The 288,358-nt window shown below is 38.5% G+C and overlaps 6 protein-coding genes, 1 long non-coding RNA gene and 1 other non-coding gene across 11 annotated transcripts; 4 read left to right on the forward strand and 4 right to left on the reverse strand.

The window, feature by feature from the left end:
• Positions 1-10,023: 10,023 nt before the first annotated feature.
• On the reverse strand, positions 10,024-14,053 carry gpr183a (G protein-coupled receptor 183a). The gene is made up of 2 exons (XM_063005687.1): positions 14,027-14,053; positions 10,024-11,160 (listed from the first exon to the last, which is right to left on the reverse strand). The coding sequence occupies exon 2, from the start codon at positions 11,122-11,124 to the stop codon at positions 10,024-10,026; it is 1,101 nt and encodes a 366-aa protein (XP_062861757.1). The 5' UTR covers positions 11,125-11,160; positions 14,027-14,053.
• Positions 14,054-35,331: 21,278 nt separating this feature from the next.
• si:ch211-184m13.4 (uncharacterized protein LOC798560 homolog) lies at positions 35,332-36,354 on the reverse strand. The gene has a single exon (XM_063006551.1). The coding sequence runs from the start codon at positions 36,352-36,354 to the stop codon at positions 35,332-35,334; it is 1,023 nt and encodes a 340-aa protein (XP_062862621.1).
• Positions 36,355-59,426: 23,072 nt separating this feature from the next.
• On the forward strand, positions 59,427-59,508 carry trnal-uag (transfer RNA leucine (anticodon UAG)). The gene has a single exon. It is a non-coding gene; the product is annotated as a tRNA-Leu (tRNA).
• A 9,347-nt stretch (positions 59,509-68,855) lies between these two features.
• On the forward strand, positions 68,856-74,524 carry LOC134324139 (thialysine N-epsilon-acetyltransferase-like). The gene is made up of 6 exons (XM_063005817.1): positions 68,856-69,016; positions 72,685-72,739; positions 72,872-72,955; positions 73,845-73,946; positions 74,043-74,083; positions 74,223-74,524. Exons 1-6 carry the CDS (start codon positions 68,954-68,956, stop codon positions 74,385-74,387), a joined length of 510 nt encoding a protein of 169 aa, XP_062861887.1. The 5' UTR covers positions 68,856-68,953; the 3' UTR covers positions 74,388-74,524.
• On the reverse strand, positions 70,468-77,295 carry LOC134324140 (uncharacterized). 2 transcript variants are annotated; one of them, XR_010014149.1, is made up of 5 exons: positions 77,158-77,295; positions 76,114-76,273; positions 71,244-71,306; positions 70,889-70,959; positions 70,468-70,773 (listed from the first exon to the last, which is right to left on the reverse strand). It is a non-coding gene; the product is annotated as an uncharacterized LOC134324140 (long non-coding RNA). The 2 variants fall into 2 exon arrangements; XR_010014150.1 differs by having other exon boundaries at positions 70,889-70,962.
• Positions 76,255-172,122, forward strand: clybl (citrate lyase beta like). Of its 3 annotated transcripts, none has more exons than XR_010014147.1 (9): positions 76,255-76,333; positions 132,649-132,853; positions 149,158-149,346; positions 158,164-158,265; positions 160,212-160,305; positions 160,451-160,618; positions 167,192-167,316; positions 169,669-170,867; positions 170,973-172,122. XR_010014147.1 is itself a non-coding variant. In XM_063005816.1 (8 exons), the coding sequence occupies exons 1-8, from the start codon at positions 76,290-76,292 to the stop codon at positions 169,762-169,764; spliced, it is 1,023 nt and encodes a 340-aa protein (XP_062861886.1). In that variant the 5' UTR covers positions 76,255-76,289; the 3' UTR covers positions 169,765-172,122. The 3 variants fall into 3 exon arrangements, 1 of the variants encoding a protein (XP_062861886.1); XR_010014148.1 differs by having other exon boundaries at positions 169,669-169,955; positions 170,097-172,122; XM_063005816.1 differs by having other exon boundaries at positions 169,669-172,122.
• A 15,363-nt stretch (positions 172,123-187,485) lies between these two features.
• On the reverse strand, positions 187,486-190,824 carry zic5 (zic family member 5 (odd-paired homolog, Drosophila)). The gene is made up of 2 exons (XM_063005907.1): positions 189,694-190,824; positions 187,486-187,931 (listed from the first exon to the last, which is right to left on the reverse strand). Exons 1-2 carry the CDS (start codon positions 190,730-190,732, stop codon positions 187,486-187,488), a joined length of 1,485 nt encoding a protein of 494 aa, XP_062861977.1. The 5' UTR covers positions 190,733-190,824.
• A 3,846-nt stretch (positions 190,825-194,670) lies between these two features.
• Positions 194,671-197,867, forward strand: zic2a (zic family member 2 (odd-paired homolog, Drosophila), a). Its single transcript, XM_063005777.1, has 3 exons — positions 194,671-195,646; positions 196,612-196,775; positions 196,931-197,867. Exons 1-3 carry the CDS (start codon positions 194,671-194,673, stop codon positions 197,123-197,125), a joined length of 1,335 nt encoding a protein of 444 aa, XP_062861847.1. The 3' UTR covers positions 197,126-197,867.
• The last annotated feature ends 90,491 nt before the right edge of the window (positions 197,868-288,358 follow it).

Consider the following 288,358-nt stretch of genomic DNA (forward strand, 5'->3'; position numbering starts at 1 on the left):
GCAACCCAAACACTGCTGAGTTCTGCACTCCCATTCAGTTGAAAATTATGCTTGCCTACAAAGCCAAGAATGGACCAGCTCCAATCTACGTTACAGAATTCATATCCCCGGTCTGTACTACGCAAGCTTTGAGCCACAAGTCTCGCTTGTCTTTATCCATCATCAGAACTCAAGAAAGATAGGCATCAAGGCTATTTACTGCTAGCTCCAAGGTGGTGGAATTAACTGCATCTCACATCTTTAAAAGACAAAAGAAAGCACTTCTACCTATACTTTTGTTCTTACAGGGTTTTAGCAGGATTGGGTTCTTAGACTGGAGGGAAGGAATTGTTTACTGAGGAAGTTCTTCTGTAAGGATAAGAGCCTTGGCTGAATGCTGAAAATTTAAATGTAATATATAATAATTTGATCTAGAGCACTGCTGCTTTGAGATAGAGGATAGAGGGGATATTTAAATGAAACCATGAACATTTAGAAATGAAAGTACCTGTACTTTCCCCCACTTTGTGGTTAGGCAATTCAGCCAGCAGACATAACTGTCTAATTCCCCTTTTACTAACTACTGCATCAATGTCTATTTCCCCAAATGTCTCAGTTGAAGATTGTTTCGCAAATAAAACTGCAAATGTAACAATGTAACTTTGTCCATTTTATCAGCTCCACTGGCCATATAGAAGCACTTTGTAGTTCTACAATTAGTGACTGTAGTCCATCTGTTTCTAGCCCCCTTTCATGCTGTTCTTCAATGGTCAGGACTCTTACAGGACCACTACAGAGCAGGTATTACTTGGGTGGTGGACTATTCTCAGTCCAGCAGTGACACTGACATGGTGGTGGTGTGTTAGTGTGTGTTGCGCTGGTTTGAGTGGATAAAACACATCAATGCTGATGGAGTTTTTAAACACCTCATTGTCTCTGCTGGACTGAGAATAATCCACCAACCAAAAATATACAGCCAACAGTGCCCCGTGGGCAGCATCCTGTGACCACTGATGAAGGTCTAGAAGATGACCAACTCAAACGGCAGCAATAGATGAGCGATCGTCTCTGACTTTACAGCTACAAGGTGGACCAACTAGGTAGGAGTGTGTGATAGAATGGACAGTGAGTGGACACGGTATTTAAAAACTCCAGCAGCGCTGCTGTGTCTGATCCACTCATACTAGCACAACACACACTAACACACCACCACCATGTCAGTGTCACTACAGTGCTGAGAATGATCCACCACCTAAATAATACCTGCTCTGTAGTGGTCCTGGGGGGTCCTGACCATTGAAGAACAGCATGAAAGGGGGCTAACAAAGCATGCAGAGAAACAGATGGACTACAGTCAGTAATTGTAGAACTACAAAGTGCTTCTATATGGTCAGTGTAGCTGATAAAATGTACAGTGAGTGTAGAAACAAGGAGTTGGTGTTAATGTTATGTCTGCGTACAAGTTTTTCAAAATTCTTATAATTTTCTCTGCAACCCATTTTTTTGCCTCCCAACCCAATTAAAGGTTGTGACCCTGGGTTCGAAAAACCCTGATGTAGTAGGTACATGGTATTGGATGTTGGTATTGGAGCCTTGTTTGTGAGTACGAGCTCAGTATTGATGCATCCTTGGCTACAACATAGTGTAATTCTACATCTGAAGAAGTACGATGTGTTAGTAATAAACTTTGGGATGTTTAGAAATTCATTTATTTATTATAAATTCAGTCTCTGATGCTGACAAGTACACTGGATTACGAAATTTTGTTTCTGATGAGCTGAACATGATAAAAAGCCTAAAGCTAAAGTTTCTGATAGTAAACTGAACGCTATAAAACTGTGTACCAATTTTTCTTCTTCTTGTTCTTGCGTTTCTTACTTACACAAACCACTTCCTTTTCTTTTCACTGCTGTGTGTTATTTTTGCAACAAGGGGATTTCGACCATCACGCTACAGCAGGAACTTCAAAAACATTTACCCTGTCGGCAAACGTGGGCACAGTAGGTGAAAAAATTCAAGGCTTTCAGTGAAATACATGTTTTTATCAGCTATTACTTATAACTGTACATTCAGTAGGTGCTTGGGTTCAGACCTTTCTGTGAAGTGTATGTTCTCTCTGTGTCCGTGTGGGTTTCCTAAGTCCTAAGACATGCAGTCAGCCAAGTGGAGCTACTACTGTATGTGTGTATGTGTGTCTGCCATGTGGACTGACGACCGGTCTGGGGTGTTTTCTTGCCTTTTTCCCAATTAATCAGACCCAACACAACCCTGACCAGAATAAACCAGTGGTAAAATACAAAATGAATCAATGTACATTCAGTAATGTGTGTTTTTGTTCGGTTGGGGCCTGTTGAAGACAATTTTTAAATGTTTTGGGAATGGGGGTTGTAGATGTGTCATAAACTTGAATGTTAGACTATTAGGGAATAATTGCCAAGTCTGAAGGGTGAAAAATTGTGATCACTGTGCAAACCTGTCCACTGTGTCACAGCCTCATGCAATTTTAAGTGGCCAATCCTTTTAAGAAGGAACAGTAAAAGTTACTGGAAATTAGGTCTGAACCAGGTCACTAGGATTAAGGTGTTGTGCAACACTTTCACTACCTGTTGTGTGATGGTGCTGCCATACTTTTTAAATGGCTTTTTTATTTAACACAAACTTGAGCAAACAGTTGAAAGGGTTAAAATAACTCAGTGATGGTTATTCGAATACTGGTTCATAACTTTGTGTAAACTGATAAAACAGATTTTTAATATCTTTAAATGAAATCACAGTCACCCCTCCCAAGACATAACCAATCATGTCAGTGTACATGCTCACCCGGCTGAGATTAGAACTCGGATCTCAGCCGTGATGAACTATAGTGTAATAATTTACTGCCTAAACCACCGTATAAGTTCCAATATCAACAATTAAACATGTTTTTATTTTAAATGCTCCCATGTTTTGTACACATAATGATAAATAATTAATTAATTTAATTTATTAGGATTTTAACGTCATGTTTTACACACTTTGGTTACATTCATGACAGAACGGGTAGTTACTTGTTACACAAGATTCATCAGTTCAAGTTCAATATCAAACACAGTCATGGACAATTTTGTATCTCCAGAGTTCACCTCATTTGCATGTCTTTGCACTGTTGGAGGAAACCGGAGCTCTTGAAAGAAACCCACACAGACACAGGGAGAACATGCAAACTCCACAGGGTTACCCACCAAGCCACAGTGCCGCCGTATATAACGCATGTTAACGAAACTCTAGAAAGCATATTTCTGATGCCAGTCCTTTTATTGAAGTTGCTGTATGAGGATGGACACGGTGCAAACAGAATTGAAAGTGTTCTCACCTTCATGTTTTACCCATTGGTTTTTTTAGAACTGAAAGGCACAAAACATGAACTTTCAGTTCCTGTTACATGAATTTGCATTGCTTCAGTGGGCTCTTCATTATTAAATATTTTTTGGTGTGTTCTATGAAGTAATGACAGATTTAGTAACCAGTGATACGACTAAAGCAGGCCTGTATTTAATAAAAGTGTTAATAGACTGCGTCATGGTCGGGTGAGAGTACGCTGGCGTCCCTTTGTTGACTGCCGCTTCTCCCCATGTCTGAACTGTGTTTGTTGTGTTGTCTTTGTCTATAGTGTTTATGTTTTAATTTTAAGTTTTTGTTTTGGGTTTGGCGTGTTTGTTGCTGCCACGCGGCTGTTCTACTCTGCTGAACCTGGCTGTTAGCACCGCTGCTATCGTGCTCTGCTGAACCTGGCTGTTAGCACTGCGGCTATTCTACTCTGCTGATCCTGGCTGTTAGCACTGCGGCTATTCTACTCTGCTGATCCTGGCTGTTAGCACCGCGGCTACTCTACTCTGCTGAACCGGGCTGTTAGCTCCGTGGCTATCGTGCTCTGCTGAACCTGGCTGTTAGCACCGCTGCTATCGTGCTCTGTTGATCCTGGCTGTTAGCACCGCGGCTATTCTACTATGCTGATCCTGGCTGTTAGCACCGCGGCTATTCTACTATGCTGATCCCTGGCTGTTAGCACCGCGGCTATTCTACTCTACTCGGCTGTATCGGGCTGTTAGCACCGCTGCTATCGTGCTCTGCTGATCCTGGCTGTTAGCACCGCGACTATTCTACTCTCCTGAACCGGGCTGTTAGCTCCGTGGCTATCATGTTCTGCACAAATATTGTTGTTGTCATTTATCTGTTCTTTGTATTATTAATTGTTAAGCGACCTTGGGTTTTGTGAAAGGCGCTATATAAGTGTAACTTATTATTATTATTATTATTATTAATAAAATCTGATAGACATTTTCAGTTTGACCATCTGGTCGTTTGTATAATAGATGCATTTTTGGCCTGTTGCATCCATAAACCCATGTCAGTATTTTCAGATGGCGCTATAGGTCATTCACTCATTCATTCATTGTCTGTTCAATCACCATTTTCCAATTCAGGGTCGCTGTGGATCCAATTCACTGGGCGAAATGCGGGAAACCCCCTGGACAGGTCGCCAGTCTATCGCAGGGCAAACAGACACATTTACCCACACATTCACACCCAGGGCAATTTAGTATGTCCAGTTAACCTGACTGCATGTCTTTGGATTGTGGAAGGAAACCAAAGCTACAGGAGGAAACCCACACAGAGAAACTCAACACAAAGGATCACGACCGCTCCACAACGGATTTGAACCCAGGACCATTTTGTTATGAGACAAACAAGCCACTTTGACAGCCTTTGCTATATTTCAGTTCTTTAAAAATTCAAACATGTTGTAATTAATGCTAAAATAACAACACATATATCCTAGGTATACAAGCATACCCTATCCTGGTCAGGGTTGTGGCAGGTCCGTTGCTGTGTAGGCTAAAAGCTAAAGAACTTTAATGTAAAGTTGTAAAAATGTTAAGTTACTGCCATCTTGTGGTATCTTTTTAGAATTGCACTTTAAATAAATATACAGATATTGACACACCAACCTCCTCTGGCACATCAACTACCTGCATGCATGGCTGGATTACTGACCGGGCCAGTGGGGCCAGCGCCCAGGGGCCCTTGAGGTCAGAGGGCCCCGGGGGGGCCCTGGCCCAAAACATTTTGCGATGCCTATCAACATTTATGATACAATATATTTTTATTTCCGAGGGCCCTCCATTTTAAGGATCCTCTGACTATTAGGGACTTTGACCCCAGGGCCTCTTGGGGGCCCTAGCCATGCTTTTGGGGGCCCTAGCCATGCTTTTGGGCCCTAGCCATGCTTTTGGGCCCCTTTGCCCAGGGGCCCAGACTATCCTTAAGCCGTCCTTGCCTGCATGTTCTCCTTCATCGCATCTATAAACCTCCTCTTTATCCCTTCCTTCCTCCTCCTGCCTAACAGCTTCATCCTCAGCACGCTTTTCTAGACATAAAACTCTCGTCTGTCCTATGCACATGCCCAAACCATCCTAATCCCTCCCTCCTAACTTTGTCTGTACTGTCCCTCTAATAAACTTCATTTCTAATCTTGTGCACTTCAAGTAATTATTATTAATGTTTAACCTTTTTAATTCTTTTATTAATTGATTAATTTCAGATGATTTGAGTCATTATATGAAAGCGAACAGCAAAGTGCAAAAAAATATGGTTTTAAAAATACAGTGAATTGAGAAAGTATTCAGACCCCTTAACTTTGTGTTTTTAAATGGACTTGGTTGGGTAAAAATGACCATTATATCTACTCAATCAAAAATTAATCACACATAATGATGAAGTGAAACATGATTGAAAATGCATATAAAACAAAACCTGAAAACCTGAGTGATCAGACCCATTGTTTTGCAATTCAAATATTGGTCAGGAGCATCCTGTTTGCTTTAATTATCCTTGAGATGTGTCTAGAACTCAACTAGAGTTCACCTGTTGCAATCTGAATGGATTGTACATAATCTAAAGAGGCACAAATCCAAGCCATAAAGTCCAACGAACTATCTCTGTGATCAGATTGTGGCAAGGCATATATCAAATAGGGCTGGCTCTATACCACTTTTTTGATGTACAATACCGATACTGCAAATTGAGTATCTGCCGATACCGATACCAATCCGATACGTCATTTCTCCTCTCAAAAAACTAAGCAGTAATGATACGTCTCAATGCACCATGTTTTAACTAGCTATCTAAATAACAATGCTCAGAATGTGTAACATATATTCTAAAGGAATAAATACAGAACCTACAACATCACACTTATGCAAAACTGCTGTTTTTATTTTAACTTTTACACAGCATTTTTGGCTTGTTGATGTCAGTCAAACGCGATGGACCAATTAGAATGAATGCAGAGTTGAGTTTTTTTCGTTAAAGTTCTGTCACGTTTTTAGATTATTAAAAACCAAAGCGCGCTTATTAAAAACCTTGCTGGATTTTGAAGAGGAAAACGGGAAATGGTGTAGTTTGTTTTATTTCATAACACTAATGGATTAATCGTTGAGGATGTGAGAGATCTCCAAGCCGGGACAAGATGAGTGGCAATAAACGACGCTTGTCATGTAATGTGAATTACATATACTGTATATTGTCTGGCCCTTTAAGAGTGTGTAGGAAAGAGATTAGAAAATGATAGGCTCCGGCTGTGCTATGTTCTGTGTCTGCACTGAGCGTCTCTGACATTAAAGTAGCGTTCTCGTGAAAACCCACTCGAATGTTTGGAGATTGAATTATTTTACAACACTCTGTTGGAACGTATCTTTGTGTGTTATTTGCTTTACACACAAACAATGGCCTTTTTTACATTAAGTGTTATTTACATTAAGCAAGAGTATCGGATCGGATCACACGTTTTTTTTCCTTCTGATATCCGATCCAGTGATTTGGGCCAATATCGAGTATCGGACCGGTGCCAGCCCTAATATCAAACCAAGGATATAAACAATATATAAGGCTTTGAGTCTTCCTAGGACCACAGTACTTCAATTTTGAATGAAAAAACTTGGCACAGCATTAACTTCCCAAAGTTGGCCATCCAGTCAAATTGGGCATATAGGCGACTATTTCTACAGCTCTTAAACTATATCAAATATCTGTCAAGAGGCTTGAAGATGGCAGTGCATAGATGCTCACCATCCAACCTGATGGAGCTTGAAGAGTGGGATAAACTGTCCAAATATAGGTGTAAGCTTGTAGAGCTGTATCTTATAGTACTTGCAGTTGTAACTGCTGCCAATGGTGCTTCTGCAAAGTATAGAATAAAGGGTCTGAATACTCTTGTGAATAAGAAATTGTATTTTTTATTTTGAAAAATGCTTATTTAAAAACCCTCTACAGTTTTAACATCATTATGCCTGATTAAGAGTAGATTGATGGGTAAAAAATATGTTTATTCAAAATCAAATCCACAGCAATAAAGTGTGCAAAAAGTCAAGAGGTCTAAATATTTTTGGAGTTCACTTTATATACACAGCAGGTTTTATAGTACAGTGGTACCTTGATACTCGACGTCAATTGGTTCTGGGAGTGGGAGTTTCAAGGTATTTTTTTTCCATAAGGATTTATGGGAAACCTGTGGATGTGTTCCATGGTCCTGTGAAACTGCATATAATTTAGGCTTATTTTAAATAATGGGGTTGGTTTTGACACTTATACACTGAAAATAACACAAATATAATATAAAAAACACTGAAATACAATTAAAAACAGTTAAAAATTAACAAAAAACACAAAAAACCTGCACTTTACCTTTACTTCTTTATTGTTTCCTTATGCTTCTTAATCGTGGAGATGCTTAATCTTGGAATACCGTATTCTGCAGCTAGTTCAGTAAGGGCGCAATCACATGAGAAGTGACAAAACTGATTTTGCGCTGACTGTGCCGTTATTTTCTATGAAGTGTGATGGTGAACAAAGCTTAACGTGACTTATTGTACTAAAACAACGAGAAAAATTATGAGCAGTAATAATTAGTTTAATATAAATAGTTTTGTGTTCCTGTGTTGTTCATTTAATACATTAAGTCACATTAACCTTTTTTTCATTGATAAGCGTTTTAGACTCTCGAAAATTACAATTTCTCAGCACCGTGAGCGATAACACAAGTTTAAAAGTGAAACAGAAGGAAAATACAGCTAAACACAGATACATGTGGACGATTTTAGAGTGGATTTCACGGTTATTCCACACAAATGCACATACGGTCAGTATGAAGGGCAGCTGTAGCCTAGTGGTTAAGGTACTGGTCCAGTAATCAGAAGGTTGCCAATTCAAGTCTCACCACTTCTAGGTTGCCACTGTTGGGCCCCTGAGCAAAGCCCTTAACCCTCAATTGCTTAGATTGTATACTGTCACAACTGTACGTCGCTTTGATAAAAGCGTCTGCTAAATGCTGAAAATGTAAATGCAGATTCGTCTCATGTTCACACTTTGATGATGTTGTACCACACCGCTCAAGCCAAGCGCTGAACAAAATGGCACTAGCACACACGTCGAGTTTAAGGGAAACGTGGAGTCTGAGCGTACAAGGGCGTCGAGTTTCAAAGATAATGAGTACGAGATGTCAGGTTACAAGGTACCACTGATTCAATAACCATGTAGCATGGCCTGCTAAGTCCTTGGTATTGATTATGATTTTCTAGATGTGGTAAGCTACCAATTAAGATGTAGATGGAACAGTAGTTTCTAGCTAAGGTTGTTGAGGAAACCCTGTCAACTGTCAACTAAATAATAAACCCACCAAATATAGGTCTGCTATGAACTAAAACATGGATTCAGTTTGTTTCATTTTTTGCTGATTGACATTCAATAGCTGAGTAGAGTTATGCAGAGGACATTAATTCCATGTTTTTTCATGCTAAGCTTTTAACCCTGGTTTGTTAACTTCCATATTTCACTTCATTACTTAACCGAATGGTGATGTCTGACAAAAGCATGACAAAATGTGCCACTTTCAGTCTGGAGACCAGTAAAGGGAACGAAAGACATTGTGGCTTCCTCTGAGAGCCAGTGTAAACCATTTAATGTCATACAGAGAAACAAAACAAGACTAAACAAAACACAATTCAGTAGTAAATGACTAAGCAAGCTGACATCATACACCGATCAGCCATAACAATAAAACCACCTCCTTCGTTCTACACTCACTGTTCATTTTATCAGCTCCGTTTACCATATAGAAGCACTTTGAAGTTCTACAATTACTGACTGTAGTCCATCTGTTTCTCTGCATGCTTCGTTAGCCCCCTTTCATGCTGTTCTTCAAGGGTCAGGATTCTCCCAGGACCACTACAGAGTAGGTATTATTTGGGTGGTGGGTCATTCTTAGCACTGCAGTGACACTGTCATGGTGGTGGAGTGTTAGTGTGTGTTGTGCTGGTATGAGTGGATCAGACACAGCAGTGCTGATGGAGTTTTTAAACACCTCACTGTCACTGCTGGACTGAGAATAGTCCACCAACCTAAAATATCCAGCCAACAGCGCCCCGTGGGCTGCATCCTGTGACCACTGATGAAAGGTCTAGAAGATGACCAACTCAAACAGCAGCAATAGATGAGCGATCGTCTCTGACTTTACATCTACAAGGTGGACCAACTAGGTAGGAGTGTCTAATAGAGTGGACAATAAGTGAACACGGTATTTAAAAACTCCAGCAGCGCTGCTGTGTCTGATCCACTCATACCAGCACAACACACACTAACACACCACCACCATGTCATTGTCACTGCAGTGCTGAGAATCATCCACCACCTAAATAATACCTGCTCTGTGGTGGTCCTGTGGGGTTCCTGACCATTGAAGAACAGGGTGAAAGCAGGCAAAAAAAGTAGGTAAAGTATGTGGAGCTGATAAAATAGACAGCAAGTGTAGAAACAAGGAGGTGGTTTTAATGTTATGGCTGTTTGGTGTATATAGTTTTTGAAAAATAATACATTACATTAAGACTTTGATATATGACACACGTCATATACAAATCATATGCTAGCATGTTCTTTGTGGTTTCATGACGATCTCTGGTTGCCCCAGATACATTTTAATCCGCTGAGTAAAGTTCATTCGCTGTGCTTTTTTCAGTCAGTCAATATGGTGCTGCCCCTGTCTCTCGGAGAGACTCTGTTCATGTGGATTCTATCGTTGGCGATGACGTCTCGAGACAATTCCTCCGGCGAGGTCTTAACCATACTGGATAAGGACATGCTCGCCTGCCTCTTGAGCAGTTTCAGTACCTTCTTTTTATAACCCTTGCAGGCAAAGAAGTAAATAAATGGGTCCAGGCAGGAGTTAAGGTTCATAAAACTGACAGTGACATGCAGGGAAATTTGAAAAGCATGCAGCTCACCACAATCTGGGTGGTACACCAGTTTTCTAATCATGTATTGCAAGAGATCTATGTGATACGGGCTGTAGCACACTACAAACACCATAATCACACAACAGATCACACCGATAGCCTTCTGACTCATGCCAGACTTTTCTGTAAGCTGGTTTGTTCTGGCAAGCTCTCGAAGTTTGCTACAGAGAGCCGAGTAGCAAACCAAGATAGTCACCAGAGGGATGCCGTAGCCGAGGAACACAGCACCGATTAGCATGACAGGCAAGCTTTTCATCATCTCAAAGTTTGGGTACTCCATGCACGTGATGTAGCCATCATGTTCCTCATGGCTCATGGGCATTGAAAGGAGTGGCAAAGTTTGGGCCAGAACCAAGACCCATACAGCAACGCAGATGTACCGGACACGATTAATTTTACGGAAACGGCTGAAACGCAGAGGCAGCACAACTGCAATGAAGCGGTCTACGCTCAGGCAGGTCATAAAGTTGACCCCAGCGTACATGTTAATGTAGAACAGCAGAGCCGTGGCCTTGCACAAGCCTTCACCTATCGGCCAGTGAAATCCCAGGGCGTAGTAGATCACTCTCAAAGGAAGGGCAAGCGAGAACAGGATGTCAGACGCCACCAGGTTGGCTGAGTACACCGTGGTGGAGTTGATCTTTTTCATATTAGACCGGATGACATGCAGAGCCAGAGCATTTCCTGACAAACCCACAATGAAAATCACAGTGTAAACGAGAGGAAGGAGCACACGTGCCCATCCACGATGGTCATACAAGTTGGTGCAGTTGCCAGCGCTGGGCTCAGCGATGCTGATGCTGCTTGGAGTTGTCGCCATGGCCACAAGGTCAGTATGTGGAACAAAAAATCTGATCTGAGAAAGTAAAAAAATCAAAATCAACTAATGTACTTTCAGTCTCAAAGATTACACATTGTTTTTAAAGGAAGTGGTATATGTATGGCTGGGTTTTTTCTTTGCATTATACCAGCATGTGGTAAAAGGAAGTCTACAGCACAATAGCAGTCACACAATGAGCGGTGGTCCCAGCCTAATAGAGTTAAACGAAATGTGTTTCCTGCCCACGTGACTATAGAAATCTGTGCGTCGCTCGCAATGGTTTACAACTTCTGGTAGTTATTTTAAAGACGAACACTGTATATGATTAAGGGAACTAAAAGGGAACTATGTTATTATGTCACGCCTGCAATGCCACCTCAAATCTTTTTAGAGATTTTATTTTGTCCACCTACTGCCACACTTATGGAGCAGCAAGGTTACATTTTTGAGCTGTAACTGCCTCTCAATCTCTTTAAGCACTCGTACCTAACAAAACACAAACACGAGGGTTCTTCAAAAAGTTTTCACACTTTTTTAAACTCTATTTATTAAGAATTTCAAAAACAAATCACATCACTTTTCTACATAGCCACTGATGCATCGCTGCTTTCACATCATCATCACATGAAAATCTTCTCCCCTTAAAGCTTCTTTGAGCGTCCAAAAAGATGGAAATCAGATGGCGTTAAATCCGGACTATAAGCTCTCTCTCAGTCTCTCGGACATGACCAATTACTACTCCTCCCACCCTCACTGTTTCCAACCAAAATATAAAAGTGAGGAAACTTTTTGAAAATTCCTCGTATGTTCATTCTGTTTATTCTGTGTCTCTACTTTATACTTCACGTTGGGCCAAACCTTCATTGGCATTTCATTCAGACATGTAGTACACATTCGAATCTGAACATCCAGATGCTCCATGCCTTTAAAACCTCTTCTTTTGAATGTCCATCAATCAACTTCTTTCTCTATGCATAAATCCAACCTTAAAACAGACCTTATTTCCCTAGTCTATAACCCTCCTCAAGCATACTCAATCTCTGGCCTTTTACTCGGCTCTTTCCATGTCTTATTCAATGCATGAAAAACAGGCAGTTATCCAGGTATCATCATATCTACAAGGAATCTTCAAAAAGTTTCCGCACTTTTATATTGTGGTTGGAGACAGTGAAGGCCGGAGGGGTAGTAATTGGTCTGAGAGACTGAGAGAGAGCTTATAGTCCGGATTTAGCGCCATCTGATTTTCACCTATTTGGACAGATCAAAGAAGCTTTAAGGGAAAGAAGATTTTAATGTGATGATGTGAAAGCTGCAGTGCACCAATAGCGACACGCTTAAACAAAAACATTTTTTGCAGATGCCATTAAAATGTTGATGAAAAGTGATTTTGTTTTTGAAATTCTTGATAGAGTTTAAAAAGTGAAGAAACTTTTTGAAGAACCCTCGTATTTTGTTTTCTGATGCCTCGTATTGTATGTGTGTAATTGTAAGCATCTCAAAATTCTTGAAAAGCACGATATAAATGTATTATTAATTTTTATTACAGTGAAAAGTAAGTAATTTGGGATTTGACATGTGTTTGAAAAGATTTCTTAATCTGACTGCTCTATTTATGATAAATTTTATGATTGGCACTCAGCAAGGAAGATATATTTTCACAGTTGTGCCAATTCAAAAGATTTGAACAAAAAACCTGATCAACAAGAATAGGATTTTCTTTTTAATGCAGAGAACACAGCTATGGATGATGTATTTTATGATGTCAGATCAAGGTAAACCAAAGGCAGCTTTATGAAATATTTTCTTTTTGTAATGAGCAACTTCAAGTTGAATATCGCCCAATAATTGGCATTTGTGCACATTTAGGGGGAGTTCAGCACTAGCTATATGTACTGAAGTTGCATAATTTAAAATGTATAAATAGGTTACGTTAGATTATTGCTTAAATCTGCCTCTCCAAAACTCAACTCAACTCAACTCAACTTTATTTTTAGAGCACTTTAAAAACAACAACAGCTGTGACAAAATGCTGTAAACTGCCTCTTAATCTCTTTAAGCACTCGGACCTAACGACACAAATACAAGGATTCTTCAAAAAGTTTCCGCACTTTATAAAACTCTATTTATTATGAATTTTAGAAACAAGTGACATCACTTTTTTACATATTCACTTTCTGATGCATTATTTCCAGCATTGTACCAATTTTGTAATGCCATGGTTGAGTGTGTAGCCATTGATGCACCGCTGCTTTCACATCATCATCACATGAAAATCTTCTTCTCCTTAAATCTTCGAGCATCCAAAAAGATGGAAATCAGATGGCGTTAAATCCGGACTATAAGCTCTCTCTCAGTCTCTCGGACATGACCAATTACTACTCCTCCCACCCTCAAATATCTTGCATATTCATTCTGTTTATTGTGTCTTTACTTTACTTTTGGCCAAACCTCCATTGGCATTCCAATCGAACATGTAGGTCCCATTAGAATCGGAATACTGTTAAACTCTATTTATTAAGAATTTCAAAAACAAATGACATCACTTTTCTACTCAGTCACCTTCTGATGTATGTAATGCCATCAGCAAAAAATTTTTTTGGTTCAGCGTGTAGCCACTGATGAACCGCTGCTTTCACATCATCATCACATGAAAATCTTCTTTATAATTTTAAATGTATAATTAGGTTACATTAGATTATTGCTCTGATGATGTAAAGGGGTTCTAGTTGACTTTTAGTATTTTGTTTGTCTTCATGCAAACATCACATTCTGCACAAGGACATTTATAATGAACGTCTTTGAATAAATCTGATTTAAATGTGTTACATTTTATTTAAAAATAGTACCTACATAAATACAGCTTAAGAAAAAACAGTTTTAAAAATGTATCAAAGCTTCTTACCAACGTTTTTTCTCTCCAAACGGTCAGTGGCTGTTATTTCTGTCGGCATGGCAGTGGCGGATGTTGCCTCTGCCGGTCCTGAAATGTGCACCACATTTGTTCCACAAAGCAAATGATCAGTAAAAAAAGAGATCTTTCTTTTCAGTGTGCTGCTGTCACCATGGTGACTGACATAATTTCCTGTATTTAGGTCCGCCTCTTTAAGCTCCAGTCTACTTTTTCACCATGTGCTGTTTAGGTCAAACTTCTAATGTCTTCATTTCTGGTAGCATTTCACAACCTTAAAAAAAGGTTGAAAGTTGTTTTGAAAAGTTAAGAAGAATCGTCCCTGTTCTCATTTTTGCTTGTGGTGAGGAAGTTCGATTTCAGAACAAAACTTGAATTTTCTAATAAAAAAACTCAGACTGGTTAGATTTTTTCTTAGTGTCAGTGCTTTATTTGAAGAAATCCAGACTTTCATACAGTTTATAAGCATTAATTCAATCTTTATACAACAACAATATGGTATTTGTATTTAGGATTTGTGTCAGAAGTTTTGTGCAGTATGTAAAATCAAATCAGAAATGGCCTTTATTTTCAGAACCATTATTCCTGTATAATATCAGCTGATTTATTGTTGTTCTTGCAGTTAAACTAAAGTGAAGAGTTAGAAGGTTCTTTTTAAAGCACTACTGTCCAGTCACACAGGTCTTGAGATTAACCGTATTGTTACCAAGAACGCCCTTAGTAAATACGCTATATCAAACGTCTAGAGTCAAGTCAGATGTGTTTGAATTTCGCCTCAAAGCAACTTGAACAGATTCCAAGACCAAAAATCCCTCATGAGCAAGCCAAGGGCAATAACGGCAAGAAAAAACTACCTAAATATTGCAAGGTAGACACCCTGAGAGGAACCAGCATCAACGTGGACCCCAATCCTCATTTGGTAGCCTAGAGCACCAGCCCCCCCCCCCCCCCCCCCCCCCCGGACAGCCGCTCGCGCCCCCTCAGCCAAGCCCCACAGGTTGAAGACCCCTGGCCTAGAGTACTAGATTAGATTACTAGATTAGTAATAACAAGTGATAAGTATAAAGATTTTAGTCTGTAGTAGTTTCAAGTGCCTTAGTGTAAAAAATTTATTTACAACCATATAATCGTAAAAGAAAAAAAAGTAAGATTTAACAGGCCTCTTGTTAATCATTAGTCACTGATTCATATATCCTTTAAGTCATACTTATTGGTGCTATGAAAGTATAATATGTACAGTATATGTATATATATATATATATATATATATATATATATATATATATATATATATATATATATATATATATATATACAGTGTATCACAAAAGTGAGTACACCCCTCACATTTCTGCAGATATTTAAGTATATCTTTTCATGGGACAACACTGACAAAATGACACTTTGACACAATGAAAAGTAGTCTGTGTGCAGCTTATATAACAGTGTAAATTTATTCTTCCCTCAAAATAACTCAATATACAGCCATTATATATATATATACTATATACAGTATATTCTTCAACTGCTTCCATAATTTTCCACTTTTGCCAATTCAAAATTTGGCCAATTCCTGAGCACCATAAATTGAATTATGACTTCAAGGCAATTTATTATAGCCAGTGTATCTATATCTGCATATATAGCATTTAGCAGACACTTGTATTTAAAGCAATTTACAATTATGACCAAATACAATTTGAGCAATTGAGGATTAAGATCCTTGCTCAGGGGCCCAGCAGTGGCAACTTGGCAGCGGTGGAGCTTGAACTGGCAACTTTCTTATTACTGGTGTAGTACTTTAACCACTGAGCTACCGCTGCCCTTTTTTGCCCTATCAGCATGTTTTTTTTTTGTTTTTTTTTTAAATGGGAGGTAACCAAAAGTCTAAGAGAAATCCCACATGAACATAGGGAGAACGTGCCATACTTCACACAGACAGCAAAACGATCAAACCCAAAACACGAAAGCAAACGTACAGCGCCAACAAATGTCAGACATTGTGGATGCATCAAAAAGATGAGTAAGTGACTTAAGACTCAAGGGTCCTCGTGTGATTACGACTCATGAGAGAATAAGGAACTGGATATGGTGTAAATGATGTGGTAATACTCAGCACTTCTTGTTTTATGCTGCTTGGTATTGGAGTATTAAGGGCATGTGGAGTAAAAAAGTATGTTGACACCTTTTTAAATGATTTTTTCCATTTTTTTCCATTTGTTCAATGCCTGTGGCTTATAAGTGCATAAAAACATGTAAAATCTGCAATTCTTATAAATAAACATTGGGAAGGCGGAGAGGGACCTCATAACTGATGTAATTACGATCTCTGCTGGCTGATTGACGGCGCCTGCACAGAGTCGAGGACTAATGTGGACAGGGTGTGGCTCTCTGTACACAAAGCTGATTCGCATATGAACTCGCCTTGTGCAGGTGAAAAGATGCAGTCGGCTACTGCACACGTGTCGGAGGGGGGATCCGCATCAGTAGAGAGGAAGCGTAATGCAATTGGGTAATTGGATATGACTAAATCTGAATTTGCAGATGTTAAATAAAATAATGCTACAGTTAGCTACCATAATGCCTACTTTAGAATTTAGTGAAGAAGGATGATGGTCAGTTTTTTTTTCTTTTAATAACTACTGTATATAAAGGGGTCGTCAGAATGGATCTGGTCTGCATACCATACTTGGCACAGTGTTTACGCTTTAGACCGGCATTGAGAGCACACCAACAAGTGCACCTCCCAATGACTAGGCTGTTTCGGGGGCATTTATTTATTTATGAACATACAGTATTTTATTATTAGATTCTGAAATGTAAAGAGAAATTCTGATTAAGTTTTTTCAAACCCCAATCCAGCCCCATTACTGCAATATGGCAGACAGCAAATTGCACTCTCACAGTAAATTACTAACATTACATTTGGTATGGAAACGGTGTTAGCAAGTGTTTGCTTTCAAATCTTCAACATAATAACACATTACAGTTTGTAAAAGTACATACAGTACAACCACACCAACTAATAATTCTACCTCACGTACGAGCAAGTGCTGAGGGGAAAACTTAAGTATGAATATTAATCACCACTTAGCTGAACCTTGAGTGAAATGGAAAGAGCTCTCTGTGAAATGAAACTAATCATTTTAGCTGTCCTGATTAACAAGTTAAGCCAATGTTGATTTATCCATTTTACCACAGTACCACATTACAACAGTTTGTGTCATCTTGTGAGGTGACTGTTGTCCTGTTTTAAAGAAAATGAGTACAGGTTAATATTAGACATGTAACCTTTTTGCACCCACTTTCCACCTTGGGGATTTTTTTTGGTTAGTGATGTAGAACCAGTGATCCACCAAAACAAGTATATTGTTTATGTTCCCTAATTTCCACAATCAACATTTCAATTGAACAGTCGACTGTGACGGCTGTTTTTACCCACCAAAGCCAACAATTTCATGACATAGGTGTATCTGTTTTGATGTGTGATTCAAAGAATTGAATTCAATTGAAAGTGGTTTTCTTTGGGGTGTTTGTCAAGGATGGTCAATTCTTGTGAAAAGGCAAAAACATAAATGGTTATCAAACCTGTTTTGAAATGAAAAAGAGGGATAACCTTTTAGATAAAGGGATTAATGATCTGTTGCTGATTTATGATTAGTTTGTTTGTTTATTTATTAGGATTTTAACGTCATGTTTTACACACTGGTTACATTCATGACAGGAACAGTAGTTACTCATTACACAAGGTTCATCAGTTCACACAAGGTTATATCGAACACAGTCATGGACAGTTTAGTGTCTCCAATTCATCTCACTTGCATGTCTTTGGACTGTTGGAGGAAACCAGAGCACCCGGAGTAAACCCACACAGACACGGGGAGAACATGCAAACTCCACACAGAAAGGACCTTCTTGCTGTGAGGTGAAAGTGCTACCCGCTTAGCCACTGTGCCGCCCATTTATGATTAGTCTGTTTGTTTGGATAATCTTTAAAGGAAACTTTGCTCAGCTCTAGCCACGATTTTAGACATGGGCCGCATTATCAGAGACTAGTCTGCTACAAATGACACAAGACAAGAAGCACTGATACATCTGAGCAGCCAACCATCACAAAGCAATGACAGTGTAGTGACATGGCATTTCTGCTTCTAAAAAATAGCCCAAAAAGTTATAAGGCAAGAAATAAGGCAAGAAAATACAATGCCATCAGCAATGCTGATGGAGTTTTTAAACACTTCACTGTTACTGCTGGCCTAAGAATAGTCCACCAACCAAAAATATCCAGCCAACAGCGCACTGTGGGCAGTGTCCTGTGACCATTGATGAAGGTCTAGAAGATGACCGACTCAAACAGCAGCAATAGATGATCGATCATTTCTGACTTTACATCTACAAGGTGGACCAACTAGGTAGGAGTGTCTGATAGAGTGGTCAGTGAGTGGACATGGCATTTTAAAACTCCAGCAGCATTGTTGTGTCTGATCCACTCATACCAGCACAACACACACTAACACACCACCACCATGTCAGTGTCACTGCAGTGCTGAGAATGAGCCATCACCTAAATAATACCTGCTGTGTAGTGGTACTGACCATTAAAGAACAGAGTGAAAGCAGGCTAAAAAGGTATGTAGAGAAATAGAGTGCTTCTATATGGTAAGTGGAGCTGATAAAATGGACAGTGAGTGTAGAAACAAGGAGGCAGTTTTAATGTTATGGCTGATCAGTGTACACAGTTGGCCACATTCATTCATAGTTAGCTTTCTTTGCTATTTATGTCTGTGGGTGCAATTAAATACACAAATACAGCAAGGTGCTGAGTGACCTTTTATGAGATGACACCCTCAGACATTTCTCACCTACTATTAAACTAAAAGTCACAATGGAACAGAAACTTTCCACTGAACAAACTTAATCATAGACCTTCACTTCTTCAGTTTTGTACTTGTTTACACTTATAATGAACAATTTTTTACCACTAAAGGGAATCACCAGTTCACCAGTGTGTACATTTGAAGGACATCATCCTAACCACAGTTTCTATTACATCTTAGCATTAACCTTGTGGCTTTTTGGGTACATAATTTGCGTGAATTAGACGTTTTCCACTCAAAACCATGTATGTTTTTTAGTCAAATGCCAGGAACAGACGTAGGCAGCAAAATCAGCCATTTATAGATCAGTGTGTGGTGAAGATGAAACGATAGACTGGCAAGACTTAAATCAGAGACATTCTAACGTGTGAATTCCTACTATAAGGTTTCAGTCATGTGATTTCTGTTTAATAAACATCGCCAATGTCAGGGTTCTTTTCTGTAACAGTTTGAAAGGATATGACAATGTTTACCAGATCTAGCCAGCCTTTAGAAATAAGTTGAGGTTTTATTTGTTGGATCCATTTTTTTTTTTTTTTTTTTTTTTTTTTGCCATATAAAAGCACTGTACAGCTCTGTAAATACCACACACTGTCAATTTCACACTTCTAAATAATATAATGTAATTGTGTCTAATACTATTTTTTCTTTATTATAAAATATTATTAAACTTGCTTATACTTGAATTATAAAACTTGCTTATACTTTAATTCACTGTCCTCTCTGCTTAACAACAATGTCTTTTTTGTGTGATTTTCTATAGCACCATTGAAGAATTTCAGGAAGAAATGTTTACATACCATGTATGTATAATTACTTAATAGTTTCTATGGCTAATCCAGCCAAAAAATAAACTATGATCACTGACACCACCACCACAAATGATCATTTCTTCTAAAAACTACCATCTATTTCTGCTTGAGTTTTTCTTTTCTGTCTATACTAGTCAAAAATATTACAATCATTTAAAATAAAAGGATTGTTTAGATGTTACTCTACCATGTATAAACTATTCAGCCAAAAGCATGTGGACGCTTGACAATTCTTGGGCATTATATTTCAAAACTATGTGCATTAATATGGAGTTGCCTTAATATGGAGTTGCTGCACGGTGGCTAAGTGGGTAGCACCATCGCCTCACAGCAAGAAGGTCCTGGGTTCGATCCCCAGGTGGGGCCGTTCGGGTCCTTTCTATGTTGAGTTTGCATGTTCTCCCCATATCTGAGTGGGTTTACTCCGGGTGCTCCGGTTTCCTCCCACAGTCCAAAGACATGCAAGTGAGGTGAATTGGAGATACTGAATTGTCCATGACTGTGTTTGATATAATCTTGTGAACTGATGAATCTTGTGTAATGAGTAACCGTTTTTGTCATGAATGTAACAAAGTGTGTAAAACATGATGTTAAAATACTAATAAACAAACAAGCCTCCCCCCGTTTGCGGATATAACAGCCTCCACACTACTGTACAGGACACTGGAGTTCCTCCACACCAAACTTTTTTGGCACAAGAACAGACAAGGGCCTCTTCCCCATCTGTTGCCACAAAGGTCAAGTCATATAGCGCTGTTTACATTAGACATTGTCTCAAAGCAACTTTACAGGAGCCAGGACTGACAGACCAAAAAACCCTGTTGAGCAAGCTCAGGGTGACAGTGACAATGAAAAACTGCTTTAAAATTACAGGAAAAAACCTTAAGAGGAACCAGACTCAGCAGGGACCTCCATTCTCATTGGGTGTCCTGGAGAGTAAGGATGAGTGTCTACTTTTAGAAATGGATTAAAAATAAATAACCTACTCTGTGACAAAAACAGACCCATTGAAAATGAGCGGGATTCCACCTCAGTTGTTTACTATTTAAGGTTAGTTTTAACATAGCAGTGTTACCAAGTGTCAGAAAATAAGTGGGTACCAGCCAGTAGCATGTAGTTTATACTGGTTTGGGATTTGCAAGTATTAAGACAATGCAGTTAAAGTACTGGACTCTTTGGCCTAAATGCTCAGTAAACCTTTGGCCTAAACCTTTTAGTAAAGGTGATTGATATTGTGTGTAAATGTAAAATGAACATGATATTTACCTGACACTTAAATGAATTACAAAAACATAACGGTGGCAGTTACACAGTTTCAAGGGTAAAGGGAAGTTTGGAGGTGACAAATGTGCACAAATGTAAGTTCTAAATGCCGTAATATGGCTGGGTATAGAGGACTGCATGTACTACCCATTCTTTAAAAGGGAACATGAATTAAGAAGGACATTTCCTCATTTATTAGCATCCGTTACAGCTGCTATGCCATTGCGAGAAGGCTCAGACTAGCCCATGAATATTGGAATGAAGCTATTTTACCTAATGAGCACAAGATAATGCTAAATTTCTGCTTTCCGTCAAATAGATTAGAATAGAATGCCTTTATTTGTCATTTATACATACACTGATCAGCCATAACATTAAAACCTCCTTGTTTCTACACTCACTGTCCATTTTTATGAGCTCCACTTACCATATAGAACCGCTGTATCTCTACATACTTTTTTAACCTGCTTTCACCCTGCTCTTTAATGGTCAGAACCCCCTATAGGACCACCACAGAGCAGGTATTATTTAGGTGGTGGATCATTCTCAGCACTGCAGTGACAATGACATGGTGGTGGTGTGTTAGTGTGTGTTGTGCTGGTATGAGTTGATCAGACACAGCAGCGCTGCGGGAGTTTTTAAATACCGTGTCCACTCACTGTCCACTCTATTAGACACTTTTTTCCGCATATCCCAGCTTATACGCAGCCCAGCTCAGCCATTGAGGGTTAAGGACCTTGCTTAAAGCTTTAGCCACTAGACTACCACTGTCCACAATTCACCTAGTGGTTACAGGTATGTGTTTGTAAGAATCAGTTACTGAACTGATCTGAAGCACAGATGCCATGTGTTAGACCCAACATTCTCAAAAAGAAAAAAAATAGATTTTAAAGTTGGCAAGTAACAAAATTTTTTAGCTTAATGTGATGTTGGATGTGTTAGCAGGTATGTCAGTTCTAAAAATTGTTTTATACAATGTTAGAGACAAAGTGCGGTTGAGGCCTTAATACTAGGAAGGTAAGGAAAAGATACCAGGTCAATAATTTTCTCAGAACGAAAGAAGATGAAAGATAAGCATTTTTCTGTGGCTGTTGCATGAGCTCACATAGATTTTTATCTAAAAATAATAATAATAATATCTGTAAAGCAGTCATCTATAGTACTGTATTAAACATTTTGCATGTAAACTTATTTACAGTCGCATTTACAGGTCTGACATTTGCTAACTCTGTAAAATGCTATTGCCTTTGCAACCGCAGATGGCAACACCTTAGCAGGAAGCCACTGTTTGTGGCTGTTTCTGCTGACTTTTTATACACCGAGTGTTGCATTAGACTTTTGAAAAGCTTGAAAAACAGGGGAAAAGACAGGAAGGAAAGTCAAAAACTGAAAGAGTGCTAGAGCAACTGAAAAATCAGTTACTAGATGATTTAGTACACCCAGCATGTCACACTTCCAAAACCATTCTACCACAACTTTTTTCCTTTCCTTTTTTCCCATTTCTTTTCTGAACTTTCCTTTACACCAATTAGAAATACAGATACAGACAGATTTACCAGCCTGCTTTTAAAGCGTTAACACAGTGAGTGCTGATTAGCGCTAGGACAGTGGGGATTGTAAGTCCAAAAAAAAAAACTACACTGGTGTCAATATTACAGGCCAGACTTCACAAGTAATCGCCTGTAACAGTAGTTAATAGTAGTTAGTAGTTTGTTTGGGTTTTTTTTCTATTTTATTTATGCATTTTCTCCCAATTTAGTGTAGTCAGTTTGTCTTCCGCTGCTGGGGGATCCCTGATTGAGTCGAGGTGTGTATGTTGCTGCTCACACCTCCACTGACCCGCGCGCAGCCCTTTGCAGAACCCTTTTTCACCCATGCACTCTGCACAGGCGCCTCTCTATCTGCCAATCAGGGTCCTTACACAGCGTTTAAAGACCCCACCCACATATTCTGGTCATCCCGCCCCTAGCAGAACTGTGTCTGCTGCAGGCACTGCCAATTATGCCCGCTAGATGGTGCCCAGCCGACCGGTGGCAACGCCGAGTTTTGAACCGAGCAGTTCAGAATCTCGGCGCTGGTATGTTAGCAGAATATCCCATGGCGCCACCTGGGTGCCACTAGTAGTTATTATTTATTATACTAAATCCACATTTATCATTTACATTTTAAATTTTTGCCATTTAGCAGACATTTTCATCCAAAGTGACTTAACAGTAATGTGACAGTATACTGTCTGAGCAATTGAGGGTTAAGGGTGGCAACCTGGCAGTGCCGTCTGTATGGGTTAAACAAGAAACAGTTTATTGGTCAAACAGAATCACCACTGGAGTGAGAGAATGCAAAGTTGCAAACACCAAAAAAAAAAAAAAAAAAAAAAAAAAAAAAAAAACCACAGCAACCTCAAACAACAAATCGTACTGTTGTTGCTACTGTTATTGTTTGGTGTTACCATGGCATATTTGCATTCATTGAGAATGCCGTCACAGGCTTACCCTCAGCCAACTTCGCTTACTTTTTAATGAGAACCATTGTGCCAATAGAGGCATTATGTAGCACATAAGGTACTGTACAGATAGTTCTGGATTTTAAAGCATACATACAGTACTATGCCATGGAAAATGGGTGAAAGAAGTTAATAAAATTTAAGCTAATTTCCTTGACTGTAACTGAAGTACTTTTAAAGACAGTGCTATTACCTTATGGTGCAATATGGTGCATTTAATTTGTTTCTGTGGTGCCATTACTAGAGAGGGCATAGTATAGACATTTTATTATAAAGAGGCAATAATCAGCTTGATAGAATGAATTTTCCATGTCTTGTTCTGACTAATTGTATTAGGAATTGTATTTATGTTTGTTTGTTTAATAGGATTTTAACGTCATGTTTTACACTTTGGTTACATTCATGACATTAACAGTAGTTACTCATTACACAAGGTTCATCAGTTCACAAGGTTTTTCGAACACAGTCATGGACAATTTAGTATCTCCAATTCACCTCACTTGCATGTCTTTGGACTGTGGGAGGAAACTGGAGCACCTGGAGGAAACCCACGCAGACACAGGGAGAACATGCAAACTCCACACAGAAAGGACAAGGACCGCCTCACCTGGGGATTGAACCCAGGACCTTCATGCTGTGAGGCAACAGTGCTAACAGTGTGTTTATGAGGTATCAAACTCCTGCCAGGCATCAGGTAAGAAAAACAGTCAGAGAATTGATTACTATTCACCAACACGTTCTCACTAAGATAAGTATAACTATCCAAAGCAAAGCATTTCTTCTTTTTAAATTTAGTGAATTGTAAATTTAAATCAATTTAGAATGTGATGTCTGAAACACTCCCAAAAAAGCTAGGACAGAGGTGTGTTTGCCAGTATTTATAACTGTTCTAATCACTGTTCGTCACTGTTTGTGTAATACATGCTGAACCTCTTACTGAAATCAACTAAATGTTTTACTGCTTCACTCTAGTGGCAACGTTGAGTAAACAAACAAAAAAAATCTAATATGTTAAACAGACTCTATTGAACAGAAGGCTTGCCAAGTCTTTACCACCAGGTGGGGTCATAGTTCACAATGATAGTGGTACTCGTTTTAAATAAGAAAACAACTTTCACATTTTCTTTACAATAAATACAGCAATCAACAATCATCTACACTAAGCTTTAATGTTAAACTGGATGTGCTGGTAAATGATGTGTAGTTTAATAATGTGACAAATCAGTGGGGTGTTTGGGCTCTTTCATGCTCTTCTTCAATGGTCAGGATCCCCACAGAACCACTACAGAGCAGGTATTAATTGGGTGATGAATGATTCTCAGCACTGCAGTGACACTGACATGGTGGTGGTGTGTTAGTGTGTGTTGTGCTGGTATGAGTGGATAAGACACAGCAATGCTGCTGGAGTTTTTAAAACACCTCACTGTCACTGCTGGACTGAGAATAGTCCAACAACCACAAATATATCCAGCCAACAGTGCCCCATGGGCAGCGTCCTGTGACCACTGATGAAGGTCTAGAAGATGACCAACTCAAACAGCAGCAATAGATGAGCGATCGTCTCTGACTTTACATCTACAAGGTGGACCAACTAGGTAGGAGTGTTTAATAGAGTGACCAGTGAGTGTACACGGTATTTAAAATCTCCAGCAGCGCTTCTGTGTCTGATCCACTCATACCAGCACAACACACACTAACACACCACCACAATGTCAGTGTCACTGGAGTGCTGAAAATCATCCACCACCCAAATAATACCGGTATTACTATATATACAGTGTATCACAAAAGTGAGTACACCCCTCACATTTCTGCAAATATTTCATTATATCTTTTCATGGGACAACACTATAGACATGAAACTTGGATATAACTTAGAGTAGTCAGTGTACAGCTTGTATAGCAGTGTAGATTTACTGTCTTCTGAAAATAACTCAACACACAGCCATTAATGTCTAAATAGCTGGCAACATAAGTGAGTACACCCCACAGTGAACATGTCCAAATTGTGCCCAAATGTGTCGTTGTCCCTCCCTGGTGTCATGTGTCAAGGTCCCAGGTGTAAATGGGGAGCAGGGCTGTTAAATTTGGTGTTTTGGGTACAATTCTCTCATACTGGCCACTGGATATTCAACATGGCACCTCATGGCAAAGAACTCTCTGAGGATGTAAGAAAAAGAATTGTTGCTCTCCACAAAGATGGCCTGGGCTATAAGAAGATTGCTAACACCCTGAAACTGAGCTACAGCATGGTGGCCAAGGTCATACAGCGGTTTTCCAGGACAGGTTCCACTCGGAACAGGCTTCGCCAGGGTCGACCAAAGAAGTTGAGTCCACGTGTTCGGCGTCATATCCAGAGGTTGGCTTTAAAAAATAGACACATGAGTGCTGCCAGCATTGCTGCAGAGGTTGAAGACGTCGGAGGTCAGCCTGTCAGTGCTCAGACCATACGCCGCACACTGCATCAACTCGGTCTGCATGGTCGTCATCCTAGAAGGAAGCTGACGCACAAGAAAGCCCGCAAACAGTTTGCTGAAGACAAGCAGTCCAAGAACATGGATTACTGGAATGCCCTGTGGTCTGACGAGACCAAGATAAACTTGTTTGGCTCAGATGGTGTCCAGCATGTGTGGCGTCGCCCTGGTGAGAAGTACCAAGACAACTGTATCTTGCCTACAGTCAAGCATGGTGGTGGTAGCATCATGGTCTTGGGCTGCATGAGTGTTGCTGGCACTGGGGAGCTGCAGTTCATTGAGGGAAACATGAATTCCAACATGTACTGTGACATTCTGAAACAGAGCATGATCCCCTCCCTTCGAAAACTGGGCCTCATGGCAGTTTTCCAAAAGGATAACGACCCCAAACACAACCTCCAAGATGACAACTGCCTTGCTAAGGAAGCTGAAGGTAAAGGTGATGGACTAAACGCATTTGAGCACCTGTGGCGCATCCTCAAGTGGAAGGTGGAGGAGTTCAAGGTGTCTAACATCCACCAGCTCCGTGATGTCATCATGGAGGAGTGGAAGAGGATTCCAGTAGCAACCTGTGCAGCTCTGGTGAATTCCATGCCCAGGAGGGTTAAGGCAGTGCTGGATAATAATGGTGGTCACACAAAATATTGACACTTTGGGCACAATTTGGACATGTTCACTGTGGGGTGTACTCACTTATGTTGCCAGCCATTTAGACATTAATGGCTGTGTGTTGAGTTATTTTCAGAAGACAGTAAATCTACACTGCTATACAAGCTGTACACTGACTACTCTAAGTTATATCCAAGTTTTAGTTCTATAGTGTTGTCCCATGAAAAGATATAATAAAATATTTGCAGAAATGTGAGGGGTGTACTCACTTTTGTGATACACTGTATATATATATATATACTGTGCTTCAAACACCCCTTAATTTTTATCCTTTTGCTTGCAATAGATTATCATGTTTCTCTTACACACACACACACACACACACACACAAAACCCTGTTCATTTAACCCAATGTAATTTTGTTTTACCTACTCATCACAACAAGGCAGTAAAGTCAATGTCAACAGAACACAAGGGTTAAATAAGGAAGTGACACACACATCAGGGCCATTTGGCAAGGGATGAGTGTTGTAAAAAATAGGATGAGGAACTAGCTGCAGGTGTGTGTATTTATGTTTTTACTCATTCTGATGATAGAAGTTTCTCTCTGTCTTATGACTTCAGTTTTCTATTTTTACATAAGTGCTTTGTGTTACATTAAATTATTCTTAATTATAATCAGATAGCTGATTACAAATGGATATTTATGTCTGTCCCTGGCCTCACAAATGTGTTTTGGCTGGATGGACACAAATTCCCACAGACAGGGGCGATTTAATGCACAGGCCTACCGAATAATTGAGGGCCCCGGATTGGCTGTTTTATTTTTTATTTATTTTGTTAGTTATTTTGGTTAATATGAATAGGGAAGCTTACAAACCAATGATTTTGTCAATCATTTACACGTTATTCATATTTCTGACTGTTGATTGGCCAGATAAACTCTAACGAGCTGCTGTAATTCTGATTGGTGGTTTCAGTTAAGCAACGTGAACGTTAGAGCTAGTATGTGAGTGACATTCAGCTCAGCCAATCAGAATGCAGCACCAGGTTTATACATGTGCGTTCGGACGTTCTGCAGTTAGTTTTGTAAACGAGACTCGCCTTATGTTCCCAGCATTGAAGTTCGGGTGCTGGAGCTCGTCAGTCTAAAGTGCTCAACACTTATTGAAGTCCTGACTAAACAGTTAAAGTGACTCTACCCTGTCGTGTGCCTTTATTCCCACACCTCCACCACCGCACAGCAAAAGACCCATGCATCCCCACCGGACAGCGGCTAGGTGAGCCGACTCTCTGCAGTAACAAGTGGCTAATGCTAGCGGTAAAGTGCCGCGATAACAAAAGTAAAAACACGACAATATTTTCATTAAGTAAAATATAGAAATAACTAAAAGACAATGAAATATTAGAATACATGTAATCACAATACACAGTGAGTGCATAGCAAGGGATTTTGGGAATCTGTGTAACCTGCATAACGTTACTGGACCTATATACAGTATATATATAGAGAGAGAGACCCAAAATTATTTTTTGCACTGGGGCCCATGAGCTCCTAGTTACGCCACTGAACTATGTTGTCTTGCGTTGTGTACTGATTTTATGAAAACTATACGTGGGGGCCCACAACCAGCCGTAGCCCCTGGGCCCACAGGCAGGTTAAATCACCTCTGCCCACAGACACACTTTATAAAAAGCCTTTTCGAAAGGGTGAAGGCTCTTATATCAACTACATATCAATGCGCACGCTCTTGGAATGCAAGTTTTAAAAAGGATTTTACATACTTTCGTCCGTAACGTGTATGTGATCTAAAATTCTAAAATAGGGGCAGCATGGTGGGTAGCACTGTTGCCTCAAAGCAAGGGTTTGATTCCCAGATGGAGTGGTCCAGGTCCTTTCTGTGTGGAGTTTGCATGTTCTCTCCGTGTCTGAGTGGGTTTCCATTAGGTGCTCCGGTTTCCTCTCGCAGTCAGGTTAATTGGAGATACTAAAGTTGTCCTAGGTGTGAGTGTGTCTTTCTGTGTGTGTGTGTGTGTGTGTGTGTGTGTGTGTGTTTGCCCTGTGATGGACTGGTGACCGAGGTGTTTTCTGCCTTTCTCCCAGTGAATAGGACCCACCATGAACAGGATGAAGCGGTGGTAAAACAGACAATAAATAAATGAATATTCTAAAATAGAATGTCATAACATTGTTTTAAAAGTAAATAATGCACTTGGATACAAAACTATGCTGTAGAAACTTAATTTGTGTACAGTTATGATGCTTACAAATGTAATAACATGCTTAAATGCTGTATACAGACAGGAGAAGCAAAATCAGTTAGCATTTCACTATTTCACTGCAATGACTGTTTTGTTTTGATTTCTGTTTCTTTGTTAGTAACAGATTTCACACCTGGCTGTGTGGTTATTGAAATCACTGTTGCCCTGGCATAATTGTGAAACATAGAAAGCTGTTGTAAAAAAATATGTACCACAGAGTACAACCTACTGATAAAATGCATTTCACTTTACAAACCTGTACTGAAATAGTTGCAATAATAAGTAAAATGCAAATAAAATATAAAACAAGCAAGGATGTGTCAAAGTTCCATACTTTGCAAAAAAATAAATAAATAAATAAATAAAATAATTAATAGTGTAATTTTTCAATACATGATGGCAGGAATTGTAGTATTTTTGCCATCTACAGCCTATAATATTATTGAAACATTTAGAGAATCTAGAGAAATCCATGTAACTCACGGCTTATGAGCGAAATTAAGGTAGAAATAATAAGAATGGGGGCCGCTCAGGTGGCGCAGTGGTAAAAACACACAAGGGTCTCTCTCTCATAACTAATTCAATTATGACCACTGCTGGCTGATTACTGGCGCCTGCACAGAGATGAGAAAAGAGTGCTGTCAGGGTGTGTCTCTCCATACACAGTGCTGAGCTGCACTGCACTCGTCAAAGTGTAGGTGATAAGATGCATACAGCATGCTGCCCACGTGTCGGAGAGGGTGTGGGTTAGCTTCGTTCTCCTCAATCAGAGCAGGGATTGGCATTGGAGAGGAAGCATGGCACAATCAGGCAATTGGACATGCTAAAAGGGAGAAAAAGGGGAGAAAATGCATGAATAAAATATATACATATATAAAAAGAAATAATAAGAATGGTGTACAGGTGGTGTTATGCAGTGTAAGGTGCTCATTTTTTCTCCTTGAGCCCAACAAGCTGCCTATTGGTAACCAATTGATTAATTAGTTAATTTATAGTTGTTTACTGTGGAACTTCTTGTCACATTCTTATTAATTATTGGTAACATTTTACTTAAATCTTCCATCAGTACACTGACATGTCATAAACTGCACAAATGTGTGCTGATAAATCTAGCTTTTCACTATCTACAGCCTTTAACATTCTTAAAACATTTAGAGAATCTAGAGAAATCTCTGTAATTGAAGATTTATGGGCAGTGGAAGCTCAGTGGTTAAGGTACTGGTTGCCACTGTTGGGCCCTTAAGCAAGACCTTTAACCCTCAATTGCTTAAACTGTATTCAGGCAAGTCTTTTTGGAGAAAAGTGTCTGCTAAATTCTGCAAATGTAAATTTTCTTTTCATGTTTTACCTCTCATTTATTCTGGTCAGGGTTAGATTGGGTCTGGTTTGTCTGGAATCACTGGGTACAATGCAGTAACACACCTTAGACAAGACGCCAGTCCATTGTGGGATCCATTCCCCTCATAGGCCACCCCCCTCAGATATAGTTAATTATGTATGTGTGTAGACATCAAACTGGACAATAGCACCGCAGGGGATTAGAACCCAGGATCTCAGTGATAGTGGGCTAGCATAATTTACCCAAGCGCCAATACTACCAATACTACCAATACTAGTAAATATTATTGTTGAACACTGTCGTCTCACAGCAAGAGGGTTATGAGTTTGATTCCCAGGTGGAGAGGTGTGGGTCCTTTCTGTGAAGAGTTTGGGTTTCCTCCAGGAGCTCCGGTTTTCTCCTGCAGTCCAAAGACATGCAGTCAGATTAATTACAGATGCAAAAATTGCCCTTGGATATGTGTGTGTTAAGGTGTGAATGTGTTTGTTTTGTTAGTGTATGCCTTGCACCCACTTATAACTGGGATAGGCTCCAGCACCCCCGTGACCCTGATTAGGATAAGCGGCTTAGAACGTTTTTTTCTGTATTCAATTACAAGTTTGCAAAAAGCTTTAAGGCCACAATGTGAAATAATACTACCTACGCAAAAGCAATATTGCAACCTGTCCCTAAAAGTTGCCCACACAATCCTTTTTTTAGATGTTGGCAAACATTTGCTTGATCTAAATATAGTATTGCGGCTGCATGAAATAAAGAAGCACCTGTAACTGGTAAAATGAAGCGAGGCACATAGTGTTTGTGGTTATGATCATCCTGTAGTAGAGCTTAGCTAAAGGTAAATATGACAGGAAGGAGAAGATAGCAGAACACCTACGTGCACCAGTGTTCAAACGGGCAGGTAGATGTCTGCTCCCTGCTCTCCTATAACACCTCACTGCATGCTTTGAAGGATTTGTCATTTTCTTGGTAATTTCTATCGCTGCTTTCTTATGTTGTGCAAATCAAAACATAGAATTACAACATAACCTTAAGACCTTCTGAGAAATAATGTAAGGCGGCAAAAAGGCTGTAAGTTGTGGTTTAGTTGTGCTGATTTTTATTTTTTCTTGTGTTGCCCCAAAGCTAAAAAGTACAAGATGAATTTTTAAGATTATAACAACAGCAGTTCTTTTAAGAAGGCTTCCCACAAGACTTTGAAGTATGTCTGTGGAAATTTGTGCTCATTCAGTCAAAAGAAAGCCTCAGTTGATGTTCTAGTTTATTCCAAAGCTGTTCAGTGGAGCTGATGTCAGGACTCATGTTGGTCAAGAAAGCCTCAGTTGATGTTTCGGTTCATTCTAGAGCTGTTCAGCTTTTCTTCATGCAGTTGTAACCTAGCAGTTACAGCATTGGACAGGTTGCCACTGTTGGGCCCTTGAGCATGGCCCTTAACCCTCAATTGCTTAGACTGTATACTGTAAGTTGTTTTGGATAAAATTATCTGCTAAGTGCTGAAAATGTAAATGATCCAACTAGCAAGTCACTGGAGTTTCTTAAAATTAAGCTTTTCTTCATGTCTTTATAGAGCTTGCTCATGCTGGAACAGTAAATATAATGTACTGTATAATTTATTACACCTGTTAGCAATTATTGTGGCTGAAACACATTAATTCATGACTTGGGAATATCCTAATACTCGGGACTGTCACTTAACACAGTCTGTCGATACATCCAGAAATGCAACCTGAATCTTTATTACATAAAGAGAATGTTGTGCATTCATTGTATGCAGAAATGCCTCAGAGTTCTCTGGGCCTGAGCTTATCTCAGATGGTCCAATAGACAGTGAAAACGTCAGATGAGTGGTCAGATGAGTCCACGGTTCGGCTTGTTTTCACGAAAAATGGACATCAAGTTCTTGTTGCCAAAGATGAAAAGGACAATCCAGACTGTTATCAGTGAAAGATGCAAAAGCCAACATGTGTCATGGTATGGGGGTGCATCAGTGCCCAGGGCAATGGTTACTTGTATATGTGTGAAGGTACCACTGACGTGGAGGTGTATAATGTTATTTTTGAGAGACACATGCTGCCATCAAGGCAAAGGGAAGTCAATGATTATTTCAGCAAGACGATGCCAGGCCTCATTTTGCATGTGCTACAACAGTGTGGATTTGTAGACACAAAATGTGTGTGCTTGACTGGCCTGCCTGCAGTCCAGAACTGTCTCCTATTGAAAATGTATGTTGCAGCACGAAGAAGAGAATCAGGCAGTGGCAACCATGGACTGTTGCACAGCTGAAGTTTGGTATCAAGCAAGGATGGACCAAAATTCCACTTGCAACAATAATTACTCTCATTAATAGGAAAAGTGATGGAACGGGGGGTAAACATGCCTCTGTCCCAACTTAAGTATGTTTCAGGCATGTGTGTGTTAGTATTTACAAACTACAGTGAAAGTGACTAGTGATAATATTGGAAATCTTTTCTTTCTACTTTTATCAGTTAAAAAAAAGGTTCAAGACAATTAACAAATCACAGATTTTATTGTGTTATACAAAACGTCCCAACTTTTCAAAAGCATCCAGTAAACTGTACAAAATACATTAAAACAGGATTTAAAAACACACTCAAGCATGTGCAATATTGACATATGTATCTACATGTAACAACTATTACATATGGTTCTGTTCCGCTCAATAGCCACTTCATTCACTTTTCCATCAAGACAGCAGGTTCATCCCACCATGCATGATAAGTATAGGAGGAAATTATACTTATCATGTAGCATGACAGTGAGGTGTACTTTTTGTGTGGTTTTCAAAAATGTCAAGAAATGTTTTTTTTCTGAGCGAGAAAATGTGATAAACTTTAAAACAGTTCTGATGTGTAATATATAATTAATACAGAATTTACTACAACTGTAATAGAACTGTTAAATGCTATGTAAAGGGCGGCACGGTGGCTAAGTAGGTAGCACTGTCGCCTCACAGCAAGAAGGTGCTTTTTTTGAACCCCAGGTGGGACGGTCCGGATCCTTTCTATGTGGAATTTGCATGTTCTCCCCTTGTCCGAATAAGTTTCCTCCAGGAACCCAGGTTTCCTCCCACAGTCAAAAGACATGCAAGTGAGGTGAATTGGAGACACTAAATTGTCCATGACTGTGTTCGATATAACCTTGTGAACTGATGAACCTTGTGTAGTGAGTGACTAACTTTCCTGTCAAGAGTATAACCAAGGTGTAAAATACTAATAAACAAATAAACAAACAAATGATATGCACGTGGCATAAAACCAAAATAGACATTTTTAAGTGCAGATGATTCAAAAGCAATACAAAACACATTATATTTATACACATACAGCTCGGTTATGAGCAGTTAATAACAGTCTCTTGGTAATAGTTTGTAACCAAAAACATCATAAGACAACTGTACTCAGAAAATACTATAGCATACATAAGAGTAAGTGCTTAAACATTAATACTGTGGCCTAAAATAGATGGCATTTTTTCCACATGGACATAAAAATGCTAATAGTCAATACTTAACAGTGAATTGAATATAAAATATTAAAATGATATATTATTTAAATACAACATTTCCATCAGTATGTGGACAGTGGATTAAATGCTTGTTTTTAATAATGCAAGCCTCTGCAAAGTGTAAAGGAAATTGGTGGTTTGCACCTACTGTTTGTCTTGATACCAGCTAAATTGTGAAAGTAGTTCTGAAAAACAGTTTACTGCCAGAGTAAACTATAAATCCAGAAGGTAAAAGTAACTTTGATAAACTGTAAATTGCTATTTGAAATATGTGATGGTAAGCTTGGCAAAGCAAATAGCATTGTTTGCTATTTAATATTTAATAAACCAAATGTAAGACTGTAATTGTAAAACACTCATTCACTCATTTTTATAAAAGAAAATAGCCTAAAAATCTTGTTACCTTGATATGTACTGATTGATATATTATTTGATTGTATTATAGATACCAGAGCAGTGGTGGATCAGTGGTTAAACTTCTGTATTAGTCATCAGAAGGTCAAACCACTGCCATGTTTTTCACCATTGGGCCCTCATGCAATACCCTTAACCTCCAATCACTTGGTCATGAATGTATGTTGCTCTCATTATCAAGGCCTGTAAAATGCCATTAGTTCGACAATCTTTTTTTATTATAGCAAATACTGGTTGGGCCTTGCTCAAGGGCCAAACAGTGGCAACCTGGAAGTGGTCGGGTTTGAACCAGCAACCTTATGCTTACTAGTCCAATACCTTAACCATTAGACTACAAGTGCCCCTTTTCTATTTCTATTTTCTATAGTAGTTCTATATACACTGATCAGGCATAACATTATGACCACTTTCCTAATATTGTGTTGGCCCCCCTTTTGCTGCCAAAACAGCCCTGCAACTGTGATGCACTGTGTATTCTGACACATTCTATCAGAACCAACATTAACCTCTTCAGCAATTTGAGCTACAGTAGGTCGTCTGTTGGATCGGACAGCACAGGCCAGCCTTCGCTCCCCACCTTGGCCGCCCATGACCCTGTTGCAGGTTTACCACTGTTCCTTCCTAGGACCACTTTTGATAGATGCTGACCACAAGAGCTGCAGTTTTGAAGATGCTCTGACCCAGTCGTTTAGCCATCACAAATTGACCCTTGTCTAACTCGCTCAAATCTTTATGCTTGGCCATTTTTCCTGCTTCTAACACATCAACTGAGAATAAAATTTTCACTTGCTACCTAATATATCCCACCCACTAACAGGTGCTGTGAGGAAGAGATAATCAGTGTTATTCACTTCACCTGTCAGTGGTCATAATGTTATGCCTCGTCAGTGTATGTTTTATGTTTATATGTTTCTATAGTAGTTCTATGTATATTATATAAAATATAACATATGTTTCTATAGTAGTTGTATATATGTTATGTAAAATGTAAAAATTATTCCTTATAACATTAGAATTTTATAGTTTTTGTTTTATTAACTATTGATGGATGATTAGATGACCAATAATTAAATGTTTTACAAAAGCAGTGAGGAATAACTGAATTTTATCAAGATAAATGTTTGCATTTTTACCAGCTATAAGAGTAATGTTAGATACCTTCTAAAGAAACATCAGATTTCAACAATGCAATTCTGCTTTAGCCCCTGTTTCACAAAAACGTTCTCAAGTGTTGCTGGTGCTGTTCTCAGTCATGCCCTTAGAGGAAAGTAATGCAGGCATGTAACCCTTGAAGATGCTCATCACCCTCTGCTTGTACGTCTTAACGGCAAAGAAGTATATGACCGGATCCAAGCAGCAGTTAAAGTTCATCATGGATACTGTGACCTGAAGAGACATCTTGAAAGCCTTCTCTTCCTCACACGATGGCTTGTAGTAAAGCCTGCGCACCATGGACTGCATGATGTTGATGTGATAAGGGCTAAAGCACAGCAAGAAGCTTATAAGAATCAGCAGGATCATGTTCTTTGCCCTGGTACTTTTACCAGACCTGCTGGTCATTGGGTTCTCCTTGGCCATTTTGGAAAGTTTTAAGCTGATATGACTGTAGCAGCCCAGAATAAGTCCCAGGGGCACACAGAACCCAATAACACAACCAAACAAAAGCACATAAGGTGTCGTTGATGATTCGTTCAGGTTGGAATATTCCATGCATGTTTGTTGGCCTTGCCATTTCTTTATTGTGCTCTTGAAGAGAAGAGGGGATATCTCCAGAAATATAATCGCCCAGACCAGGATACAGATGCCTCGCACAACCTTTATGCTTCTGAGCTTCAAGCACCTGTGTGGGTGCACCATGGCAAGGTAGCGGTCAACACTAATGCAGGTCATGAACGCGATGCTGGCATAAGTGTTCGAATAGAAGATGACTGTGGTCAGTCTGCAAAGAAGATCTCCGAAAGGCCAGTCAAAGCCACGGATGTAGTAGGCGATCCTACCAGGAAGAGCCAGAGTGAAGAGGGTGTCTGAGATTGCCAGATTGATCAGGTACAGTGTGGTGGAGTTGAACTTTTTCTTTTTCTGGAAGGTGATGTACAGGACCAGGCTGTTGCCTGAGACACTGACTATAAGAACAACAGCATAAAAAATGGGAAAGAGGATCTGGGCTGCTTCTTTGTATGTGAACACATTGCAGGTTTGGTTGGAAAGGCTTGTATTTGATGTCACAATAGAAGCTTGAGTGGCCATTGTCTGAGAAAAAAAAAAAATAATTAATAATAATAAGAAGAAGAAGCCACAATTTAATCCAAAAGCTTTAACATAAAAAAAATCTTAGTATAGTGAATAATAAAGGGGATAACTACATAAAAAGCTATTTGTAATTGTGTTAATAAATATATTATAATTATAATAAGATATAATAAGATATATATATATATATATATATATATATATACACACACAAGTTGAAAGCAAAGTAGAAAAAACAAGTTGTCAAAATACTTACAGGTAATTCAGCAGGGTAGATGGTGCCCACAGTTTTAGCAGATGTTCATCTCTGTGCCCATGGGTGGCAAAATGAGTCTGAGAAGAGTTGTTAGATGATTCTGTTAAGTGGCACCTATAGAAACCCAGCCCATACCCTGCTCATTAAAGATGCACAGTGAAAGAAGCTTTGCGTGACTTCACAGTGCCAACTCTCTATGGTTCTAGTCTGAATTGTCACTAAAATCGTGTAGAATTTTGTCATAGGGGCTTACCCATGTTAAATGCCAGAGGTTTATTTTATCCTACTAACACGTCTTACAGTTAAATCTGATTGTCCAGACTACCCTGTCAAGGAGTTTTACTATCTGATTAGTTTTCTTTTTTTTACAAGGAGACCATACACACCTAGCAGTGCCATCTAACCTATTTAAACAGAGGATGTTGAGGTGAAGACATGCTTGCACAGTATCCACAGAACAAAACAGGGGGAAAGGCTTGCCACAAAAGATCAATATCTTTCTACACTTTACCAAATATGTTATTATGTAGAAGAAAAATAGAAGAAAACATGTTGTTAAAAAAGAAATCTTTAAATTGTTATCACACTTCATAATTGGAAACTATCTAAACAAAGAGGCATTTTTGACACTAGGTAAAAAAGCAGCTGCCTGGGTGTGTGGTTTGTGAGGGTTGTTTCATATACACTCGGGGCCAAATGACTGTTATTCAAAGAATCTGTAGAAACACAAAGATTGCAAAATTGTACATGACAGTTAGATAAACTGTTGGAAAACTTAGTCTTAGTGTTTGACACCAGGCCTTTGTAATTTTCCACACAACAAAACAACTCCATTTAGCAATAAAGAGACAGCAAATTCAGCAAAATCAAAACAATGTATTACTTTCTACCAGTAAACTAGTGGAATTAGTAAACTAGTGGACTCAGATACAGGTGCTGTCAATTCCTACCCACCGACTGTGTCTTTTCTGTGACATAAGCCACTATTCTGAGAGGTTAAGGCTGGATATGTGCTTCCTAAGAGACATCTACAGACATCAACATGGCTTATACCATTGCACCAACTGCTGAGATGTAGTTTAAACTTTTGGTGGTACATTTCAATTATGTCCAGTCTGAGTTACCTCAGTAAGCTGTAAGTGCTGTTATTGTAAAGTAAAAGTGTCAGTAAGCAACAAGATTTGAATTTAGACAAGTATACAAAATAAATTACATGAGGGATCTTCAAAAAGTTTCCGCTTTTTTATATTTTTGTTGGAAACGGTGAGGGAGGGAGGAAGGAGTAGTAATTGGTCGTGTCAGAGAGACTGAGAGAGAGCTTATAGTCCGGATTTAGCGCCATCTGATTTCCACCTTTTTGGACGCTCAAAAAAGCTTTAAGGGAAAGAAGATTTTCATGTGATGATGACGCTTTTCATTTTTTAATAAATTTTTCAGCATTTAACAGATGCTTTTATCCAGAGCGACATATAGTATACAGTCTAAGCAATTAAAGGGTTAAGGGTCTTGCAATTGATGGTTAAGGGCCTTGCAACAGTTCAGGAAAGGTCAATTTAAAAAATCACTCACTCACTTTCTAAACCACTTATCCTAACCAGGGTCACGGTGGGGTGCTGAAGCCTATCCCAGCTCTCAATTAGCAAAAGGCACACAGAAACAACCTGGACAGGACACATATCTAGGGGCAATTAGTTTAGTATCTCCAGTTAATCTGACTGCATGTCTTTGGACTGTGGGAAGAAACTGGAGCTCCTGGAGTAAACCCAGCCATGGGGAGAACATGCAAACTTCACACAGAAAGAACCCAGCTTGGAATCGAACCCAGGACCTTCTTGCTATGCCATTGTAGTGCCACCCAGTGAGCGACTGTGCCGCCCCCCGTTTAGAAAATGATTAATATATTTGGTTAATATTTGGTGTTTTGGAATAAATTGAACCACCAACTACAGGTCAGTGCCCAACCTTAGAAATACTCTGTCAGATGAAGGAGTAAATCCCAGCAGTCAGGTTCCAAACTCTAATGGCAAGCCTCACATGACCAGTAAAGGTCGCTATAGCAGCAAAAAGAGAACCAGCTTCATATTAAGATGCATGATTTTGGATACAAGGTTTAGATATGTACCATTTGCTTTACAAATAAAAATAAAACAACACAGCAATAAAGTCATTTCCATGGTGGCTGGAGAAAAAAAAATAGGACAGAAACAGAAGGGGAGGGCAGCCATGTGCCATCTGCCGGGGATAAACATTAGTTAGAGTAGCCATGGTAAGAGTATGCCACACTTATTGCGGTCTGCTGCATAGCTTCCCAGTGGTCTGGTCAGCCGTAATTAAAGTGGATAGCTTTAGACCAGCAAAAGGTCACTAACTGGCACAAGTAGCATGCGGTTATGACACAGCATACTTAGGTCACGCTATGTGGGCCTTGTTCAGACAGCATCACCTGCGAGATCAGAGCGAGATTTTTAATGCTCCATTAATCTGCAGTAAAGAGTTAAAGACCTCCTTACTTTCAGAGCACTGAAAAACAAAATGACCATGATGTTGTTCATGCACAGTAGGAAATGTCTGCCTCTTTATAGCTTACTTAGTATGGTTTAGTCCACTTAAAAATTGGGGTTCAAATCATTAATATTTACTGTGTATTATTATTTATTTTAATTCTCATTTGCTTCTTATATTCTGATAGGGTCGTATGGCTGAAATACATATTGGATGGGATCTCAGACAGTCACACACTCCTGGGGGCATTGTAACCCAACCATGTTTTTGAAATGTGCCAGGAAAACAAGGTTGAGGTACCTGACAAAAAACACAAGAAAACTCACCACATACGAGGACCAGTAGCAAAGTAACCCTGGATCTAAGCAATCATGTTATTGTGGTTGCTGAGCAGTTCCATGTCTCAGCATCCAGAACAGGGCCGGCGCTAGGGTGGGGTGCATTGCCCCCCCAGATCCCCCCCAGTGCAACGCAAGCAAAGGCATTTTTTTTAATTACCTCTGAACCTGTAACAGGGTGAGCGATTTTAAGTAGTGTTCACTTTTAGTCTTAGTAACGCCGTGTGTGCGCAAGTTATATCAGCATTACAATGTGTTTAATACACCGCTGTTTGAGTAGTGCAGTGGGCAGAGCGCATCTCGCATATTTTTCCACCCTAGGTTCGAATCTGGCTTAGGGCGAAACTAGAGTAAAACATGCAGGGCCGGTGCCATGGGGGCGCTGGGGTGGACATTGCCCCCCCCCACACCCCCCAGATTTTCTCACTGCCCCCCCAATCAACGCAGTCCAGAACCGAGGCTGATCCAGAATTAGATTTTAGCAAAAGGGAAGTGTCAGGGTCATCCAGGCCCTCAGAATTAGCCTAACATATTCTAAAATCAATATAATATGTAGAAAAACATATTATAATAAGTGATCAGTTCTATTTTATTTGATCTACAATCTGACAATCAACATTTAAACAAATAAAATCTAAGCAAATAAATCCTTCATACCTGCCTATTCAATTTGTGTTTGTGAATAAATGTAAAGGGTTAGATTAAAGAGGGCCCACTGGCTTCTTCTGAAGTCTAAAGAAAGAACAGTGGGCTATACATTTACCCACCTCTGTATTCAATTCAATTTATTCAATTCAATAAAAGACCAATTTTAAATGACAGTAAAACTGACCAATCGCATCTTCCATCTAAATGAGGTGGGCTTTTTTATTGCTAACTTGGACACTGGTATAATATAGAATTTATTTAATAGCAGTATTGTGGATGAACTTATCCACAGTAAACACATTCAGGATGAAATAGGACTTTGATTGCCAGGCCTTCTGGTTCAATATTAGTGCCTGACCTAAAAAAAAAAGCAACAGGTACTACCTAGGACTGCTTGCTGTGCTTCCTAATAGCAAAACGTGGAACATGTGCAACATGGTTTTATGCCTGTGATTTACATTACTTACCCTCTTATCTTGCCTCCTGTGAAAAAGACGGAGAATTACAGGGTGCCACAACTGAAAAGTGGCTGGTGTGCCATGGCATGCCTGAGAGTGTGTATGCAGTGTTGATGGCTCTTTGACAGAAAAGGTTTTTGGATATTGAAAGTGACGACCCAGCATGAAACATGCATGAAAGTCACTTCTCAGAGATCTGACCTTTTTCGGTTCTGTCTGGAGGGGAGGGGGGATCAGGACAGAACTGATTTGGATGGGTGGAATAATACATGATAGGACAGTGATGCAATTTTTTTTTAAACCATTCTTTTAATATTATATGAGCTTATGCTGCATTAAAGTGGTTGTATGACTTAGAAATAAATGTTTTTAAGAAACTGAATGATGTAAGCTGGTGTATGTACAATGAAGTCATTAATTTATTTATTTTTGTGTTATGTTTTACCATCATTTTATTTGTCAGGGTTGTGGTGGGTCCACTTTCCCCAGAATCACCTAGAAGAATGCAGTAATACACCTCGGACAGGATGTCAAACATTTGTTCAATGCTGATAAAAGTAGGCGCTTACAGGATGTCAGTGTCCTTATCTATGAGCACTAGTGGTCATTGAATGTTTTAGAAGGGCAGTAAAGGGCATGACTTGGGCAAAATGGTTTTGCTCGATAATAGCTAGTCTTTTAAAATTAGCAATGGCTAAAGTGACATCAGGAGGCACGGTGGCTCGGTGGGTAGCACTGTCGCCTCACAGCAAGAAGGTCCAGGGTTCGATCCCCAGGCGAGGTGGTCCAGGTCCTTTCTGTGCGGAGTTTGCATGTTCTCCCCGTGTCTGTGTGGGTTTCCTCCGGGAGCTCCGGTTTCCTCCCACAGTCCAAAAACAAGCAGTCAGGTTAATTGGAGACACTGAATTGCCCTATAGGTGAATGGGTATGTGTATTTGTGTGTATGTGTGTCCATCTTGCAATGGACTGGCACCCCGTCCAGGGTGTTACTGTGTGCCTTGCGCCCATTGAAAAGCTGAGATAGGCTCCAGCACCCCCCGCAACTCTAATTGGATAAGCGGTTAAGAAAGTGAGTAAGTAAAGTGACATCAATGTTCTTCAATGGTCAGGACCCCCACTGGACCACCACAGAGCAGGTATTATTTGGGTGGTGGATCATTCTCAGCACTACGGTGACACTGACATGGTGGTGGTGTGTTAGTGTGCGTTGTGCTGGTATGAGTGGATCAGGCACAGCAATGCTGCTGGAGTTTTTAAATACTGTGTCCACTCTATAAGACACTCCTACCTAGTTGGTCCACCTTGTAGATGTAAAGTCAGAGACGATCACTCATCTATTGCTGCTGTTTGAGTTGGTCATCTTCTAGACCTTCATTACTGTTGGCTGGATATTTTTGGTTGGTGGACTATTCTCAGTCCAGCTGTGACAGTGAGGTGTTTAAAAACTCTATCAGCGCTGCTGTGTCTTATCCACTCATACCAGCACAACACACACTAACACACCACCACCATGTCAGTGTCATTGCAGTGCTAAGAATTATCCACCACCCAAATAATACCTGCTCTGTGGTGGTCCTGTGGGGGTCCTGATCATTGAAGAACAGCATGAAAAGAGGCTAAAAAACTTCAAAGTGCTTCTACATGATAAGTGGAGCTGATAAAATGGACAGTGAGTGTAGAAACGAGGTGGTTTTAATGTTATGGTCGATCAGTGTATTTAGCAAAATTTCATATCTATAAATGTTGGTTTAGCCACTATGGAGATGATGGTTTGAATTTAAATAAGGATATTGCAAAACATGATGCTAAGATATGCCACTCACTACTTCCTGTGACAAATGTACGCTAACGTTAGGAATGATATTTAACGGAATCTTAATGAAAATAAACCAAATAAACGTGATATTTTTACAATTATTGTTATTATTTAAATTATTATTATTATTATTATTATTATTATTATTATTAGTAGTAGTAGTAGTAGTAGTAGTAGTAGTAGTAGTTGTAGTAGTAGTAGTAGTAATTTTTATTAAATGAGCTGTGTGTATTGTATATGACCACTAGGGGGAACCGAATACTGTATTTAGAGAAATACACACGAAAAATATCGAAAATTCTGGATTATGCTTATTACCATGGTGAATGAGTGAAAAGAGCAGAATAACTCGAAGAAAAATTCATAATGAACCCAAAAACAAAAAGATAAAAAGATGTTTTTATGTGAGAGTGGCGATACTACTAGTCAGTTGTGTCTGTGGCTCCTATATGTATTCCATTCGCTTGGAACTCCAGTGCATCCAGTTCAGTTAAAATCATTCTTCATATCTTACATCCTCGAACTCTGAGGATCCTTGACTGGATGAGCATCCAGAATAAATGATAATGATACTGTGAAATATTATTTTTGGGAGGGCTGCCCGGGTGTGAAATAGAGAATAGTGAAATGGACTTTGGTTAGCTTTTAAGCTGCCCTGCCCGGCGCATATGGCCGGGCCTCCCGCTGGCTCATTGTTGGTGGCTATGGCTGGTCTTTGTCGTTGGCCTCATGTGGCTTGTGTCCGTTCCCATCATCACCACTTACGCGTTCCTCTCTGGACGGCTTTCTCCAAACATTCAGTCATCACACTCGTGTGAACTCACCCAAGGCACATAAAACTGCTGGTCAGATTTAGCATGGCGTTTAATTACAGCTTCCAGTTTCAGTTGTCATTTCAAATTTTATTTAACCCCCACCCTTATTTTTATTCATTTATGTTTCTACGACAGGCTGAATTGCCATTTTTCTTACATATCTATTTTATGACGGGCATTGGCCAAAGCCCTGCAATGGATTTTGCTGTCTGGCTTTTTTTTTTTTACTTTTTTAATACTAATGATTATTATTATTATTGATTTACTTATTTACATGTGGTCTAGGTTTCTTTTTGCTATAATTGTTACATTTATGACATTTAGCACTAGGTTATTTACAACTGTGACCAAACACTTGCAATTTGGCAGTGATTGGGCTTGAACTGGCAACCTCCTGATTCATTTTCCAGTGCCTTAATCACTGAGACACCCCTGCCTAAAAAATCATAATGAACACCGTGTCGTAATAAAAAATAAATAATTATTATTTTTAATATTATTATTATTATTATTATTATTATTATTATTGTGGTTTCCCTTTAGAGGGGAAAATACACACGGCATATTTCCTATTTTGTAGCATATACTTATTTAGTTGAACTGCACTGATACTTTATTTATTTATTTATATTTATTTATTTGTATGTATATTTTTGGTAACGCTGATAGTCCTTCCAATTGGATGATTTTAATGAGCAGGCTTCCCTGATTGACTGGGTAAATGTGGATATGGGTGTGTTAAGGGCACAGAGAATATGTAAGTGTGGCTGCTATGTTTGTGTATCTGTACGTGAGAATTTATAGACTGTGCCTTATGGTATAACTGATAATGCTGTGGATCATGCTATAGATTAAGAGTGTGTGCCAGGTCGGCTGTGTGAAGAGTTAAACCAGGTCTGGATTCTCAGTTGCACCCGGCAGGGGAGGAGTACCCGGCTCCAGCCAGCTGGCTTCACACAGACGATCTGAGCCCCGAGTGTCTGCCTCGTACTGTGTGGATGTCTGTGTATGTGTGTGTGAAAGAGGCTGAGAGGAAACAGGAAGCTTTCATGAATATATGCATTGTGCCTATTTCTATCCATGTGTGTTATTAATATACTCCTAGAGACTGAAGTATTTATACATTTTGTTTCATGTGAAATGGCTTGTAGCTGACTTGTTTTGAACAGGATTACTTGTTTCTTATACACTAAATGGCCAAAAGTATGTGGACACTTGACCATAATCTAGAGCACAGCCCAGTTTAAAGCCATGACATTATTATTAAGTTGCCCTCATGTCCCTATGCGGATATCGCCTTCACTCCTCACTTTTTTGGAGATTTTGGAATGTATTTGTGAGAATTTGTGTCCATTTACTTACAAGAGTATTTGTAAGATCGGGCGCTGATGTTGGGCAAAAGGACTGAGTCTTAATCGACTTTCCAATTCATCCCAGTGGTTTCCCAATTAAATAATGTCTGTAACAACACATTTGTCATATATTTTGGATTACCTAGTAAGAGATTTTTAAACGAACTAATCACTTTATAATGATAAAGTATAAAATCACAGTAATTTAAATAGGAAGGAGCAAAAATATAAAACCCCACTTTATGATTATTCAAGATTCCAATTACTTAAAAAGCACGAGTGGGTATTCAGGTGATGTCTACAAATCATACTGTTTAATTACAGTGTATATTAAGAAGAGTGTATATTAAGAAAAGTGTATATTAAGAAATATAAATTAAATATAAAAAAACTGTACGTACATGTAAAGATCTTACTGTGGACATTTTCAGGTGAATATTGATGTCGAAGTTGGGACAACATTTTAATACCATCCTTACAATAGCCAAATCAATTCTCTGCAAAAAAAAGTTTAAGGTGAAGTAACGTTTAGACAGCAAACTTGTCAAACAATGTCTATATGGACCTAAGACATGCACTTATGTAGAAACAGAAAAGTTCCCCAAAATGTTGCCACAATGTTGGAAACAATTGATTTTTTTTATAGTTAAAACCTGCAAGCAATGGATGTGGGTGTAAACATACTATATATTTGGCCATATAGTGTTTATCAGAGCTTAATTTGTTTTTACTTTATTTTAATCAATTGGTTTGTACTGGTCAGGGTTGTAGCAGGTCCAATTTCACCAAGAAACTATAGGCACAAAGTAGAAATACCCTGGACAAGGTGCCCATTGCAAGACTTCAGACCCCCCCCCAGCCAGATATTACCAATCGCCATGCAAAGGGTTGGCACCCATCCAGGGTGTGTCACTGCATCCATAATTACACATATTACACATATTCTCCATTCATAAATGCTCTGTAATTTTGTCTGTAGTGTCAAACAAAACAAATGATGGAAATACTTAGTTTAGTAATAATTAGTTTAGTAACTTAGTAATAATTAGTTTTATTAATGATTTTATAATCATATGAAAATACTGAGAATCTGAGGCTTCCAACAATATGTTGATCAGATTTATAAACCAAGTAGATGCCAATAAATTTCACACTGAAAGTAACTCCGTGCTGTCCCGCTACATTACCACATGAACATCTGTCCCTACACTTTGGCTGATGTCTGCAGACGTTTTCATGTTACTCAGCCAAAGTGGCTGCTGGTTTTTCAGCTCGTCTAGGCCAGAGCCTGTATTTCGGATGTCATTTTGGCTAGTTTCATATTGTTTCATTCACGGAGCGTGGACTAATTATTTGAGCAGGGCTGCTCGGCTGCTAACAGAGTGACAGTTGCCATTATTGGAGTGATCAGGCTGTTGGTAGGCCTCTGCTTAACCCGTTTGATGTATATTAACTATAATTGGTGCCACAGCCACAATGATGTTTAGTAAACCTTTCTGCCATTTTCCAGGAGGATGGCCAGAAGGAATCTAGGGTGGAGGCTGGTGCTCGGAGACATTTCTTGACCCTACACACCCAGTGCAAATGTAAGACAAGCCTTGGTTAAAATGAATTTCAAAAAATGATTTCCTCTGTATTATATTATCTAACAAACTTTTGTTTTTGATGTTTTATTGCTGGGGCTACACTATTTAAACACACTGCATTATGTAGTGTATTTAAATATGGCTACAAAGCATTTTGTGACCCATTACAAACATATTAACTCATTTTAATATGTTGATAATTGTCCTGCTTCAAAACCCATTTACTTTTTTCAGATTCGTGGACAGATGACCGTACCTTTTTTTCTCGAGATTTATTATATTTCAGGTCCAAAGCACCCTCAGCCACCCCACAATGTATAACACTGTTTTTGCTTATTGCAAACCCTTGTTTTCAAAGAACATTATACCATTTTTTCTAAATGTCAGGTGAGCACAGCTGTTTCTCTAGGTTAGCAGTGGTTTTCCTCTTTGCCTTCTTCCTCTGAATCTTAGTTTTGCTTTTTTTTGTCTTTTGCAGTGTGGGGTCATGAACACTGTTAGCTTGGGGGTTTTTTTTGTGAGTTTTTGTGACTTTCTGGATCAGTTGTCACTATACCCTTGGAGAAAGTTTAGCAGACCTGCCACTTCTGAATGGATTCTTTATTTGAAAATAATGTGTTTCACTCTGGGTTGATGGAGTCCTAGGCAGACTGAATAAAAAAGGAGCTGTACTGGGGTGAGACAAGCATTGCCACAGAAGCATCTGGTGTAGCCCCGTGCCTGCACGATTTCAAAGATGAATTTAATAATCAGGATGCTTAACCAAGGTAGAACAATACTGTGGCTTAAGAGCCACAACCAAATAGGGAGAATATATATGGAAAAAATAGTTCCAAAATAATGGAAACTAATAAACGGACAGATTGTATGGATAAGGGACAGAACTCAAACGTAAACCGGTTGTCACAACTGGGTTAGCTATTCAGCCCACCATGTGACAACCTAGTTTTTAGAAAAAGAATAGAGAAAGAGAAGCAGGTTAGCCACTAATCCAGCTGCGGTAGCCTGTATCCCGGGTGGAACACTTGTTGGGCTTGCTCATAAGAGAGCCGCCCAGGGCGGTTTGGTCATGACGGCCAAAAAGTCACCGCAACACCAACTGTGTTCCCTGGAATTAAAACAGTGTGCCAACATTAGCATTAGAGGAAAGCCAGGCTTGACCAAGCAACATAATGGTTTCAGAGGAGAGACAAAAGCAGGTTGGCAATGGAGAAGTTAGCAACAGTCTGGAGTAAACCAGGATTAAACATGATCCATCCACCTGGAGCAAATTAATGTTCAGTGAGGCCCAGCCTGTTAGTTCATGAAACCCACACAAGTTATCTGATCCTCCATGCATGGTTAATGGCATGGCAAGTGGGCATAATACTGTAATCTTCACCCCCTGCTGAGCTACTGTATATAGCACATGTGCCCATTACGAATGATTGAATGTAAAATCTGGTCAAATCGCATTTTTTTTTCTTATTCTGATTTATGAGTTGAACATTAAGAGTATTAATTGATTCATTGATCTGCTGTCACATGACTAACTGACTGGATAATTATATGAATTTGCAGGTTCCTAATAAAGTGGCCAGTAAGTGTATGTCTCTATAGTGTAGTAAGAGAAGGATCAGGGACTCTGGATGGTTACACACAGCTGCCGTGTTGTACCAGTGTATTGCTGTTGAATATCAGCAGTGACAGTGAGCCGCTCATTAAGCCCAATCAGTGTCAGACTAAGGGAGGGTTGAGCGGGGGGACACTTGAGGTTTAAAGTAGTGACATGGAAGGCTGATCCCTGTGCTGGCCGGAGATGGGAAGGGGGGAACACTTCTGCTTGTAGTAGATCATAATGCTGTGCTGATTTATTTAATACACTGACCCCCGTCCAGCTCAGGATCTTTTGCTTATACCAGGGGTGTCTAAACCTTTTTTTTTATAGAAGTAGGTCATATTAACAAAAACAGCTGGATAGTCTTGTGCTAAAATAATATTAAGTATTTTAAAAAGTATAAAAGGTAAACAAGTATTTAATCAGTAAAGTTTTTATTTAATGTATGATCAGTGTGTGCTTGGTTTGACGAGTTTAATGTGATATAACAGGCCTGCACAAAGCTTTTATTATTAAGCAATTCAAGCAATCTTTAACCATCATAATGGTAAACCAAGGATCTGACAATCGTTATGGGGGCCCCTGGTGGCTGCAGGGCCCTAGACAGCTGTTTTCCCCCCTTTGTTGTGCCAGTTCTGCTTATAAGTCACTTATAATGGAAATCTAAGGGCAGAATTTGGGGCCACTATCATCCTCATTATTGTTGTTATTATTATTATTATTATTATTATTGCTTATGTCACTTATAATGGAAATTTAAGGGCAGAATTTGGGGCCACTATTATTATTATTATTATTATTATTATTATTGTTGTTATTTTTATTATTGTTGTTATTATTATTATTATTATTATTATTGCTTATAAGTCACATAATGGAAATGTAAGGGCAGAATTTGGGGCCATTATTATTATTATTATTATTATTATTATTGCTTATAAGTCACTTATAATGGAAATTTAAGGGCAGAATTTGGGGCCACTATTATTATTATTATTTTTATTTATTTATTTATTTATTTTTACCGGTAAATGTGTTAACATGCTTATTACAGATTAGAGATAATATTGGATACATACCCTGTAGTATTCTTTTAAATTAATAATCTAAATATTTAATTACTATGTTCAGAATTCATGTATTAATCATATAAATTTAGCAGCCTATCAGGTTCACAATAGTCCAACAAAAAACTCTCCTACATTAACAGCATCTGTTTAACTGCTACACTTTTCTCAGGGGCAAAATAGTAAGTGCTGGTGTATAATTTTAACGCCCTGTCACAGTTCGGCTACTTCTGAACAGGCTTCAGTGGTGAAAAATGAGAAACAAATGTTCTACTGACAGTTGTTCTCATGCCCGAGGAGGCAGGATATTTATATCAAAAAAGGTGCTAACATAAACAGGCTTCATAGACTGGCCCACACGTTGGGTGTGATGAGGGGCAAGAGCAAATTTGGCTCCTTGAGCACTTTAATGTGTGAATTATGCGACTTTTATCGGCTGGATGGATGGATGGGTGGGCGGATGCAATGGGTAGGACTTTAGAGATGGTGTGAATTGGTAAACCTTATCAGCCTGTTGAATTATTATTTTTTGAATGATTGTTTTGATTGTATTTATTTTATAATTATGATTGCTTTTACTTTTTATTGTTTGTAGTTCCAGTGCTGTTTTGATTTTTTTTAACCTTTTAAAAAAATGCTATGTATGTATGTATGTATGTACTGTATGTACTGTATGTATGTATGTATGCATGTATGTATGTATGTATGTGTCTATCCATCCATCCATCATCCATCCATCCATCCATCTACTTGTGAAGGATGGGAATGCCAGAGGGGATTCCTCATAACTTATTATTCATTATTAATTTTTGAATGATTGTTTTAATTGTAATTATTTTTATAAGGAATTACTTAACTTCTTATTGTTTGTAGTTCAAATGCTCTAGATATAAAAAATAACCTGTTTAGAATTTGTTTCTATTAACCTTTCCAAAAGATGCTATGTATGTTTGTTTGTTTGTTTCTCTCTCTCTCTCTCTCTCTCTCTCTCTCTCTCTCTCTCTCTCTCTCTCTCTCTCTCTCTCTCTCTCTCTCTCTATCTATCTATCTATCTATCTATCTATCTACCTGTGAAGGGTGGGGATTACTCATAAGTGCTGCAGTTATGCCCTCTGCTGGCTGACTGATGGTGTCTGCACAGAGGCGGGGGATAATAAAGATCAGTGTGATCACTCTCCGTGCATACAGATTTCCATATGAGCTCACCTCATGAAAGTGTAAAGGAAGTGGCTTGGCTTCCTCCCTTGGGCATTATCCAGTCATGTCCATCTAGCTGTCCGAGATTCAAACCCTGGATACCAAGCTCTCAGCAGTAGTGGGTAAGCATACTTTACCCCTTAATTGTGAGCTAATAATAAGTTCCCCAAATTTTAAATTATGCAGCCTGGTTATTCTGCTATGGCTATTTTATACAGTAAGTCCAGTTGCAAATTAACTTTCTTTGCTCAGTTCATGCTGTGTGGTGGGAAGATCAATAATCAGCAGCATGTTACAACACAGCTTCTTGGTCCCAGTAATGTATAACAGTTTGATTCTGCTGTCACTTGTCTTACTGTCACTGTTCACTTGTTTTTAAAGTTCACGGGTCACTGGAGTGGCATTTGGTTCTTGTCCCCAGTAGAAGTCGTGTCCTTACTAACTAGCCAGTTGTGACCACTGTGTGAAGCCATGCTTCTGGCAAGCTGATTTCATAATATTGACCATGTAAGTGACAAGGATGATGGGGCAAATGCTTATGCAAAACTGCATATGAATAATACATAAACTCATATCCAGCCCGGAGACCACACAAACATGGTACATATTGAAATAAGTTAGCATATTGTCCTTGTCTTTTTGATGAGGTGGAAAGCTGGGAAGTGGAAGAAAGGGAGAAAGAGCAATTTCATTTATATTAAACTGAGTGCATAAGCAGCAGTCACGGTACTGATGCTGCAGGCTATGTTGTAGACATGGGATGTAATTGTATATATTGTAAGGGCATATGTGTTCAGCATTGTGTTTTAATACATTGTAAACATGGTTAAACAACACCTTTCTACAATTATCCCCTTTCTATCTTTTCATTGCAAGTATTTGAATATGTGCACACATGAATTTATGCACTAATTCCACACCTACAGACCAAAAACCCAGTTTCTACTGGTGATTTTGTTTTTGAAATTAAATCCAAACATGCTCATTAATTCAGTTTAATAACCTGAGAAAGTATGAGTCAGGGTCAGCCAACCAACACAAAAAAAAGGACAAGAGGAAAATGCCCCCCACCACTCAAAACCAATTTCTATGATTCAGTTAACATGTAGATCAGACAGGGTTACTACACAAACACCCTGCCACTGCTGAGTGGTACCTCAGTACTGTTTAGTTTTCGTCTGACATGTAAAGAGATTACACTTTTTGACATAATCGCCCCCGTCCGTTTTAAACCCCAGCAACAGAAAGGTACAGATTTATTTTTAGCACTTCCAGTTTATAAACTACATTTTAGGAAAAAGTTTAGACATTTTGAACCTTTATCTAACCGATCAAAAGAAATGTACTAAGATTTTAAATGTGAAGCTTGAAACACACTCAAAAAAGGTTGGGACAGGCATGTTTATCACTGTTACAGCACATTTTTTGTTCATTACACTTTTGAGTCGATTGGGAACTTATTCATTCATTCATTGTCTGTTTTATCACAGCTTTATTCTATTCAGGGTCACGGTGGGTACAACTCACTGAGTGAAAGGTAGGAAACACCCAAGACAGGTCACCAGTCCATCACAGGTTAAACACACACATACATGCAAATCTCACACAGAAAAGACTGAGACTGCTCCACCTGGGAATTGAACCCAGGACTTTCCTTTTTTGCATTATTTCCCAATTCTCCTCCCAATCCAGTTGTTTCCAATTACCCGATTGCATTATGCATCTCTACCGATACTGATACTGATCTACACTCCTGATTGAGAAGAGCAAGACTGACACATGCCCTCTCCAACATGTGCGCAGTAGCCGACTGCATCTTTTCCCCTGAACGAGGCAAGTTCATATGCGGATCAGCTTTGTGAAGCGACTGTGCCACCCTCGATTGGGAATTAAGGACACTAATTGTTGCATAAAGTAAAATAAAGTTTTATTTTGCTTCACTTGAGGAAACCTTGTACAAACCTTGTAGTGGTGTAAACACATTATTACCTAATGATTGTTTCAGCAACATTGTAGAGTGTAAGGCAACATCAGTGTAAACAGAAGCTCTTTTTGTTTAATGGAAAGCTATATCTGGAATAACACAACAGGAGTATAGGCAACTTGTATTAAAAAACCTTAAAACCCTACAAGCAGCCTTTAAAAATATAGTACATTAAAGTATGCATAATAATAAACAGTTAATTCCCCCAAGGGGATCAATACAGTCTTATCTTAATAAATATTATGTAAACTAAATCAAATATAACATAATGTAATAGCCAATGCTACAGATTTACAGGAATTATGCTTGTACTGGTTATAAAGGACTCCTGAAGCCTTGTGTACTATACTATAGAATCATTAGTATATTATTAGTAGTAGTATACTGTATTAATATTATTAGTTGTTGTTACTGTCAGATGTGATCTTAACTCCTCTGCCACTTTGTACTAGAGCACAAAGGCCTCTGGGCTAAATGATAAATTCTTACATGTCACGATAAAGAGCTACAAAATAAAAGGGTTCACCATTTACAAATCTGAAAACTCACTTAGTTGCTGCTTACTCATCTGTTAAAAGCAGGAAGGTTTGTACATGAGGGCATCTGACAGTACCATGCTGCTCCGTCAGTGCAGCACATGCTGCAGGCTCTGGCAATCCCTATTGGCTTCCAGGTCATTGAGTAGCAGTGGGGGGAGCAAGTACCAAAGCCTCACGGCAAGCTTCTGACTCACAGCTGGATCTGTAAGGAGGTATCATGGGATATAAGTTGGCAAAACATTACTGGGCTAAAGAGTGTGAAAAATTGAAATGATATCATTTGTAAATGGGGCTGAACATTGGACTTGAAGAGCCCGAGTTCCACAGACTGCCATGAAACTGGGATTCCTGATTTAGACAAATGACACTTATCTATCTGTGGAATGATTTACAGAGGTTGTGGCCCTAATTAATGGCTCTTGAAACTCCTCTAATGTCATTTAATGGAATTTATTTTTTTCCTTGGATATGGTACATTTAAACAAATGGTGCCTCTCTTGCTAAATCCACGACTATCAGTTGTCTGATGTATAATTAAACCAGGGGTCATTTTTATTTATTTATTTATTTATTTATTTTGCACATTGTATGTATGTTCTTTTAATTTTAAATTAAAATTGTCTTATTTTTCTTACTTTTTCTTTTTCTTATTATTCTACACTCTAATGTGGCCGAGTAGTTACAAAAGCATTTTACTGCCAGTTGTACTGTTTATGACTTTGTATTTGACAAACTTTGAATTGATTATATTGTTTTATGATGAAAATATTAAATTCAAAATATTTTAAGTCCTACAGTTATTTCAGTTATTATTTATTTAGGTCTTATGATTAAAACATACATAGTACACTGTTTTACAATATTCATGGTACACCTTGGCACAATCATACAGAAACAGAAAAGCCCACCTCCCCTTTCAAACTGCTGCTAAATTTTAAGCAAATAGTTGATGTAGTATATTATATTTTATACACCCATAGTTTTTGCTGAAAATAACTGAACCCTATCATTGAAGGAGGTTTCCACATACTCTGGCTATATAGTGAGTTACTTTGAGTTACTTGTGATACTGCAGCGCTTCTGTCAACTAAAACCAGTTTGGCCACCTTCCTCTCTTGTACGGGTGGCACAGTGGCTCAGTGGGTAGCACTGTCACCTCACAGCAAGAAGGTCCTGGGTTCGATCACCAGATGGAGCGGTCTGGGTCCTTTCTGTGTGGAGTTTGCATGTTCTCCCTGTGTCTGCATGTGTTTCCTCCAGGAGCTCCGGTTTCCTCCCACAGTCCAAATACATGCAAGTGAGGTGAATTGGAGATACTGTGACTGTTCGACATTAAAGTTTTAAACTGACTACCGTTTCTGTCATGAATGTAACCGAAGTGTAAAACATGACAGTAAAATCCTAATAAATCAATCAAATTAATCTCCTCTCTTTTACACGTGTAGTTTCTTTCAGCAGAACTACTGCTCTCTGGATGCTTTTTGTTCTATTGTTGTATACAAAATTTTGTATATAAAAACTGTTCTGTATATATACTCATTCTCCGCACCCAAAGAAATGTTTTTATATGTATATAACGTAATGTAAACATATTTGGAACTCCCTGTCTCTATGTCTTTGTCTTGGCCTGAGTTAGATTCATTCCTTTGTTTTAGGAGACATCAGAACATCAGAGCCGTGCAAATCTAATCAATTATACAGTTTTACAGATAAAATATTCAATACAAATCAAAACACATTTACAAAAAGTCACAGCATAATGAGAATTTTAAATTGGAAAGATAAACCATTTGTTTATTAGAAATGCCAGTGAGGTGGTGACTTGCCATCCATAAATTTTGTCATCCCTAAATCTCCAGGCCTCAATCCTGGCACTATTTCAAGATTTTTAATGAACCCAGACATCAAAGACATCAAACCCTGGTGATGCATTGTCCATTTGTATCAGGGAGGAGCATGGCAGACAAAGGAAGCTGGAACAAACGAGACCTGCATTCTCACATCAAGTTTATACATTAGGCTCTTAAAAAGAATCATTAGATGCTTACCATGTTTCAGACTACCATTAAATACATGCGGCAAGTATAACAATTTCCTCAAACTGGGTGAAATTGCTTGGATTTTGAACCACTGTGTGCGATATTGATTGACTTGCATCAGATGTCATGCAGCCTGTTTAGCACAGCCAAACTCTGCTTCTTTCTGGAGCTCACTGGTTCCTAAGGGAAACCAGAATAAAAGTCGAGTATCTTGCTGTGCTCCAAAGAAAGTGTGCCAAATGTTATCAAAATAGGATTAGCAGCCAACAGTAGTGTTTAATGAAAGAGGTTAGGTAGTTTCCAAGTAACCTGTGTTTGGAATTTTTAACTATATTGCTGTATGTATGTACTGTATGTATGTATGTATGTATATATGTAAGTATGTATGTATGTATGAAATACCTAGGAATCTACACTCATTATACTGTGTCATAAAGCAACACTTCTTGAATTCTGTTACATTCTATTCTATTAGTTGGACATCATATTTCAAAACTATACGTATAAACACAAACCTTTGTGGCTTTAGAAGCTTTTTTTCACACTTCTGGGATAACTTTCTACTTGATTTTGCAGTGTGTTTGTAGGAATTGTGCAAAATAAGTTTCTATTTCATTACAAATGTGCTTTATTGGGTTAAGGTCAGACCTCTGTGCAGGCCTGACTCTGGTTCCTTCTCACCAAACCTATTAAACCATGTCTATATTGACCTTGCCATGTGCACAGGGGCATATCATGCTAAAACAGCAAAGGAGAATGACCAAATTATTGCCTCAATGTTAAAAGCATTTATTCTATTTTTGACAGTTGATTTTATAGACCTGTTGGTAATGGGTGTGATGATGGGTGCTTTGGCTGTATAATGTATGGTTTTATAGATTGTATGTAAATGGAAATATGCATTTAGTGTTAGTATATTCAATTAGTGTATTTAATTCATAAAAATACTGACACTTAAAACACATACTTAACACAACTATAGCTCACTTGTTAAAAATGCCTACATTTCATGTGGTCTATTTGCATACTAATGGGCTATTTTTTTTTTTCAAACTTAGAGCTGCTAACCCCCCCCCCCCCCCCCAACCTCATGCAATGCTTGGCGCACACGCAATCCATAACCAGGGAACGGCTTTTTGAATCCTGACATTTGGGGAGAAACCCCTGCTGACTTAATCATGCCAAATATTGTGTGTCATTTATGAGCCACACATGGACCTGGCTGATGGTAGTAGTAGTAATCCGCCTCTGCTGTGCGTGGACTCCTGGAGAGCTCAGACTCAGCACTTCATTTTCTTATTTTTTTTGTCACGCTTGCTCATAAAAATAACAACAAGGATCATCATGCAATAGATATTTATGAAAATACATGTGATGAGTGTAGCCTTTGAAAATAGATGAGAATTAAGAAAATGGTTAGGTTTGAATTTTTACACTCACCTAATATTTTTTGAATAATATCAGTTGGATACTAAGGATGGGTGACAATATAATAAGTATTAAGAGTTTGTCTTGACTATATATTACAAAAAGTGTGGTATACCTCATTTAGCTTTATAACCTTTTTCTGACAACATATATTCTCAGCTTTCAGGATGTTTTTGTTCTAGTAGCACAGTGTTCCTGTAGAAACTTTAAGGTGACTGCTTAACCTTGATAGTAAAGTTTACAATTCTACAGGAGCCAGTAACAGTTAAGGAGCATACCCATAAACATTGGGTGCAAGGTAAAAACACACCCTAAATGCAGAAATCCAATTAATCTTATGCATCACATATACCCCATACACACGTATTACCAATAGGGGTAACCTCAACCTACTAAAATGTTTTGGAGACGGCAGGAAGAATGAAAATAGCTTTAACTTGGGTTCATTGTGGTAACTGAAAGCTGCCAACAGTCATTTATGCTGGCTAGAACTGTGGCTAAAGTTAATAATTAGTAGGGGTGTCCACATACTTCTGCCTGTATATTGTACATTGATAATATTTTAATCCACGTACATGTGCTATATTGGGATACTTTTTCATTCTTTTGACAGCAGGGCAAGGTAGGTGTAGCTTAGTGGTAAAGGCACCAGACTTCTAATTAGAAAGTTGCTGGTTTAAGCCCCACCACTGCCAACTTATTACTATTGGCCCCCTGGCCTGAAGACCCTTTACCCTTTTATTCGGTCAGCTAAATGCTGTAAGCCTAAGTGGCTGACCAAAGCCGCTTTTTTTTAAACACTCTAGCAGGAGCTGTACACCTTTAAATAACAAACCATGGACCACTTGGCGATGCCCACCTCTTACTGGCCACTCAGAACTAGTGGTGGCAAATTCGGTTCATTTTATGGACTCTGGTTAATCTGAGTCACTCAATAATGTGATCCGGTTCACTTGAGTCCCTCCCCCACCCATCCAATAAATAAAATAAATTACAAAGTTACAAGTTACAAATTACAAGTTACAAAATCAAAACATATTAAATGTAGAACAACAACCAAATAGAAACAAAGAATGAAAAATGTGCTAAAGGTATGTAAGTTGAATATATAAGAATTAAATACAAATATATAAATAGCAAAAATAATGCAATGTGCCAATTAGAATATAGACCAAGAATGAAATATTTTAAATAGCTATATAAACAAAAACAACCAAGCTGAAAAAAGGCAAATTACACAAAAAAGTATAAAACTATATACATAAATATACAAAAAACATGGACAAATGCATACAAAAATGTGCAAAAACACATTATTTATGTATAAATGAGGCAAGTGCTTCCACCTACATGTTGGAATTTAAAAATACCAACTCACGCACTTTGGATGTGCTGAGGCTGCTCCTCCTGTTATTTATGATTTGCCCAGTTTTAGAAAAAACACGCTCAGAAGGCACAGAGGTGGCCACAATGCAGAGTCTGTTCCTCATCACTGTGGACAAGTTTTTATAGACTGGTGCTCTATTCCTCCACCAGTCTCTAGGGTCAGCCATATGGGGTACAAGCGGCTCTGCCAAAAACCGTGTAAGGGTTTTAAATCCCAGGTCGTAGGCTTGTGACCCTCTCCTCAAAATCAGTCCACACCTGAGGTACTGGCTCATTGTGACTTCTGGTATGTCCTCCTCTGTAGCCAGTGCTGAAGTTGCTGCCTGTGTCATTGCCAGCACTACTCTTGATATGGCCTCCTCTTAATTGCATTCATTCACAAATGCGGGCTTTTTGAACCGTGGGTCCAAAGGGTGGCTTCTACTAGTATGTGGACCTCTTCAATCTGTCCAAACCGCTTTTCCAATTTTCTTGACAGACAACTGACCAGCTCTCTTGTTTCATTGTTGCCTAGGGTTCTCTTTCTGTTGGCAACAATTCTTTGGAGCCCTTGTGTCATTAAAATGGCTTTTTAGCTCGTCACATATCTGTGGGAGAATAAATAATAAATAGTGGTCAAACTGTGTGCTTTGTTAATGAAACTCAATTGTCGCTTTTATCAAAAGCTACTATACAGTCAGAGGACTTATAGCAGGCATATCAAAAGTCCGGCCCGTGGGATTTTATACGGCTTCTGTCTTAAATTGCATTACTTGTGACCCGCCAGCACAGTCAAACAGAAAAAAAAAAATGTCGTTGCAGTCTGATTAAAAACACTTTTAGCGGTTTTCACTGTTCTACATGTGTTGATTGTGGGTATAAATAAGCTTCCGGGTTGTGGGGCTAGTGAATTGTTACAAACATTCACTTTCAACCCATAGAGCCACATTCATTTCCACTACTTAGCAAGCATTTTTAGTGATTTCATGACAAATCTTCAGTTATTTAATCCGCAACAGAACATTATTAAATAAGGAATATTTCACTTTTCAGTTAAAGCACCACAAACATGACATGAGGTAATATTTTTAATGGTTATCCTGATGACCTGTATGAATCTCATGAATAACTGATGACACTTGTACCTTAATTACTAAAATAATTAATATATTGCTTCTGCATTAAGGCATACATTAGCAGTGGTGGACAGTAACTAAGTAAATGTAACTAGTTACTACCTGTATACTTAAGTAGTTTTGTTTGTGTATCTGTATTTCCATTTTGGGTGAGTTTTTACTTTAACTCCACCACATTTGGTAGTCAAATGTCTTACTTTTTTCTCCACTACATTATGAACAATCTGTGGTTCCTTTTGGTTTATGTGTGAATAAAAACATAACATTGTCAAAATGAAAGAAGCGTGAAGCGATCACACCAATCAGTGTTTTGTTCTTATGATAATTCTAATAAACATTAGTGTCAGATTAATTAATGACACTAGAGTCTTTTCACCTAAAATGAGCTGATTAAGAGTCTTGTTACAGAAATGATAATAAAACATTAGAGCCATAATAAATCATGCTACTTATACTTTCATACTTAAGTACATTTGAAGGTAAATACTTTAGTACTTTTACTCAAGTGGAGGTAAAGAGTATTTTTACTTTTACTACTACTTTTACTGGAGTAATATTTTACCTTGGATATCTCTACTTTAACTCAACTACATGGTTTGTGTACCTTGTCCACCACTTACAATAGACAAAATGAACTTGTGCATATTCATAATGAATTCATTAATGTATTACATGTAAGAATCAATTATTAATCACTCATGAAATAAGACATGAATGAAGCTATTTCATGTACCTGCACTATAATGTTTTTGGTACGGTAGTGTGTTTATGAATCTGTTCATTCAGTGCAGGCAAACCTTATGAATACAGCCACATGGCTTAGTGTTTAGCCAAAATGATTATTATTATGAATCCTCAGGAAAGTGAAGGGAGAAAAAAAAAAAAAAAAAAAACTCTTCAATCTCTGTACTGTATACTGTCTCTACTACTTAATGATCAGGGTCAGGGTAGCGTGGCCGAGCGGTCTAAGGCGCTGGATTTAGGCTCCAGTCTCTTCGAAGGTGTGGGTTCGAATCCCACCGCTGCCATCTCATGATGTTTAGGGACAGTACAGTGTTAGAGCTTTGGGCTATCAACCGGAAGATTGGCGGTTCAAATCCAGGCTCTGCTATGCAGCCACTGTTGGGTCCTTGAGCAAGGCCCTTAACCCTGTCTGCTCCAGGGGCTCTGTACGATGGCTGACCCTGCGCTCTGACCCCAGCTTCCAAACAAGTTGGGATATGCAAAGAAAGAACTTCATTGTACTGTACAACTGTATATGTATATATGACAAATAAAGTATATCTTCTTCAGTATGGCATTATGTAATGTATGCTAATATAATGTACTGTGTGTTAACAAGAACGACCTATTAAGTAATTATAAACATCAATTTTCCACTTCATATACCAAATTGACATTAAAGCAGATGTAAAGGCAGTTGAAAATACCCAGAAATTGTACAAATGTTTAATATTTAGCGTTTAATATTTCATTCACTGCTGCCTGTCACATATGAGAACATGACAGCGCCGGGTTTCTATTGAAGTATTGAAGGGGCACATGTAGGGGCACATGAACCACGTGACCGCGTGGCGGCAAGATCAAGGCGTGTCGCAACTCTCTCTCTCGCTACGGCTCTGAAATAACCAATGAAAAGATGAATGAAATTACGCAAGCTCTGTAACGAGTATCTCCATTGGCTGCTAGACCTGTCCATCAAACCGCATATCTCCGCCTCCTTCCCCTCCGCTACTGTTTGAGAAAGAAGCGAAACTCGTTTGTTGTAGTGATGGGAATTATGGCTACTTGAAGGGAGTCGGATCTTTTGACTCCGTTCCTTTTAAAGAGCCGTTTAAAAAAATGGCTACTACTGGGAGGCGCTACTGGGTAAACTATAAGACAGCCCTGATATAAATATCAAATGTTGCTACCTTGCCTTAAATGTAGGCATAATTCAAACAGTTAAATGAGAAAAAAAAGATTTATTTCAAAAGGAAAAAACACTACAGGGAAGAGACATACTGTGGTTGCATTGCACTAAGTTTCAGAAAAATCCTTTCCTGTGCAGAGATGTGCCTGTGTTTGTTTCTGCTTTAAAACATAAGCGCCATGAAAGAATCAGATTTAACATAATTAAACAAGTTTATAGTTTATTTCTCAATTATTTGTCATTATACTACTGGCTCTCTCTTAGTGTTGCCAACCGTCTCGTAAAATACGGAATCGTTCCTTATTTGGAAACTAAACATCGCGTTCTGTATTGAACTGATAATGGACACTTTGTTCTGTATTTTTATCAATGGGAGAGAAATGCTGCATATTAGACTGAGACAGGGTGATCTGTATGAAACAGAAGGAAACTGCTGCTACCGTGGTAATTAGAAAGTGTTTGGTTATTATTTTAAGTAGTGTTCACTTTTAGTCTTAGTACCGCCATGGGTGCGCAGGCATATCAGCATAACAACCTGTTTATTATTCTGCTGTTTGAGTAGCGCAGTGGGCAGAGCGCATCGCGCATATTTTTCCGCCCTAGGTTCGAATCCGGCTTAGGGCGAAACTAAAGTAACACGAGCAGGGCCGGCGCTATAGGGGCGCTGGGGTGCAGATTTTCTCACTGCCCCCCTAAGCAACGCAGTCCAGAACCAGGGCTGCATGTCAGTGTGAAGATGGAATATGTAAAAATATTGTTTGCACTATTGAAAAAAAAATGTTACATGATGTTCTTTATGCATGTTGTTTTACCTAAAATGTGGTTCTGACTTATTATTATAAAGAATGAAAATAATATATGTTAAACAGCCTAAATAAAACATTTTGATAACGTTCTTATGACGGTGTAAGACCTGTTATATTTGTTATAGGTGCAATTTCGACAATAAACAGCTCTTATTACGAGTTATGATTAATTCCCTCTACTGATGCGAAGCGGAACGGGTGGATTACAGCCGACAAGAACTGCGCAGAAATAAAAGACTCGGTTCATTTCGTTCATTTCAAAGATCCGTTCAATAGAATCGGATCGTTCGCGAACGACTCATCACTATTTACTGTGTGATGATCATTTCTACAGTTTATTCAGGTTATTCAATCACATGGTTGTAAACATGATTTATATTTGTGATGTTTGTAGTGTTTTAAAAACACATCTGTATCTGATATTTATATGGACTAATTGTTTACACGGACTGTATTAGTTAACACAATTTAACTTTTTCATAGCTACAGTCAATAACTTGATTACAAAGTAAAGATATTGTCTGGTAACTTGACTGTTTTTACAGGTTTTTAAATGGTAATTTAGAACAGTATTTCCCGGTCTTGTTTCTGCACATTACAGTATTAAAAGGTTTTCTTAATAGATCTTTGAAATAATCGTATGTGTTTTGATGCTTTATTGATGCACAACATTAGATCAAAATATTTTCTTCTTCCTCGGCCTTTGTCCCGTTCGGTTGCGGGGTCGGCTCTCGGCGGATCATGATCCGCATTGATTTGGCACAATTGTTACGCCGGATGCCCTTCCTGACACGACCCTCCCAATTTTTATCCGGGCTTGGGACCGGCACTACAATGCACTGGTTTGTGCATCTAGCGGCTAGGTATCTCAACTCAAAAACTTAAGTTAAAAAGCTGCCTTAAAGTTTCATGTAGAATCAAATTATAATTACTATTTACTTCAACTCATTACTTTAAGTCTAGTTTTGCTTTGGATTCCTGTTTTCAGGTTGATATGACTATGTAATGCTTGTTGTTTTAACTTAGAAATGCAAGTTTAAAATACAGATGACAAAACATTATGAGTTTTGTTCACTTATCCTAATCATTGTCTTCAACCTACATATTTAAGTTAAAATCAGTCTTGACATTAGTTTTTAAGTTAAGATAATGTAAAATTATTTAGAGTTTGAAATTGTTAATTATAAAACGGATAGTTCTGGTCCTAAAATCTGATTGGCTGAGTCGCGTTCGAAGCCGTTGTAAAATCCCCGATAAACGCACACCTAGGACCACCTCACATCATTCCATATTAATACGCCACTGAAAAGAAAAAGTTAATGTTATTTTCGCCCTCATGTTGCCTAGCAACACTGTTAATCGAACTACCTGGCGTCGCGGAAGAATGCTTTATTGTAAGTTTATACACAATAAATACATTTATGAATTAAACATTGTTGTATTTATTGTATTTTATGTTGACCGCCGTTTTATAAAAGCAATAAGCCACTCGAGACCGTGCGTTACTGCTATGATTTTAGCACGGGGATGACGTTTTTGGCACGACGCGAAGCGTCGTAACGCACGGCCTCTCATGGCTTATTGCTTTAATAAAGTTATAACTGAGGTAACAACTCACTTTTTTTTTTTTTTGGATGAACAGTTGAATTCAACACCACATTTCAGTGTGATTACATGTTAACAAAGAAAGTACAAAAATAAATTATTTAAAGTGACATGTTAAAACAAACCAAAACATTAGGAAATGTATACACCGATCAGCCATAACATTAAAACCACCTCCTTGTTTCTACACTGTCCATTTTATCAGCTCCACTTACCATAATAGAAGCACTTTGTAGTTCTACAATTAAGTAAGTAAGTAAGTAAAATTTATTTATATAGCACTTTTCACAGATAAGAATCACAAAGTGCTTTACAAAAACATTGCATGACAAAATATACACTCATATACACTAAACCGGAATTACTGACTGTAGTCCATCTGTTTCTCTACATGCTTTGTTACCAGCTTTCATGCTGTTCTTCAATGGTCAGGACCCCCACAGAGCAGGTATTATTTAGGTGGTGGATGATTCTTAGCACTGCAGTGACACTGACATGGTGGTGGTGTGTTAGTGTGTATTGTGCTGGTATAAGTAGATCAGACACAGCAGCACTGCTGGAGTTTTTAAATACCGTGTCCACTCACTGTCCACCTTGTAGATGTAAAGTCAGAGACGATGAACATCTATTGCTGCTGTTTGAGTTGCTCATCTTCTAGACCTTAATCAGTGGTCACAGGATGCTGCCCACGGGGTGCTGTTGACTGGATATTTTAGGTTGGTGGACGATTCTCAGTCCAGCAGTGACAGTGAGGTGTTTAAAAACTCCAGCAGCACTGCTGTGTCTTATCCACTCATACCAGCACAACACACACTAACACACCACCACCATGTCAGTGTCACTGCAGTGCTGAGAATGATCCACCACCCAAATAATACCTGCTCTGTGGTGGTCCTGTGGGGGTCCTGACCATTGAAGAACAGCATGAAAGGGGGCTAACAAAGCATGCAGAGAAACAAATGGACTACAGTCAGTAATTGTAGAACTACAAAGTGCTTCTATATGATAAGTAGAGCTGATAAAATGGACAGTGAGTGTAGAAAAAAGGAGGTAGTTTTAATGTTATGGCTGATCGGTGTATGTGTATGAGAGAAAGTTTGAGTGCAGAAGGTTTACTTAAATGCAACAAAATATTGAACACAATTTAATCTACAGGAGAATCTAAAGGGTGAAACATTAGATTTAAAAGAGCACTCCACCAAGGGGTAATTCACAGTTTCTCTATTTCTCAAGTGTCTTTTTAAATTAACCACATATTGTTTGATGTTGCTTGGAGTAAAAAAAGTACAAAGCTCACAGCGAAGTTTAGCAACTAGATTGGTTCCTTTTCTGTTTCTTCACATGTTGTGCAAATTCCACATGGGACTGGAGAACTGTTAGAAACTTCAATTAATTCAAACAAAACCTGTAAAACAGAAAATTCATTATCAGAACACATATAGGATACCTTGATTAAGTCATATGAACTTCAAACATAATGAAAAGAGTAAACTGCACACATCAAACCATTATAGGAATAGTTCAGTGAGTTCACCCAGATCAGTCAAGACATGTTTGGAGTCCAAATTGTCCTTCTTTAGTTAAAACTGGAGCTGCTAGGCTACGATTGTTAAACAACAGGAATCAATTGTCACCCACACTTTTAAAAAGATGGTTCTTTACAGGTTCTTAAGTAAAGACATTAGTTGTATATAGAACCATGAACACTCAAAGAACCATTTGCATGCCTAAATGGCTCTTTGTATGATGAAAAGGTTCTTCAGATTGATGCAGAATGTGTTGTGTATGGTTAGCACCAAAAAGTGTTCTGCTATTGTTGCGATCTCAAGCTTAAAACAATAGAAGAACTCTTTTTGGTGCTATATAGAACCATACACAACACATTCTCATCAATCTGAAGCACAATTTGAGCAAGCAAAAAACTATTTAATCATGCAAATGGTTGAGTGTTCATGGCTGTATATAGAATCAATGTACTGTATTTATTTACTAAAGAACCCACAAAGAAATATTTTTAAGAGTATTATCTCTGTAAATATCTTCTTGTTCCTCAGCCTTTTGTCCCGTTTTTCGGTTACGGGGTCGGCATTTCCGGCTTCTTCCCTTTTTAGCGGTCGCCGGCGGGATTTGGCACAGTTTTTACGCCGGATGCCCTTCCTGACACAACCCTCCCTATTTATCCAGGCTTGGGACTGGCACTACAATGCACTGGTCAGTGCATCCCAGCGGCTAGGTAACTATGGGACAATTCAGTGTCTCCAATTAGCCTAGTGGCATGTTTTTGGACTGTGGGAGGAAACCGGAGCACCCGGAGGAAACCCACGCAGACACGGGGAGAACATGCAAACTCCGCACAGAAAGGACCTGGACCACCCCACCCGGGGATCGAACCCAGGACCTTTTCGCTGTGAGGCGACAGTGCTACCCACTTAGCCACCGTGCTGCCTATTATCTCTGTAAATATGTGCCCAAAAAAGGTTCTCAACACACTCAGAACACGTCCAGGTCTTAATTAATATACTCAAACTACTCAATAAACTTAACCGTAAAACTGAAAACTGCAGCCCGCCATTTTAAACAGCAGGCGAAGTTTATTCATTTTTATCATTCAAATAAATTCATACTGTGTATTAAACCATGTTGACTAGTCTCGCGGACATATATTAAGACCTGGATGTAGAATTTAAACTCCAAACAAGTCATAAATTATCAATTACATCTGTAGTATGTGAAAACTTTTATTAAAGTATAATTGGCTTGATGGCAGTGCTAGAATTTAGTGTAAGCTAGCGGTTTGGTTTAACTACCTGTCAGGTTTTGTTAAAGCAATAAGCCACGAGAGGCCGTACGTTACTGTGATTTTAGCACGGGGATGACGTTTTTGGCACGACGCGAAGCGGAGTGCCTAAAACTTCTTTCCCGTGCTAAAATCTTAACAGTAATGCACGGTCTCGAGTGGCTTATTGCTTTTATAAAACGGCGGTCAACATAAAATATAATAAATACAACAATGTTTAATTCATAAATGTATTTATTGTGTATAAACTTACAATAAAGCATTCTTCCGCGACGCAAAATAGTTCGATTAACAGTGTTGCTAGGCAACATGAGGGAGAAAATAACATTAATTTTTTCTATTCAGTGGCGTATTAATATGGAATGATGTGAGGTGGTCCTAGGTGTGAGTTTATCGGGGATTTTACAACGGCTTCGAACGCTCAGCCAATCAGATTTTAGGACCGGAACTATCCGTTTTATAATAACTTATTTCCAAGCTAGCTAACATCTTCTACGAAAACTACGCAAAATGATAAACAATATACTTGTAAACAATATACTGACATGAGAGCAATTTATGGCGTGTGTTTTTTACAAGACACCTGATGACCCAATACTGAAAATAGTTTTTCAAATCGATGATTAATGCACCCACTCACCTTACTAAAACTGTCAGTGTAACGGTCGTTTTTCCTCCGCCTGGTTGCGGCTAGTGAGGTTCACATTTCGCCTTCAAAATGTATTCCTCCGCCTCCCGGTGTAGTTCGCTTTGGTTAGCTGTTTGTATGCAGATGCCCATTAGATGTTTCGTTTAGAATTCTCTAGTTTAAATTATTACTACATCTGAAATATCTGTAAGATTAGTATTTTACTGAAAAAGACCATAATATTGCTAAATTAATTGATCAAAACAAAGGGCTCCTCCTATGACACATTAATACAATTACACACTGTTAGAGAGCAGAACTCACATAGTTAAGTTCATTTGACTCCTTCAGATTTCCAGTTCACTGAACTCATTAAAAAACTTAAGTTGAAACACTGAAAACTCGTAAAATCTAGTTGAGATTACAAAAATAATTTTTATAAGTTAAAGTAAATGAAAGAAAGATGTTATCTTGACTCATTGCTCAAATAATTTTTTACAGTGATAGGACAATTCAGTGTTTCCAATTAGCCTGGTGGCATGTTTTTGGACCGTGGGAGGAGGAAACCCATGTGGAAACGGGGAGAACATGCAAACTCCGCACAGAAAAAACCCGGGGGCCCAGCTGGGGGATCGAACCCAGGACCTTCTTGCTGTGAGGCGACAGTACTACCCACTAAGCCACCGTGTCACCCTAGATCAAAATATTTTGAAAAGCATGATTTCGGAGTTAGCCAGATTACTTAAGCAAAATGTCAAGGATTGTTCAATATGAACGTGTTTTTTTTTTTTCTTTTGTCTTATGGTTATGTATGCCAGGAAATACTCCAGAGGTAGCCATGCATTGTTATAGTTTAAACCCAAACCATGTTTGGCACCTGGATGCTTACATTCGGTTGTTGTTCGCTGTGTGAAAATAAAATGATTCAATAACAGCGTATTATATGCATATTTTATTGTTTAAAATAATGTCATCAGGGACATGGCTGGATTACTGACCGGGCCAGTGGGGCCAGCGCCCAGGGACCCTTGAGGTCAGGGGGCCCCGGGGGGGCCCTGGCCCAAAACATTTTGCGATGCCTATCAACATTTATGATACAATATATTTTTATTTCCGAGGGCCCTCCATTTTAAGGATCCTCTGACTATTAGGGACTTTGACCCCAGGGCCTCTTGGGGGCCCTAGCCATGCTTTTGCCCAGGGGCCCAGACTATCCTTAATCCGTCCTTGATCAGGGACTGTTGGCCCTTGGTCACTTTCACATTATCAAATTTGGCCCTCCTAGATAAAAGTTTGGACACCACTGACTTATAGTAGTAATGGGTCGGTCGCGAACGATCCGGCTCCTGATTGGGAGCCGATTCGTTTTTTCCCGGTTTTTTTCCCGTCAAAGCCGCACGTGATTGGTCAAGATACGTGGTGGCGTTTGTGTGTTTACACTGATCAGGAGGGGCGGGGTTACACACACACACACACACACACACACAGACACAGACAGCGTGCTCACGAACAGGAGGAAGAGAGAACTCAGCGCTTTACACAAATCAAATCACTTTATTGTCACGTCACATTAACACAGGTGTAAAAGGTGAGTGAAATGCTCAGGTGCTCAGTCCCTCACAGTTCCAATACACATTAATTACAAAAAATATACACATTAACTTACACAGGCAGACATTACACGCTGGAAAGGTGAGAAAAATGAGTGAGAGGAAACATAGTAAATTTTGGACACGAGAAGCCCCTTTTACAGAGAAGTTCAGACCCACTGAGCTGATGGGAGACCAAGTGTTCAGTCTACCCACATCTTATACATGTGATGACACATAGACTGTGTATCTGTCCCCTCAGAGAGAATCTTTTTTAACATGGCAGATCATAACAGAAAAGAGAAACAGGATCAACCCATCAAAGATGAGCTCCTTGGTTTTTCTGAATGCCAATCTTCACTAAATAACTACAAATCCTGTCACCTGGATGTTGATTTTTCTTTTTGTTTTGCACATTTTCATTTATATTTTGTTGAGTGATGCTTTGTTGATGTTGTGTTGTTTCACTCTGGATGCTTGTTTATTTTGTTTATTAGGATCTTAAAGTCACGTTTTACACTTTGGTTACATTCATGACAGGAACATTCACCCCACTTGCATGTCTTTGGACTGTTGGAGGAAACCGGAGCACCCGGAGGAAACCCACGCAGACACAGGAAAGACATGCAAACTCGACACAAAAAGGACCCGGGCTCTTCACCTGGAGATCGAACCCAGGACCTTCTTGCCATGAGGCGACAGTGCCAACCACTTAGCCACCGTGCTGTCCCACTCTAGATGCAAATGTACAAATAATATACACAATCGGATCTTTTTGTCTAATTGAGATGGGTCTTTGTTTTTGTATTTTATATTTTATTGTTGGCGCACTCTGTTCCATGTTGAGTATATAAATAAAACAATTTAAATAATAAACATTTGGTACAATTAGTAATTCATTTTACATGTAATTTGGTAATAAATTAATTTAAGCAACAAAAAAATCTAAGGAGCCACTTGGGAGCCGAAAGAGCCGGCTCTTTTTAGTGAGCCGAGCCAAAAGAACCGGTTCTCTAAAAGGAGCCGGAGTCGTGATCCCTGATTCGACTCATTAACCCGGATATTCAGGAGCCGCCCAGATTTACAGTGGTTTTTATACATTTGGCTTGTTATTAATCTGTTACATACACATCAGAATGGAGTTCAGTCTTCGTGCAGCCACGCTTGAAGATTGTAAAGACATCCGGCGCATGATGTCGGTGAGTACAGAGCATCAACAGACTCAGTTCACACCATTAACCACACGCTTTCTAACTCCAGCACGCAAGATTTACGCTGTCATTTATTTAAAACTATAATATAAAATACTCCAATCTTAGTGAAATGCAATGTGTTGTGACCGGGTAATGAAGGATGACTCGAGTCTTAATAACCCGTGACAATTTATTCACTTTACTACCCGGTGCGTATCAACGTATTCTAAGCACAGCATGTGACCAGAAGTAGAGAGCAATACCATGCTCAATGGCATACAAATGAATGCCAAGAATAATGCAGTGGACACAACATATCCCCTCCTTACAAAATAATTTAACTCAAGTTTAACCCAAATCTACAAGCTATGGGTTCCTGCCATTCTGAAACATTCCTGGCATGATGGAAACACTGATGTATCCTACATAAGGCAAAGCTAGTGAATGGAATCTGTTTGTTTTTAATTCTACATCACTTTATTGGGGGGGATCATTTTAAAAATATTTGAATGTTGGGGCGCAGTCATGTCCCCCCCAGTATATGTTATGATTACGGCCTTGGTTTAACCCCTGTATGTATCTCTGCAGACCGGAGAACAGTAAGTAGGAGGGGCTTATACCGCAAGTGGGAGGATACCCGCAAGTAGGAGGGGCTTATACAAACAGTGGGTGGATATAAGCGAAAGAACGTCTTTGCAAGCCAGGGTCCTAAAGGAGCAGTATTAAATGATTTTCCGGTCTTAACCCACTATTTAATATGCAACTTTGACATCAGAAACATAATTAAAATAGTATGTGTTACCTGTTATTGTTCAAATATCATTGTCAGGTACAAGTTAAATAAAATGCATTTAAATTCTGATTTTGGATAGGAGGTATTACTAAACAATATTAATAATAGCATACACCAATGAGGCATAACATTATAACCCCCTCCTTGTAAATCTAAAACCCAAATATTTAAGTTGAACTAGGGTTTTGATGATTATGCTTTCATATTGTTCATTTTAGATATAAGTTAATTGCAGTGTGTTAAATTATTATATAACTTTTGTATAAATAATAGATTATTATATCTCTACTTGATATTAAATAGTGAGTCCAGTATGCTTTCATTAGAGAAAAAAAAGTGTACACTGTTACACTTCCACATATTTGCAGGCAATTCCCATGGGTTCCTCACCACCCATATTAACTTTCAGATCTTTTTTATAGAAGTATAGGAGTGTAGCCTATATACTATATGTATGCAGACATTTTCCCCCTTGTAGGACACATTTTATGTGGTCTCAATTAAAAATGTTTATCTTGTTTATTTTATGATCACACACAGACAGTTTTGAATCATACTGTGTAACATAACATACAAGTATTTTGTAACAAAATATTATAATTTAACAATAGACTTACTGGTAAAACTATGCAAATTCAAAGCTGAAAGAATGACTGACAAGGGATTCATTTACAATAATTTATTTTATTTTATTTTTTGGTGAGGGGCACTGCGTGAGGGACAATGTGTAAACATTGTATTGATCCGGAGTCTCTGCTCATCATGACAGGCTTGCAAAAACAGCTCCATATCCTCCCTGTGCTCAAAAACAAAAAAGGTTCTTTAGCCTCTGGGTCGTCACTGTGCAGGACCTCCCAGATAGCCTTCATGCGGTCCTCTTCAGTCATTGACAAAATCTTGGCCCAGTAACATGCCCCCAAATGAGTGCAAAATTTTGACCTATCTATAGATCTCTCATGAATGCTGGTTCCTGCATCAGGGACAAATGAAAAAATAAACTCGGAAGTTATAATTTTTCAGCATCACAATTACTTGTTCAATTTGTTTTCCTACGAGCATCATCAGAGTGAAACTGGCATGCATACCATAGCAGATGTTGGAGGCATGATGACAGGTGCTGCCAGAGATGCAGTTCTAGGACTTGTGAGAGGGGTAGCTACTAGAGAGCAAGTTACAAAACAGACATGCACAAATACACTTAGTTTGTTTTGTTTTTTCCAAAAAATGAAAAAGAGTGACATACAAGCACAGGGGAACCAAAATAATTATTCAATTACTTGAGTTTTCTACAGCTTTATACATGTATTACCATACCTATGTTAAGCTGTTTTCACGTTAAGCGTTTTACAAACTCCCCTACTGAACCCATCAGTTTTGCTTTAGCACTTAAAATTGGCCTATACATGTAACAAGTATACATGTAACTGTGTTTAACGTTACCTGCTTGTGTTCCTTCATCTGTGACATGATTTTAGTGAATCGACAAGCACTGGAAAAATGTACCTAAAATGACAATAGGAAAAACTAGTCTACTAGGACTGCAAATGTTGGTACTACTGCTAGCATAATAACATTCATTGTAAGAACACCAAAAACAAAATTCTGATTCCACATTAAATAATATTTACACAACTAACTATAAAGCATATATTTCTTCTGTCTGTAGCTATTACTCTGTGCAATTTCACCTTTAAAGTTACTTTAAACTTTGTATACACCAGTGGTGTCCAAACATTTTTCTAGGAGGGCCAGATTTGATAATGTGAAAGTGCCCGAGGGCCAACAGTCCCTAATGATATTATTTTAAACAATAAAATATGCATATAATACGCTGTTATTTAATCATTTTATTTTCACACAGCAAACAACAACCGAATGTAAGCATTCAGGTGCCAAACATGGTTTGGGTTTAAACTATAACAATGCATGGCTACCTTTGGAGTATTTCCTGGCATACATAACCATAAAACAAATGAGGAAAAAAAGACGTTCATATTGAACAATCCTTGACATTTTGCTTAAATTATCTGACAAACTTAGAAATCATGCTTTTCAAAATATTTTGATTTAATATTATGCATCAATAAAGCACCAAAACACAGATACGATTATTTCATAGATCTATTAAGAAAACCTTTTAATACTGTAATGTGCAGAAACATGACTGGGAAATATTGTTCTAAATTACCATTTAAACACCTATATATACCTGAAACAGTCAAGTTACCAGACATTATCTTTACATTGTAAATCAAGTCGGTTTGATGGACGGGTCTAGCAGCCAATAGAAATACTTGTTAAAGAGCTTTCATTCATCTTTTTATTGGTCATTTTGATATTCGCTGCTATGGACAGAGATTTATACCCACAATCAACACATGTAAAAAAGTGAAAACTGCTAAAAGTGTTTTAATTAGACAGCGACGATAATTTTTTTTTTCTGTTTGACTGTGCTGGCGGACCACAAGTAATGCAATTTAAGACAGAAGACGCGGGCCGTATAAAATCCGACCGAGGGCCGGACTTTGGACATGCATGGTATACACACTCCTCAAACACCATGAAGGGTAAACACTCCCTGGCCTGTACGCCGCTTGTGAAACGGTTTTGTAACGCCCGTTTGGAGTTGTACCACCCACTTGGAGCTACTCCACCCACTTTTTGTATAAGCCCCTCCTACTTGCGGGTATCCTCCCACTTGCGGTATAAGCCCCTCCTACTTATGGCTGGCTCCGGTCTGCAGAGATACCCTTCTCGTTTAACTTGTACAACACATCCCGAATAATAATGCTGACACATTATAGAAGAAAAAAGGAAGCAGTAACAACCAGATGAAAAATGCACATATTATACAGTTAATTTTTTTCTCTACCTTGTGCAGGAGCTCGCAGAACATGAGAAGTTAGAAAAAGATCATGTCAAAATTACAGAAAAAGGTATGACATCAAATGATCCATTGGTAAACAGTATTATGATTTTTTACAAAAATCAATGTAAATAAAAGTGGTATATTTTTGTAAAAGTGGAATGCATGTGATCAGTAAAGCTGTCTTTAATCTTTACTGTAGATCTAGAGCAGGATGGGTTCTGTGAAAACCCTTTTTTTTATGGAGTAATTGCTGAGGTTCCAGAACAGCACAAGAGTAAAGATGGTGAGAAATAAACTTGGTAGATTTGTATTCATCTGTACTGATGTTTGTTTATTAGGATTAACGTCATGTTTTACACACTATGGTTTACATTCATGACAGAAACGGTAATCACTTATTACACAAGGTTCATCAGTTCACAAGTTTATACTGAACACAGTCATGGACAATTTAGTGTCTCCAATTCACCTCACTTGCATGTCTTTGGACTGTGGGAGGAAACCGGAGCACCTGGAGGAAACCCACGCGGACACGGGGAGAACATGCAAACTCCACACAGAAAGGACCCGGACCGCCCCACCTGGGGATCGAACCCAGGACCTTCTTGCTGTGAGGCGACAGTGCTACCCACTTAGGCACCGTGCTGCCCTCTTGACTGATGTGATGAAAGCATAATGCTTACCAAATACCAACCGTGGTATCAGGGCCCTACACGGGGACTAGGATGCAGCTGGGTTCTCAGATTTGTACAAACTTTTAGTGTGGATATCTCAGATAAATATAATATAAATATATAATATAATAATATTTTAGTATTTCAAAACTCCATTAGATTGGTCTGTTTATTGAATTAGGTGCTCCTCTTTCACACATGAATATATCATTTACAAAAGTAGCTCCCCACCAATAGCACATTTCCAGTTAAGTTTTCTCTAACTGCTGCTAGTGGGAGTGTATATTAGGTTTATGTGGGGTTTGTTATGATGGAATTTCCATTTCATAAGCACTTAGAACTTGGTTAAACACAATTACAGTTAAATGTTAAATGTTGAAAAATGTTGGGAATCCCTGTGTCATTGAGTGACTGATTTTTGTCATGAAGCCAACTGAAAAGCTCATTAAAGTAAAGAAAGTGAGAGTTTACAGTGACTGCAAACTGTGTGTGTTTCAGGTCATACTAAAATAGGTTATTCCATATACTTCTACTCGTATAACTCATGGAAGGGCCGGTCTGTGTTCATGGAGGACTTGTATGTGATGCCAGAGTTTAGAGGTAAGTGTAAAATAGTTGCTTTCTAAAAGCCTTGACATTTGTTATTTGTTCTAATTTACAAAAAACACTTCCTGTCTGTGTACACATCTCACCCAGGTAAAGGCATTGGCAAAGCACTTATGAGCAAAGTTGCACATGTGAGTTGTTTCAAAAGTTCAATGAGTTTTAAAAAGTTTAAAAACTGTTTTTATTTGTATTTATAAGTATTATGTGTTCAAATGTGTGTGTTTATGTGTTTAAAATTAATTAATGTTGTTGTTCATTTTTTATTCACAGTTGGCATTGGATGCAGGGTGCAAACTGTTGAATTTTACTGTATCAAACCAGAACAAAAGAGCTCTTGATTTTTATCAGAGCCAGGGCAGCCTAGACTTGACCACTTACCTGGGCTACCATTACATGTGCTTTTATGGTGATGCCCTCCAACAGCTGGCAAAATGAAGACAGTAAATGTTAGGGTCCAATCCTATTTTCTTTTACCTGTATAATTATTCTCATACAATATAGAAAAATTTGACAGAAAAATGGACAGTATGGAAAATGCAAATAAAATAAAAATGCAGTGTTCCTTACATTTACTTTGACTTTTGTTTGAATTTTTTTTGCAGACTGTTTGAACCCAAGATATTTCATGTTTTATCTGCTCAACTTCATTTCATTTGTTAATAGACATCCATTCCTGTATTTCAGGCCTGCAACACATTCCAAAAAAAAGTTGGCAAATTAGGGCTAGTAATGAGCTGAAAAAAATTAATAATGATGTGACTCCAAGCAGGTGATGTCAACAGGTGATTGTAATCGTGGTTTGGTACAAAAGCAGCATCCAGGAAAGGCTGAGTCTGATGAGTAAAGGCTGATGAGTAAAGATGATCAGAGGATCTCCAGTTCGTCAACAAATGTGTGAGAAAATTATTGAAAGGTTTAAAAACAATGTACCTCAAAGAAAGTGCATAATATCATTAAACGATTGAAGGAATCGTGAGGAATTTCAGTGCGTAAAGGCCAAAGGCTCAAGCTTAAGCTGAACGCCCGTGATCTTCTATCCCTCAGATGGCACTGCATCAAGAACCTCCACTCAACAATAGCTGATATAACCACATGGGAAATGGATTACTTTAGCAAACCTTTGTTAAGCACTACAATACAGAGTTACATGCACAAAAAAACTGACTCTGCAAAAAAGGCTGAAGCCACCATGGCAATAGCTATTGCTGAACACTGTCTCATGCTGGCATGTGATCACATTGGGGAAGCATGTAAAGCTGCTTTCTCAGACTCCACTGCTGCTACTCACTTCAAAATGCACAGAACAAAGTGCACAGAAATGATTAATGGTGTTCTAGCACCAAACTTTCTAATAATTTTTGTCACAGATGTGTGTGACCAGAGTTTCAGCCTCCTCCTTGATGAGTCCGCAGATATTTGTTTGTTTATTAGGATTTTAACCTTATGTTTTACACTTTTGGTTACATTCGTGACAGGAACGGTAGTTACTCATTACACGAGTTTCGGGCGGCACGGTGGCTAAGTGGGTAGCACCGTCGCCTAACAGCAAGAGGGTCCTGGGTTCGATCCCCAGGTGGGGTGGTCCGGGTCCTTTCTGTGTGGAGTTTGCATGTTCTCCCCGTGTCCATGTGGGTTTCCTCCGGGTGCTCCGGTTTCCTCCCACAGTCCAAAAACATGCGGTCAGGTTAACTGTAGACACTAAATTGTCCAAGACTGTGTTCGATATTAAACTTGAACTGACGAATCTGGTGTAATGAGTAACTACCGTTCCTGTCATGAATGTAATCAAAGTGTGTAAAACATGATGTTAAAATCCTCCCACAGTCCAATGCATGTCTTTGGGAGGAAACCGGAGCACCCAGAGGAAACCCACGCAGACACGGGGAGAGCATGCAAACTCCACACAGAAAGGACCCGGACCGCCCCACCTGGGTATCGAACCCAGGACCTTCTTGCTGTGAGGCGACAATGCTACTCACTTAGGTACCGTGCCACCCAGTCCACAGATGTATGTGTTTCTAAGTACCTGGGGGTTGTGATAAGGTACTTAAGTGACACCAAACACACAATTGTCTCAACATTTCTCAAAAAAAACAAAACAAGAATCAACAGAAGAACGTTCATTTGTACTTCCAAACATTTTTGGGGTGTTTTTACTCACTTTTGTCTCCCCCATGACGTTATTCTTCTCTTCTACAGCGTCAATCACATGCGAACAGACCTTTATGCAAATTAGGCGATGACGTAATTCAGCGACTTTTAGGACAGCCAATAGCTACTGTCCTTACTGAGGAGTGGCAACACCGGGATCGTGTTTTGACCTGTCACAGTGGAAACATGGCGCTGCACATGAGCCGATCCTGCAGGATGGAGTATGTTCAGTAAGTGTATAAGCAGCTCGGTTATTGCTCATGCTCGTTTACACGCATTAATTTTACTTGCGTGCATGTGTGTTACCGGTGTCGTGCCGAATTCTCACTCCCCGGCAGAATCCGACTCCCATTCGCCTGCCGAAATCATACTAACCCCCATGATCTCAACAATACAGAATCTGAATCACATCTCATTTATTTCTCTAGCATGTGCTGGTCTGTGTTTAGTGTCTTAAAAAGCGTTTTGCCCTACGTTCAACAGGGGGGATTTTATTGGGGGAGGATGATTTCGGCAACCGTCATAATAACACTGCCGAAATCATAGTGGTTAAGGTACAGGACTAGTAATCAAAAGGTCAATGGTTCAAGCCTCACCCCTACCAGGTTGCCACTGTTGGGCCCTTGAGCAAGGCCCTCAACCAGCCCCGGTTCTGGACTGCTTTGCTTGGGGGGGGGGGGGCAGTAAAACCTAATGAGGGGGCATGTTGATAGTCATGTTTTTGAAGCCAGAAATATATTCAAGGCTTGATTTGTGCATGAATGATGACAGCCAAGCTATTGATACTGGCTTAAAGTGATGTATGAGGTAAAGAAATAAAAATGCATGTTTTCGAACTTAAACTTAAAACCCAATGATTAAAAAATACATGTTGATTATGTAAATGGAGAAAAAAGATTATCTAATTGTATTTCATTTTAATACGCCCCCTTAATTAAATTGCCATTAGTTCATTAGCCTAACCGCTAACGGCTAATAAAATAATTTAAGCAACACCTATGTAAGAGGTAAGTAACATTAAAGCAACGAAAAACCACAGTTAAGCAAATATTACCATGTGGAAGTCAGTTTAAACTCAGAAGAGTGTTTACCAGTATACCTGCCTCTCGCTCACACTAACAGAACATATACTGCCGAACTGAACTGTTTGGGGCAGTCTGCCGATTTTTATATGACTCAAAGAGCCAATCAGGAATAAGCAAGGAAATATCTTCACACTGTAAAACAAAATGCATTTTTGTGATTGGTTCAGAGATAATTTTAAAAATAGCCGTTGCTTGCATTGTGCTTGGGGGGGGGCAAAGACACAATTTGGGGGGGCAATGCCCCCCTCAGCCCCCCCCCTAGCGCCGGCCCTGCCCTCAACCCTCAATTGCTTAGACATTATACTGTCAAAGTACTGTAAGTTGCTATGGATAAAAGCAACTGCTAAATGCTGAAAATGTAATTTACATTTACATTTTCAGCATTTAGCAGACGCTTTTATCCAAAACGACTTACACAATGAGCAATTGAGGGTTAAGGGCCTTGCTCAGGGACCCAACAGTGGCAACTTGGTGGTGGCGGGGCTTGAACCGGCAACCTTCTGTTTACTAGTCCAGTACCTTAACCACTGAGCTATCACTGGCCCAGACTTTTGCAATTTAGAGACTTATGCTATAGTTCAATCCACAAACGAGGCTCAGTGGGTAGCACTGTCACCTCACTGCAAGAACATCCTGGGTTTGATCCCCAGGTCGGGCTGTCTGGGTCCTTTCTGTGTGGAGTTTGCATGTTCTCCCCGTGTCTGCGTGGGTTTCCTCCGGGAGCTCCGGTTTCCTCCCACAGTCCAAAGGCATGCAGTCAGGTTAATTGGAGATACAGAATTGTCCATGACTGTGTTTGATATTGAACTTGTGAACTGATGAACCTTGTGTAATGAGTAACTACCGTTCCTGTCATGAATGTAACCAAAGTGTGTAAAACATGATGTTAAAATCCTAATAAATAAATAAATTAAATCCACAAAAGAAGATAAGCCACCAGAATTAATTAATTAGTTAGTTACACTCTAGAGTATTTATATACCTTGGTTCAAATCCAGGCTCTGCCACGCAGCCACTGTTGGGTCTTTGAGCAAGGCTTTTAACCCTCTTTGCTCCAGGGGCGCCGTACGATGGCTGACCCTGCGCTCTGACCCCAGCTTCCAAACAAGCTGGGATATGCGAAGAAAGAATTTCATTGTACTGTACAACTGTATATGTATATATGATAAATAAAGTATATCTTCTAGAGCTGAGAGAGGCATAATTCAAAATACTCCTTCTGACTATGTAAAAGCTGCTGACATTTCCACCCATATTAATAATAAATAATATTTAATATAAATAATAATAAATAATTATTATATATTATTAAAATAATCATTACTACAATTGTTATTAGTTATAATTATTATATGTAATAATAGGAGTCGGATTCTGCCGGGGAGTGGGAATTCGGCACAACACCTGCTTTCAAACATGAAACTCAGACTCACTAACACATTCCTGTATTGTAAAGGCGAGGGTTGATCTGTTTAGCTCTGCGATCTGACATTGACGTTTATGTCTGCTGGGTGCTTGTGTGAGTGTGATGTTATTCTCTAAAATAAATACTTAAATAACTAAATGCCCTGTGGTACAATGTTTACGCTTGAGAAACACACCCTAGATTGAAAGAGACGTAGATGTACTGTACATACAGCTCCAGTCTTCCACCTGAACTGAACAATTGTTCAGATCCCAACACCATGATGAAAAAGGATACTTTGAACACCTGTTCACCTGTTTAATCAGTTAGTCTTGTTCATTAAAATAGCTGATCAGTTGTATTAGATGCAGCTCTTACTTTGATGGTATGAAAACCCAGTTTGGGCCCCAATAACACTTAATTATATTAATTAGGAAAGGTTACAATATTCTGTACAGACAGTGAAATATACAGATGACTTGTATTGTACGAGGACATGGCCAAACTTAAAAGTGACTTTTATTGTACAGTAGTATTGAGTTTAGGATATAGCAAAACTTAATTATAGAAGCTTATAGTATTCTCAACAATCAGTGGTCTATACATAGCAATATTTAATTATGGAAGCATACAGTATTGTGTACAGTAAGTAATGTACACAGTTTTGGACGTAACTGAACTTAATTATGGAAAGTTACACATTTCTGTACAGTCAGTGCTCTGCACAATTGCCTTTTATTGTACTTTAGTATTCTGATCAGTCAGTGGTCTACACAGTTGACTTATTATACAGTAGTATGAGGTAGGGGATGCAGCTATGGGAGGTATGGGAAGATCTTAGTTCACCTGTTTAATAAGTTAGTCTTGTTCTTTACAATACATGATCAGTTGAATAAGATGCTGCTCTTGTCTTGATGGTATGAAAAACCAGCCACACCAGTGAATAAGAACAAAAACATCAAGCATAGTTCTGTTTTAAAATACGTTCACCTTAAAGTAGTATAAAGTTTGTGCCCTAATAACACTTATGGTAATTAGGGAAGGGTACAGTACTTTTTACAGTCAGTAGAGTACACACATGACTTCTATTGTACAGCAATACGGAGTTTGGGACACAGCCAGACTTGATTATGGAATGTTACAGTGTTTTCTACAATCAGTGCTTAATACAATTGACTTTTATTGTACAGTAATAATATTGTCAGTGATCTACACACTCTCTTGAGTTATTGAACAGTAGTATGGAGTTTGGGACGTAGCAACACCTAATTATGGAAAGTTACTGTGTCATACCAATGACTTTTATTGTACAGCAGAATTAGAATAGAACCAAACTTAATTGTGGAAGTTTACATTATTCTGTACAGTAAGTGATGTACACTTATGACTCTTATTGTACAGCAGTGTGGAGTTATGGACATCGCCAGACTTAATTATAGAAGATTACAGTATTCTGTACAGTTAACTTTTACTGCACAGTAGTATGGAGTTTGGGATGTAGCAACACCTAATTATGGAAAGTTACTGTATTTTGTACAGCCAGTGGTCCACACCACTTAACCAAACTTAATTTTGAAAGGTTACGGTAGTCTCTGCTGTCAGTGGTCTATACAATTGTCTTTTATTGAACTGTAGTATGGAGTTCGGGACATAGCCAAACTTTGTTTTTATTATTTCTCATTTAATGAAGTCAAATAATATCATAGAACATATGTTTAATATGTGTAATAATGTATAATTTTTGGCTCGCAATCAAGAGTTCAAGTTTAAGAGAGGCTTTATTGTCATTTCAGCTATATCAAGTACATACTGATCAATGCTCTTAATTTATTCCAAAGGTGGTCAGTGGGGTCGAGGTCAGAGCTCTTTAGGGGCCACTGCATTTTCTTAAACCAAACTCATACTGGAACAGCAAAGCTGTTCAAGCTCAAATTGGAAGGATATAGTTTTTACATTGATTTACACACCTTTTAGTAATATGTGTGGGTGAAACACCTAAACTCACCAAGAGATAGTGGTCTGTTCATTGACGTTTGGCCATATAGTTTATGTTTAGAAATAGAATAGGTGAGGAAACCTGCTGTTTTAGGTCATCCTGCATGTTTGTGTTTAATTGCTGTTTCCCTTTTGCCTTTGTAATCTTTTGTGTGAGAGCTTGTTTTGTGGTACTGTGGACTCACTTGCTTCACATGTGTTTGTTATGGCTCAGTTTCTGTTTTGTTGAATAATTTGTCCCTGAGAACTTTATAAAGCAACTTTACCTTGATTGCTACTCACTGCATGAAATCACCCCAAAGAACTACATCTATAATTAAATAGGGTGCGATTGAGATTTTTTATTTGGGTCATATTTAACATTTTAATTCATTTTCATTTATATATAACCTTTTTGTATAATACTTGTTTTACTTTTAACGAATATGCATGTTGATAAAACAAGACTATGACTGCAAACTGTGTGTATATTTATTCCCCAACATTGCAAAGTGACCACTTGTCCATGCATTTGGTACTTAGGGACAATTGTTGGTTGAACAGATGAGAAAGGTACCTGAAAATAGTACCGTAGAAATGGCTCATATTGACACTTCTGTCTATGGACAATTTATGAGCTCCACTTACCCCCACAGGACCAACACAGAGCAAGTATTATTTAGATGGTGAATCATTCTCAGCACTGCAGTGACACTGACATGGTGGTGGTGTGTTAGTGTGTGTTGTGCTGGTATGAGTGGATCAGACACAGCAGCACTGCTGGAGTTTTTAAATACCGTGTCCACTCACTGTCCACTCTATTAGACACTCCTACCTAGTGTGTCCACCTTGTAGATGTAAAGTCAGAGACAATCGCTCATCTATTGCTGCTGTTTGAGTTGGTCATCTTGTAGATCTTCATCAGTGGTCACAGGGCGCTGTGTCCTGGATATATTTTAGGTTGGTGGACTATTCTCAGTCCAGCTGTGATCCCTCTTTACCCAGACCTTTTTATTCTGGTCAGGGTTCTAGCAGGTTTGGTTCCACTGAGAAGGCAATCCATCATAGGGCTTTGACATTCCACAAGACCTGCTGTAGATTTTGTTTATCACAATTTGGCCCTTGTCAAAGTGGCTCAGATATTTATGTATCCCTCTAAAAAGTTTTATGTTTCTAGCCAAGTCCTGTGAACCAGTATTAGAACAAACTCAGGAATGACCAAATGTTTGTCTGGAAAGCATTGTACTGAATAAAAAAGCAGTAAATGTTTTAGGTAAATTGCACCACTGAGCAAGCTGGTCTCTTTGGGTCAACAAACAACCAGTTAAAATCTCCACTTTCATTAGTCAGTACTGTACTTTGTTAGGATGGGAGGCTACATCTGCACCTGATTCATCTTCAGAAACTTTAATGAGAAACTTCAAACAGTTTAAACGTCAATTACAAACAGGGCTCGGTTTAAGGTCCTAGTAATCTGTCCGTGTTGTACATCGGAATGGGGTGCCAGGTGGTTTGAATTTAAGCCAGATACATTTCCAGAGGCACTGTTCTGATGGCAGAGCTCATCTGCAGCGCGTGACACGACTGTCACGCCAGGCATCGACATGTTTGCAGCTTGCGTGTGAGCACAAGGTTCGGACGGTGACAGTTTTAGTGCCCGAGGTTCTCTCAGAGGCTCCTGTGAGAAAGTATTTAGCCTAATTAATTAAAGCCAGCAGTTTTTAATTATCGTGTCTAAACAGTTTATCATAATCTTAGCTTTTCTAACATTACATTAAAAACATTAATAAAAAATAAAAGCCTATGTGGTCAAAGATAATGTAATGAAATGACAGGTTGAGGTTGCACACCTGGCTAAGTGCTTGGACCGAGCTGAGTTCCAGACCATGTAAGTGTGCATGTTTTATGTAAAACCAGTCGCCACTGGCATGGTAGCCTGCTGTGTTATGTCACCAACACCCGCTTGTCAAAGATGTAGCAGCGTCCGAGAGGAAACATTGACTGCCGCTATGAACTCGACAAGTGATGAAAGTGGCCTAAAGCTTTTCAATTACTCTGCCAAGGCCCAGACCCTATAAGTTAAGGGGCAGCTTCCCCTTTTGAGGCCTGCCAGGGCTTAATAGCACAGGTTATAAAACCTTGAAATGTAATGTGCTACTATAACGTTTTCACTTAAGAGTAACCATGTGGAGGGAAGGAGGAAACAATCTTGGATAGACATAAATCAAAGTTGGTTTACAAAGATAAGGATAGATCCTTATGCACAATTTTGTTAGCAATATAGGGCCTCTATATCAATCTCTTCTTCTATGCAACTATACCAACATTAGGTTCTAAACAGGAGTTCTGTAGGCTGGAGAATGTTTTAAAGTATCTCATCCCAAGCTAATAGTAGATAGAAGTAGATAGAAGCTAATAATTAACATTCTAAAACTTATTTTAAATAAGACATCCAGCCCAAAACTGTCCATTATTAATGATGCATATGCACAAATCTTTATGGAAATGACATTCTGTGCATCAATTTGCCTGCAGTGCCAAAAACGATACAATTTAATACAATGACAATATCAAACAAAGTTTATTTAAGAGACCAGGATAACATAAAATATTTAAACCCACTTTCCACCCATCTGCTGCAGATGTTGCTGCTCCAATCCCATAGAAAAACAACTGAGTCCTGAGCAAATAGTCACGTGCTGACAAGTCATTTCCACATTTACAGGTGCTGATGACCACAGTAGAGGTGTTCGGCCTAAATCCATTTAGATTTAGATCATTTAGATCGGCTAGGATTAGCAAACCTGCGCTGTAACAGGCCAGATGTGAAAAAGCAGGTCAAGTCTGTTATTGAACAGCTGTAGAACAACATAAGTGGGCCATTTGGTAACACTGTACTTAAGGTTGGTGTTCACAGTGCTACATGACACCTACACTTGAGGACAAAATTATTAGCCCCCCTATGAAAAATTCATTGTTTTAAATGTATTTCCCAAGTACTGTTAAATAGAGCAAATAACTTTTAACACAGCCTTTTCAAACATCCCAGTTTTATTTTGAATGATTAAATCATTTTACTTTGCCCACAGAAATTAAATTATTTCACAAAATCAAAAACTACCACGGCCAAAATTATTAGCCTCCCTGATGCTAATAGTCAGTTGTGTATCCTTTTTGCTGGATAACAGCCTGCAGTCGTTTACTGTAGTTTTCAACAAGTCTCTGACACATCTCCTGAGGAATCCCAGCCCATTCTTCTTTGGCAAATCTCCCTAGCTCCTCCAGATTTGATGGCCTTCTGGCATGAATCTTCTTCTTCAGTTCACCCCACAGATTTTCAATGGGATTCAAGTCAGGGCTTTGTGCAGGCCAGTCAATAACGTTCACTTTGGTCTTCTGGAGGTAGTTCTTCACCAGGAGCGATGTATGTTTTGGGTCGTTGTCATGTTGGAAGAGAAAGCGACGACCCAGACCAAGTTTTGCTGCTGACTGCTTAAGGTTTTCTTTCAAAATATTCACATATCCTTCTTTCCTCATGATTCCTTCCACCTTGACAAGATTCCCAGGTCCAGATGCACTGAAACATCCCCACAACATAATACTCCCACCACCGTGTTTCACTGTGGGGACGGTGTTCTTTGGGTGATAAGCCTCCCCCTTTTTCCTCCAAACATAAGCAATGTCTCTATGGCCAAAGAGCTCTACTTTTGTCTCATCTGACCAAAGGACATGCTTCCAGTATGCATAATCTTTCTCCAGGTTGTCCTTAGCATACTTCAGTCTGGCTTGAAGGTGTCTTTTCTGCAGGAGTGGAGTTTTTCTTGGTCTGCAACCTCGCAATTCATTCCTGTGCAGGGCTCTAGTGATTGTCTTTTTTGAGACAATTATTCCTGACCTGGCTAAGTCGTTCACTAGTGTCTTGGCAGTTGTTCTGGGGTCTTTAGACACATCTCTCACTAGTTTTCTTTCCAGGGTCTTTGATATCTTGCGCTTCCTACCTCTGCCAGGCTTGTTCTGAATTGTGTGGCTCTCTTTGAATTTTTTAATAATACTTCTCACTCCAGTTCTTGACACTTGGAAACGCTGTGATAACTTTGTATATCCTTCTCCTGCTTTGTAAGCATCGATGATTGTTTTTCTCAAGTCTAAACTGATTTCTTTTGTTTTTGGCATGATGCTTTCTCAAGTGACAGCTCAAATGCTTACTGAAGCTTTTATACTGTGTGTAAATTGGGAGATAACCCTCAGCTGTGACTTGATTTAACGAGCTTTTATCATTACAAAGTTAAAGCACACCATTGCACAGCAGTGGTTTGTGCTATGGCTCAATAAAAAAGTCAGTTCTTAAGGGGGCTAATAATATTGACCCCGGTGATTTTTGTTTCTTTTGAAATAGTTCTGTTATAGTAAGCAAATAAAAATAATTTATGCTTTCTAAAGAAAACTAGTATGTTTAGAAATGCTATATTAAAAAATCCCTGCTCTGTTATAAAATGACTTTGGGAAATTTGTAAATAACTTTAAATTTCATAGGGGGGCTAATAATTTTGTCCTCAAGTGTACATAAGCTCTTCATGATTACTGGTGTTATGCATTAATGTAAAAGAATTGTAATACTTCCACCACTTATGATTTACATATTTTGTTAATTTGGTTGCTCCCTTATTTAGGAGTCGTCACAGCAGATCTGGTCCGCATACCAGAACTGGCACAGTTTTGTGACAAGTGCATCTTCCAGTGGGTAGGTTGTTTCAGCCAACGCATGAACATGATTAGACAATTATGTTAATGCACATGCATGGCAGGCCAATGGCACCACTGATATTAGAACCCTGGACCCCCAAATCTCCCCAGAGATAGCTTACTTGTACCATAAGCAAGTCGCCATGATTTAAATAATCTAAATGTATTAGTTCATGTGCTGGTTCCTCATGAATTGCTTAATTTAACATAAACATATTTGCATTGAAAATATTACACTAACCATCTGACTTAACAAGTAGTATTGTGTTTAAAACGTTCATTCAACATGATGTAGTTATATTGTTATTTAATTATTATTATTAATTGTTATTATATATTCTGATTAGAGATGCATGAGTACCGATACTGGTATCGGGTATTTGCCCGATACCGCGCTCATTAACTTGTACTCGTACTCGCAGACGAGGCTCCGATACTAAACATCCGATACCGTGTGCCTAGTGCACGTTGCTGCGTTATGCCTGGTTCACACTACACGATTTTTGCCCTAGATTTGCCGGCTCGGGAGCAACTCGGCATTCGCTCGGCGATCGAAACTCGGCTCTCGATCGCTAAGTGTGAACTATCCAACAACTTGATCCGACCGGCTCGCCGAGCGCTCGAGTTTTCTAGCACGTCAGATATCTGATCTGAGATGTGCGACTGGGAATGAGTGACATGTCGAACAGCCAATGAGAACGCAGGATACGGTGTGAGGGGAAACACAGGAGAGGAGTGTAAACCGGTGGGACAGGGGGATAATATAGTTTATATCAGAATACACCGGCACACACACACGTTTTACAGTATTTCTGACCTGATCGTTCTCTACAAAACATAACAACAAAACACCAACATTGCAAAAATATTTATTAACCTCCAACTCATTAACTCCATAAACTCATTAACTCCATAATTCTAAATTGGTATCGGTATCGGCAAGTACAATTATACTTGTACTCGGTTGGGAAAAAATGGTATTGATGCATCCCTAATTCTGATCATAGTCCTAATACAACACTATGTTTTTATACCGTATTTTTAATACACTTTTTTGATATAGTAAATAACTTTGGGAAGTAGAGAAGAGACAATATAGATTGCAAAGTCTAGGGTTAGACTTTGAATAGAAAGCCAATATAAGGCTATTTTGAGAAGATGGCAGCACCAACCCTCATCTTAATAATTAATAAGGTAGGAAAGGTAATACATGACCAAATCATGTTATTGTGACGATGTTAGGTGCTTGTTTACTTATAATCATGTTCAAACATGATTCTGTTTAATTAAATACATGTAAACTCTTTTGGTAGATTGAATTTAATAATCTTAGTACATCTGCACCTGTCAATAACTTAGATCTATTAGTCAGCAAGTGCACAATCACTTTTTGACGCTGCTGTCTTGAAAGCAAGGGAAATGGGCAGGCGTAAATATCTGAGTGACTTTGACAAGGGCCAAATTGTAATGACTAGACAACTGGGTCAGTGCATTTCCAAAACGGCAGGTCATGTGGGGTGTTCCTAGCAAGCAGTGAACCAGAAACAGGGTCATGGACACCCAAGGGTCATTGATGCTTGTGGGAAGTGAAGGCTAGCCCATCTGGTCCAGTTGCACAGAATAGCTACAGTACTGTAGTACAGATTGCTAAAAAAGTTGATGCTGTCTAGGAGTGAAAGGTGTCCCAAAATATAGATTTCTGTCTTCTTCAGGATCATGTGGACAGTTGTGCATGTGTGCATTGTTTACTTGCGGTAGAGATAGCACCAGGATGATCCACCGGATAATGTCCTCGTACCACATAGTATGGGACTTAATACAGATGAAATAGGTCGATAGACCCCATAAGGTCACTGATTATCTTTCTGAAGCAATCCAAGCAAAATATTTGTATGTTTGTCTTTGATGGGTGCAATGTCCAGAAAACTGGACTTAACTACAAAAGCAATGCTGGGTTTTTTTTCTACCTCCTTTTCTGACTAGTGCATCAATTAATTGGTCTATTACCTGTTGTTGACCAGCCTAATTTGGCCTTTGAAATTTGTTACAGAACATTAACTTAACACGTGGCTGTGGAGGGACAAAAAGCTGGTAACGGAATTAGACGCCAGCTGAGTAAACTACGTGTGGAGGCATGGCTGGCCGGAGCGTTCTCATCCTGGAGGAAACAGTGAAGATCTGTATGGCCAGCAGAAGGAGATTTCTGCTCCGGGTTCCCACAGACAAAAAACACTGACTCAAACAAGTGCCTCGGGTCTTGCGTTAAATTCTTTGATCAACAGATGATCTTGGCCACGGAGCAGCGGCTCAGATTGACTACGGGATCACATCTGTATAAACACGGCCTTTTAGGAATGTGTGAACAGTGCAACAAAGAATCTTGTTCTAAAGCCAGACCTTTGACCACAGCTGGATTTCTGAGGTTACACTGAGCATGGGACTGATGATCAGATGATCAGTACAGGAATCTGAAGAAATGGTGGAATTTGAAGATTTTATGGAATATGAAGATTGACAAGCCTTGCTGTGCTTAATGGTACTCGCGTGTGATCATTGGTTTCCTTTTAATTCTTTTTTTATTTCGTTTCAGTGAGACTCTATACACCTATACACCGATCAGCCATAACATTAAAACCACCTCCTTGTTTCTAAACTTACTGTCCATTTTATCAGCTCCACTTACCATACAGAAGCACTTTGTAGTTCTACAATTACTGACTGTAGTCTATCTGTTTCTCTGCATGCTTTGTTAGCCCCATTTCATGCTGTTCCTCAATGGTCAGGACTCTCCCAGGACCACCACAGAGCAGGTATTATTTAGGTGGTGGATGATTCTCAGCACTTCAGTGACAATGACATGGTGGTGGTGTGTTAGTGTGTGATGTGCTGGTATGAGTTGATCAGACACAGCAGCGCTGCTGGAGTTTTTAAATACTGTGTCCACTCACTGTCCACTCTATTAGACACTTGTAGATGTAAAGTCAGAGACGATCGCTCATCTATTGCTGCTGTTTGAGTTGGTCATCTTTGACATCTTCATCAGTGGTCACAGGACGCTGCCCATGGGGCACTGTTGGCTGGACATATTTGGTTGGTGGACTATTCTCAGTCCAGCAGTGACAGTGAGGAGTTTAAAAACTCCAGCAGCGCTGCTGTGTCTGATCCATTCATACCAGCACAACACACACTAACACACCACCACCATGTCATTGTCACTGCAGTGCTGAGAATGATCCACCACCAAAATAATACCTACTCTGTGGTGGTTCTGTGGGGGTCCTGACCATTGAAGAACAGCATGAAAGGGGGCTAAAACAGATGGACTACAGTCAGTAATTGTAAAACTACAAAGTTCTTCTATATGGTAAGTGGAGCTGATAAAATGGACAGTGAGTGTAGAAACAAGGAGGTGGTTTTAATGTTATGGCTGGTCGGTGTAAATAAAGAATGTTCAGTTTATTTTCATTCCACCTAGTTTGATAAGAGTGTTTGTCTTGCTGGATTGGTGGATTGCTATAAGGCAGGCTTTCTCAACATCAGTCCTGGAGACCCACTGCCCATTACCCTTAATAAAAGGATTACACTGTAAGCCCAATCATGTCAGAGAGAGAGTCAGAGAGGTTTTATTGTCATTTCAGCTACATACAAGTACATATTGAAACGAAACAGCGTTCCTCTAGGATCACGGTGTAACACGGTACAAAAAGTGCAAGACAATACAAAACAGTGCAAATACAACAATAATACAAAAAATCCTATAATAAATAACTACAAAAGATATTCCTAATTATCCCTAATCTAAACAAGTAATTAGAAGACAGGACTAAAGACAAGTGTTAGTACATGATGGTGAATAGATGGTACAATGGTTCATGAGGTAGTGACATGTTGTACATTAGCAGCGTAAAATTGGCAATGCAGATAAGGTGCCTAAAAAGTAAATAAGGTGCAAAATACAAGTAAGGTGCAGAAATTATTGTGCATTTCCAGGAGGTGTGCAAAAATACAAGTAACATAGTCAAAAATGCAAGTAACATAGTCAATACAGATCAGTGTGTGGCAGCAGAAAATTTCCGGAGGAAATTGTTACAGTACTGAATTGAGGAGTCTGATTGCTTGAGGGATAAAACTGTTACACAGTCTGGTTGTGTTAGTCCGGATGCTGCGGTATCGTCTCCCAGACGGGAGCAAAGTAAAAAGTCCATGTGATGGATGTGTTGGATCGTCCACAATGCTGAGAGCTTTGCGGATGCAGCGGGTGTTAAAAATGATGGGAGATGGAAGAGCGACCCCGATGATCTTTTCAGCTGTCCTCACTACTCGCTGGAGAGTCTTGCGGTCCGACGCAGTACAATTTCCGAACCAGACAGTGATGCAGCCGCTCAGGATGCTCTCGATTGTTCCTCTGTAGAACGTGGTGAGAATGGGGGGTGGCAGATGAGCTTCCCTCAGTCTTCTCAAAAAGTAGAGACGCTGCTGGGCTTTCTTGGTGATAGAACTGGTGTTGAGGGTCCAGGTGAGATTCTCCTCCAGATGAACACCGAGAAATTTGGTGCTCTTGACGATCTCAACAGATGAGCCGTCGATGTGCAGTGGGGAGTGGTCCCTTAGTGTCTTTCTAAAGTCAATGACCATCTCTTTGGTTTTATCCACGTTCAGAGACAGGTTGTTGACTTGGCACCAGTTCGTTAGATGTTGTATCTCCTCTCTGTACGCTGACTCATCGTTGTTGCTGATGAGTCCCACCACAGTTGTGTCGTCTGCAAACTTAACGATGGAATTCGAGCTGTGCATTGCTGTACAGTCGTGCGTAAGCAGAGTAAACAGCAGTGGACTGAGCACACAGCCTTGGGGAGCGCCGGTGCTCAGTGTGGTGGTGCTGGAGGTGTTCTTACCGATCCGGACGGACTGAGGTCTCTCAGTCAAGAAATCCAGGATCCAGTTGCAGAGAGAGGTGTTCAGGCCCAGCGTGCTCAGCTTTCCAATTAGATGCTGAGGAATGATGGTGTTGAATGCTGAGCTAAAGTCTATGAACAGCATCCTGACGTAAGTGTTCTTTCTGTCCAGGTGTGTAGAAGCCAGGTGAAGTGTGGTGGATATGGCGTCGTCCGTTGAGCGGTCCATGGTGGGAGGCAGTAGGGTCTTAATATGCCTCATGACTAGTTTCTCGAAGCACTTCATGATGATAGGCATGAGTGCTACGGGACGATAGTCGTTGAAGCATGACACAGATGACTTCTTTGGCACGGGTACGATGGTGGTCGTCTTGAGGCATGTTGGAACGATGGCGCTGCTCAGGGAGATGTTGAAGATGTCAGTGAATACATCTGCCAGCTGGTCTGCACATCCTTTGAGCACTCGGCCAGGAATGTTGTCTGGTCCAGAAGCCTTCCGTGGGTTGACTTCGTGCAGAGTTTTCCTCACGTCCGCTGTGGAGAGACGAAGCACCTGGTCGTCACCAGGTGGGATCATCTTCCTCGCCAACATGTTGTTCTGCGCCTCGAACCGAGCGTAGAAGTCGTTCAGCGCATCTGGAAGGGAGGCATCACTGTCACAGACGGGTGGGGTCGTCCTGTAGTTGGTGATGGCCTGGATGCCCTGCCACAAGCGCCGTGTGTCACCGCTGTTCTGGAAGTGGCTGTGGATGTTCTGGCCGTGTGCGCGGTTTACTTCTCGGATCGCCCTGGACAGTCTGGCTCTCGCTGTTCTCAGAGCCGGCTGGTCACCTGCTTTAAAAGCGGAGTCTCGGGCCCTCAGCAGTGCACGCACCTCTGGAGTCATCCACGGCTTCTGGTTGGGTCTGGAAGCGATGGTTCTAGTGGTAGTGACGTCCTCAATGCATTTGCTGATGTAGCAGGTCACTGAAGTCGTGTACTCCTCTAGATCAGTGTAATCGCCGTATGTTGCAGCCTCCCTAAACATGTCCCAGTCAGTGCACTCAAAACAGTCCTGAAGAGCAGAGATGGATCTTTCTGGCCAGGTTTTCACCTGTTTCTGTACAGGTCTGGAGTGCCTGACGAGTGCTCTGTATGCTGGAATTAGCATTACAGAGATGTGGTCTGAGCATCCGAGGTGGGGGCGGGGCTCCGCACGGTACGCACCGGCAATGTTGGTGTAAACATTATCCAGCGTGTTCGCTCCTCTCGTAGCAAAGTCCACATGCCGATGGAATTTAGGGAGAACAGACTTGAGATTTGCATGATTAAAATCCCCAGCGATAATAAACAGTCCGTCTGGATGAATGGTCTGCAGTTCGCTGATGGCTCTGTAGAGTTCGCTTAATGCTTCCTTCGCGTTCGCGCTGGGTGGGAGATACACCGCGACAATAAGCACGCTGGTGAATTCCCGTGGTAAATAAAAAGGTCTGCATCTAACAATAGCAAATTCCACCATCGGAGAACAGTACGCCACAACAAGCACAGAGTCCTTGCACCATTCGGTGTTGATGTAAACACAAACGCCTCCTCCTCGTGTTTTACCGGACTGAGCTGCATTTCTATCGGCGCGATACGATGCTAGCCCGTCTAGCTGAATGGCACTGTCTGGAATGTTGTCGCTAAGCCATGTTTCAGTGAAAATTAAAACACAACAGTCCCTGTACTCACATTGGGTAGTTCGCTGAAGTCTGATACAGTCCAGTTTATTCTCCAGAGAGCATGCATTTGCGAGGAATAACGACGGTAGAGCCGGCCGGCTTGGGTTAGCTTTTAGCCTAACACGGACCCCGGCTCGCTTTCCACGCTTCTGCTTCCTCGAGCACCGCTTGCGGCGCCCCCTCCCCCGGTCACCTGCTTCAGGTAACTCCGAGGACTGCAGGCCTGGTTCGCGAAGTAGGCAGAGTTCATGCAGAGTTCGCCGCAGATCATCTTGCAGGTTGGTTTCTGACTGTTTTCTCAATTGTAGCAGTGTATGGCGGTTGTAAACTGAGTCAAAAGTGGTTTCCATACGTTTATAAACAAAACTGTCCTAAACAAAAGTTACAAACTTTTCTGCAAAACAACAAAAAACACCGTTTTTCAACCCCAGAGCGGCCGCTGCGTGTTAACGCGCCGCCATCTTGGATCAGTTTATGTGTGACATAAAGTCTGTAGGACAGGTGGCCTTAGGACCTGAGTTAAGGGAAACCCCTGCTATAAGGTGTATTACCAGCTTTAACCCATCATACTATAAGGTGTGTGTGTGTGTGTGTGTGTGTGTGTGTGTGTGTGTGTGTGTGTGTGTGTGTGTGTGTGTGTGTGTGTGTGTGTGTGTGTGTGTGTGTGTGTGTGTGTGTGTGTGTGTGTGTGTGTGTGTGTGTGTTTAGTACATGCCAGTATGTGTGTTCAGTTCAGTTTAGCTGTAATTCTTTCAGAATCCTCATGGGGTCAGTGTGCACAATATTCTGCTGCTGGCACATGAGCATGGTAATGTCATTGTATTCACTTGAAAGAAAATTTAAAAAATCGCATTTGAAAAAGCAAATAAAGGGGAAATTATTTACTTTCTGAAAATGAGTAAGCAGAATTATGACTTTTACATATTTTAAAATTAACAGATCGTTAAAACATTACACTGTAATCTTGGAAACAATTGAGCAAATGCTTATCACAATGTTAAAACCATTTACATGAAACAAGGCAGGTCACGTGTTTAGATTAGTTTTAGTCACTACCAAACACAAACTTTAAAGTGCAGACATATAAATATATGTCCTTCAGAATAAAGTCATTTCTGATCATACAAAAGCTGGGAGGTTTGGAACGTCTAAAACAAAATAAAAAGAAGAACCTGTGATTAGTTAATTCTCTTGAACCTTTTTTAATCTGATTAAAGTAGAAAGAAAGCGCTCAGGTGGCACAGCGGTAAAATATGCTAGCACACCAAAGCTGGGATTTCGAATACATCGTATCAAATCTCAGCTCTGCCATCCGGCTGGGCTGGGCGCCTACATGAACAACGATTGGCTGTTGTTCACAGGGTGGGAAAAGCCGAACCGGGTTCCTCATAACTGGTGCAATTACAACCTCTGCTGGCTGATTGATGTTGAGGAATTATGCTGATCAGAGTGTGGCTCTCTGTGCGCGAAGCTGATCCGCATATAAACTCGCCTCTTGCAGGTGAAAAGATGCAGTCAGTACTGCACACGTGTTGGAGGGGGAGTGTGTCAGTTGCGAAGGTTCCCATCATTGCTTGTAAGGACTGAGCCTTTGGTGGATTCTCCTTTTATACCTAATTCACCTGCTATTCAAGAACACTGTAACTTAATCTTATTTTGCCTATGTCCCAACTTTTTTGGTAGGTGTTGCAGGCATTCAATTCTAAATGTGTTTTTATTTACAAAATACAATGAAGTTGATCAGTGACACATTGGATTTTTTTTGTTCTTTCTACACAATCTCCCACCTTTTTTTAGAAATTGGGTTTTTGAATTATGTTGCATTTTACCTTTTTACTCTCTTAAAGCTTCTAAAACACCCAGACTACACAAAATGACATTTAATACATTAACAGACCACATTTCATAGTCAATTCCATCAGTAAATTTCATGACACATCCTCTTTTTTATAATGACTCGATAAAAAAAGGAAATTATGTAAAGATCAGATGCAATAAGAGGAGTAATAATAGTGGAAGCAGATTTCCCATGGTGCTGCACATGTAAATGGAGAGTGTGGAGCCCTGAGGTTTGGTCCCACTCACTGATATCCCTGTGTGGATTTTTACCGGTCCTCATTAGCTTTGGAAATGAGCGTTTTAGTTCGGGAGGGGTGGTGAGGGGGTACTGCTCAGAACCATGCACAATAGGTGGAGCTCTCCATCACAAGTTACTCTTACTACATCTGTCTGTATTTGGCTTGGTTATTGACAATATTGGACGTTTACAACCAGGCACATAACACACACTGGTGTTCTGGAGTGTTTTGGATCTCATAAAGGCTGAATGTAGACTCTATAAATGCTTTGAAAGGTTCATACTGTTGTAAGGCTTTTCACTTTAATGTTGGATGAACCTGAAGCTCAAGCTCAATTTAATCAGGTTTTACTGTTTAATTTATGTGAGGTTTTTAATAAAATATGCATTTGATTGCATTCGATTTATCAAACCATTCTATGTAGCAATCACCAGGTCAAATTTAGCTTTTTAGCCTACTTAGCAAAAACAAGACTAGTGGAACAGAATGTGTCAGTGAGTTAGCATTGTAACTGTAAGTAGTTTATTAGATCTCATACTGTCATGCATTTACTCTGTTTTAGATGTGATTTAATGTGCTGTAAGTTTGAAACTTCAGAAGTTTGATAATTAACTTTGCAAATGATGATCTTGCCCCACATTAACTCATATTGATATTAGCATTAGCTGACTTAGTCACTGTATGCTAGTGGTCAATCTTGTTTACTGTTGGTAGGCCTGTCATGGGTGTGGAATTTTTGCAGTTTAGCAATTAATGATTAGTCGGTTAAAAAAAACTTCAATATATTAATTATAGTATTGTTATATTACAAATAAATACAACTGATAAATTTCAATGACTAAACAAACACGTGTGAGGTTGTGGTGTCAGGTTATCAGTTTGTGTCACATCTATAACAGCTTTATAACCTATCCATCAGTGCTCATAGAGGATAATTGCTTTTAGCTACTTGTTGTGACTTTTTAATAGTATTAAAACATGACATTGCAACATGATGCATAGCAGTGCAAAATTGTGACATCATGGAGATTTAAATTTAGGAGCATTATATGTTCCACCTAACTAAGAAGTTCGATACACTGTGTATGTAAGCAGTATTAAAATAATCTGTGTGCACCCAGGTGGCGCAACGGGATATTCGACTAGCTTACCAGCGCCGAGATTCTGAACTCCTCAGTTTGAAACTCGGCGTTGCCACCGGTCGGCTGGGTGCCATCTAGCAGGCATTATTGGCTGTGCCTGCAGCAGACATGAATTGGCCACCGTGTCTGCTGGGGGCAGGATGACCGGACTATGTTGGTGGAGTCTTCAAGCGCTGTGCAAGGGCCCTGATTAGCAGACCTGATTAGGAACCTGTGCAGAATGCATGGGTGAAAAGAAGGGGTCTGCTAGGACTGCGCACGTGTCGGAAGACAGATTGACTACGCTAAATCGGGAGAGAATGCATAGCCTTGTGAGTCTTGGTTGCTTTGTCTGGTCACTTGACCCTCTACGGACCACTGTCTGTGGGTACTTACCAGAACTGCCTGTGTTCAATCCTTGCTGTTTTGGAAGCGTTTTAACCCAGTCGATGGCTGTAACAATTAATTCATTCACTGTCTGTTTTACCACCACTTTATCCTATTTAGGGACGCGGTGGGTACTATTCACGGGCGATAGGCAGTAAACACTCCAGACAGGTTGCCAGTCCATCACAGGGCATACACACTTAGGGAGACATTAGTATCTACAGTTAATCTGACTGCATGTTTTTGGACAGTGGGAGGAAACCGGAGCACTCAGAGGAAACCCACGCAGACACTGCTTCACCAGGGAATTGAACCCAGGACCTTCTTGCTGTAAGGAGACAGTGCTACCCACTATAACAATCTGGGACTTATTAAGTCTTTCAGTCTTTATATCTGATCATATCTGCTGTATTCAACGCATCAACTATGAGTAACTACCATCAACCCAAAATGTAATATAATTCTGATCGTATTGTGGACAACTGTTAAAAAAAAGGATTGATATGCACATTTTTGGTCGGTGGTCCAAATATTTCGGCTCTAGTGCATCCGTATTTATTGAGTGTACCATTTATTTTCTCAGTATTAAGAATTAAACTAAATAGCGTGTATATTAATACCCCTCCACACCTACAAGATCCTCTGTACTCTCCGCCTCTTTCTATGTCCCGCTCGGATGTCCTCAGAATTCAGAATGGCCGCTGCTGATGTCCCTGCCCCATGCGGGTTCCCTATCGACAAGTGTGTGTTTGTACATGTGCGGTGACCGGGTGCAGCTGTTTGAGGTTGAAGCTAAGTAGGCGAGCAGGCCTGTTTGCTTTGTCCCATTAATGGGGTGTGTGATGTGCTCCTGGTCACATCACTAACTAGTGCTGCAGCTTATTAGAACCAGGCTGTGGTCCCGCCACACACACACACACTCACATATATGCACGCTCATAAATCATGTCCATCCATGTTAGCCAGCACACCAGTTGGTTACACTTGGGGTTGTAGGTTTTAACCAATCCCCCCACACTCTCCAATATAATGTTTGTTTGGTTTGTTTTTGTTTGTTTATTGTTTCCAGATGGCAGCGCTTGACTTTGCTTGCGTGGCTTTCAAGTTCCCGGTGAGCATTTTATAGCTTTGGCTCGAGTGCTCATCCTGTTTCTAAGCTCCTGCTTTATGACATCTACTTTTCCCCTCCAAACCGAGATCAGCTGTCAAAAGCTGTCTGCGCTACTCCAGAGTGAAAAGAAGAAGCTTATCATGGTTTTTACGCCGGAAGGTTTACTCTAGGTTTAGGGGTCACTTGTGAGGTGAGCGTCCCCGAGGCTACTATTCTCCTCAATTTATTTCCATATTAAGACAGAGCCAAACTCTTTTGTTTGCAGAGGTGCAATGAAATGCGGTGCTTTTGTTACGAGGAAGGACTGATGAGGCTGGAAACTTTTTTTCCCATGGCGGGGTCTGGGCACCATTAAGGACACGTCACTTATTTACAGGAAAAGTGCACGTTAGCTGTAAATGTGGGGGTGGATGGCCTTACTCATCAGATACGGTTAGGGGCAGGACTCTACTCAAAGCTCGACTTTTTTCTTCAGTTCCACTTAATCTCTGATTACTCTTGCATTCAGATGTAATTACATTTCCTTCAGGTACATTAGCTTACTCACTCACTAACAGGCATGCTTTACATCAACCAGTCAATTTGCATGTTTTTGGGACATTAGTAGCTCAGTCGATGGAATTCTGGGCTGTCAGTTGGAAGATTCCCGGGTCTGCTAGCCAACCGTTGTTGGGCCTTTGAGAAAGGCCCTTGACCCCAGCTTCCAAACAAGCTAGGATATGCAGAAAAATAATTTCAATGTACTGTACATGTGAATATAAACACTGATCAACCATAACATTAAAACCACCTCCCTGTTTCTACACTCACTGTCCATTTTATCAGCTTCACTTACTATATAGAAGCACTTTATAGTTCTACAATTACTGACCGTAGTCCATCTGTTTCTCTGCATGCTTTGTTAGCCTTCTTTCATGCTGTTCTTCAATGGTCAGGACTCTCCCAGGACCTCTACAGAGCAGGTATTATTTGGGTGGTGGATCATTCTCAGTACTCTGACATGGTGATGTTGTGTTAGTGTGTGTTGTGCTGGTATGAGTGGATAAGACACAGCAGCGCTGATGGAGTTTTTAAATACCTCACTGTTACTGCTGGACTGAGAATAGTCCACCAATCAAAAATATCCAGCCAACAGCACCCTGTGGGCAGCGTCCTATGACCACTGATGAAGGACCAACTAGGTAGGAGTGTCTAATAGAGTGGACAGTGAGTGGACACAGTATTTTAAAACTCCAGCAGCGCTGCTGTGTCTGATCCACTCATACCAGCACAACACACACTAACACACCACCACCATGTCAGTGTCACTGCAGTGCTGAGAATGATCCACCACCTAAATAATATCATGACCATTGAGGAACAGGGTGAAAGCAGGCTAAAAAGGTATGTAGAGAAACAGATGGACTACAGTCAATAATTGTAGAACTACAAAGTGCTTCTATATGGTAAATGGAGCTGATAAAATGGACATTGAGTGTACAAACAATGAGGTGCTTTTAATGTTATGGCTGATCCGTGTATATGACAAATACAGACATTCCAGAGCACCTCAAGGAAACCCAGACAGCAAGGATCCACAGGACCCTGGTGCTGTGTGCCACCCACACTACCTGCTTGAATCTGAATCAGTAGCAGTCATTTAAAATAATCAAGAGCTTAAATATTTGCAATCATACAGTTAGTTATGTAATAATTGTGACAAGCCTTTAGCATTTTTTTATTTAGTTTGGAGTATCCACTAATTCAATTTGTTTATGATATTTTATGAGGTGCAGTTTTTCAATGTTACCATAATTAAAAAAATTTTAACTTTTTGTTTTAAAACAGGTACTAAATCAGTTAACAAATCAGACATGACTTACATCTGATTTCACTTGCCACTGATTAATGGAATCTAGTGAAGCTTCTGCATGGTTGGGCTGCCAGCTTCTACTGGAGCAGTGACGGCTCCAGTAAATAAGTGGTGTAATTGTAATTCTGCTAAATCCCCAATGAAGCTTTTGTAACTGCTGTTGTACTTTCACAAATAGAAACACCGTGTTAGCACAATGCTTCTTTATTTCCTTTTTCTTTTAGAGCAGGTCAAAAACCTCATTTTAATTTCCTAGTAATCAGCCACTATGAAATCCACAATGTCCATAATGTCATTCAAGTTGAAATACAAACATTTAGGCTAGACATAACGATAGGTATTTCATTCAGGTAATGAGAATCCATTCGCCCAAATTTCACCGTCTCCTATAGTTCTTCTCATAAAAAGGGATACAAATCCATTGAGCAGAATTTTACCATCTCCCATTTCCACACAAATTGATACTTGAAAATTGCATCAAGGAGGCTCTTTTCTACCTGAAGTGTCTGGCATGGAGTGTTTTAATTCAGTTTAGTGCAGTAAAAATGCTGATGGCTTCTGTACTGCTCTTAAGACAATTTGCATGTCTTTTCTAAGCTTTACTGTTTTTATAGGGCTGATGGTATGACCAAAAATTTGTATCACGGTATTCTGACGGTTTCATGGTATATCACGTTTATTTTATTTATTTATTTATTTATTTTTTTGTATGACTGGGAATTTTATATGTCTGTGGCTTATTCTACTGTCATAAGTACACAGAATATGAAAAGTTTTAAAATGAACTATGTTACGGTATGGCAGTATACAAAAAATCCACACCGTAAACTGAATCATGTTTTGATGCAGCTTTGCATGACTATTGGGGCACAGGGTGTTCTGACAGGTTGTGTGGCTGATAGTGGAAGATGACCTACAGGTCATTGTTACATTTGAATTAATACTGGAAGCACCTGCAAAAATGAGAAAACCATAATGTTTATCATACATATATACAGTATATAGTATATATATATTTTTTTTTTTTCTTTTTTTCTCTTCCTCGTTTCATTTTCATTACGAACTGTATCCTGGTCATGGTGGATCTGGTTCAACTTGAAAACACTGGGCGAAAGGCAGGAATACCCTGGACAGGGCACCAATCCATCAAGATAGTTCAGCCAGTGCCTCCCTGACCAGGACAAAGTGGTGGCTAAAAATAAAATTAAGTTCAAATTTACTGTACCGTTACTTGTTTTGTAATAACAAAAGAGGCTGTTAAATGCCAAAACTTTACATAATGTAAGTAGTCCAGTTTTCTGCAAAAAAGAATGCAACTTTCTGATATTGCACAAACGAGTCATCACCTTAATGCAGTGGCAATTCCTACCGCCTTGTAGTGGCACCTACATGCGGGGTATATGAAAACAGAGGGCATAGTGTGTTCCTCCCTATTAGGTTCTCTGTAAAATTCTCTGCTGGTGGTAAAAAAGTGATCGGTAGCTTCTTGTCAGAGGGTCCTCAGATGAGTGGCTGTTTTTAAATATAATTTTAGTTTTTTAATATGAACAGGTGTCCACAAAAAGGGGAAAAATATAGAATTTGACTGACAAGCCCAAACCTTTGCAAGTTTAGATTTTTAAATCTGGTATTGATTGGTGTAAAGGAAGCCGTCAGCGGCCATACACGTGTCGGATAGAGCGGGTTGTTAGTTTGCCATATCATATAGTTCATATAGTTTGTCATATGTGCAATATATTTACTGAACACTGGATAATTAAGGCCTAGCAAAGGCTTTTTTGCTTTCTAAGTCATTTGCACCATGTTTAATGAATGCATATGTAAATATTCAGTTGGGAAAAGCGTGTTTAGATCAAACAGCTTATTCAAACAGTTTACGTGTAAACTAATTATCAGCTGTTAACTGATGTGCTAACAAAGAACTGAGCTGATATGACCTTTTCTCTGACTATTTGAATGCCTTGTTTTCTCTTTCTTTAATCAGAATTAGTCCCAGAATCAGCTGCTCAATAAGGCTCTTCATTGCATATTAATGTATATTTATGTTTTGCTTTTTTGATAGAAGCAATATTTGTGTGGTGAAAATGATTTTGTCTCTCCATTGCAATTGAACTGAAGATTGGAATTTCCATCTTCTATTTTCTGGAGTACTGCTGATTCAGAGGAACTCGCTGTATAAAATTGCCGGAGGCTGTTTTCCGTACCTGCGCTGTTAAAAAAAGATGGAAAAGAATAGTTCGTTTTGCTAAAATTGGCCTCTAAAAGGTTTAACCTTTCAATAAAGTCAGTCAGACAGCTTTTGGAAGAGCTTATTTTATCACAGTCCTGCATAAGAATTTAAATGCGGGCAGCACAAAGGGCTGCAATTATGAAGTTGATTTAGTCAGAAGCTAGGTCATTTGAAAGTGAGAGCCCAGGAACGGGACCAAAATAGGCCCGATCTTTTGAGGGCCATTCTCTTTTATTCTGCTACGCAAGCTCAAACCTCAGTTTGTCCAATTGACACCAACTTTTATTGGTTCAGTTGATGATGGATCATCATAAGGTTGCAAATAAAGGCTACTGGTCAGGGAATATAAAACGAAGCTTTAAAATCATCGGGGTCTGGTCTTCTGAATTCTGAATGTTTTAAGATTTTTCTCCATAGGTTTAGAACATCCCCTTGGCTCCATCGTTGTCTCACTGGCCCACCATTCTTTTTTATTTATTTTTAGAAGCCCCTGGCTCATTTGGTTTTAATATTTGCTGCCTATTTTTGTCCTTTTCTTCCTTTTAATTGGGTAATGCTGCATGCAGTTCTGACCTTATTACTAAACTACAGCAGTGATGTAATCAAGACAATACCAGTCTATGCCATCGTTTTTAAACCTATGTTTATAAATATAAACTATGTTTGGAAATACTAACAACTGGCACAAAACAAAAAGGTGGTTTTTACACTGTGCAAAGCTTTGATGGTACCACAGCAGCACTAGCGCAATGTTGCACGTCTATATTGTTTCATTAAGCTTCTTAATCGCGGAGATCCTAGAATACCGTATTCCTTAGCGAGTTCAGTTAGGGCGCATGAGATGCGGCGAAACTTTGACTTCTATATTGTTTCATTAAGCTTCTTAATACCTTCTTACCGTATTTCTTATCAAGTTCAGTTGGACCGCCGCGCACTTTGCCATGGAGCTTAAAGTGCAAAAAGCTTCTCATGTGAAACACTTACCACTTTGTTTTGAGTCGTGTGGGTTAGAATCTGGGCTCATTCTGTCTTTACTGTACGTTGGACTTAATGAGACGTGCCCACCTCTAACAATTTTATTTCTGCTATAAGTTTATTTAAGTTTTTTGCCATAAACACGTGTTGCACTTATATGGAGCACTTGAGAATTTGATAATATAGACATTAACATTTAGTTTAGTGCCATATTATTATGCTGTACGGTTTGTTGTTAAAATAAAAGAAGTGTAAATGAGATGCTGAATTGAACTTTTTGGAGGAAAATTAATTGTTTAGATTAGTCGACTAATCGATAAAATAGTCTATAGATTAATCAATAAAAAAATTGTCGTTAGTAGCAGCCCTAATGCCAACATAAAACCAAGACCCATACCACCAAGCATTAAATGGTCATGATTAATAGAAGACCGAAACAGATAACATTCCATATGGCTAAGTTAATCTCAAGATAACAAGACAAAACTGAAACAATTTACATTTTTGGCATTTAGCAGACGCTTTTATCCAAAGCGACTTACAGTACTGTGACAGTATAGTGCTTAAGCAATTGAGGGTTAAGGGCCTTGCTCAAGGGCCCAACAATTGAACCAGCGACCTTTTGATTACTAGTCCAGCACCTTACCTGCTAGGCTACAACTGCCCCCAGCTTGTTTGGAAGCATATCCCAGAGCGCAAGGTCAGCCATTGTGTGGCAACCCCTGGAACAGAAAGGGTTAAGGGCCTTGCTTAAGGGCCCAACAGTTTCTGCATAGCAGAGCCTGGATTTGAACCGACAATCTTCCAAAGTCAAAGCGCATAAAATTTTAAGCACATAATCAGACCCTAAGACCTAACAGTCAAGCTGTAGTTGGCTGTCCACAGACACAAGCATTACCATACCCTTTAGGCCCAGCCGCAGCCATGCGCTACTTCCTGCCGGCTTTTGTTTACCCATTGGGTCCCCAGCTGTTGAGATAGGTGATAGCCACGCTCTGCTCTTCAAACACCCCCCCCCCCCCCCCCTCCTTAAAAAAAACTGTCTTTGCACTCTTGCACATCAAACCCTAAATAGGCGCATTAGACACAGCACATTAAGAGGCTGCTGGTGTGGCAGTAGGTGCATGTCCCTGAGGCCCTTGGTCTTCTCTGGCTTCAACACCCCTCACTAAACACACACACTTGCACACAAGATCAGGAAGCAGCGCTTTGTAATTCGCTTTTCACCAATCCCCCCACCATTTTCATTTATACAACAGTCTCATTATTTAGATATTCACTCCTCTGAGGAACGGGTTGCCATTATGGCTATTGTTATCAGTTTTAAACACTGTGTTTCATTGCTTTATGTTTGACTTGCCTTATTTTTACCCTTGAATTTTCATGATGCCATTTTTGTGTCTACATAGTCTTCTTTTCTTTGTGCCATACTCTACTATTATCTCTTTTTTTCTTATTTGGAAGTCCACACCCTGCCACAGCCACATCGCTGTACAAATACCTACAAGGCCAATCAGACCGTATGTAGAATTGCCGATTATTTTTTTTATTATTATGCAGAAGCTGAATCGCAACGCAGCAGGGCTTTTCTAAACATGGAAATGAATTCACAGTTAAATGCTTCTATATGCAGTACAGAGGCAGCATGGGAGGAAAGAAGAATCAAACGCTCAGTCTCTCTAGATAGCGGACAAACCAGAGAAAAAGATCCTGGGTTGCCTGAGCTTAATTTTCAAAGTCAGTACAACAAATGGAGCCTTAGCAGAACGTTGCTCTTAAAAAAAAATAGAAAATAAAATAAATAAATAAAAACCAGACAAAGAAACACTGCTGTGGTATTTTGATTGAACATAATATGAACAATATGATAAATGGACTCAAGATATCAGAGCATTATTGATTCGAGTCCTTAGCAATACAATAATACTACAATATTGCGATAGTTGGATAGTAGTTGTATTGTGCACTTAATGTTTCAGGTTCTTGCTGTGGCACTTAAATATACCCATAATTCCAGTATATTTCTCAAATGCACCCTTTTATCCAGTGTACCTCTACAGCATTCATATCAACAAACCAAATATCCAGTTTTCCTTTGAGTTATGTCTCATTTTTAAATTAAAGCCTGATTGGTTGAATGATTGCACCCGACTGGACTGATAAGTCAGACCTGAGATTAAAAATGAGCTGACCTGTTTTCCTGTATAATGAATGTAATGATGGGGTCGCTTGGCTTGTAATGAACTTTACCATGAAAGTACTTGAGCATGACTTTGTCTCAGAGCAGTGCAAATGGAATTGCCCCCTGATGGTTTGGAATGCACCCAGCTGGCATTTAAAAGGTGATAATTGGAAAATACAGGATACAGCTATAGTTGAGAAAGCGACTTCTTGTTCCAGGTTTAACCACTACGTGCATGATTCGGCCAGTGCTGAGCTTGACTTTTGGTTTGCTCTTTCATTGGAAACAATGACTTTGGTTTTCTTTGGAATAAAACAATTAATTGTAATTCTAAATTGAAGGAAATTGTTGTTGTTGTTTTTTTTTTTTTTTTTTTTTTTTTGGAAAACCACAATTCATTTAGTAAATTAAGTTTTTACTTGTTTTACATGGGCACTATTATTCAGCCTCCTGCTTTAAGACTTAATGGAACCTTGTTGTGCCTTGATAATCTCTAATAAGTGATTTCAGTAAGTGCTAACAAGCTTCTGACACCTCTGTTGTGGAATCTTGGCCCGTTCTTCCTATGCAGTAACTTCCAGCTCACTGAGGTTTGAAGGCTTTTGTGCTGCTATGGGATTTAAATCTGGAGACAGTGAAGTCTGCTCCAGGATATTCCAGGACCAAGCTTTGGTTGAATTGGAAGTGTGCTTCCAAGTCCAATCATCAACAAGGTTCAATTTTACCATAGAACAGTGGTAGCCAGGGACAGTGGCAGCCTAGTGGGTAGAGCTTTGGGCTGTCAATCGGAGGAAATCCAGGCTCTGTTATACAGACACTGTTGTGCTCTTGAGCAAGGCTTTTAACGCTGTACCCTTAATCGTACAATGCCTGACACTGCGCTCTTACCCCAGCTTCCAAACAAGCTTGGATATGCAGAAAAAGAATTTCATTGTACTGTACACAAGTATATGTATATATGATAAATAAATGCTTTCGCATGGTCAAGACTGCCAGTTTCGATTTTTAAAGAAAAGGCAGTGATTACATAACACTTATGAATTAAATAATATAATAAATGGAAGCTACAATACACAGCACAACTACCTTAATAGTTGAATGTAAACCTAGAACATTCAGTGACAGTGCGTCTCAAATACAAAAATTCTCATCCGTGTTTTGACAAGCCCCGTGTACACAGTATTGGTTGGTAGTTTTCCGAACGTAGTTACCCGAGTCGTGTTTTTAGCTGCTTTACACTTCAACATCTTTTTGATGTTTCGTTTCTAAACACGAACTTTAAATTTTGAATTTCACAGCAAATTGCATATTACACGGTAAATGGCTTATTTTGTGACACGTTTTTTATGGCTGTGAATTAGGTAGGGCCTTATCTATAAGTATTACTCATTAATTGGACATCTCGTTTTGTCATTTATTAATTCTGCACAATACTGTTTTCTTTGAGTGTTGAGTATTATTATACAGAATAGATACACATATTCCTTTTTAATGTCACAGCTATTGGGGATGCAAACCTTTACATTCCACTATATGTGTTGTAATATTTCACCTCTGATTTCATGATGTCATTTCAGAAGCTTTTTCTTTTGATCTCAAGGCTCTTGTACCTCGTTTTGATCAGGGGAATTAGGGGCCAGACTCAGGTAAAAACCCTTCCACCCCTCTTTTTTCTTGTCTTTTTTGTAGTCTTACAGCAGCGCATAAAGCCAGACACTGCATTCCTCCTGATCCGCGGAAGGAAGCCTTGAAGCCTGGGATTTGGAGAGCCTGAACACTTACAAGTCTAAATTGAAACCATTTCTCAGCTCCTCATTTAACCCTGCCTAAGAAGCAGCAGACTGTCTTCATTAGTGCTGAGATCTTGCTCGTGCCACTGACCAATCCCCTCCCATGATTGCAGAATTGTGATTCGGAGCATGATTATAGCGCTATTAGTGGAAAATAGTTGAAAACTCAATAATGAGTGGACAGATAAGAGTTATCATTTGATGTCAGGCGTGTGTCCTGCGTTGGAAAGTTGTTTTAGCTATGCCAGACCTTTTCTATCCTGTCTGACCTGGGCACTACCAAAAAAAGTTTCCATCAATTGCATACCAGTGTGTTATCAGTACAGGAAAGTTTCTGCATTATCATACTGGACATAGAGTAATGACTTCCGCTGGGCTGTGAACAGACCTTCTGACATTATGCTTTGAAGTGCAGCAAGCCCAAATGACCCATACTTGCAATTAGATCACTAATATAAATGGTACAATAATATTTAGAACTAACTGTTTAATTGGCTTTAAGAACAACTAGTCATGTGATCTGTCTCGAACGCACTGCTACAATCTGATCTGGTTTCTTCACCTTCAGTGACCAATAGCCTAACAGTTAATATATCCCTGATGGTCACATGCTACTGTTAAGCAATAGCCATTACCATGCCCATTTTGGGACCTGTTTTGTGTTTTGGGTCATTAGTGTATACTAAAGTAGTGTTTATTTATTAGTATTTTAACATCAAGTTTTACACACTATGGTTACATTCATGACAGGACAGGTAATTACTAGTTACACAAGATTTATCACTTCAGGTCTTAATTTCAAACAGTCATGGACAATTTAATATCTCCAATTGACCTCACTTGCATGCCTTTGGAACCCAGGACCTTCTTGCTGTGAGGCAACAGTGCTACCCACCGATCCACCGTGCCGTCCTAATAATGATGTAGTATATAGTATCACCACCTTATGATCTTTGTGTGCAAGGACCGGTTTCATAAAGGATATAATTTCACAGACTGGCGGAGACAGGGTAATTTAAAATACTGTAGAATATCTATAGAATGGAAAATCAGTGTGAATCCTGAGCTTTTTTCACTGCAACGAGAAGCTGCTCCCACCTAGTGGTGATTGGGGACAATAACACCCGAAGAGTATAGAAAATTGAATTGCTCTTGTAGCGATCTCTAATTACTTATTCTTTCTACGTGGCCCGGTAATAATTGACCCACGGACCAGTACCGGTCTGCAGCCCCGGTGGTTGGGGACCACTGCTGTACATGACAATTTGATGCCTATGGACTGAAGTGCAGATCTGTAATAGCATCATCAATGTGCTTTGTAAAAATGGCTAAAATAAAAATAGATTTTAATTCAACTCATCTTTTTATTTAAAAATATATTTGGAAAAGTACAAAAGATAAATATAGAGTCTTATTCTATAATGCTTGATGGGATTGGATATAATGGATTCATTGGTTTTGTGTTGTACTTGTTGTACCTTTCATATTGCCGTGATTATGTTATTGGGGTGGATTTTCCATGTTTTTAGAACAGGACATGATGGATGTGATGCGGGGCTGGAATGGGGAAGGAAGGGCGATGCTGGGTGGCACCTGCCCCTCTCCATTGCTCCCACCCAGTTCCTCCACTTTTAAACCTTGCAAATTTCACCCCTACTTAAAAATCCACTACATTTAGCTCTGAGGCTTTTATATTTTACTTTGCTACATAGTTCCTGGTGACATATTGTACAGTGGTGTTGTCAAGATACCAATTTTTTGTTACTGGAAAAATGTGGTGAACCATAACATGGTAACCATTAGGGGTGGGTTTATAAAATAGATTTTTCGATTTTAATCGATCTTTATTTGAACGATCCGATATCGATTCATATAAATGCGAGATCGATTTTTTAAATACGCCCCTTTTTACGGTGCACACGGAAATCTATTACTATTGTTACCCACTTTAATTTCGCGTGACCAGCCACTGTTTTTTCATGCAACGAGATCTGACCTGCACATCAGTTTAGCATGGCAGAAGCTCAAGTTATGACCACTACACAACTTTTTGCACTGATTTTCGCTCGGCTCTGGATTCGGGAGGAACTCGGTGTTCGCTCTGCGATCAAAACTCGGCTCTCAATCAATGTGAGAAACAGCGAGGGGAAACACAGGGGAGAGGTTGGAAACAGGTGGTGGAGCGCAATATAGTTTCTATCAGAATACATCAGCACACGCGAGATCGTTCTCTACAAAACAAAATATTTATTAACCTCCAACTCACTACAGAACGATCCATGCTGCTCGTGTTGCCAAATCCACTCAGATTCATTTATTTCATCAGCGCACAAACTTTGATTGCTCGCTACTTGTTGATGTGCATGTTTGGACGTGGTATCATTAAACCTTTCATCACTTCTCACGTGTGTTTTCGTGACAAAACGTAGTTTTGGAGACCAGAGAAGCTAGCCTGTGATTCCCCCTGGTGATGGATGGTGTAGTGTAAAACTCCCCATCGCCGATCAGTCGTGTAGTGTGAACATTACAGTGACCACGTGTTAATCAGAGTGTCGTGTAGTGTAAACTTGGCATAAGCTGTACAACAGCCAGGTGTATGTTTACATTACATTTACAATGTTGTAGCATGTCAGACAAATGAAAGAAAACAGTAACATTCATTTTTTATTATTATTTCATTTGTCTGACATGCTACAACATTGTAAATGTAATGTAAACATACACCTGGCTGTTGAATGTTACTGTTTTCTGTTTTGGATTAATTATTTATGTAAACAAAATACACAAATATTTTTAATAATAAATGTTCTTTGTACAATTATCACATTCGTTCTCTGAACATCTTTACATATTTAAACAAAACCTGTTAATGTAACTCAAATATGCCTAAATGTGTTGAATCGAAATTGAATCGAAAATCGAAGATCGAAGATCGAATCGAATCGGGACCTTGTGAATCGGAATCGAATCGATCCAGGAAATTAGTGGCGATACCCAGCCCTAGTAACCATAATATGGTAATACACTTTTACAGAAAATAATGTTTTTTTTTTAAAATAAATGCATGTACTTCTGCAAATTTGGTATACAGCATTATTAATAAATGGTAATTAATAGTACTACACGCTCCACTCCCAGACCCATATCCACACAATCAAAGCTTTCTTCTAAGGATGAAATGTTGTTTGCTCTCTCTCTCAATCACCCCTTAGGATAAGCTCTGACTAAGACCTGCCAGATGTGTGCCCATTTCTACAGATGCTGTGAAGTTTGCATTTTGCCTTATATAGTTGTTAGCGGTGCCATTTACGTCCACCTGGCAATTTACTAAATAAATTAGCCAGAGGCAAACAAACAAGCTGCTCTCCCACCTCCTCTCTCCCTTTCTGTTTATTCTCTGTCTGCAGTATTTTCTTACAAACCCTGATAGGTACATGCTAATAAAACTGTTTGCATAGCACTGCTCTCTGATTTTAAACAAGTATGTAACTGATTAAACTGTTTATTTACATAAACATTTATTAAGCATTTTTATAAATTTTTTTTAATTTATTTAATTAAATGTATTTAATTCCTCATATCTACTTTTGAGGAATTCCTAAAAAAATAGAATTGTGCCAACATCATTTCATTTTTTTCATATCTAGCAGGAAGAACTGCCTCATAAACAGTAAATTAAATGAAGGCCTCTTGCACCAGCAAACCAGCTGTTTTATCTCAAACCAGATGTCCTCTTTTAGAACTAACTTGTGCATGTACAGTAATGTTAGGATGAATTCATGTTATTAAATACAGTTGCTGTATGTTGAAATGATTAGCCTGCACACTGTGTTAAACTGGGTGTCTGACACGTGTTCACGCCATGTGGTGCGTCCTGTGCCACTGTGCCTGATCCTGTACTCACCTCTCCATAGCTCACTACACTGCCCGGGGTCAAATACACCGGTGATAAATGTTAGTTAGCACGATCTGTTAGCCCTGAGAGAAAACACTTAACCTCTGGGGCTTAGTCGTGTACAGAAAATCGATTACTCAAGTAGTTCTGCTGGAAGTAAGCTTAAAAATAAAGGGTGCTTTTGCTGATGCCACCGATAATAATAATTTTGATCCCCTAATAAACCATTATGTTTTTTAATGAACACCATAATTAGTGTGCTAATTTAACGTATTATTTAGTATATTTGTATCTGTTTTGGGATTAAGCCAATTCACATTACTAACAGGTGTATTGAATCTATTGTGTAAATTAAATATTTGGCTTCCAGCTTTGAAGATTTGGTTAGGGGAGGGCATTTTTTGGCATGACTGGGCCCCTGTGCACAAATTGAGTTCTTCAGATTGAGTGTAGGGAAACTCCAGTGGTCTGCACAGAGCCCTGCCCAAAACCCCACTAAACCCCTTTAGGATGAATTTAAACTTTGGTTGCAAGCCAGTTTGGACATCAGTGCCTAATTTTACAAATTTGGACTGAATGTTTGGACTGAATGGACACAAATTCCCACATCTTCCAAAATAATTTTTAAATTACAAGTGCAGAGATAGACAGACAGACATATAAATAGATAGACAGACGGACGGACGGACAGACAGATAGATAGATACACACAGAGAGACAGACAGATAGATAGACCGACAGACAGACAGACAGAAAGAGACAGACAGACAGATAGATAGACAGATAGATTGAGAGACAGACAGATAGATACAGTGTATCACAAAAGTGAGTACACCCCTCACATTTCTGCAAATATTTTATTATATCTTTTCATGGGACAACGCTATAGAAATAAAACTTGGATATAACTTAGAGTAGTCAGTGTACAGCTTGTATAGCAGTGTAGATTTACTGTCTTCTGAAAATAACTCAACACACAGCCATTAATGTCTAAATGGCTGGCAACATAAGTGAGTACACCCCACAGTGAACATGTCCAAATTGTGCCCAAAGTGTCAATATTTTGTGTGACCACCATTATTATCCAGCACTGCCTTAACCCTCCTGGGCATGGAATTCACCAGAGCTGCACAGGTTGCTACTGGAATCCTCTTCCACTCCTCCATGATGACATCACGGAGCTGGTGGATGTTAGACACCTTGAACTCCTCCACCTTCCACTTGAGGATGCGCCACAGGTGCTCAATTGGGTTTAGTCCATCACCTTTACCTTCAGCTTCCTCAGCAAGGCAGTTGTCATCTTGGAGGTTGTGTTTGGGGTCGTTATCCTGTTGGAAAACTGCCATGAGGCCCAGTTTTCGAAGGGAGGGGATCATGCTGTTTCAGAATGTCACAGTACATGTTGGAATTCATGTTTCCCTCAATGAACTGCAGCTCCCCAGTGCCAGCAACACTCATGCAGCCCAAGACCATGATGCTACCACCACCATGCTTGACTGTAGGCAAGATACAGTTGTCTTGGTACTTCTCACCAGGGCGCCACACATGCTGGACACCATCTGAGCCAAACAAGTTTATCTTGGTCTCGTCAGACCACAGGGCATTCCAGTAATCCATGTTCTTGGACTGCTTGTTTTCAGCAAACTGTTTGCTGGCTTTCTTGTGCGTCAGCTTCCTTCTGGGATGACGACCATGCAGACCGAGTTGATGCAGTGTGCGGCGTATGGTCTGAGCACTGACAGGCTGACCTCCCACGTCTTCAACCTCTGCAGCAATGCTGGCAGCACTCATGTGTCTATTTTTTAAAGCCAACCTCTGGATATGACGCCGAACACGTGGACTCAACTTCTTTGGTCGACCCTGGCGAAGCCTGTTCCGAGTGGAACCTGTCCTGGAAAACCGCTGTATGACCTTGGCCACCATGCTGTAGCTCAGTTTCTTATAGCCCAGGCCATCTTTGTGGAGAGCAACAATTCTATTTCTCACATCCTCAGAGAGTTCTTTGCCATGAGGTGCCATGTTGAATATCCAGTGGCCAGTATGAGAGAATTGTACCCAAAACACCAAATTTAACAGCCCTGCTCCCCATTTACACCTGGGACCTTGACACATGACACCAGGGAGGGACAACGACACATTTGGGCACAATTTGGACATGTTCACTGTGGGGTGTACTCACTTATGTTGCCAGCCATTTAGACATTAATGGCTGTGTGTTGAGTTATTTTCAGAAGACAGTAAATCTACACTGCTATACAAGCTGTACACTGACTACTCTAAGTTATATCCAAGTTTTATTTCTATAGTGTTGTCCCATGAAAAGATATAATAAAATATTTGCAGAAATGTGAGGGGTGTACTCACTTTTGTGATACACTGTATATACACAGAGAGAGACAGACAGATAGACAGACAGATAGATAGATAGATAGATAGATAGATAGATAGATAGATAGATAGATAGATAGAGACAGACAGACAGATAGATAGATAGACAGACAGACAGACAGACAGAAAGAGACAGACAGACAGACAGATAGATAGATAGACAGACAGACAGATAGATAGATAGATAGATAGATAGATAGATAGATAGATAGATAGATCCAGACAGACAGACAGACAGACAGACAGACAGACAGACAGATCATCACTTGAATGATGATCACTTCTTTAATGTCAAAGGGGGCTCGGTGGGTGGCGCTGTCGCCTCACAGCAAGAAGGTTCTAAGTTTGATTCCCAGGTGGAGTGGTCCGGGTCCTTTCATGTTCTCTCTGTGTCTGTGTGAGTTTTGTCCAGGAGCTCCGGTTTCCTCCCACAGTCCAAAGACATGCAAGTGAGGTGCACTGGAGATGCAAAATTGTCCATGACTGTGTTTGACATTAAACTTGAACTTACCTGTCATGTCATGAATGTAACCAAAGTGTATAAAACATGACGTTAAAATCCCAATAAAATAAAAATAAATAAATGTTAATGCTAGAGGAAAAGTCAGGTATTATATGAGCTCAAGGTATGTTAAAGTAAAAAGTATTAAAATATGTAAGATTCTCTTTTTCATTTCAGCTTTTTACATTTTAATTTAAAAATCTCTTTTGATCTTTTTCATTTATTTCCTTGTCGTAATGACCACAGAGCTCTTTTGCACTGTGCATGAATCATTGCTGGTCCTCTGTGTTCTCCTTTCACCAATGAGACCAAAGCTTGGTATAATCAGGAAAAGGTTGGCTTTTAATTATTGTTCTCACAAGGTGTGTATGGGTTGGGGGGCAGGGGGTAGGTGGATTTGGTGCCCGTGTTGTGGGGCTGGGTAGGATGGGCATCAGGAAACTCCCCGTAGTGTCAGGAGCAATCGGCCTTAAGCCAGTATTAATTAAAGGATCTGGGCCAAGCTGGAGGAGGTGCAGCGGCCCTGACTGCTCTATAGCACTACGAGTGCCTCTGCAGGGTGTCTCACTCACTCACTCACTCTGGCAGGAATAAAGTGCTATATAAAGGTCATTTAAGCTTTGAGATTACCTGGCGGTAGATTAAGACGTACGACATTGTAAAAAAAATCTTTGAAATAAAATATCATTTGTGCTGCGTGATCCCTCACATATTACATAAAGACGCTTCACTTAGACTCGTGTGATTGACTGGCTCTGTGCCCTTGGGATGCATTATGTTTGCAGGTCTAGTGGAAATGCTTATGCATGAGAGAACCTAAACCACGGGTAATATTTTAATCATGCTGTAAATGACCAGATCTACTTACTGGTCATCAGCAGGGATGCACAGATTCTATGTGTTTGCTTTGGCCCTAATACTGGGTCAGTGCTGGATCGGAATCTGATCACTGGACACAGTTTATGCATTGAACATATTACATGTTGTGGTGACTGACAGAACACACATCATATACAGCGGCGGTTTTCTCTTAAGTTCCCATGTTTAAAAAAATTCCTGGGTCCCCCTTGACACAGGTTATGATATTATTCTTGACAAAAGTTATTGTCTCTTTGCTCATGGGAAATCCGATGGATCCATTATGAAGCTTTTTCCCAGTTTTTCTCCCAATCTAGTTGTATTCAATTTTCCAATTGCATTACTCTTTCTTTCTACCTATGCTGATCTTCACTCCTGATTGAGGAGAGCGAGACTGACACATGTGCAGTAACCTACTGCATCTTTTCACCTGCACGAGGCGGGTTCATATGCAAATCAGCTATGTGTACGGAGAGTCACACCCTTATCAACGCATTATTCCTCGACTCTGTGCAGGCACCACCAACCAGACAGCAGAGGTCGTAATTGTATCAGTTATGAGGTCCCGGCTCCGGCTGCCACCCTGTATGAAGAACAGTCAATCGTTGTTCATGTAGCCGCCCAACCGACAGTTCGAAATGTCAGCTCTGGTGTGCTAGCATGTTTTACCGCCGCACCACCTGAGCGGCATTTTGGTATTTTCTGATTTTAGTTGATGTTTACTTCCTTACCTGGGTCTGCTTCAGCGAGATCTGCATGTACAACTGGTTGAGGACCACTGATATACAATATATGGACAAAAGTTATATATAAAAAAAATCCTATAATAACAAATTTGTAGCAACAGTGTAAAGAAAACACGGTTTAACAGGTTTGCCATCAAGGAACTCTAGTGGCCTGCACAGAACACTGATCTCAAACCTAACGAACACCTTCAGAATAAATCAGAATGCAACATGGGGGAGTGGTATTGACTAGATCATTGCTATTGGTTTTGGAACATGATGTTCAACAAGCTTATTGTCCATTGACCAGAGATTTTAGATATCAAGATATCAACATAAAGTGTGCAACTTTATAATATAGATGAGTATAAAAATATGTATAGGAGTCAGAGTCTGGACTTAGCATTTATATTTTTTTCTCATTTTGCTTTAGCCAGTTTCAGTTCACAAGCAGTTCAACATGTACTAAAGGCTATTTTGCTAGCCCACCACCACTATCAACTGGCACGATTGGCTATGTCTAAGAGGGAGTCAAAGCCCTGTTATGGATTGTTTCCCTGCCCAGGGTATTCTTGCCTTGTGCCCAGTGTTTCCTGATGAAACAGGACCAGCCGCGACCCCGACAAGAATAAAGCGGTGGATGAAAATTAAATAAAATGAACAATGAATATAACTGCCATGCCAACATTTTAAAAATAAGGGCTGTTCTATACATTCCTTTGTATACTTGAAAGCTGTTGACTGGAGGGTAGTGAAGCTCCCAGTGGTGGCTCGTCAATCTCGCGCTGCTGTCTAAAACAAACGCTAATCAGTCAGCCCTCTTAATCACTAATCTCTATAGAGCCGTCCATAGACCTGCCTTTGTGGGGTTGAACAGCAGTTACTCCGGCCCTCCCTCACTACCCACCACTGCTAAACCAACACTAACAGCCCAGCTCAAATCAGACCGGTTGCTAAATGATTGTCCTGGATGTTTGTTATTGGGAAAATCCACTGTCCTGAATTAAGCCCTTCCAACAAATGTATTTTTTCCTTCATTTGCATCTTTCATCCTAATAAAAAAGGAGGTTTTGCACACAAAAATTGGCTTTTTTCCAATATGGGGACACCTGACATGACTTTGTTGGACAGCCCATTGGCAAAACCATTAGCATTATTAAAAATCCATCTATTGCAGCTATAAGAGCAACCACTCTTCTGGAAAGACGTTTAACAACATTTTGAGTGTGTCTGTAGGATTTGTGTCCATCCATTCAAAAGTCACTCAGTCATTTGTGAGGTCAAACCAAATCTGTTAACCCATGTCTTTATTCATCTTGCTTTGGAAACATATCATTTATTTAAATGACATTGATTTTATACACCTGGTAGCAATGGCTGTGGCTAAAATGAGTATTATGAGGGATGTCTACATACTTTTGGCTATAAAGTAAATGCTTATGTACCAGGGATGCAAGCTTAAAAACTTGACAACAGATAAAAAACAAGAAAACTTCTACACCCTTTTAGAAAGTAGCACTCGGCTAAAGGCGACCAAAAAGCAGTCCACACACCAAAGAAGACCTTCCTATTTCAGCATCCCCTTACAGCACAACACCCTGCCCAGATGTGCGCTGCTGGGCACTACAAAGCCTCCCAAAGGCTGGAAAAATAGCAGGAAAAAATGCTTGGTGCCTCCTAGCGCTGGACACCTCGCAACCCCACTGTCAGGTTTGTTTAAAGCCTGGATTTATTTGCATAAGATAAATAAAAGCTCGGCTCATCAGGCGAGGTGCCGTGGCAAAAGGTTTCCTCTCCCAGATGAAGTCTCCATCTGTCCCGACCTCCGCTCGCATTGTGCCGTTCTGCAGTGGTAACTTTTAAATAACTTCATTGCAGCAGTTCTTTTATTAAGGGTCTGATATTTTCTCTTTTCTCTTGTTCTTTTTCCCTCCACTTTTCTCGCGACCCACTGCGAGGACGTTTTATCCTAACATTGGGAGCCCCTGATCCCATTGGTTTGTAACTATAGACAAGGCAACATGGGCTAATTAATAATGTGCGGAATAATGATCGGTGGACATGGTGAGGCGCTTCATATTGTGCGGCACGTCTGATGAAAAGGAAGCGCTTTATTAGTGTTTAGTGAGGGAACCGACCTCTCTCTCTCTCTCTCTCTCTCTCTATACCTCTCTCCCTTTTCTTTTTTTCTCCACCCTGTTCCTCCTCTCAGTTAGGGCCTGAACACAGGCTATGGAAAGGCTACACACACATTTACGCTACACAGAACGAGAAGGCCGGCGCCTCTGCTGCGATTTGGAGAGGCCAGATAATGAAGCCGTATAAGCCTGTTATTTGCTTTTTTACAGCTTGTTTTATGAAGGTGAGCTGACAGGCCGCATCCATAATGGTTCCTGTCAGTTTAACTGACAACATTATCAAAAGAAAAGGACCCAAAGAAGCGTGCGGCTCCGGAGGACGGCCAGCGTCATTCAGCCAGACGCTAGGCTTTAATGCCGATTTGGCTGCAGGCTATCATTTCACATTTTACGCCGGCCGCTATTGTCAGAAGGCCGTTATTGGCGCTGAACTCGAGTTTAATTCTCAACTTCTCGCTAATCAATTACAGCGCTGATCTATTAATCAGCTGAAGTGACAGGGGAAGAATGAGGGTTAAAAATGACCTCCACTTACGGCTTCCAGGCACATTGTCGTCCCGTTTCACCTAGTGCGCTAGCCCGGGAGGCCACGAGTTTAGATAGTCTCACACTGCTTTTTCACATTCCTTCTCTTTTTATACACTTTAAGTGTATTAGGATTCACACTATTAATACAGTACACCATGGCCATGGAATTTCCTTTTTATTGGCTGGCATCCAGCACTTTTTTATACAGTAAGCATTTTGACAGTAGTAATGACAGCATTATGTGATATTTGCCATACATGCTCAAAATAAAGCTTTTACTTGAACAACAACAAATGTGCACTGATCAGCCATAACAATAAAACCACCTCCTTGTTTCTATATTTAAAGTCAGAGATGATCGCTCATCTATTGCTGCTGTTTGAGTTGGTCATCTTCTAGATCTTTATCAGTGGTCACAGGACGCTGCCCACAGGGCACTGTTGGCTGGATGTATTTTTGGTTGGTGGACTATTCTCAGTCCAGCAGTGACAGTGAGGTGATTAAAAACTCCATCAGTGCTGCTGTGTCTTATCCACTCATACCAGCACAACACACACTAACACACCACCACCATGTCAGTGTCACTGCAGTGCTGAGAATGATCTAACACCCAAATAATACCTACTCTGTGGTGGTCCTGTGGGGGTCCTGACCATTGAAAAACAGCATGAAAGGGGGCTAACAAAGTATGCTGAGAAACAGATGGACTACAGTCCGTAATTGTAGAACTACAAAGTGCTTCTGTATGGTAACTGAAGCCGATAAAATTGACAATGTGTGTAGAAACAAGGAGGTGGTTTTAATGTTATGGCTGATCAGTGTACCAATCATAAAGTTTGATTTATTTCATTTGTTAGATTGTTTTATAATAAACATGTTCAGATGAACCTGTGTCCTGAAGTCAGAAGTGTTAAATTGCCCCTAGCTGGAGTGCATCCCTATAATGAATTAGTACCCTGTCTAGGGTGTATTCCTGCCTTGTAGCCAGTGTTTCACCTTAAACGGCTAACCATAAAAGTAAACACCCCCCTCCAAAAAACTTCTCATTATTGTTTTCATGTAATTATTCTTACTTAACATGGGACAGTGGTAGCCTAGTGGGTAGGGCTTTGGGCTATCAACTGAAAGGTCGAGAGTTTGAATCCCAGCTCTGCCATGCAGCCACTGTTGGGCCTCTGAAGAAGGCCCTTAACCCTCTTTGCTCCAGAGCTGCCGTACAATGGCTGACCCTGTGCTCTGACCCCAGCTTCCAAACAAGCTAAATAATTTTATTGTACTGTACACCTGTACATCATTATATTTCATAGATGTAATGATGCTCACTGTAGCACGTTTCACTATGATGAAGATTCACTGAAACGGTAGTAAAAGATCATCAGGGAATTAGTTTTTGCAGGCTGATTGTAATTGTGACTGCATGTATTACCTTGACATTATCAGTGCAGGATAATTGGATTGACATAATATAATTGCAGCGTCGCTGTCGCCGAGTTTCTGCAGTAATACACTGTAAATGAGGAATTACGTAGTTTAATTAGCGTGTGGAGAAGCATGTAAATGATAATTATCATTTGCAATGGTGTTGTTGATTGCAGCGCAGAATCGAGGTGAAAATGAACATTGTAATTGTTTGTTAATAAGGTTTGTTAATAAGTCATTTCTTTTTAGCACTTTTTCTTCAGTTTGTTCTGGGATCAGATGTAACGTGCAGATCTTATTGGCTGGAAATCAAAATCTCTGAAGCTCGGTCTGTTTGCATATCACTGTGTGAATGTGTGCGGGGGCATGCAAATGACTCTTGTGGGTGTAGGGGCTCGAGAATGGGAGTCACACTCAAGCAAGAGCTTGTTTGTTGTGATGGTTTGAGTAGTTACAGAGACGCACTTATAATTTAATAGGACACGTGCGCCTTTAAGCGGCAACCGTTGACATCATAGTCATGGCAACTAACTTTGACCTTTGCTAGGGCGCCCAGGTGGCGCAGCGGGATATTCTGCTTGCACACTAACACCGAGTTTATGAACTCCTCGGTTCGAAACTCGGTGTTGCCTCCGGTCGGCTGGGCACCACCTAGCGAGCGTAATTGGCAGTGCCTACAGCCGATACTAATTGGCTACCGTATCTGCATGGTGGGGGCCGGATTATGTGTAGGTGGGCCTTCATACGCTGTGTAAGGACCCTGATCGGCAGAAGAGACGCCTGTGCAGAATGCAGGGGCGAGAAGAGGAGGGTACACGTGTCGGAAGAGGTAGTGGCGTGCTCTCCTCGGATGCAATCTGGTATCTCTGGTAGCAGCGGAAGACAAAAATTTAGTGCACTAAATCGGGAGGAAAATGGGGAGAAAATGCATAAAAAAAAAAAAAATTTTAACTTTGACCTTTGCTAAGAAGCCACGCCACTTTTATGTTTTAGCGGCAAAAGAATGCAGGGTAAAGTGATTAGCGTAAACAATAATAAATAGAAGTGAATTCTCTTGCAATCCAATACAGAAGCATTGTCTATAAGTAGTAGACATTTATATTCTCAGTTGTTTGTAAATGTTTCGCGAGTATGTTACAGCGTTTCAGTTACGAATTTACCATAATTCCGTAATTAAATACAGTTGTCACCATTACTATAGCAATTAGTATTTTTACACACAATGCTAACTCGTTAGCGCTATTTAACATTTGGTTAAATCTCATATTGTACTAGATGTAACACCTGACTACAGCAATGTGCATGTACTGTATTATTTTTTTTTATTGTTTGTATTTTGTAGTTTTACTCCATTCTGATGCACACAGTGTACAGTTGGGAAGCAAATAAAACTGACCTAACTGTATTTTGGAGGGAATCGTCTGTCTATCTTTCTGTCTGAGAAAGGGGGAAAAACTCTTAGCGAGGGCAGAACAATTGTCTTAAAATACACTGTAAAATCGTACATAAACTGCATCTCCCACAATGCATGCCGATTTTGTGACCTGCAAAGTGATCACATCCTGCCACTAGATGATGTTGAGAAATATTTACAAATGTCACAAAGTGTACAAGAAGAGAAAATTGAAGCAGAAGGAGGAAATTTAATGAAAGATGGGAAAGTGAATACAAGTTTGTGCTTCTAGAAGAAAAACCGGTACGTCTCTTCTGTTATGAGGCCGTGTCTGTGGTAAAGGAGTACAATATGAATGTAGATATACATTATTAATACACAGAATAAATTTGACATTTTGACACCAAAAACAGAATTTAGCCTTCAAGAAAAACAATAAATTGTCCAAGACTTAAAAGGCAGACTGCAATCACAGCAGGATACGTTACAATCGGCCCTTTGAGGGCCACCATAATGCAGATGTGGCCCTCTGTGAAAATGAGTTTGACACCCCTGATTAGGGAGTTGTGTAAAAACATGTCAAACAAATCTCTCTCTCTCTCTTTTTTTTTTTTTTAATTCCTCTCACCCAGTCTGGTCGACTTGACTTCTCCAAGGTGGCGCGATTTAACCGTAAATGAAGCCTGCAGTCTGACTTTAGTGAACAGAGAGTGAAACATCAGCTGTTTAGTCCTGCACAACCATGTTTGCACTTGAGAATAACGTCTGAGCCAAGGAAGTCACCCGTTTGTTAAATAACTGATTCAAGATGTAGCAGAATGTTTCTCTGGGCTTTAGAAGCTAATTGTGTCATTGCACAAAGAGGTACGTCAGCAGTTTATCAGAACAAATAGATGATGAGTGGCACTGATCCCGTGTGAAGATGGCATTGATCCTCTGGCAGTGATCGGCTGCCACCTTTTACAGCTTCGGTCAGGACAGAAGCGCATTTCCGCTTTCTTTTAGCCTCTTCAAGCCTCTTCCTGTCGTCTCCCGCTCGCGTTGAAATTTTCTTCTCGCTGCCATTCTTTTTATTTGGATCTTTCAGTTAGTCTGTCGCCTTCTCTTTTTTGTCCGTCTGTCTCTCCCTCCATCTGTCTCACACTCATTTTTTTATTTATTTATAATTTTTTTCATACGAGACAGCCTGGGCCCACAGACGTCCAACAGCATCTTGTGTTTTTTTGTAGAGAACAAGAGGAGGGGGGTATGTGGGGGATATATCTCGTGTAGATTTTGCAATTCTTCAGCGTGTCACTTGGCTGGGAGTGCCATTGTCTCGCGGCTCTTTTTTCCGTGCCCCTCCGCTGCAGTGAGTCGTGTCATTCCCTCATGATCAGCACTTTTGTTGCCTTTGTTTTTGGCTGTACTTTAGAAGTCCATCTCGTCTTTTATCTGCCTCCCATTCATGCAGAAGGGAACAGTTGTGCTCTGTTGTGAAGATGTTCCACTGGATTTCCACCAGTGGGGTTTCCTTTCAGGCCCTTCAAAGTGCTACAATGGGCCTCAAAAGGCCTGAATGGCTATTGCCGAGTGCACACTCTTAGTGAGACTCTCTTATTTTGTTTTCCCGGAGTCAATAAAAATGCTAAGTTAAAAGCTAACCCTGGTGCCCTCCCCACACCCAACACTTGTTCCCTTTTTTTAGGTTCCTCCCTCAATTATTTCTGAAGAAAAATGATTGGTGCTAAATATCACTGTAACTTGAATATTCCATAAACTTGTGTGTGTTGCAGAGGCATCAAATTCTAAATATGTTTCTGTTTACAAAATGCAATGAAGTTTCTTCAATTGCAATTTTTTTTTTTTTTTTAACTGTGTTAGTTACATAAAAATTCAAGAAATGTACTAAATAGAAATTTTTCTTTTTATACTGTTTTACAAAACATTTATTTATTAGGATTTTAATGTCATGTTTTACCCACTTTGGTTACATTCATGACGGGACAAGTAACTACAGGTTACACAAGATTCATCAGTTCAAGACTTTAATGTCAAACACGGTCATGGACAATTTTGTGTCTCTTATTCACCTCACTTGCATGTCTTTGGATTGTGGGAGGAAACCGGAAATTCCAAAGAAAACCCACACAGGTGATGGGGTTCACACACTACACGATCTACCATCAGGAGGAATCGCAGGCGAGTCTGGTGTCGAGGGGTTTAATGATACCATGTCCAAAAATGCACATCAACAAGAAGCAAGCGATCAAAGTTGTTTGTGCGCTGATGTGCAGTGTAAAAGCAAGTAAGGAAAAAAAATGAATCTGAATGGATTGGGCTACGCGGCCAGCAGGGATTGTCTGTTCTGTAGTGAGTTGGTGGTTAATAAATATTTTTGCAATGCAGTGTTGGTACAAAATACTGTAAAGCTTGTGTGTGTGCCGATGTATTCTGATAGAAACTATATTATGCCCCTGTCCCACATTTTTACAACTCCTTCCCCAGGTTTCCCCTTACCTCGTATCTTGTGCTGTCATTGGCTGTAGTTCGACATAGTGCTCGCTGCCACTCGCAACCTGCTCGCAACGCCTTTCACACTACAAGATTTTAAGTCGCCGACTGGTCCAGATATTTAGCATGCAATATATTTTTCGTCTGCGAACGCTCGGCGAGTGATCGGCCAGCCGCTCGGAATGAATCGTTAAACAGTTCACACATAGCGATTGAGAGCCGAGTTTCGCACCCCAAGCGAACACCGGTTTGCCGATCCGAGACCTGTCGGCAAGTGAAAATCAGGTCAAAAATCTTGTAGTAGGTATAAGTTAGACTGGTAACATTTTACAATCATCTGATGTTAATGCTGTAGTACAGATTTGTTTACCCTGGTAACAACAACAGACTTTTCAGGACAATGATGGACATCAGTTTATGTTAATGACATTGTACTGTCGTCTGGTCATTGCCATTTTACTTATCAGTTTTATATCTGTAATTAAATAGGATTTATGTAATATAGGATTTATTTTAGTCATCGACTACAGTGGTAGTAGTAGTAGTAGTTTCAGTGTCATTATATATTACTAAAAATCTAGTAGTAAAGTATTACCATATAGAATTGGGGTTTGTTAAGCATTGTGTGCAGCTATAAAGACTGTGAAGACTCGCGATGAGATTACACAAGCAAGATGAACTGGTCAGCACAGATCCGTGTCTGTATTGCTCAGAGTAGGGCGTACAATCCGTCTTAACTAGGCACAAGCAGAAGAAGAGCAAGCAAAATTCAGCCTTTACAGTTACTGAGTTGCTGCTGCCAGGGTCACCAGTCACCAAACTTACTGGCTTACTGGCTTTGGTCAGATTGAAAGCAAGATAAGCCATGTCAGAGAAAGTTGCTGGAAGGATGAGGCAAGGAGAAGAAAAACCTCTGACTGTCTTTTTACCCCCTGGTCTATTTGTCCTGATTTTATTTTTCAGACTGACTTGTGTCTTTAGGCCCATTCATGCTCCCATGCTGAGAAACAGCTTTTATCTGGATTGTTTTAACATGGTCCCAGTAGGATCTGCAAGAGCATGACATGGCATAGAAACTAAATAAATATAAATAGCTCACGACTGCTTTACTTTACCCCATTTTATGTTTATGCATTACAGCATTGAATTTCCTCCCCATTTTTATGTGTTTATTTATTTTCTTCACTTCAGTTCTAAATTTAACCAAAAAACTAAAACCTGGCAGATCCTAGAACTAGTCTGCATATTAAAATTATGCTAATGATGCTGAGGGGAAACGTGAAACCTTTTTTAAAATTTTGTGCATTTTAGACACAGCCACTGCCGTCAGAGTCAGACACTGCGAATAATGCAGTCTGCACACTGAGAGAACCGTGAACGATACTGCTAAAGTAAGACAGAGGGAGTGGAAGGCACAGATTTGTATGACATTTATGGTGTAGTAAGAATATCAGCTGTAAAAATTTGATCTATTATAAATGTCCAACAAAGCGGGAAAAATGCGTCTGCAGATTTTATGCCAGAGAATCCTGGTGTGTCTGCCATACAGGCCAGCCTTTGGTAAAGCTAGCAAAGCTCATTTCCATCCATAGTGTGTTATTTGCATTACTGGCAAATTTATTTCATGTAATTGGTGGCAGCATGGCAGTGTGTATGGGGTAGGGGTTTAAATATTTGACAAATACATCAATAACCATGCAACTATGTTATTAAACTTTAATAAATATAAAGCTACATTTAACAAGACAACTAACAAATGTATTTATAGTCAGATAATCTTATTATTTTAAATTCAGTGTTTAGCCCTAAACAAAAATAACAACAAATAAAATAGTTTATCAGTAAAGCTATTTTGACAGAATGTGGCGCTATTACAGCCTTGACAATAACCTCTATCTTAGTACACACATTTAGAAATCTTTATGCTGCCAAGAAGGTCCTGGGTTCGATCCCCAGGCGGGGCGGTCCGGGTCCTTTCTGTGCGGAGTTTGCATGTTCTCCCTGTGTCTGTGTGGGTTTCCTCCAGGAGCTCCGGTTTCCTCCCACAGTTCCAAAAACAAGCAGTCAGGTTAATTGGAGACACTGAATTGCCCTAAAGTGAATGGGAGTGTGTATGTGTGTGTGTATGTGTGTGTGTGTATGTGTGTCTGCCCTGTGATGGACTGGCATCCTGTCCAGGGTGTTACTGTGTGCCTTGCGCCCATTGAAAAGCTGGGATAGACTCCAGAATCCCCCCCTTCCTATGTCCCTAGTTGGATAAGCGGTTAAGAAAATGAATGAATGAATGTTCCAGAATCCGGGAAAGACTTTTTAATAAGACAGACGTGCTGCAGTACTGTGATCTGTAGCTTTTGTGATGCTTTGTGGTGTGAAATGCAAACACTCCCTCTGCAGCAGTAACAGCATCTTCTGTTTTACCCGATCTCACAAACTAGTTCATTTACCTGACAGACTCTTTCTTTCTTAGCTGCAGTTTTGTGTTTTGCTGAACTGGCACCTTTATTTGACACTGACAGGTACGTGTCAGCTTTGCAGGTCATGCATTCTGAACAGGCACCTTCAGAATTTTTATTTGCACTTGGGCTTTTTTTAAGAGAAGTATGAGAAGGCGGGACCTAAAGAAAAAGGTGAAATCAGTGGAAAAACACACAAAGACGCAGACTACAAAAATGAATCCTGGACATTTTTGGTGAAAAAGTGTATTGATTTCTTTAAGAACTGTACTATGTAGAATGGTGGTGTAACTTTGAGCTTTGCATTCAGGAGTCATTGATTGGTTGGTTGCACTCCTGATAAGTCTGTGTTCCCACCCAAAAAGTCCCATCAGATCCTCTGGGTTTTCATCTTGAAAGTCTAGCCCAGTGAGACTACAGTATCTGCGAAGAAATTTTTTCGTTGCTCTGGCTTGGTACACATGCCTTTGGGTTTAATCTTGATGCATCAGTTTTAGACAAGCTTATTTTAATCCATTTTACAAAAAGTAAAATAAATGGTTATGCCCAAATTCTACATGAAAAAGACATCCCCAACATCCTGTCTGTTGCTTTAGTCGTATCTGACACACTCATGTTTCACATCGCTTAAAAAGAGCCGGCTTATCTATGAGATAAATCGGTCATAAACTTCAAAGACATTTCCAATGACTCCAAAAGACACTGTCCAGATCACAGATCAAAGTGTGGATCATTTGACAGAATTTGAAATAATGTGTATTGTAAACAGGGATTGGAAAGGTTGGCAGGAAGTCATTCAGTTTATGCATGAATCAAAACGAATGCTTTTATTTCCCTACAGCACAACTGGATTATTCAGTATTAGTAAAATGTAAACTATAATATAAACTATAGATTTGTTGGAACTTGCTCAACATTTCAAGAAAATATTGTTATGTAAATTAATATTTTGTAAAATGCAGTAAAAACAAAAATCTGATTAGTTATTTAATGTAAAAACCACAAGAATTCGTTTTAATGTTTTGATTGATCAACTTGACTGGATTTTGTAAATATAAACACATTTTAAATCTGATGCCTTTAACACACATTAGTTGGGACAGGCGTAACAAACTAAGAGTAAAACGTTTATAGAATACTTAAGTTACACCATTTTGACACATTCCAAATTAAGCAGGTGAATTGGTAACAGGTAAGGGGATTAAGACTGGGTATAAAAGAAGGATCCACCAAAGAAAAGTAATGCAACATAATTTAGGTCTTTCACCATTTATTATACATAGTATTGTGAAAAGATTCATGGATTCTGTGGAAACTACAGTCCGTGTATGGCAAAGGTGAAAAGCACTGTTGAATATATGTGAATTTTGAATTCTCAGATGGCACTGCAGGCACTGCAGGAAAAACTGTTTTAACCTCTACAGCCATTGCTGAGGGGGGGAAAAAATGAAAAACTAGACATGATGACATTATGTAGGTAGGAAAGACACTCTGAACCACATGGAGACCATTTTTTGGCTGTTCATATATTTAGGGGCTGCTACAGCAAAGTATTCTGGTCCTCATACCCACATTGGCACAGTTTTCACACTGAAGGCCTTTCCTGATGCAATCCTTTTATCTGGGTTTGGGACTGGCACTGAGAGCGCACTGATAATTGCATCTCCCACTGTCTAGGTCTCAATTTGTTTCTATATTTTCTTGTAGTTTAGATCATTAATAGCACCCAAACCACATGTTTTAGTGGTAACTGATGCGCAGTGGCATTGCTTCTTTACTAACTTTATTACAACAAGTAATGTGGAAATAATATAAACAATAAATCATCAGTAACTTCAGTGCCCAGAACAAAACAGGATATGAAGCAACAAACTAAATTTTGTTGTTTTAGATTTACTTCATTATTTCCTACATTATTTCCTTTCTGAAATATCCTCCCCCTGCTCTATTGAAATAATATGACGTGTTGGTTGGTTTTCCATGTGCTGATTTTTATGTCTCATGCAGTTTAAAGTATATTAAAGTTATCATGTATATGTTTGATGGGTTTAAACAAATGATCATTTATTAACATTTTAAGTATCAATCATTAACAAGATTGACATTTTCAGCATACAGAAATGTTAATATTAAAATAATAACATTATTAAAATACCATCCTTAAAAGAGACTGAACTTTTCTCACCTTTTACCAGTGTTTTCTGCAGCCACCATCTCTTTAAGGCACAAAGCTCACTACAACAAGAATAAGACTAAAAATTATACATTATTATGCACACATTATGGAGACTGTAGGACCCAGCAAGACACACTTCCATTCTCTCTTTCTGATAATTACAAACAGCATGAAATTTCCAGAGGCATGAACGGTAATATGTATAATTTTATTCCTGCAAGAAATACAGCAATGAAATTCAGCAGTCGTAGGGAAAAATATCAGTAAGTTCCTAGCAGAGTAAAGCAGATGTTGAAGTAAAGCGGTAATGGTAATTGAGCAAGCTGTTAAATGTCCAGTATTCCAGTTTTGCTAAGTGTCATTAAATTTTAAAGTTCACAGCAGTGGTTAGATTGTGTATTTTTGGACTCATATGGTTTCTAATGTAAATTATAATTGCTACATATATAGCTGGAACTTGGATTCTTTTGCATAAAAAAATTATTAAAATGTATTTGTTGGTGATGGGTCTCTATAACAGTGATTGCAGCATGCAGGGTAATTTTTTTGCAGGGTTGGTGTCAAATGTTGCGTCGAAGTTCAGAAATGCTTGTACTGTGGTAGCTCCATGGGTAGAGCTTTGGGCTGCCAATCAAAATAGAATTAATAGAATGCCTTTATTTGTCATATATACATATACAGGTGTACAGTACTACAAAATTATTTCACATATACCAGTTTGTTTGAACGCTGGGGTCAGAGCACATGGTCAGCCATTGTACGGTGCCCCTGGAGCAGAGAAGTTTAAGGGCCTTGCTCAAGGGCCCAACACTGGCTGCATGGCAGAGCTGGAATTTGAATTCTCAACCTTTCAATTGATAGTTCAAAGCTGTACCCACTAGGCTACCACTGTCCATTTGTGGGTGTGGTATGTTGTCGGTTTGAATCCTGGCTTTGCTAAGCAGCCACTGTTGGGCCCTCACAGCTCCAGGGGTTCTGTACAATGGCTGACCCTTTGCTCTGACCCCAGCTGGGATATGTGAGAAAAGTATTTTATTGTACTGTACAAATGTGTATGTATATATGACAAATAAAGACACTCTGTATTGTAAAGACCAGGGTATTCCTGCCCTGCGTCCAGTGCTTCCTGGTGGAACCGAACCCGGCATGACCTTGACAAAGGTGAAGCAATTTAATAAAATGATGTGAGATATTGTAGTGCACATCCTTTGCACATTTAAGCTTTGTTAGCTTTTAAATCAATTGCATTGAGGTTGGAACTTTCAAGTCTTTCTAAAGCAAGAGAAAAAGTGGTGGCATTATTCATGACGCTCGCTGGAAGACTGAAAGCACAAATGTCTTCTGACAGCGTCTCTGAGTAAGCTGACATTTAAGCTCATTTCACTTCTTGCGTCTGCCTTGCATCAGTAAAAACAGTACATATGTTGTGGAAGTAAAACATAAACCCCCTGAAATTTGGAAATAAATAGTGAAGCCAGAATGGCTGTACCTGTGTAGGTCCTTTGTCCTATTACTGGAGGAAGAGTTTGACTTCCGTGTCCTGTGTGGATTGCACAATACTGCACAGCTAAAGGCACATGTTCTTTTGTTTAGATACACGTAAACATGTTGCCATAGATATGCAGAAAAGCTTAGCTCAAGAGAAGCTGACATATGCCTTTCTGAAATCTCAGCTACAGTGAATTCAGAAAGTATTCAGACCCTTTCACTGTTTTTGCACACTTTCCCCATTAATCTACACTTACTTACCCATAATGATGCACTAAAAACAGGCTTTTTTTGAAAATCAGTTCATACCCAGGGTGCATGTGTCTAATGCTCTTCACATCATATTAAATCCCACCTCGGGCGATTGGATTTGCCTTAGGCGCTCGGGTTATTATTTGAGGAACAAAGTTATCTAGCATGTGCATTACCCTTTTTTTAAATTAAATATTTTTAAATATCATTTTATTGCAGCTTAATGGGGGGGGGGGGGGGGGGTCAATAATGCTAAACTATTTAAGGTAATTAAGCTCAGAAAGACATTTCAATCAGACATGAAGACACATCTCACTCATCTCAAACCATACCATTATAGCTTCAACAGTAACATAATGCTACAATATGAGACAATTTTAAATATTACTCAATATGATAGCTATATATAGAAATACACTGATCAGCCATAACATTAAAACCACCTCCTTGTTTCTACACTCACTGTCCTTTTTATCAGCTCCACTTACCATATAAAAGCCCAGGACCACCACAGAGCAGGTATTATTTAGGGGGTGGATCATTCTCAGCACTGCAGTCACAATGACATGGTGGTGGTGTGTCAGTGTGTGTTGTGCTGGTATGAGTGGATCAGATACAGCAGCGCTGCTGGAGTTTTTAAATACTGTGTCCACTCACTGTCCACTCTGTTAGACACTCCTACATAGTTGGTCCACCTTGTAGATGTAAAGTCAGAGATGATCACTCATCTATTGCTGCTGTTTGAGTTGGTCATCTTCTAGACCTTCATCAGTGGTCACGGGACGCTGCCCATGCGGCGCTGTTGGCTGGATATTTTTGGTTGGTGGACTATTCTCAGTCCAGCAGTGACAGTGAGGTGTTTTAAAACTCCATCAGTGCTGCTGTGTCTTATCCACTCATACCAGCACAACACACACTAACACACCACCACCATGTCAGTGTCACTGCAGTGCTGAGAATCATTCACCACCCAAACAATACCTACTCTGTAAGGGTCCTGTGGGGGTCCTGACCATTAAAGATCAGCATGAAAGGGGGCTAACAAAGCATGCAGACAAATAGCCAGTGATAGCTCAGTGGTTAAGGTACTGGACTAGTAAACAGAAGGTTGCTGGTTCAAGCCCCGCCATCACCAAGTTGCCACTGTCCTTGAGCAAGGCCCTTAAACCAGAGCTCCCGGAGGAAAGCCACGCAGACACTTGGCGATCATGCAAACTCAACACAGAAAGGACCCGGACCGCTTCACCTGGGAATCGAACCCAGGACCTTCTTGCTGTGAGGCGACAGTGCTACCCACCAAGCTACCCTTTGCTAACCAAAATAAATATTTGTGCTCATTTGACATTTGCTAAACAGCACCTGGATTAACCCCAGACATTTTTAGAAAAATGTTTAATGGGCTGTTTGAGTGCAATTGGGTTTATTATGTCTATTATAGAATGAAGTATTTGATTTGCAAGTACATACACCTTTATTTCTTCCTACCTTTCTTTGACCCTTTTGCTTTTTCCTCTTCTGGCCTGTCAGTATAGGTACTCTAGTGTTTTGTCTCTCCTGTGTTCCTCCCCTTTTCCTTTTCCCTCTAAACCATGTCGGAGAGAGGCGTTTGCATATTCCCTCCTCATCCCCTTGAGTGGTATTGTTCCTGACCAAATTTAAACACTACGGCATTTAGGATCCCTGCCGAGGCTCTCTGTACTTGGGCCGGCAAAGTGCTCGCAGCCATAACTACGTGAATTGCTTTTAATTGCTCGGTGTAGCTGCATCATCTTAGTTGAGATTATGCCTGATTGATACTGGAAGGCAATTGTAAGCGTGGAGGATGGGATTAAGTGCCTATTGAAGTGACTTTAGCTTCTTTACACAACAAAGGCAAAAAGGAGAATTCTTTACCCCCTCTTTTTCATCCTAAACCCACTGCTCACCCCCTCTACCTTTCCTTTTCTTCTCCCCCCCTCCCTGGATGGAAGAGGAACACAATCTGCTGATATTATCCCTAACAAGGGCAACGTGAAGGGACAACCAGACAAGAACTGTTCCTGGCTTTAATTAGCTATATATGATCCCAATTATTTGGCTCATTCGTTAAGGCTAATTGTTTGAGCCACTCAACCTAAAGAACAAATAATTGAACCGTGTGTGCTTTAACCAAAACCACTACTGTTTATATATGTGTGTGTGTGTGTGTGTGTGTGTAATAAAATCTGATACAAGAAGCTGAAGTAGTAAAGCAGCTTTGTCGTTACAAAGTAGACATTGTGAAACGCTAATCTTGGCTTTAACTGTTTTGATGAACATTGCTACTTTTGGCTGCTAGTGAACCGTGTTTAGCGAGTAATTAGCTCAGAGTGTTATGTAGATTTGTTGTGTTGTACAAACTTTAATTATTTAGTGGCACTTTGTAATCCCTTTTCTTTCTGTTACTGTCTCTTTGAGCCAAGAGAGGCCCTGATCCTAAATAGATTTATTCACTTGTCACTGTTAAACCTTTGTGTATTAGCAGTAATGGAGAACAATTGGCTGTGATGTTGAGGGTGATAAAGGCTCTCAAAGCACTGGTCAGCAACACTCATCTGCTTGAATGGGGGGCTTAAAGGAAAACAAACTTTGTTTTGTCACAGCGTTAAACATATCGAAAGAAAGGAGATGACTACATTTGTAGCTTTCACTGGGTTGTCTTGTAGGATGATATTACAATAGTTCAAACAGGCAAGAATCAAAGTAGCATTTTTACAATGGATTGATCTTCACAAAGAACACGTCTTAATTTTAAGATCTTGATGTGCGGAGACAGCCCACAGCCCTCGTGTAACTTGGCATTAAGTAATACGTAGTTTTAATGTAATAAAGATTGTTTATTACATTACATTAAATACACCAATTTTTTTGCCATATGTAATTATAATAGCTCTTATTTATTAAACGTTATTTAAATAATATAAAGAGGTTTATTTCTTTCTAAAAGGGAGCAAATACAAAATTAGAACATTTTTTGTATTTGTATTAAATGTATTTACATTTATTCTAATCAATAACCCAAAATTTTATTGCGTCCTGTATAAATATTAAAACACAACATCACAGTCTCATATCAACATGTATTTCACTTATTAAAACAGGGTAATGTAGTGAACACAGCTGGAATGTAAGACGAGCATAAAGATCAGCAAAACCAGTTCAGTATCCAGAATTTTTCCATTTGATTGTGGTGGGTCCAGTTTGCCCAGAATCACTGGGCGCAGTGCATCACAGGGGCTTGTCCAACCTCCCCATTAGACATGGCTGGTTGGGCAGCTACATACAGACATAATCGGCTGATAGCACCTCTGGATTCCAGCAGTAGTGGGCACTAAGCATGATTATTAAAATGAATAAGAAACTAACTTTATACTCAACCATAATGCAAAATATCCACATCATATTTCAATTCATTTTCATGAACCGCTTTATCCTGCTTAGGGTTGCGGCAGGTCCGGTTTCCCTGGAAACACTGAGCTTGAGGCAGGTATATGCTGTACAGGGTACCAATCCATTGCAGGGCTTCAGCCATTCCCCCCTCAGACATAGCTGTCATGTCTGTGTAGATGCCCTGCTGGCTGATAGCACCACTGAGACTCAAACCCAGAGTGTAATAGACCACTGTGGCACCTGAGCACTTACATCCACATCATTTTGGTAAAAAAAATGACATTTAATTGCATAAAAAGCTATTTTTTCTGTTCTGATTAAAATTGCAGTGCTTTCTGTGGATTCATTTGTAAACAATAATTTGAGGTGGTAAATCGGCACTGACTAGGTGGTTGAGGGTGAGTCTCAAATCAGCAGGCTGAACTCTCACTCAGTTTAAATCAATCATCAGCTGTTGGAAATACATTTAAATGATTATGTTAACCAACAGCATTAATTGAACATTGACTTCTTTGTCAGCCGTTAAAAATTTGGCTTAAAGGGGGTCTCATTAGGGAGGGAACATACTCAGTTTGAATTGTAGAAGCTGATCAGTGCCTCCTAAATATGGAGCTTAGAGTTATAAGTGCATTTGAAGTGGCTGTGTCTCAAATTGCACACTTCTGTATTTTTATTGGTTTAGTTACACACTGTAGGATATAGCAAGCAGCTTAGCAATGCACCAACTGCTTCAGACTGAGCTTTAATATTGCTCATGTTAATAAATAGGAATTGTGAAAAAATATTAAGTTATAAAGAATGATAGAAGTATTATTCATAATCAGATCAATCAGAGCAATTATGTTTTTCCCACTTATAACTCCAGTCATTTATTGATTCATCTTCACTTTTGTTTGCCCAGGATTGCCAGGAGGCTGCTGTTGGAAACATGGCAACGGAGTGGTTGGCGATCCCATCATACCTCTGGTACATCTCTGAAATACATCCCTCGGCGAGCCGTCCTCTACGTACCAGGCAACGATGAGCGCAAGCTCAGAAAGCTGACCTCGCTGGACGTCGACTGTGCTGTGCTAGACTGCGAAGATGGCGTTGCCCTTAACCAGAAGGTACCACAGCTCTTGTTATTCTCCCACTGCACATGAAACCCAACTCATTTACAGCCCCTGTTTAGCCAGGTGCTAGTGCTTAATCACACAGCCTTAAGCTAGCTAAGCTTCATCCTTAAAACAAGCACATTTCCTTCCCATTATGTCATCATAAAGCAAGAAATGCCCCCTATCACATTCACTTGAAACAAGGTGCCCACTTCACACTGGGATATCAGCAGGACGTCAGCAGATGCAGCAGGTTAAAAGCATTCACGACCCGCCCACACAGCCTGCCAATTGGCCCCGTTTGCCTCGCCATGGAATTGTGATTGGAGCACAGGATAAAGAGAGGGGGGGAAGAAGTCACTTAACAAAGGTTTTCATTCGTGATAATAAAGATGATTGATATGGCCAGAGGCTATTCCTGATGAGGATGAGAGTGACCCCGTAAAATAGGTGAAGGGGATCAATGTTTTCTAACACTCCCTTATTTCTCTATCACCGATAAGTAGTAAAAGAAATCAAAGGAAAATGTCACAGAAGCGTGCGCTGATGCTTGAAAATAATACAAGCTTAACATTCTCACGTCTTTTGTCACCGAGTTGGCTTGGACGGGTCTTAATCCGGCCTTTGACGTGGCCCGTTCGGTGGCCTGTTTCTTTTTTTGTTTTTGTTTAGAAACAAGTATCAATATTGGGTAAAATTCTAAAGGTGCAACATTAACTTTTTAACTGACAGGCAAATGAAAATATCAAACGGCGCTGGTATGTTAGGAACACATAGATATTAAAATATGAACATGGCTAGAATCACCTTTTTGATTAAAAAGAAAAAGCAAATGCCTGAAATTCATAAGTTTGTGGACACCTGACTGCATTTTCATTTCTGGCATTTAACAGAAGCTTTTATATTACGGTTGTAGCTATTTACAGCTGTGTATAATTGAGGGGTAAGGGCCTTTGGGCCTCAGGGGCCCAACAATGGCAACTTGGTGGTGGCCAGTACCTTAACCACTTTGCTTTGACTACCCTGAGCCACTGACTGCAGCTTGTTGATTCATTCCATTCCAAATCTGTTGGCACTTAAGCAAGGCAGTGCCAAGCCACATTCTGCCAATGTTACAACAGAGTGGCTTTAAATTATAATAATCTGAGAGACTGTAAAATCAGCAGGGTTAAATATGTATAGGATTATTCTGCTAAGAAGTAATAAAATAAGGTGATGTGATAGGTAAAAAGAACATTTATGAAGGTTTAGGTTCCCTCTTAAATAGAATTAGATAGAATTATCTCTCTGCAGTCTTGTTTGAAAAAACATGCTGAATAGTAACATTTGTACTGAATGAAAAGTCTGGGAAATAATCCTGTTACTCATTGGCTTTTTGATCATTTAAATATGTCAAGGCTGTAAGCACTTACAGGCCTCACTAAAAGTCTGAGTTCAGTTTAAAAACCATATGTTAGATTTAAAGAGTCTGGTGCAGAAAGCCATGGTCCATTATTTATTTCCTAGTGCGCTGGTGTGTAATGTAAAAACGAGTCCTAGACTCAATAATAAAAAGCACCTTATACTGCACTCTCACCGCTCTTTTCACCAGGCTGGCCGCGGAAAATCCGTAGGGGTTTTCAATTCCTATGGACAGGCATTTTATTTTTCAGGTTACTAAATGACACTTTCTAGTGCTGCCCAGCTGTGCTTGTATAGGCCTGCAAAGTGAGAGTGAAAGTATACATGAATGACAGAGAAATCATGTCTCAGCAACCATTTTTTAACCTGTTGAAGGAAGAATTGATTGCAGGACCTTCTGGTGTTTCAGCCCAGCCTTAGCCAACATCAATTAAAAATACATCAATTAAAAATTTTATGATGAACATGATATGCCAAAATAAATAATAATATAACTGTGTTGTAACATCTTGGGGAAGGCCATTTTCTGTTCCAGCATGACTGGATCCTGATTCTATAAAGACATGGTTTGATAAATTTGGTGTTGAGGAACTTCAGTGGTCCGCACAGAACCCTGACCTCAACCTTGCTCAGCACCTTTGGGATCAAATGGAACATCAAGTGTAAGCAAGATCTTCACGTTCAAGATTAGTACGTGGCTTCACAAGTGGTGTTTTTTGACTAAATGGGCTCCACTACTCACAAAGACTTCAAAATGTCAGAGAAAGCTTCAGCTTCATGCCAATCAATGGGATGCTCTTAAAATGGGATGTCCAACCAGCTCTTGGCTAGGTGTCCATGTGCTTGTTTTACCATATATTGTGCATCTTTTGTTTGGGATGTTTGCCAATGACAATGAACCAAAATTCTTTGACATAGTGGTGGGATCCAAAGTCTCGGCTGTTTGTGGATTTCACTCATTTTTTTCAGCTGAGTTTTCCTCCTTTTACTTTTTCCTGTGACTTAACTGAAATACACATGCCCTCCCCACAAGTGTGTGTGAATCTGTGTGTGTGTTTTGCCCAATTAATCAGATCAATTGATTATTCAGCTTTAATAGCTATCAAGTTCTGGAAGCTTCTGGAACAGCTCTTGGTTCTTTGGGTATAGAATGGTTAACTCCAGCTCAAACAAAACTCAGTTATCCATAAACCAGCAAAAATCAGGACTGGCATGAATTTTATGAGTCTGCTGGAAAATTGTTCACACTGTCTAGAGTCAAACAAGCTTTAAATTGCCAGGGATCTTAGAGCAGTAAGTATTCTGTGGCCAGTTCCCACTTAGTTTGGTGCCAGGTAACAGATGCGAAAAGAACTGCCCAGTGATTGCTAACTGTGACCTAGGACAGCTTATGCTCCCTCGCTCAAGCACATGCACTGTATTTGTTATTGTACAAGCTGTGGACCATAGAGGACCATGTGGTTTTCTCCCTGTCCTTCCAGCTGATGGCTACACTCGCCTTGCCTTTAAGAGAATTGTTGTTCTGTTTATGTTGTTCTAGATATGCTCTATAGACAGGCGCACAGTCTGGGGCATTGCACCCGGCGGCTGTGCTGCTCGCGCGCCTCACTCCATGCTCCCCTCCTAATCCCTGCAAGTTCGAAGCTAATGAACTAACTGCTGAGCCGCCGCCATGGAGCGTGCTTCCAAACTATACTGTACTTCACACCCGATTTATTCTCCAGATGGCAAGACTACGCAGCCCTGCCAGGAGGGACCACCTCTTCCACTGGAGTGTGAAAGTGGACGGATGTTGTTTTCACATCCTATCTGATCAGCTCTGATCTTCACAAAATTCCCCAGCCCCATCATCAGAGATGGGATGTTCAGGCTAAAGTTGAATAAAGGTGTGTATCTGAAAGCACATCTTCACCCATTGCTGTGTCACTGCCTCGACCAGCTGAGGAGGATTAGTAATGGTTTAAACTGCTTACTTTCTAAATACGCTTTACTGCATAAAGAAACACAAATCAGTGTACAGAATCAGTATTTTCATTATTTTATTATCAGCATAATTATTATTATATGGTTATAATGTTAATAAATGTTTTATTTAAAAAGTGCTGACTTTCAAATACGTTAAAGATCCCAGACAGACAGGCAGGCAAAACTAACGAACACTAAAAACAGAACCTGAAATCTATCTTGATTAAACAAAACTTTTTCACTGCTACTCACCTGTTTACTTTAAATTGAACCAGATTTATATGCATTAGTTCCTGCATTTATTACTGCTAACCCTACTGCTACTGCTATTTATAACATGCTAACCCTTTAAAGGGGAACAGACATCCAGTCAAATATAATGCACATTTAATTGTCTGTGTTAACAGCTGCATAAATAAACCGTAACATTTGGCCTCAAGTGTTGATATTGTTACATGCACTTTTTATTTTTTATTTATTTATTTATTTTACCACATATTGCATTTAAATATATGCAGACATTATTAGAAAATGGATAATATTCTGTGTTTAATCATTAACTATTAAGTTTCCTCTATATCAGACTACAATTATATTTTAGTTTAGAAATTACATTATAATTGGGCAGTTGTAGCCTAGTGGTTAATGTACTGGACTAGTAATCAAAAGGTCGCTGGTTCAGGCCTCACCACTGCCAGGTTGCCACTGTTGGGCCCTTGTGCAAGGCCCTTAACGCTCAATTGCTTAGACAAAATACTGTCACTGTACTATATGTCGCTTTGAATAAAAGCATCTGCTAAATGTGGAAAATGTACAATAAATTGAAGTTTGATGATTTTAGAAAGCTTGATATTGACTTGCGTTTTGGACAAATTAAGCTAAATTATTTAGCTAAATTAAATAAATGGGGGAAATTACAGCTTAAAAACATAATATAATCCACCCTTAATTTAATAACAGTTAATAACAAAAAGAGTGTGTTAAATATGCAGAAATGTGTTTGCTGTAGTGTTTTCCAAACTGCATTGTATTTCAGTATTTATATAACCCCAAACAAGCAAGATTTCAGATTACATAAAAAACTAACACATGAAGTCCAGGTGTAATTCAGATTATTTATTTATTAATTATTTACATTTACAACAGCTTACACAAATTTGCTGAAATGCTTAAGTGGAAAATGCTTTAGGATGTTATTCTCCTGTCCACATGCATGTTTACCCTAGAATTAATTGGCAGTTTACCAGATAAGTGCTAAAGGTGAAAGCATCCCAGAGGCTAAGGTGAAACTGACAACCCAGTTGTCTGGCCGTAGGGATTTGGCCCTAATCAAAGCTACTTAGGTCTGTATACTGATCATATCTGCTGAATTCATCATGTGAACTAGGAGTTACTGCCATTAGCCCAGCATTTATTATATCCCAAATGTAACAACACAATAGTTATGAAATAATTAATGACATTGCCATGCACGTTTTGACTGGTGGTTCAAATTTTTTTTGCTACTTAGTGTGTGTGTGTGTGTGTGTGTGTGTGTATACTAAGCCTTCCGGACACAGAGCTCGCTGTCCACAATAAATGCAAACATGATGCTAGCATTAAAATGACAATGTTACTTTAACAATGACTGATTATCCCAACTTATCATGCAAAACTAATGCAGAATAAAGAAAAGTCTTCAGATTCTAATGATCGAGAGATTAAAGTGCTGCCAGTAGCCCAGTAATGATTCTGTAATGGCAAATAATTTATAAGTAATTTACCCGTTAATCACTTTCATAATGTGCTGTTAAGCACTAAAGTAATTTAAAGTAAAAATTTTAAATAAAATGTTTGAAAGTGGGCGTCACCTCACAGCAAGAAGGGCCTGGGTTTGATTCCCTGGCCGGAATCCTCGGTAGTTTGCATGTTCTCCCTGTGTCTGCATGGGTTTTCTCTGGTGAATTTGACCTTGACCATGATAAAGTGGCGGTAAATCAGACAATGAATGAATAAATATTTGAAAGTGTGTTTGCAGCACATTTCCACACTAACTGGGCTCTCGTTAGGTAACCCAGTATTTACAATAGTTTTGAGTGTCAAAAGGACCTTAGTCATCAGGTTGCCAGTGGTCAGAAAATAACTCTGCTTCTGTACTTGTTAGGTATAAGAACGAACAAGCTGTTCACTACATGGCCAAAAGTATGCTGGCACCCCTTCTAATTATTGATTTCAGGTGTTTCAGCCACATCCGTTGCTTACAGGTGCATAAAATAAACAAAATGCTTCAAACTTCCTTTCAACATTACTAAGCAAGGTTTATAAATAACTAATCTGACTAGATTAAACCCTAGCAAATGCATTTGGGAGGATTTATTACATGCACTGTTCATCCAGTGACAGTGTATTATCTCACAATTGCTTAAATGGGCCCAATTTCCCACAGACAAACTCCAAAATGTTGTGGACAACTGTTGTTCCCTTCATAATAATGCCTATGATTTTGGAATAGGCAGTCCAGTGAGCTCAGTCAGGTGTCCACATATGTTTTTGCCATATAGTGTTTACTGTATAGAGGTGTGTGTTTGTTATTGGTGTATTTAAGCCAGTGACAATTCATCTATGCATGTTTGCTCTTTGAATTGCTATGGCATGCAGTTTGTTTGTGTAGGCCTGGCTGCTTCTGTGCTAGTCCTGCTGGTGGCAGCAGATTGATATATTTAGCAATGACTGGGATTACAGTCTTTATTTAGCTTTGGTACTTACTGTACTTCTTATAGCGGATAGACAGAGCTGTTATTCTTTGTCTTATTTTTCCCATCCCTTTTTACTTATTTTTTTGTCATTTTATTCACACCCTTGCTGAATTTAAAATGCACCTTGCCAATAAGTCACCATTTGAATTTGAATAAGCAAATACTTAATATCATTTGACTGGATAAATATTGCTGTGATTAATATATGTTTTAGCTGGCAGTAATTATTTTTACCACATGCTGAAAGATGTATCATGGAAAAATTTTCCTGTGTTTTAGAAGGGTCAGATTCTTGGCTTGCATCAGCAGAGGAGATGCTAAAAATACTGTGTTTAGGTTTAGAAGTGCCCAAGCCATTATTATAACCTGGTAGGATAGTGATAAAGATAGTGATAAACTTGTTAACAGAATGCGAAATGGGCCCAAATTCTCACTGGCAAACCCCAAAATCTTGTGGAAAGCCTTACCAAAAGAGGACTACTGTTGGTCCCTACTTAATAATGCCCATGATTTTGGATTGGAAGTCCAACAAGCTCATAGTCAGGTATCCACATATTGTACTGGCATACAGTTTATATAGAAGTCTGTTTGTTAGCTGTGTATTCAAGCCAGGGACAATTCATCTCTGCTAGTTTGCAATTGAATTGCTATGATATCCAGGGAGTTTGTGTGTGTAGGTCTGGCTGCTTCTGCAAGGACGGTGGTAAACTATCCACTTTGCAGAAGAAAAATGGTCAGAAGAAAGTCTTGAATGACGGTGATCACAGGTTGGGAAAAGTTAATCATTAAAAATTGACAGTAGAACTCAAGGCTATGTTTATTATTGAAAGTAAGAACATTTCCAAACACACACACACACACACACACACACATAGAATGTACTGAGAACTCAAAGGACTAAACTGCACTAAACAGCTGTATATATAAGAACATGACTTATTAATGAGGCTAATGGATAAAGAAGGCTACAATTTGCTAGGGAGCACAAAGATTGGACACACAGAAGGTCGTGTGGTCTGAGGAGTCCAGATTCATTCTATTCCAGAACGATGAACCCACTGTAAGAAGCTTCCAGAGGCTGTGTTTGACCTGGTGTTGCTTCCATTGGTCAGGTTGAGGATCAGCAACATTGGTGGTAATAACATGGTCAGCTGACCACCCCAATGAACTGAATGACCATGTTGTCCCATTAGGGGATTTTTTTTTCTTACCTGGTAGAATGGGCAAATCTCAGGAGGACAATGCTAACATTTATCAAGCTCAAATTGTTAGAAAGTGATTCAGGGAGCCTGAGGAATCATTTAAGGAATCTTTTGACAAATTAACTGGCCACCACAAAGTCCTGACCTTAACCCTAATGAAGGTCTTTTGGGATGTTCTGGGAAGCCATAGTCTCTTCTGTTTTTAAGACAAGATCTCTGCCATAAAATGTAAGCAACTCTGGATGCTGTGATGTTGCACAAGGTTGTTAAAACATAAAAGTGGTCCAACGAATTATTAGAGTATGCAAACTTTTTTTTGCCAGGCGGTGTATGTTTGGCCAACTACAGTTTATGTCTTTATGTCTACAGTTTGTGTCAGATCAGACTTAATAATATACTATTCTAATCTTAGATTTCAGTCTTTGCTTATTTGAAAGTGTAATATTTTGGCTTCCTGTCAGTGTTTCCTTTTTAGCATAATTTATGCACCCAGCTGTTATATGATATACAGCCATAAAAAGCGCTGCCTAGATTTAGTGCTGGGTTCAAAGAACAGCTATTTTGTGTGGGGCTTTGGTGGAGGTGGAGGTGTGTTCATGTGAGATGGTTCTAGACCATGAGCACTGGTTGCTGCTGTAAGAGCTGTTGGTTGATGTTCTGCTCTGAATGGGAGGCTGAGACGAGACGGTCCTCTAGAGATCAGGCCTCTGTTACTCGAGCACAGGCTCCTCAGTGTTCACCTCACAGTACAGGCCAGGCCACGACAGCAAAGAGGTGGAACACAAATCTATCGCCCGCCAAGAAACACAAACCAGGATACCGGCCGTTTACACAGAAAGTGAAACACCAACTCAAACAAGCTTTGAAAAGTCAACCTTGCCAGAAAATACCTGCCAATCAAGATTTAAGTTGGAATTGTGTGTTTTTAATTCAAATTTAATTTATTTTACTTAACTTTTTAATGTGTATTTTTTACAACAGACAATGGTACAATGCGGTTAACTTGAGGTCTAAAGGGTTTTCAGATTACAACACAGTAGATCCAAATACCCACAGTAGTGGTGTGGCTTTAACTTAGCTTGTTAGCAACTGACTCCAATTCAGCCAGCTTGTTTATATGTGTGATTGGATTAAGTCCCCCTAAATAACTTTCAAGTTTGCCATTTAGCCATTCTAAGTCAAAGCGGAATTACTGACTGCAACTGACCATGCAAATGATGTAAACTAATACAAACGTCAACAATAAGTGAAAGAAAATCTTTGTGTAAGGTATATGAACATAAAAATAGCTGTCATATAGGGGGAATAATATTAGCTTGAAAAAATTGTGTTGCATTCAAAGCTAGCAATTGGAATTTCACAATTACCTGTACAATTAAATTCTTTACAGAGGTGTTCATTTGGGTTGAATAAGAAAAAGTACATTCTGGGAGCAACAGTTAAAGCTGCTTCACTGTAAAGACTATAAAATTTACAATTAATTACAAGTAATTAGCTGGTAGTGGGACTAGTAATTAAAAGGTGTCTTGTTCAAGCCCTGCCACTGCCAGGCCTTCACTGTTGGACTCTTTAGCAGTGTCCTTAACTCTCAATTGGGGCGGCACGGTTGCTAAGTGGGTAGCACTGTCACCTCACAGCAAGAAGGTCCTGGGTCCGGGTCCTTTCTGTGTGGAGTTTGCATGTTCTCCCCGTGTCTGTGTGGGTTTCCTCCGGGTGCTCCTGTTTCCTCACACAGTCCAAAGACATTCAAGTGAGGTGAACTGGAGATATAAAATTGTCCAAGACTGTGTTTGATATAACCTTGTGAACTGATGAATCTTGTGTAATGAGTGACTACCGTTTCTGTCATGATGTCACCAAAAGTGTAAAACATGACGTTAAAATCCTAATAAACAAACAAACAAACAAACAAACTCTCAATTGTTTGAATGGTATTTGGTCGTAATTATGAGTAACTTTGGATAAAAGGGTCTGCCTAATATTGTGAATGTAAATGGATTAATATAATAAATATTACATTCATTAATTTTTTAATTAATATTTTTTATTAATTAATATTACTTACAGCATTTTTTATTAGAAAAGCAGTACAATAATACTACTACTAATAATAATAATAATATTAACAATATTAATTAAATAATATAATTATAATAATGTAGTGATGCAGCTTCAGATTTTCTCTATATGAAACTACTAATGAGAAACCACTACTAATGAGAAAACTACTACATCACCCTACTGCTGTGTTCTCTTCACTGGCTCCCTGTAGCTGCACGCATTCAGCTTGAAACACTGATGCTCACCTACAAATCCAATCCCCAAGCTACGTTAGAGAACTTATCACACCCAGCTCTGTATCACGCAACCTCCGAGCCACTAGTCTCACTCGTCTTGATCCTCCACCCAGAACTCAGGGAAGACAAGCATCAAGGCTCTTCTCTGTACTTGCACCCAAGTAAGTGGTGGAACAAACTTCCTCTGTCTGTCCGAACATCTGAGTCTCTTGCTGTCTTCAAAAGATGATTAAAAACCATCATCACCTCTTTACTAAGCACTTAAGCTGACATGTACTTACTTACTAATGCTCTTATTCATTCTTGTGCAAAAAAAAACTTTGGTTCTATCAGGGTTTCAGCAGATTTATATTCTTGGACTGTTGTCTACTTAAACTAGAGTAAGGTGATGTTTACTATGGAAGCACTTCTGTAAGTCGCTCTGTATAAGAGCATCTGCTAAATGCCGAAAATGTAAATACTACTACTGTTACTACTACTACTACTACTGTTACTACTACTAATAATAATAATCTAGTCTGCTGAAGATAAAGCTGAGATGAGCTGTTCATCAGTTGCTGTAGATCTGTGTGATGCTCCTTGTTCACCAGACATACTATAGAGACTAACGGAGCAGCAGGAAACCTCTCTTAATGATCAGCACAATTTTTCTTAGAACTTAATTAATCCTCTCGAAGACACTGAGTACCAACATACATTTGAGCTTTAAAGTTTTTGTTTATTTAGGAGCCCTTTATCATTATGGGTAATACTAACACTACTGTGTAACTGTTGAGTGCTGTTGAGCTGTTAAACCTTCATCATTTTTAAACCAGTAAAATAAAGTCTCCATCTGAGCAGCACTGCACTGTTAGGTCTTATTTTTCTGGAACCTAAAAAATGCAGATTCTGAGAAAAGATGCACCGTCTTCAACCTTTATCATCGAATTACAGTGATACGTTTTTACTGGCAGCACCACTGACCAAGTAGGCGTGTGATAGTGGGTGGTTAAACACACATTCCTCAAGTACAAGATGAAGTGATCTCTGTGAAGTGTTACACTGTTTTTCTCTCATGTGGAACTGGGCGAAAGCAGAATGAAAGAGGATTTAAATACTGAAGCAGGCAGATATACTGTTAAAACGAGGCTGCAAATAGCAGTTATGTTACACCTCAATGCCAGTGTGAACAGTGTCCTAGATTTTTCACACCTGAGAAATACAAGCATGGCATTGTTTAATGCCTTAGTTCCTTTACAGTGGCACTGTAAATATTAAATGTTGACAGGTGCTTGAAATAAAATACAACATGTTTTACATTTACTTTTTGTTTTAGAAATAATAATTAATAAAACAAAATTGAATTGTGTTAAAACTAGCGTTTTAAGGGTTATTGTCTTCCTAAAAGACTACCTTCCAATTTAATCTTTACTCTGGCAGTGGTAGCAAAGTGGTTAAGGTTCTGTAATAATCAGAAGACTGCTTGTTCAAACACCACCATCACCAAGCTGCCACTGTTAGGCCCTTGAGCAAGGCCCTTAAAATTGGCAAGTTTTCTGTCCACCATATTTTAAGGTGAGGACTACTAACCTTACCACTTTTAACCATAGCACTTTTTTTTTTACCATTTAATAAAAGTTTACTTTAGACTCACCTACCACAGTTCTTTCTGCTACTCTATTAGAACACAGGAAGTGATGTTTGGTCATTGTTTTGTGAATAAGGATAATAATTTTATTTACCAATAACAATGAACGCTCTTTCAGTGTAACTTTTGCAGCTTATTCAGAGTAATATTGCCAGAGTGGCGTAATTAGTATTCTAATTAGTGCTGTTAAGTTTAAGATGGCAGCCTGACCAATGCACTGTGTCTACAGTTGTATGTTGGACTAAACTGAGCTTTAGCTTTGAGTATTACGTTTAGGTGGTCTTGTTTTCTTCTCCAAATCTGAGCTTCTCTATGATTGAATCCCTGATTTGTCTTGATACCTCTTGACCAGTTTGTGTGCTAAACCTTAAAAATAGCTTTGCACACATTTTTCAATGCTTTAATTTACATCATAAAGTATGTGGACACCCTTCATTATTATTGACTTTGGGTTTTTCAGCCACACCAACTGACAACAGGTTTATTAAAACTTAATAAAAGAAATGATATTTGTGTTTTTTGTATTTCTATTCCACCATGACTGGTTCCCTGTGCACAAATGTAGGTTCATAAAGACATGGTTTGTTGAGTTTGGTGTGGAGAAACTCTAGTGGCCTGCACAGAGCCCTGACCTTCTTCCCCTTTGGGATGAATTGGAAATGTATCATCACTAAATAGGCACAGATTTTCAGACACATTGCATCCTGTTGTGGAAAGCCTTTCATGAAGAGTGGAGGCTGGTGTGGCTACAAATTAAAATGTGTACTTATAGCATGATGCTACCTACCGCCAGCATATTTTAAGGTGAGGGCTACTGACTGCTGAAATTCTATTTTAATGCTCAGGTTTTTAAAGGTTAAAGTATAAAGGGCTTTATTGTCATTTCAGCATTTCTATTGGACCATGGGGCAACACAACACAAGTGACTGGGATGTCCAACAAACTCATGGTTAGTTAGTGGTGCTATAGTGTAGAATTAAAATGCACAATCCAAGGCAATCATGAAGGCACTTTATGTTTTCACATTTTGGATAATAGATACAGAATTGTATCTTTATCAAAATTTTATTCAGCTGTTTAAAACAAGCAGTGTAACAATTGCATCATTCATTTCCATATGAATGCTTGTTCAAATAAGTCATAACCTGCTGGTTATTTACTCTACAAAAGAAGCAAGACATAATATTTTATCTACACTTGAAATAAAAGAATTGTTGTTGCCAGCCTTTCCTTCAGACACCTTTCCCAGACGTAGCTGAATAATCCAGACACGGAGTTCCTTTTTTTGACATATCACTCTGCAGGAGTCCAAATCCTGAAGCTCTCAATACATAAAGGAGCCAACCTTTTTTTAAACTAGAGGTCAGCATCACCAGACTTGAAAGTTCATTCTTTGTTTTGAGCGTTTTGTGGACATGCTGTCATAACTCAGTGTCAGGCTTTAATGATGGGATTGATGGAAGGAATCAAAGATCTATGAAACCTGGGCCACTCTGTGGGATGCTGGGTGATTGGGGAGCTGGCTTTGAAGCAACTTGTTGGATGGAAATCCATTAATGTAAAACATTTCGCTTTTCAAAGCACTTTATTCAGGCATGGAGTAGCTCAGCTCCTCAGGAGCTGAAATGTTCTCAGGAATGTTCTGTCTGTCAGTTTACTGTGAAAAGAGGTTAGTTAACTAGCTTTCCTCCCACTGATAGAAAATCAAATATCAGTCTGTCTCAAGCTTCCCCTCTCAGAAGGAGGTGGGGATGGAGACGTCACTTATTAGGTTTTGTAGGATTCCTGTAAAATGGCTATTTTTATATAACTATTATATCAGTTTCTGTTTAAAGGTGAATGGTATAAAAGTCCTTCAGAATAAGCAACATTTGTTTACAGCCGTGCAGGTTCTTACACAGTTTTACCTATAAGTACAAGGACATCTTACAGAAGGAGATGCCCAGCACACACTCACAAATACACAGTACACTTTGTCATCAGGGTTGATTCTTTTAATTGGTTGAAGATCAAACTAGTTTATTATGTCATGACTTCCAAGACAAGTCTTTCCAAAACCAACGTGCATTACATATAGAAAGACAGAAAAATGGCCTTTATTGTCATACATATACAGGTGTACAGTACAACGAAATCCCAGCTTGTTATTGGAAGTAGGGCTGGGCGATTTTGCAAAAAAAAAAAAAAATCTCGATTATTTTAAAATTATACCCAATTGTCGATTATGATTTCGATTTTTTTTGTTCTTGTATAATGCAATTAAAATAAGACTCAAATTTCTTTTTTTGCATTGTAATTAAAGGCTGCAGAAATGCAAAAATAGTAACAGCACCACCTATAATTATCCTTTTAAGGGACTCAAACTTTATAACAATAACGATATCACAATAATTAACAATAATTAAAACAAAATAGATCTAAATTATCTATATCCTTATCTATCTATATCTAAGAATAGCTCACAAACAACTTTTATTTTAAATAATGTTCAGCAGAACCTCCTTACATTAGGAAAAAAACTACAAAAAGTTCTTTACAGGTTTCTTAAAAGGAACACGAGCCTGTACTGTGCTGTTTCCACCACTGAGTGAGTCTGTATCAGTATCTACATTGGTGGGGCATCAAGTGATCACTCAGCTCAGCTTTGATTTTGTCCTCTTGTGATTTGGGGGGGTGGATACAACATTTTAAACATTTAAGGATGTGTAATGTGTCATTTTAGTCCCATAAAACTTTCAAACTGTATTAACCACTATTATGTGTCGTAGAATGATTCGATTCTATTGAACGGGCCGTTATTTAAGCCAAAATAAAGGAACCGATTCGCGCATTTGGGAGTCGTTACATACATACGGCTCTTTAAAAGGAACCGAGACAAAAGATCCGACTCCCTATCGCAGAATTCACTGCAGCAGTTTCCCAGACGCGATTTTTTTACTCAGTAACGGATGTGATTTAAAATGTAGCGAATTACAATTCTTAGTACAAAACATACTTAAGTAAAAGTAAAATTAGAATTTCATATTTAGCCAATGAGCAGTGGTTCTTAACTGGTTCTGAATCACAACCCACACCCTTTATCACAGTAACACTAAAACTGGATTACTGCAATGCACTTAAGTAATTGGATTAAGTGCAGTAATAAGCAATAAGGCTGGATTACTGCAATGCACTTCTCATCGGGATTTCTACCAAGAGTCTCCAGAGATTACAGTATATCCAGAATAGTGCTGCACGGATCCTGCTGAGAGTACGGAAACACGAGCACATCACACCTATCCTTCTTTCACTCCACTGGCTCCCTGTCTCTGCAAGGATAGAATATAAAATTTCTCTCCTTACATATCAGTGCATCTATGGAAATGCACCGCCCTACATGAAAGAACTTCTTACCCCTAAAATTTCATTGCGATCCCTCCGTTCTGCAAAATCAAATCTTCTCCACATTCCCAGAACTAAACTAAGTACCATGGGTGATCGGGCTTTCTGTTCTGCTGCTCCTCGTCTATGGAATGCCCTTCCTGACCATCTGAGGGCACCACAGACGATTGAGAGTTTTAAAAAGGGTCTAAAAACTTTTCTTTTTAACAGATGTTATGACTGTTAAATTAACGCTGATTTTATGATGTATGTCTCATAATGCTATGTTTATATTTGTTTTATATTTCATGTTTTATATTACTGTTTTTCTGTAGCACTTTGAGATTTGTTTTCAAATGTAAAGTGCGTTATAAATAAAATGTATTATTATTATTATTATTAAAACCTGGGATAAAATCAAGGTAAAACAAGGACAAAAAGGCACTTGGATGGTGCAGCAATCTAATACGCCGGACCACCATTGTGTAGAGATTAAGCTCTCGTTTTTGTGTCCTAGAGGTGTTAATAACCTGGCCTGGGCCCTCAACCAGCAGCAGCCAGCAGAGTGCACAGAATATACAAATTCGGACAATGAAGCAATAAACATGGACAAAAAGGCACTGCAAAATCAAAACAAGTGATTATATGGTAATTTTCAAGTACTGAAAATTTTAGATTAAAAAATGTAATAAATTGATCATAGAAAACTAGGACTATTTAAAAAATATATGTATATGTATGTGGTGTAAAGATGGCCTGACTTGCGGAGCTTAATCAAATTGTATTAACCTTCAATGCTATTACCCACTGCTTTTTTTAGCCACTTCAGCTTCCACTTTCCTTTATCTGAGGAACTGGTTTAATCACCACCAGACCCAACCCACCTGCAAACCCTCCTCTAATCTAACCTGATAACTCCTAAGCTACCGTTTCCTAAAACTACACTGCTCAGACCATATTTCTCCATGATAGAGCTGTATGTTTAGCTCAGCAAAGACACTTTGACATTTCTCTTCTGCACTCTGCTTTCTGGCCACATCTGGTTTGAATCTTCTGCCATGTGCTGCTCTGCTGTGTCATTGTTCGGTGCTCTAGTGCTGCGATTTAGCTTTGATTCTTCATCCCTTCCTCCTGTGCACTTCCTTCTAGTGAGTATTTTTGAGGATGCTGGGACTTGTGCTTTATGGTCTTCAGTGCATTTGCCCTTCTGAGGATTATCCCTCTTGCTGGGAACTATTTTCTCTGCAGTGCAATCCCAGATGTCAGATTGTCCCTGTAAATTAACAAAATACATCTTAGATTTCATAGGTGTGTTGAAATGTCTTATCAAGCACTTGCCACAACCATGACCAGAAGTGTTTGATGAAAAAAATAGTGTGTGTATATATACAGGCAATGATTTGCAGTTTTCTTCTTTAAGGAGTGCAAATAAAATGAGCCTCACTTTTTTTTGCCATTGTTAATGTTTGGCAATCTCTGAATTACCCATTTCTCTTTTGTATTACATGATTGTTCTGGCAAGACTGACATGACTATTATAGACAAATCTGGCCCATTGTGGTCAAATAAAATAAATTGCTGCATATTCTTTTTGTAAGAATAGTAGAATTGTTCATTTTGCTATCCGTTCCTCAATTTTCACCCATTATGTGTGTATTATGTCATTAAACAGTGCACTTACAGTGGAGCCACTCATTCATGTTGCATGCATATTGTGTTCCTCATACAGACAGCAGCACGGGAGACAATCCCAAAGATGCTGGCAGAGCTGAATCTGGGGCGCACAGAGAAGTGTGTGCGGGTGAACTCTGTGTCCAGCGGCCTGGTCGACTCTGATCTGGAGGTCATTCTGCAGGCAGAGGTCCTTCCCCCAGCACTTATGCTGCCAAAGGTGGAGGATACTGGGGAAGTACAGTGGGTGAGTGATGATCACCCATCAACGTAACATCTCCTGTTTTTTATTTTTATACCTTATTTGCAATAGTACACCATTTTAAGTCATTAAAAATTTAATTAACTAATTAAATAGAATAAATATTGACCAGTACAAGAGTCAGGTTGTGAAAAGTTCAAGACTTGTTTGATGCAGTGGATCATAATGATTTAAATAAGAAACTAAACTGGTGCATTTTTAGTGGTTACAGTTGTTTTGATTGGCCAATGTCTGAATGCAAAACTTCATTTGGCAGTGATACTATGGAAGTACACATACACTACTTTGCCGAGTTAAATGTTCCCAACATTTTTAAAACTATCACTGTTTGTAAATGAGTTTTGTTTTAAAAGAGTGTCAGCTGGACGGTTACAGGTCAGGAGAATTTACTGCTCAAGCTTGGAGATTAGTCACATCCAACCTGAACATGATGTATCTTTTGGTTATGAAAATTATTATTAATGTATTAATAGATGTGTTAATAATAATTAAAGTTTGTATTACATACACTAATGACAGCGTTAGTTGTCACTACTAGAGAGTCGTTAGTTGCTTAGACATATTACTTAGACATATATTAGACATATTAATTTAAATATGTGTTTATCTGGGACAGTGGTAGCCTAGTGGCTAGAGCTTTGGGCTATCAACCGGAAGATTGGCGGTTCAAATCCAGGCTCTGCTATGCAGCCACTGTTGGGTCCTTAAGCAAGGCCCTTAACCCTATCTGCTCCAGGGGCGCCGTACGATGGCTGACCCTGCGCTCTGACCCCAGCTTCCAAACAAGCTGGGATATGCGAAGAGAGGATTTCATTGTGCTGTACAGCTGTATGTGTATATATGACAAATAAAGTATATCTTCTATCTTTTTGAATAATTGTAATATTCAGCATATATTTAGGGCGGCATGGTGGCTCGGTGGGTAGCACTGTCGCCTCACAGCAAGAAGGTCCTGGGTTTGATCCCCAGGTGGGGCGGTCCGGGTCCTTTCTGTGCAGAGTTTGCATGTTCTCCCCGTGTCTGCGTGGGTTTTTCTCTGGGAGCTCCGGTTTCCTCCCACAGTCCAAAGACATGCAGTCAGGTTAATTGGAGACACTGAATTGCCCTATAGGTGAATGTGTGTGTGTGTCTGTCCAGGATGTTACTGTGTGCCTTGCGCCCATTGAAAAGCTGGGATAGACTCCAGCACCCCACAACACCCCAACAACTCTGATTGGATAAGCGGTTAAGAAAGTGAGAGAGTGTTTTAGATGGTGTTAATATATTAAAATTCAGAGTTGGTTAGAACGACTAATATATTTTAAATTATGCTGTTAATTTAAATACAGTATGTGTTCATTTAATAATTGTAATGTACAGTACATATTTTTAACAACAGTATTACAACTCATAAAATGTTAAAATAAATTACTTTTTTGTACTTAATTGTTAAATTTTTCTTGTTCATTGTTAAATTGCTGTGATAATGGCCAGACTGGTCTTAACACTGAGAAAAAATTAAGATCTAAAAATACACCTGACATTTTCTGTGCCACACAGTAAGTATTAATGCATAAAACACTGGAAAAGTAAAGAAAAAAGAAAGAGCAACAATACAATATTTCAGTTGTACAGGGAGATATCTGTGAATAGGCCTTGAGAGAGATGACTTTTGATTCACTAAGTACACAATAGTTATTGGACATTATTGATTAATTATTATTAAGTTAATATTTAATGAGCTTAGGTCATTTTGAAAAAAGTGAGGTTCATAAAGACATTGGTGTAAAGAAACTTCATTAGCCTGCACAGAGCACTGACCTCAAACCACTGGGATCAAATGGAACGTTGGTTGCGAGCCAGGTATTGTCGTCCAACATCAGTGGTTGACCTCACAATGCTCTTTTTCCTGAATGGACAGAAATATAAAAAAGTCTATGGACACAAAGGTTTTATGGCCTATGGTTTTGGAATAAGATGTCCAGCAAGTGGTCATGTGTCCGCATATTTGACACCAAATGGCATATTTTAAATTGAGAACCAGCTTTTAATGATCAGTAAGCTTTGAACTTCATCATTAAAGCTGCTAGTGATGCCGTTGCTACTTGAAGGAATGTGATAACCTGTTCCACACGTCACCTTGAAGTGACACCTAGCTGGACTTCAAGGCGACCTGTCACCTCTATAAAGCCCTCCACATAACCGCTGGTCTTGCCCGCTTCAGGAGACTGTAGCATTATTAAATGCTCTTGTTGCCTGATCACATCCATGTGTGTCCCAGACCCACAAGGCCTCTTCTGTCTGTCTGTACAACAGCTACTGCAGTATTCTTAGATGCACCCTCATCCCATCATCACACATCTAGCCACCGATCTACCTCTGTCAAATCTGCAGTTGCTCTGCAGGCTTCCCGAAAAGACCTGAAAGGATTCTCAATGTCTTAACTAGGTGGAGGAAGGGAACGTGCAAGTGAGAGGCGGAAGGAGCTCACAGCTAGTCCGGGCCAGAAGCAGGAAGTTTTTAACTAGTGCTTTTTAATTAGTTCTCATATATTTCCTCAGCCACTCTCTTTTTCTTGCCATTTTAATTGCTGACAGGTGCTCATGGGAATTTTTTTTCCTCATTCTCATGTTTTCCACCCACATTTCGAGAATATTCGCTCACCCAACATGGGTCTTTAGAAATACCTGTGTCATGCGATCAAAAACAAAAAACAGCTGGAATTTAAGGCTGTACATGTTGCTTATATAGTTTGCTTAATAGAAGTTGATATTGAATGACTGATCTTAATATTTAGGCCGGGCGTCCTCATACTTTTGGCTATATAGTGTATTTAGTGCATATCTTGTACACACAAACATATGCATACCTAACTACCATTTCATTGTGTAAATTGGCAGTAAGTATATGCCTCAGGGATGTGCCTGTATATTTTCTACCCATGCCTACACAGAGTGCAGTGTAAATTCTCAGCAGGGTATAGGAGATTGTGATTGTGAGAATGTTATGGAACACTGACCTGACATGGGCATACTGCTTTGAAAGGGATGAGAGATGAAGACAAATGGACATGAAAGGAGTGCTTCTGCTTTTTACAGTGTATGTCACCCTAGGTACATTTTATGTCTATAGCCTCAAGCTTATCATCTTGTAGCGTAAAGGAGAAGGGGGTAGATCTGTTTCACCACGGTGCACTGTTTACAGTTGTTTACAAGAAAATGTTAAGCTTTGAGGGCCGAGGCATAAAGGGTTGAAATGAGTGATTGTTTTTCTCTCTTTGTTTACATCTTCGTGTTTATTTTCAGCCAAATTGTCTTTTTATTGCTTATTATCATATAGGATAAAGTGTGGTTGGTTGGTAGAGCAGCTGTATCTGATACACCAGGGTGCACTGTTTAAAGAAATAGGATGCACCCAATGTAAGCAGATTTTTTTTCTTTTGCTTTAATTAAGCAGAATGTCATTTGGAGAAAAGTTCTGTACAAATTGACTTACTTAAATTAGTAATAAATATTTTACACACTTTTTTATTATGATAATGAATGTGATGACCAACCTCATGCTGTTCGACAGCTAGCTTCTTTATGTACAAATGCACAAGCTGTATTTTAAAACAGTGGTACCTTGTAACTCAAACTCAACACCCTTTGTCGAGAAATTTGTACCCTTAAACTCAACGTGTGTGCGACTGCTGCTTTGCTCAGCGCTTGGTTTGGTAAAATGTCATGCGAACATGAGAGGAATCTGCATTTGTGTGGAATAACCCTCAAATTTACTCTAAAAATGTATTTGTGTTTATCTGGATTTTTCTCCTGTTTCACTTTTAAACTTGTGTTGCAGCTCAGGGTTCTAAGAAATTGTAAAAATCAGCTTTTCCAAGAGAGTTAAAAATGCATATAGTCAAAAAAATAATGTCACTTAATGTATTATAAGAACGACATAGAAACACTAAACCTCTCTTAATTATTACTGCTTATTTGTTCTCTCCACTAGTTAAGAAGCATAAGAAAACAATAACAAGGTAAAGGTAAAGAGCAGGTTTTATTGTATTTTTGATTGATTTTTAACTGTTTTTTAATTGTAATTTAGTGTTTTTATATTATATTTGTGTTAGATTCAGTGTATAAGTGTCAAAAATAGCCCCATTATTTTACATTAGCCTAAACTACTATATGCAGTTCCACGGGACCATGGAACACATTAACAGGTTTCCCAAACATCCTTATGGGAAAAAATACCTTAAAACTCAACGTCTTTTAAACTTAATGCCATTCCCAGAACCAAGTGACGTTGAGTTTCAAGGTACCACTGTATAGATGTAATTATGCTAATTTATTAACTTTAGATGCTGTTACTGCAATTTGTTTGTTTGTTTTGTTTTTCATTAAATGTATCTAATGTACATTTTAAATACATTAGGTTAAAGTTTAGTTATACTTTTAGTTAAAATCAGTTCATTCATTCATTATGTTCTTTATGAGTTAATAAGACATGTTTAGAAATTAGTTCCAGTTTAAATCAAAGCTGATGTCAAATTAATTTTAATGGTTAATTATCCACTATTAGATCTCTCTCAGTGCTTTTGTCTTTCCCCATCTTTTAGCCTATAGACTTTGAGGAGCAGTTAGCAAGTATCTAATTCAAACAATCCTTCAAGCCTGATTATGGCTCTCCTCCTCCTGCCCTTTGCTTTCAGTCCTAAAATCCTCCACTGTTTATTTTTCTCTTTTTCTCGGCACCTAGTTTAGAAGTGGAGCCACCACACTGATTTGTTGCTAAAAGACGCTCTTACTTGTTTCCCTTTGTTTGAAAATCCTTTGCTTTCCTTTTCTCTTTGCATTCTCTTGACTTGTTTGACTGACAAGGCTTATTGGACTATAACAGGCATAACTCCCACCCCTTTGTCCGAGGACAATCCTCCAGCAAATTCGGAGCCGTGCGCATTCTTTAGCCGCCGTGCCGTTGGGTGTGAACCAGCTCATAAAAGAGTTCGGCTCTGGGCCCAACCCTCTCATGTCTCGACCCTCTCTCTCTTTTTCTCTCGCTCTCTCTCTCTCTTTCTCCCCAGTCTTCTTTGGTGAAATGAGCACTTTAGTGGGCCGGAAACATTTAATCTGGACCTCTTTTGAAGAAAATTAATTAAAACTTGTTCGTTCACCACCCTTTTCTACCAGGGTGGAAAAGGCTCTCTTTCTCCCATGATAGCTTTCTCTGCAATCCAAGCTCCCCCACATACTTTAGTCACTGAAGTATGGGCTAATGCATCTCTTGTTTAAGAGTGGTCTCTTTTTAAGCAAAGTCTGAACTGGAAGGTCAGCTCATGTAGTGCCACTGACCTGCTAAAAAGAACCTTTTCTTCTCCAACCTGGAGATTGCATTATTGTCTAGGCTGCAGGACCAGCTTTGGCCTTTTGAGGGCTCTAAGTAGGCTCTGATTTGGTAACTTACCTACACTTTGCACTGCATTAACATCAAATGCAGTACTAATCTGTAAAGAATCAATTATACAGTTGAATAATATGCTACCAACTGTATGGACCTTGGTTTATGCACAGATGCACAGTCAAGAGCCTTCCCTAACTGTTGCCACAAACACATGATTTGATTGATTTAGTTTGGAGAAACACCAACAAACTACTCAAAGTCCCAGCCTCCTTGAACACCCTTAGGTTGAATTGGATGTCAAATTTTTATTTTACTGAATAGGCACAAATTCCTACAGACACAAATCTGTTAAAACCTGGCCAGTTCATGATCAGGTGTGTACATACATAGTGTACGTGCAGCATTTGTGAAAATCACGTTACATACAAGTACTGAAGCAAAATAGAGTAATTAACAGATAAAGAATCATCAGCATTAATCTAACTTAGACATGAAACATAAACTTCTTAGTATTGACAGTTGGAATTTCAATGATTAACCAGTTCACCAATAACCAAGAAAGAAGTTAAACTTGTGGAAATAAATTTAAATGGCTTTTTCAACTGATTTAAACTGAGTGGAGCTAGAGCGAGAGTTCAGACTGCTGATTTGAGACTCACCCTCACCCACTCAATGCTTTTCAATACAAACCACATTTCTGGAAAAAGTTGGGACTTTTTGTAAAATTCAGTGATTTGTTCATTCCCTCAAATCTTTATTTAATTGACAAAAATATATTTTTTGTTTTTGTAAATTGAAGCAACTTTAGAATTTGATGCCTGCATTTACCACTGTGATCCATCACCATTGTATACCATTGTACAGTTTGGTCAGTAAAAACATTGAGTGTTAGTTAAATGAGAGTTCAAGAGAAATAATGAACAACAGATTATTACTCTTTAAAAACACAAATAGTGATGCTGTTTTGTGTTGGTATAGAGTCTGATTGCATTCTAAACTTTGCAAATGTGGCTTTGTGTTTACAGTTATTATTTTTCTTCTTTTTATTATTTATTTTGATGTAGGTATTTTGCATCATGCTATACACTGACCAGGCATAACATTATGATCACTGACAGGTGAAGTGAATAACACTGATTATCTCTTCATCACGGCACCTGTTAGTGGGTGGGATCTATTAGGCAGAAAGTGAACATTTTATCCTCAGAGTTAATGTGTTAGAAGCAGGAAAAATGCGATTGTGATGGATAGACAAAACTGCAGCTTTTGTGGGGTGTTCCCAGTCTGCAGTGGTCAGTATCTATCAAAAGTGGTCCAAGGAAAGAACAGTGGTAAACCGGCAACAGGGTCATGGGCGGCCAAGGCTCATCGATGCACGTGGGGAGCGAAGGCTGGCCCGTGTGGTCCGATCCAACAGACGAGCTGCTGTAGCTCAGATTGCTGAAGAGGTTAATGCTGGTTCTGATAGAAAGGTGTCACAATACACAGTGCGTCACAGTTGCAGGACTATATAAAAATTGTACAAAAATACAATATTAGGAAAGTGGTCATAATGTTATGCCTGATCAGTGTATATTCCGAGCAGAACATGTTCAAAATTTAGAATGTGGATCTGATGGTTGTGTTTATGGTCATTTTATTGTTTAAAAAATGCATTCTTAATTGGCAGTTCTGCTTCATAGATTATGGTATTTGTAGCAAGTTCATGTATTAAAAAGCGGGAAGAGGAATTAATTTGAAAATATTTGCGTTGTAAGCATGATCAGAATGATCAAATGAAATTAGAAAATAGAAGTTTTAATAATTTATTTCTTACTGTATCTCTAGTTCTGTACTCGACTTGTCCCCCTGCTGGCTGTAGAGTCTTAAACAGCTGCTTATTTTGCTTATGCATAGGGTCAGATCTGTAATAAAGAGCTGTGACATTCATAAATATACATGGTAAATGTAAATATTAAATAGAGATCATTACTTTACAAACTTACACACTGGAAAGCCACTTCACCACGGTGATTTCTTGGCTCTTCTCAGCATCCTTGACATAATGATGGACTTTCAACAAAAAAAAAACAACACCACATTCACCAGTCACATCACGTCTGTTTAAAGCATGTGTCCTTTGTTTGTGCAAAGCTTTTGCTTTCAACCTGAGGTCTAAAAAGTCTACATTTTGCTTTTGTTTTTTAAATGAACTGGACACTTGAACTGAAATGCAGGGTCGGTGGTCACAGCAGATGATAAACAGGGCTGCAGGAGCGAGAGTGCAGGGGCTAGGGACCACCGATTTGTTGGAAGCAGACTCTCCTAACATTCAGGGAAATATTATGCTAAGCCCTTAGTGTTAGCATGGCAGTGTTCCTGCAGGGTTGTGACCTCAGATGATTACAGTACAAAGCTTATTGGGTCTTGAAAACGCGTTTGAAGATGAAAAGGCTTTGATGGTTTATATTTATGCAAATCTGTCAGATATGATTCATCCTACTGAGATTGAATAGTGAGATGATTAAAATTCTACCCATTAGGAAAAAAATCCCTCAATGAGTCCAAGTGCGCATTGGATATTTTTGTCATTATTTGGAGAAAAAATGGCCCAGACTTACCTGATGTTATTTTGATCCTTGATTCCCAGTGTGTGAAAGGGAGCTAGCGTGGAGAGAGACTACAGGGAATTACACATTTTTGCTCTGAGCTTTCTTCCTTTCTTTCTGTCTTTTTCTCTTCCACCCCTTTTCCTTTTTTAACTGGCTTTGAAAGGAAATATCTGACGGAGGGTGCTTTTGTGTGTTTCCAGATGATAGATTTTGGAATTTGGGCTTCCCCACTGGCAGTGCACAGCTAGCTGTGAACTGGTCTGTTGAAAAAATGAAACGCTTTGGTCTTCAAAGAATTAAACTTCATTTTAATGCCTTCTTAGGTAAGCTCAAATATTAGTGGGAAAACGCGGGAGAATGAAAGGCTGGGAGAAGTGCCACATCACACATTGATTGTCACACATCTTGCTGGTTTGTCTGCCCAGGGAAGGTTAAAAAAAAAGAAATGCACAATGCTAAAATGAAATGCACTCCCAAACAGCTCGAGTCTTTTCCCTTGGCTTTTTGTTTTCTCTCTGTTTATTGGAACATGTAGTATGTCTTGAGGGGGCCTGCAAAACAGGCGTTAGTCTAGAGCCCCAAGAGAGCAAATTCTGTTACGTTTAAAAAGAAATCTATACTTTCTCTGACTCAGGAGGTTTTTTTATTTAATTGGATGTCTGTCACATGTGATGTGCCAACAGTTTGAATATGATTAAAAGGATGTGTTCAGAGTTCAAATGCTGAATGACATACAGGATAGAAAACCATTTGCATCTTTCCGAATGCTGTTTTTCACGTCTCCTATACACGAGTCCCGACCATTACGTATGAATAAACAGTGATGATTTGTGTGTGTCTGTGTCAGTTTGTTGACAGGTTTCAGCGGCACTTGAAAGGCCGGAAGCTGATGGAACCTATTCGCCTAGTCACCTTTGTGGAAACTGCTGTGGGGTTGTTGAATTTTAAGGTAAATTAAGACTGAAAATGCAAATAAAAAAACAAAGCATGTAGATTAAAAAGACATGTTACTAAGCATACAGGTACATTGATGCCTGTACATTTTTAAATTGACAAGATTTATGTCCTATTTTTCCTAAAACATAAACCCTGTGCAGCTAGATTTAAAATTATAATAAAATACCATACAACTTAAATAAAGTTAATGGTTTGGTGTTAACAGAATAGTATTCAAAATATTTATGGACAAATTAAGTACTTTATTTGTATTCAGAAATCATTTCCAAAAGGCATTATTTTGAACACAGTTACTTTATCACTTGCAAAAAAAACAATATGGATAGTTAATGCTTTAAATAAAAATGTATTCTAATATTACACATGCGCCCTTTACCCTACAGCACTCCAAAGACTGTGCAGCAATGTCACAGTTAAGCTCAGTTAGGAGTTAAGCCATTCTGCCTCTTATCAGTTTTTAACTGCTCCTGTTTTTTTTAACCTGTGAGTTTAAGGTTGAATTTCGTACAAAGATTTATACTATATACCTGTTAAAACATGCAAACGACACGTGAATATGTGTCGTCTTACATGTCCCTAGTGTTTCCATTTTTAACAAGGAGCAAAATGCATTATAGGTATTTATGCCCAATGTATATTTTAGTTTTACAATAATTATTTTATCCATTTATCTGTCCAACCCACCATCCATTTATCAATCCATCCATCCATCTATCTGTCCCACCCACCATCCATCCATTCATTTATCCCATCTACTATCAATCCATCCATTCAAGCAACCAACCCATTATTTATTCCAGATTTATTCTTGTAACTGTCAGTGTGAACCTCTGCAACCTCCAAGGACCACTCTTAAGGAGCAGTTTAGATTTGAATTATTTTAAATGTATTGAAAATGTATTATTAATAACACATTGAGAATAATAATTCAGCCTAGAGGCATTAATACTACTTATTATGCATTTTGCCTAACTGATTAATGTAGAAATCAATTTAATTATCAATCCATCCATCCATCTATTTGTCCCATCCACCATCCATCCATCTATTTGTCCCTTCCACCATCCATCCATCTATACCTCTCACCAACCATCTGCCCATCCATCCATCCATTCATCCATCCATCCATCCATCCATTCAACCAACCAACCCATTCATTCATCCAGATTTATTTATTCTTGTAATGGTGGGTCTCATTATCTGTGGATCCATGTTTCTTGACACTGTCAGTGTGAACCTCTGCAACCTCCAACAACCACTCTTAAGGAGCAGTTTAGATTTGAATTATTTTAAATGTATTAAAAATTTATTATTAATAACACATTGAAAATATTAGTTCAGTCTAGAGGCATTAATATTATTTATTAGGTACTTTGCCTATATTTTATTCATTCAAATAGCAAAGACAGAAGTGCTGTATCTGCTTGAAAATACAGCCAAATTTATTACGTTTTCCCACCCATCTTGATCTCCTCTGTAAATTTGGCTACACTGGGTCCCAGAGCTGAGACAGAGAGATATTGCAGAGTCACAGTAAGAAGTGAAATTAATTTGGAACCCAGCAAATGCCTGACACACATTCCATCTGCTCCATGCCTGACACAATCATATCACATTCCAAACTTCCCTCTCCCCACCACTGTGCTGGTGCTCAGTCCCAATTTGGACAGCTTTCACAGATTGTGCAGCTTTTCCATCATCGTGGTCGGGACCATGTCAGGCCATTAATTATGGCTATCTGTGAGTGTGTGCATGTTGTTTTTATAACTGATCATTTTCTGTGTCTAAACTATTATGCTAGGAGCCGAAGCAGAGACATTGATTGAAGGAGTTGGGGGGAGAATTTGTGCCATCTGACTGGGTCACTTGATAGAGTGCCAAGATATATGCACACACACATAGCCAGAGGTCTTTGTGTCTTTTTTTCGTCTGTTCCAGGATGTGTGTGAGGAGGTTCGCAGACTCGGCCCAAAGGTTGGTTTACATCACGACGGAGTAGTTTTCGGCTCTGATGACTTCTGTGCCAGCATAGGTCTGGTTTATTTTTCACTCATATTAAACGGCTACTGTAATTCTTTATACTACTTTTTGGTATTCTTTCAGTTGCAGATTTGTTGCAATAATAATAATCAAACTTCTAACATGTACATGTGTCAAATTCTTTTTTTTTTTTTAAGGTGCAACAAGGACAAAAGATGCCAGAGAGCTACTGTATGCTCGGCAGAAAGTGGTAGTTACCACCAAAGCCTTTGGGCTACAGGCCATCGATCTTGTTTACATCGACTATAAGGATACAGAAGGGCTGCGGCAGCAGGCCAGAGAGGGCGCACTAATGGGCTTTACTGGTATGAAGTTTGCTTCATAAACACAGATGCAGATACATCATTTTAAATAACTATATTTTATTTACTGTGTATTTAATGCAGTTGGAACTACCACTCATGTACAGTGCTTTATCAATTTTAACAATCCAGGTTCTGTATAAGTTATTTATTCATATTTAATTATTAAGTACGTCTAACTGGTACATTTGAACCATCAAGAATAATGTATGTATAGTAGGGATGTAACGATGCACCACAAGACAGTTAAAAATCGATTCACATGTGTAACTATTAAAATCGGTTTACATGTATAATGAATCGATATTCACTTTAAAGAGCAGAGAGCACTGGCACTATTCACCTCGCCTGGTTAATGTCACTACAGGGTTGCCAGGTTCAGAATTTTCCAGCCAAATTTATTTATGTGAGGATGCTTTCTTTATTTGTATTATTCATTTATTTAATGTGGGATTTTTTCATTTCAGTTTATTTTTTACACAAAAAGGGAAATGTGCAGCATTGTTTTTCATAGTTTGTACCTACCTCAAAAATAAAAGGGCATTCATTATTTAGAAAAATAAAAGATGAGCACAAGTACAGTATTTTATTTTATTCTTTTTAAGAGAAATAATAAAAAGAAACTGTCATAATTTGTCTGCAATTTAATTTTGTTTAAAAAACCGGGAAAACATCGTATTATGAACCCAGTATCGTAAATCGCATCGCATCGTGAGTGTATCATTACATCCCTAATGTATAGCATTAAAAAAGTTCAGTATATGATTTCCTGCTGTCCAAGCAAAACATCTTAAATTGTCTTTACATATTTATCTACGTTTAAAAATCTCTACATTTAAATATTGATGAAAATGTAGCTGGACGACCCTCCCCTGTCCTTAAACCATTCCATAACTGGAACTATAAACATAACACACAATCGTTCACAGTAAAATAAACTTAAATAGCGAATTGTAGTGTACAGTTCTTTTCTATGTTGAATTTAAAATAAATGTAAAATATAAAATATTAAATGTGCCACAACTCTGGAGTTAACAGAGATTAAGTTGTGTCAAAAGTATCTAATTAAGATATATACAGCTAATTGACATAGAACCAAATGTTTAGTGTGATGTATGTATAATTATAGCCCAGCTGATTTTTTCATATTTCAGAAATCCGTCAGTAATCCTATTTAATATAATTTTAAACATTTATCTCGGATAAAGTAGTATGTGTTCTCATTTACTCACAGGAAAAAGAACTTTTACGATTTTTGTTTGACTTATTAAGGCTTTAAGTGACGCTATATGACACCTAATCATGAGCTTGTTGGATATTCTATCCATAAACAAATGGTACTGAATTAGAGTGACCAATATGTGATCTTTTCACCTAGAACAACAGCCACTCTTCTGAGAAGGCTTCTCACAAGACTTTATAGTATGTCTGTGGGAATTTGTGCTCATTTAGTCAAAAGAGCATTTATATGTCTGGGCAGTGATGTTAGTCAATAAAGCCTCATCAATACAGATATTGCAGTTAATTCCAAAGCTGGTCAGTGGGGTGAGGTCAGGGCCCTGTGAAGGCCACTTTTCTTCACGTCTTTATAGACCTTGCTTTATGACAGGAGTACAGTCATGCTGGAACGGGAAAGGGCCTTCCCTAAACTGTTGCTGCAAATTTGGAAGCATATAATTGATTTATTACACCTGTTAGCAATTGCTTCTCCCTTAGGCTGTGCGCCTGTCTGCATGTTTCTGTGCTTTTTCTGCCCTGTCCAAAACATTCTTTATAACATTTTTACTGGAGTTTCAGCTCATTAGTGTTTTTTTATGAATTCTGCAGAATGTAGCTTTGAACTCGAGCATCCGCCTGCTTTTCTGGAATGTGTGGCAGCTTGTGATGACGCGTTTATATCTCATTAATGCTTTCCAGATACAAAAGATAATTAATATTTTATTCAAGATTAATTGAATTCAGCACTGATGCATTTTGTATCAGGATACTTTTTATTGTGGCTCGAGCTGGCCGTATGTTAGCGGCTTAGCGCTGTGTGGGTTTGTAGCCAGGCAACGCGCATGTGTGTGTGCAGTCCCGGTGAGTGGGTAACTGGCCACAGGAGGCCAGGCAGCCCTCCTCAGAGCCTGCGCTAATGAATATGTAATGGCTGTTTGCAGAACACACACTGATCCCTCTGCACATCTCTGTTTACAGCAACACTGCCATTCCTCCAGAGCACCAGGCCTTTTGTCTTGCAGCGTTCTCCTGCATCCTTTTATCCTCTTTTTTACATTTTGTTCAGCTTTGTAGACCACATATGACATTCCCTGTGTGTTTTTATTTTTGTATTATTTTTTAATGTGTGAATGTGGTTAAACCAGGAAATTAAAGTAAGGCAAAGGAATTGTGTAGTCTTTATAAATCATTAAACAAATAATTATACAATGTGAGTGGAACACTGACCCACTTCTGCTGGGATCAGAGGTTAAAAAACTCCTAGTGTAGCTATCAGCCAGTTAGGCATCTACATACAGACATTATTGGCTGTGTCTGAGCAGGGGGATACAGGCATCCTGTCCAGGGTGTGCCTAGTAATTCTGTGGAATCTGGACCCACCACAACCCTGACCTGGAAAATGAATCAGTAAATGGCCTTGTAGTGCGGTAGGCTTGCACATACTTCCTCCAACATCTGGACAGATGTCTGCAAATTACTTTACTCCAGCCAGTGACCTGGCAAGTAAAAAAGACCATGCAACCTTTTGCTGGTACCTTAACCAGACAGTAGGAGTCTCTGTTGCAGAGGTAAAGAGGTGATGTCCTATCCAGCCTTTTCTCCCACAGACAAAGTCAGTTGTTTCGTTAAGCATCCTACAGGCCTCAGGCCTGAAACTCAGCTTAGGCTTGAGTGCCCCAGACCTGTTATTTTTCTGGGGGTTTTCAAAGCTCATCATTGTGTTCAAAGCTCACAAACCTGTAGTCACAAAAAAGCAACTATATTTTATGATCATACAGAATATGATCTTTGAGGATGGCATAGTGGCTTGGTGGGTAGCACTGTCGCCTCTCAGCAAGACGATCCTGGGTTTGAATCCTAAGTGGAGCGCTCTGGGTCCTTTCTGTGTGGAGTTTGAATGTTCACCCTGTTTCTGTGTGGATTTCCTTCAGGTGCTCTGGTTTCCTCCCACAGTACAAAGGTTAATTGGAGATACTAATGTCCCTCTAGGTATGAAAGTATGTGTGAATGTGTGTGTGTGTGTGTGTGTGTGTGTGTGTGTGTGTGTGTGTGTGTGTGTGTTTGCCCTGTAATGGACTGGCGACCTGTCCAGGGTGTCTCTTGCCTTTCACCTAGTAAATCTGACCACCACAATTGTAGTAGTCTAAATGCTATGAATCATGTGTACTAAATTATTTAAATAATAGACCTACCTACCATAACCTAAGTCCATAATAGGTTATGCAGCTTGTTAAAAATTATTAATTTAATTAGAAAAAGGATTTGGAGTTTGGTTTACCAAATTACCATCATATTGCTCAATCCAAAAAACTGACTCAATTGACAAGCTTTACTTGTATGTCTAATATATTTTACATTTTACTTCATTTTTTCTTTTTTATTAATTAAAATCTATTTCCTATTGACATATGGCCGAATAATTTTAAATGTCCAAACAATTAACCTGGCTCATAATATTCTTTGCAGAATTAAATACAAGGAAACTGTGATCACACAGTCCACATAATTATATAAATATCATTAGTATGCCTATTTGTTTTTCTTTCCACTGGCACTTTGAACCCTTTCTGACATGAGGCTCGCTGCTAAACCAAAAACCCCGATGATACAGCCCATCACCAGATGGCACCATGTGATTGGCTTGCTGTCTTCGGGCGGCATCAGCGATGCATCATGGCCAGCCAATAGCAGCGTCCCGAAAAGGCCCGTCACACCTCCGTTCTGGCTCTGTCAATAGTTGGCTAGGAGCGAACAGCTCCTGAACAGGTGGCACTGGAAGGAAGGGGGCATATTTTGTTGATGTGAGGGAACTACCCCCTGCCAGCCCTTTCTGGGATGGGCGTCGCATGCGTGGGCCCTGAGCCTCCTCTTTAGGCTGTTGATCCAACAGGCTGGCTCCTCTGGGAACAGAGAGATGGATAGTACACACAGTTAGTCGTCTATCTACGCTGACCTTTCCCCGACAGTGGGAAAACTCTCACGCAAAACTATGTTGCTTTATTTACATTAAAGTAAATGTCCCACTGTCATCTGTAAACATTATTGTCGCCCCACAGCTATTTGTCTTGTGCATTATTCATTAAGCATTACTGAATGAGCGGGACACACTGTGGATTCATGGTCCAGTACTGTGTGAAAGAAAGAATGCTAACGACAGTGCAGGTATGTTAGCATCCTAAAGCAGTAAAATGTTAGACATGGTTTATTGTGAATAAACAATGGCAGAAATGTGACAACCTTTTCTGTAGGCTGCATTTTAGTGTTTCGGTTACAGTGATTTATTTTACACAATTCTATTGATTCCAACTCATCACACACATCAAGTACACAAACTATTACGACTTTATTATTGATTATTGATGTACTATTCATTTTTGGATTCAGCTACTTGGAAACCTAGTCAATATATATACACTTACCATATAGAAGCACTTTGTAGTTCTACAATTACTGACTGTAGTCCATCTGTTTCTCTACATGCTTTGTTAGCCCCCTTTCATGCTGTTCTTCAATGGTCAGGACTCTCCCAGGACCACTACAGAGCAGGTATTATTTGGGTGGTGGATGATCCTCAGCACTGCACTGACACTGACATGGTGGTGGTATGTTAGTGTGTGTTGTGCTGGTATGAGTGGATAAGACACATCAATGCTGATGGAGTTTTTAAACACCTCACTGTCACTGCTGGACTGAGAATAGTCCACCAATCAAAAATATCCAGCCAACAGTGCCCTGTGGGCAGCGTCCTGTGACCACTGATGAAGGTCTAGATGATGACCAACTCAAACAGCAGCAATAGATGAGCGATCGTCTCTGAATTTACATCTACGAGGTGGACCAACTAGGTAGAAGTGTCGGTATTTAAAAAAACTCCAGCAGCGCTGCTGTGTCTGATCCACTCATACCAGCACAAAACACACTAACACACCACCACCATGTCGTTGTCACTGCAGTGCTGAGAATGATCCACCACCTAAATAATACCTGCTCTGTGTTGGTCCTGTGGGGGTCCTGACCATTGAAGAACAGGGTGAAAGCGGGTTAAAAAAGTATGTAGAGAAACAGATGGACTACAGACAGTAATTAGAACTACTAAGTGCTTCTCTATGGTAAGTGGAGCTGATAAAATGGACAGTGAGTGTACTATATATATATACTGTATATATAATGCTTCAAATATAAATAAAATGAAATTTAAATCAAATGTGCATATTTTGTGAAATTTGGGGGCATGGTGGGGCAGCTGGGGACATGTTTTAGTCTTTAAGCCTTTTTGAATGTGTTTTCCATGTATAAGACTGTGTGGAAAGAAATTAGTGAGTTTTGCCCTTCAATACATAAGCGTCCTGCCCATGATAGATTTCTGACCTGGGCCCAATTTTTCCATGTGATGCATAAAAAAATGGTTAGAGGGACTCATGAAAAAGTGATTAGGGGGAATTAATTATTATATTCAACAATTTTACTGACTTTGTAATAAAATACATTTTACAAACCTAAGTGTAAATAGTGCTACAATAAGCTAAAAATGTGAGGCTGAGGCCAGGGCTCTGTGCAGCCCACTGCAGGTTCTGTAAACCAAGGATTTCTTCATGTATTTGTAAAGCTTTCATTGTGCACTGGGGCACAGTTATACTGGAACAGGAAAGGGCCTTCCCTAAACGGTTGCTGCTAAGTTGGAAGCATATTATGTTATTTGTATAACTGATTTGTTACATCTGGTGTAATAAATTGTTGTGGCTAAAATACATGAAGTTTTTTATGTGTCTTTGTTAGTTTATGACTGTATGTGTGTTCATGTTTGCACATTTGTTGTAAAACTCTATGGACTGTATGTTGTGTATGCCTCACGGCCACGGCTTTGTAATGAAAAGCAACGGCCGGCCAAGACTGACTCAGATTGAAGTGTAACTAAGCGTGCAGTAAAGTTTCAGGGTTCGACTCGGCATAGGTTCAGAAATCAGGATGACACCCGTGATTCATAGCATCCTCTGTACCTGCTGTGCTGCTCAAATTTGAGTCTGAAACAAGAGATACCAGGCAGCGGTGACGTTGCCCCGGAAAAGCCGGCTTACCACGTTCGAGCTGGTTAAGCTCCCTGTCCAAGCCTTGCTATATCTTTGCATATTTAACATGAAGAAATAAGTCCTGTAGCATCACAATTACAGGCTTTAACAACAACTGTAACATAATTAAAAATAATAATCTTCTAATACTGATATTTCATTGAATTAATTTTAATGTAAAACACATTTTTCATTTACAGAAATGGTGCTGTCTGTAGGGATCAGAAAATTGCTACCATCACAACATACCTAATAGAAAATTGATATACTAACGTTTACGTTTTCTTTAAAGGAAAGCAAGTCATCCACCCGAACCAAATCAAGACTGTGCAGGAGGAATTCTCGCCCAGTCCTGAGAGAATCAAGTGGGCCACAGAGTTAATCACTGCCTTTGAGGAGCACCAGAAGCTGGGGAAGGTACATCACTCCATCATCCTGACCTATAACACCCCTCCACATCCTCTGCATAACATAATATGATGGCATGCAGCTTTAAAGGCTGAAAGCAGCAATACCTGACTGACAGGGCATGTTTTACACTGTGTGTACAGTGAAGCAGAGCATTGTGGGTATATTTTTAAAGTGAAGGAAGATAAGTAAAATGGTAGAATATCGTGATTGCTAATTTAATGCATGAGTAAGTCCTGTACTTGGTGCACGGTGGGGCAGCGCATGATGGAGATGGTGTTCTGGTAATGTAGAGTCTGTTTGTACCTTGCTGGCAGTAATTCTTAGTCTAAGACTAGCCTGAGGGAGCTCACATGGCCCTCTTCCTGCTCTGCGCTCATCAGCCAGTATTATACCACACAGTCTGCCCCTCGTTTTTCGGCTTCCTAAAGCTCCCCTCAGACAGGAAAAGCCTATAAAACACCCACTTGTCTGGGATTTTTTTCTCTTTTTATTACTTAAAAAATGTATAAACAATATCAGCCTAAATTTTAAGAATATCAGTGCAATGCTGTTGACAGCAAATCAATGCAATCTGTATGTGTACCAAAAACAGCTACTGGCTCTTTGACTAGGTAGTTATTGTGGGGTGACGTTCAGCACTTTGCAGTGATAAAGTGAAAGAATTTAACAATCCAGTATAAAACTTCCAGTAATAATTAATGCAGCTGCCAGAAGCATTTCCTTTGTTTTTCCTCCAGCTAATTAAAGGCATACGTACAGTACACACAGAACAACAACGTTCTTAATAAAGCATTAGGTCACCACAAGCCAACAGAGCAGCTTCACTGTGCTTTAAGATAAACTGTGTGGCCACAAGTATGTGAACGTCACTCTTACTTACAAACCCCATTTGCAGCAAAGTTGAAATTTTTTTGTAAAAGGCATTAAAAAGAAAATTGTGATTTGTTAATTCTCTTGATTCTTTATTTACCGTATAAAAGTAGAAAGAAAAAAATTACAATGTTTTTACTGATAAACTTTATTGTATTTTGTATGTATAAATACATTTACAATTTGCCTGCAAAGTTGGGAAAGAGGCATTTAGTTTGGGAACTGAGGACCCTAACTGTTGCAGTTTTGCAAGCAGAATTGCAGTTTTTTAGCAGTTGCTGATTCTCCTTTTCATGCTACACCATTAATTTTCAATAGGAGACAAATATGGACTGCAGGCAGCCTAGTCAAGCACTCTCTAAGATCCCAATATACGGCTCTTCAGCAATGGTACCTTCATATGCAATTCACCCATGATGTACAGCTTTCTATTTCTGTAATAAAGTAGTGAGCCACAGTCCAACATTGCTTCTAAGGACTGATTATTTAGTGGAATCTTTGTTTCTATTTAATTTTAATTCCCTTATTTGTTACCAGTTCACCTGCTTATTAATATTTACTTTAATATTCTGTAAACTTTTCACTTTTATATTTCCTTTGTCCCAACTTTTTGAAGTGTGTTTCAAGCATCAAATTCTTAACGCGTTTCTGTTAAAACACAAAATACAAATGGAAAGTTAATCAGTGACACCATTGGAAATATTTTCTTTCTACTTTCTAAATAAAGATTCAATAGTTTTAACAAATAACAGATTATTCTTATTCTTTTATTGCAATTTACAAAATGACGTTGTTACCAGGTGTATAAATCACCTATGTGAAATTGGTTAAATGCTTCCATCATGACTGTGTCCCTGTGTAGGAACTCCATAGGCCTGCACAAAGCACTGCCCTCAAAATCACCGAAAAAAGTCTTTCTAGAGAAGTAGGATGTCCACCAAGCTTATGGTCAGGTGTACAGACATTTTCAGCCATATAGAGTAGAAACTGTAATAACAACATACTTTTATTAGAATAATGTCTTTGAGACCAAACATATAATCATCATTTTCATACTTCAACATGAAAAAAGTGATTCTTTTTTCCCTATAAAGAGGGCATTGTCATCCTGGAAGAGCCTTCCTTCAGGATAGACCTGTTTTAATATGAACATCAGGTGATCATTCAGAATAACTTTGTATTGATTTGCCAGCAAAATGCCTCCAAGGTCATAACAGAGTCATTAAATCAATCATTCAGGCCTGTACCGTTTTCTGAGTGTATGCAATAGACAGTTTGTGCAATTTAAAGCTTCTGCCATCCATACCCAATAATAACCCTTTCCCTCCTAAGTTTAGGATTATTTTGTGTAGTACACTGGTCTGAAAGCATCTGTACTTGTTATGTTTCTCTCCTCATTTATCCAGGTAGCTTGTCATGTCACTTACTTTTATCTCTACAGTGTTTTTATCTGCTCGGTTACCCAGTGTTGTGTTTTGTTCTTTCCAGGGTGCTTTCACCTTCCATGGCAGCATGATTGACATGCCATCACTGAAGCAAGCCCAGAACATTGTCACCTTGGCCTCAGCCGTCATGGGCAAATGAGCCAAACTGGGCACCCAAATCTGTCACTGTGCAGGACATTGGATAAAAAAATCAGTTAACCTTAGGCAGACACGTGCCCTTTTAGACCATTAGCTGTGGCTCATCTACTGCTCTATAAGCTTGGCAAAGCTGCATGGTCTGATGGGATTGTCTGCAATGTCAAAGAAGTGATTCATACAGTTGGGATCTCTGTAATTAATGTTTGTGCTTCATCTTGATTTAGAACAAAATATGTGTTAAAAAGAATGAGAACTTGTTAGATAAACCTGACAATGTTTATTTTGTGTGAATGTGTTTCTCTTTGTGTATTTATGCCTGCCTGCCTGCTTAAGGTCAGCTTGTGAGCCGGGGTTTGACGTGCCTGGCAAAAGGGCAAACAAACACTTGTTTCTCCATTCATCCTCGAGGCTCCTTCAGGCTCATCCAGTTCGCAGCACATCAAAGCAGCTTTTGCCAAAGAGCTGCAGTAAATGTCCTTAAACCCACAGTGAGAAGAGAGCCTGCGGCCCATTCCAAACTGCAGGCCTTTGTTTAGCAGGGCACTCCTGGCCGCTGAAGTGGGGGGCATGAATACGTCTTGAAACAAGCATCAACTCAAGGCTGACCTGTGTGGCAACATGACTCACTTACACACACTTACTCGCTCGCTCTCAAAAACTAATACACACTCAACAGTGTGTGTCCACTCTGTAAGTAAATAGCCACAATTTTTTGAAAATTTGCACTGCTTTGTTTTTCTAGCCTAGTGGCTTGCAGAGTGGTGTACTCCATCCAACTTCTCAAAAGTGAAGTAACCGGATGTCATTTGAAATAAATTGTTTGTTTAACTTGTTTTTTTTTTTCCCATGGATGTCTTCTTCACTTAGATGCCAGTCTTTTGTCTCATACAGCTGATAAGGTCTTGGCAAGCTGGTCTAAAGGGGTGGGAGCCTGAGAACAGGGTGGAGCGGTGGGATGGTTAATCGTTCAGTTGGTCACTATGGTGACATTTTAACTGGATGTGGTATGATCAATCATGTCTGGTGAGGGAACTTCAGATTGCAGCCCGACTGAAGGACAAAAATAATGGAGACCGCTGCTTTGACCAACTGACAGAGCAGACAGTAAGCTGCTTCTCTGGCACTTGGCCCACACTTTTACCCCATACCCTACCAATTACCCATTGTCATTTTAAATGTACTAATGATTTGTATGTTGGTCTTTTTCAGTCTTATATTCTAAACTCTTTTCTTGAGTTAATGATGAAGGGGGCTTGGTGGCATGTTGGCCATGGTTGCATTTCCCACGCAAAGACAAAATAAGTGTGAGTGAGTTCTTCTGGGCATTAAGTCAAACAGCCAACGGGTTTCAACTAGAAATGCAAATGGAGTTGTGATTGGCCAAATCATTACTATATAATATTTTCTCAAGTTTCTTGATTAAAGACTGGATTGCTGATTGTTATGGATACATACGAATACTGTATATACCAGGAACCAGAAAAAATAACAATACTTCACCTTAGGATTTTGGTGACACTGAGCTGTTGGATCATGTCAGGAGAAAGTCATGATACTGACCTATCTACAGCATACTTTTTATTGTATGTTATGTTTATATATAGCTGGTAAGTATGGCCAAATGTAAACAGTATGTAAACACGGGACTATGAGCTTGTTGGACATTTTAAAACCATGGTCATTAATCTGGAATTAACCCCTTTCCCCACATTTTACACAAAATTGGTGTTATGCACCAACTTATCATGAACTGTAAAGTGTATTTAAAATGTGCTAGTAGATTTGATCCTTTAATATCCATATTGTTGTAATGCATTATGGAAAGGTCACCTGTTTTAACCCAGGGAATAAATGAATGTCCCAATTTTAATATATTTCTGCAGTACAAATAAGAGGAGGTATAACAGAAGAGAATAAAGCTGAGACTTTTGGTCTAATTGAAAGCTTTTGTAACCTGTTTACCCCCTGGGACATGCACCACCCCATTCATATAATTACCCACCTACCCAATGTTAAATAAATCTTCCATTTTAGATTTTTTAGGCTTAAGCCACCAGAGAGTTTTCCAGGTGTTGTCACTGTCATTTGATTTTTTTTTTATTGTCGTAGTAAAAATGTTTGTGTTTTCAAATATTATTATTATTATTACTACGACTATAAATACATTTAGTGGTAATCATACTGTAAATCATTGTGTCTTAAGGGGAAATGTTTTTTTCACTGCCAATACACTGATAAACGTTACAGCACCTAGTTTTTTACAATGATTCCTTGGAGTTTCTTTCCCTTTTTAATTGTTTTAAGATGTTACTACACCAATGTGAGGTATTTAATAAAATATATCTAATTTGTACCTGTATTGTATCTTTTTATTCCTGGTAAATTTTACATGATATTTTTATTATGCTCACTTGACAAAATCTATTTCAGCTCACAAGGCAGAATTATTTAAATACACTTACTGGAATTCCCAGAGAGAATTAATTACAATTAACGCGATTAGGACCTCACTAAGGCTTGACTCAATTATGGCTTGACTCGAATCACTAAGCTCTGTGTTCTGTTATGTATTTCATAAATGATCTGAGATGAAAATCCACTGGAGGAAATGCGTGTGTGGAAACCAATGGCTGAAGAAAATGAAACGCTGAGCATATTTTCATTAATGCCAATGGGACCCGTGTGGCAAGGCTCATTTCTCGCCCGCCCGAGGATCTGCCAATAATGAGTGCATTATTTTACGAGGCTGCTAATGGCAATATGTGACAAACTAATTTCAACAAATATCAGTCATTTAACTGCAATAAAACCAAACTAGAGGCGTCTGTATTCTAAAGCTATTTAGACAGAAATAACTAGTTAAAATGACGTTTAACTCACGTACAATAGAAATAAATTAATTAAAAAGTAGGGAAGAAACCCTGCTGCTGTTCAAACAACCCAGCTGATGTGGATCAGAATGAGACTGAGCACATTTCTGAAGTTCGAGTAGCTCTTTAAAGATGAAGACAGTAATTAAAGCTCCAGGTGTCGGCTGGTAGACTCAGATGGAAAACATCTGAAAAAAGCTTTTTATTTCCTAACACTGAGTTCTCTGTAGAAATATGTAATAGTAACTGCCTGGATTTTGGGTGAGAATGAAACCTTGGTTTTGCTTTATTTGACCATTTATTTGTCATTTAGTTAGTGGTGTTGAACGTGGGTATAATGCTTTAACTGGTGTATAACTAAAATGACAAATGTTTTTAGAGAGCCTCTGTGAGCAAAGTTCTGATTTGTTAAATAAATAAAGAGAGTTACTGGAATTATGGCCAAATAATTTGAACAAACTACTACATGCAGACAACAGGTTCATTTATTATCTTGTTTTTTGTTTTTCATTTCAATAAATGATATCTGCTTTCTGGTCACATTAGTAACGAATGCAAAGCCCATAGGAATTGTTCCAGGTGAACTGTTTCATTCAGGTGTTGTAATGCTTACTAATGACCTAACGCAGGACTAACTGAGGATTTAATAAACAAACACAGAGTAATCATCCACATTTATAAAACTGTTAAATAGTACCTTTATTTAAATATGTTGATTTAGAACATTTCTGCCGTAATTTCCTGTAATGTGTTTCTCTCGGTCTCACTGACTTTGTAAGGCTTTTTGTAAAATATTGTGCTGTTCTTGTGAAACTTGGAGATGTTGATGGTTTTGCTCTGTTTGAGCAGACATGACCATGTGAAACCGAGGCACATCAAAGCAGAGAGACTCTCCCTGTAAAGCTCACTATAAAGCCACGGGTCCTTTTGTCTGCTGTTGCTAGGATTCAAGTCAACTAAAGGAAGGGGTTACGCTAATCACACTCGATACAGTCCCCCAAAGTCCCCCAAATCTTTTACATTTTTACTGTGTTAACGGACCTGTTACGTTACTTACACGCACCAGCAGCTTTTCAGGAAGTTACAGTCTTCACATCAATTCTGTCTGATTATGGTTCTAAACCTTTTGATGTCAGATGTTAAAATATAGAAATAATAATAACAATAATAATAATAACAACAACAACAACAAGAATAATAATAACAATAATAATAATAATAATAATTTCCTCTTTATTTGCCCACAAAAATTTCAAGAAAATCCTTAATATGTATTAAAGACCCGCATTAATTTCCTTTTATGTTTTTCCTTCTAACAAGGCTTTGTTGTAATATATTTTAAGCCAGGATGTTGTTTTTTCAGCTTTAATTAACAGTTAAAGGGTCCAGTTTGGTTAAAAAATCAGTGGTTCATGCAATATTCTAAAATAGGCAAAGCCGAAATAAATGTATAATACATATTAACATACATAAATATTAAAACAGTATTTAAAAAATATTCGTAGGAAATATAAATATAGATATCATGCATCAAATAATTTAAACCTACTTATTAAAACATACATAAAAATCACAGATTCTTAATACACAACGATTAACATGTTTCTTTTGGTTTTGCTTACGGTAGTGTTTATTTATTGTTAAGGTTTGTTTTTATTAACTTTTGAATGTTGATTGATTCGTTCGTTGCTAATTTAAATGATTTGCAACTCAGTTTACGTTTTAAAACGCTACAGCATTGGGTTATATTTTTTTGACATAGTTTGAATAACTGTTTTTACCAGGTTTGATATGAAATTGTAAAAGCTGGACGCTGAACACAAATGCAGTGGTCTATAATGAGCAGGTGTATTTCCATCCCCTCTTCCTTCTAGCTAATTATTCTCAGCCAGTTTTTCCTCCCCGCCTATAGACTCGAATTTCCCTTTCTTTTCTTTTATAATAATTTGCATTCTTAAAGGATAGTCAGCACATAATAATGTTACATGTTTTTATTACAGAAATGTAATACTTTTCTGTAATAAAAACTAATGTTAGTAATGTTACTAATGTTAGTAAATCACATTCACACTAATGTTAGTAAATTAGGATAGAATTTAAAACAGAGTCAGTGCTGTTTTTAATAGTCGGGAATTAAAATAAATAGGCTTTGGGAAGGTAGACAGCTTGCTGGGTGACTTTTTTTTTTTTTACTTTTTACAGATTCCACCTTCTCACCCACTGTTTTTCTGATGGAAGAAGAACAGCGCAGGCGCCACAGCTGAAGATGAGTGCCGCCGGATGCTGGTAAAATTGGTGGAACTAAATCTGCATTTTTTTCAGCACTCTTGCTCCTTTTTAGCTTAACTTTTGACGAATTTATGAAACCGATATTGCTGGCGAACTACTCACATTTGAATATATCAAATACAGCCAGCTTGTAAGAACTCTCTTATATAAAATATCTTACCAGTTTAAACTATTTTCTCTAGAAGAAACATGATGAATGTCACTTCTGGGAGAGTGACTTGATTTAAAAACCGTGGCTATATAAGCTTTTTATTTTTATTTGTTCATTAATAAAATTAAAAAGCAAAATTTTACGGTTATAATAAATGAAACTTGATTTTTGAACATCTGATTTGGAAATGTGAAAATACACAGACATTTAATGTAAAATCATTAAAGTGTTTTATTAACATATTTGTAACTCATTTTTTTCGAGTAACCCATTGCTCATGTAGTACAGGATATAAAACTGCAGTCAGTGAATTTTCATGTCAACAAAGATAATTCTATTGTATTTCGTAATGAAATGGTTAAACTGATGGAAGAAACCAATGCTAGAGAACAAATTACAGTATTATAATAAATGATATAGTGTGAGTATATACATAAATACAAAACACATACAGGAAGTTGAAATTATTTACAAATAAAATGTAAAAATACACTTAAAAGAATAGAAATATGTTTATTTAAGACTAACCTGTCACCAGGATAACCTGTAGGTAAAGATCTATGCCCTTAAACTTGACCAACTATGCAACTACATATTATATGCAATTATATTACGTTTTAAAACGCTATAGCATTGTGATAAAATGTTTTTAACATAGAATGAATAACTGTTTTTTTTTTAAGTTTGATTGTTGTAAAGCTGGACTCGAACACTGAACACAAATGCAGTGGTCTTTAATGAGCAGGTGTATTCCCATACCACCCTTCTTCCAGATTATATAGTGTGAGTATGTACAGAAAATTAAAATTATTTAGTAATAAAATGTGAAAAATACACTTAAAGAATATAAAAATGTTTAACCTGTGACCAGGATAACCTCTAGGTAAAGATTTAAGCCCTTTACCATTAAACCATGATTTATTTAATATATGTAAGTAAGCACAGGTTTAAAATAGTAATCTCTTCCTTTTTCTTATTTATTTATTTGTTTGTTTGGTTTTAGTTCGTTTTTACAAATTAACTTATGACATTTTGTATTTGGAACGTGGTGAAAGCGAATTGTATAATCCAATTTTAGCAATACATGTAGCATAACCTATGCCTAAGACACACCTGTTAAACTGGCTGACCGATTATCTTCCACCTCAGGTGCGCTACACGACGTTCCATATACTTTAGTTTCTCCAAGCAAGCAAAAAAAATACAATTACATGTTATATTGTTTTTTTGAACACCAGAACAGCTATTGAACAGCTATAAAAGTTCCAGTTTGTAACCTCCTGTTAATAAAACTTGTAATATGCTGTGCAGTGGCAGCTGAAGGCTCTTTGGGGACGCATTACGTGCAAGCGCATTAGTTTGCCTGTCTGTACTCATCACATAAGGGCAAAGTGAATTCTGCAAAAGTTCTGCAAAAAGCGCCTTAGAAAAGCTAAACAAAAAGCATTTAACAATTCATTTACTGTGATATTATTCTGCTTTACTGTCTCTCTTTGAAATATTGGAGACTTACACTGACTACTGATCGCAGGGAACACTTATTTACTTTTATTAATGAATGAAGCTTTTCTTCATGGTTTATTATTATGAAAAATTCTGTGACATGAATATTTCGACTGTTTGCGTTTTTAATGAGTATGCGATTAAAAATGCTTGTTCTCTAAAGTTTAACGCGTGCCTTGCGGTCAAGTGTAACACCGCCTCTTCTAATCCAATTACAGAGTTTGTTCTATACACTGGTGATGCCAACATTAAAGCCCGCCCCTGATATATTTAATCACTAGCTACCCAAAAAACTAATTATAAAGCAGTTTCGAACAATTATTTATATAAACGTTTTGTAAATACGTGCAGGTTTGGGATGGTTTTTTTTTGTTTTTTTTTATTATGAATATATATTCATAATATTTGTTCCTATGAATCGACCCAAAATATTTTGCTGCAAAATGCTACAAGATTTAATCTTCTGAATAATAATAATAATAATAATAATAATAATAATAACAATAATAATAATAATAATAATAATAATAATAATAATAATAATAATAATAATAATAATAGAAATCTGACAACAACGTTAAATTGTTAAAAATATATATTCTCTACGTAAGAATAATTTAGTCATGAGCTTAACGGTGTTGCTCTAAATCTTTAACACTGTAAAATGTTTTTAAAAACAAGTGATATAAATAATTTAGTTGTATTCATTGTCAAACGTATGCTCTGCAGAACGCTTTGTAGACATCAATTATGCTTGACGTGTATTATTGTTAAGGATCTAATTATTACATCCCCAAGAAATAAACATAATTCTACGTATTGTTTTTTTCTCTTAATTTCAGCCTGTGTGTTTAATAGCCACAGCAACTGAAGTGTATAATGAACCAGCCTCCTGGTGGTTTTGAAGCAACTATGAATTCGTGGATCAGTTGAGTCCGCACGGTGTATGCTGTATGGCAATGGAGAAACACACAAGGCTGTGGAAAGGGGATAGGTCTAATGAACCACCACTTGACCCCAAAAGTTCACGACACATTGTGTTGTGATGAAGATTGAAAGCAAATACATAACTTTTTAATTTAGACATGACACTTATCTGAAGTATCTCTTACAATTCAGGATACTGACTGATACCACCACACTCAATAGAAAAGTCTACAACAAGTTATTTTAATATTTAACAAACAATTCCAACAATATAATCCTTAAACCAATCTCACAATCTTCGATGATCATTTTATGACCTCAATATAATTTGTATTAAATGTAACCGTAACTTTGTTAATTGTCACTTTATTGTAACTAATAATATATTAAAAAAAACCTCATGAATACCTAATAAGCAAAACAAAATTATATTTTAAAACCAAGATAAAAAAATGAAACATAAATTACATGTCATTTAAATAAAATCATTTACACTTACCAATTTTAAATGTGGCGAATTTTAATAAAATAATGTCAAATATATCTTGACAGTTTTACTAATAACAGTATTAGATTTACACTTAATATATACTAAACACACATCTAGATTTAGGTATCTGCTTTTGTTATTGTCGTTATTACATTAAAAATAGACTGGGTTCTGAAAACGTTAATGAAGTGGTTGTTTGCTTATGTACTTATTTTATTATATATTAAATGTTATAGTAAATTAAGTTAAATGCTAACGACTATAATGTCACTATAGTGACAGAGGAAGGTTATTGCAGTCCAAAATAAACGAACTTAAAAGTTGAAAAATGTAGGGAAGTTAAAACATGAAATGTTTGATTTAGCTATGAAAGCTTTCTTTACACAAATGTAAAGCAACATACAAGATTAATGCATTTATTAAATACTTAACACTGTAAAAACAAAATAAAAAGCTCCCCCCCCCCCCCCCCCCCTCATTTTAAATTTTATACAACGAGCTGTATACCGACAGTCCGTTTGTAAAGGATTTCGTTGTTGATTTGTTTTAATAGTGGCTCTACTATATCTATACACGCATCTGACACCCTGTTCACTCATACCACATTATGAATGTCTTGGGCTTTTAAAAAATCACAACACGCCAATAATTAACTTAATAACCGTTGTAACATAAAAATCAAGACCTTTTGAATGATTTATTGTAACGTTAAAAGCTTTAGACGTCACAAAAAAAAAAAAAAAACTTTTCACAATGGCCGAATAGTAGTGAAGCAGAGTAAACCTGGTATTTGTGAATAGATGTGCCGCCTGTAGGTGTCGGGAGTTTTTCTGCTCTTTGCAGCACTGACATTTCTTGCAGGGTTTGAAGCTGAATCAGAAATGTGATCAACACATGACTGCAGTATGCCTTAAAGCGTTGACGGTACCTGTCACAATATTGAAGCCTTGGTCCAACAATCACTAATGAGGCTCCACTTATACTTAAATGTGGTACTAATATTTATAAATGGGAATAAAAAAATCGTTTGGCCTACATTGATAAAGCTGCAGTATGTGACTTTTAAACTATGTAAACATGCAACAAGTTAAACATGAGAAAAGCTGGTGGTTTAGCATACCAAACAATAAAACAAAAACTATGCCAAATGGACCAAAAGTAGATTAAAGAAAAACGTAATGATTTTTACATTGTACAGTGTAGCTCATTTATGATAAAGAAAACAATATTATGAAACCATGGTTTATAGTTTAAAAAAATGGTATTTCAGGACAAAACATTACTCCACATAAAGCTGTTTTGTATAATGAATTTGTATTAGAAAAAAAACGGCGGCCTATTATGCTAGCCCGACACCACTGAGATCAAGATTTGAATCTCAACTGTGCTATCATCTGGCTGGGCATCTACACAGACACGACTGGCTAAGTTCTGCATTCAGTTGGTGCTAGGAATACTTGGAAGCATATCATTTATTTTATATAATTGATTTTATACTGGACACTTGGATGGCGCAGTGGTCTATCATGCTAGCCAGCCAAGTGTCCACACAGACATAATTGGTTATGTCTATGATGGTTTGGTGACCAGGGTTTTCCTGCCTTGCACCCAGGGTTTCCAGGTGGGACCGGACCCACTGCACGTTTACACATTCAAACAGCACTGAAGTAGGATGTTCATTAAAAATGCTAGCATGGTGACATGTTTACCTTAATTTAACCCAACAGCATTGACTTTATACTTCATATTTCCAAGGTGTTCAGCAGCACAAAATAATATTTTTTGAATAAATGTTCTTATTTTTTTTATAATATTTTTTCTTTACTGATTTCTTAATGCTACTGATTCCATTTTCCTTAAGAATTCTTGAATTAACTTTATTTTTATTATTATTTTTATTTACACTTGGGCTATAATTTAATTAAGACGAAAGCTGAAAAAGATTATTATATGTGATCAAGATTAATTTAGCCAGTTATTTCAGTGAAACATTTGGTCATTTACTATTGCAAATGTCAAGACAAGGGCAAAGGTGGCCTTCCCCTAAGAGCTGAGCCTAATTACACAATTTGTCTTGTGGCTGGGAGAGACCACTGTAAAGTCTCCATTGGGACTACTTCTTCAGAAGGCTGATCCCATCATCACACACCTTCTTTCCGGTTTATAGGTGGGCTCACTGACCCAATTCATTTATCTGTCTTCATATTTATATGATTTATAAAATGATCATGGGCAGTGAAATATTCTAATGTTATTTTTGTCTTTAAATAGTTTGTTTATGAAGGTTCACCATCTTTGGCTAAAACTGTTCCTTGTTTGGGAGGCAAAAGTATTTCTTTGTGACTCAAACGTAATGTGGTACTTTACAAAACTATCTGTTAAAAGGAAAACGTTTCTCATATATAACAAAAGATTATAAGAATTTATTAAATAGGAATTACACAAAGTCTCGTCCTTAAATTTTTTTAAATATGCTGTTGGCACTATAAACTAGGGACATGGTATGACTTAATACTGGATACCAGAACAACATACACACCTGTTTACCTGTTAGAGAACTGGCCCATACTGAGCTTACAACAAAACTGAAATTGTCATTAATTTGTGTCTTTTTTTTTTATAACAAACTTAAATTTAAGGACAACAGGGACAAAGTTCTGGGACAAATCACTATGTGTGACCAATTATTTAAATGAGGGGTATGAAATTGCATCTACAATTAACAGCTTTGATTCAGTCCTGCAAATGTGGTAGAGAATCACTAAACTGAGAAGATATGGTGTTTGGTGTTAGTTCAAAGCACTACAGTGCAGGTATGAAAACGAGCCATCAACAGCACAGAGGGACACTGGCTAGCTCTAGGAAGCTAAGTTATTAGTGGTTCAAAGCCATGTCTAATGGTGGTTTCAAGGTCAGCTGGGAATGAAGAAAGCTGGCAGTGATGTTTAAGAAAATCCAACCACCTGAGTAAAGCTATAACAGTTGGGCACGTGTTCACTGACGCAATTGAGTTTGTTTGGTAGATTCTTCCAAGTAAGCTTATGTGCTTATCCAGCTGGGATTAATGCCCCCTTAAAGAGTAGAGGGGTTCTGGATATTTACGAATCGTAGACTGTAAAATGACAATACACAAATTCAACAGCACTGTTCTGTCTTATATTTCGTGCTATCCACACTGATGTTTCTTTCTCCATCCCTCTCTCTCTCTCTCTCTCTCTCTCTCTCTCTCTCTCTCTCTCTCTCTCTCTCTCTCTCTCTCTCTCTCTCTCTCTCTCTCTCACTCACTCTTGCTGAGTCTATGTGCTTTATGGTGGTCTAGCTGTGCAGGAATGATTTCTTCACACAGAATCCTGACCTTTTTCTCTTTACCCGATGTTACAGCTGCATTTAGAGGCATTACTGTGGTGTGCTTGATAGTTTATTAAAAAGGGTCTTTCACGCCTAAAGCAACCATGTTTGCTTAGCCATTTTGTCACAGTAATCCACAAACTGTACTTCAGCATTACTGTTGTTTATTGTTCAAGAATACTGAGTTTGTATTAACTACATTTTAACAACAGTGTCCTATCTTAGGTTAAGGCAACATTTTGCTATTGGATGCATCACCACATATAAATGCTTTTAAGTAAAACATGTCAAAAAAAAGTTGAGCAGTGAAGTGCTAGTTTTGCCCAGAGATTTTCAGCCGCATGCTTGGCATGCTGAATGGGCCAGGTACGAGGGACTGGCTCCAGCGCTTGTCCGTGGACGACCTTGCTCTCCTCACCCTGAGCTTTGGAAAGCCTCCCAGTCCTGTGGCTCCACATTTGGACAAGCACCAAGTTTGGAGGTTCACAGATGTTGCCGGGAGGCCAGATATTATGTCCAACAGACAAGCAAGATGATTCATATGTTTTTAGTATCAAAGGACCTTTGCTTGTGCTCTTTGGCTGGCTCAAGCCACAATGCAATCTGAGAAGACACAGAGAGGCAGTGAAATGATTTTCATATTAGATGTCAACACATATAACTAAATACTTTGTATGTCACTAAATGTATGGCATTCAGGAATATTTGAAACTTTTTTAATTTTAATAATTTTGCAGACATATCATCTATTAAGTCATCTTATTTGACCACAAATTGGGCAGTACATTTTGAATAAAATAAATGTCTACTTACACTTAAAAAAAAAATATGCACGTTTACTAAAGAGTGTAGCTATTTATGATAAGTCTAATGTGAACATATGAGCACCTTACAACATTTCATAGGACAGCTAAATATCTAAAATGGTTTTACTTTAAAAACAGCCTCCTGGGTTAATTAGAACTGTGTTTAGGGATTTATGTGCAGAATAACAGAAAACAACCCGACGATTTATAATATCATTTAGCTCATGCCCTAAGAAAATGTAAACACACCTTAGAAATAATGCATTAGGATAACGACATAATTTGAATTACTGAATTCATAAAACGGTGCGTGTTTTCTTTAGGTGAAGCACCCATCCACCTTTAATAATTTTTTAGAAATATCATTTAACCAATTACTTAGCAAGCACGCCATTTGTTTATTGGTTTATTGGTAATTAATACGAACAGCCTTTTTCAAAAACAAAATAAAAAAAGAACTACAGTAGCCTGTATGATTTCTATGCTGAATAAACCTATAGAGCATGTTCAGCATCACCTTATGAAGAGTTTTGTAAACTGCTGTTTTGTAAACTGCTGTCTTTGATTGGTTAAAGAAAGAGAAAGTGACTCATAGGTAAGAAATAAAGCAATACAAATGTTTAGAAAGGATCAACAGTGAAACAAATGCAGTTCACATCCTAGGACAGGGTTTATAAATGCACATCTCTGCTTCAAATCGAATATTTTCTCTTAATACTTCCACTACATTTTCAGTTAAATTACAGACATTATTTATCCGTTTATTCAAAAAACAAGCTGTCTATACTTACAGTGTGTGTAGGTGGAAATGATGTTCATTCTTTTTCTCGATAACGATCAGAGAGAGGTAACATGTAAGCGATAGCTGCAACTGGATCTGCTTTTCTCATTTATTTGGGAAACTTAGGGATAGCAGGCAGGTAGGGTGCTTGGAAGAGTTTGGCAGACTGCCTGGATTAAGAAACGAGTGCCCAGTCTTGTCGGGTTTGCCTTTACCGCACAGCTACTGCGATACAACTTTAAATATCTTGAATAAATAGCGCATTTTATAGGTCGTGTTTAGAAATAATAAAAAAAAAAATGGAAGCAGGTGCTGAACATTTTTTTTTCCTTTGGAAATATTAACGAGTATTATGCAGGCAGATTCAGGCCAGGTAGCTGTTTGGTTAATGCAAAATGTAAAAAAACAGCAATAATCTAATTTTATCTGTTGAACTTTGGGTAACATTGGGTTTCGGAAATCTTTAAAAAACCTTATTGAAACTGCATACTGAAAGGGAAATATCGATGCACGACATCAAGTTCAATTTTCCCCAGAGACTATAAACTAGATTTTTAGGGGCCCCTCCATCACCACAATGTAATAAGTATTTTTCTCAGCTCCAAGCTTACATAAAAAGGCCACACACAAAAATTAATACAACAACAACAACAATAATAATAATCATAATAATAATAATAATACAAAAAATGCTAACGTAAGGCAACAGCAATACAACAGAACTTATGACCAAAACAAATAGTAAATAAATAGTAAATAGTGATTATGAACGTATGGCAAAAGTTCAGGAACTTTAGAAAATAAAGACAAATAAATTTCATTAAATTAAAATTGCTTGGCTTAGGTTCCAACAATAATATAAATAGATAGCATATTTGTGTGCTAAAGTCAGTATTTGTTCATATTTCAGGATTCATTCATTTAAAGTCTTTTTTTTTAATCACCGCTTTATTCTGGTCAGGGTCGCGGTGGGTCTGATTCATTGGGCGAAACGCAGAAAACATCTCAGACCGGTCGCCAGTCCATCACATGGCACACAGACACACTACAGTTGGCCTGACTGCATGTCTTAAACCTGTGGTAGGAAAACGGAACACCCGAAGGGGACAGACGCAGCCACAGGGAGAACATGCCAACTCTACACATAGGGAACCCTAATCGAACCCAGACCCTTCTTGTTGTGATGCGACAGTGCTACCCACTGCACCACCCTGCCGCACTATTTGAAGATTCGCAAAATAAAATAAAAAAATAATTAACAATTTTATTAAATTATTTATTCCATTTTAGTTTAATCCATGTAATTGCTTCATTAAGACAGATAATCTTGGACCAATGACATTATTGTAGGGAATGTCTGTGGGGAAGGAGGGGACCTCATCCCGTTTATACTCCGATAATAAGTCTTGAAGGTTCTCCCCCTGTATAAATACACGTAATCCAAATTTTTGCGTTTGTTTAAATAGTTTTTAAAGTTTGCCACTGCAAGTTTAAAGTTTGCTATTCCAAAGGCTATGTTGTGTACATTTTTGCGCAGTTGCACAACTGTTGATTAGCAGTTTCAATTCTAATTCTTCTTGGAAAACAATGCAAAAGCGCAAACGTCTTGTACACTTTGAGTCCATGGTAAATGCAACGTGAACATGGTGATGTGAAATGGGACCAGAGTGCAGTAAAAACGGGCTCCTCTGGTGCGATTATTCTGTCTAATAAAGGCGAGATGGGGCGAGATCTGGCTGCGTCTCCACAGTCCCTACAGCTTTGTCTTTTCACAAGTGGCGTCTGCAAGTCTGACTCTCGGAGTTACTGATTTGCAGGCTGCATGTTAAGGTGGCCCATGTAAGTGATTTCCACGGGCAGGAGAGCAAATCGTCGACAAAGGAGCAGCTTTTCGATTCAACGGCGTCGTTAGGACAACCGAGAAGTATTCCTCAGATAATCAGCTTCACTTCAAAGCGTCTCCCATTCATCTGCGACTGCTTGAGCTCTTTTATAAAGTTCCCCTTTTTTCACTCCGAGGGGACCGTGTCTTTGATTATTTTTCATCGTGTTTATTTTTCCCCATTCACTGGACACTTGTTTTAAATAAATAAAAAGATCACTCTTTCTCTTGGCCCATAGCAGTTTGAACACAAAAGATGGGTTGCGCGACGACGCTTGTTTCAAATTAAACCTGAATGTACCCTTGGGATTTAAAGGGGTTTGGGAACAGAATATGAAAGAGGTTCTGGTAAAATACAAACAGACTTGCGCTAACGTGGCATGAAACTAAGGTCAGTGCAACTGTATCTTAATAGAGGGTCTCGAATTAAGTCGGACGGTGGGACCAGAGAGTCAAAAATTGGGAGGGATTATTTTTAAAGTGCCCTTGAACTTGGCAGAATTTGGGATACACCTGCGTATATGCCCAGGATGTGAGTTCTGTGTTTGGTATGCTGTATTTGACTATGACACAATTTTTCTAACGGTCAAAAGGGTACAAATTTAGATATGATAGTCACAAGGCGAACTACACCTACCGAGTTTGCTGTTTCATTAACCGTCGTATTTTAACATGCTAACCATAACTGTAGGCAGTAAAGATTGGGGTGGAGTGAATTAAAAATGTTAGGGGTGTGTCTATAACGTGACTGAAAGAAATGTAAACAAACAAGCTCAGCTCAATGTTTTGAATGGTTTTCCCAGGTTTATGATGCACGTATGCTATTTTTCATGATTATTATATAAAAAAAATAATTGTAACATTGCTGTTTCTACTGTGTTCTCCAGACATGTAATTTATTATAGTTAAACTGTTGATCAGTGCACTTTTAAGGTGACAAACTCTTTCAATCTGCAAGCATGCATTCTATCTTAAAGGTAATTTGATGATTTGACAATAAATAATAAAACACGTCAGGATTAACACACTCCAAGTGTGCTCAGGGTAGAATTTGCTTTGCTGTCTCATACGGAAAATATTAAAAACTTTGCTTTTCAGTCAATCTCCTTATAGAAATCCTAAGGCATCAGGAAATGAGTCAAAGCGACAAAGGCTTTTCGCTGTGATGTCGAACTCGCTTTGAAGTGGTGCAGGACTGGAGTTGCTCAATTCGCATTCTGTAGTGTGTACAGGGGGCACTTTGAAAGTGTGCTGGCGCGTTTTAATGCAGGAAATAAGTGTGTGTGTGTGTGTGTGTGTTAGAATCTTGCATTGCGAATATGACCCTCTCTTTATTGTCAGACCTCTTTTATGCTTTAGATTTCCCATGACTGATGTGTGTGTGTTGGCGACTGTGTTGACCTTTTTATTAAAAAACACAAGCAGCCAGTTATTAGCTTTCCAATAATAATAATTGCAGCAGAAGCAAACCCTTTAAAACTGAAGGTTCAAAAAGACTATTGTTATGTGTTATTTTATTTAAGCTCATAAATTTAGACATATCAGTTTCATCACAAACATCAAAAAATCTCACTTTTTTTAAAGTTTTTTCTCAGTTCAATTAACAGCACCATGCACCGCAATAAAAACACAAACACTACACAGGACATGCGAGGGACTCTTCACATTATACTGTCTATTCAAGTAAAACATTTTTACACAATAAAAACACTACATTTTACCAAAAAATAATCATATTATTCTTTGGTGTATCAGTAAGTTCAGACCAAACATTAATATCAGCAAATAAATTATTTTGTACAAAACAGACATTAGCACAACATTCAAATACATCAACACTTTTTTGTACAAATGCTTCAGGGATATGCCTCTCATCTTTACATTATTTAGGATCAGAGAGGACATATTCGTACTCTTAAATTAGAGTTACATCGGCTTTTTGCATAAAATACATTTTAAATAGTCCTTAAATATCACAAAAATCGCCTCAATCACGTTTATTGTATAAATTTTAACAAGTACTTAAAATGAATCGTTTCCTCGTAATACTAAAATGATACAACTTATAGGCAAGGCTACTTAAAATGTTTTTCAATGCAAAACACTGGGAATGTTAAAATACAGAATCACACAAGTACAGACATTTGCCATCAGTCAATTACTGTGAATGACCTCTGGGGAGAAACATAACCTATAGAAAACTGTCCGTTCATTGAAAGAAACACATCAATCTCCAGTTATTGTTTCATATGAACAATGCCAGTGTCACTTAAAGGGATAGATATGACTTAATTAAGTCAGTGGACTTTTATGGGGCCAACATTTTAGAAAGGTGGGTACGAAATTCTGTTACGTTGGTACCTATCTTGATCATGATTTTCCAACAGGCCTATATAGCTGTAGTAAACGTCAGTCGTTAAAATAATGTTCAGAACCGACTTTTAGGTGCAATTGTCTAACTAAAAAAGACTTCTGACCGAAACGTAACAGTGTATTGAGAACAAACGCACTATGTTGTCTTAAAGGCAGTAGATAAAGGTATTAATGGCACCTGCCTTTCAAAAACTGACATCAGCGGCGCTGTTGCGTGTTTTTTCGCACTCGTTTATGGGTAGCATATGATATTACACATGCATACAAACGATATGGGGGCTGACAAATTTATCTCTTGTGCTTCAGAGCATTGTCCTTGGGTCAGAATGTCTAAAAGAGTCCTCGTCGTCTGAGTCGGAGGTTGGCATGTCGCTGGAGGGGGTGTGAAGATTGTTAGGGACAGCACTGCCCTGGCACACGTACCACTCGTTGAGGTTGGTGACCTGTGGTGAGAGGTTGGTTGTTCGGGTCCGCTGCGTTTCTGTGGAAGGTACAAGCGCATCACCGAGCGCCGCAGAAGAGGAATGATAAGCAGTGGCAGAACTAGCTGAGGGAGGCGGAGGAGACTTGCAGTGCACCTTCATGTGTTTGCGGAGAGAACTTGGGTGTGTGTAGGACTTGTCACATCCGCGCACTTTGCAATAGTACGGCTTATCGCTCGTGTGTACGTGAGAATGCTTCTTCCTGTCACTGCTGTTGGCGAATTTTCGATCACAACCGTCAAACTCACATTTGAAGGGCTTCTCACCTGAAAGCATGAAATAGAACATATACATCACGTCATGCCACAATCTACACAATCACTGAAATGTTTGTTGTCTTGCAAACTGCAACCATAAAATCAGTTGGAACAGCGGCACAGCTGGTTGCACAGCAAAATTGGTCCTAGGGACCTGGTTTAAATCCTTATATTTAATGACTGTCTCTAAAAACTTCATCATGTGGGTTTACTCTGGATATACTGTATGTTTTTCCACCCATCTACCAAAACATGCAGAAGGTGGATCAGGTACTCCAAATCCCACCCACCCCTACGTTTGCTCAGTGTCCCCAGGTGGCGCAAGACCCAATGCAGTCTTGACCAGGATAATACAGCTGATAAAAGGACGAAGACATTTGTTCTAAGCAGCATGGGTCTAATAAATATATTTTCAATGCGAATGGCTCACCACAGCTCATCTCAAACAAACAACCCATTTTAACAGTACATACTGCAGCTTTAAACCTTTAGTAATTAGTAATATTTGTTAGGAGGACAATTATTTATTTTGATTTTCTTCTAGTTTGACATTATTTCTCCTTGAGAAACCTTATAATAATTTCAAAACATCATTAGAACCCCAACAGCACTTTTAAGGTCCGTTAAGAATTTCCCAAAAGAACAAACCATTTAGGATAATGGCCTTATATGATTAAACCCTTTTATAAGAACATTCTAAATGCGGTCTGAGATAGCTGTCTATTTGATATATAAAGTTTAATAACTTTACTGTATATGCAAATACAAATGCTGTAGTAGCCAGTTTCTGTAGCAGCCCCACACGTGCTACTTTAAAGCAATTTTATCTGCACTGCTACCCTGTGTGGAACAATATAATTGTTGTATTGGAGATAATGAACAACATGGGTTTGCCATGTGTGTTTTTGGTACTGTTTCTTTGGTTGTAAGTAGTATTTAATGAACATTACTCAAATTTCAGTTTACACTGAGTAAAGCATGAATTTAACTTAAGTGGCAAACATTTTTCATAAACAAACAGCAAATTAAAGTCAGTGTTTGTGCATTCAGCAATAAGAAGTCAGTGGGTCTGACATAGTGAAATCGTCATAGCACGTGTTCCGAGTATGGCGAGTCTTAAAGACTATGTAGCTATAGCCCAAACTAACCCCTATCTATTTACTGTATGATTTGCTTATAGCTATTGTGAAATGTTATTACGAACATTCAGAAAAACAGCGAACCCAATAAAGAAGCACGGCAAATTAACAATAAAATAGTTTGTTGACAGACATGGTCTACGACTGGCTAAAAACCCCGACTGACGAACAGTCATAATTAAAGGCTACATTTTTCTTACTATACAGCCTACACGAATAAAGCATGGCTACTGTGTGTCTACACCTGGGCTACTATGTGGCTACATCATGGTTGCCCTGCTTTCTTCACTACTATGGCATAACTGCATAACTGCTTTTGACATACAGCTTAATTTATATTCTTATAAAATCTTAACACAGTTACTCAGGCTGTAGGGTGTACTGCACTCCGCACATCACATGGAGCAATAACTTTAATTAAATGGGTCTATTTAAAAATACCAGCTGTCCAGAAATTTATATCTTTTTCATTAATTCATAGGCTACAGTAGGTCTATAAACACAATGCTATTGTTCACGTCACCTATCACTTTGGCTCTACAACTTCGATTAGTGTTTAAGCAGAAAGTGTTTACTGGATGGTATTAGTAATCGTGTAAGTACAGTATATTTTAGTTTTAACAACGACTAACCTGTGTGAGTCCTCTTGTGAATCTTCAGGTTTTCCGAGCGGGCGAAGACTTTTCCACAGCCAGGAAAGGGGCAAGGAAACGGTTTCTCTCCGGTGTGTACTCGAATATGATTGATCAGTTTGTACTTTGCCTTAAACGCTTTGCCCTCGCGGGGACATTCCTCCCAAAAGCAGATATGGTTGCTCTGCTCAGTTCCGCCAACGTGCTCCACTGTGACGTGGTTTACCAGTTCGTGCATGGTGCTAAAAGTTTTCGAGCATGGTTTCTTGGACGTTTGCTCCTGGTCAATCCATTTGCAGATGAGCTCTTGTTTGATGGGCTGCCTCATGTACCTCAAAAACGCTCCCGTTGCTCCATGAGGGGCTGAAGCTAGGTTCACATTTAAGTTCATGGAGTTGTAGCCGTGTATAGAAGATGGCCCATAGTGTTCGGGCCTGTGTCCGAAGTGCTCTGGTCTGCCGTAAATGTCCCCTGGTAGACCCAGTCGCATCTGTCCGTTAAGAGCATGGTGGTGGGTACCTGGGGCCGTCTGTTCATGAAGTCCCGTGAAAAGTGGATGGGCACCACCTTCCGTGTGCCCGTAAGCACCTGTTGGGGAAATGAACATGCCATGGTGATGAGGGGAGGAGGCGGAACTATGCTGGTCGCCAAGTGCATGCATAGCAGAGGCTGAGAGTTCTCTCCTGAGGATGAAGTCCCTGCTGCTTGCGTAGCCTGAGTGGGGGTGAGCCACGGGGAAACCAACTGTGGTCTGAGAAGACGGAAAAGATGCCGCGGTCTGGGCTTCGGGATGGCTTTGAATGTGCTGCGATGGGCTAAGTTTGAGAGCATTTGTCTGTGCCATGTGCTCTGGTCCAAATGGAGTGAGAGCCACTCCAGGGTCGTTGCCCATCTCCCCAGGGTGGAAGTGGGCATGGTGGGAGTGAGGGTGATGCCCCCCTATTCCCGGGAAGCCTGTCATATTCTGATGAGGAAGGGGTTGAGTCGCTGCCAAATCCGCTATTCTTATCGCCGAATTCCTCTTGCTCAAAAGCTCCATAACTATACCGTCATGTCCACATTCGCTACTGTTTTTTACCCATCGCAGGCATTATAACACATTAAAATACATGTATATAGCGGTCTATAACTTCTTTTGTCCGGCCTCTAACTCTGCTTGCTCCTTTTCCCACTCTGTCCTCAAGCGATTGGCAGAACCTACAACAGTTGGAGGACACAGTGGGGAATACAGTTTAGAAATGGCACTGCGGGTATTGGACAGATTTCGGTGACTGGCAGTTAAGGGAGCGAAGCGATTGGCTGTCTTTCAGCGCGCAGTCTCAGCGGGGTTCCGCCCCCTCACTCCCTTCACCACCGCAGACTCCAAAAAGTTGCGCTCACAAAGTTAGAGGCGAATCTGTGATTACGGCGCTGTTTACCAGGACAAACGCACGTGAACAGAAAATACTGTGTAAACAAACACGGATCAGCTCGATATCCTCAAAATACAGAGTCAGGAAGGTGTTTCAATCAACATACGTTTCCTTAATGAATAGGTAAACTTGAAATAAGTGGAAAAACAACTGACAGTGTCAAGACGTAAGCTCTGGTATAAGTTATAGTGTTTATTAAAATGCATTTTCAGTTTTTATTAATGCAGACTTAGATCCCTCAATTAATTGGAAAACCGGCAAATAACTGTATATTGTATAATATATACAATGTATTTACTTTTAAATAAAGTGTATTCTTATAACTTAATTTCATGTAACATTTGCAACACATCATTAATATAATCAATATGTTATTTCATTATAACAGGAAGAGTGATTTTATGGAAATTAAATGAGCAACCAAACTAGAAAACAAACACAGCAAATAATACCAAACGCAACATGAAAGAGCAATCAATAAAACGCTATTAAAAGGATTATGTTATAGGATTTTTAAATGTTATTTAAATAAATATTTGATATTTATTGACATATTTTTTAATCATCTGAGGATGTATAATGTGTATTACATTTTTGTTTTGTTTTCCAGGGCAGTAAATTACATTTCCAAATATCGCGTCCACTCTGTTTGTTAAACTTCATGACTTTATGAAGTCCACGCCCTTTTAAAAGTTCCTTTTGAACACAACAGGGCTCTGTCATCATTCTAGTGTCTCTTGATTTAAAATATTTTTTAAAAAGAATTTTAAAGCAGTGTCATAGAACATTGGCAAAATACAGGTAGGATGAGGCTTATTTCTGTATAAAAAGTCTGTAAAAATGTCTATGTTAAAGTGTAGGCTTCTACAAAGAATAACACATTTGACGTATTGTTACTATTATTCTAAAATAAATAAAAAATGTTAAAGTTTAATATTAAATTTTATCTCTCTCTAATAACAGTATTATCAAGTTTCCAGTTGCCCATTTTGTTTTCGGAGTGTCTCCGTCTTTCCCTTTTGTGTAAACCTGCGGTCATGTCTGTGGCAAAATAAATAAATTAATAACTAAATTTATGTAAAGATTAATTTTACCATGTACACCACGTGCGTTATTTCAGCCCTCGTTACTTTTTGGACAAAAGGACACCGTTTGCTATTTTATCCTTATTAAAACTGTTCAATAGAGTGGTTTTGTTTTAATGAGGACATTCCTTACATAATGTGTTTAAGGGGCGACATATATGGTTTTTACAGGTCGGAGGTCAAACACCATTGAAAAACCTCAAGGTTACAGAAAGTTTCCAACAATGTGTTAACATATTGAGGACGTCAAATCGGTGACAAATATCCCGTTGGGTCGCTTAAAGGCGCTTGGTCGTATTAAAAGCAGATATTGTCATGTATTCTGTTGGCTTAGCACAGTGATGTGTGTGGTTATGGGGAACTGTACATCGCAGCCCAATAAACATCAATAAAGACGTTTATTTTATGGTATTTAACGGCCTCATGTCTGTTTTACACTAACACCTTTATACCCAGATATTTTATTTATTTATTTATTTGTTTGTTTATTTAAATATTTAATTATTTATTAATAATATATTTTTTTATTTCTTTAAATGTGTGGTTTGTCATTTTAAACTAAACTATACTAAACTATTTTCCCTGTAACGACAGGATCATAAACTACGGTTCGATGCCCCGGGCCGAGTACGTCGCCGCTCTTTATTAATTCTTTTTATTTTTTTCCCCTCGTACGGAAGGGGGAAAGGTTTTCAGGTTTTCTTGAGAAATAAAGAACTTCTTAAAGGGGTCGGCAGACGTGACTTTGAACTTGGATCAGATCTTGTGTTTCCTGCGGAGAGGCTAGAAGAATAGTCTACAACGTTTAAGCTGCAAGGCTTTCAGCTGAAGTGAACAGAATCTCAGTTTTACACTCCTTCAGCACCTTGTTATTTGCCGTTTAAAGCAAGAGGGGAAAAGATTAAGTTTGCATTATGTTGGAATAGAGCTGTAAGGAATACGAGGTCGATAAAAGTGTAAGTAAAGATAACTTTTGCTGTTTTCTGTGCTGGAGTTTTTATAAAAAAAATACAATAATTGCCTAAATTATTCACTTAACTGATCAAAAACGTTGGAAACTTTGTAAGTGGTATTATTTAGAAAATGATCAGTTGCAGTTGCAAGATTTATGAAGTGATACATTTTATGACGCCATACAATTGTGACAATAAATCTGAAGTAAAACCTGACAGCTGCATAATTTTATAAATAATTTTTGCAAGGGTGTTGCGTCTTGTATAAAAATACGTTTATATATGTCACAAGTATTTTAATATGCCATGCTACCAAACAAAATTTTATGCCCGTAATAAATTGATTTACACTAGAGCAGGTCGATAATGCAACCACGTCTGTGATTTTAGTTTTTTATTGCTGCCTGTAATAAAATAAGACCAAGGTTAGCTATTGACCTATACTTAAAACACAGTAATTACAAGAGACCCTGATTAAAAATCACAACTTGTCCTGTTTAATCTATATTTTGTATTGTCTTTAAAAACTCGGAGGACCTTGTGTACTGTTAACAGTACTGCCAGTCCAAGAGGCCTCTTCCAAACTAGGTGTTTAATTCAACGTTGTGACTGTTACTGTGCGGGTACATGGTTGTATTAAGAAAAAAAACACTACCCACCTATAGTGTTACGGCCTACTGATCTTGTACTTTACTGAATGCTGGATTACAGTTTTGTGCTACGCATTAATTAGATTTACCTACAAACCTAAAGCCTACAGGCTTAGCTTAAATAAAAAAAAATAAAAAAAAACATCAAACCATTTAACATCCCAGAGTAGTAGCTTGTGTGCAGTCTATGGACAATAATACAGTATAAAACACAAGCTTCTGGGCATCTATACAAAGTCGTAAACGTTATCATAAACGATTAGGGCTTTTGTTGCTTTGCTTTCCGTGCATCTCCAGAAAAAGCTCTCCAAAAAAAGTAGGCGGTAATTGTCAGTGGAAAATGGCGATCGACTATTAGTCGCCGAATGGGCGCGTACTATTGGAGAGACCTGTGGGATTGATGAGGCGAGGCAGCCAATGAGACAGCGCCAAATGAGTGACCGGGCTCCAGTTAAAGGGGGCGTAAGAGGAGGTAGTGCCAGTCCACTGAGAAAGAGAGACCCTTCGAGATAAACACAGCCAAGCGAGAGAGATAAACATCCCGATACGAGATGCATCAAGAACGCGGGGCGCGTTTAAAGAAGACACAGTAAGATTATCTTTTTTCCCCAAATAATTTGAACGGGAAAACGCGAAGGAACCTTTTTTTTCTTTTAACTGGAATTTTAAATAAGTTATAAAGAAGAAATAAATACGAGCAGAGCAAGAAGAGCTTTTTCCCTGTGAGAGGATCAGCGCCTACAAGTTTCACCTCATGCCGTGTTTTCCAATCTGGAAGTTAACACTTCCCTAGCTAACTGCATTTCTGTCTTGTTTATTTTGCGCTGCTTTGTAATAGACTTTCTTGAGTATATTTTCCTTTATCAAGTGTAAAATAATGTTACTGGACGCTGGTCATCAGTTCCCTGGCTTGGGAGTGGGAACATTTGCAAGGCATCACACGGCGGGCGACATGCAGGACAGGGACTTGAGTTTGGCGCAGAACAGCTTCGTTGACTCGGCGCACATGGGCGCTTTTAAACTGAACCACGATCTTTCCCCTGGACAGAGCTCTGCTTTTACCTCGCAAGCACCAGCTTACCCCGCCGCGGCACTGGGTGCACACGCTGCCCATGTCACTTCGTACGCGAGTTCGCCGTTCAACTCAACGCGGGACTTTCTTTTTCGTAGCCGAGGTTTTGGAGAATCTCCCCCGTCGAGCGGCCAGCATGCAATCTTCGGCCCCACTGCGGGGTCCCTGCACCATTCCCACGCAGACAGCCAAGGCCACCTTTTATTCCCGGGTATCCACGACCAGCACGGCTCTCATGGATCTCCAAACGTGCTCAACAGCCAAATGAGACTTGGACTACCGGGCGAGGTGTTTGGGCGATCAGAGCAGTACCATCAAGTCTCGAGCCCACGGACCGACCCTTACTCAGCAGCACAACTCCACAACCAGTATGGCTCCATGAATATGAACATGGGGATGAACATGACAGCGCATCACCACCACCCAGGTGCCTTCTTTCGCTACATGCGGCAGCAGTGTATCAAGCAAGAGCTCATCTGCAAGTGGATCGACCCCGAACAACTCAGCAACCCCAAGAAAAGTTGCAATAAAACTTTTAGCACGATGCACGAGCTGGTCACGCACGTCTCGGTCGAGCACGTCGGAGGACCAGAGCAGAGCAACCACATCTGCTTTTGGGAAGATTGTCCACGGGAAAGCAAACCCTTTAAAGCTAAATATAAATTAGTGAATCACATTCGCGTGCACACAGGAGAAAAACCTTTCCCGTGCCCGTTCCCTGGTTGTGGCAAAGTCTTTGCGCGGTCAGAGAACCTGAAGATTCACAAAAGAACACATACAGGTAATTATGATTCATTAATATATGCTTTAGGTTATGTTTAGTCGTGCTGCTGTAAAATATTTGCATAGTGGTTTTCAGGTTAAGTATAAAAAAGTATTTCTAAAGATAATGCTACCTCTAAGTATATACATACGATTTATATATGTAATAAAAAATGGAAATGTGTCTATTTGTTGCTTCAACCAAACGAGTGTTTTAACGCCAAGAAGCAAATACAACCAGTCTCGTTATGCTTCAACGTGTTGTATTTCAGCATCGTTCTAAATTATGTAACAATCTATCTAAAGGTTTTTGTGGTTCGTAAACTTTAAATGGGTCAAAGCCTCCTGTCCTGTTAACGCATCGTGTGCGTAATTTTTCTTCTCATCTCTGTACGTCAAGCATTTACAATTGAGTTTGACTGAATTGACTGAGCTATTCTTGTTTCTCTTATAGTAATTCATTGATTTTTTTGCATAATTTATTCAGGATTTCCCACTTTACAGGAATATTTGTATGCGTACTGTTAGTCGATATCTCAGAGAGGGAATCACTGTTATTTGGCACATTTTCTAGTTAAAATCCACTATTCATTTGGCGACTTTTAATTGAATGTCATATACTGTTTCTCTCTCTTTTTTCCTGTTCTAAAATACTTACTATACTCTTATTTATTGGTCAGGTTATTTATAGCAAGTGACATTATTTTTAATTACGTTATTTAGATTATTATTAAAATAAAAAATTGAATTAGTTGATTTAAGTGTACTTTATACTAAATAAAAAATATAACAAAATATTATTTGTTCATTTTTCTAGTCGACTTGGGAGAGCAGCTAAGCGTCCATATTCACGATTTACAAAATCGCTTGTCTAGTGTATTTTATGATTTGCCGACATTTAATGACAAATTTGGTTTGTCAAAGATGCCAGCGAACATTACTTATAACGTGCATGCTTAACATTATTTTAATGTATTTTTTCAGGTGAGAAGCCATTCCAATGTGAGTTTGAAGGCTGCGACAGACGGTTCGCAAACAGCAGTGATAGGAAAAAGCATATGCATGTGCATACTTCAGACAAACCCTATCTCTGCAAAATGTGCGACAAGTCCTACACCCATCCCAGCTCTCTCCGAAAGCACATGAAGGTAATTATTTCTACTGGTAAAATTAAGAGTAATGTTTAGTTGTTATTGATTCCACTGTTTATTTTGCATTGCGCAATTCAGCACACAGTTGACAGTTGTTTGCACGTTTTCGCTTTTTAATGTGTCTTTAAATGCGTTATGTGTTTCTTTTTTAGGTCCATGAATCCTCCCCGCAAGGGAACGACTCGTCTCCGGCAGCCAGCTCTGGGTACGAGTCCTCAACGCCCCCTGGGCTGGTGTCGCCCTCCACCGAGACCCAGAGCAACACCAATCTGTCGCCCTCGTCCGGCGTGCACAGCTCAAACGCACACAGCGGCCTGACGTCTAACTTCAGTGAGTGGTATGTTTAGGTCCACCAAGAAGCATTTCGTATACACATTGCTTCAGTAAAAACTGGAGTCTAAATGGGACTTGTACAGCTATTAGGCTTAGGCCAAAATCTTGGGAGCGATCCTCATCATCCGAAGAAACGTGCAAAAAGGCACTCAATACTTTGTAAATATTATGCGCCCTTTTCCCAATGGTTGTAATAGATTTTGTCAGTTTTTTTGGTGTATAGATGTCGCTTCATTGGTAGCTATTTCTCTATAGGGACTTGTTAGTGCACATATTCTGATAAAAAGTTGTATAATGGTCATAAATATTGTCATTAAGGCATATCTCATTAGGGCAAACTGATTGTACCTTAAACATTTATTAACTGGTAAAAGTCAACACTTTACAAAGACGGACACTATTTGCTTGTGAATGTAAATTTTCGTTTGCTGGGCTTAACTTGTGATGTTTTTGTGCTTTGCAAGTTGAAATTGTGAATATATTTGGAAGATGTGAGGAAAATCAACGTGCCGTTAAATTTTCTGTAACCACACCCTTCCTTTTGTAAATATCGACTGGCATATTTATCCATTTGTAATTAAATTAAGGTATTTACTTGCTACAGATGAAACAATATTTATAAAGAATGTTTCTTTACTATAAATATGTACAATTATAAGCTGAACTGGGGCTAATGTTTTATGTGTTTTTGTTCAAGTTTAAGAGGTGTTTCTCCCTTATTGTGATAAAAAAAATACTGCACACAGTTATAATAAAATGTGGTCCAAGTGTTAAAAGTGTTATTCGTTCTTGTACTCTCTTTTTGTGCTCTTTGTGGTTTTCCACTGCAAATAATTATTGTTTGGTTTACACGCAGAGGATGCTACGAACTAATACCCGTTCTCAATGCATTTTGTCTTTTTAAGTGTTATAATTGACTTTTAATTTTAAATTTGTGATTTACATATTTCCTCCATTTTGTAATCCGTCTTCATTAGCCAAAACAAATGTCTATAGCTGTTTAAGGTTTATTTAGTGGTGTATATCTGTTTACTTTATTTCACTGCATAAAATGTGTTATGTGTTAAAGCTTCTGCAGATGTCAGTCCCCGCAAGTTTGTGCTTGCTGTAGAATACTGAACAATCTCCATTACTAATTTAAGTAGTCAGATGAATCTTTTTTTTTTTTTTTTTTTGTAAGAATTGTGTTATTTACAAGATAGAATTGTCATTTACAATATATTTAGCACTAGCTTGGGTTCTGCATACGCCTTTTACAGATCCCCGTTTGACCATAGTAAACAAATAGATGTTTGGCTTTGTAAATGGTTACTCAGGAGAGTCAAAATGTGTACGCAGTTGTGCTCACAGTTATTTTTAAGTAATAACAGATAACCGATAAAATAGATAAGCATCCTAGGTTATTTATTGCACTTTCACACAATTTCTGAATATTCATCAAATATTAATGTAAAAGTTAAAAAGTTAAGTACATGTACAGCTGAAATTAGCAAATGAGGAAAACGTACAATTTTAATGCAAAAAAAAGCTATAGTTTTAAAATACACCTCTGGAAACTGAAATGGTAATTATACATTTTTTAGCATTATATTTTGTAATATTTAATACCTAGTAAGTATTTTGGGTCTATATAAAATCATTAGCCTAATATTCGTCAAATATGCGGGTTTAAATGTTCGAGAAGCATCATTTTATACAAAAATAAGGATGTTCCCAAAACAAATGCAAAAATTGTCCAGAGAAGTGACACCTTTGTCAATGAAGACCCTGCACCACCCTGATTTACGATCATATCCTGACTACAGAAGTCTATAGGTTGACTGTAAGTACAGTTACGGTCTTCTTGACTGGACCATGAGTGGACATCTAAGGGTTGGGTCATGTGACCTATAGAAAGCGTGAAAGGTCAACAGTTTCCTTTCCGTTCCATTGTAACGCACTGTTATACCTCACATTTGTATAAAATGTTGCTCATTGTCTAAAAGGCAAATAAAAAGCGTAATGTTCAACATGGGTAAAGCAAATCTTTACATCTAGTGAGTTACCCAAAACAAATCCTCCAGTTTCCTTGATTTAGCTTTTATTTATTATTTTTATATATTTTGTTTTGTTTTCAGATTTCAGGTTGTTTTCTGTTAACTGGTGACTAACAGATTTGCACCATTTATAATCCGTCTGTACTCTTAATTAAGAAAATGGTAGGCTTCATTCTTTACAAATTGCATTCACACCTGAAAAATACACCTGCAGTCATTAGATGAGCGCACTCTCGGTTTTACTCTACTGAACACTGGAGCGTTCAGTGTCTTCTAAATATAGCAAGAGATTCCGCATTATTCCTTATTTATTTAAACATGCGTTTAATCACTTAGGACGCTTAATTATACATCTAATTATTGTTGTTTAGTTTTATTATTATAGCTTACTTTTATTATAACTAAACTTAATTTAAATAGAAATTACTTTATTTTTTTAATTTGGGAAAGAACACCACAAAATTAATGAATAATGCAAATTGTTTGTTTGTAAGAACTCGTTTTGATTCCAAAGAAATCACTGACACAGGAATATACAGTCCTGAATGCTGACTGTTAGGGATTTATCTTGTCGCTCAGGTTGCACCCACGCCAACGAACGAACGCTCCACAATTTTATATTCAAGAAATTGTAGTCTTTTACTGGCAGTGGACCTCCGAGACTGAAGCTGAGAATCCCTGACCTAGTAAAAAATCAGTACGTTTTCTTTTCTTTTCTATTTTATTTTAATGTAGATGTTACACCAAGCCTTGGGACGTATCTTCTAGGTTTAGCAAATGTAATTTCATCACGAGTAGGTTAATTAAATGCTTTGTTATTGGACCAGTAGTTCGAAGCTCAAAAGTGAAAATAAATGCCAAGCTTATCAGGTTATTTTGATCTGGGAAAGTCAGTTAAATATTATCTTTGATTAGAGTAATGTTTTGGTATCTTTAGCTGTAGGTAATTTATAACGCATCTTCTAATATAGCTTGCCGACAAACGTTATAGAGCATACATTAAACATGCTATAGTGTTACCAACTTTAAAGGAGGTCATATGTGCTGCCGGAAAGGTCTTCTTTTCATAATTTATCCTTTCAGCACCCTCCCCTTCTCACACATTCACTGAAGCGACCCATGCGCGCAGTCAGCTAGTTAGTCCTCAATAAGATCTATGGATATAACATGGATTAAATTTGACTTGCACTACTTGTAACGAAATAAACAAGTAAACCACAAAAACAACACTTCTACTACAGTATATGTTTATTAAAAGATGTGATCAGTGCACTTGAGCGCTCGTTTATGACTCCGGTGACCCTCATCTTTTCTACTCCCCTGTGACTCAGCCTCACCACCAGCAGCAGCAAACACAAACAGCATACACCTGTACTGACTGTACGTGGTGTTAGGACAGTACGCCAAATGGGCAAACTATAGTAACCCAATCTGGCATGCTGATTTTTAAGCACGGCACTACCTGTTTATCTGTGACATTTTCAATTAAGAGTCACACACAACTATATGCAGGTGACCTGTTGGTGTCCAAATGCATAATTCAGGCGTGGAAAGCAGTCTGCGCAAACTGCGTAAATTCGTTGACATTTTATTTTATGATCCTCTTCGCTTTTGCACCCTAGACGTTTTTGCTGGTGAATAAATAAGTCTCGCGTTATTATTATTATTATAAAATAAAAATCTATAAGGTATGGCATATACATTTGAAAAGCAAAACATCTCACTAATATACGATTTTTTAGATCATTTTACTGGTGACAGCATGAATTGGCATTTATTTTCTCACCAATGAACTTACAAAATAATGTTTTTTTCCATTATTATTTTAACCACTAAAGAACCCGAATACATGAAACTTCTTTCTCGATGAGAAAGTAAATGTTTGTTTTTGATTGATTACCCGCACTAAATGTTTATCTCCATGAGGTAAATGTATACTGAAATATAAGCGTGATATGCCAATGGGATGCCGCAGCTCTATCAATACAGCTTTCAACAGAGTTACCTCGCAGACAACACGACCTGACACTTTACACTGATATATGATTTATACAAGTGAAATAAAGTATTCTTTGTTTGCATCCATATATATATATATATATATATATATATATATATATATATATATATATATATATATATATATATATATATATATAGATAGATAGATAGATAGATAGATAGATAGATAGATAGATAGATAGATAGATAGATAGATAGATAGATGTAAAAAACAGTGTCAAGTGTTTTGTATTAATTTTATCCATTGATATTTAGGCTAAAGTCGTCACTAAATTTTACGCACAAGCACTGAATTAAAATGCATTATATTCTTTTTTTAAATACTACCGCGTTTTAACACCATTATTGTTTAATGTCTGTTCTGTTTTCATATTTGAAATAATAAAACTCTGAAACACACACACACACACACACACACACACACATTTACAGATTGCGAAGATTGAACCTGATACTTCGTGTAGGCTTAAAGACTAGGTTTTTAGTTTCTAATAACGTATTACTTTCGTTTGTGAATATCTATTCAGAAGAAGATTTAGAAAGCTCACACCTATTGCATGTGGCTCTATGTTTTGCATTGTATCTATATTTTAAGATAAAATATTTTGCTGTCTGTTTAATCATTGTAAGAAGATGTCATTTAAGTCTGTTGGTTAAGAGCACAACACGTATCAATGTATATTAAATGTAAATATGTAAGTTTAATAGTAAAAATTGTAGTTGGCTGACAGGGTTTAAATTCTTTGTTCAATAGGACAAGCAAAACATTATTGTATTAACCAAATACTCAATTTTCATTTCAATAAATATGTATTGGATTTCATTTAATTTTGACTTAATTCATATTACTGATATAGTTGACGCAGCAAATCAATGAATAAAGAAATTTTGCAACACCAAAGAATTGTTTATTGGAGGTTTAAGACAATTAATGTTTTTGAGAAAAAAAAAAATCAAACGTCGGGAAGAGCTTATCCTTCTTAATGGCTCATATAAAAATACCACACTGAGACTCTAAAACTTAAAAGAAATAACTGACGATAATAGCTACCAAGTTAGCATCATTCAAACTGTAATAAAACTATTACACGGTCTTACTATAGGCTTTGTAACAGGCCTACCATTCATTCTTGTACAATGTACAAACTTACAAATAATTAAGTCTTTCAAGTAAACGTTTTGCTACGACGTTGTGTATATGAACACCTCTGTTTTAAAAGTATTGACAGATTTTTGTTTGGGGCATATATTACACACAAAGATAACTGAGTGACATCAGGCATTCCCAATAAAAAAGTATAAACAGTACATAATGTATGTAGTTTGAGATACATGCCCAATAAACTCATGGTCAGATGTCCTCTTAAATTTGGTCATATACTGCATTAAAAAACGAGAAAAGTGGATAGCATTAAGCTCTATGCATTTCAATATAGAGTATGCTGAGTGGTGTGGTGAAGTACAGGAAGTATGGTTCACATCCTGAATAACAGACATATTTCCTGGAGAAATAAATTTGAGCTAATGTCATGTGATTCATAGCACTAGAAACTGAGCTTGAATAATATAAAAAAAAAAAACAGTTACATTTTAAGAATTTCAAGGGGTGTGAATTTGGTTTTGTAAAATGTAACTATTTCTTTATGGGTATTTTTCTTAGAATAATTTTTCTTCAATGAAAAGATGGGATTTTTCTCATTTATTCAGTGAGATTACGATAAGCCACCAAACAATGAATTTCTTACTCATCTTTACCAGGGGTGCCAAAATTATGAGGTGGGAAAAGAAAAAAATGAATTCCAGTTTTTACTGACTGTAAAATATAATAAAATTTAGAAAGTGATGCCTTAAATATGCTGAAAATTTGAGACAGAGGTGAGTTTACCACTGTGTTACATCACTTATTAATTATACTTTTTAATCATTTGGGAAATAATTATACCAATTGTTGCAGTTTGGCAAGTGTAATTTTTGCAACATACAATACCTCAGCTCCTAAATAGTCCATGGTCACTGTTTGTGGTCACTGATTCTCCTTTTTATTATGTGGCATGCATTTTAAATAGGAGACAGATATGGACTGCAGACAGGCCAGTCAAGCACAGGCACTCTGGGTCTATGAAGCCACGCTGTTAGCGTGTGCAGAATGAGGCCTGGGATCGCTGCTGAAATAACCATGGACGTCTTGGGAAAAGACAACTTAATGAAAGCATATAGAAGTTCTCTTTAAAACAGTAATATTTACCTCTGTGTCACTTATTTAAATTGTCTTTCTCCATCTGGGTTGAGCTTCAGATTAGAGATTTTGCCATCATTTTTACATAGAATTGATGTATGGATTTCTCTTTGCACAATAGTTGTTTGTCTCTTTGCACAATAGAGTTTCAATAGAGTGGCAATTTTTTTTTTTTTTTTATCACAATAGCAAAGGTTTCTTTTGCAATACCATCCTAGGGCTGGAAGGTTACCCACCTTCTACAGTAGTTTCCAGCCTTAGCCTGTGATTTGTCCCTATTCCCTGAATCTTTACACAATATTGTACGGTAGATGGTAAAATATATAAAGTATTTGCAATCTTGCACTGAGAAATGTTTTTTTAACTGATTTGCAATTCTCTCTCAATGGTGAGCCATGGCCCATCTTTTTTTTTTGTTTTTTTTTACAAAAGATATAGCCTTTGGTATCCTCCTTTTATAACTAATCATGATACCCTCACCTGTTTGATAAACCTTCAGGCACTGTTGTTTTAAGTACCAAAAGAAGACTGCGCAACAAAAAATTAAGTTGACTTTAGTGACCTATCCTTAAAAGCCAGCCCTACCTTAGTGTGCACTCATGTAGCCAGTGTTGTGCTTATGTAGAAGTTTATGTACAGTAGTGTTTTCTGGTTTACAGAGCTGCTACTTTCATGTTGTGTGGGTGCACACCGCCTTTCTCAAACAGCTCAATGTGCTTTTTGTGTGAGAGCGGGAAGAACCAACACTTCTAGCCCAGAGAAACAAACAAAAACAGCTCCTGAAGGAAATGGGCACTGATATCACCAGTTTGGCACAAACACTCTTTCAAACCTCACATGAGTGATTTTTACTTGTGGATGTCATTTAAGGTTTATACCTGTGCAAGCCTGAAAAGATCTGTGGACACAAAGTGGTGCTTAATGGCATGCGCACATCATGTTCTCTTGCTATTATTAGTCTGTTTTGCCAAGCATGAGTAGCCTATAGACATTATTGGTGTATATATAGGTATAGACAACACAGGTGTACAGACCAAAAGTGGTCTCTATTATCTAAACACTATAAAAACAAGTTTTTTTTAATAAAGAGGTCCACCATTTACAAGCTGTGATGATTTAACTGTTCACTGATTGTTACAGCTGCAGATGTTTTTAAGTGGCCAAGTTTTATTCCTGACTGGAAACCAATGGAAATATTGTGGTAAATCTCAAAATAACCATATATTTAAATACAGTAATATCTTCAACTAAATGGAAAAGACCAACATCAAACTATAGGAAGTGTTTAGTTACCATCACTGATGCTAAAACTGATAACCTGTTATAAAATTATAACATATGAAGGTGGGATTGCTTGTTTACAAACCCCATTTCCATAAAAGTTATATTTATTTAACTGATAAAAGGAGAAAGAAAAGAAAGTCTAATGTTTTAACTAATCAGCTTTATTGTAGTTTGTAAACAGAAACACATTCAGAATTTTTTGCCTGCAACACACTCCAAAAAAGTTGGGACAGGGGCACATGTAGCACTGTGTTTCATTTCCTTTCCAATTTGTGAGACTTTTTAATGGTTTAGGAACTGGTAACACTAACTGTCACAGTTTTGCAAAAGGAACGTTTTCTCTATTCTTATTTGATATGAGACTTCAGCTGGTCAACAGTCTGTTGTCACCATCGTCTTATTCTCCTCTTCCTGCTGAACTATACATTTTCAGTAGGAGAGAGATCTAGACTGCAGGCAGGCCAGTCAAGCACACACACTCTGTGTCTATAAGGCCCAGGCATTGTAGTGAAGGAGGCTGGACATTGTCTTGCTGAAAAAAAACAGTATCTTGGCACTGCTTTTTAAAGAAAATCCCAAAAGATTACGAAAAAATATATACAATTTTCCTAGACATGTAAATCCAATTACGCTTCTACACTTCATGTCTTTGATCCTTAAACACAGCAACTCTCTCCCAAAGGAAAGCATGGGGCCTAAGGATGCTCACACAATTGTATTTATAGAGTCCTAATGATTAAAAGGAATGAGCCCCATTTTGTTCTAGGCCATTTCTGTTAATATAACTGCCTATAAACCTGCTCTGGGTTGTATCACCACATGCATTTTAAAGCAGCCCTTTTCTCCATTTTTAATTTGCTCATTATTGGATTTAAAAGGGTCAAACGGCTACTCTCATAAAAATAGTCTTACCCTCAGGTTCATGTATCATTTTGAAAAATGTTTAGGTATTAGAGTTTAGACTTATACTTAACACAGCTGTAAATGTGTAGTCTATAATGTACTTTTTAACTTAGCACATCAGAGTAATAATGCCTTATTGTCTATAAATTATTTTTTTATTATACATATCTATGTTTTTCCTCTTCACCTTTGACAGAATCTTAGATGCAAATTAAGCAATTCTTAAGGATTCAAGCCACCTTTACGATAAAGATTTGCCTTGATATCTCTGTGATTATCTAATGTCTTTCAACTTTGAGACATTTCCCTCCAGGGTTTACATGTGGCCGGTTGCAGGTTATTAAAACATTCAGGGATGGTTGAAGATGAACATCAAGACAGGAGCAGCTTGTGTGAAATACATTTTTGTGCCATAAGTTGCATAACTGATACTATTTTTTATGTTTATTTCTCACTGGTCTTCTCAAGAGGAGGCCTCATGCCTGCAGAGCTCTCTGAATACAACAAAAACATCTTTGATTCAGGCAAATATTAGTCCAATTCGATACTTGTTCTTTCAAAACATTGCTGAAAGCACAGGAAAGGAAGACATCATTGCTGTTAACTGCTGCAGTACTCTGATATGTTGTGAAGTTTTAAAGATGAAATGATTAATTTGCACCACATTTCTTAATGTATGTTATACCACATGGGAAGCATTTTAGATCACTCCATCAATGCTGTCAGCCTGAAGCTACTGGTTTGAAGAAAACACCATTGCTACTTGAGGTAGTGAACTGGAAGGAGCTAATGTGATTGACTTTGAATGCTTAGTTTCCATGCTGGAAGCCTGGATTCTCTTGACAGCCTATGCACTCATGGTCAGTGAGCTCATCATGGCTAATCAAGTAGCACCTAACACATGTCAATTTGAAGAAAAACAATGCCCAAAGTGATGGTGATCAGATTGAATAGATGGATTGTAGTTATTGACAGTTGTGTGATGATTCCCTGATGACCTAGCTTCCACAGACAGCAGGTTTATCTTTATTATAAAAACAAATCTTGTAAAAAAAATAGTTTACTACACTGGCATTTTCGAGAGCGCTAATGTACCAACAAGCTTGGACACCCTTGTAGCCCTTATTGTGGAGTGAGTTTTTTATAACTATGTATAGCATAACTACACTTACAACCCCAAATCAGAAAAAGTAGGGACAATATGGAAAATGCAAATAAAATAAAAGTGCACTGTTCCTTACATTTACTTTGACTTTTATTTGATTGCCAGTGATAGCTCAGTGGTTAAGGTACTGGACTAGTAAACAGAAGGTTGCCGGTTCAAGCCCCGCCACTGTTGGGTCCCTAAGCAAGGCCCTTAACCCTCAGTTGCTCATTGTGTAAGTCGCTTTGGATAAAAGCGTCTGCTAAATGCTGAAAATGTAATTAACCCTTCCCAGTAGATTTTCTTTTAACACATAACTCCCAACCCAGCTTTCTAGCTGAAATGATCTAAAACTGCCACTAATAAACTGTAAATGTTTTACAGATTTGTGTCTGGTGAAAATTGCTTCACACATCAAATCCTCAAGGATCCTAATTCATACTATTTATAACTCTCAATTATGTACAGTGTTTTGCATTTCAGAGACTCACAATGGCAGGAAAAACAGTTACTTGTTGGCCTATTGATAAATTGATTGAATTGGAATTAATTACATGTATTTCCTTTCTATTTCTGAGCAGTGGTACCTTAGGGGTTAAGGTTCTAGACTGGTAATCAGAAGGTTGCTGATTTAAGCACCATGACTGCACAGTGGCCACTGTTGGGCAACTGGCCCCTTAACCCTCAATTGCTTGGATCGTAGTCGGTCACAAACAAAAGTTGCTTTGGATAAAAGCATCTGCTAAATACCATCAATGTAAATATACATTTATATCATATAAGCAGTGCTGGCTTGTATTGTGTGTGGTACTTAAAGGTTGAAAAACACAGAGTCACTACACTCGTCCATTTAGACCTTAACATGTGGCACTGCTGTTTTGGTGTTTTAGTCTACATTTATTTCCCATCCACTAACTGTAGACCATTCAAAACTGACCCATCATTCAAAACTGACCAGTCAGCAGTTGCCCTCGTAATTAAATAGTCATTATTTGGTGATACATATCTACAATTCCTGCCATCTTAATTATTGTGCATTTAAAAACACTTTCAATTTTCTGTCTTCAATCACCAGTGCCACCAAAGCCTCAACAAATGCATGTGTAATGAGTACAAATCAATTGTTTCCTTGATAATTGAAAGAAAACAATCATCAGTCACAAGACTTAGGAGTACCCTAAAAAAAAGACATTCTATCAGCAGCATATCATTATAAGTAGGGGTTCTATGCTGCCACATTTATAGGGCATTTATGTACATAACTGTGGCCCTGAAAAGTTTGGCACGTGCATTGGTAAATGTGTGTGCTGTCACTAAGCAGTCTCATTTTTGAGATATAATTCTCAAAGGTAGAGTTGATAAGGAAACAGCAACTGGGTGATGAGAAAATGAACACACTCACTTTCCACCTCTCTACACTTGTGCGAGGAATAGAACACGGTGGTCTCTGGTGAGCGTTCGTCCAAGCTAGGGTACCTCCCCTGTCTCCCAACACTTGACGAATAAATGGAAAACATTGCTTACTGCCTCTGACGATAAAACGGGTAGAGAGGGAACATAAATCAATGACGAGTAGCTGTGTGTTTTAATACACATTAAAGTGTGGAAAATATTCACCCATAGACAATGGACGAGTGCACCCCATACCAGCAAAATGGTTAATCTTATTCAAGAAGTACTTACAGCTTAGGTTTTTTAAAAATTTTAATTAATTGCTTAAAAGCCAAGGATGATTTTAGCTTCCTGGTGTGTTGTGCTGTTAGGGTTCAAGTCCATCCTGAGTTAGTGCGTGTTAGTTATTGTGTATTTAATTGATGGATCCATGGTACATTGGTGTAATTCCCTTCTGGGAATTGGGCCCTAATCAAGGAGCCAGAGAAAGAGAGCATGGAGGCTGATGAGAAATATGATGATTATGACATGTCAGCACATGTCTGTAGGACAAGTGGACAGATGACTTAATCAAGGGTTGGATTAAATGACTTCATGCTGCTCGGAAGCCACCTCCAGACTCTGCCAGTCTCCTCTGACAGCATCCTCTCATTAGGGTCAGGCTGTGCCTTAATGGCTTGTGTATGTGTGTGTTTTGAGGACTTGAATTTTGACTTCATTTGTCATTCTACTAGCTAGACACTCTGATAAGGGTGCAGGATTTAGTTGCTTCTCTAAACAACTAGATTCTAGCCTTGAGTTCGATGTAAATGGGGACTGAGTTGTTTTCATTTGTTGTAAATGTATACTACATTAAAGTATACTACAATTTAGTACAATTTTCATCACAGCAAGACATTTACTGTTTATATTTTATTAATGTTAAGTAACAAAAAAGGGTAACTTCAGCAAATCCTCTCCTAATGTCAATGCCTCCTAATTTTTGCCTAAAATTGAATTAGGCAATCCTTAATGCTTACAAAAAACAGTTAGAAGTTGAATGGATTAAAAAATTGATTTTAAAAAGCACCACCATGCTGATGTCCTTAATGTCAAAGTCCCAGTGGGGTAAACAAGTATTTGGCCATTTACGTTTTTATTTACATTTACATCTTCAGCATTTATCCAGAGTGACTTACAGAAGTGTCTCCATCGTGAACATTATCTTAGTCTAGTTTAAGTAGACATTATTTACATACCTTACATTAAAAAAAAAACAGTAGCATGAAGGCTTATAAAAAGTATTGATTTGCAATTTTACATTTAATCTGTATTTAAATGCAAAATAAAGTAAATTTTTTATGGAAAAAAATACATTTATTATTAAGGTTATGTCTGCAAATTTTTGACAATTTTAAATAAACCCTTAATTTACAATTGGTAACTTATGTCCAGGAATGTTGTGACAGGTCCCCAGAAAATATCTTAAACAAATGACAAATGAATCAATTATGCTTGCGTCTAAAAGAAGTAGCCAGGAAAGGTCTTGTCCTTTATAACCAAAATGGATTATGGCTTGTCAATTGCTCGGTTTGTCATTATACAGTGTGCAGTATATTAATTAGATTAACAAAATCCAGATAAATCTTTGCATGTAAAGTTTAAGTCTGAAAACCACTACTGAAAGCAAACACCAAAACACACTAATGTGGGTTCATACAAAACTTTGCACAGTAGAGGCCAATTATCACCAATGCCCAGAAATGTTGAAGTTAAAAAGCCAGGTTTTTTTATAGTATAGAGATGTATTAACACATTTGGCCCACATAGGGCATGCTAAAAAATAAATACACATTTCCAAACAACATATTCTACAAGATAGCATCTTTTGTTCAGGGATGTCCATTTCATTATTTTAAAATGACAACCCAAAGCCACACTTTGTGCCAATAGCACCACTGAGATTCGAATCTGGATCCCAGCGGTGGTGGGCTAGCATAATAGACTGTTGTGCCACCTGAGCACAAATAAATTAAATAACAAGGTGCTTGAATACTTTCCCAAACACTATGTATGGTCTGCACTCCAGAGCTTTACTGCATGCTTGTGTAAAGGTGCCTGATAGACATCTGAAAGACATACTGTTAAAAGCACAGATTCTCAGCCTCTCAGTTATATTTACTGTGCAGTTGATGAAAATAATGAAATTATATTTTGTAATTTGTGTCTCATGTTGAAAAAACCTTTAAATGACTTTGAGACTTAAGACAAATTGATGATACTGCATGAAATGAAATGAATTTAATATTGTATATTTATCATCATTCACTAATTTCTATTTATGTTTAAATGATAATGAATAAAATAAAATCTTAAATGATCAACAGAGTTAAAAAAAGATTTTTACAGACTTGTTCTTGACATTTATTTACTTTGCTAGATGACTAATCGTAACTATGGCGGTGTAAAGTTAGAATTTGAATGGATTAAAAAATTGATTTTAAAAAGCACCATCATGCTGATGTCTTTAATGTCATAGTCCCAGTGGGGTAAACAAGTATTTAGCTATTTATTTTTATAGACTTGTTCTTGACATTTATTTACTTTGCTAGATGTCTAATCGGAACTATGGTGGTGTAAGGTTTTGCATTAGATCCAAGCCAAAAGAATTTATAGACAATAATTTAAGTGGCCCACAATTTTTTCTTCAGGTTCATGACTTGGGTATAAGTATGTTTTATTCATGTAACATAATCACGCTAATTCACCATTCATGTGCATTGCTGTACAGTATCATATTAAAAGTGTACTTATCTAACAGGAAAACATTTATGATGCCAAAACTTGGTCCTGTCTTCATTGGCAATGACAAGCCTCAAATAAACAACAGTTTCTCCTTAAAATGTACTTATATGAAGGTAACCTTGGATTTCTGTCCAGTGTTTAAATGTAGTTGAAGCATGTATTGATTTGTTATTTGAGGAAAAAGAGCAGGCTGGTGTTTGTACAACTGCAGTGAAAAGGCAATGCTGTGTACCGCCGTTTACACCTTTGCTAAGAGCTTAGTGTATAACTGATACCATAACTGCTGACTCCTGCCAGCCAAAAGGAAAAAAAACTACAGGCAATCAATAACTCAAGTACTACCTGACTTCTAGGTTATGCACTGTGGAACAAACATCTATTTTTAAAAAGTTTTGTTCCTTAGAGAAACTTTAGCACCTCTGTCTTGTTAGGAGCAGATTTGTTTTCCTCATTAGCTGCCTTGGTTTTGTCTTAGCATTGAGCTAATTGATTGAACCTCACATAGGTTAATCCACCACTGGAGGTAACAATGCCCTGTGCTCTTGAATTTACCTCCCCCACATCGCTAATAAAGCCACCTTCCCTGCTGATGGAAAATTGTCAGTTTACCTCAAGCTACAGGGGGCTTGACAATCAGGCCTTAAAAAAAGCACTGACAGGTTAACCTGCTGAGCACAGGGGTCTCCTGGGAAAGGACTCTACAGTTTTATGTGGTATGCTTCTGGCGGTCAATGAGAGACTTGCCACATAATGGAGTTGTTACCAGTCATTTCAGTTTAACCTTTGCAGACCTTCGGAAAAAATAAAAATGCACAAAACCAAATTGTGCTCTCCCCCCCCTCCACCACTGTTTACTACAAAGTCTGTCTCCTTCATTTGCCTTTTTATGAGCAAAAATGCAAACCATATTGTAATGCTAATGAAAGGAAGTGACTTATAACAAGTATAACTTTGTGGTTGTGAGTGAACTTTGTCCAGCCTTTAACATTTTAAACAAGTTTTGATAGTAAAATAATCCGTTCTTTATCACTAAATAGCTCTTAAGTATTTAGTGAGGCCAAAGACGGAGGAAATGTGCCAGGGAGAAGTACTTCCTCTGCTACAGTCTTGAATGTGTAATACATTAAGTGCACAAAAGAACACCTTTGACCAGAAATGTACCCAAGTAATAGGTAGATCGCAGGATACTTTAGAGTACTTCACAGCTTTTCGGAGGTGCTTCACAATAGTCTCTACATTTAGACTTGGATGTACAGCATGCAGACAAAGTACCTGGGCATTACCAGGACATCCACTGTATTTATTATGCAGATGCATCTATTGTCATGCGTTATGCATTGTCAACAGCACATCCTGCCAAATCAAGAAATCTGAAATCCTGGGTGCTGGGCATTTCTCTTAATGACTGGAGTATTATGTTGTGTGATGCAACGTTCTACCAACAACACAGGTGAATTTCATGCCAAGTATGTAAGAACTGCAGAGTCAATGGACATTGTTGAAGGGCATTGACTAATTGAACCATAGCACCTGGAAGCCAACATCTTTAAAAAGCATATCTAATGAAAGAGTGTTTGATAGCACTGGACATACCTTAAACCTTGGGATAGTGGTAGACTAGTGGATAGAGCTTTGGGCTATCAATCGAAAGGTTGAGATTTTGAATCAAGGCTCTGTCATGCTGCCACTGTTGGGTCCTTGAGCAAGGTCTTTAACCCTCTCAGTTCCAGGGGCGCTGTACAATGGTTGACCCTGCGCTCTGACCCCAGCTTCCAAACAAGTTGGGATATGCGAAGAAATAATTTCGTTGTACTGTACACCTGTATATGTATATATGACAATAAAGGCATTCTGTCTATCTATTAAAGCTTAGTTTGGTCGATTGTTAAAAGGAAAGAAAGTATGAAGCTACAGCCACGCTATCTGGGACAGAGCACTACTCTATACACAAGTTTAAAAAACTAATAGAGGAAATGTCAAATGTAAACTGGGACACTCCTGTGACAATGAATATGTCATAGTATTATTAATATGTATTCCAAGTAAGAAGCCTTTATTTTAAAAAGTAAGAGCAGAACATCTTGTGGTCTGGTTCAGAATTTTGAACAGTGTGTGGCTCAAATCTGACAAGACCTATCCGCCAGGTACAAGTATGGCACATTGTGTTATGGAGATGCTTTGAGCAATATGGGCTGGAAATCTGGATTAATGGTAAGGTAAATGTTGCACGTTATTAAGAAATTTTGGCTAAAACATCATTATTTTATACAAACTGTGGTGCAACTGGTCAAGAGCTTGTTCTTGAGGGCCTTGTTTTAATGCTAACGTCTGGTCAGTCCTAAGTAGTATTTACTTTAAATTCCCCCCTAGGTGTGAATGTGTGAATGTGTGACACCATGCATTGTGTGTTTTGTCTCACTCTATCTAGGGTGTGCTGCTGCCTTGTACCAAGTGTTTCTGCAATGTGGAACCCTAATTCCAGCTATTTTTGAACAGAAGACTACTGAATAAATGAAACACATTTTGTATTGTATAATTGTACGTTTACGAGAAGTGATAATTCTCTCTCTGGCTTTCAATTAACAACTACATTTTTAATAAACTTAACATTAAATCTCTGAGAAGTATTACGACTTCCCCATGGATTGCGCACTGCACCACTTAGTGGATGCCACCTCTTCGTAAAGGTGGGGAAAGTGGAGGCAGTAATTTTAGCACCTCAATGAAAGCAAAGTACAGAACAACTGGCTAATAAACACCTTCTCTTCCCTGCCATGTTGATCCAGTTGTTGATAGTAATTCCCAAGAATGTCTCCCCTGAGTTCAATCGTCTATCACTTAATTAGCTCTAGTTTTATCACCATCATGTTTTGTAGGTGTGAGAGCAGTGTCTCTGTTTGTGTGTGCATGTGTGTGTGTGTGTGTGGTTATGTATTTGAGTATGTGCTCGTGTGTGTTTAACTTGTGTACCAGAGTCTTTGTATGAAGGTGTTTGTATACACAGCACTTGATTAAGCAATTGTTTGTTTGTTAGAGTGTAAGTGTTATTGTGTCTGTGAGTAAATTGGTTAGCCACACATTTACACATTGTCAGCGCTGTGATAATTGCTTTTAGCTCGCTAGTCTTTTAAACAAAAACCTGAAAAGCTGATGATAATTTCATTATTTATTTAATTTAATTTAATTTCAAACCTGAATTATGTCATTATATTATTATAATCTTATAGATAAGAAGTTTACTTTTTTACAGTATTAAACTATATATAAAATATATTATATAAACTGGATTTATTCTTCTTAGTTTTTTGTTAGTAAAGGTTAAAAACACACACCATGGGCTTGTTAGACATACACATTTTTTAAATTACTTTTCATTCCTCTGTACACCTGTGTGCTAATAAATGACAGTGGTGGATGTCTCATGTACTATGATCTTCAGGATTTGCCTCCAGCATTTTATTTCAAGTGTTACGAAATCAGAAAAGGTTGGGACAGTATTGGGGAAAAACCTGCAGTGTTTCTGACATTTGCTTTGACTTTTGTTTTAATGCAGACGGTATGAACCCAAGATATTTCAGTTGACTTTGACAGGTCAACTTTATTTCATTTTTATTTCTTCTCACAACACTTTAAATACATTTTGGCACTGATGATGCCAAATGATTAATTGTTTAAGGTTTTATTTTATTCCATTCTTCCTGCAAACACATCTTAAGGTGTGCACTGAAGTTTGGACACCCATCAAAGTGTTGTAAGGTTTCAAAACTGGCTCATATGGATGTGTAATTTTGGTCAAAAATTTTAACTATAAATTGTCAGCTAATAACAGATCAAAGCATAATACACTGTCTGACTCATTGTGCTAACACTTAACAAACATGGGCTCCTCTAAGCATCTAACTTAGGATCTGATTTTACTCTGTAAGCAATGTCATAAAGAAACACCAGTTATTGTGTTTACCGTTAAAGTCAAGGAGGGATTTAAAAGTTCTACAAAATTGTTGATAATACTATTCATATGCTGACTGGTAAGGCAAAGCAAAACCTTGTATGACAGCAAAGGATCTGTAAAAAAGTTAAGAGGAGGTAACAGAGGAGTGGTAGTTTACTGTTTTACTATTCAGAGTTGCCTGTACAAACATAATCTACATGGAAAAGTCACCCAAAGATGAGATGAAATTAGATTAGATTAAATTTTATTGTCATTGTGCAGGATACAAGTACAGAGCCAATGCAATGCTGTACCAAAAGTGCACAATAGAGATTATTTACATGTATTACAATTAAAGTACAGGAGTGACCAAAATAAATGAAATTAAGTAGACATATGTATAAAAGTAGTAAACTGATATTGCTGATTGTGCAGTGTATATGGATGGTATATATTTACAAGGTGAGTGGTATGTAATGGCAAGTGACTAAAAATGCACAGAAATATTGTGGTAATGAATGAGTATGAATAAAAGAGTATATGAGTATAACATATATACAGTATATAGCTGCAACCTCATCACAAAAGTGAATGACTAAACCATGCAAACAAGCACCTAGCTAAACATGTAGTATTTCGCTATTAAACAACTTAAAATGTATAAGCTAGCTCTGTTTTGTTATGGTACATTTAAAAACAACACCCAAAATGTTTTAAAAGTATATGGAAAGAATATGAATGGTAGTTTTGTTATTGTAAGAATAGGAACAATCACCTGTTCCAATTTAGCTTTTTTTTTTTTATTTAAAAGCTTCACAGACATGCTTTTAAGAGTCCATTGAGTCTTTGATGATACCACAGATTTAAAGTAAAACTTAATTCATTCGGAGATGCAAAGCCATGAAACATACATTTATTTTTTCTAGGTCAGGAAGACCTAGAGCTTGTTGATCCTGGCCTTGACCTGATGCTGTGCCAGGATGTTCATTGAATCCATTTTAGTCAATTCATTTAATGATCCCCCTCTTCATAGGGGGTTGACTGGAAGCACACCATGAATGTTGCTTCTCTAATCTGAATTTATGTCATAAGCAGACTAATTCACATCCTCTCTATCAAATTACTTACTGGTTCTTACCTCTTGTGAGCAAAATAAGTGTCACGGATATTTATGTCTTGTGTGATTAAAGCAATATAGTAAGTGGTACAATACAGCCTTTCATGTCAAGTGCTAATAATGTAGCGAAGTGTTTGTCAGTTGGCAGAAGACTGAAGATTGTTAGATTTTCTATTTTACTAGCAATGATATTTTTGCATTCCTGCATTCCATCATATTTCTTCTGTCGGTTTATTAACTAAAGCAAAAAAAGAATGACTAAAAAAAGTACACAGCTTCCTTTGCCATGTATGTGTATATGCTTTTTTTTTTAAATTGCATCTGCTCTCAGATGCCAGCAAAAATGACTACCAATAACTGGTCCTCTCTGGCTGGGCTCCTACTAATAAAAGCTAAAGAAATATGGATGCAGCCGTCTGGGTCATGGTGCCCAAGCTGTGCTTCTAAAAGGCCCTGCGCTCGGCCGCAGCACAGGCTTAACCATAGTCCAAAAGCAAAGCCCCGGAAAAAAAGACAGAGGAAAAGAAGCAAAAAAGAAAGAGACAAAAAGCGGGCGAGACAGAGCACGTTTGATATCCCACTTAGCTGTTGGGCTGTGTGGTGGGCAGGCGGGTGTAAAAGCAGGCTGAGCTCATATCAAAGGGTGCTGGCGGCATCCGGCTGTGCTGGTGGCGGCTGCTGCAGGTGGCCCCTGGATTCAGCTCTCGCCATGGGGAAGCAGCTCATCCCCTGCACTAGCCTGGACAGAAGGAAAGAGGGAGATGTAGTGAGGAAAGGCTAACACACAATTTAAAAGAAAGAAAGAAAAAAAGAACAAGAAGAGCTAAGAACCAGTGGTTGATCAGGGGGCTGGATGGTGAGGCGGAAAAAAAATGCTTTGGGGTGAACAAGGTAATCAGAAGCAGAACAGAGTTTAGGGACATGAAAGAAGTGCAGCTACCAGGTGGCTGTAAAAAGAACTTTAATTAGGCCTGAAATTTTTCTACTCAATTCTAATCAAGGAAAACAGAGCCAAACTAAACCAAAAACCAAATACAAACATAAAGTTTTAAATGTGAACTATAACATATTGGCCAAAAATGACAGTGTATGTAAACCCCCCATCAACCAGACCCTAAACAAACTGAACTTTAAATGATAGCACATAATAATCTGTAGCAAAAAAGGCAGACATTCAATCACAAAATGTACAGTATTATTAGAACTTAGGTAGGGCAAATAGGAGACAGTAGAGGATTCTTCTCATAATTGCATTTTACACAATGTCCCAAATGTTTTGGAAATGGGGTCTGCATATAATGCCATATATTATTTATCATCATTACTCCTAAGTAAAAAACTAGTATCAGTGAAATCTACCAAAACTGACATCTAAAATAAATAGAAATCAAATTTACTCAATTTTTATATATATTCACCATCTTACGAATGTACTGGTCATAGATGTCCTCATACACAAGTGTCTCTGTGTGAAAATATTAAATTCTTTGAACATTGACATATGAGGTCATGCTGCCTAGACCGGCAAACCTGTAAACTTTGTAATAAACACTTTCTGACAGCAGTTTCCATACAATATTCAATCTACAGTATAACCAATTTCATTAATATAGAATATTGAGGCACTATTGCTCTGACTCGTGCATGTGGCTGGCCATAAAATGTGGGAGCATAGCAGGGAGGAATTAATTATTTAACAAAACAGGAAACAACAAAACCTCAGCAGGGGGCAACACAGCGCATGAGATAGCAGACCTGCTCTTGTGTTAAGTGAGCTTATATTGCCTTGCTAAAATATGGTATGAAAATTTGGCTGGAGCTTCCAGACTCTTGATGAATATGAAATGCGCTGCACCAAGATATAAGAGAACAACAGTTACAGCTGGATTTTTTTTTAAACTCTGAAGAAAATCAGGAATCAGAGATAAGATCATGTCTGCATACTTTATTTAAAATAGAATGTCTTCAATCATTACTGCATGTATGTATTTACTAATTTATAATTTAACTTGTATAAACCGTTTGTAAAACAGCTAATGTACTAGTTGTTCCCTCATTAACTTTAATTAATATTTGGCAGTGCAGACATGAGACCTGCTCACTTTGTGCTCACAAATGAGCTTATTCTGGCCATGCCACTATGCCTATGCTATAAAAAAAAATCATGACAGTGTCCGGATGTTAATTAGGGTCATTTATGTTAATTATGTGCTGGAACCCAATGTCACACCAATCAGACATAGTCATTTTACCAGCTGTGCTCTACCCACTGTGCATTACAGGAGATACTGTAAAAATCCCCTGGACAAAACTAACCACAAATCTCATATTACTGTCACACTTTGGCCTTCTACTATGTCCAAACCCTGCATAGATGCTACTGGGTTAGTTATAGAGCTTATTCAGCTCATTCAAATATATTTAATTTTACTTAAATTGCCTTTCAGTTGTTTATTGCAAATGCTTTATGTTTTCTTCCTAAGTGAAGTGTGTTTTCCTGCTAAGTTATTAGAATGACACTGCAGATGGTTCTCATTATCAAAGGTCACACAATCAGGCTATTAGGTTATTTAGGGAGCAACAGTTTTTCTTTATATAGCTTTTATTAGACACCCCTTCACAAAACATATAGATGTGTAAAACACCATGCAAAAACAAACTCTCTGCACTAACATAATATATTTAAGTGCTTTTTGAAGTGCAAATTTTGTATAATTTGTTTTGTTTGGCAGTGCAGCCTCCTTATTGTTTCTTCCTTGACATGTATTTTCACTATACTGGAGTTTTCCAGTGGTCTTCTGGCAGTGGGTTAGAATACTTTCCTCATTGTGTTAACCTTTTGCAGCGATATTTAATTAAAGGTTTAAAGGGCACCAACACCTGCACCTTGCTCTGAGTGCGGGCCACAGTGCTAAGTGCCGGCATGGCAGTAGATTCTGGCAATTAGCATGACCTTAAGAGTGGGGCGGCCACTCCACCTCTCATGCTGTGTTGGGACTCGCCTACCCTGTGCCATGCTGTGGCTATTGAGATGGCCTGTAAGTCAGCAGGCCTATCTGCCACAGTGCATAGGACCCTGTCCCAGTGTCACCCAGAGGTCACAAGAGTCCCTGGGAGGACCACTTAAGTTGCTAAACAAGGTAAAGTGTTCCACTGTTTGGGTCAAGAATAATATTTAAATTAGAATTAAACTGTTAATGTGGGCATGTTATTTTAGATTGGGCTAAAGCACATATGTTTGGATATAGGTTATATTTTGTGAGCCCATCACCTGCACACATCTCCTCTGTACCCCACCTAACCAGGACAGGAACACTGGGGGACCCTTGGCTTACCAATTTGACAGATCATGCTGTGCTAATATTTCAGTTAGCTTGAGTGGCTTGCTGACATGGTGTTTATTTGGACTAGCAAGTTGTTTTAATCAAAATCAATATGTGGAATGGGGCATATGAGAGTAATGATTGAAGCTCAGGGCCTGGCATCGGGCTAACGCAGTCTGTCTGAACATGAGGTAGTTGTGTTGACTGGTGTGCTGGAGCAAAAAAGACAGTGAACATTAAAAAAATATTAAATAAACTTTTTTGCACATTTCTATGGAGTTAGACTAACTTCATATTATTTACCAGCTAAATCATACTTAACATAAATATTATGAATCCTTATGCACACCCAAGGGGCCTTTTTGATTTGTCTTACAGTGAGGGTATAATAAAACTAAAATTCTATACTCAGTCAATCCATCATTAGAACCATTTATGGAATATAAAAAGAACACAAATCTGTTTCACTTATCTCTGTATCACTTATTAAAATTTAGCAACACTAAGGGAATAGCTAATAAAATGTTATTAGAGCTAAATGGAAGTTAAGTGGAGGAGAAAACTGAATATTCACATTCATTTGGCTGACAGCTGGGGAAGCTCAGTCACTCATCACACATTGATATTCATTGCATTCTGCCCCCCTCATTCCTTCTGCATTGACAATCAACAGCTTTAACACCTTTGTTTTAATTTAATTAAAGGTGCGATTGCCTTGGTGAAAACTTCATTTGCACAAATAGAGGGAAAAAAAGAAAAACAACCAAAAGGGTCATCAAGGGGGAATGAGAACATTTAGCTATGTCCATAATAATTAAAAAAAGATAAATAGCTTAGGGTCTTGGCACCGGATCAGGAATATCTAACTGCATGCCTCTAAAAACAAACTCGCTCTATGCTTGTAGCCCTCATACTTGTTCTATATTAAGGCTGAATTTATATTTAGGCTGCCACATTACCAGTCCAGCAGGTTGGAAATAATGACTTTGTTGAGATCCCACACCGGTTCTGTTTTGAGCAAAGACCCCAGGCTTGTCTCTTGCCATTATCTTAGTCATTTGTGCTGTAAGACAGTTTTATTTGAAAGGGACTTGTGGATATAAACACTCTTGACCTATTTGGATTAAAAGGGTTGTGCTCCTCTTCCATGCTGAACCTCGATCAAGTGGAAGAAGAAGCTGGGGTCAGAGTTGGGGGGTCAGCTATTGTACAGTGCCATGCCCAAGAACCCAACAGTGGCTGCATAGCAGAGCTTGGATTTCAACCTACAGTCTTCCAATCGATAGCCCAAAGCTCTACCCACTAGGCTACCACTGTCCTGATAGTCTTTCACTATTTGCTGTACTGTGCAAGTTGAAATGTTTACATAGCTGAAGAGTTTAATTGTCTTTGTTTGTTGCTTCATTGCTTCATTATTGCTCTGGATTACACAATTTACAACATAGGAATACAGTTTACCAAACAAAATAGTTTAAAAGTATTAGGGACAGTAGTAGCCTAGTGGAAAGAGCTGTGGGTCCAAATCCTGGCTCCGACATGCAGCCACTGCTGGGCGCTTGAGAAAGGCTCTTTACCCTCCTGGCTCCAGGGGCACTGAACAATGACTGCCACTGCATTCCAACCCCAGGTCCAAAAAAGCTGGGACATGTGGAAAAAGCATTTCATTGTACTGTACTTGTGTATGTATACATGAAATATAAGATACATACACACCCTAGATTTTTATTTTTCAGCCCATTACCAGTTTAATTTTTCTAGGTAAGATTTTTCTAGGCAAATTTAAAGGATGGTTAAGTATGGCTGTCCAGGTAAAGGTAAAGTTCTGAAACATTTGTTTACAATAAAAAATATTTAATATAGCCTATTTTACTGTAGGTCTATCAGTGGGGTTTGAATAAATAGAGGTATTGTTGCCATTTAAAGAAGGAGAAGTTATAAACATCTCAAAACCATTTCATTTCAAAACCAAGAACATTAACATGGAGTTGGTGAAATAGTGTAGCACTAAACTCATTAAAAATTGTCTACAAAGCCTAGGTTATTTTACTACACTGTGACATAAACTACTATGAATTGTGAGTTGCAAAAGCCAGTAGCAGTATCTGAATGTAATGCTTATTAAACAATGTTTAACATTTCATATTATAACAAGGTGTATCAGGCAGGTACCTCCATTCCCACAGTAAATCATAGTGGTGGTAGCATTGTGTAATTGGCATGTTTTTAGCATGAGGGGTAGGAAATCTAGCTCAATAGAAAAATAAAAGGCATACAGCACAGAGAGATCTTGGATTAAAATATGCCTCGCTCAACCATAAATCTAAAATTTGGATCTGAATTCATCAAGTGTCCTTGTTGGTAAATATCACCTGGTACTATGGCAATTATGATATCTGACACACTATTAGATTTACACTACACATACTTTTAAAATTCAGGCCAAAAAGTCTTATCAATCCAGTGTAGTCTAATCAATTATTCACAAGTATATCACTCAGTTAAACAGAATAATGGATAATTAGTTGGGGAATGTGTCTCTTAGCTTAGTGTTTTTTTTTTATATGTAAACGTTGCATATTTGTCATATAAACTTGAATTTTAATTAAATAAAGCACTATAAAATGTATAAGAAATTAGCACAACGCAGAAAGCATTAGAAAAGAGTCACACAATTGCTGTAGGGTTTAAAGAGCACACATTTCCTCCCTGTAGTATTTTTAATAATGTTAGTCTTAATAATTTACAATGCCCTTTCTGTATAATAAGATTAGAATGTTTTAGTGTGCATGTAATTGCATTTGATTTAAAGGTAACTTAGAGAGTTAGCCTGTATGTGTGGTGCATCTATGAATATGGTCTGCAATCTGGTTGAGCTTGGCTTTGACCTTTGTTTGTTGAACACCTTCCAGCCTGTGACGCATTCCTTGTTTTCTTAGCCACATAAATCTATAAAGCTACTGTTCAGCATATGGAAAAAAAACAATTTTCATTTATTGTCCTCATGGAGAGGCGGGGAAAAGGCAGCTAGCATCTAGGTAATAGAGGCTCTATTGTGTACGTGCCCATTGCTGTTACCTTGTTATCTCTGGTTTTTACAGTAATAATCAGACACTCACCATCATCCTTCCAGAACGTCCTTTCTAGTATGTGTAATCACTCTTTTATCAGGCCTGCTGAAACACTGCCTGGCCTCAGAAGAAGAAAGGGGGAATATTTACCCCTGCCACCCGAGGGGATTTTACCCTACCCTTCTCAATTTTCACCTACTTCTGTTTACTCACAGGCCTCTTCTGTATGTCACAACATTTACATGCGTTTGGTTTTGCTTCAATTTGTATGTGTTAGATAAGAGAAAAAAGACAGATAGAATGAAAAACCCTAAAAGAAAATGTCCCCCAGCAATTACAAAAAAGAAACCACCCCCATCCCTCTCCTTACAAAAAATAAAAAGGATAAAAAAAATACTTTACTGCCCAGCTGACGGCCATTCAGGGTAGGACAAACAAAAATCAAACAGGAACTATGCTTTTAGCTTTTAATTCTAGCCCCAAAAGTTTCCAGCTGCTAGCATAATTATTACCCTTTAAAGCGTATGAAAATGGCACGTTAATTCAAACTGCAGCTTTTCTATTTCTCTCTCTCTCGTTTCCTCTCTCCCCTCCACTCGCCGCCTCCACCACAACAGGTAAGCTTTGCTGCTCAAAGGAGGTTTTCTTTCTACTAGTTATTTAGCTCTGGCCTACTCAATTTATTCTTAGCCAAGTCAGTGTTTCCTGTCAGAGTGCATGAAAGGAGGTGCACCTTGTGCATGGGGAGAGAAACAATGCACTCCTGTCCCAGGTTCCTTGGCCCCCTGTGCTGCCTGTCAGCCTAGGATTGTCATGCAGGCCCTCCTGCAGGACATAGGGCCCATCGGGCTTTTGGGCTCCCCATGACCTCAGCATTGTTATTTGGGTCCCTGGGAGTGTTTGTTCTTGGGCCCTTTTCATCACCTTTGAGGATCCAGTACAGGTAGCTCTGACAAATGTTAACTAGGATAATATTGGTTTTAATAATTGAATACAAAAAGAAGGGCTATGTTGTAAAAATGTTGGCTGTCTAAAATATTCCTGCATGCAGCTGTGCTGAACACGATGGATTAAAGTGGATTAATAAATTTAAAAAAAAATTAAAACTGTTAAAATGAACAATTACTGACATTACATCAGACAGATTAGTTGACTTGGATATTGTGGTTATTAGTTCTGTTAGATTTGAAAAAAGAGGGACTGATTGCAGATCAACTGCAACTAATTTCTGGCAGGTTTGACTAAAAAAACTGCTCTCATTAATTATATTTACTTGACACTACTCAAATAGTTATCTGGTTGACTGTTTTACTAGCTGTCTACCACCTGGCCATTTGCACATTTTAATATCACTGTGACATGGAACTTTCTTATAATAGCCAAATTTTAAATTTGAGTCAGTGGACCTGTAAGTGGGTGTGTAGGAGTGAGTATGTCTGGATCCTGGGTCTCTGTAAGTAATGTGTGTGTTGTGCTCTCTGGCTTAGTGTTATAGTTAATTTTCCAGATGATGGATAACACTCATAATCTCTGCTGGAGAGGGTGTTCGACCTCTTGGAACATTAGTTTTTCATATTGTCCTTGTTCCATGGACGGACTGGACACTCAAACATCTGACACTTATCACTTATAGTTAATCATTTTGTGAGAAAGTTACTATGATGAAGAATGCTAAACATTGGTTAAATGGAAGAGCACAATGCTGTGCTATGAGTTACAAGTTTGGAGCAGTATACATAAATGGTCGATGATGTATAGATTGAGTTTCAGGTGTACATCCGGGTCTGAGGTCACCTGCTGCTGCTTCCAAGATCCTCATTAAAATCAGAGAGTTTTGGAGTAACCAAGCAGATGGTCTGAATGACAGGATGAGAGGTCTCAGAGTGGGGAACAGGATCAAGGCCATGGATACAGAATAAGGTGACAACCATTTTTGAATCCAGATCTTTATGAGAGTGTGAATTAAAAATGGGTGGAGAAAAGAGCCCACAAATGGATAGATAGGCCCTTCACTGCAAGGTGTTCCTAAGTACCTGCATGGGATAAGTCTTCTCAGAATTACCTTACCTTTGGAATAGTATGGTCCCTACTCCAAGCTCTGAAGTGTCCACCTCAGCAATAAATGGAAATGCTGAATCTGGCTGGTGAAGGATGTGTGCAGTCTTGAAGCATTGCTCTACAGGAGTGAACACTTTATCATCAGCAGATGACCAGCTAAGTTTGCATGTGGCACCCTTGCGAAAGGTGGTAGAATTTGCCAACACTGATAAAGTGCAAATGAACTTAGGAACCTTTGGATCTCCTGAACAGTTCTGGGCTGTGACCAATCCTGCACTGCCTACACCTTCTTTTCCTATATGCGTACACTGTCTGGCTGACAAATTAAATTGTCACTTCTCTGCTTTGACGTATAACTGATGTGTTATTAATTGTTTCAGTACCTCTGTCACATGACCTATCGTTTCCTCCATGCTGTGAGAACGTGTAAACTACGATAAACCTATTGCGCAGATCACAATGGATTTTATTAATGAAGAACTTGGGGCATTAACTAGACCATAATACATAACCAAATACTTATAGTAATCAGTAATTGTAACACCTAGGGCAGGGGGTAGTAGAATATCTTTGTGATTTGGTTGAGGGCCAGGTAGTCTATACAGGGACAAAAACCTCCATACTTCTTTTTTATATAGAGCAACCAAGCCGACATGGATAACTTTGAGGGAACCATTTTCTGAAGGTCTCCTGAATGACTCTCTATACAGTCCCAGAATATACAGGGAGAAAGCCAAGAGTTGTGTTGACTAAACACTTTTAAGAAGTGATAATACGCCTTGTGAATGTGCGTAGGATTCTGGTTGTTGGAATTTTAAATTACGGTGAGCTGTACTGGAACTTGAGACCTTGAGTAGCTCTTTAAACATCCAGTTACCCCAGTCTTTGACCACAGAATGTTTGGGTCATAATTCATAAGCCACGTAAGATTTATATCTATGAAATTTCTTGGAGACAGAATAAAAAAAGAAGGGCATGAAATCTACATATGTTGGGGCTCTACATAGATGGACAAGAAATGGCTTGGAGCATAAACTTTCCTGACCCCAGTGGCCTACCATTACATGTTTAAATCTTGAAGTGTGGAATTCAGGATAATACTGGGATTTTGTACAGGGTAAAATTTGTTTAGAAATAAAGCTGCAGAAGCTGCAGAGTTGATCATCTTAGTTCTTATTTTTAAATGTATTTACTTTGAATTAAGGTAATACATTTTACTATGAATAAGATTTAACTGAAGCAGTCACACAGGCTAATTCAATCATAGCTGTCTTTTTAGGTTCAAAGTCATGCTTGCCGTTTCCTACAAGGCAACATCTGCTAGTGTTTGTCGCTGTGCTCCAGCCTGGCTAAGGGGAGCAGAGCTAGTGGAGGTGACTGACAGCTACTCTGTCCATGTTGAGACTGGCAGATGCGGAGGTGTCACCGTGGTGATGAATTGTTTACGCTCACCTGTCTGCCGCGTCCTTCAGCATCAAGGGGATAAGCCTAGCTGACAAGGAGTGTTTGTGTGTGTGTCTGTGTGTGATTTCTGTTGAGGGGACAGGCCCAACCGACAGGAGCAGGGTGGTGGCACTGCCACAGGGTCGACACTGTCTTCAGGCACATGTACGAACAACTGCGGCAAGCATGTTAAACACCGGTGAACTCACATGCAGCATGTGTGTGTGTGGCAGTGTGTTAGCAAGAGCAGGTTTTTTTTCCCCATGCTGGGTATGTATGTGTTTATGCTATCTCCCTGTGCTGCTTTTGGGCTGTGAGTTTTACACATTCTGGAATGTAATTAAATTCTTTTGTATGAGTGGAAGTGTTTTTTGTGAAGGAGTATATTTTGTGCAACTTTCTTTATATGCCTGCTGGGAAAATGAGCAGCTTAATGAGGTTGTTGTTTATCCCAAAATAGAAGGGTATTTTCTGCTTTCTTGATCATCTCTATTCTTGATCATACAATATACAGAAATATTTTAGATGATTTGATTAAAAAACTGAATTAAACTGAATTCCAACATGCATCTTTTTTGGGTCTGTAAGGATATGGTTTGACAAATTCAGTGTGGTCTGCACAGACCCCTGACCTCAACTCCTCACTTTATGTTGATGTTATGTTGATTTTAAGCACAAATCTCACAGATGATTTTAAATAAATAGGCACAAATTTCCAGACGCCAAAATTGGAGTTTGTTATAGTCCCAAAAAGGGCCCAAATTCATATCATATTAATGCCTATGGTTTTACAACATCACAACAATTACATAATCAGATGTTTACAAACCTTTACAAAGCAAAGCAATCTACACACAGAAACATTGGCAGTAGAATGGGTCATACCAAGGACATCAGTGACATCCAACATGAACCTGTATTAGGATATAACTACTATATAACCCCTGTTAGTTCTGCAAAGAGGAAATGTCTAGAACACCAACACCAACCAACACCATCCCAGTTGCAAAGCTGTAGGCTACAAAAGCTCAACAAATATTATTCCAATATATACTAATATATTTATTCATCTACATAGTATTGTACAGGAATCTATCCATCCATCCACCTGTCCGTCCATACATCCATCTCAGCTTAAAAGTCTTTTAATGCAATTTGCCCACTAGACATCTTTCTCAAGACCTTCTTGGGCTGGCTTTCCACAAAGAGGTGTAAAGCACATTCCAAATAGACTCTGGAGCATTTAAAATGTATACTTAGAAGCTGTGAATCTTAGTTCAAAATCTGACTAATGAATCAGTATTAGGGAGATGCCAAACTCATTTTACCTGCTTGAATGTGTAGCACCACTGGTAAAGTTTGGAGACAATGGGGGACCAACTCATTATTATGGCCATGTTTCAGCAAGCACACATTAAGACATTTTTCATCTACACACTGTAGCCATGTGGTGTATGTAACCAACTAAAAATTCTGACTGGCTTCTAAGGTCTGTTATTAAGCTTTTCTCATTTACTTTGATGATTTGATTCATTTAATAAATGCTGCATGTTCTCCAAATATTGTCTTCTTTTCGAACAGTGTAGCAAAATCCACCCACACACATCCACATACACCCCGAAAATGTAGCTAGGAGTTTTCCTCTATGTGGTGATGCTGGAGGAGTCAACCATCTGTGCTGTAGCACTCAGCAGTGTCTGAATTAAATAGACCCCATTAGTAACAAACCTCAGAACCGTTCCGTGATATCTTGCAACCTCATTGACTGTGAAGGGAGCATCATCAAAACTATTGTGCATTGCCATGACAATGAAGACCTCAATAAGTTCATCTTTTTTGGCTGCGCGCAGCGGTGTCACATGCACAAAAAAGTCTTGCTTTGCCTTAATTTCGCCTCACGTAGGTTAGCGTTAGGTTCAGTGAGAGCCAGTGTAACTGCACCCTCAGCCATTATCTTTGGATTAGCACTAAACATGCAGAATAACACAACTGGTTCAGCTTTTAAGAAGCTGTTCTATATAATTAAGGCTGTATCATGGTTCACTCAGATGGGCTTCAAGGAAAGTTGCTTTTAATCCGTATGCTACCAGGGTAAAGAGGTAGCCATGAATGGTCTCATGCAGAATATGTATCTGCTACAATTGCTCTTTGTGGCAGCTGCATGCTAGCTAGTGCTAATTTGCAGGAACTACAGCTCATACAATAAAGGGAAGTCAAACATTAAAAAATAAAAATTGCTGACTTTATTGAAGGAATTCAAAAATGAACCATATGCTCGCGGGTAGCCTGTGAACGCCAGGATTTATTGCTTTTCTAATCATTGAGAGTGTTGATGGCCGTAAAGCTGTGTTGTGGCCTCTGTCGAACACAGCTGTGCTAATGTAATACGCCTCAGATGAAAGGAAATGGCTGCTTAGTTAAGTTCAGAGTTGCTGTGAAACACGGACGGAAAGGAGCCAATTAGATCCGTTAAAGTGACATGATGAAGCAGCAATACTGTGTGTGGTTTACTTTAATGGCTGCAGCCGGCTCCAGCGCTGGATTGTTTTAATGGCTGCCATATGCCAGCTTTTGGGTAAGCTGGCTTTCCGCAAGATGTATGTTTGTGTTTTGTGGTGGGTGGGATGGTTAGCCTCTCTCATAACTGATTTACATACTTTCATTTAGCCACAACTTCTTAATGTTTCATGCACTCAAATTGGCGCAGTGATGCGGCTGATAAAGTGGGTGCCAACGAAGAAATATGGGTTATTGGGACCTGGGTTTAGTCCTCATCTACAGTCGCAGTCTATGAGAAGTTTTACATGTTCTTTCTGGGTTTCTTCTGGGTAGCCTGTTGATTTCTAGGCCTTAAAAACATGATAGACTGACCCCTGTGTGTGAGTAATTGCTGCAATAGTAGCATATGTTAAGATATTCATAGTTAAAATAATTATAAAATTATATTTGTAGAGATGGAGTCACTCTGTATTCAATGCAGAACAATGCCTGGCTTTGTCATGCTGAAATAACCATGGACCTACCACAAATAGTGTTGAAGTTTCCAGAAGTTCTATTATTATTTCTCTCCAGTTCATCTCAAATCTGGTTGATGGGATTTACGTTTAAATAATTTGACGGCCATTCTCTGATTTGAAGCCTAATATCTTGTTCTTGTTTTCTGTATTTAATTAGTTAATATGTATTGTAGAATGAAGTCCTGACCAACTAAATACAGACCAGATGATGGACCAGTTGGATGGAACTGCATGTTGTGGTAAGCTCTTTGAGTCAAGGTCTGAGTCACTGTGTGCATTGAGGTCTAGGAAAATCCACATATGTGTATTTGCTTGTGGAATCAGAACTTTATCTTCCATTTCCAGTGCAGATCCCATTTAGATCCAGGTGATAACATGACCCTTGCTTTGGGGGCATCATAGCTCCGGCCCTATAGGGGAAGAATGTGAGTGAGGCTTTTAATCCTCCTGCTCTCCCCAGGAAAAAAGAGATGTAATAACATTTGCAGCTAAAAGGATCTCATTCACCATTTGTACAGTTTAAGGATGCAAATGAAGCATGCTCTCGTGCTGCATGGCCCAAAGGTATGGCTAAGAAAGCAAAGAAGATTTGCAAGGATTAGTTCTACAGGTTTCCTTTCTTATGGTAAGAGGTCAGGCTAAATGAGAATAGAAAAAGGGTAAAGAAAACAGGATGGGGGGGGGGGGGGGGTGATTCATGGTGACACATGCATTTGTTCATGGCTATTGGCTGTAAAACACTTGTTTGGACTGTAAGAGCAGCCGTGACTGCCCCCCTTCGTTCACCCTTGTGGTTTGTTTGTAGTAAACAGAGGCATGTGAAGGCGAAAGTGAGTGACATTTGGAAGAACCTGGACTTTTAATTGTGCTTAATTTGTCAAATGTCACAAAATTGCTCACTGGAGGCTTTTTTTGTGCTTAGTTTATGTTTGTGCTAGTTAACACAGGTGACAGCAGAGTTTACATGAATAAACAATATCTAACTATTTTTTTTATATTGTAACAATGCAAATAATTATGCCTTAAGTAAACATTTGTTTTCTGTATTATTTAGAAATGAATTGATTTTCTTGTATTCAAAAATCAGTGAATTTGAGTACATGTTCAATGATATATTTGAGGGGCTATGTTCGGGGGGACACAAGTCAGAAATTGTACGGCCATAAAGTACATCTGTACTGTAGGTGTAATGATCAGTAATAACTGAATGCACATACCTGATATTAGATGAACCTAATAAAGTGCTTGGTGAGAATATTTTACAAAATCCTTTACAACATCATAACAATTTTTATAGGAAGAAATGTTATTTGCATCAGAGCAAAATTACTTAAATAAATTATTGTATCACTAGATCCAAAATTTGAAGTTATCTGACCATCTGATCAATGTATAAAAATAGTTGAAATATTTTAATATTATTAATTTGAATATTATGTTATTATTTTGTCACATATTGGAAGGGGGCGGCACGGTGGCTAAGTGGGTAGCACTGTCGCCTCACAGCAAAGAAGGTCCTGGGTTTGATCCCCAGGTAGGGCGGTTCGGGTCCTCTCTGTGTGGAGTTTGCAAGTTCTCCCTGTGTCTGCGTGGGTTTCCTCTGGGTGCTCCGGTTTCCTCCCACTGTCCAAAGACATGCAAGTGAGGTGAATTGGAGACACAAATTGTCCAAGATTGTGTTTGATATAACCTTGTGAACTGATGAATCTTGTGTAATGAGTAACTACCGTTCCTGTCATGAATGTAACCAAAGTGTAAAACATGACGTTAAAATCCTAATAAACAAACAAACAAACAAATATTGGAAGGTTTAAAAAATCATTGAAAATCATTCCAACCATAAAATAGTTTTAAATGTACACTCACAGAGCAATATTTTTTAAAAAGGACTAGTATTTTAGTATCATTTTGGGAGAAATGTGTTGCAGGGTATTACATAATAAAGACTCAACAAAGAGTGACCTTTGTATAAATAAATAAATTATTTTTATAAATGTATAAATAAACTGCATTAAAACATTTTAAAACAAATGTTCATCTTAGATGCCATGCAGTCACTACAAACATTAATGTTAATATTCTTTAATTTGATAACTTTACAAAAAATTAATCCACCAGAAAATGCACTAAATATGATCGTGTTTAAAGGAAATTAATTTATAAATTTTTAAACATCTAAAACAAATATTAACACAATAAATAACACCCAAGTTCATACAAATATATTCAGATAAACATTTTGAACCTCATTAAGAGCCTTTTTTTCTTTATTCCTGTCATTCATTTACACCGATGAGGCATAACATTATGACCTTCCTAATATTGTGTTGGTCCCCCTTTTGCTGCCCCATACGCAACAAACTGCGATGCACGGTGTATTCTGACACCCTTCTATCAGAACAAGCATTAACTTCTTCAGCAATTTGAGCTACATTTTTCCTGTTTCTAACACATTAACTTTGAGGATGAAATGTTCACTTGCTGCCTAATATATCCCACCCACTAACAGGTGCCATGATGAAGAGATAATCAGTGTTATTCATGTCACCTGTCAGTGGTCATAATGTTATGCCTGGTCGGTGTATTTTACATTATTTCTGCAATTGGTCCGACTATCACTGCAAAATGCACCAAAACACCCCAGATAGATGCCTATCCATCACAGGGCCTCATCATGTTCATATATAAATGTCCGACCGGCCAATAGCATCAACGGGGATTTGAAGCCTGAATCCCAGCAATAGTGGGCTAACGTAATTTACAGATGTGCCACCCAAGTGCCCTTTGTCATTAATTAATTAATTTCTTTATTGATTCATGTATCAGTTCATTTATTCATTTCTTTTCTGTATTTTATTCACTTTTAACCAGACCTCATTTCCACACTTCTTTTTATCCTACCATTTATTTCTATGTACAGCGGTAGAGGCTGCAGTCTGGGTCAACACAACTCCAATCACCGTAGGTAAATGGTGACCGTATTGAGCAGTGCTCCTCGTGGCATACCTTGTATTATTGTATTTTCCTCACTCTACGTCTTGCCTGAGCTGAGTCAAGTCTGTGCTCTTCGCAAGGTGTCAGTCTGTAATTAAGTTTCCCCTCTGCTGCGTGAGCCTGAGCTAGCTAATGAGGGTGGGGGACAGCATGATTGCTGCTACTCGGATCGTCAGCACGCGTTTCCAACAAATACGGCTTTCTGGCAAATCCAGCTCCCATCACATGCCGAGGAGCTGGTGCGGGGTATTAGGGTGCAATTCGCCATCTCCCAAGAAAATAGCAGGAATATGAGTCTAACTAAATAAAGCTGGTTTATTCCGCTTTTCCAGGCACACCGTTCTGAATGCACACACGCATACAATTGCGCGAGCGTGCTCAGCTGCCATTTGATATGCTTGAGTTGTAAAGTTAAAGCCTTCATTATCTCGGCGGGCAGCAGAAGGTGTCACCTTCATTGCCATTGACACATGCGCTACTCAGACTGCAGAAACTAATGGTCAAGGTCAGTGCCATGCCCCTGTGCACATGTGGGCTGTGGTCAAAATGAAGGGAGTCTGTCAACTGGTACTGGTCTCACACACACAAATACAAACACACACACTCTCTCTCTCTATATATATAAAGAATTGAAAGACATAAAAATTCATTTATAACTAATTACATGTCATTTTAAGCCACAAAATGCCCCTTGTATTTATTACCCTTGTTTTTGTTTGCACTGTTTACATTGTGTTGTTTGCACTTGTGTTCTGTGTTGCACCATGATCCTGGATGAACGTTGTTTTGTTTCAATATATACTTGTACACAGATGAAACTCTGGAACCTGAACCATAGCATATGATATAAAATATATGTATATATTTAGGGGTGTGCTTTTAGCCTACAAATGTACACTGATAAGCCATAACATTAAAACCACCTCCTTGTTTCTAGACTCACTGTCCATTTTATTATCTCCACTTACCATATAGAAGCACTTAGTTCTACAATTACTGACTGTAGTCCATCTGTTTCTCTGCATGCTTTGTTATTCCTCTTTCATGCTGTTCTTCAATGGTCAGGAACCCCACAGGACCACTACAGAGTAGGTATTATTTGGGTGGTGGATCATTCTCAGCACTGCAGTGACACTTACATGGTGGTGCTGTGTTTGTGTGTGTTGTGCTGGTATGAGTGGATAAGACACAGCAATGCTGATGGAGTTTTTAAACACCTCACTGTCACTGCTGGACTGAGAATAGTCCACCAACCAAAAATATCCAGCCAAATGGCGCCCTGTGTGCTGCATCCTGTGACCACTGATGAAGGTCTAGAAGATGACCAACTTAAACAGCAGCAATAGATGAGCGATCATCTTTTACTTTACATCTACAAGGTGGACCGATTAGGTAGGAGTGTCTGTGGTGGTCCTGTGGGGGTCCTGACCATTGAAGAACAGGGTGAAAGAGGGTTAAAAAAAGTATGTAGAGAAACAGATGGACTACAGTCAGTAATTGTAGAACTACAAAGTGCTTCTATGTGGTAAGTGGAGCTGATACAATGGACAGTGAGTGTAGAAACAAGGAGGTAGTTTTAATGTTATGGCTGATCAGTGTGTGTATGTGTTGGGCTTAAAGAAAGAAAATTAAGAAATGTAAAGCTCTAGCACAGACATAGTCCATTTCGCAGGCCATGGGGTTTACATGGTTGCAGGAAACAAAAAAATTGCCTCACATAGTTTTTGTGCCTTTAACAACAGGAACACAAGGCATAAACCCTCCGGCAACCATGTACATTTTCCTTGTTTAGGTCTCACCTGTTTTTATGCCTTGTGTGTGAAAAGAGAAAATTAAGAAATGTAAAGCTCCAGTACAGACATCGCCCATTCCGCAGGCCACGGTTGAGGGAAATCACCTATTTTTATGCCTTGTGTTCCTGTTGTTAAAGCACAACCATGACAAGCTTAGTTACCCTGCAAACATAAGACGAGAGGGGTGTATCTACAAAGAGTGTTTTAAAAGAAATCCCCTCCCAGTCCAGTAACTGCTCTATCAGCTTTTCTCCTCTCCCATTCTGTCCTGAGAGGATCTAATTGTCTGCATTTGGCAACTTTAACACTTCCTGATCCAAGTGGCCATTAAGTACATAAGTACCCTAGTATAACCGTTACAGATCGTGGGGAAAAACCTCACAAGAGTGCACACACTCAATCACTTGTGCTTGATCTACCTAACTTTAGAACAGAAGTACAGTGAGACCTTACATATAGTAAGTCGCTATAGGTCAATCCACACTAAAACTTCCAGATTTAGGAGCAGTTTCTTCCCACAGGCCATCTCCCTCCTAAATAAATAAATAAATAAATAAATAAATGACTGACAATACAGACTTAAGCATGACAATATTCACCTGCTGACTAAATATTTTAGTACTCATCCTACATGCTGTGCACTTTACTGTTATTTTTGTAAACATTCCACACACCGCTTACTGTACATTATCTGTACAGTATATTATATATGTCATTGTATATTGCCAGTGGGATGTTACTATATATTGTGTACCTCTGCTTATATGTACATACATAGGTCACTGAATACTGTACATACATACATACATACATACATGCATTTTTATATATTGCTTGTATATAGTGTTATAGTTTGTATGTTTTTGTTGTATTGTATATTATATTTTCCTTGTTTGTATCCACATACTTGGCCAATAAATCTTATTCTGATTGTGATATAGAAATGTGTAGGTTTTAGGTTTTATCTTTTGTCTTGAAACTTGTACTCAAGCAGGCACTTGGATAGCACAGCAGTAATTTATGCTAGCCCACTATTGCTGAGCTCCAGATGTTGAATACCCAGCAGTGCCATCACACTGTCGGGCATCTACATACAGACATAATTGGTTTTGTCTGGAGGTTGGGTTGCCGAGGCCCCTAAATGGATAGGTGTCTTGTCATTTCACCCAGTGATTTTGGGGAAGCCGGACCCACCGCAACCCTGACCAGGACAAGGTGGTGGTAAAAGACGAAAATAAAATGAAATGAAAATGTACTCAGTGCACTCTCTCACACCCACCCTTCGATGTGATCTGGTGAACCGTAAGTTTAACGAGCACTTATGAGAGCAGACAGGTTAATGAAAGGAAATTACCTTTTCTGCCAGTCTTCCCTGTCTGGGCTAGTCTGAACTTTTTCATACTTTCCTTTGTTTTAAAAGTGATTACTCCTTTTTTTCCCTAGCAAGACCGGATGGAACATTTCCCCAGTGCCTCATTAGCCTAGTTAAGAATTATATCAGAGAGTGTTAGCTGAAATGTTGAGATGGACAGTAGCTACATTGAGATGGCTACTGTCAGCTCCCTGGGCATCATGCAGACTTTCAAGGCTCTCGGGTTTCATTTGAATGTTTGCACGTCTGGCCTCGTCTGGCTTGTGACATACTTACCAACTGCAGCCCACCCACCAACATTATCTGTCTAAAGAGACATGCACACACTTTTGCTTACGATCTCTGATTTCCATTATTTTTACATTCACTTTAACTGTTTTCCCTTTCGGAAACAGTGGCTGTCTGTAAATAGTAGAATGATTGAATTATCACTATTGTAACACATAGGTGTATTGACCCCCTACTTAACTTCCCATCTATGCACCATGTGGAGATATTTTAGAAAATAGCAAGGCATAGAAATATGAAGTTTACTTCCAGTACTGCTTCTGTATGTGGCCTGCATAGCAACAAAGAGCATCATTTCTACCAAACAGCAGTGGTTTGGCGAAGGGGGATGGAGGAAGGGGGGTTGCCCTCCAGAGGCCGCTGACTTGCAGCCTTTAGTGGGCTTGCTGAATAGACTTGCTTAGCTGACCCACAGTTTTGCTTTAAAGCAATAGATGAGCTGCTCCCCCTGCTGTCTGCATTCTGCCATAGCTTGCCCCTCCCTCTCCCCCAGGTACAGCGTGCCAGCTTCACAAATTTATGCAACCAATTTGCAAGCGCAACCATATTAGATGAAATAAATGTTTGTAATTTAAACATTTCTCGTCTCTCGTCCTGTCCATTTTTGCTGACCACGTACACAACAATAAAAGCGTAATAACTGGTAAGAGGTTCTAGGCCTTGGATGGAATTCATTTAACAGTGGCTTAAACGAAGTGGGGTCAAAGGGACTGTAAAAGCATCCAGTACATACAAGAGGGTTGATCCCTGGGTTTACTGCCACCAGCTGATTTGATCACTGCCTGGATTCATAACCATCCTGACCATATTCCTCAAACACAGATCCACATTTAGCCGTTCTGTTCTGAGCTCCCCTTACAAGATGCTGACAAGGTGAAGAGGGCAATGAGGGGAAATAAGCTAAGCTCCAGGTTTACTGCCTTGCTGATACAGGCTACTCCAGGCGTCTCCTGGTTTTTTCTCTGCAGTCTCTGGATTGAGTTAACGCACATTGCTGCTTTCTGTATCCCTGCTGTTGTGAAACACTTCCAAGAAAGACGGTGAGGTCACAGAATTTGCCCAGTCATTTTATTAATAGGGGTTTATATGTTGGCCTGTTATGAGCTGTCGATTACCAATTATAGTCATGGGAGCATAATAAAGTTGCTTTTTTTTTTTTAAATAACAAAAGTTTCCCATAAGAAACTATTTGACTTACCAAACTCTTGTGTTTGTGTAAAGCTGTGCAAACATGTGTAAGCGTTCTTAGTCACAAGCTCTTTGGAATATTACAAAATACATCTTTTAAATGAAAAAAAAAATGTCTGTTTGCACATTTAAGTTAAAATACACCAAATTATATTGTATAATATATCATTATTTTGGCAATTAAAAGACATGGTTAAAACCAATTGATTTATTTAGCACAAGTAGTGCAAAGGGATCAAACAATGAGCCATTTTGAGTCTAAAAAGCGTGCCTGTATAATATTCTGTACTGCTTTTGTTTAACAGCTATTGTGTTGGGATTAAAGGATAATACTGTAAATTCAGGTTCAAAGCACTTTTGTACAGTCAGTGTAAAACATTAAAACACCAGACGCCAAAAGCCGAATAATTATTATTTTCACTTGCACACTTACAGTGAATATACAGAAAAAGTTGGGACAATATGGAAAATGCAAATAAAATAAAAACTGCGTGTTCCTTACATTTGCTTTGACTTTTATTTGATTGCAGACAGTCTAAACCTGAGATATTTCATGTTTTATCTGCTCAACTTCATTTCATTTGTTAATATGCCTGCATTCCTGCATTTCAGGCCTGAAACACATTCCAAAAAAGTTGGGATGGGGACAATTTAGGGCTAGTAATGAGGTGAAAAAACTAAATAATGATGTGATTTCAAACAGGTGATGTCAACAGGTGATTATAATCATGGTTTGGTACAAAAGCAGCATTTAGGAAAGGCTGAGTCTTTGATGATCAAAGATGGACAGAGGATCTGCAGCTTGTCAACAAATGCGTGAGAAAATGATTGAAATGTTTAAAAACAATGTACCTCAAAGAAGAAGGGATTTGCATATTTCTCCCTCTACAGTGCATAATATCATTAAACGATTTAAGGAATTTCAGTGCTCGCAGTGCCCTCAGACGGCACTGCATCAAGAACCGCCACTCAACAATAGCTGATATAACCACATGGGGGTGAGGGATTACTTTGGCAAACCTTTGTCAAGCACTACAATACAGAGTTACAAGCACAAACACCACTTAAAACTTTACTGTGCAAAAAAGAAGCCTTATGTTAACCATGTCCAGAGGCGGCGTCGACCGTCACACAGTGGAAATGTGTATTGTGGTCAGATAACTTAGCATTCAAGGTCTTTTTTGGAAATGGATTCTTAGTGCTCCCAGGTATATATAAATAAAGAAATCACCTATAAAACACAATAAATAAATACATAAATAAATAAATCTAAAACCAAGCACCGTGTGCATCAGTTTTGTCCTAAACAACTTGCTAATGTTACACTAATTATTTTTATAATTACTGAAGCAATCATTCAACACGACAATAAAAAGACGAATTTATAAATGTGATACTGTTGCTCTCTATGGTCTGAGCTTTTATTACTTATTAAAAATAATTTGCTAGTCTAATAACCTTTTTACAAGTTGCTTTTGTGCAATGAGTATATTGACATTTGAGCAATCATTCCAGCATCAAATAAACTAACTACAGGTGCAAGTAAATCAGAAAAAATACACAAATATTGTTGTCTCTTTAGCCTGTGAGGCAGGAGCTGTTAGTTGTTAGTAGTATTTATGAAGTCCTGTTTTTCTAACCCGGGTTAATCAGCCACAGTAATATTTGCTAAGGAGGGTCAGTGTGTGAGTCTATGAGTTGTTAATCTTCCACTATTGCCTATGTTAACACTGAGACCTGTGTTCACACTGCGCTGCCGCTGGCCTCTGGCTCGGATGGCCCCATCGGCAGTCTCCCGAGGCAAAGCAGGACACACCGGTTGGGTGGATTGTAGAAGGTATGCTGGGTGGTCCTATGGACTCAAGCAGGAGGCAGTTAGGAGTAAACAAGGCTCAGCAGGCCTGGGGTTTATGTTTACTCTGTTGGAGAAGTGGCCATTAGAGCAAACAAACTGCATTGCTTAACATGTTGCTGAAATTCAGCCCAAACTCCGTTCACCAGTGCTTGGCACTCTATACATCTTTCAAGAGCGCCCAGATGGCACTGCCACCCTGTTATTCACATGTTTTCATTTTTGAAATCTTTTTATTTTTATTTTCCTACTAAAATGCTCACATATTCACAGACACTGCATGTTTATCTATATGTTTACTTCTCTATCATCTCTGTTAGAGACATGCAGTGAAATCTGGTGGTTTAAGTGTAAGAGGAGAACAATTTAGTGTCATTTAATGATCTACCATTTTATTTACATTTGCTGTTTAACCCAATTAAATCTGGTCCCCAAGTCTGCTCCGACTTATAATACATGGCCAAAAGTATTTGGACACCTGACCATGAGCTTGTTGGACGTTCCATTTCAAAAACAAGTGCTATTAAAAGGGTGGCCTTTATATGATATTTTTAACTATAACAGTCACTGTTCTGAGAAGCCTTCTCACAAGACTTTAAAGTATGTATGTGGGAATTTGTGCACATGCAATCAAAATAGCATTTGCATGGTTGGGCACTGGTGTTGGTCAAAAAAGCATCAAATGATGTTCCAGTTCATTCTAAAGCTGTTCAGTGGTGCTGTGGTCAGGGCTCTGTGCAGGCCACTGGAGTTTCTTTAAAATGAGTTTTTCTTCATGCTTCTTGATTTAAGCACAAGGGCACAGTCATGCTGGAACAGGAAAGGGCCTTTCCTAAACTGTTTGCTGGAAGCATACAATTTAATTTATATAATTTATTAATTACACCTGTTAGCAACTGTTGTGGCTTCAACACATTCTATTACAATAATTAGAAGCGGCGTCCCAATACTTTACGTATAGTGTATATTACTCATCTAAAGTTATGACTTATTTGTAAATAAAACGCATTACGATTTTGTGTATTAAAAGGCGAAACAAAAGGGTTAGAAAGGAAAGCAAGTGAATTAAGTCAAGTAGGAAAAATGTTCACGGTCCAGTCAAAAATAAATAAATAAATGAAAATTATAAAAACAAACTGCATTGCCAGATGGCCAGAAGAGTGAGTCAGGACTTTTAGACCTGGGATGACTGCCAGTGTGAAGATGCATGATAAATCCTCCATAAATCCATAAAAAGATTATTATTATTATCATTATAATTGTTATTGTTATTATTACTATTATTATTATTATTATTATTATTATTATTATTGTTATTATTACTATTATTATTACTATTATTGTAATTATTATTATTATTACTATTATTATTGTTATTATTACTATTATTATTATTACTATTATTATCATCATTATTATTGTTATTACTATTATTATTATTACTATTATTATTATTATCATCATTATTATTACTATTATGATTATTATCATTGTCATTATTATTATTACTATTATTATTGTTATTATTGTTATTACTATTATTATTATCATTATTACTACTACTATTATTATTATTATTATTATTATCATCATTATTATTACTATTATGATTATTATCATTATCATTACTATTATTATTATTACTATTATTATTATTATTATTATTATTATTATCAATATTATTATTATTACTATTATTATTACTATTATTATTATTATTATTATTATTATCATTATTATTATTGCTATTATTATTATTGTCATTACCATCTTTATTATTATTACTATTATTATGATTATTATTATTATTATTATCATAATTGTTAGTATTATTATTATGATTATTATTATTATTGCTTTATGCTATGATGTCTGTTTTTATAAAGCTTTTGTATTATTTAGATTGCTAAGGGTTTTAAACACTTTCCTGCAGTTCTGTATGAGCAGTTTAAATTAACATATGAACATACTTTATGGTATTGAGAAAGGATGTCACTTCTGCAGTGCTTTACATGATACATTTGTCATTTCTTTGCACTAAACATATTGCTTTACAATTGGTGTGTTTAAACAATTTGCTTGCTGCTTAAAGATAATTACAGAGCTTTACATCTTGTTTTCAAAAGTTACACTTTACAGTCAGTGGTACTGATTCTATTTAACTCCAAGCTTTTTAAATTTTCTACCCAAGTTTTAAATTATTTAACATTTAAATTTTACTGTCGTGGGTGCTCACTGAGGTAATTTACACTAGCCCACCACTGCTGGGATCCAGAGTTCAAATCCACGGTGGTGCTACCAGCCAGCTAGGTGTATACACAGACATGATTGGCTATGTCTAAGTAGGAATGTTTTGCATATAATAATATATGTTTTGTATGCTCTGGATGCAGCCCATTTGTTTTAAGTACCTTTAACATGTCAGTGATAGAGAGCTGATAATCGAATATTCCTATTATCTGGAGGAAGACAGACAGGGGAATTATTAATAACCCTTTGTTCTTTCCCGCTACTCTGACACTTTTACAAATTAACACTTCCTACAGGACTGAGAGCTGCTTCAGGGTTGCAATCTTCTGAAGCAGTCTGATGTGTGAAAGTATTCCAGAGGGCAAAACATTAGGAAAAGTAAGAGTAATGGCATTTTGGTTTGATGTAATTTAGCCTGTGTAGTATTTTTTCAGGTTATTTGACCTGGTTATATATCTGTTTTCCTATTGTAATTTAAAAAAAATATTTTCCTCCATTCAAGTATTTGGCAAATATTCTACTTGGTAGTTGTGTTTGATGTGAGCGTGACTGTGATGTACAGATTCATTCATTAAGCATATCGATTTCTGTATCCGCAACACAAAGAGCAGATTTTTAATTAGTCCATTACAGAATTTGAAATGTATTCAAATTCTGTAAATCTGTGTGGAACCAGGTGGAACTAACTGCCCTGAGGGAAAGAAATGCTTACCATTTTTAGTTCTCAACACTGAGTCAAATTTGATAGCTGGGGAACTAAACAGAGTCTAGAATGTCTAGAATGTCTCGAGTGTTTTAAGGCTGATTATTTGTTCTATACAGTAGGCTTCTGGTTTTCAGGACCACATTGCAAAAGTTTCTTAGCTGAACAGTAAACCAAAATCTGTGCATTTGAGTGCAGTCAAATGTTTGCTGGGCAATATTTACTGTACAACCAATACTAATAACACTGTCCTGCAAATATGCAATGCTGTCAAATTACATTAGGCCAATCAAGTTTAGGCATTATTAAAGAGACAACTTCTGATTTGTCATAACCATAACAAATCAAGAGAGAGGTGAAACCACATGAGAGTGCCCCCCACCCCAAACACACACACACACACACACACACACACACACACACACACACACACAATGCAAGTTATTTATTAATTTATGAGTATTTTAACATCATGTTTTACACCCTTTAGTTACATTCATGACAGAAACGGTAGTTACTCATTACACAAGATTCATCAGTTCACAAGTTTAGTGTCAAACACGATCATGGACAATTTTGTATCTCCAATTCACCTCACTTGCACGTATTTGGACTGTTGGAGGAAACCGGAGCTCCCGGAGGAAACCCACACAGACACGGGGAGAACATGCAAACATCACACAGAAAGGACCCGGACCGCCCCACCTGGGATTCTACCCCAGGACCTTCTTGCTGTGAGACGACAGTGCTACCCACCGAGCCACTGTGCCGCTTGGCACACTGTGCGAGTTAACAAACACCATTTGTTGAAGTGTATTTTATTTAGCTAATATTTTCGTAAGTGTGTGAGGATGTTACCTCATCTGCAGCGATGAGGTTGTGATCACGAGAATAAAAAACTGAGAGAAGTCCTCTATTTCATTTACTTTCAGGGTACTACATTTATTGTTTTTGCCCATCATGTACCCATCACGACCCTGGATAGGATAAAGCATTAGTAAAACAGACAATAAATGAATGAATGAATATTACTTCCTATTCCAAGTTTTGATTTTGTAATTTATAATCCTTACATAAGGGCATTACCCTCATTTAAATGCACTAAATCAGAGATAATTAAATGAAAATACATCTTTGTTAGTTCCATAAAAACTTTTAAACAACTGAGCCATTTTTGTATGTCAGTTCAGTACAGCTTGTGATCTCTGCCTCTCTTGGCAACACTGTGGAATGTAAGGGCATGTCTCTGGACTCTAGCTGCCCCTTTGCTATCCCCACCCCCTGATCCCCACCTGGGCCACAGCCATCTCATGTATCTTTTATAAATATTTTATTATGCTGTGATCAAAGCTCAGTTCTACTCATGTTCTGTGCTAATCGTCAAAATGAGAGTGTTGAACTGATGGTACTTGCTTAGCTGGCCCATTACTGTCACTGCCATAGTCAGTGCAGGCTTAGTAAAGCAATGTGGGCATCGTTGGTTGGGGTGTTAGTGTGTTGAATTTATTCATTTATTTGGCTTGGATGGTGAGTGCTTGGCTCTGTAGTGAGAAGGTGTAGAAATGTGTGGGAAGCTGGTGTGTCAGTGGGTGTTCCTCATACATATGCTGTGCACTTGTTTCAATAGTCTGGCTGTGCAGCTGCATAGGAAAGTCAGAGAAACTGAAAGAGATGTTTGTTTGTTTTGCCTCTGAGGAGTAGACCTGTCCTTACAACACACTCACTTGCCCAATTTTCTTGCCCAGTGGTTTTGAATGTGTTTCTAAAAACCTGCACTTTGGTAGTTGTGGTAAAATGCTTTGTTTAAAAATGGATGAGGATGGGACCCAATGGTTTATATCAAGTCTTATACATATTACATTTCATGGAAAAAAGAAAATCAAGGCTGACACGACCAATGAAAGTGTTGGTATCTCACCACCTCAATGACTTATATTTATGAGATTGGTACTTTAATTATTCTATAAAAGAGTCTATCAGTATTCCCATCTTGCATTTTATATTTACAGGTTAAGCTTTTCAAGATGAAGTGAACACTGGATATGAATTTTAAATTGTAATATTAGTAACACATGAGTTAGTTTGGATAGTTTCTAGCATGACTTTTAATCTATGATTTAGGTATACCATCTAGCTTTACTCCCCGTATTAGGTCTTGGGAGTGTCTTACACAGGCTTGCTCTCACTCCCCGCTTTCCATCGATTCCCTGGGATGCTGAGCACTGAAGCCTCTGGACCACCTCACCAGGGCTTTGCTACCTTTCATGTTGCCAAAATCCAGTGCTGTCCTTCAAATGCTAATTCAGTGTTTGTTTGCACTGCTTATCTGCTTTTGATGTGTTTACTTCCTTCACTGACTTTATCTGTGACTTTACTATGTGTGGAATTCAACATAATTAAATTAACCGTTGTCTGTGAGTATTTTCTTCAGAAACGTAAGCAAGTTGTTTAACCAAAAGTTTCATGTCTATGTATTATTTACAAAGGAAGTCCAAGTCTTTCAACCTAAAGTTCAAACCAAATCCAGTTATTTTAACCTGAAGTATAAAGCAAATACAAATATTTTATTTCCAAACATTCCATGCTTAAAGTCACTGAGCCAAAATCAAGTCCTTAGCCTTAGTCCTTAATATAATAAGTTATAAGCTATTTTATTCATGCATTTTCTTCCATTTTCTCACAATTTAGCATAGTCAATTTGTCTTCCGCTGCTGGGGATCCCTGATTGCAGTAAGGTGGGTATATTGCTGCTCCAGCCTCCTCTGACCTGCACGCAGCCCTTAGCGGAACCCTTTTTTTTTTACCTATGCACTCTGCACAGGCTCCTCTCTATCTGCTTAGACAGCGTTTGAAGACCCCACCCACATAGTCCGGTCATCCCGCCCTAGCAGAAACATGTCTGCTGCAGGCACTCCCAATTATGCCCGCTAGATGGCGCCCAGTCAACCGGTGGCAACAAAGAGTTTCGAACCAATGATTTTATAATCTCGGCGCTGGTGTAGCTAGCGGAATATCGCACTTAGTCTCTAATCTTATAAATATACCAATCAAAACACAATTTAAAGGCACTTGGGTGGTGCAGAAGTCTAATTCACTAGCCCACCACAGAGATCAACAAAATTTCAGCTGTGCTATCAACCAGACCAGGTATCCAACAGGCACTCTTGGTTGTTCCTGAGTGGAGAGGGTCAACAGAGTTCCACCGTACAGCTGCAAATATGACATCTGCTGACTGGTCATGTACCTGCACTAGTGTTTCCTTCTTAGATTTACCAAGTTCATAGCATGACTCTTCATAAGTGGTGGCCTCTTTGAGAACCCACCTTAGGCAGGTGAAAAGAAGTGGCTGGCAATTGATGGAAGGTGTGTGTGTGTGTGTGTGCTAGTCTCCGGCTATTCTTGGTCAGGACAAGGGTCTTTCAAGTTTTCTCCTTAAACTCAGACTCAGTTGAAATAAGTTGAAATGCACTGCCAAGATCATCTACACAAAACAGTGTGAACCACATGAGACATACCAGTACGCATAGTCTGCGTTTGTCTAGTAACTTCCACCTTTCAGCATCAGGCCCTGGCCAAGCAGTTTTTCTTCATAAAACCTCAGTTAAAGACCACACAAATTTGAGCTTCACGGTAAACTTGTTCTTTTTAAGTGCTCTCGTTCAGACATTTTTGTAGTCCTTAATAGCATTATTTGGACACTTCCCATTTGCCACCCACCTTTATAGATCTACAGTACAATGGCCATTCTGTCCAGATCCAATCTAAATGAGTTTTTAAGGGACATCAACTTCTGATTGTCTCTGAATTCTGAAAGAGACATGCATGACTCCCCTTAAAGGTCAATTAGCAAGGTCATTTATTGTCCCCGGAGAATTGTCTGGCTATGTTTTTGACCATCTTGAAGAGCATCTGCATCTTCCATTCGAAACCGACCTTTCCAAAGTGTCAGAGGTGTCTTTACCTCTTCCAAAGTGGATGTTTATCTTTCTAGGGCCGTACTTCAGGCTGCTAATTAGAGAGGGTGCTGGACGGTGGTGTCCTCCATTCAGCAGGGCCAGCTGCAGTGTTTTCACCTAGAGTGATTAAAAAAGACCATGGCCGCTCTGCTGCCCTGTCTGTTCATCTAAAAGATATGGAGCGAGCATTGGTGTAAGGACAAGGATGAGTGCACAGCTCTTCTCTTTCTTTCCATGACCGCAAGGCTAGACACACCTGCTAATGTTGCTTGTGCTTGCCTGGTGGGGCCACCCATTGGCAGGCTAGGCCATTGTAGCTCTTCTTTTGGGAAGAGCTGAAGTGGAAAGGCCAGGGCTAGATATAGGAGGCAGGGTATGCAGTCTGCATTCTCTTCATGCTCCTTGCCACCTCTTTTTCCAACCGTTGCCTGTCCTAGTGCTAATTACTAATTACTATGTTATTTACGGCGATGGGGATCTCTGCTCTGCACTGGGCTCTGTGTGCTAATGAGATGCTTTTTGTAGTCAAATCAAAGCCAAGGCATTCACCGGCTGATGCACTTCCGACCGGAAGGCAGGAACATTTTCTATCCAGTGGCTGAAGTTTCTGTGTTTCAGTGGATTCCTAAGTGCACTCTGGTGTATCTGTATTTGTATTCCCCAGTGTGAACGGTAAGGGCACCCTTACCTTATTACTCTACTGTTCCAGCTCAGTGAAGTATTGCTGGCTGAATTCCCAGTGGTTCTTACACATTGCACTGTGTGCATCAAATTAAGCAAACTTTTGTTAAGTGATGTAAGGGAATTTAAAAGTGTCCCTGGCCTCAGCGGTACATCTCAGCCATGTCTGCATTACAGCTAGACTAAAATAGTGTTTCATTGCACCTTATTGATGGCTTCTACATTGCTTAAAAGACACTGATTTGTCACCACCACTGTGTTGTCACCGAGCAGGTAACACTATGCGTGGCATTCACTAAGCACCCTGAGTCACTCCAGGTGGCATCTCCCACTTGCCCCTACCTTGTGACCCCCTCTTGGGGATGGCCCTCAGGATGATGGGCCGACTGTAGACAACCCTGGCCAGGTGGCTCATGACAAGTGCTGACAAAAACAAGAGGCTTGCCTCTGGACTCAGCCATTTCTAACGTGGATCCCTGATTGGCCGCTGACTCAGCACTGCTGTCCAGGCAGACCTGACCCAAGCAAGTGGTCAGTGATTTGGCTGAGATGGTTGCATAAATTATTGGTTGTGATAGCAATGAGCAGTTTATTGCTCTGCCAAGGTTGTAGGGGCATCTTATTTAAATGTTTCTGACGTCGATGCAGTATGTTAAAATATGTTTACATTTTATGGAAACCAATATACTGCCGACATGAGTTTTATATTTTAAGATAAGAAACATCCACCCACATATCAATTAAGGTTTAGAAATAAATCAGTGTTTTACCAACGCTACAACTAAACAAACCAGGACAGTTCAGGCACAGACAGAGCAGGTATTTATTCAGGTAAGGGTCATGGCAGGTCTGGTTCCAGTGTGAGTCACTGGGTGCAAAGCAGGAATACCCTGGACTGGGTGCCAATCCATTACAAGTCTTCGACCACCAAATCTCTCCCCTTTAATTGACAATTGTGTTTGTGTAGATGCCCAGCTGGCTGATAGCAGGAATTGAATCTAGACAGTGATGGTCTAGCGTAATAGAGTGCTGTGCAAATAATTGTAACAAATAAAAATGTTAGGAATTTCAATTATAGGTTCAATTTTTACAAATATTTTCTGTAAGATTGATAACAGATATTTTTCCATTATATTTTAAGCTGACTGTATGTAGGGCATAGATATTGGTTGGCTGCAGTATTATTTTGAAAGCAGCCTGCAGTTTGCACCCTTTGCAGTGGGATGGGCAAAAAGATAATGCTTGGGAGGACAGAACTCACACTTCTCAGAGAGAAAATACAGTTCAGACGAGCAAAGGTCTTTTTCATTCACCTCACTCTCACTCATACTCAACCTTTTTCAGCCCCTATCTATCCCTCTCTCTCACTTCCAGAAGTCATGCTGAGTATCCTGGGTACTTCCTCACAAATTTATGTTGATGTCAGCAGTAAACACAGCTCTACACCTCCAAATAGTTGGCAGCAGCCGACCGTTTCTCTTTCCACAAGAGTGAAATAAAAAAAAATAAAAAAAATGAAAAAAAATTCCACAAAAATATGCATTTATGATTTAAATAACCATATCAATGAATATCAGGGACATAAAACAATGTTTATTTTCTGTTCATGAAGGGTTATTAACCAACATTTATGATGTACTTGGTTTGGAACTTACCAAGGGTAAAAATATATCTATTTCTAATATATATATATCTATTTCTTTTTGTCATTGATGCATATAACTAATTATTAATCCTGTGTTCATTGTGCATTATGAATGCATTTACAATATGTGGCAAATCTTCCATAATAATACAAACTGTCTGGAATCATTTTTAATTGCTTTGCTTTAGAACCATAATATAACAAGATATAATGCTGTAACTGTTACAATTGTACTGAAAATAAATGCTAAGGAAAGTATTTAACACATACATTTATTTTAATACATAATACCTTACAAAGGACGCATGGGTGGTGCAGCAGTAACCCACTACCACTGATATTCAGGGTTCAAATCCTAGCTGTGCTATTGACTAGTCGGCCTCTACATACAGTGATCTGGGGTGTATTGCTTCCTTGCACTCAGTGATTGTGGGGAGACAGACCCGCCGCGACTGACCAGGATAAAGCAGTGGTAAAGCATGAAAATGAATGACTGAATGAATGAATTACCTTACGAATGTTATATACATGCACAGGGTTTATGTGAAATGTTATAAGCATCGTGTACTGTTATTTAATATGACAATCGAAGTTAGTAAATACAAACTAAAGTTTTTAATTAATTATTTAAAAGTGGGAATTAAATATCCTGTTCCAACAGTGTAAAAAGTAATTATCCTCTAAATAAAGCTATCAAACAGTTAACCAGATGAATTTGAAAAGAACACCAGTGAATCTTCCTAGTAAATGTTGGTTGACTAAACCTCTCCCAAAAGTGCATTAAGGACTTACACAGAAACCGAAAATAAAATATAATAATTTAATAAAACTTTTATGACTCCACCATTGCAAAATCTCTATCAATGGGAGATGATATGTTGTAAGACTCATATTGCATTAGCCAAAAGAAAAAAAAACACCTAAATGACCCCTCAATGTCACCTTGTAAGTTAAAAGTGGAGCTTTTTGAAAGACATTGGTAAAGTTAAATAGTTGACAGAACCACAACTGTAGCTTTTTAACATATCCCCCGTATTGCTGGTGCCAGGGTCGAGTCCTAATGGTTAGAGGTGTATGCAATAGCTAAGCATATAGCCCTCTTATTGGGCTGGACTCTCCTCAAAGCACCCTCTCCTGAAGACCAGTGATAACGGCCTACCTCTGTACCTATTGGCTGGGTATGGTCTCATAGCTGTGCTGAAAGCAACGGGTTTGATAATATGACTTTATGGACTGGCAACATGTCCAGAATGTTTCCTGCCTTTCTCCCCCTGAATCAGACCCACTGCTACCCCTACCACCTCCATTGGTAAAGCGCTTTACCACTTATGTGAATGATCTCCAAACAGGTTATGTCTTCAAAGATGGTGCTTTGATATTTTCTCAGAAAATCTTATCTCTCATATTATTGGTGCTATGGCCGAGTGCTGATGGTTAGAGGTGTAGGCAATGTTTAAGCCCATAGTCCTCTTTATTGGGCCAGACTCTCCTCAAAGCACCATCTTCTGAAGACCAGTGATAACGGCCTACCCCTGCACCTATTGGCTGGGAATGGTCTCATAGCTGTGCTGAAAGCAATGGTGGCTGTGAGATGGGTTTAAGGTATTAGAACTAAAGCCTGGGCGACATGACTTCCCCTGCCCTGCTGGAGATGACCTTTTTATCTGGTTCACATTTTGGAAGAGTGACATTTTGTGATGATCTGAATTCTCAGTTCTAAGGAAAGGAGCACAGTGGGTGTCTAGCCACGAGACCCAGCTGTGCATGCACATGTGTGCATTTGCATGTGTGGGTATGTCTGCTTGCAGCTTGCGGGGGTGTGCATTGAAGAGTTAATGTAGAGATGAGGAATATGCAATCATTATTGTGGGCTGGTTGCAGCGGCTAATGGGAATGCTGTAATTGCAAAACTTCCCCCTTTTGAGGCAGGTTTCCCCCAGAGCACATTTACATGGTGTAGGGTTTGGAACAGGGCCATGCCTGTAGGCTGGACATGGTAGGCCTTTCCTAAGCATTTGCTGTTAATCAGCCTTTCTACACCAGCATGCATGCTTAGCTCTGCTGTTTCAGATACTAGGTGCTGTGCTTAGAGCATAATGATGAAGGTATTAGGTGTTTCATCTGCCAAATATGCCAGGAATAAATGTGGGTTTTAGCTGCCAGTGTCAGGCAGACTAAAATACTTTTTTCCAAGCATTTTTAAGTATTTAATAAAAAAATAAAAACTGTAGTAGTGCACAACTTCTGCACCCACATTCATCCTATAATCATAACAATCAACTTTTTTGGGTTTGATATTATGACTTTATGTGGCAACCTGTCCAGGGCGTTTCCTTCCTTTGCCCAGTAAATTAGACCCACTGCTACCCTGATAAGGATTATAAACAAATAATTGAGTGTTATAACTTGTGACTGATCTTTACTAGGTGTAAGTATTTATTTATTTATTCAATAATAGTAGTAGTAGGTGAAGTAGTGTACATCGGAGATGATTTACAAGTCACAAAATACAAGTCCGAGTCAAGTCACAAGTCTTTAGACTAGAGTCTGAGTCAAGTCACAATTCAATATAATATACACAAAACATATATTGGAAATGTAGCGTAGAAATAAACAAATAATATGTAAGTTCAGATAAAAAACAACAGAAACAGATTAGCAACTGTATTTTGCTGTTTTACTTAGTGCCTTTACTTTCCTAGTCATTGTGCAAATGAATGTAATTTCCGTAACAAGAAGGTACCAGTTAAAAGCTTAAACTGATAAGTTTTGTTTTCATTGCAAAACAAAAGCGCGTGATAAATCACGGCACAGCGGCCAAAATCCAAACACAGCAAAAAAACATAACCACTGCTTACCTTAGCTTATGTTCTTCCAGATGTTATTAAATTTATAACCGTGTGTTGTCCCATTAGGAATATAATCCGTTATTTTGTAAATGTGCTCGTTAGAACTCAATAGAAAGCCAATCAAGCGTTTCATTGACACATCATCTATGTGATGCAAACTGAATAAATGCAAATAACAGCATTTCTTACTAAAAATGTAAATCAGAAGGTCTGATTGGTTCAGAAAGCGGTCTTTCAACCATTAGCGCCAATTCTGTAGAAGCATTCCATTCACCCCTGTTGTTCCTGTGAAGTGCACTAAGTAGGGTATTTCACAATTTTAAGTGAGATTCCAATCCAGAAGAATGAAAATGTTCAAATGAAGTGAAATTCAAACTGTGTAGGGAGTGAATATATGTATATGTATATATACACATACATATACATATACGTATATACCTGACGCTAGGGACTCTTGTTTACGAGTCATTTTTTTGTGAGTCATGAGTCGAGTCTGTGGTATCCGTGGAGTCTCTACGTCAGTGGTGCATTCATATCTATGCAAGTCTATGATGGGTGTTGGTTTTTAAAGTTTTTGCTAATAACAGTTGAATGTGGATTAATCTGACCACAGCACATATTTCTACTTTTGTACCGTCTTTCGGTCCATCTAAGATGAGCTTGGGCCCAGAAAACTCTGTGATGTTTCTATTTAGAACTTTCCAAAGTACTCCTGAGGCCATGTGACTGTATTTATGACAGTAGCTTTGCAGTTTCTCATGCAATTCCGTCTGAGTTCTTCTTGAACTGCTTTCAAGCAAAGATAGGCCAGACTTGAGAGAATTGTCAAAGGCTGAGCCTTTGGTGGATCCTCTTATTCTACATAATCATGATTTTCCTACCTGTTACCAATTCACCTGCGTATTGCACAACGCCTTACCTTTTTACTCACATTTTGCCTCTGTCCCAACATTCTTAAGGTTGTTGGAGGTATTAAATTAAAAACGTGTTAAAATCTAAAAATCCATACTATGTACTGTTGTCAATTACATTAATAAAGCTTTAAAAGAATGAACCAATGTTTTTATAGCATGTCACAATATGTCCCAACATTTTCATAAATGGGCTTTGAATATCCATTTGAAAGGTGAAGTTATAAGTAGAAGTTATAAGGGCAAATGATTGGCTTACATATTTAGTAAGAGAGACACTTGTTCTGTGCCCTTGGCAATGTGCATTTTATATAAAAGTACTGTTCTGCATGTTGTGTGATTGTTCTAACGTCCAGCTGTTCAGTGGGATTTAGACTTCTTGGCAGCCGCTCTGTGCCAGTTGTCAGTAGTCCCGGTCTCTGACCACAGGCCATCGAAGGGGTGATTGTGAATTGTCATACACACCTGCCAGTTGCTTTGAAGAAGGATAAAAGTGAAAGAGATTAAGAGATGTGGAAGCAGTTAATGTTTAATGTCCCCTATACTAGAGCTTCTCTAAAGTGGTTGATTTAAAGCTTCTTCTTTTTAACTTTTTAGCGTTTGTTGCTCATCAAATCTGTTTTAAGTATGGTATCTTTTTTCCATCACTCTCTCTGAACATGAAGTTGCTGTGGTCAGAGCTGGAACGTTGAGAGGCTCAGCAAGGCTCCAGGGTGACACACATCTGACGACGTGCAGGAATTTCCCAGCCTTCCATCTATGTGCATGGCATCCACAGAACAGCCATAAGTTATATCTACCTACTCTCTCGAGGCCAAATCAAACAGTGACATAGATACATATACCCACATGCGAGCGCACATCCACAGATGAGATAAATCTGCTGCTCTTGCTCACTGTCACTGTGTCAAGAGACCAAATATGAGCAAGATACATTCATACAGTGTTTTAATATATAAAGTCAATCTAAAGGTCTACACATAAAAATGTCAATTGTAAAGTGAAGTTTTTCTCATAAAATATTTTACTGCATAAAATAAATATGTTTTAACTGTCCATGCTAAATAAAGGCTGTTATTCATAAGGTGGATATGTATTATTATTTATTTATTTGGATTTTAACTTTATGTTTTACACTCTTTGGTTACATTTGTGACAGAACAGGTAGTTACTCATTACACAAGATTCATCAGTTTACAAGTTTAATGTCAAGCACAGTCATGGACAATTTTGTATCTCCAGAGTTCACCTCACTTGCATGTCTTTGGACTGTGGATAGGAAACCCACACAGACACGGGGAGAACATGCAAACTACACACAGAAAGGACCTGGACCGCCCCACCTGGGGATCGAACCCAGGACCTTCTTGCTGTGAACAGTGCAACCTGATATGTATTATTAATATATAATATAGAATAGTGTGAGGATATGGATTGTGTAGTGTGAATTTAATTTAAAATTTTCCTGCATTTATCATATATAATATTTTACATTTTGTTTTGTTCTTTTAATAAATATGCATTTTACAGTACGTATATATTCCTTTTGCCCCAATTTGTTTACTTTAGCACATAAAAAGTAAAAATTCTGGCATTAAAATTCTAAATAAAAAAAGTTTATAAAAAAAAAAAAAGAAAAAAAAAGAAAACATGAAATTTGACCGCGGTGGCAAAACGTTTGCATATGATTGTATGACACTGACAGGTTTAAAAATGCTTTAAAAGATGAATAAATAAAAGGAGAAACTTAATAAGATTTAATAACCTAAACACTGCCACATCACCCCACTGCTGTGATCTCTTCACTGGCTTCCTGTAAGTGCACGCATTTAGTTTAAAACACTGATGCTCACCTACAAAGCCAAAAATTGGACCAGCCCCAAGTTAACTTCGAGGTCTAATAAAACCCCGCTCTGTATCACTCAACCTCTGAGCCACTAGACTCACTTGTCTTGATTCACCGCCCAGGAATCGAGGAAGACAAGCATCAAGGCTCTTCTCTGTACTTGCACCCAAGTGGTGGAACGATCTTCCTCTGTCTGTCCAAAGATCTGAGTCTCTCGCTGTCTTTAAAAGACGATTAAAAACCTTCATCACCTCTTTACTAAGCACTTAAGCTGACATGTATGTACTTACTTACTAATGCTCTTTTTCATTTCTTGCAAAAAATAAATAAATAAATAAATAAATTGGTTCTAACAGGGTTTCAGCAGATTTATATTCTTGGACTGTTTACTTAAACTAGAGTAGGGTAATGTTTACTATGGAAGTTTGAAAGTTTACTATGAAAGTTAAATCTGTGTATTAGAAACACTGTATTTTAGTGTAATAGTTCATATAACAGATGATTTTGGAATTTACGAATAAAAATAACACTGAATGTTCATTTACCCTACAAAAACATTGTAAACAATTCCGGCAGTTATTAACTACTGGTCAAAAAATCTGAATTTGGGAGGCAATAATACAACTAGGAGGACCTGAAATTCTTCTTAGAAACTATGAGCTAAGGTTAGAATTATTATAAAGGCAAAGTTTACTAACATAATGTATATACATGAAAAAGAGGACACTGCTAACTTGAACTGGTGTCATTTAGGGTCTTTTTACTTATTTCGAACACATGCTATTAGAAAAAAACATTATAAACATTTCACTCAAAGGGATTTTTTTTGTAGATGGGAGGAAAATATAGCACCTTGAGGAAGCCCACCTGGACACAAATTGAAGCCAAGCTCCCGTGTTGTCGGCTAAAAGTTTGTAATCATGACAGGCCCAAAAAACAAGAGCACAAAAAGGCATTTTAAATGTATAAGAAAATGTATTAATGACTTCATAAAAAAACAAGCTGAAACACATTAGTATTTGTTTTCAATGCTAATTTACTATGTTTAGTGCTTAATATTTGTATTATTTTGAAAACTGGATTAAAACTGTTATACCAATATGAACACTTACAGTATATTTCAGTGCATATTTAGTAGCTGAAGCATACAGAGTGTTAATGTGTGTGTGTGATTATGTATGTGTGTGAAGTGAAATGCCTTCAGGGTATTGAGAGGCAGAGCTTTAAGGTATGATATGTTAATAAAATGTGTCAAGATGTCTAGATCCCATTCTCTCTTTATAAACAAACTTGCTGTATGAACCGAGCTAATTAGCGGGCCCATCTGCTCACTTGAGCAAAGTTACTGATATTTAGCAGTAAAACTGTAAAAAGACGAGCTCGTTTTTTTTTTTGCCCGGCAGATGACAAGTGTTACACATAGCACAATACAGTTTCTTCCGTCTGCTCACCCTTTCTGAATTGTCACCCGATTCAATTTAAATTCTTTCCTTTTACTGTCCCATCAGTCTTTTACCGCTTTCTTGTTTTGTCTTTCTTGTTTCATAAGCCTAATGAGAAAATGTGTACACACACAAACACGCGCTGATCCAGCTTTAATTGTCTTCTTAAATTGTCAAGCTTTTCCTAATCACTCCATCTCCTGTATCTGTAAGGAGGTGGGTGTTCGGCTAAACATGTGCTTGTTTTGCTCCCCCATATTTTTGGAAAAAGGGGAAAGGAGTACGCAGGCATATGAAGACTGAGCTGTGGTATTCCCTGAACAGCATCATGCAAAGCTGTTAGCAGCAATTTGCTGATAGTACACTGATTGCAGCGAGCCAGGCCCCAGCCATTGTGCATGCTAAGCAGTGTGCCAGCCAGCTCTGGGCCGAGGGGGGAAGCCGAGTCGAGGGCTCCATCTGCTCTTTCTGCTCCCCTGCACTGATGGAAGACTACGCTAATCTGGTTACTTGTCAGGACAGGTTAGTGAAAGCAGGCAAATGGCGGAGGCTGGGGCTAAACTGGTTGGCTGCGGAGGACTGCGTGGTTCCCGCCCCCCGTGCTTCAAAGTGTTACAGTTGGCACAGGATCCTGGTAATCAGCTGCACGACAGGCTAGCGGAGTCTCATGCCGAGGAGCACGAGCAGTGAACACCCACACCCAAATCAACTTTCTTCCTTTCGTACACAACATGGAAAGACGGGGGTCATCACGCTGACATGCATTGTGTTAGTGCAGACTACGCATTTATCTGCAGAATGGAACCTAAAAATCTTTATTTATAATAACTGTATAACATATTGTATTTTATATATATAAGAAGAGCCTTGGTTTGATTCCCTAACTGGACGGCCAGGGTACTGGACTAGTAATCAGAAAGTTGCTGGTTCAAGCCCCACCTCTGCCAGATTGCTGCTGTTGGGCCCTTGAGCAAGGCCCTTAACCCTCAATTGCTTAGACTGTATACTGTCACAATACTGTAAGTCAATTTGAATAAAGGCGTCCTCCCAGTTTCCTCCCACAAGTCCGAAGTCTAATAGGAGCTACTAAATATTGCCCTAAGTGTGAATGTGTTCTTACTTCTTGCCCAATGAATCAGACCCACTGAGACCCTGACCAAACAGACAATGAATAAATACATATAAAAATTATATAAATACATATTATAATAAATACAATAATGACTTTTTTTTCTTTTTTATATTCATCCTTTATCATTGGTGCGCTTATGTGGAGCCGTAGTAAAGTCTGCTAGTCAACTACTGTTGAGATTTGTGGATCTGGAAGTTGAAGCGCTGCTATCAGCAGTAGTATCGGGTGCCACCACAGGGTGCAAAGCAAGGTCCATAAAAACATGGTTAATGTGTTTGTTGAGCAAGGAACTATTTATGACAATATTCATAAGTCAAGCTGGCTTACTTATAATACATTGTGCATAATAGAAAAAAAAACATGTTTCTAAATTAAAGCCAGATAAAAATTTGTTATTGAGTTTTTTCTGGTACTTATAAAAAATTAATGGAAGTCTTCACGTTTATCAAGGTTCGGGGCGGTAAAGGATATTGTGCAGGAAGTGACTGTAAATTCCCTCGGTTTACAAGCTTTCTACATATTGTGTACACAAGGAGAATGTTACGAGCGAAGTTCACCATAATTAGAAACATGGAGGGCTAAAAGTTTTAATAAGCAGCCATTTTTTTAGGTATACACACAGAGAGAGAGCCAGTCAGTCTTAATCTAGAAAAAGTAGGAACTATAACTATACTATATTTTATTAATTATTTATCATAATATACATGATTAATAAAATGTATTAAGTTCTATTGAACTCTATAGCAGTACATTAGGTGACAGCTGCTAAAAGGTGTAAACTGTTTCACGTTCCGGTTATCTGCATGTATTATCAATAATACTAAGTCCTGTCTGAAAAAAGGAGCAATAGATTCCTGCTGCATGATTTTAGGAATATGTCCTTCCTTTCCCTCTTCAGGTCATGTCAGCTACACTTTATGGACACCACTTCTAATTTTTTAATTCAAGTGTTTCAGCCAGGGTGGCATGGGGGCTAAGTGGGTAGCACTGTCGCCTCACAGCGAGAAGTTCCTGGGTTCGATCCCCAGGCAGGGCGGTCCGGGTCCTTTCTGTGCGGAGTTTGTGAGTCTTGTGAGAAGCCTTCTTGAAGAGTTGCTGTTGTTCTAGCTGAAAAGATCACACACACTCACTCTGTATTAATACCGTTTTTAAAATGAGATGTCCAACAAGCTGAAGCTCAGGTGACCAAATACGTTTAGCCATATAGTGTAATCGCACTTTAATTAAGGACCGAATCTCTGTGTCTATTTGTATGTTTTAAGTCACTGTCCTCTTGAATTAACACCTTGTGATAAGCTGCTATATATTTATCACATTAACGTGACTGTTTCTTGTGCAATGCCATCTGAGGGATCAAAGGTCACACACATTTTACAGCAGTTTATACCCAATCATGATAGTCTCACCTGCTACCAATCCACCTGATTTTTGTGGAATGTTTAAAGAAGCAAAAAAGTTTATAGAATATTCAAGCTACATTCTTACTTTGTCCCATCCTGACTTTCAGTGTGTTGCAAGCATCAAAATGTATTGTTTTATATACAGTGGAACCTTGAAACTCGATGTTGATTGGTTCTGGGAGTAATGCTGAGTTTAAAAGGCGTTGAGTTTTAAGGTATTTTTTTCTATATGGATGTATGGGAAACCTGTTGATGTGTTCCATGGTCCTGTGGAATTGCATATATTGAATGTAAAACAATTATAATATAAAAAAACACTGAAATACAATTTAAACAGTTAAAATTAACAACAACAACAAAAAATAAAACCTGCACTTTACTTTTATTTCTTGATTGTTTTCTTTCACTTCTTAAATGTGGAGATACTTGGTTTTGGAAGAACGTATTCCGTTCAGTGAAGGTGTAATCACAGGAGCGCTGAACATGTCAAATTTAAGGGTACAAATTTCTCCAGTAGTAGTAGTAGAGTAGAGTTCCAAAGATTTTGAGTTTAGAGGACGCCGAGTTACAAAGTACCACTGTATTTCAAAAATTTAATCAAGTAGGTCATTTCTTTGTATTTTGTCAGTCAAATAAAGGTTCAAGAAGATGTTTATTGCATCTGCCACAACATTTCTGGAAATAGGGTTTGTAGAATTATTCATTGATTTGTAATACTTTATGTGTAATGTTTTGTATATTTTTTGCCATCATGTAGAGCACTAAAGATATCGTGTTAATGCTCCTTCATTAATCTGAACAGCTCCCTATATGCCATCTGACCACCATCAATGCGCAATTAAGACTGAACACCCGGAGCCCTGTCCCGATCTGCCACCAAGAGGGGACCCTCATCTGGAGTGGGTGTGGCTGAGGGACGAGTGCTCAGGAAACCTCCCCATCAATCAGCTGCGTGGCACCTCCCTCTTCCATCGTTCTGCCTGTGTCTGAGCCCCCGCAACATTTTTATTCAATTAAACAGCCCTCCTAAATCCCAGACTACATCCTGTAGGCCTTAGATGTTGTTTGTCTCTGTAAGCAATTTAGAGCCATAATGATTTTGTGACTTGTTATGCTAATTAGCATGGCATTCCCAGTCTGTGAGCTGTGGCTGTAGATTTATTGGCTGGTGGCTGGGAGGGAGAGGGAACAGAAAAGAAGGTGCAGTAATTAATCCTGTTAACCAAGGATAATTGGGCAAAAATAGCCTTTGCCAATGGCTTAAAATGGAAGGAGTGGCAGTTAACCTTGTTTCCTGTGTTTTATTTAAGAGTTATTGTTTCCTCTCTTTCCCGCTTCCTCTCAGAAGCCCGGCAAATCCGCAAACCTGCCGCCTGTGGTAAGGTATGCAGCGGCTTTACACTTCTTTGCATACACAGACACACACTAATGCATTCATATAGTTACAGTGGTTTATTTTCAAACTGTTATGGATTTTATCTACAGGTAAAGTATTAATGAATCAGCCATGTAAATATGCATCGTTTCAGCATTTTCCTGTTATTATTCATCAAATCTAAACCACTTTAAAGTAATGATAAGTTTTCTCTGCACTGATTTTACTTAGCTAGTCTCAAACATGTCCTAAACTTTTAGTTTAAACATCCATTTTATTTTTGTAGTAAGAAAATGACTTGACTCTGCCTTACAAAGAAAACAGCTCCGTGTACAAAAAAGCAGGCGGTTTTGCAATAACATGACCCAAAGTGGACAGTATCTTTCTCTGACTCTCATATCTTGTCCTTTGAACATTTGATAGAGAGAAGGGACCCAATGGGGGGTTTAGCCAGCCCATTACAGCTCAAACAGCTCTAAGTAAACATGTAATTAATAGCAGAAGTTCAGCAGGGGCGCTCTGTAAAGCTTAGGATCAGCTGCAATAACATCCAAGGCTAAGTCATTCCACACTTCGTCCCTGTTTTCCGTAATACCGTTGTTTTTTTTTTTTTTGCTCTTCTGCCTCCCTTGCAAAGAAAAAGACACTTATATACACTGCTTCATTTTGGCATGCCTTTACTGATCTTTAAAATAAACTTTTTATTCTGTTAATACATTGAGCTCTAAAGAGGTCAATTAGTGGAAAATAATACTTAAGCAACAGAAAAGTAGTGAGTACGCACATTAGACTTTATCATCTGTGTGGGAAAAATACAAATTCTCAGGCCAATTAGCAGCTTCTCAAACAGCTTCAGTGCACCTAGCCATATTTTCGAAAAGCCTATTTAATCAGAGATCCTTCCTAGGTGGTCAGTTTTGTTTTGCGTACTGTGTAGGTCATAGCACATAATTACTTTATTATACTAATCAAATCATTCAGACCCTTGTGCCTTGTGAATGGGGCACTGTCATCCTGAAAAGGGTCAATCAAAGCACAAATGTTCTATCATACGGATCAGGTGCTCGTTCGGAATAACAATGTATTTACTGGTAGTGACAAAACTACGTCTTTTTGACAGCATCTGTATTTGTGTGTCTCGCCTTAATAGTCACCAGTTTAATTGTCAGTAGACTATATGGTCAAAAGAATGTGGAGACCCTTTTTATTACTGTTGTTCCATTTAGGGTAAACCCATTCCTCTGACCTAAACCTCACTGAATAACTGAAATTAGCTGTAATGTCAATTGTGAGTCAGATCTTACCATCAAAAACCAGTGCCTGACCAGTGCCAATCTTGTGAGCATCCTCATCAGGAAACAGGATGCTGTTATTACTGCAGGTGAAGGTAGTGGGACCTTATACTTATGCCCATAGATTTGGAATGGGGTACTCCAAGAACCTCATAGTTAGGTGTGTAAATACTTATGGACATCTAGTCAGCATATTACTTCATACAGAAGGTAAATCTACTGTCTATCTATTATCTGTCTTATTTCTAAAAAATTATTACTAATTTATAGCATTTTCGGCTTAGCCTATGTTAAAAATCCAGAAATACCGTAGACTAGCTATTGTGTTTGAAGATACAGTGGTACCCCTAAACTCAAAATCTTTGAAACTCAACACCCTCCGTCAAGAAATTTGTACCCTTAAACTCAACGTGTGTGCAACTGCTGCTTTGTTTAGTGCTTGGCTTGAGCTGTAAAACATCATCAAAGTGTGCATATGAGACAAATCCGCATTTGTGTGAAATAACCATTAAATTCACTCTGAAAGCCTCCACATGTATGTGTGTTTATCTGGATTTTCCCTTACTGTTTCACTTTTTTTCCCCCCCTTTTTCCCCCCTCCAAAACATGAGCAGCAGCCAGATGCATTTTTGCCACCCACACATTGATGAGTTTGGCGCCACCTAGCGTTGCATGCGGAGAGACACACCCTAAGGGCACTCTTCCTCATCTCTTGTGCAGGCGCCTCTAATCAGCCGGCAGAGGTCGTAATCGCATTCTGACAGATCCGGTTCTTTGTCCCACCCCCCAACTGAGCAACCGGCCAATCCTTGCCCATACAGCCACTCAGCTTCGAACCGGTGAAGCAGAGCTGGATTCGATACCACGTACTCAGAATCCAGCCCTGGTTGCAGCGTGTCTTTTTACCGCTGCGCCACCTGAGCGGCCCTACTGTTTCACTTTTTCTGAGAAATTGTGAGAATCCGCTTCTCCGAGAGTCTAAAACGCTTATCGTTAAAAAAAATTAACCTTAACACGGTTTAATGTATTAAAAGAACGAGACAGGAACACTAAACCTCTTTTAATTATTACTGCTCATAAGTTCTCTCCACTAATTAGGAAGCATAAGGAAAAAATAAAGAAGTGAAGGTAAAGAGCAGGTTGTATTGTATTTTTTATTGATTTTAACTGTTTTTTAATTGTATTTCAGTGTTTTTATAATTATATTCATGTTATTTTCAGTGAATAAGTGTCAAAAACAACCCTATTATTTTACACTAGCCTAAAATATATGCGGTTCCACGGGACCATGGAACACATTAACTGGTTTTCCAAACATCCTTATGAGAAAAAAATACCTTAAAACTCAACGCCTTTTTAAACTCGACGCCACTCCCAGAACCAACTGACGTCGAGTTTCAAGGTACCACTGTATTTGCATATTAATCAGCTTAAGTTTTAGACGGACACAGAGGGACTAATCCTTAACAATAGTGCTCCGCTCAAGACATCATGCTAAATTATTTAAGATGACTTTCTAACACAAACAAATTCATAAGGAGTCAAAAATTTCATTTTTTATAACATAATTCTTTAATAATATAGTAACAACTGTATTATTACAACATACAACTGCTGTTACAAATAGAGTAGATATAATTACAATTTAATTATAATAAAAATTGATGGTGCATGTCTTACTATACCATAAACAAACATACAGCTTTATATGTATTAACTGATAAAAAATATTTAATACTAAGTATCTTTGAACGTTTTATTAAACACTTGTGTGTCTTCACAATGAAAAAATAATTCACCATTACAATTTTAGTCACATTAATACTAATATATTGTTTACAGTTTATTAAATAATAGTTTCTCTTTTGTCTTTTTGATTCATTTGTCACTATAGGTCATTTATTGCTCCAGAGGACAATCATAAGCTGACCAGGCTTTGTTAATTAAAAAAAGAAGAAGCTAATTTGCTAATATGCATATTATTCCAACTTCATTAAAAAAGCAAACTCAGATCTTTCAGCCTCAAAAAATGTGTATGTGTGTGTGTTTCCAGTATGAACTTGTCTTGCCCCCAAGTGTCCTGCAGGAGGTAAGTGTAACATCTTCAGTGTGTGTGTTGTCAGCATTGAGTGTAGCATAGCAGGAAAGGGCATCGCAAAGGAGAAGACAAACCAAATAAAGAACTTGACTGTTTCCTCTACAGTAATTAAAGCATTTAAATAATTATTTATTTCTTTTTTGTTTTCCTTTTTTTTCCTGTTTCCATCCCTGTTGTCCTGGTTGTGTAGTAATTTATTAAATTTACTCAAGGAGGTTTTCACCATATGGTTGCAGATCAAATAATGTCAAACATTTTGCCCTTGCAAGTTTTTGCAATTTGCAGTTTTTAAATGTGAGACCTGTTGAAGGCACAAGTGATAATGGGCATGTTCAACCCCCTACCGCCTTCATCCTGCCATATCTTTCTTCAATTAATGCTACAGCAGGAGTTTTGTGTAATAACACTTGCGCTTGCGGGTTTTCCATGTGAGGTGGCAGGGAGGTGGTCATGGTGGGCAAAGAGGCCCAGAGAAAGAGAAAAACAGAAAAAGGAAATAAAAATTGATGAAAAACAATTGGAATGCCAATCTTACGGAGGCCGGTGCTGTGCGCTCATGTCAACGTTGCATGTCAGTTATATTGTCCGAGGGGCAGATAATGTGTTGGAAGGCCAGTTTTTTCTAGCTTTATTTTGGGAGCTGGCGGGCTGGTACCAGCAGGATGGAGGATGCCTTGACAGCTGTAATTATGCTTCTCCGTGGTGATCTCTTTTGGCCTGTCATGGAGTCTGTCCAGGTTCCCCACTTGTCCCCTGTTTAATCAGATTGGACTGTCACTTGTCAGGTTCATGTGTGTATAAATAGAAATGGTAAATAGTGTATGTATTTATGTTTGTGAAGGCTGTGGGAGACTTTGATTATAATTACACAATTATATCATATACATTCTCTTTTGATTGTTATTTACACTTGCCAGTACCAAAACAGCAGTAAGATTTGGGATTTATATAACAGGGAAGTAACAACATAGTTCAAGGTTACTAGCTTAACCACATTTCTTAGTAAACCATTGCTAGTTTGGTCATTGTCCGGCCTTATAAGCCAAATTTCTGGGGAGCTTTTCTCAGCTCCATTTTCCATAGTTTGTCACCTGCCTTACTGCATGAACAATGTGCAAGTCCATGTTGATGCTCATTGGCTAAAGACATTTTATTGATATTTTATTGAGACAAGAGGTATGAAATCACCCAGGTCTTCCTTGCCCCACCAGGAAGTAGCTTTTTGTTCTTTTTAATGAGAAAGATAAAAGCTAACAGCATCAGTGATGTTTACATAACCTTTAACTGTTTGCTCATTAATGCTACGCTCAAACAAAATGATTTACACAGTTGAAAAAGGGCAGATTATATACAGTATATTAATGCATAAGTAGTGTATGGAATTAATGTATGGATTATATTAATTAATGACCTTTTATTGGCCAACGCATCCAAAATGAAGGCCATTAGATTGGATTGGTTCACACTTCTGATAGAACTATGGCAAACAATTCCTGGGTCCTATGGGTCATTCCTACAATTCGGTGTAAATATAATTACCAAGTGTAGCATCTTGACATTCACCAAACCAAAGCTCAAAAGTCATTTTTCCATGTTATATGGCTCTGCTCTGTAAGGGTAGGAAGTTACTACTGACTAATTTGAAAGACTGCATTCTATGACGGAACCATTAATGTGGCCTAACTATACAAATCCACAATTTGGAAGGGGTGTTTACATAGATTTGGAGACACAGTATATTACAGCTCTCTCAGAAAACTTGGAAGATCAGGACTTGGAAGATTTTCAGTTAGCAGAGCATGTCCTTTGAAACCACCCTAATGAGGATGGCCATATGCTGCATTTGTTCTTTCATTTCAAACCTGTCATCTTTGCTTTCTTGATGAGGCGCATCCTCTCTGCTTTGCTGCCATAATAAGCATTTGATGATTTAGCGTAAGTCTGTATGCGTTCACCAGGCAGAATTCAACACAACTAGGTGTTGGTGTTTGAGATTGCTAATGAGACTTTGTGCAATGGCCTGTGCTTTGCAAAATTGGCTTTCTTTAATACTGTATCAAAGGCTCTATCAAAGGAGTAATTTCCCCTGGCAGCCCATAATGACACCTCTGTGTTTTGCTTCATTGCCATACTTTCCCCGGGAATCTTCCTTATCCCTGTGGATTGCTCTTCTTAAATCCTGTATGTTCCACATGCATTTTGCTATATTATGTTGGCTCCCATGAACATGGCATGTGCTATTTATTATTAATTGTGCATCTATCTCCTCCATTGTGTCCAATTATACCTTGTAAACTTTAGGCATGATTATGTAGGCATGATGGACAGTCCATAAAGAAATCTCCCTCTTTTTAGGTGGAAGGAGACTGTCCAGAGTCTGCCTTTCCTAGCAAAAAAAATGAAAGTTTTCTTTATGAGCTTCTCAGTAAATAAAGGACAGACAGACTTAACATGTGTCCTCCAATATAGTGTAAATATTCTGTTTTTAAGTTCTATAAAGCTTCTGTGAGTCCTCTTAATATTTTTACATGGGCACTTGGGTGGCACAGCTGTAAAGCACACTAGCACACCGGAGCTGGCATCTCAAAATGTTATTTGTAGGCCTGAACTGTATTTCAGGTGTGATCATTTATTTAAACAATTTGTATTTAATATATCTTTGACCTGTTTCCAGTGTTTCCAGTTTGAGGATAATAGTGTTATTAATAGGGCAGAGTGCTGGATAAACATTTGTGAACATTGCAATGCACCTGACATTAACATTTAGTTTCCAAAGGTTAATCAGGCAAACTGCATCTGGGGCTCAAAATTTACATTTTGCTAAAGCCCTGCATGGATTAGTGCCCCATCCAGGGTACTCCCACCTCTCACCAAGTGTTTCATCGTGGAACCAGACTCATAGTGACCCTGACTAGGATAAAGCAGTTGATAAAAATAAACATGCCAAAATTAGTCTTTTTACAACTCTAAATGATGTCTTACTCTTTGTTTATGGTAGTGCTACTTAAAATTGGGTTGAATAAAGCAACAATTTAGAAGTAGGTGGCAGTTCAATCATGAGTACATAAAAATACAAAGCCTTGAAATGATTTTTTTCCATCAAGTCAAACAAGTGTACAAAGTTGTAATTAATTTAGGTTTTTAATCAACTACTAATTTAAATAATAAAAATTGCACTGTAAGCCCGGATAAGTTCAATCTACTTAAAAAATTTGAGGAAACCGGTTGCCTTAAAAAGTTAAGTAATGTATAATGAAAACTTGAGTTAGCATAACTTAAAACATTAAGTTATTACACCTAAAAGGCAAGTTGATTAAACTTTCTTTTTTTTGTTATACCAACTGCTTTTCCCAATAATTCTACTTAATATCTTGAGCTCAATGGAAAAAACTATTGATTTCTTCTTAGTTTTCATATTAATTACATTTTAAATATAAATTACAAATGTTTATAGAAAAACAGACACAATTATAAAATTATTTGTCTTTATTTCACTTCAGAAGTATTTACTTAAAATACAACATGTCAAGAAAACATCTTTAAAACTGTACAAACTGTATATAAAGTTCTGATGAAACACAAACAGCTCCTCACAGTAACCATGAACCTGTAAAACAACAAAAAGAAACAAGAAACAGAAGTATTAAAATCAACATTAATAACATTAATTTAAGGATTAAAATAAAGCAAGCCAGCACACTCTGCTTCGTATGAAGGCTAGCATGCTAACATGCTAGCATGTAGCCTAAATACGGCAAATAAAGCAGTGCTGTTTGATTATTTATTTAGTGTCAACATTAAGATCATTTATTTTAAACAAAATTGTTAAGTAAAGTACAACACTTACCAAAATTAGACGGAAGATGAAAAAGCCCCATCAGACTGGTGTACATGCTACTCAAAAATAGCATAATGAGGAAGAAAATGTTTGTCCACTTAGTTTAACAAAGGTTCCACTTCACAAAAGACATTTCAGGAAGACAAGTTTACTTTTGCAAAAAGCCTTAAATGAAAAGTAAAAAGTAATTTGCAACAACAGGTTACAAAAGTTAAAACAAATGGCTACCTGATTCAACAACAGCAAGCTGAAAAAAGGCGGACTTACATGTAAATGGGGGCGTTTTTCTGTTTAATTACCTTAACTTAACTTTTTTAAGTTAATCTGATAGAAAAGTAATTTTTTTTGTTTAGTAAACTTAAATCTTTTAGCACATTTAAATGTGTACTCAAATTAGTACAATGTACTCTGCATTTTATAGTAGAGCAAAAAAACTTAAATAATTTATGTATGTTGTACTAAAAATGTTTGATTAAATATAAAGTCCGGGCTTACAGTGGGGTTGCATTCATTAGCCAAAATAAAAAGGAATCTTCTGAAAGCATTACAAAAAAACAGTGTGCTTCAGACAGCTTGTTATTGAATTATCATGCTTGATGAGAAAATAAAGAGAACTGCTGTTGTGGACATATCTAGCATAAATTGCAGGCTTTTTCAGAATAGCTTTTATGATTCTTGATATTCAGTTATTATCACTGCCCTTGGAAGTATTATAATAATGGTGACATTTTCTGGGATCATAACTATCTTCTGCTGTTCCTCACTTCTGAATTGTAATGCATACATAGAAAGAGTCCAGGAATAGCAACCTGACAAATCAGGATAAATTTCAGGTCAGGTAAAATGATTCACTCTCTTTAATGACTGTTGTGTACCAGAGCTGATGAGTGGATGTGAGCTGGCAGTCGTCCTCTATTACTCTGTTAATGAGGAATCAAATTTGTTGACTTGTGGCTAACTGGACTGGAGGGATATATGTCTATCTATCAAGCTATCTATTTGTCTGTCTGTCTATCTATCTGTCTATATGTCTGTGTGTGTGTGTGTGTGTGTGTGTGTGTGTGTGTGTGTGTCTGTCTGTCTGTCTGTCTGTCTGTCTGTCTGTCTGTCTGTCTGTCTGTCTATCTATCTGTCTGTCTGTCTGTCTGTCTGTCTATCTATCTATCTTTGGACATGAGGCTTGTCAGTTTGGTCAGGTCCCCCAATAGAACTGTAAATTCTGGACTGTTTGCTTTCAGATAACATCTTGCAATAGACCCAAAAGCCAAACACCACAAAAAACCATTAAACCCTCTGGATTTTCAATAATTCTTTTTATTTCAAATGTGAAAGCCTTCATTTCTTATTTCGTTTTGTGTTGTTTTCAAGTTACCAGTATATTTCTGCTAGGTAAAAACTAATATACTGTCACCTTTAATTCATCTACTTCAAGTGCTTGTTTATTAGGTTGTCATTATATTAGGTACAGTCCTAGCAAATCTTGAATAGACCAGTATTTCTAGTCTAGTACTATATTTAAGTTTAATCGTTTTGTCCAATCCATCGCTCAACTAATGATGCAAAATATGGACGAAATAATAAGGGAACCTAAGCATGAGCTTTTTTCTACATATATATTACTTGACAGCCTGACAGTGGAGGATTGTACTGATGCCGGGCTCGCTCCGGTAACTGAAGCATGTGCTGGCATGTACCAGCAGGTGACTATGCTGAGGGCATAGGTCACTCTTACACCTCAAGCAGGTGTGATACAGATTTTACCTTAATGATGTGGAGTGATCTGCATGTCGGGGGCAGAGACAGTACATGTATGATTTTATCTAGATTAGGTGAACAAATGAAATGTATCATATTTCTGAATGGCATTACGCTATATCTATTGTAAAGAGCATATGTATTAAAGATCAGGCGATTTATGTCATTAAATATTCCTGTGTGTTAATAATGTTCAGTCCATGAAAGAATATATTCAAAAAACTGAAATTAAAATACAGTACAGATTGTATATGGCACCTCTCTGAATTGCAGTGTACTTATTTATTTATTATTATTTTAACGTCATGTTTTACACACTTTAGTTACATTAATGACAGGACAGGTAATTACTGGTTACACAAGATTCATCAGTTCAAGTTTTAATGTCAAACACAGTCATGGACAATTTTGTATCTCTAATTCACCTCACCTGCACGTCTTTGGACTGTGGGAGGAAACTGGAGCTCCCAGAGGAAACCCACACATAGACACAGATAGAACATGCAAACTCCACACAAAAAGGACCCAGACTGCTCCACCTGGGAATCAAACCCAGGACCTTCTTGCTGTGTTAATTTAATCAAACTTTAATTTAATCAAAACACTTTAAACTAAATTGTATTGCACCTAACAAGATTGGTGTAAAAGCGCCCCTAGGAACATGACCTTATGTAACCACAGTGGAACTGAAACTGGACTGTCTGGAGATTTACACTACCTGATTGACAAACAAAAAGGAGTGGACAAAGATCAAGTGTATGCTGTCCTACATGTTGCAGTCAAGGTACAGAAGGATCTATATTGAGTATTTCACACCCTTAGTGGCTCTTTATCCCAGACAGTCATCTGTTTTATGTGTGTTGTTTGTGTATTTGTGCTGATTTTTAAAAACAGATAATGTATATACAGATTTGTGCTCGCCATAGGAATTAAATGTAAGTTAATAAGTGAAGATGAGGAAAGCAAGACATTTCTAATAAAGCTGTGCTTGTACATGCGCATAATCAATGCTGCATGGAAACACAACCGTGTATATGTAACGTAAAGGACGTTTAGAGTGATTCTAAATGGCTTTTGTGTACTCAGGATTCAGCTTAACAGGGCAAAGTATGCATGCATGTGTGTCAGAAGCCTTTTAGTCTTATTATTAGCCTAATATAGTCTGTAATATTATTCATGTAATGGTTGAGTACACTTTTGTTTGGGGGCTGCAATGTACAAACACCACAATCATTTACTTGGTTATCAATGCAAACTGTAATTATTTAATTGGAGGTGGGGATGATTGTAAGAAGTGGGATAAATGTTTGTAGGGTTAGCAGGGTTAAATTTAAAACAAAAGGTTTGGTTTAAGTAAGTTTACTTACAGGTTTGCACCGGGCATGCAGGCAGCTGTGCTGGGAGTCAAAGGACCCAAGCACTGATGGTTGATGGGATTTGAAGTCCTTGGATTGCACCATTTTGGGAATGGGCTATTTTGTATTGGGGTGGGGGTGGGGGTGGGGGTGGGGGTGTGGGGTTGTTAATTATCTTTTATCTTTTGTATGATGTTCTTATATGATTGTGATCATGATATTGTCTTAATGTAATTAATATAAAAGTGTTTATTGGTGTAATAATGTAATGTCTTAGTTTGTCATAGACCAATGAGTTTTTGATTGTGGTGAACTTAGGAAATGCTGTGTTACCTGTAGTTGGTTTTGTCCAATCCCTCATGAGTATTTGGGGGGGGGGGGAGGTTGTTTGTTGTTTGTTTGGGCCTGTTGGAGTTGTAATGGTGGTGCTGTAATTGAGAAGCACTTAAGTTTAGTTTGAAGTTTGTTTATTAGTTTAGGAGTGTTGGAATATCTCAGTGAAATTAATTTTTATGTATAATATTTTGCACCTGTTTTAGGACTGGGAGAAATAAATCACCACAATTGCATCCCAAGTTCCTGATTTTTTCCATCACTGATCGGCTCTCCTGTAACAATCTTATCAAACAATCTTGATAATCTTTACACCTGTCATTTGTATATATCCACTGAATTAAAATATTTTATTAATATTATTAATTATATACTTACCTCCATATAGTGTTACATTTCTAAACTTGTGAAATTGGTTCATTTATGTCTGTATCTACTGATATCATAAGGAAAGGATGATAGTCATGTCAGAGTGGTCTGAACTGATAGCAGGAGCCCTCAGCAGGCCTTCATTCTTAGATCTGCTCTCCAAACGCACCAGACCTTCTTATCATAGCTGAAAGAGCAGCTGAGCAAAGATGATTTTTGGCTCTTGTTCCCTAATTAAAAATGTTAGAAAAGGGATTAAACATTAAATGGGCTCAATAACTGCCAGAGCTAAATTTATCAAAGCAGATACAAGAAAATGTGCATATTAATTCATTTTGTTTTTACAGTTATAGGTTTTGGTCTTCTGGTTATTTTATTCTTTTTTATTTTTGTTCTTTATGGTCAAACCATGTGTTTATGTGTAGAAAATATAGGCGGGTCGATGTTACCTGCTTGGTTAGAGTTACGCCATACATTTTTATTACATATACAGCCATGAAGTCCAATTTAGTCTCGTCAGACCATAAATCTGACTCCTTTATTCCACTTCAATTAAATGTGTTTATATATATATATATATATATATATATATATATATATATATATATATATATATACCTGTATATCTCTATATCATGTCTTTGCAGCTATAACAGATCTGATTACTCTACACCAAACTTTCCATCTGATCTCTTAATGGATCTTGCTTAAACTGCCCACAGCAGAAAAGAGAAAATGGCATCATGTCTCTCTATAATACCAATGTATGTGTCAGTGGTACCTTCACACATACACAAATTACCCATGCTGTGAGCTCAGATACAGCACAGATACACCCCCATACCATGAAAGATGTTAGCTATTGCATCTTTTGCTGATAACAGTCTGAATGGTCTTTTTGTGTTTGGTACAGAGAATTTGCCGTATTTTTCATGGAATTATCTGACCACAGCACAAATGTCCACTGTAAACTGTAATCTAATTAGCTCACACGCAGAGAACTCGGCTGCTTTTCTACATTAAATAGATGTATGACTTTTACTTTCTATATTAATTTCAAATTGTGTTTCCTGATGCAGTGGTGGACTGTGTTAAGTAACAATGGTTTTTTGAAGCTCTCCCAAGTCGTTTCTGGCCTTGCCCTATGATTTCTCTGGAGCTCATCACTATCTGTTTTTAAGAAGCACTTAAAAACTCATCTTTATAGGACTGCGTTCCATAGTTTATAGTTTTTATCTTAACCTCTGTACTCTTTTTATTCCTGGTCTCTTAATCTTTTTATTTTCTTATTTTTAAAGTTATTATTTTATTTTATTCCTTTTATACTTGATTCTCTGGCTTGTTGTGCTGTTCTGTGTTCCCTGTATTAATCTGTTATAATGTACCTTATTGGTTGTCATTTGTTTTGTTTTTGCTCATATTTGAATTGTACAGTGTCCTTGGGTGACCTGAAAGGCGCTTATAAATAAAATTCTATTATTATTATGGCACATCTTATCTTGTAAAGAGCCTTTGCTGGATTAAAAATAATAATAATCATTTGTCCGCCAAAATGTAAAAAAAAAAAAAAAAAAAAAAAAAAAAAAAAAAAAAAAGGTTATTTGTAACACATAACAGATGCTTGGTTTTGTTGCATTTTACAAAATGTTCCATATGTTCCAGAGTGGTGTCGATTAAAACATTGTTTTTATTTATTTATTTATTTATTTATTTATTTATTTATTTATTTATTTATTTATTTATTTATTTATTTATTTATTGATTAAGAGCATCATTGATTGTTTTTGTTCTTTTTACGATAAAAGGCCTATTAAAACTTGGTTTTACTTTTTCAACAAATTATTTTAATTATAATGTGTGGATAGAGGTGCAGTTAATAACTGTAAAACTAAATAATTAAGCATATACATAAAAGTAATAACTGAGTAATAATTAAATTAATAATTAATTGCATGTAAGCATGCTCATTGCTGTTGCAAACAATGAGAAACCCCTCCATCCTCTAATTTTTCAAAAATAGTCACTATTTGCAGATTTTGTTTGATCCTTTGAGAATGTTGGGTTTTCTGGACTGGCCAGTATTTTTGAAGCAGCAGGTAGTCTCAGGCAAGCTGTTGGAGAGTCAGCGTTCTTTAGTCTCGGCTGTTGTTCACCCACAGATGGAGACCTTATGAACTTGTACAGAGGTCATTGCTAAATTGCATATTTCATACATTTGTGTGGTTTGTTAATCCCTTTGAAATATATGGGCCCCAATGTGAAGGCAAGGAAAACAATAAATCTAGATTTTTTTAAATATTTTTCTAATAATTCTTTTTTTATTTACAGGTGAATATATTGCTTACACATTCAAATCATTCCAAACGTTAGAAAATAAAGGTTTCCTGTCTTGAAATGTGTAAATAAGATTTTGATGATGAATGGCGTGACAAGAAGAGCGGATTTAGCAGCAGACATTTTGGCCAGTATCCAGCTCATTCTAGACAAGTCTGGGTTTCTTTTATGTCCATAACTGTCTGTGCAAAGACAATAAAAACAACAGCAGCTGACCATACTGGAGATGGATCTCATCTAAGTGCGGTGTCTACGGCTATATTATCCATTCATTATCTACTAAATATCTAAATATTAGCTATATACAACAACAACAAAAAACATTAAGCACCATACACCAAAAAAAATAAATAAATAAATAAATAAATAAAAAACTTCAGAAGGTAGAAAATGTAAATTGAAGAAAATACAGCAATCATTTGTAAATTATTTTTAATCTATATTTATTTAAAAAACATATATTTTTTATGCTCAGCCTTGCTCACAATATACTTCTTTACACAGCCTATGATATTTCTATTAATGTTTTTTTTAATAATTAATTAAATTTAATTAATTTATTAATTTGTGTGCTGTTTTCAATTAAAACACCATTAAATATCAGTGCCAGAAATACAAGCTTATTTAAAAAAAAAAAAAGTTTATAATTAGCGATGCAAAGAAGCTTTCTTCCAGAGTCTTTATAGTCCCACAGTTTGGAAAAGCACAAAAGCTAACTCTCGTTTGTCTTTGATTCGGTGTCTGCTGGGCTAATCAGTTTCCTTGGTGGAGTCGCCAGCATCTGTCATCGAGCGTCAGTTCACAGGAGGAGGCTGGGCAGGGCGCGGAGACTCAAACCTATCTGCTTTCACACCATGCACCTCGACTGACTTCAGAGCAGTGCTTAAGTTCACCCAGAAGACAGAAGATCATTTTCTACATAGACTGTATGTTTTATGGTCCATTCAGTGATTTCATAGGTTATCTTTAGCATGTGTACGTCTGTGTGTGGATGGGCCAGTTAGTATACATGGTGTAGTTCAATTGAATGGTAGTTTAAATGATAAGAGGCTTCTTTTATCAGAAGGTTAGCAGCATCTGAGAGGGGCCCACAGTCAGCAGGGAGCGAGGAGCTAAAGTGGGTAGATGTTATCATTGTACAGCTAAGCAGGCGCGCACCATATGGAAAAATTCCATTTTGTGATTATATTGCAGCATATTGCAAAGCAATATGGCTTGCAATATGTTAAAACACAATCATTTGTGGCATGTATAAAAATAGACATTATATTTTTACCAAATTTTACCAAAGATATGTCATTCTGGGGTATTTGTATTTGTGTGTTGGGGAGTTTGTGTATAGATGCGTTAATCTGCAGTCACACTAGACTTGAGCAGTTTATGTTTTCTTGTTAAATATATGCAACCATAGGACTGGGGGGTCTAGCAACAGTCCACAATCATGTTTTAGTTTTGTTCTTGACTTACTTTAAGAATTAATTCTGATGTTGCCTTAGAAATACAATCAATTTCTTGCCTTAATTAATGAAGTAGGCTTCATTGAAGTTCACTATAAGCACATAAAATTTGGCGCTAAATGTCTGCAAAATAAAATCACTGATCTTTGCAAGTTTAATAGAAATAAATATGAATTTAACTGCACTTTTTTTGCAAAAAATATTTATAAACTATAAGCTTTGTAGTTCTACAATTACTGACTGTAGTCTGTCTGTTTCTCTGCATGCTTTGTTAGCCCCCTTTCATGCTGTTCTTCAATGGTCAGGACTCTCCCAGGACCACTACAGAGCAGGTATTATTTGGGTGGTGGATCATTCTCAGCACTGCAGCGACACTGACATGGTGGTGGTGTGTTGTGCTGGTATGAGTGAATCAGACACAGCAGCTCTGCTGGAGTTTTTAAATACCGTGTCCACTCTATACTGTCCACTCTATTAGACACTCCTACCTTGTAGATGTAAAGTCAGAGACGATCGCTCATCTACTGCTGCTGTTTGAGTTGGTCATCTTCTAGACCTTCATCAGTGGTCACAGGATGCTGCCTATGGGGCACTGTTAGCTGGATATATATTTTGATTGGTGGACTATTCTCAGTCCAGCAGTGACAGTGAGGTGTTTAAAAACTCCATCAGCGCTGCTGGGTCTTATCCACTCATACCAGCACAACACACACTAACACACCACCACCATGTCAGTGTCACTGCAGTGCTGAGAATGATCCACCACCCAAATAATACCTACTCTGTAGTGGTCCTGGGAGAGTCCTGACCATTGAAGAACAGCATGAAGGGGGGCTAACAAAGCATGTAGAGAAACAGATAGACTACAGTCAGTAATTGTAGACCTACAAAGCTTTAAGGTTATACAGTAACTGACTGTTGCCACTCTGTTGCTCTGTACACTTTGTCACCCTGTGTACCCCATTTAGCAATCAAAAGGATCTGTTAGATGCTGTTGTAGGTGGGTCAGGGACATGGTATGTGTTCTGATTTGAATGTATCAGGTAAGTTTAAATACTATTATTTAGGAGCATCTATCCTGTTGTTAGTTTTTGTTGTACGTGTACAGTTTTTCTTGTTTGTGCACAATATGTTTAGATCTTCATCTAGTTTTTTTCAGTGGACACTACAGAGGATGCTGCTGGTTTTGTATTTTTGGGTGGAGCACTATTCTTCTTCTAGCTCTGACATTAGGGTGGTTACAAATCACAACAACACTGCTGCACCTGCTTTTCTCACATCATTACTAAAAACATGTTATTGTCATTGCAGTGCTGAGAATGGTCCACCACCTAAGTTGCATCTGATCAGTAAGGGGTTCTATGGTTATGTGGATGTATGTTTTGGTTGTTTGAGGCTGTTTGACCTCTTCTGTTTACATAGTTTGGCCAGTTTTTTGGAGCTCAGTGGAGATGCACTTAAGCCAAGCATTTCACTTCATTATTTATTTTGATTCGTTTGGACAGCAGTGAAATACCAAAGTGTAGCAATAGGGGGTAAAAGGGGGCACAGTCTTCTGCTCTTGCTCTCTCACTCTGTATGACTGGCCCTAAGGACGGAAGTAGAATGATGGAAGAGCACAGAGGAGGATTCTGCCATGTCCTCCCCTGCCACACTGGGTGCCTTCAACACAACCTACCGTGACACCTGTGGATTTTAAAGCCTGTCTGTGCATGTTATCAAATGAGATGTTGAGTGTCAATCACTGCTGCACTGTGTTGCACCTGCTGATGGCATGCACTTATTCCCTAATGCCAGCTCTCAGGTGCATCCGCCTTTGATGGAATTGCTGTCTGGCTGTTTGCCGTCTGGCACTGATTTTGGTTGCTTTTACCATTTTCATTGTGCCAGCCCTGGTGGGCACACTGTAAAAATGTATGTGGAAATTTGGGACTATAATTTTACCTTATATGTGATTTTGTAAACATTACTGTTTTGTCTGTAAACAGAAAGATTTTGACTAGCTGTGTCCCTTTTGATTCCTGTGGTGCCTTCATCACATTCCATTCCTCTGTTAGGCATTGTTCACCCACGCCACTCTTCAGGAGACAGCAGCCTTTCCTGCTGGGAGGCTACATAGCAGCATCAGAAGGGCATCATTTTACTGCTGCACAGGATTCATTTCTTTTCTTTGCCCCATCAATTTACACTTGATCATCCATTATGACAAAGTGACCATTATTTAAAAATCAAAACACTTAAACTTCTTATTCACCAAAGCATTCAAACTCTTTAATACGCTTCAATACTTTGTACAATCCCCTTTGGCAACAAGTACAACCAAAAATCTTCATGGATAAACTTCTACAAGCTTTGCACACATGTATCTGGGCAGTTTATCCAATTCTTCATATCAGTTCCTCTGAAGCTCTATCGGATTTAATGGTAAGGATCTGTAGAGTGCCATCTCCACAGATGTTTAATGGGATTTAGGGTTGGGATTTGGCTAGGCCACTCATGTATGCTCCAGTGCTTTGTATGAATTTGCATGCCTACAGTAGGAGGTTTCTTTCAAGTATGTTTCTGTGCATACATGCATCAATTTTTACCAGTCTCCCTGTCCCTGCTGCTGAGAAGCACCCCCAGAGCATGATGCCACCTCCACCATGTTTCACCAGAGAGAATAGTATTAACCAGGTGATGTGCAGTGTCTGATTTACTCTAGACATTGTGCTTGCTGTACTGGCCAACAAGTTCATTTTTCATCTCATCAGATCAGAGAATCTCTTCCTCATATTTGCAAACTCCAGTTGGGCTAAGAAATGATTTTACTCAACAGTGGCTTCTGTCTAGCCACTCTGTATACAGGCCTGATTAAATTAGTGCTGCAAAGATGGTTGTCCATCCAACAGGTTATCCTATCTCTGCATCTGTCTTTTGGAGCTCCTTCAGAGTGACAGTTTGGTTCTTTTTATCTCCTTGACCCTTCTTGCCCAGTTGATTAATTTGGCCAGACAATTTGCCATGTTTACTGTCTGCTAACTGTACTCACAATATACATTTCTGGGAATTATGTCAAGACTCTAATACTGAAATATCCCTTGTTTTTATCCATGAGTAGTATACATTTTTTTTAGCAATCAGATCACTGGCTGACACTGACCTGCCTTCAGTTTCTGACAACTGAATGCAAATAACTAGAAATTCTTGAGCTTGGTAGTTTGCTGACCTGCTTGTAGCCACCTGTTATGTGCTAGATCACCAACATACAATTGCTATTATTTATTTTAACCATTAATAGTTGTTAAAAAAAAAACCATTAATATGATGATACCTAAAATTACACTTATTTTACCCCTGCAATATGAGAGGCCAATAATTATTATGGGATATTTTGACAAATCCTGTGACTGTGTTGTTGTTGTTGTTATTATTATTATTATTATTATTATTATTTTGATCAATATTATGATTGCTATTATTATTATTATTATTATTATTATTATTATTGTTCAATATTGATTGCTATTATTATTATTATTATTGTTATTATTATTTTATTTTTATTTCTATTATTATTTTTACTATTTTTCTTTTTTTTTTATTTATTATTATTATAATTATTATTTTATTATTTTTTATTATTATTATTTTATTATTTTTATTATTATTATTATTATTATTATTATTATTATTAATTATTATTATTATTATTATTACTACTACTACTTCAACAATGTCAACTTTGTAATTTATTACCTGTATCAAACACATAATGAAAAAGTTTATATGTATATCTAAATGATTACCATAAAATCAAAAAAGTTTATTTAGCCCTCAGACCTCTGGAATGACAGTTCTTATCAGCGGCCCTGCAGGAAGTGGAACAAATTTTATGAAAGTTAGCCTTTTTAATTTACTCCACTTTCCCTGCTCCTGTGGGTCAGCAGCTGTCATCTGACAAGCCTGGTGTGGCCTGCCCGCTGCCATGCCATTTTCTGCTGCCCACCTTCCAGTCACTTCCGGCCAAGGGAGAGCTGCGCTAAGTGAACCGAAGCTGACAGTGTACCACACAGATGTTGCCCCTACTTCTATTCCTTCGAAGTCTTCCAAATCTCCTTGAGAAAGCTTGCCACAGAGGCCAAGCTCCTTTATGATAAAACTTCTGCATCTGAAAAGGCAGGGAATAGAGACGGTCAGGGAATAAAGTGCAGGTGGTCTGGGGCTAGAATTCTTCATGCTGGTGGGCAGGAAGGTCGTATCAAACTGTACCAACTCCTCATCCAGCTCTCCCTACTTACAATCCCTTTAACTGTGTCTGTTAGAGTTAGGCAGCGCAGGACTTGCTGTTAGCTGATGACATACTATAGCTACAAAGCTCTTTGGCCTGGCGAGCCATGTTGCTTGGCAAAATTAAATTAGCATGAAGGTATGGTGTAAACTGGAAGCCTTAAAATGAATCGACACCAGACTTAGCCAGGGGCGACTTTCTGAAGCAGATCTGAAGTCTCACTAGAGGTGTGTAATTAAGTCTTTGTTTTGACACATGGGCTAATAATGACCAGTTCTGATTGATGAGGCAGAAGATGTTGACAGGAGTGAGTCTTTGTGTCCAGCTCTGGGGTGAGAAGGGGTCAGTTTGTGGTTCTCTGAAAGAAGTCGCAGGTCAAATGAAAATGGTCTCCCAGTTGAATCAACTTGTGATCATACTGACAGAGCCAGATGTGTTTGATTACATCTTTTTGAAGATGAGTTTCTCATTAGGTGTGTTCCACTGTTACGGATTTAGAGGTTCCACCCTCAAATGCTAACCACATTGGCCACCAGTCTACTGGCATCTGTGCTATTTTGTCCTTTAAACTTATTACCAAGTCAAATTAATTAAAGCCTTCTTTAATTACCTTAACCTCGGATAACTTATTAAATCAACTATCTGTTATTTAACCTGCTAACCTGCAAAATGTAACCTGCTAAGAACAGTCTAAAGATGCTTAAATGAAGACAGCAAAGCTGTAAACTCTCAGTGATGATAATCGTTCCTCATGATTCCTAGTGTACAAAAAAGTACCAGAAATAAAAGGATTAAAAAAAAAAATGCTGCCGCACATAAACATTTTAGGCCCATTAAGCACATTTTTTTCCTTTTGGCTGCTACCATATATTCAGGGGTCAGCATGGCAAGTCTGGTCCGCATACCAGACTTTTTTTTTTTTTTTCTTATGCTGGATGTCCCTCCTGACGCAACCCTTTTATTTCCAAACTGGGCTTGGGACCGGTACTGAGAGCACACTGACAAGTGTGTCTCCTATTGGCTGGGCTGTTTCAGCCTGGTTTACACATTATGTGCATATTTGACTCTGAATTACATAATTTATTTCACTAAAAAGTAAAGAAAAATTGGTGCCTCCAGAAAAGATTTTGTGTTTTTTTTCTCCGCTCTAGCAATAAATGATCATGAACAGATCTGTAAAGTGTTACAAATTTAGGCCACATGACTGTGCAGCCAGTATAATGGACCTTGGTTTAGTCATCATCTACAGTAACTAGGATAAATTTTGTATAACTGCCTGGGTTTCCCCAGTAGATGTGTGAGTTTGTGGTGTCTTATGATGACTGGCTCCCCATTCAGAGTGTATTTTTATTTTCCATGCAGTGTTTCTTAACAGGACCGGACTCGGCATGACTCAATACTACAAACACCATTCCAAATAGGTGGAGACATCTGGCAAATTTTTGTATGATTTTTGTATTGATCTCATTTATTTATTATTTATTTATTTATTGGAACAGTGGCAGCCACGTTGGGCATGTGAGCAAGACCTTAACCCTCTTGACTGCCATACAATGGTTAACCCTGCACTTTGACTCCAGCTTCCAAACAAGCTGGGATACACATAAAAAGAATTGTGTTGTGCTGTATATGTATTTATGACAAATAAAGGTATTGTATTATTATTATCATTATTATTTAATGTCAAGTTGATTCCAACTGTTTCTTAAAGGGCATTTTCTGTGCCATTTTTTACTCTTTTGTGTATGGATACCAAAGCATTTTTTGCCACACTGGTGCCCTAAGGCTCTATATACTGTATATTTCTGTGCATGGATGAGCTTGTTTTGCCATTTGACTCCATACTGACTCCTGTGTCTCTGTTTGATCGGTCACTATTTCCTGTTGTAAAAGTTGGTGGCACACACTAGAACCTAACTCTGATGACACTGATGACTCCCAAAGGTCTGGTTATGTCACCCCTGACCTCTTCCTCTCTGTAAACCTGGTGCTGAGCATCAGAGGCTTCCTCACCCACACACAGGGACAGCGATGTCATCGAGAGCCCACAGGGTCAAACTGGCGACTGGGTTATTATATCACTGTGCGCAGGTTAGTGACTGAGCTGGTTTCCTGCAGGAAATGTGTCAGAGTGATTGATGAGGGCTGCACTCATGACCCATGATCGTATTTTGTTTGATTTTCCTTTACCTTACGTCAGCAATGGGCAGCGTGGCTGATACAAGTCCCTCCACACCCAGGATAGACCCAGCTGCAGATGGCAGCATGATTAAAGCGCCGTGTCTGATCTCGAATCAGCCTGGCACAGGGCACGCTGCCTGGCACAAGCTTTGTTTTCCTGCAGATGGATTATAGGGCTTCGGAGGGCCAGTCTCAGGTGGAGCTGGGCCATATACGTTCTCACAGGAGCGCTCAGGTTGTACTGGTGCAGCGGCAGGTCATTGCCTCCAGCTCTTCCCATTCCTCTGCTTGTATTGGCAGACTGTCTGATTTTCCATGTGTTTTTCCCCTGTGCATGCTAACTTTCATCTCCTATGAAAGGGGGTCAGAGGTCACACACTCTCCGCAACCTCAGCCCAGATCAGAGTGTTCATCAGTAAAATGATTTACATTTGATACAGTGGAGATTACCCGAACTGAGCTATGAAACTAAAGGGGTGTGTGCTTTGTTTAAATTGCTGCATGTTTTTTGTTAGGCCTAGATGTGTTTTAAATTTTGGTTACAATTTTTATATTGAGCAGAAATGGCACTTTTATTTTATTTTTTTATTTAAGGAGCACTTGTATTTGTCTAACCTAATTATGGGTAATTAACTGTATGTTTATTTATTTATTTATTTGCTTGAAGTCATGGGTAAACCCACTTTAATAGACATTAAAGAAATACTCCAGCATTCATTTTTATTAAATCTAATCATTATATTCCCTTTTTGCAGTGTATATGTAATGAAACACAACTAATGCTTTTATTCTGAGTCAATAATAATTCTTTTTTTTTATTTATGCATTTTCTCTAATTTTCTCCCAATTTAGCATAGTCAATTTGTCCTCCGCTGATGGGGGATCCCTGATTGCAGTCAAGGTGGGTATATTGCTCCTCACGCCTCCTTCGACCCGCGCATAGCCCTTAGCGGAACCCTTTTTCACCTATGCACTCTGCACAGGCTCCTCTCTATCTGCTAACCAGGGTCCTTACACAGCGTTTGAAGACCCCACCCACATAGTTCGGTCGTCCCGCCCTAGCAGAACCGTGTCTGCTGAAGGCACTGCCAATTATGCCCACTAGATGTCGCCCAGCCGTCCGGTGGCAACACCGAGTTTCGGACAGAGGAGTACAGAATCTTGGCACTGGTGTGCTAGCGGAATATCGCGCTGCACCACCTGGACGCCAGCAATAATAATTTCAAGAGCTCAAATTGTTAAGTCTTTAGTCTCAAGTGCTAAAGAGCTACTATTTTCTCCATATGGCTAAGGCCAGTTCATTGGTAGTGACTAATATAGCAAGAATATTTCAATATAGCAATGCATAGTGGATACATTATGAAAAATCGTTTTTAAATAAATAATTGGTATTAAAAATGTCTTTTTAGTTTTCAATTCTGGATTCTGTAAAAATGCTTTGAGACAATGTCTATTGTAAATGGGCTATACAAATAAATTTGACTTGCCTTTACCTTACCTAATTAATATATTAGAATCAATTTCTTAACAACAAATGATCCAGCAGTCAGAAAATATGGCACAGACTGGCACTTGGCAGAACAAGACTGAAGAAACTGAGAAATATCTCTCCAAACAAAGACCAGAATTGTCCACACAGTGATGTCCCTTCTGTTGTTCTTTATGGATGTGAACGACAATAGTAGGACAGTCTGAGAGCACCATGTATGCCAAAGAAGAAAACAAATAAATTCTCAGCCAAATCAAACCTCACCTCTAACTTGATGCCCAGATAACAAAACTGAAGCTCTCTTACTTTGGACACATTATGAGAAGAACCAGTTTGTTGGGAAAGAATTATGCTTAGAAGAGTTGAAGAGGATGGCCAGCAACAAATTTATGAATACAATTTGAAGAATTATAAACAAAATATTAAGAAATCTGTTTATGTCGTTTAGTATCCGGTGGAGTAAAAAACCCTCCTGAAGCTGGTAGTCCTGGCTTTGATGTTGCAGGCGCCTCAAAGTGAGCATGGTAAACAGTTTATAAGCAGAAGTCCTTCATGATGCTCATAGCCTTCTTCTGACACCTTCTGTTTCCCAAGGTGGAAAAGCTGGTGTTAGTAATGATGTTTTAACTATCCATTGAAAAGCTCTGCTGTCTGCTGTACCACAGCTGCCGTACCACACTGTGATGCAGCAGGTCAGGATAGTCTTCACTGCACATCTGTAGAAGGATCAGAGGACTGCTGGTTTTACCTCAGGTTTTTCGCCGATTTAGAAAGTAGAGCCATTGGTGGTCTTTTTTTTGTGATTAACAATGTGTTCAGGGACAAAAAGAGGTCAAAGCCTGTTTTAGATGAGAAAGAATTGTGAAACTGGCAAATTAAAGAAATGATCAATCCACATGTAAATACCTAAATTTGTATTTAATTAAAATGCTGCAGTCTGAATTATTCATTATCATAGAGCATTTACATTTTGACCTGGCTGGACAATGTGGTAACCACTTTGCAAACGAATGCTTTAAAAGTCTTGAAGGGGGTAAACCAGGTTTCCTTTTTTGCAATAAAAAAAATATATATATATTTTTTTTATATACACCGATTAGGCTAACATTATGTCCTTGTTTCTACACTCACTGTCTATTTTATCAGCTCCACTGACCATATAGCAGCACTTTGTAGTTCTATAAATACTGAATGTAGTCCACCTGTTTCTCTCCATACTTTTTTAGCCTTCTTTCACCGTTCTTCAGTGGTCAGGACCCCCACATGACCACTACAGAGTAGGTATTATTCGGGTGGTGGATCATTCTCAGCACTGCAGTGACACTGACATGGTGGTGGTGTGTTAGTGTGTGTTGTGCTGGTATGAGTGGATAAGACACAGCAATGCCAATGCAGTTTTTAAACACCTCACTGTCTCTGCTGGACTGAGAATAGTGCACCAACCAAAAATATCCAGCCAACAGTGCCCCGTGGGAAGCGTCCTGTGACCGCTAATGAAGGTCTAGTAGATGACCAACTCAAACAGCAGCAATAGATGAGCGATCGTCTCTGACTTTACATCTACAAGGTGGACCAACTAGGTAGGAGTGTCTAATAGAGTGGACAGTGAGTGGACACGGTATTTAAAAACTCCATCAGCATTGCTGTGTCTGATCCACTCATACCAGCACAACACACACTAACACACCACCACCATGTCAGTGTCACTGCAGTGCCGAGAATGATCCACCACCTAAATAATACCTGCTCTGTGGTGGTCCTGTGGGGGTCCTGACCATTGAAGAACAGAGTGAAAGCAGGCTAAAAAGGTATGTAGAGAATCAGATGGACTACAGTCAGTAACTGTAGAACTACAAAGTGCTTCTATATGGTAAGTGGAGCAGATACAATGGACAGTGAGTGTAGAAACAAGGAGGTGGTTTTAATGTTATGGCTGATCAGTGTACACTACAGATTCAGTGTTGATGATCTGGGAAAAAATGTACTATATTTTTAACAATTCTAAAAATAGGATTTGTAAAGGGTTAAAATAAAATTTTTGAAAAGGGACCTTTACCTCACCTTTAGTCATGTAAGAAGATCATCTCTGCTATCATTGCTTCTTGTTAGCGTCCTGTCCCTGTGCCCTTACCCCCACCCTCTTTCTCATCGCCTTCTTCCACCCTGTCCCCATCCCTCCTTTCATCTCCTGTGAAAAGGGCTCTAATTATTAAGGGATCGGTTCAGTGGTGCCCATCAGAGCGTGGGGCTTCTGCTCTTCTCTGACCAGCCCTGGGTCAGACTGAACCAGGGGCTGGGTCTGCCCTTTGGCGAGTTTGGAGATTTATTCTAATAAGTACTGCACTTTTGACAGGTTAAAAGCTGACCTCTGCCACCCACCAGATAGCCCAGTGTCAGTGTCCTTGTGTTCCCTGTCCGCTTCTATCGGCAGGGCAAGGGAATGTAAATTAAACGCAGCATAAAAATAGATGATGGGTCATGTACTTCTCATTGCTGTTTTTTTTTCTCACCTTTTCCCCCTCGTTTTTTTTTGCCCTCTTGCTGATAGAGATGACTGTTTGGTGTTTGATCCAGTTGAGCTCTTTAAGGGCGCAGAAGAGGGTTCTGAATTAACAGCATTGTTGAGCTACTGTTACTGGGTTTCCCTGCAAGGCCTCTAAAAGCCCTTGCACACTTCATCAGTATGATTGTAATGCTTTTGCTGTAGGTTATGTGGCAGCTGCTGCACCCCACTGGCAATCTCTATTCATGCTGCCTTCTCTTTCACCGCTGCCATCTCACAATTGATTTTCCCCTTCTCTCAGCTAACCCCGGCCTATTCATTTCAGATTGCTCGATATGAAACATTTTAATTTGTACTTCTCGTCCCACCACTTTGGTAACAATCAGCTCTCAGATTTTTCTCGACTTTCGTACCTTTTGTCCCTCTTGGCTCTTATTTTACTAGTCATGAGAATGGGGTGTAAATTCAAGATTAAATGATTTAAAGAAGGCGTTTCACATCTTACATTCTATTACATTCTTACGCTCTTACCTTATTTTATACCTATTTAATTTCCTTGTATATTTTATGAGTGCCTCTTCTGAACTGAAGCGATGTACTGGTGATGCACACAGAGATGGGGTTTGGTGGGGGGTGCTTTTTGTGTTGTCTGACTTCGTTATGCACGTTAATAGATTTAAGTGGCACATCTTTCATGTCGTCTTAGCATCCCACAGATGCCACTGTATACAGGATTGTTTTTGGTTTAGTGAAGCAATCAGCCGTATCTACTGCATGAAAAGGATGGGAAGCGTTATAGGAAATATGGCTTATCTGGTAGAAACTCAAGTATTGTTTAAAGCACATCCATTGTTGATTTAATTTTTTAACAAGCACCAATTTAGTTTATGTCTTGTAAAGTATATGTACACCAATCAGCCATAACATTAAAACCACCTCCTTGTTTCTACACACACTGTCCATGTTATCAGCTCCACTTACCATATAAAGCATCTGTTTCTCTGCATGCTTTGTTAGCCCCCTTTCATGCTGTTCTTTAGCGGTCAGGACTCTCTCAGGACCACTACAGAGCAGGTATTATTTGGGTGGTGGGTCATTCTCAGCACTGCTGTGACACTGACATGGTGGTGGTGTGTTAGTGTGTGTTGTGCTGGTATGAGTGGATTAGACACATCAATGCTGATGGAGTTTTTAAACACCTCACTGTCATTGCTGGACTGAGAATAGTCCACCAACCAAAAATATCCAGCCAACAGCGCCCCATGGGCAGCGTCCTGTGACCGCTTATGAAGGTCTAGAAGATGACCAACTCAAACGGCAGCAATAGATAAGTGATCATCTCTTACTTTATATCTACAAGGAGAACCAAATAGGTAGGAGTGTCTAATAGAGTGGACAGTGAGTGGACACGGTATTTAAAAACTCCAGCAACGCTGCTGTGTCTGATCCACTCATACCAGCACAACAAACACTTACACACGACCACCATGTCATTGTCACTGCAATGCTGAGAATGATCCACCACCTAAATAATACCTGCTCTGTGGTGGTCCTGTGGGGGTCCTGACCATTGAAGAACAGGGTGAAAGCAGGCTAAAAAGGTATGTAGAAAAATAGATGGACTACAGTCAGTAATTGTAGAACTACAAAGTGCTTCTATATGATAAGTGGAGCTGATTAAATGAACAGTGAGTGTAGAAACAAGGAGGTGGTTTTAATGTTATGGCTGATCAGTGTAAGTAGGTTTATCTTCATTTATGTGCTCCTGTGTTTGTTTGGGTGTTTGTCTAATCGTGTGTGACAAATACAAACCAGTCTTACTCTCCATATTAGATGTTTAGGGGTGTCCCATTGATTTTTGAATCAGGCTGCGTCTGTATGTTATTTGCTAAGTGGTCAGATCAATGACTCCAGGCTTTAACTATGCATTACTAGCACCGTGAGGCTTATTGCATCATAGGACATGTTCAGGCTGGCAGATGTTTTGCTTAGAAAATGTTCTGTTAAATAAAATGGAGTTTTTAAATACCGTGTCCACTCACTGTTCACTCTATTAGACACTCCTACCTAGTTGGTCCACCTTGTAGATGTAAAGTCAGAGACGATCGCTCTTCTATTGCTGCTGTTTGAGTTGGTCATCTTCTAGACCTTCATCAATGGTCACAGGATGCTGCCTATGGGGTGCTGTTGGCTGGATATTTTTGGTTGGTGGACTATTCTCAGTCCAGCAGAGACAGTGAGGTGTTTAAAAACTCCATCAGCGCTGTTGTGTCTAATCCACTCATACCAGCACAACACACACTAACACACCACCACCATGTCAGTGTCACTGCAGTGCTGAGAATGATCCACCACCCAAATAATACCTGCTCTGTAGTGGTCCTGTCCTCCTGACCATTGAAGAACAGCATGAAAAAGGGGTAACAAAGTATGGAGAAAAACAGGTGGACTACAGTCAATAATTGTAGAACTACAAAGTGCTTCTATATGGTAAGTGAAACTAATAAAATGGACAGTGTGTGTAGAAACAAGGAGGTGGTTTTATTGTTATGGCTGATTGGTGTATAAATACACAATTAATGCAAAATAAATGTTTGGTGGTGAGCATAATTCATTTATATACATATATTTTTTATTAATCATTGTACACTGGTCATTGTAACATTGGGTCTGGCGCTGCCCAAAACACTGGAAACATTTAAAACCCTGACATGCTAAAATAGGGCAATATATTAAAATTTTTAATATTTTTAAAATATTTAAATTGAGTTTTCCTTAAACTTCACATGAGCCTTTGTGATGTTTACCTTCTATTAAATATTTTACACCTAGCATTGCTTAACTATGTGATTCTCCTGTGGTATTGCATATGCTTTTCAGTATTAACTGTGCTGCTCTATGGAGCTGTGTGTTCCTTGTTGGCTAGATTGATTAGCCCAGTGTGCAGACGTGAGTGCTGTGTTTCTTTAGGCGGCCTCTCAATTAAGCCTTTCGCGTGCTGGGGGTGGGACCGTGCTCTGCAGCCATTGGCCAGGCCCAGATAAGACAGCTCTCCACCCCACTGATGCCATCGCCATGGCACCCTTCAAAGCTCATTTCGGAGCTTGAGTTGGCGCTAAGCACGAACACGGCCAATTTTGCTATTGATTACATTTTAGTCAGCTTTCCTCCGGTACCCCATGCTCCCCGCAGTTTCTAGACTGGAAAATTCATTTCGGTAAAGCAAAGAATTGCATCAATCTTTAGCGCCGAGCACCACCACACGTCATTTTACTTCACCCCTGCAGGTTAACCTTCGACCCCAGAATTCCTTGGTAAAGTTCAGTGAATTCACGCTGCCCACCTGGAGAGTCAGTGGTCTGTGCATTCATCATATTTCACAAAGGGTTACAGGCCGCAGGTACGTTAAATACTCCGTAAAATAAAGACTCCAGGGCATCGCTAAGCAGTGGATGATGTAAGAGTAAAATATTGGATCCGATATGATTTAATCTTTTAACAATAAGCACAATTATTATTCCTTCCACGCCTGTTGTACAGCTCAATATCAACTGCTTATTTTTAACATTTTTGGATCTTTCTAAACTCTGAAATCACAAACTCATAAAGGCCACACCAAACCAAACTGAACACATTACTGGAATATAAATGAAAACAGAAACTCCAGCTTTCGATTTTCCCTTTTGAATTACATTTATGTTTCTGACTGTTTAAATATATAGTGACAAGAATTAGTTGTGTGTTGTGCTGGTATGAGTGGATCAGACACAGCAGCACTGATGGTGTTTTTAAACATCTCACTGTCAATGCTGGACTGAGAATAGTCCACCAACCAAAAATATCCAGCGAACAGCGCCACATGGGCAGCGTCCTGTAACCACTGATGAAGGTCTAGAAGATGACCAACTCAAACAACAGCAATAGATGAGCGATCGTCTCTGACTTTACATCTACAAGGTGGACCAACTAGGTAGGAGTATCTAACAGAGTGGACAGTGAGTGGACACGGTATTTAAAAACTCCAGCAGCGCTGCTGTGTCTGATCCACTCATACCAGCACAACACACACTAACACACCATTCAATTAATTATTTAATTAATTAACTTTTATTATTCTATTAATACGGCGTCACTACCAACTATTAGTAGTAGTAACTTGTTTTTATTTTCCTGTAGCTATACAAGCCACACAATACCAGTATTATATACAACCCAAATCACAAAAAGTTTGGACGGCATGGAAAAAGCAAATAATAAAAAAACACAGAGTTTCTTACATTTACTTTGACTTTTATTTGATTGCAGACAGGATGAACCTGAGATATTTCATGTTTTATCTGCTCAACTTTATTTCATTTATTAATAAACATCCATTCCTGCATTTCAGGCCTGCAACACATTCCAGAAAAAGTTGGGATGGTAAAGCATTAACCACTTTGTAATGTTGCATTCCTTTTCACCACACTTAAAAGATGTTTTGGCACAGAGGAGACCAAGTGATTTAGTGTTTTAGCTTTTATTTTGTCTCATTCTTCCTA

Source organism: Trichomycterus rosablanca, chromosome 12 (genome assembly GCF_030014385.1).
Source record: "Trichomycterus rosablanca isolate fTriRos1 chromosome 12, fTriRos1.hap1, whole genome shotgun sequence".
In the NCBI taxonomy this organism is placed as follows: domain Eukaryota; kingdom Metazoa; phylum Chordata; class Actinopteri; order Siluriformes; family Trichomycteridae; genus Trichomycterus; species Trichomycterus rosablanca.

Bases quoted from the DNA above. Each gene is read 5' to 3' on its own strand.
- LOC134324139 (XM_063005817.1), top strand. From the start codon at position 68,954: ATGGAGTTCAGTCTTCGTGCAGCCACGCTTGAAGATTGTAAAGACATC. The intron at 69,017-72,684 runs GTGAGTACAGAG...TACCTTGTGCAG, and splicing joins ACATCCGGCGCATGATGTCG to GAGCTCGCAGAACATGAGAA. The intron at 72,956-73,844 runs GTGAGAAATAAA...TGTGTGTTTCAG, and splicing joins ACAGCACAAGAGTAAAGATG to GTCATACTAAAATAGGTTAT.
- zic2a (XM_063005777.1), top strand. From the start codon at position 194,671: ATGTTACTGGACGCTGGTCATCAGTTCCCTGGCTTGGGAGTGGGAACA. The intron at 195,647-196,611 runs GTAATTATGATT...GTATTTTTTCAG, and splicing joins TCACAAAAGAACACATACAG to GTGAGAAGCCATTCCAATGT. The intron at 196,776-196,930 runs GTAATTATTTCT...TTTCTTTTTTAG, and splicing joins CTCTCCGAAAGCACATGAAG to GTCCATGAATCCTCCCCGCA.
- si:ch211-184m13.4 (XM_063006551.1), bottom strand. From the start codon at position 36,354: ATGGCCACTCAAGCTTCTATTGTGACATCAAATACAAGCCTTTCCAAC.
- clybl (XM_063005816.1), top strand. From the start codon at position 76,290: ATGGCGCTGCACATGAGCCGATCCTGCAGGATGGAGTATGTTCA. The intron at 76,334-132,648 runs GTAAGTGTATAA...TTGTTTGCCCAG, and splicing joins TGCAGGATGGAGTATGTTCA to GATTGCCAGGAGGCTGCTGT. The intron at 160,619-167,191 runs GTATGAAGTTTG...TTTTCTTTAAAG, and splicing joins CGCACTAATGGGCTTTACTG to GAAAGCAAGTCATCCACCCG.
- zic5 (XM_063005907.1), bottom strand. From the start codon at position 190,732: ATGGAGCTTTTGAGCAAGAGGAATTCGGCGATAAGAATAGCGGATTTG. The intron at 187,932-189,693 runs GTTAGTCGTTGT...TCATGCTTTCAG, and splicing joins TCACAAGAGGACTCACACAG to GTGAGAAGCCCTTCAAATGT.
- gpr183a (XM_063005687.1), bottom strand. From the start codon at position 11,124: ATGGCGACAACTCCAAGCAGCATCAGCATCGCTGAGCCCAGCGCTGGC.